The sequence below is a fragment of the Mya arenaria genome, chromosome 4 (assembly GCF_026914265.1).
Source record: "Mya arenaria isolate MELC-2E11 chromosome 4, ASM2691426v1".
NCBI lineage: Eukaryota > Metazoa > Mollusca > Bivalvia > Myida > Myidae > Mya > Mya arenaria.
Window position 1 is genome coordinate 23,477,244 of NC_069125.1, and position 288,358 is coordinate 23,765,601.

General features: G+C 36.2%; 12 protein-coding genes and 1 long non-coding RNA gene across 25 annotated transcripts; 8 read left to right on the forward strand and 5 right to left on the reverse strand.

Annotated features, from left to right (window-relative positions):
- Positions 1-51,251: 51,251 nt before the first annotated feature.
- LOC128232173 (cartilage intermediate layer protein 1-like) lies at positions 51,252-59,555 on the forward strand. Of its 2 annotated transcripts, XM_052945582.1 has the most exons (8): positions 51,252-51,683; positions 52,642-52,819; positions 53,179-53,472; positions 53,771-53,879; positions 54,007-54,164; positions 54,857-56,999; positions 57,156-57,304; positions 58,430-59,555. In XM_052945582.1, the coding sequence occupies exons 1-6, from the start codon at positions 51,303-51,305 to the stop codon at positions 55,510-55,512; spliced, it is 1,776 nt and encodes a 591-aa protein (XP_052801542.1). In that variant the 5' UTR covers positions 51,252-51,302; the 3' UTR covers positions 55,513-56,999; positions 57,156-57,304; positions 58,430-59,555. The 2 variants fall into 2 exon arrangements, with proteins under 2 accessions (XP_052801542.1, XP_052801541.1); XM_052945581.1 differs by lacking the exon at positions 57,156-57,304.
- Positions 59,556-60,167: 612 nt separating this feature from the next.
- Positions 60,168-86,208, reverse strand: LOC128231884 (putative mediator of RNA polymerase II transcription subunit 26). Of its 2 annotated transcripts, none has more exons than XM_052945136.1 (13): positions 86,172-86,208; positions 85,057-85,142; positions 81,944-84,412; positions 79,713-79,914; positions 78,893-79,028; positions 78,260-78,400; positions 77,473-77,603; positions 74,208-74,317; positions 72,482-72,645; positions 71,894-72,004; positions 71,295-71,390; positions 63,896-63,979; positions 60,168-63,553 (listed from the first exon to the last, which is right to left on the reverse strand). In XM_052945136.1, the coding sequence occupies exons 2-13, from the start codon at positions 85,139-85,141 to the stop codon at positions 63,515-63,517; spliced, it is 3,768 nt and encodes a 1,255-aa protein (XP_052801096.1). In that variant the 5' UTR covers position 85,142; positions 86,172-86,208; the 3' UTR covers positions 60,168-63,514. The 2 variants fall into 2 exon arrangements, with proteins under 2 accessions (XP_052801096.1, XP_052801095.1); XM_052945135.1 differs by having other exon boundaries at positions 79,713-79,929.
- A 112-nt stretch (positions 86,209-86,320) lies between these two features.
- Positions 86,321-140,589, forward strand: LOC128231883 (uncharacterized). Its single transcript, XM_052945133.1, has 21 exons — positions 86,321-86,453; positions 86,580-86,668; positions 87,540-87,646; positions 88,338-88,515; positions 90,225-90,361; positions 90,708-90,929; positions 94,745-94,946; positions 95,481-95,617; positions 96,111-96,558; positions 98,266-98,353; positions 98,988-99,652; positions 120,882-120,971; positions 122,061-122,199; positions 122,860-122,992; positions 124,518-124,561; positions 124,793-124,884; positions 128,948-129,074; positions 129,670-129,896; positions 130,450-133,512; positions 136,051-137,054; positions 137,752-140,589. Exons 1-20 carry the CDS (start codon positions 86,447-86,449, stop codon positions 137,047-137,049), a joined length of 7,194 nt encoding a protein of 2,397 aa, XP_052801093.1. The 5' UTR covers positions 86,321-86,446; the 3' UTR covers positions 137,050-137,054; positions 137,752-140,589.
- Positions 100,539-107,662, reverse strand: LOC128231885 (uncharacterized). 3 transcript variants are annotated; one of them, XR_008260447.1, is made up of 3 exons: positions 107,513-107,662; positions 106,985-107,267; positions 100,539-101,552 (listed from the first exon to the last, which is right to left on the reverse strand). XR_008260447.1 is itself a non-coding variant. In XM_052945138.1 (3 exons), the coding sequence occupies exons 1-3, from the start codon at positions 107,454-107,456 to the stop codon at positions 101,072-101,074; spliced, it is 726 nt and encodes a 241-aa protein (XP_052801098.1). In that variant the 5' UTR covers positions 107,457-107,662; the 3' UTR covers positions 100,539-101,071. The 3 variants fall into 3 exon arrangements, 2 of the variants coding, with proteins under 2 accessions (XP_052801098.1, XP_052801097.1); XM_052945138.1 differs by having other exon boundaries at positions 106,985-107,220; positions 107,448-107,662; XM_052945137.1 differs by having other exon boundaries at positions 106,985-107,662.
- Positions 140,590-142,077: 1,488 nt separating the features above from the next.
- On the reverse strand, positions 142,078-154,431 carry LOC128232554 (ras-related GTP-binding protein A). Its single transcript, XM_052946190.1, has 8 exons — positions 154,312-154,431; positions 150,629-150,728; positions 149,163-149,229; positions 148,346-148,568; positions 146,959-147,054; positions 146,127-146,249; positions 144,856-145,063; positions 142,078-143,987 (listed from the first exon to the last, which is right to left on the reverse strand). The coding sequence occupies exons 1-8, from the start codon at positions 154,321-154,323 to the stop codon at positions 143,893-143,895; spliced, it is 924 nt and encodes a 307-aa protein (XP_052802150.1). The 5' UTR covers positions 154,324-154,431; the 3' UTR covers positions 142,078-143,892.
- Positions 154,432-157,652: 3,221 nt separating this feature from the next.
- Positions 157,653-172,270, forward strand: LOC128232032 (uncharacterized). Of its 2 annotated transcripts, none has more exons than XM_052945371.1 (2): positions 157,653-157,821; positions 170,588-172,270. In XM_052945371.1, the coding sequence occupies exons 1-2, from the start codon at positions 157,755-157,757 to the stop codon at positions 171,925-171,927; spliced, it is 1,407 nt and encodes a 468-aa protein (XP_052801331.1). In that variant the 5' UTR covers positions 157,653-157,754; the 3' UTR covers positions 171,928-172,270. The 2 variants fall into 2 exon arrangements, with proteins under 2 accessions (XP_052801331.1, XP_052801332.1); XM_052945372.1 differs by lacking the exon at positions 157,653-157,821 and adding an exon at positions 163,053-163,158.
- LOC128232033 (uncharacterized) lies at positions 166,724-168,296 on the forward strand. Its single transcript, XM_052945373.1, has 4 exons — positions 166,724-166,780; positions 167,029-167,250; positions 167,339-167,574; positions 167,772-168,296. The coding sequence occupies exons 1-4, from the start codon at positions 166,730-166,732 to the stop codon at positions 168,157-168,159; spliced, it is 897 nt and encodes a 298-aa protein (XP_052801333.1). The 5' UTR covers positions 166,724-166,729; the 3' UTR covers positions 168,160-168,296.
- A 4,532-nt stretch (positions 172,271-176,802) lies between the features above and the next one.
- On the forward strand, positions 176,803-180,552 carry LOC128230701 (uncharacterized). The gene is made up of 2 exons (XM_052943145.1): positions 176,803-176,925; positions 179,219-180,552. Exons 1-2 carry the CDS (start codon positions 176,859-176,861, stop codon positions 180,550-180,552), a joined length of 1,401 nt encoding a protein of 466 aa, XP_052799105.1. The 5' UTR covers positions 176,803-176,858.
- A 2,935-nt stretch (positions 180,553-183,487) lies between these two features.
- Positions 183,488-192,405, forward strand: LOC128230702 (uncharacterized). Its single transcript, XM_052943146.1, has 2 exons — positions 183,488-183,858; positions 191,079-192,405. The coding sequence occupies exons 1-2, from the start codon at positions 183,488-183,490 to the stop codon at positions 192,403-192,405; spliced, it is 1,698 nt and encodes a 565-aa protein (XP_052799106.1).
- Positions 192,406-217,454: 25,049 nt separating this feature from the next.
- Positions 217,455-222,877, forward strand: LOC128229661 (uncharacterized). Its single transcript, XR_008260113.1, has 3 exons — positions 217,455-217,503; positions 219,612-219,708; positions 222,102-222,877. It is a non-coding gene; the product is annotated as an uncharacterized LOC128229661 (long non-coding RNA).
- Positions 222,878-249,618: 26,741 nt separating this feature from the next.
- On the forward strand, positions 249,619-262,085 carry LOC128231275 (transgelin-2-like). 7 transcript variants are annotated; one of them, XM_052943878.1, is made up of 6 exons: positions 249,619-249,776; positions 252,904-253,004; positions 254,376-254,462; positions 254,759-254,817; positions 259,059-259,281; positions 261,562-262,085. In XM_052943878.1, the coding sequence occupies exons 2-6, from the start codon at positions 252,939-252,941 to the stop codon at positions 261,625-261,627; spliced, it is 501 nt and encodes a 166-aa protein (XP_052799838.1). In that variant the 5' UTR covers positions 249,619-249,776; positions 252,904-252,938; the 3' UTR covers positions 261,628-262,085. The 7 variants fall into 7 exon arrangements, with proteins under 7 accessions (XP_052799838.1, XP_052799843.1, XP_052799837.1 ...); XM_052943883.1 differs by lacking the exon at positions 252,904-253,004 and adding an exon at positions 253,349-253,452; XM_052943877.1 differs by lacking the exon at positions 252,904-253,004 and adding an exon at positions 253,349-253,452 and having other exon boundaries at positions 249,620-249,776; positions 261,251-262,085.
- A 3,463-nt stretch (positions 262,086-265,548) lies between these two features.
- LOC128230703 (uncharacterized) lies at positions 265,549-267,646 on the reverse strand. Its single transcript, XM_052943147.1, has 6 exons — positions 267,553-267,646; positions 267,176-267,304; positions 266,721-266,758; positions 266,237-266,376; positions 265,913-265,982; positions 265,549-265,593 (listed from the first exon to the last, which is right to left on the reverse strand). Exons 1-6 carry the CDS (start codon positions 267,644-267,646, stop codon positions 265,549-265,551), a joined length of 516 nt encoding a protein of 171 aa, XP_052799107.1.
- An 11,585-nt stretch (positions 267,647-279,231) lies between these two features.
- On the reverse strand, positions 279,232-287,676 carry LOC128230409 (glycerate dehydrogenase-like). 2 transcript variants are annotated; one of them, XM_052942638.1, is made up of 10 exons: positions 287,483-287,676; positions 286,731-286,859; positions 286,293-286,330; positions 285,810-285,949; positions 285,475-285,551; positions 285,059-285,155; positions 282,611-282,731; positions 280,783-280,850; positions 280,373-280,502; positions 279,232-279,693 (listed from the first exon to the last, which is right to left on the reverse strand). In XM_052942638.1, the coding sequence occupies exons 1-10, from the start codon at positions 287,616-287,618 to the stop codon at positions 279,595-279,597; spliced, it is 1,035 nt and encodes a 344-aa protein (XP_052798598.1). In that variant the 5' UTR covers positions 287,619-287,676; the 3' UTR covers positions 279,232-279,594. The 2 variants fall into 2 exon arrangements, with proteins under 2 accessions (XP_052798598.1, XP_052798599.1); XM_052942639.1 differs by lacking the exon at positions 286,731-286,859.
- Between the last annotated feature and the right edge of the window lie 682 nt (positions 287,677-288,358).

The following is a 288,358-nucleotide window of genomic DNA, read 5'->3' on the forward strand; positions in this document are numbered from 1 at the left end:
CATCATGTCATAACTTATTTTAATATAATGTTATAATGTACATATCGGAAGAAAATATTCTCTAGCTGACACTGATGGTAAATTCACTGTACACAAAGTAAAAGGGTAGTCTAATCAGAACGATCAACGTATAAGTCGATATTCGCCCCTCAGTATCAAAGGCGCGATTGATATAATTTCATTTGATGTGGTTAACATCCGCGACTGTCAGGAGTTAAATTCTGCAACGAAAAATGCGTTACACTTCGGAAGTGAATGGCTAGATGTGCAATATTTGGACTTGGTTATTGAGTTGTAATGGAATATACCTGTTAATCTTTAAAATGAAAAGAAAGGCACTTCATATTATAATGCAATGTTGAAGAGCATTAAGATGTAAAAAGGCGACAAATCGCCTATAAATGATGTGTACATTGACATGGGTTTATCATCAATGTCGTCAGTGTCGTCAGTGCACAGAAAGAGCCTAGAGATTCGGGAAATGAGATAGTGGGTATCTAGACTGATTTAAATGACGCAAAGCAAAGGGGGTGATTGCGAGATGAAGTATCAAGAGTTCAAGGCTTCAAATACACGGAGAATGAGGCGAAAACAACAAACTGAAGTTGATGAACATTCTTGCTAAGTACACATTCAACGCATTGAACAAGAAAACATATAAAACATCATTTCTGTTTTTACCGAATATACTCAGAATTATTGTAATTTCCTTTGGAATTGGAAGCTAGATATTAACAGAAACAGATAATCAGTTTAATATCAGAAACTCCTTTTACTTTCACGTCTCGTTTTATCAAAAAAGGCAAAGTATTACCATAACCTTGTTGTATCGACGTGACCTTATGATACCACTTTGCACGTGACCTTTATTTCATAACGACGAGCATGCTGTCCATGTCTCGGGAAGATTGAGATGAAAACGTGGTCTGCACATTATTTTCAAGATTTTTCTGGCATAATATAGATATATACTAAACACCTGACCTCGATATTATAAACAAAACAAATCGTTCCATTATGATGAAAACTTAAAAAAAAATGAATGGTACCGATTGTATGGCTCCAGAGATGTTGAACGTGCTATTTCTCTCGTTCAGTGTTGTGTGGGCCCAAGCTGTACACCTTTAAACAGGGTTTAAACCTAACAAGTGTTACAGCTGGGCTTGTCCCGGTAGTTTTCATTGTATTAAGAATATAACGCAGTTGTTGATTATTGAGATTGTTTGTTAACAACTATTTTAAATACCTCCTGTCTCTCCTATTTTGATAAGGTGTAATGGACATCCTATAAAATGCAAAAATTGTGTGAAGCAATGACCCGGTGCAGAAAGTCACACGCCGGTTGACACCCTACTGATGACCTTTTGCTTCTGCTTCCGGAAGCCAGCGCCTGATTCTAAGCTTGCAGCGACTTTTATATGTTTAACTACAAATCTTGTGTGCATCTCACTTTAATAAAGAAATACAGCTGTGTTAGTGATATAAAATTGGTGTCAACTGCCTCGATAGCTCAATGGTAGAGAATCTTCTTTAGGTGCGGAAGCTTCCGAGTTAAATATCCGACTGCGTTATACCGAACTACTCTAAAATGGTGTGAGTAGTTCCCTTATCTTGCGTTCGGTTATACAATGAGCACGTCAAAGACGAACATATATATTCGAAAAGAGTATCACACCCGGAACTCCTTGTTTCTCACTTTGATTTTATTTCAACTCTAGATATCTAGAAGTGACTAGAAATCGCGGTCACCTCTAACTCACTCATCTATGACTTGTTAATATTCTTTAAATCGGCATATGGGACACGGTGGGGTCAATAATAAATAAAGACTCCAGTGATAAATATAAACCCCATGTTTAGATGCACATGGCAAGGTCCCAGACGACACTGAACGAGAGACACAAACGTACAAACACTACACGCATCAAAATAGCTTCATAAGGCAATGGTGCAGCGAATGGACACACGCATACATATTCAACGTTATAAAACAAAAAAAATACACAAGAACAACATTAAAAGCAGCAGCAACAATATTTATGTCGCCATCGTCATCGCAGAAATGAACTAATTACATTAGTCACATGGGCATGAACTAGGAAACCATAATATGTATTTTTACATTATACTTGTGCACATTTTTACAACAACAATACCCATATACAAGTTTATAAGGTCTCTCCGATGTAATTATGACCTTGGGCAAGTAAGGTAGATAGTGCTTTTAGAATATATATACAGTGTTCATATAATATAGTTCGCCGACACTAAGGCTGTGGCAATAAATCGATTTGTTTTTCTTCAATACAAAACTGACTAGCTTGTTTCGTTAAAAAATTGATGAATTATGCAACTTCGTTTCGTTTGACTAATCTTATTGCTAAATTGTTTTACCAATGTGTCATAATACGTGCACCGTTCAAAACACATAAGAACTGATTTGAAATCATGATTTAAATGCCCGTTTTAGGTATTTTACAAAATTTTGCCCAAACATAAAAACAAACTTTAACAACAACAACAAAAACAACAAAACAACAACACAACTTTCTTGCACCAAAGAACTATTTTTCCATTAAGTCCATTATACAAATTAAAACAGAATATAGCAATGAAGTGGTTATCTCGAGCATACACGAGCCGATGAATAATCAGGGATTTTAATTATAGAACTCATTATTGCAATGCTCTTATCGGATCATTGGCAATGGAACTATAAATCGTATGTGTTAATTATGGAACTTAGATCAATCTGGTTTCTTTGAAACCGGAAAATGATATAAAAACTTAATGTTTTTCGCAATGATTTTTCCAAGACTCTGCACACATAATTATTAATATTATAACTTCTTGATATACAACGATGATGGAGTGATGGATATAGCAAAGGCTTGCTACTTGGCATTCATTTTTCGCGAGCTTGCATGAGCCATAATTGATATATCATAGATCAAAGACCGGGGTCTGCAAATCCAATCATAAGATACTCAGGGGTTAACTTGCTATGAATGAACACATTTGTATTGCTTGTTAATCTTCAGTCCTCCTGATTTGCCAACCGTTAAGCCAAGTTTGAAAATGCAAATGTACTCCATTGCAAGTTAATATGCACTGATATCCTAGATATAGACAAACAACGCTTTAAGCTAACGTATGACTTTTTTTCCTGGTTTAAATTATTTTGTATCTGTTTTGGCAAGGGCTTCAGTGAATGTAAATCATTGCATCAATGCCATTAAAATTGCGCGTTATATTCAAGTGTGCTTGTAATGTGTTTCAGAAGAGCAAATACAAATCCAAACTGCAAAGTTTTGCAACACATTTTAATTATATTTCTTTAAATAGTTAGATTTTGTTATACCAATCATGTACTCTTGATGTCTTTACTTTATGTTCTAGATAAAGACATAACATACTATGTTAATGTAGGTTTCCTTATGTTCTTCACTGTATTTACTATTTTTTTTCTTCTTTTGGCACGAGGTTCAGTAATTGTAAAGCATTGCATCAATGTCAATAAACGTGCACTTTATATTCAAGTGTGTTTGTAATGTGTTTCAGAAGAGCACATACAAACAATAAACGAAAACGTCTTATAATACTGTTAACAAATGTTAGTTTATACCAACCACTCTCAAAGCAATTTAGTTCCAAGAGGACCAGAAACTCCGGCAGGTCTAGTGTACGTCTAGTATGACTATTTTTAACTTTTGGCAGGTGCTTTGCTGGGACAAGTGCAGAAGGATTACGTTTTAAAGATTAGCTTTGTAATAAGAATTGAGAAAATCGTAAACAGGGACAAAGAGAGATCTGGCAAAGATACCCATTGTAACCATCATCCAGCCAATTACAGTCAATATCGGAACTAAGGTAAACGTAGATCCATTGGCGGCTTGTTACATTTAAGTTACTTTCGCATAGGAAATATTCAATTACTATTTATTAATAGATGAACTTTAATGTTTCACATTAAATATTTACAACAGCAACGAAGTTAACACATGCTGGGTGAAAAGACATGGTTTGCGGGCGGATCAGTCCGCATTTATTTACTATTTAACACAAAATAAGCAATAGATACACAAAGGAAACACTTCTAGCTTTATTTGTAACAACTCGTTTGGTTCTTAACAACCATAATAGTGGCTTTCCTATTAAGCACAACGCTAATACCACCCTCAGTCAGATAAAGATTTATTTTACGTACGTTAAAATATTCCGCCAACAATACTGTCAAGCTACTATTGAACGATGTTTTATTTACCATATAACGGGTTCTGCATAGTGAATGAACTGAAACAAGAAAAACGTGTTGTCATACTTGTGATCCCATTCTAGTTTCAAATCTGAGTCTAAAAAGCAAACAATTTTCCTCACCTATAAGGTTGTCTGTTCAATTCCTACCAGGAATACTTTCGCAAGTGATTTTATAAGCTACCAGCAATCGCCACAATCGAGCTAAAAATCAGAATAATTTAAACCAAAACTCGAGACGTTAATTTGTGACAAGCAGCCCGAACTTCCGAACTTCAATTCAAAGAAAACAGAACTTAAATTTACTTCGTGCTTGTGTTATTAAAGCAGGGGTGTTTATTTAAAAACAAAAACAAAAATTGAAAACGAAAATCAGGATTTGGGTATATATAGAGGGTGACGTCAGATGGGCGGATTGTTCCGTTCTCGTATATGCATTCAACGGTAGACAGAGCTTTGAAGACGTTTTAATCGTTTACAAGTAATATCTGAAGGATTTTAACTTATCTTCACACCAAGCTATATTGTGATAACGTCAGTAAACGACTGGAATATGTTGGATGCCAATTAAAAATAAATATCCAGAATGATATGCACAGTGGCAGATTTCTTTCTTTTCGTTAAGAACTGGAGAAATAGATTATGCAGTTGTCATTTTTCATTAAAAATGTTTTAAAGCGTTAATTATTTCCTCTGATCTCCAATATCAATGCAGAATCAAGATATTTCCTTTGAATTGAAGCAGAAATAAACAGATTTTGCGTTCGAAGTACATTTATTTTTGCTTGTGTATCAACTGTTTATTTTTCTTCGTTATTTCTAAGATAGTGCTATCGTTATACACAAACATTCTTTATACACGTTAACCTTGTTACGTTGACGTTAATAGTTTGCAAACAATCGAATGTAATTGTTTTACATTACATATGTCTAGATGACTTGAGCTAGATTCTTAATTCTCCAAACTATGAAATTAAGTGTCGGTGCTGTGTTATGTCGTCTTGACTGCTTCAAATTACCGTAAAATGACCAAAAGGGTTAAAATGCAATGCTGTTAGGTAAAGACCTTTGAGTTAATTTTACTTGTATTTCTTAATCTACGTATTTGATATTTTGGCGTGAGTAACACAATGGATGGAATAGTAGCCAACATGTATGTATAGTATCGTTGATCAATGGAGAAATACTAAATTTGGGGAGTCAATTATAATGTAAATTAAAATCGATTGAAAAATATATTGAACATCACGTTTAAACATACAGCTATGGCTACAAAAATAAAATTAAAATACGTTAAATGAAAATTACGACAACTTTAACCTTTACTCCGTCTTTACAGCACAACGGTAGTATGTCCGTAAAACTTTAATGTACCAGTCACAAGTATAATTAAATCATAAATCCAATTTCATTAATGGTCAGCACGCACATTTTGAATTGTTTGTTTGTTTTATTGTGTTTGTTTTTATTGAAACCGGTCGCATATAAAGGGTTAAGGTAGGGCAAAAAGGCTGATTGAACAGAAGTAATACAATTATTGTTTCAGTCAATCACACAAAAGACAGATCATTCGGAAACAGAAATACATGAAAGTTATGAAAACAGCGGTATCAGTTTGATTGTATCTCTTAATGACAAGTGCAGCTTGTTTAACACCTTAAGGGCCTGTCACACAATACCGATATACACTGCCGGAACGTAGCCGGAGCACACAATTAACAACGGCGAGAAATCGGCAGACCTCCGTCGAGAAATCACAACTGGCCGTAGTATTCACGATTAAGCACCGGCGTTAGAGACGATGTGCTACCAAATCACAACTGGCCGTAGTATTCACGATGAAGCACCGGCGTTAGAGACGATATGCTACCAAATCACAACTGGCCGTAGTATTCACGATGAAGCACCGGCGTTAGAGACGATGTGTTACCAAATCACAACTGGCCGTAGTATTAACGATGAAGCACCGGCGTTAGAGACGATGTGCTACCAAATCACAACTGGCCGTAGTATTCACGATGAAGCACCGGCGTTAGAGACGATGTGCTACCAAATCACAACTGACCGTAGTATTCACGATGAAGCACCGGCGTTAGAGACGATATGCTACCAAATCACAACTGGCCGTAGTATTAACGATGAAGCACCGGCGTTAGAGACGATGTGCTACCAAATCACAACTGACCGTAGTATTCACGATGAAGCACCGGCGTTAGAGACGATGTGCTACCATATCACAACTGGCCGTAGTATTCACGATGAAGCACCGGCGTTAGAGACAAGTTGCTACCAAATTACAAATTTTTTTCTGTCACCGATGTTATACCGAAGTGCCAACGCTGGCCGGATATTTAAATATAAAGAACAATCATTTATAGAGACGAACATTTGAGTAAGTTTCAATAGATGGCAAAATGTTGGCTGCAGATGAAGACACTATTAGTAAGGTCCTAGCAACACCTCCTCATTTGAAATTCTCGACAAGGTTTATACAAGGTTCGTTTGAACCAATCGTTCATATGAACATGCATCATATTGACGATTTCCACTGGTTACCAGTTACCCATTGGCCGAAGTTTTAAGATGTATTTATTTTAGTTTCGGTATTCCTATTGGTATTACAAGGTACTTCAAATATCTTACTCGTATATTGTATTCAAAATATGTCATCTCAAACTGAACTTGATTTTATTATATTTTATACGATAATCCAAAGTCGAGTTTTCTGTGGTTTACACTTATGAATCTAATGCAAATGCAATGTTTCAGTCTGCCTAGTGCAGTTTTCGCTATGTGAAAATGCACTTAAAGAATGATTCTATTATTTACCATCGTAAAGATCTGAAAGATATGTAAGAAGTAACCCGTTTAAAGTACCAGCGGCAATATCATATCTTCATAGACATATAAATAAATAAATAAAGGAGATAATTTAGAATAAGAAGCATTTTATCAGTTTTTGTTGAACAAAATAAATTGTTTTTAACACAATTGCTATTGAAGTTTACATTTTAAACATAGCCTTAACCAGACATAACATAGATATATACTAGACACTTGAACTAGATTTTATAAATAAACGATTTGTCGTAGTATGAGGAAACTCCGTAACAGTGACCTTAACCGATTTAATGGCTTAAACGATGTTTGTACATGTTGTTTTTCTCGTTCAGTGTGAGCCTCGTACCTCTAAACCGGGTTAATACCTAACAAGTTTGACTTCAAGGGCGTATTCAGTGTGAGCCTCGTACCACTTAACAAGGTTAATACCTACCAGTTTGACTACAAGGGCCGTATTCAGTGTTAGCCTCGTACCACTAAACAGGGTTAATATCTAACAAGTTTGACTACAAGGGTCGTATTCAGTGTTAGCCTCGTACCACTTAACAGGGTTAATACCTAACAAGTTTGACTACAATGGCCGTATTCAGTGTGAGCCTCGTACCACTAAACAGGGTTAATACCTAACAAGTTTGACTACAAGGGCCGTATTCAGTGTGAACCTCGTACCTCTAAACAGGGTTAATACCTAACAAGTTTGACTACAATGGCCGTATTCAGTGTGAACCTCGTACCTCTAAACAGGGTTAATACCTAACAAGTTTGACTACAAGGGCCGTATTCAGTGTTAGCCTCGTACCACTAAATAGGGTTAATACCTAACAAGTTTGACTACAAGGGCCGTATCAAGTGTTAGCCTCGTACCACTTTACAGGGTTAATGCCTAACAAGTTTGACTACAAGGGCCGTATTCGGTGTGAGCCTCGTACCACTAAACAGGGTTAATACCTAACCAGTTTGGTTACAAGGGCCGTATTCAGTGTTAGCCTCGTACCACTAAACAGGGTTAATACCTAACAAGTTTGACTACAAGGGCCGTATTCAGTGTTAGCCTCGTACCACTTAACAAGGTTAATACCTAACAAGTTTGTCTACAATGTCCGTATTCAGTGTGAGCCTCGTACCTCTAAACAAGGTTAATACCTAACAAGTTTGTCTACAAGGGCCGTATTCAGTGTGAGCCTCGTACCACTAAACAGGGTTAATACCTTACAAGTTTGTCTACAATGGCCGTATTCAGTGTGAGCCTCGTACCACTTAACAGGGTTAATACCTAACAAGTTTGTCTACAATGGCCGTATTCAGTGTGAGCCTCGTACCTCTAAACAAGGTTAATACCTAACAAGTTTGACTACAAGGGCCGTATTCAGTGTGAGCCTCGTACCTCTAAACCGGGTTAATACCTAACAAGTTTGACTACAAGGGCCGTATTCAGTGTGAGCCTCGTACCTCTAAACAGGGTTAATACCTTACAAGTTTGTCTACAAGGGCCGTATTCAGTGTGAGCCTCGTACCACTTAACAGGGTTAATACCTAACAAGTTTGTCTACAAGGGCCGTATTCAGTGTGAGCCTCGTACCACTTAACAGGGTTAATACCTAACAAGTTTGTCTACAAGGGCCGTATTCAGTGTGAGCCTCGTACCACTTAACAGGGTTAATACCTAACAAGTTTGTCTACAATGGCCGTATTCAGTGTGAGCCTCGTACCTCTAAACAGGGTTAATACCTTACAAGTTTGTCTACAAGGGCCGTATTCAGTGTGAGCCTCGTACCACTTAACAGGGTTAATACCTAACAAGTTTGACTACAAGGGCCGTATTCAGTGTGAGCCTCGTACCACTTTACAGGGTTAATACCTAACAAGTTTGTCTACAAGGGCCGTATTCAGTGTGAGCCTCGTACCTCTAAACAAGGTTAATACCTTACAAGTTTGTCTACAATGGCCGTATTCAGTGTGAGCCTCGTACCACTAAACAAGGTTAATACCTAACAAGTTTGTCTACAAGGGCCGTATTCAGTGTGAGCCTCGTACCACTTAACAGGGTTAATACCTAACAAGTTTGTCTACAAGGGCCGTATTCAGTGTGAGCCTCGTACCTCTAAACAGGGTTAATACCTTACAAGTTTGTCTACAAGGGCCGTATTCAGTGTGAGCCTCGTACCTCTAAACCGGGTTAATACCTAACAAGTTTGACTACAATGGCCGTATTCAGTGTGAGCCTCGTACCACTTAACAGGGTTAATACCTTACAAGTTTGTCTACAAGGGCGGTATTCAGTGTGAGCCTCGTACCACTTAACAGGGTTAATACCTAACAAGTTTGTCTACAAGGGCCGTATTCAGTGTGAGCCTCGTACCTCTAAACCGGGTTAATACCTTACAAGTTTGACTTCAAGGGCGTATTCAGTGTGAGCCTCGTACCACTAAACAGGGTTAATACCTAACAAGTTTGAATACAAGGGCCGTATTCAGTGTGAGCCTCGTACCTCTAAACAGGGTTAATACCTAACAAGTTTGACTACAAGGGCCGTATTCAGTGTGAGCCTCGTACCTCTAAACCGGGTTAATACCTAACAAGTTTGACTACAATGGCCGTATTCAGTGTGAGCCTCGTACCTCTAAACCGGGTTAATACCTTACAAGTTTGACTTCAAGGGCGTATTCAGTGTGAGCCTCGTACCACTAAACAGGGTTAATACCTAGCAAGTTTGACTACAAGGGCCGTATTCAGTGTTAGCCTCGTACCACTAAACAGGGTTAATACCTAACAAGTTTGACTACAAGGGCCGTATTCAGTGTTAGCCTCGTACCACTAAATAGGGTTAATACCTAACAAGTTTGACTACAAGGGCCGTATCAAGTGTTAGCCTCGTACCACTTAACAAGGTTAATACCTAACAAGTTTGACTACAAGGGCCGTATTCAGTGTTAGCCTCGTACCTCTAAACAAGGTTAATATCTAACAAGTTTGACTACAAGGGCCGTATTCAGTGTGAGCCTCGTACCACTTAACAGGGTTTAAACCTAACAAGTTTGACTACAATGGCCGTATTCAGTGTTAACCTCATACCACTTAACAAGGTTAATACCTAACAAGCTTGACTACAAGGGCCGTATTCGGTGTGAGCCTCGTACAACTAAACAGGGTTAATATCCAACAAGTTTGACTACAAGGGCCGTATTCGGTGTTAGCCTCGTACCACTTAACAGGGTTAATATCTAACAAGTTTGACTACAAGGGCCGTATTCAGTGTGAGCCTCGTACAACTAAACAGGGTTAATACCTAACAAGTTTGACTACAAGGGCCGAATTCGGTGTTAGCCTCGTACCACTTAACAGGGTTAATATCTAACAAGTTTGACTACAAGGGCCGAATTCAGTGTGAGCCTCGTACAACTAAACAGGGTTAATACCTAACAAGTTTGACTACAAGGGTCGTATTCAGTGTGAGCCTCGTACCTCTAAACCGGGTTAATACCTAACAAGTTTGACTACAAGGGCCGTATTCAGTGTGAGCCTCGTACCTCTAAACCGGGTTAATACCTAACAAGTTTGAATACAAGGGCCGTATTCGGTGTGAGCCTCGTGCCACTAAACAGGGTTAATACCTAACAAGTTTGATTACAAGGGCCGTATTCAGTGTTAGCCTCGTAGAACTAAACAGGGCTAGTACCTAACAAGTTTGACTACAAGGGCCGTATTCAGTGTTAGCCTCGTACCACTTAACAAGGTTAATACCAAACAAGTCTGACTACAAGGGCCGTATTCAGTGTGAGCCTCGTACCACTTAACAAGATTAATACCTAACAAGTTTGACTACAAGGGCCGTATTCAGTGTGAGCCTCGTACCACTTAACAGGGTTTAAACCTAACAAGTTTGACTACAAGGGCCGTATTCAGTGTGAGCATCGAACCTCTAAACCGGGTTAATACCTAACAAGTTTGAATACAAGGGCCGTATTCAGTGTTAGCCTCGAACCAATAAACAGGGTTAATACCTAACAAGTTTGACTACAATGGCCGTATTCAGTGTTAGCCTCGTACCACTAAACAGGGTTAATACCTAACCAGTTTGATTACAATGGCCGTATTCAGTGTGAGCCTCGTACCTCTAAACAGGGTTAATACCTAACCAGTTTGATTACAAGGGCCGTATTCAGTGTGAACCTCGTACCACTAAACAGGGTTAATACCTAACAAGTTTGACTACAAGGGCCGTATTCAGTGTTAGCCTCGTACCACTAAACATGGTTAATACCCAACAAGTTTGACTACAAGGGCCGTATTCGGTGTTAGCCTCGTACCACTTAACTGGGTTAATATCTAACAAGTTTGACTACAATGGCCGTATTCAGTGTGAACCTCTTACCTCTAAACCGGGTTAATACCTAACAAGTTTGACTACAATGGCCGTATTCAGTGTGAACCTCGTACCACTAAACAGGGTTAATACCTAACAAGTTTGACTACAATGGCCGTATTCAGTGTTAACCTCGTACCTCTAAACCGGGTTAATACCTAACAAGTTTAACTAAAATGTATTATTGTCATTGAGAGGAAAAGTCCCGCACAGATACATGTACGTTTTCAAGTTTTCAGATTATTATGCAAGTGAAGTTTATGGTAATACCAAATTCGGTTATGAAGTTGTCGTCAATTATATCTAAATTATATTGCGATCAAATGTTATAATTCGACTTTGACCCCTGACCCTTGTGATGGTCCTATGATATATGGCATATAAAAGGTAAGACTAAGTCGTAGAAACTAAATTCATCAATATGGATAATTTTTTGGACAATTTTCATACTTAAGTTAATATATTTGGTGAACAAAAATTGTAACTTTTCTTTAAATTCGTCTTTAAATTCTCCACTTTGTTGAAACTTTTTGCTAAGATTATTTATGAATACGGCCCTTGTAGCTCAATCATAGCGACACACAAATATGATTATCATAGTAAATATTCCAAGATTCAGTTACCAGTTTATGATGGGTTGAATGGTCATTAATATTTTTAAAGTTAATTAAAAGTGTTTTGAGTAAAATATAATTGCTAAGGTGCCAGCAACTGATCATTCAAAAATGTTCTGCTTGTTGCGGTTCAGTCCTAACAGTCTGATAAAGGTTACAAATTATTTATTAATTTACTTCAACATTTTAATGTAAATAGGCAAACTTGGACTCAATGTTAACATATTTGAAGTCGGTAATATATCAAAATGTATTAATACTGACTTTCCAGTATTTCAAGATAGAAAGCGTAAGAAAAGGTGACATGGTAAAAGATTACTTGAAACATAAAAAGTAAACAACGTCGAACAGTTTTTATGAAGCAGTGTAATAATATTCTGTTACTAAATGGCAAACATCGACATCTGTCAACTTTATGCTCCCTTTCAGTTACTTCTTTACACATACTCGATAGGTAAGCAGAAGTATAATTTTGAGAACAAATCAAAATAAAAGTATGAATGCGCTTGTACTGTTAATGGGTATACACAACATTACATTCATCCTATTATTGAGAATGTTGATACACGCAAAAGAGTTCGTATTAAGCTTTCTTTTAGCAACACGGTTATAGATCTTCTTAATTTAAATGGTTTATTCAAGAACAAAAATGTAGAAAATGTATTCCACAATACTTTAAGAATAAAGAAGTGCCAATAATATGTTATAAATATAAAATGCCTATTCGAAATTTCATATTTAACTATAATAAGGTAATAGCAGAAGATGACATTTCTGCAAATACACCTTCTTTGTGGGATTGTATTGACCCAGTGTACCGCTACGACCCTGTTTGACAAATTGCTACAGGAGATATTAAGTTTATTAAAACAATCTTCTAAGAGAACTGCTTAATAATTAATATCAATACATGTAAATTAGAAATGACGGAAACTATATATAAACATTGTTAAAGCTGCAGTAAAAAAAGGGTTGAACTTATTGTTTAACGCCGTGGATGAATAAAATATCTTCCCCAATAGATAAGAAAATATAGTTTTTTAACAATAATCCCTTGGCTCTCCCCCCTAAGTTTATTTCAATAACTCACAAAACTGATTATGTATATCAAATCCCTCCATAACAAAAAATGGCATTCCTTCCAACTGACAAAGCAGCTAATAATGTATTTATAGTTTCACGTTTATATTGTTTAAATACTATCAGTGAAGAGTTACACTCTTCTAGAACTTACGTTCCTTGCCAACTTGATGAACAAAATCATATTGAGTATGAACTTGTGTTGAATGATTATCATAAAAACATTCCGACAATACATTGGTTACCTAAAGTGCATAAAAAACGTATACATCACGATTTATAGATAATTCCATTTCTTGTTCTACTAAACAGGTTTCGATTTACTTACATCCTGCTTAACTGCGATTAAGATGCATGTGAAAAACTTTAGTAACAAAGTTTACGAGAACTCTTGAATTGAAGTAATTAACTTTTGTACTAAATAATTCTTTTCTAAAATTCGGTCATGGTTTATATAAGCAAACAACAGGCATTCCAATGGGTGCTGATTATGCACATTTACTTGCAGACCTATATTTATACTGCTATGAAAGTTAATATATGTTGAAAATATCTAAGTCTGGAGATCTTGCCCTTGTTGATAAATTCAATAACACTTTTAGATATAGTGACGATAATCTAAGTTTGGATGATCCGGTATTTACAGATAATATTAACTCGAAATACCCTTCACAATTGCAACTTAATAAATCTATACATCCAATCTAAAAGCTTCGTTTTTATATCTGCAAGTACGGGAAGATAAATTACATATCAGTCTTGATGATAAACGTGATGATTTTAATTTCAAAATGATTAATTACCCTTTTTTTAGATGGAGATGTTCCTAGTTCACCATCATATGGTGTTTTAATTGCACAGTTGATAAGAATCGCTAGAATATGTAAAGCTGTCAAAAATTTCAGCTCTCGCAGTAAAAGTATGACGGAAAATAACTTCTGAAACAGGGTTTCAGATATCATATAAGGAACACTTTCTGAAAATTTCTTAATGGTCATTATAATATTATATTAATGTACAACAGTAGTCTTAAATCACTGATAGCTAATAGTATTGCACATCCAATTTTTTATGGTGATGTTTTAAAGGAATTTCTCAAAAAATGTTTTCAGCAGCTATTTGGGCAGATAGACTCAACGAATTGCTTGGATCATATTTAAACCGTAGATATAACGGCATTACTTTAAAGAGTGCTTGCCTTCATTTCTAGATGCTGAACTCCTCATAGAAATGTATCTATAAGGTTAACCTATTATTTTATTATTATTTGTGTTATTATTAAGTTTCCTCAAGTTAATGCATTCTTTATTAGATTTAGTTTTCACTTTATTCAAGATTGTTGGGATAAGAGTGAGGTTGTGCACACAAACTGGTTTAAATCCCAAGTTAATTTACATTTTACTGACCGTTCCAAGGCGGTACCTAACAATCCTTGATAAACACACCTATATCTTATGTAGTATATATGTACTGTGTTGTTTGTGTATTTTTGTGCTATTGTTCCATGTTTCTGGTTTATGATTGTTTGTTTTTGTGTTCTATGTCTTCGGCGTTTACCCTGTGCCGTTAAACGGGGTTAATGTTTAAATTTTCGGCTACTGAGCTTGTTTCTGTAGTTGTTCATATAAATATCCAGATTAAAACAATATCATACCTAGCGTTTCACGTACATGACAATCATACATTTCCCCCAAATTTAATTTAATCGATTTAAGCAATAAAAAAACTTTTTCTAGCAATAATGCAGCCAAAAGGCGCGAAAATACCTTTAAAATATAAGAAAGAATAAATAAAAAAGAAAACAATATAATTATAAAAACATAAATAAAATAAGACAATAAGCAACAGAAACAGCATTAGTGTCGCTATCGTCAACGGCGCGATAAAATGAATAACAATGGTCACTTTGGCAAGGACTATGAACATTTTAAAAACGACTAAACACATACACATGTCAATAAGGTATCGCTAATCTATTGAGTTATATGACCTTGGACAAGAAAGAGAAACAGAGCGTGAGAATTTACGTACGGTGTCCTCTACATAAATATGTTTATATAATTAAATTAGTAACACATGTTCGCTTCCTATAAAAATGTAAAAAAGATGTACAACATTGAAGCCGGTGCGGTAAGTCAGACATCAGCCGGTTAAGACCGTATACTGTTCATTTTTGGCTTCTGTTGCCAACACTCGTCCATTTTTCTACGGCGATTGTTCGGCATATTTTGGTTTCTAGCAATGGTTTAACTTCAACGCCGACGCTAAGGCTTTGACAACAAATGGATAAGTTTTCTTTCAATGTAAAACAGACCAGTTTGTTTCGTTAAATAATGATAAATTATACAAACTACCTATTGTTAGACTTTTCAATTGCTAATCCCTTAAAGCAAGATGTTACAATATGTGCATCGTTCAAAGAAAATTATTAAAACTGATTTTATATAATGATTTAAAAAACGTTTTAAGTAATCTACAAAATGTTTCAAAACATTAAACGAAAACACACAAAAAACAAGTTCTTGCACCACACGAAATACTGTTAACTTATGTTGATTACACAAATTAAAACAGAATAAAGCGATGAAGTGGTATTAACAAGAGTGCAATGTTCTTGTCGGATTATTGGCAAAGAAAATATTAATTATGGTTGTTAAATTTGGAATTTGGAACAATCTGGTTTCTTTGTAATCGGAAAATGGTATAAAAATATAATGTTTAGCACAACGATTTACCTAAGACAATGCACATGTAATAATTGATATAATAACATTGAACTTCCTGATACAGAACAACGATGGATATAGCGAAGGTATGATACTTGGCATTCATTTTCTCGAGCATGCACAGCCATTGATAGATCAGAGATTTTAATAACAGAACCTAGTATGCAAATCCAATCATAACATTCAGAGTTAACAGATTATGAATGAACATATTCGTGTTTTTTGTTAGTCTGCATACAGTGCTCCTGCTTAAGTCATCTGTTAAGCGAATTTGAAATGATAAATGTGTACCCAGTTGCTAGAGAGTCTTTATTTTATATCTTATATATAGGCAAAACATAATGTATTGCATGTGAGTTTACTTATGTTTTTCCTGTTTTATTTTCTCCTTACTGTTGGCAAGAGCTTCAGTATTTGTCAAGCATTGTGTCATTGACTATTAAAGTGCGCGTTCTATTCAAGTGGTATATGTTTCAAGAGCAAATACGAATGGATGAACAAAAACCAGCGTTAAATGTTTGGTAACAAATTTTGATTATACTGTTAAAAAATCAGTTGTTATACGAAATATATACTCCCAATGCAATTTCAGTGTCAAGAGGACAAGCGCATCGATAGGTCTGGTGTATGTCTACTTTGGCTATTTATAACATTTTGCGCTGGTACTCTGCTGGAACAATTGCAATAACTTTTGAAAATGCCACTGACGATTGCAGTATTGCAGTCGAGAATTCAGACGCTCGTTAACATGGGCAAAGATATCTGCAAACGATCGCCAATCTTACCATCATTCAGCTTATTAGTGCAAACAGGGTAGATACATAGGCGGCTTGTTACATAATGCCACTGTAAGTTACAGTCGCACAAACACCTTTCCTATATATGCATAAATGAACCATAAAGCTATTGACTTAATATTTACACCAGCGATTAAAGGAAACACATTGTTTTAATATATTGGGTGATAAGAACATGGTTCGGATCTGGAAATCACCTAGAAGAGTAAAGTTCACATTTATTTACTATTCCATACAACATAAGCGATAACTTCAGTACGGAACACATTTAATGTTATTTGACTCTCGTGGCTATGAACGTCCATAATAATGATAGCATTCACAACGTATCATCGTATTTTCGGCTCTCCTATTTTACTCAATGTTAATAACATCCACTGTCAGATCAAGATTTATTCTGAAATGTTCTTTCAATAATATTTCCAAACTAATTTTGAATACTGTTTTCCTGTTCACCAGAGCCCGGGTACTGCACAGTATTACTGCATAAAGTGAAACAAAAACAACAACCTTATGTTATTTTCTTGACCCCATTCCAGTTTGAAACACGAGACAATAACTCAAACAATTTGCCCAAGGAATTCTCGATTTAATCCCTATCAGGGGTTGGTTTTCATGGCCTCTTAAGTCTTAAGTCTTAACACCTTTACTGGTTTTTTTCTTAACAACGTTCTCGAGAGTGATTTTATAACAAAAAACAGAGGCGTTCTTAAAAAAACACAACTACATAAATGTGTCCTATTTTAGGAATGGAGTAGACACAGAGAGAGTCAAGTCAGATGGGTGGATGGATTCGTTCTCGTATATACCAACGATAGACACAGAGAGAGTCAAGTCAGATGGGTGGATGGATTCGTTCTCGTATATACCAACGACAGACACAGAGAGAGTCAAGTCAGATGGGTGGATGGATTCGTTCTCGTATATACCAACGACAGACACAGAGAGAGTCAAGTCAGATGGGTGGATGGATTCGTTCTCGTATATACCAACGACAGACACAGAGAGAGTCAAGTCAGATGGGTGGATGGATTCGTTCTCGAATATACCAACGACAGACACAGAGAGAGTCAAGTCAGATGGGTGGATGTATTCGTTCTCGTATATACCAACGATAGACACAGCTTTTAAAAAGTAGCAAGTATCAAACGGTATTTCGTTAAAGTTAAAAAAGGTATATTGTGTTTTTTGGCAACAATATTGACCTTCTTCATGCATAATGTCATGGCGGGATGAAGAAAATCCGATATGTTCCATGAACTTCATAATGAAACTCCTCTCTGGAATATGAAAGGATGCAAACAAAGACGACAGATGGACAGATGCGAGAGGTGTTCACAAAGACGTTTGTGGTGACAATTCCTAGCTGAAGGATTTTAACTAAGCTTCACATCAAGCTTTAGATGATAACTTCAGTAAACGACCAAAATATGCTTGATGCCCATTACAGATACATATCCAGGATGCTGTGCACAGCGGCAAACCTTTTGCATATCTATAACGTAAATAACTGAAGATATTATTAAGTTGTCAGTTATTATAAAAAATGTGTTAGCTCTCCTCTCTGATCTTCATTATCAACGCAGAATCTTGACATCTGCAGATGTTTTGAGTTTCCTTTAAATGGAAGCAGATATAAACTGATTGGACATATGCCATGCACTTATTTTTGCTTTTATATCATATGTTTATATTTGTTCATTATTTTCAATATCAAAATGCCATCATTGTACACAATAAATGCTTTCAGCACAATAACCAAATTACGTTGACGTTGCAATCTTAAATAATTTGCAAGAAATCGAATGTAAGTTGTTTAACATCAACGATTTTAAGAGATGCCGTCCAGAAATTCCGTTTCATGTCCACCCGACATGACCTACACACATGTATTCCAACCGACATAACAGACATGATCTACAAATTCCACCCGATTCGACCGTTTCATGTCCACCCGACATGACCTACATATTCCAACCGACATGGCAGACATAACCTACATATTTCTCTCAACATGACCGACATGACCTACATATTCCACCCGATTCGACCGACATGACATACATATTCCAACCGACATGACAGACATGGCCTACATATTCCAGCCGACATGACCGACATAACCTACATATTTCATCCGACATGACAGATATGACCTACATATTCCACCAGACTCGACCGACATGACCTACATATTCCACTCGACATAACAGACATGACTTAGATATTCCATCCGACTCGAGCGACATGTTCTACATATTCCGTCCGCCTCGGCCGACATACCCTACATATTCCTCCGACATGACAGACATGACCTACATATTCCACCAGACATGACAGATATGACCTACATATTCCACGCGACTCGACAGACATGACCTACATATTCCACTCGACAGAACAGACATGACTTACATATTCCATCCGACTCGAGCGACATGTTCTACATATTCCGTCCGACTCGGATGACATACCCTACATATCCAACCCGACATGACAGACATGACCTACATATACCACCCGCCATGATAGACATGACCTACATATTCCGTCCGACTCGGCCGACATGACTCATTTATTCTGTCCGACATGACAGACATGACCTACATATTCCGTCCGACTCGGCCGACATGACCTACATATTCCGTCCGACTCGGCCGACATGACTCATTTATTCTGTCCGACATGACAGACATGACCTACATATTCCGTCCGACTCGGCCGACATGACCTACATATTCCGTCCGACTCGGCCGACATGACTCATTTATTCTGTCCGACATGACAGACATGACCTACATATTCCGTCCGACTCGGCCGACATGACCTACATATTCCGTCCGACTCGGCCGACATGACCCATATATTCTGTCCGACATGACAGACATGACCTACATATTCCGTCCGACTCGGCCGACATGACCTACATATTCCATCCGAAATGATCGGTGTGATCGCAATTAACTATATTTCATACAGACAATCATTTTAACCATGAAAAGATTGGAACAAAATATGACCTAGCTGTAAATGGTTCTCAATATTTTTTTTACATTTTACACAGTAGTCTAGCTTTATCTGTTCAAAAACAATTGCACCATTTCTAATGAAGATTCTGGAAAAGGTGTGGCCTTTACAGTGTTCATAAGGTTTCCCTATTACTAATCATAGAGATCTAGATTCCTACCTTAGCAGGTTTCATATTTAGATAAAAACTAGATTCCATTAAAACAAACAGTTTGACCAAGTTCCAATAGCAAGCAAAATGTTTACTACACATATCCTATATGAAATATCGACATGGTTTATACAAGACTTGTTTGAACGGATCGTCCATAAGGAAATGAAAAGAAATCAATCAAGCAAAAAAGGACTTGGAACTGTCTTCGACCACCTGTGAAAAAGAACATAACAGAGAGGTAAAAATAACAAATATCATAAAAATTCGGCCTATGTGTTACTGGTTACCTGTGGAAATCATTAATCTCACGGAACTTTAAGTGAAGATGACAGTCTATCCGTCTTTAGTGGTTCTTGTCATTTTCGACATTTAACCCAGATAGTTTACTTTAACTTGAAATAGTATCCCTAAACTAAAAACTGAACTTGTTTATGCTATATGATAATCTGTAGTTGGTATTTCTGTGGTTTTCATTGATGAGAGCAATGCAAATGCAATTTCCAGTATGTCTTACGCAATTTTTGCTTTTTGGATATACAATTACAGAATGATTCTGTTATTAATGATCTGGAAGATATGCAAGAAATTGCGCGTTTTAAGTACCAGAGGCGATATCAAATCTTTGTATTAATAAACATAAATAATGGAAAGATTAAGACAAATTTTATGATAGAGGCCTTTAATCAGTACACTCTACAACATTATTGAGAATTCGATCAGACCCTTAATTGATTGCATTTTCAAACCAAACGTTATCAAAGAATAATTTATGTATGTAAGTATGAACATGGGAACTTTTAAAACTAATCATACTTGTCCATATATTATGTAAAACAAGTGATGTTAAGCAATGACATGGTGAAATAAGCCAGCATCAAGTAATGCAGAGTACTTAAATGGCGAAGTAAGCCAGCATGACGTGATGTAAAGCAATGACCAGGTGAAGTAAGCCAGCATTAAGTGATGTAAAGCAATGACCAGGTGAAATAAGCCAACATTAAGTGATGTAAAGCAATGACCAGGTGAAGTAAGCCAACATTAAGTGATGTAAAGCAATGACCAGGTGAAATAAACCAACATTAAGTGATGTAAAGCAATGACCAGGTGAAGTAAGCCAACATTAAGTGATGTAAAGCAATGGCCAGACGAAGAAGCAATGGCCAGGTGAAGTAAGCCAACATTGAGGGATGTAAAGCAATGACCAGGTAAAGTAAGCCAACATTAAGTGATGTAATGCAATTGCAATGTGATGTAAGCCAACATGAAGTGATGTAAAGCAATCGCCAGGTGAAGTAAGCCAACATTAAGTGATGTAAAGCAATGACCAGGTAAAGAAAGCAAACATTAAGTGATGTAAAGCAATGACCAGGTGAAGTAAGCCAACATTTAGTGATGTTAAGCAATGACCAGGTGAAGTAAGCCAGCATTTAGTGATGTAAAGCAATGACCAGGTGAAGTAAGCCAACATTTAGTGATGTAAAGCAATGACCCGGTGAAATAAGCCAACGTTAAGTGATGCAAAGCAATAACTAGGGGAAGTAAGCCAGCAATAAGTAATGCAAAGCAATGCCCAGGTGAAGTAATCCGACATTAAGTGATGTAATGCAATGGCCAGATGAAGTAAGCCAGCATTAAGTGATGTAATGCAATGTGCCGGTGAAGTAAGCCAACAATAATGGATGAAATGCAGTGGCCAGGTGAAGTAAGCAAGCATGGAGTGATGTTAAGCAATGGCCAGGTGAAGTAAGCCAGCATGAAGTGATGTAAAGCAATAGCCAGTTGAAGTAAGCCAGCATTAAGTGATCTAAAGCAATGACCAGGTATAGTAAGCCCCATGAAGTGATGTTAAGCAGTGGCCAGGTGAAGTAAGCCAGCATGAAGTGATGTTAAGCAATGGTCAGGTGAAATAAGCCGGCATGAAGTGATGTAAAGCAATGGTCAGGTGAAGTAAGCCAAAATGAAGATTTGAAAAGCAATGGTCAGGTGAAGTAAGACAAAATGAAGATTTGAAAAGCAATGGTCATGTGAAGTAAGCCAGCATGAAGTGATGTTAAGCAATGGCCAGTTGAAGTAAGCCAGCATTAAGTGATGTAATGCAAAGGCCAGGTGATGTAAGCCAGCATGAAGTGATGTAAAGCAATGGCCAGGTGAAGTAAGCCAGCATGAAGTGATGTAAAGCAATGGCCAGAAATGAATTTAGAATAGAAACAATACAGTCAACTTTCATCTAAGGAATTACTATTAATAGAAACCCTTGCTTTATAGTTGATTCTTTTAATTAAAAACATAATGAAACAATACGATGGTACTTCGTAAAATTACTCATTAATGGAAAGTTCTAACCGGATTACTGGCAAAGAAAATATTAATTAAGGGTGTTAATTTTAGAAGAAACTGGTTTCTTTTATCAAGTGAAAATAGTTTTTTTTAGCTGCAATAACTACCTTTGATCAGCCATTGCCCATTTAATAATCTTGTAACGCTGAGCTTCTTGATCCACAACGATGAAAGCATATTACTTGGCAGCCATTTTCTCATGTGTGCACAGCCTATTAAAAGATCGTGGACTTCTGTTACAGAACGGGGTCTGCAAATCCCATCATAAACTCATCATGAGTTAACATGAGATCACATTCGTGTTCTTGTTCATGCGTTGCTTCAGGCATGCGTTAAAACAGTTTTGAATGATGGCCTAGATATCAACAGAAGTACACTGGGGCAAACTAGTGCATAGATGTTTAACGGATTAACTTATTATTAAATATATGCAATTAACTTGCTCTTGAATTTTAATCGAGATATTATTTATAGTATACAAATGCTTCTATAACCTTTTTATAAATAGATAAAAGAAAACCACAGTTCAGATACATACTTTATAGTTACACGAATAATCTCAAATAATCTACTAAAATGATTAGTACTTTTAAGTATATATTTATAGGTCTCGTGGATGCCTAAATCTAAACCTAGTCTCAGACAACAACAACAACAACAACTAAAATGCCAAAAATGCATATTCTGTGTCAAACTGTTTACAATACATGACACAGTTGAGACTTGAGGTCTTTGATAACATCTGACTATAATAAAGATAAAATATGCTTCAGACTAAATATTTACACCAGCGATGAAAAGCAACACATTGTTTGCATATATGGAGTGATAGGAACATGGTTTAAGAATGAAATTCACATAAACATCATTTTGATAATCTGGTTTACTTCCAATCAAATGCAGGCTAACCCTGACAAATTTCGAGCAATTTCAGTTGACTCAAAGTCTATTAAAGAAATTAAACAATTTAATATGCTTAATCACACCATTATTTGGGAAGAGCAAGTGAACCTTTAGGTGTTGAGTTAAATAGATTATTAATTGTTGAAGCCAAGATGTCTTAAATGTGCAAAAAGCAGCTAGGCAATTGAATAGTCTTAAAAGACTAAGCAAATTTTTTGACATTCAATACTAAGCTTATTATATTTAAATCTTTTATCAGATCCAATTTCAACTACTGTTCTGGGGTATTTTTGTAGCAAGACCAAAACAGAATAATTGGAAAAGATTCATTACAGGGCTTTAAAAATTGTTTTAAATGATTACACCTCAACTTCGAAAATCTTCCTCATAGAGTTCAATTGCCAACATTACATTTTAGCAGGGTAAGATACATTGCTATTGAAACTTATTAATGTCTGTATTGTATCTCACTAGAATATGTTCAAAACCTCGTAACTTTTAAGACATGTAATTTTAATCTAAGATACGAAACTGTGTAGATGTGCCATCAGTAAGAACAAGTTAATATGAAACCAAAGATCTATTGATAATTGCAATACCATTCCATTGTGCCTTATTACTTCATATTTTCACTGATGTTGTTTAGTAAAGTTTCTTTTTTTCTTGTGTTTGACATGTTTGTTCACTGTTTTATTTGATGTTAATTAATATGTGTTTCATTGTTTTGTTATGTCACATGCATATTATATGCCTTGAAAAGGCTTGATGAATAAAACTTGAACTTGAAAAAAAAACTCTTTTGAGGCCAGTCAGGGTTGGAACAGCCTCCCAAAGGAAATAAGGTGCTCCCAAAACTACCCAGAATTTAGAAGGCTGATCTGCACCTGGACAGGTCCCTCTTGTAAATGTTCAATATGCAAATAATACCTTTAGTTTTAAAAAAGAAGAAGAAATTGAGAATAATAAGATGGTTTGTTTTACTGAATATCTTTTATGCTTTGTTTTGGCTTACACCCACTGGACAAGATATGGCATTCAAAAACCAGAAAATATTTCAGCGGACTTTCTGAATAAGATAAAAACTTAAATTAAATAACATGGGCTTACTAATATCTTTTTATGATTTTTCAAATTTATATAACATCTGTCGAACACATACAACTACTTGTGTTTTTCTTTCGGCAAGTATTTTGTTTAGGTGTTACAACTTTACTTTTTCAATTAACATTCTTTTACAGTGATAGGTGTCACATCAAAATAATATGATAAATATAATACCTCCTAGATTAATTATCAAGTTTTTATCAATTACACATTGATGTACAAAGCTGTTATGCCTGTAACGTGCGGCGTCATACAAACACCAACAGATTCCTTTAGAGAAAAGCATGCTCGACCCTGAAGGGGTCTTTATATACACTAACTTCTCTATTCACACAGAGCCCGGGCTTTGCTCATTTGCATATTAGCAACCAAGGTAACACACGTACTATGAACGTACTTCCGTTTATAACGGAATGTTATTATGAACGCACATCCGCCGCCTACAGCGGACCGTTACATTCCCTTGTATATTTTGCTACTTACAATTTTGCTGTTTCAATGTATATGATTACCCTTAAAGTAATACTTTTGAGAGAACTAACCATTTTACAGTGGTATATCAACTAGTGGAACCGTGCGCGTGTGGACTGGCTCTACAACCAGGAAAACTTGTTGATGTTATCACTGCTTTCGATGCTAATCCAAATTAACTATTTGAATTGTGTATGCATGATTATGATAACGAATGGCTTTTGTAAATACTTGCTCTAACGTGTGTTCATTTTAACATATATGCTTTTATTTCCAGGTCACAATCTCATTGTTTTTTTTATATTTTATATATGTCTGTTATTCATGTCGGAAAATTACTCATTGCGCTAATGTTTCTTGTTAACACATACCCGACTTTAAATAAAGATTCTTGGATCTTGTATCTTGTACATAAGATAATCATTTAAAGGTACACTTTGTAAACATATTAACGACTAAACACCTCTTTCTCACGGAAAACATAAGTTTTGTTGAAAAAAACCTGATTCCAAACATGTGTTTCAAAAGGTAAAAGTATAATCTTATTAACATATTACATTATAGCCCACTTTTATGATCGAATCCTATAACAATGCTCGACAAAATGTGTTGATAAATGCCGGGTCAAATGGTAGGTTGAGCACTCGCTAACTGGTTTAAAAACCAAGGTTGTTCTTAACCGTGCCAAATCATGTATCCCAATATTAATTAATAAAGATATATTTATATCGATGTAATGTGTTTCTTGTCACGTGGTGTCATGCGTTTCTTGTCACGTGGTGTCATGCGTTTCTTGTCACGTGGTGTCATGTGTTTCTTGTCACGTGGTGTCATGTGTTTCTTTTCTTGTGGCTCTCGTTCAGTGTTTATTTAAACATTGAAAGGGCTCCCATAACTTGTTTATCTTCTTCTGTATTCTATTGGATTTAAATGTTCTCTAAAAATAAAAATAAATGTTTAAACCAAACATTAGGATGCAGGAACAGCCTTAGACCTTTAGCATTTCACTGAACATCGTTTACTGGAGAAAAAGATTATCTTTATGTCATTGCTAAATATTGACATTAATAGTTTCGTTTGAATAAGTGGCTTCAATAAACTTGTGTTTAAACGCTTTTTTATATATTCGTTTATTTTTTTGTTACGTTTAAGATTATTATTATTGTTGTACACAATAATTAAATTATTACTGTCGACATTAACATCCTGGCAAAAAAAATAACATCTAAGAAACACTTTTATTATTTTAAATTCACTAACGTAATAATGATTTTTGGATACGGTTAATGGTAACTTGTTTGGAATTAAATAGGCTTGAACTACAGTGTGTGTTTTTACCCTCGTATAACGCCCTCAGGTTTGAAACATAATACATATAGTATTATCGTTTAATGAGGGAGAGTAAAAACATTGCGTAACATAATTGGTAAACAGTCAGACTTCTCAACGTATTTGCAATGTCTATTTATAGTACTGGTAAAGAAATACGCCATTAAATGATGAGTTAATGGCAATGCTGTTATAATTATAAGTGGAGGCATATTGCATTTTGAAAACAACAACTCATAAAACTTGAAGCGTTTATGATAGAGCCAGAATTATATAATTACAAAACGTGCATCCGTTGTGCTACGTTCGTCCATAAAGGTTAACATTGACAAGTTAAAGATGTATCAAAATGTCAAAACGTTTCGGTCTGTACATTTGGTTAAAAGTAAAAATAAGTCTGCTTCCGCTGACCCGACCGACACTAAAATCTAGGGGCCGTCCCTTATTGAAAATACAACAACAACAACAACAACAACAACAACAACAACAACAATAAAGCGACACTTTGGTGCGAACTAAAAGCCAAATGGTACATCAAAGCGGGCAGTGACTTATTATGAAGTTTCAAATAAAGTATTAATGCAAACATGAAATAAATAAACGAAGAGATTGTTAATAAGCACAAACTACATCTAAAATGCAAAGTGTGTACACAACAGTCTCAGGTTCAACAACAGTACTAGATGGTAAGTGCAATACTGCTGATGCCTCAAATACCGGGTAAAGCGGTGTTGTAGTTTTTCAACAGATCTGAAGACACAATACAGTAATGGGAACAACCAGGACAAGTCAGGTAGTTATTCTTGAAAGCGTAAATCTTGTTTAAAGGCACAAGGTTATGGCCGATTAGACCCTAAACCTACAAGAAAACCTTTACTGTTAAATGTCCCTAATCATTTTTATTTTTGGAGTTCAGTTTGTTGTAGGGCATTCAGATCCCCCACCCACCCCCACACATAAATCTGCCACGATATGAAGTTATTTGTATCTACAAACACATGTGTGTAGTGCATAAAGGCAATGCATATACCTGTGAAACTCATACAGAACAATAGCTATATTGAAGTCTTCCGTTATGATATGCTTTGTTTAAGATGCACTCTTACTCCCAAATAAGATGTACTACAATTGTTTTAATTTACCGAAAAGGATAAATAAATATCGAAAACAATGGATCTTATAAATGATACTGTGTTTAATTTGAATGAAAGGTGCTGAAACTACGGTGGTTCTACCTTGTGAGACAAAAGTCGAGCACTGTAAATCTTTTAGCACTCACCATTCAATTAATATGTGTTCGTTTTCATCTATTAAATACACGGTTACAAACTTGTTATCAGTGATTAATACTTTCCATAAATGCATTATTTAGTCAGTAGTTAAAGGTTTATCACTCAGTATTTATGTTTGTTATACATGTACATCTGTATGTGTTGGTTTTAAATACGAATTCACTTTAAAATGATCTTAACGAAGAACGTTTATTTCATATCCAAAAAGCCATACGGCTCGAGCGGACAAACACAATATTTACAAATATTTACAATGTAATATACACATACATGCTTAGGAGAAGGCACACATTAATTGTTTAAACAATACTCTTAAAAAACAATATTACTTTATTATAGTAAGTTGTCTAACATCGCCAATACTGTTTATACTCTTATTATTATTATTATAGTACTATGTATATGCGCCAGACTTGAAATTATAACAAAATCAATTAAGAGAGATTTCATTATGAAATAAGATTTTATGATGATTGCATGCTTAGAATTATAACAATTAACTGATTTAGAAAGAAATATCGTTTTCATCTGTTTATAAATTAAATATGTAAGTCATGATGTTTACATATCTATCCATGCAACGTCAGACCTAGCCACTGGTGACATTCAAATATATATACATAATATTAACATCACATAATGCAATAACGATAAAGGGCACTTCCCAGTTTTATTCGACAATCTGAAATTAGATTAGTGCAAAAAAGTAGACAGACTGATCTAAACAGATGAGTATTTATGGGCAACATGACAAGCAGTTGCGATTATGCCAGTAACGTCTGACCCAAAGAAAAGTGTGTTATCAAGGTGCAGCATATATCATAACTGTTTTTGCAGATAACGGCTTCATCTCTAAAATATTACAATTGGTGTCAGATATATCTGTAGCGTTTTGGCACTGTATTTCTCCACTTTCTCAATGTGTTTGTTAATTGAAGGAAGGTTGCCAATTTGCCAGAATTGCTTTTAGGATCTTTAATTATTTTAATCTAATAGCCATACATTTCAATGAACAATTAAACTTTTCTGAATATCAACAATACAATGAAATCTACAGGATACAAATGTACAACACGTGCACAGACAACCCACATACATATCAAAATGTTTTGTTAATGAATGATGGGATAACCGCATTTGAATGCTCAGTGAAACCCGAGATCACTAGAAGTTTAAACTGGCCAACATGTATCATAATAATTTGCCCTTCTTTGTTCACCAATATTACACTTGAACTTTGAAAGTTATTTCTAATAAAAAGCCCCGACGCCTTGAAATGGAGAAAGTAAGTCAGTTATTTTTCCTCTATGCGGTCTGCATGATCAAATTCAATAACTTACGGCATTACGTTCACGATAAAATAGGACAACCTGTATATTCGATATCGTTTACAGAAACTTATCACGACGCTCGCTACGCCGGACTGTGATATGTTCTATAAAATTCAAAATATGAACAATAACTAGTAGATAGTTTCAAAATAAAAATATAAGCCTCTTTGGAGCCAGAATGAACTTTAAGACAATGGGAAATAAAAAAGATATTGTAATTTCAAGTTCTCAACGACCGGATACATCATTTAAACGCGAGACGCATTTTTGAAATCAAATACCTATATCTCTTAAAAATAGAAAACGATGTTTTACATATATTCTATTTACAATTGCTGAATGTCTTCCTTCGCAAGTGGGCTACTTAACATTGTGAGATTGTTTATGTTCTACAAACAAAACATTAATTGAAGTTAATTTTCCTCATTCGCAATTTCCGCCTTATTTCCTGACTTATTAATTTTGAAGTGTTAAAATCGTGATTGTTTCTCAAGAACAACATTAAATGGTTGAATTGATTTTATTTTTATTTTTGAAAATTGTTGCTTTACTTAAAAGTAGAAGACAGAGATCGAACGAATCAATGAGAATATTTCTCGTCCTTTATTTTCTTTTAACTTTTCTGTGGTATAAAAGAAAACTATGAATAGTTGTCATAGGATTGGTGTCATCACTTATAAGGCATATATGACCAATATTCACATTGAAACTATCTTTCCAATGATCAAGACAAACGTTCTTATCATGTTTCAGGACAATTAGGTAGAAACTGTGACCTTTACATTGTTTTCAAATAACACATATTTGAATTGGCACTTGACCTAGACTTTTTAAATTGAACAATGCGACCATGTCTGATAAGAATAAGGTAAAACAACTGTAGCCTTTAGAGTATTAATAAGGCTTTTCTTATATTTGACGTGTATCGATGTAGTTTTGAACATCAAACAGACACACATTTGTACCAAATTAGTTTAAACATATTTATTTTACAACGATTGTGAAACAAGTAATAACAACATTATATTAATCACTCTCGTTGGCACGATTTTACGCGAGGGTGTGGTCTTGTGTTGTGGGGGAACCGGAGAACCCGGAGAAAACCCACTTGTCCGGCATGGTGACCACAAACAAAACTCACATGCGCACAAGCCGGGAATCGAACCAGAGTCGTCTAGGTGAGAAGCGAGTGCGATAGCCACTGCACTAACCAAATTGACACATGAAGGGCATTTACAATGGGCAATACCAAACAGCTCATCATGACAATTACGCACTGTGAAAAGCATAACACGAGGTTTCTGTATAAGCCCCAATCTGATCAGCTAAATCAGTCTCCTGATTCAATTGTCTTAGTGCTATATAAGGAGTCGTACTGCCAATTAACATGTAGAATACACGGATTCTTCAGACAACGTGCAGAAAGCTATAAACTATGCGGGGAGGATTATTCTATGCAGTATTTATTTTGTTCTGACCTTTCATGAGGGTACATTGAATAGTCGATTAAGTTTGAATTTACCACGACAACACCTGAATTGTTTCACTGTTTTTCAGTGAGAGAAAAAACAAAATAATTATATCAAAAATTCGGCGAATAGGTTATGGCTCACCTGTGGGAAACGTCAATCTGTAAAACATAAAGTGAAGTCGACAGCCGATATACTTTATTAGAGCAGAAACCGTTTACTTTGACATTCAATACAGAAAGTCTGCCAATGTTATTTATGTCTTGTCTCTCTTGTCTTCAATGAAATGTAGTTTTATCATTATTTGTTATTTATTATTTATTTACTAGGAAGTTCTGTTCCATTAACGTTTTGTAACAAGATATCTTGTGGACGTTTCGTTAAAACAACATCAGGATTTTAGGACAGTTCGTACCTGTTGGGGGAATTTACTAGGGATATTCCCTAATCATTGGCATATATACTTTGGAACTTGCATACTGCCTGGTCTTAAATACACTTACGGTTGCACTTCATGTTGGTGTGTTGAGTTAAGCATATCATAAATTTTCCATGTTTCGAAAAATGTATTGTAACTGATTCGGCCAAATGGTTCGATCAAGAATGTAGAAATACTAAAAAGTTGTACAAAAATGCTCTACATATTTATAATAATTCACATAGAGATATAGATAGATTAGAACTGTGTAGATTGAAACGATTGTATAAAACTACTGTGTCAAAGAAACGCAGAGCTTTTAAATTTAAACGCTGTAAAGAGTTTGAAAATTTGAAACGTAATAAACCTAAAGATTTTTGGAGATATTTCCATTCACAAAAGTCAAGTAATACGAATGTAAATGTACCCTTGGAAGATTTTAAAAATCATTTCGCGCAGATGTTTACGGATATTACCCATGAAATAAATGAGGAGGCTGAAAGTTTTAATAACAACCATGATTTCAATGATTTTAGTACTGTTTTCGGTGACCTAGATCACCAAATAACATACGATGAGGTTTGTAAAGCTATAAAATTGCTTAAGAAGAATAAATCACCTGGACAAGATAAATTGCTAAATGAGTATTTTATAGAAGCATATGACATATTGGGAGGATATATTACAGAAATTTTTAATATTATTTTAAACTCTGGGAATTCTCCAGTCGCCTGGACTAAGGGTATAATCGTACCATTACATAAGAAAGGTGATAAATCGGATGTTAAAAATTATAGAGGTATAACATTGTTAAGCAATTTTGCAAAACTTTTTACATGTGTACTTAATCAGCGAATGACTAAATGGTGTGAAGAAAATAATGTAATTTCTGATGCACAGTTTGGTTTTAGAAGAGGCAGGTTTATTCTTCAGTCAATTGTGCAAAAATACGTTAACTTAAATAAACGGTTGTATTGCTGTTTCATTGATATGAAACGTTGTTTTGATTCCATATATCTCAGTACGCTATGGTTAAAGTTGTATAAATCCAATTTAGATGGTAAAATATTACGTATTATACGCAATATGTATCAGTCAGTAAAGTCCTGTGTAAAACACTGTAATAGCTATTCAGACTTTTTTTAATATAGCAGTAGGCTTAAGGCAAGGAGAGATACTTTCCCCGATTATGTTTTCATTATTTGTGGAATACTTAGAATTGTATTTACAAAATAGAAACGATTGTGGTTTAGCTTTACGTGATATTTCTTTGATTTTATTGTTATTTGCTGATGATATGGTTGTTCTTGGTGAAACCCCGGAAGACTTACAATTGTCGTTAGACCTTTTATACAGTTTTTGTAATACCTGGGGCTTAGAGGTTAATATTGCTAAAACTAAAATTGTAATTTTTCGCAAAAGAGGTGGCACAAAACGTAATGAAAAATGGTTGTATGCAAACGAAGGTGTTGACGTTGTAAATGATTTTAACTATCTAGGAGTAACTTTAAATTATACTGGCAAATTTAGCCTTAATACCCAAACATTATATGGCAAAGGTTTAAAAGCAGTAAACACATTGCTGTCAAATCTTAAAAAGTATGAATGTAAACCTAGGGTAGCTTTGCAATTATTTGATGCCTTTGATTCATCTATAATACGGGTGTGTAATTTGGGGATTTACGAAGTCTACACAGCTAGAAAAGATACATTTAAAATTTTGCAAAGCCGTACTAGGCGTCAGACAATCGTCTTCAAATGTTGCTGTTTACGGTGAATTGGGTAGATACCCATTGTATATAAATAGATATGTTCGTATTGTAAAACACTGGTTCAAACTTAAGAAAAGTGACAATATAATTACTCAATCTGTCATAGAAGACGCAATGTTGAATATTAATATTACAATAACAAACAGGATAATTGGTTCAATGAGGTTAAGAACCTTCTCACCAGATATGGCTTATATTATGTATGGTGTAATGATACACAGCTAAACGAAAACCAGTTCATTTGTATTTCTAAACAGTGTCTGATAGACGAATATTTACAACAATGGCATGGAAGTGTTAATGAAAATGGTGTCTTAATAGTTTATAGAGTACTTAAAACTGCATTCGAGTTTGAATCCTATTTAGACAATATTGTGTCAAGAAATCTTAGAATTGCTATCACAAAAATACGTATATGTTCGCATAATTTAAGAGTTCATACTGGCAGATATGATAGATTAGAGCGCCACTTACGTCTTTGTCAAGTATGTGACTCGAACGAAGTAGAAGACGAATTTCATTATATATTTAAGTGTACACCTTATGTCCAATTAAGACAAACTTATATTAAAGGTTATTATAGAATAAGACCTAGTATGTTTAAACTTGTGCAACTTCTTAATACACAAAATACATCTGAAACATTTACGTTAAGCAAATATATATCGGAAGCATTTAGATGCGTTCTACTTTATTAATGAATCAATAATTATAAGCCTTGATACACATTTTTATCTCAAGCAGTGGTATGCTTTGTTAACATTTGTAACCATTGGTTACTATTTATGTTGATATATACTATGTGAGTCTGTTTTATTGTTAGAAATTGATCAATTGATATCATTTGTTCCAACATATACTAGTATATAAAAAGCAAACTATTGGTTATTGTATTGTATACTATTATAGTTTGATTGATTCGTGTTTTCTATTCCGGTTCATCCTTAAAAATAGATTGATTATAATATTTATTTAATATTTCACACTACATTGTATAATTGTAATTTTAATTTATAAAATATGTATATGAAACACAAAAAACTGTATAGTTTACGTGTAATAAAATTCTGTTCTGTTCTTCTCTGTTCTGTTGAGTGTTGCTAACCGTTCCCGTTAGTTTGCAATACTTTGATTACATGGACGGCATACAGAACGATGCTCACTTAATACGCTCTGCAAATTATCCCAAGACATAAAACATTTGGTATATGACGCAATTTAGCTTGCATATTCCACTTACACATTGCATGTTCTTCCATGACTTGGTAAATATTTGAATCATCAAAGATTTACATTTGGCTTGGTTTATTAATATTCCAGGTACTTTCAATATGCAGTATAAACTCAGTATTCGTCCAATGTTTAGGCTTAAATAATAAAAGGTTTACTAATATAACATTAGTTTATATCTAAATACCTTTCAAATATTAAACAAATATAGATGCAAACCAAACATTTCATTGTTCACATAGCTGCTCGCCTAATATTTTATTGGTGAACAAGTAAACCAATATTTAATAAATTTCATTAAAATTACAATACAATAAGGTTTTAAAGCGGATAACGATTAAAACGATATCTTTAGGACGCTGAAGCTACAACGATAGTCATTCAAAAATACGAAAACTTTATTAATATTAAGTTATTAGGGTTTTGACGTTGTATTACATGAATTAGGCATATATCAAATGTGAAAAGGACGTAAAGTCTGTCTTCATGGTCAAGATAATAAATATATGAAAAGAAAACCAAAAGATAGGAAGACATAAGAATGTTGAGAATAAATGTAGATCATTCCAGAAGAGTGAAATATGTAATACAAGTAAAGAAATAGGTCATAAAATGCGAATAAAAGTACGTTATACAAGAGTAGAATGTAAATGATAGCATACAATTGAGAGAAGAAAATAAGATCAAAGAAGATATAGCAAGTGATCAAACAAAACAATAAATCATAGAAGACATGGATACATCGAGACAAAATGTTTTGACATATTGAAACCTATATCATAAAAGAAAACACGTTTAAAAGTGGGTCATAACAGAAAGAATATAGAGGATTATGTACAGTTGATCACCAAGGGAAATGATGCATCTCGGATATAAGTAGGTTAATAAGGGGAACTAGTATACTACTCGAGATGTTTTATTAAGGGGTGTCATGAACCATCTCTAAACGAGGACGTTTAATGTTCAACGTAACATTTATTCTGTCAAATGTATATAAATGTATATACATATACATAAGCACATGTTCACAAAACGCGTATAAGTGAATACGTATACATTTAACCAGTATCGGATGAAATTAAAAGACATATGTCTCTAAAAGTAACTTTAAGTTGAACATTATTGGCGAATTGGCACACAAACAATACCTTTGGCCGACCTCGAGCTCTGACGACACCTGGACCTTTGTTACTTTCGAAAATCAGATGAGCTCGTAAAACCTAGTTCAAATATATCGCTCTGGTACTGAAGACTGGATACTTAATATCAGTCAAAAGGTGAAATGGATAAACACCTTGAGGGTGGGACATACATCTTACTTAACCTTGGTCCGAGGTCAACGGCACTAATATCGAGACATGAGCCATTAATTAGGCATCATTGCAAAAATTGTGGAAATATTGACATGTTTACCATCGGATATACATATGTTTACACAATCTTTCGCATGTTTATCCTTTCTTTAATCTAATCCACAGTTTTCCTTCTCCATGTGAGTTTCTTATGCGATGCCTAAGTGGAGATAAGATGGTTGGTAGTTTAATGGCAAGAATTAAATCAAGTGGCTTAGCTGTTCTATATCAGTATTTGGTATGAAGGGGAAACATCGTATGTATACATAATCATTTTTTTACTGTATTATTGGTCTAGATTTTTTTATGTTTACCTGGTTACTGGTTTGTTGCGAGAACCAGGAGATATTCATATGACACCAGGCAAGATGTGCTCCCCCTCCCAAATCCCCACGGACCACTCGTTATAAAACTTCAATGAATTGAACCTTATTTTGTTAAAAGTAATTGCAGTAGATTTGGAGCACACTAAAAACACTCCGCCATCACATCATTTATGAGGAGGATGTTACTGCACGGGTATAAACGTAGCTTAGCTTTTGCATGAAACATGAAACAAATGTAGGATTTGAATAAACCAAAATAATAACTAATTTTTCAAACTTTTATGGAATATAAATTTTGGGGAATTAGTTGATATATCAATTCATTGAAATACAGTTTGAATTCATAAGTTTACGAATACTTTCAGAATGTATGTTTAAAGGAAGGACATATCAATACATGTATTTAATCTGATACCAAATTTCTCAATGCGAAAGTTTAACAATTAAGACAAAAACATATGAGAATATGGCGCAATGCTTTTAAAAAAATTTTTTTTTACCTTTTTGTGCCTCAACTACAGGGAAAGGCATGTAGCAGATCTGAGAAGGCCATAACGGAAAATGCCATAATGAGAAGGCATGTTGAGGATCAAAAAAGGTCATACAGGAACGGGGCGAAGAAAATAAAAGTTGTTCATACTGGAAAGGCTTGTAGAGGATATCTTATGTCATAAAAGAAAGTAGTGTATAGGGTAAAAGTAGGTCACAAGAGAGAGGCATGAAGCCGATTAAAGTAAAGTCATTAAGACAATACATGATTAGGATAAAAAAGGTCTTAAAGGAAGGTTATGTAGAGGATAAATGTAGGTCATAAAGGAAAGATATGATAAAAGAAGGTCACAATGGAAAAGCATGTAGGGAATACAAGTAGGTAGTAAAGAAAAGGCATTTAGAGGATAAAAGTATATCATAAAGGAAAGGTAAATAAAGGATATAAGTAGGTCATAAAGGAAAGTTAAGTAGAGGATAAAAGTAGGTCGTAAAGAAAAGGTATTTTGAAGGTAAATATAGAGTTCAAATGTTTATCGAGACGTCTTTGTTTTACCCAGGATAGTTGGTCTTCTACATTTACTCTTTCCTTACGATCACTTTTTCGAATCAATATTTCACGAGTAGTTATTGAATTTATTTCAAAACCTTACGCCTTTATTTGTTAGTTTAGACACAATTTGTGTGAGTTTTGCGATTGATATCTGACGACGTGTATCATGTCTCTCTGTATGAATATACGTGTTTAGAAACCGAACTCAGAAAAACGTTATCATAATAACCTCAATGTACGCTCAATGATAAGATGGCCGCAACATTATTTTAAATACATAATAAGCATCCATGTTTCTATAGCGTGCGGGCTACTTGCTTCATTTTCCATTGCCCATGATTAAATGAGGAGAAATTTCTGAGAAGTGAAAGAAAACAGATATCCGACTGACAAATCTAATGACCTTCAGTATTGACATTTATTCACTTTAAAAAAAATATATTTCAAGGCTGTACAGCATCTGAATCATGATGTAAGATAATTACAATGGAACACATCAGGAATTTTAGCAGATTTAATCCTGTTTTAGGAACCCCATTGTAATAATAGAAAATATAAATGCGACCACCCCGGGAGAAACGGCGATTCTCAGATGCGTTGAATGCGTTACTTTAGTGGGATTTATTTCCAGATAGACATGAAGTAAAGTTTAGTTAGATTGCTAGTAGGAAGAGTGCTTTATTGGATTCTGAAAAGACATTATACTTTTAATCACCCAAGAATGATAATTGCAGTATTAAGAATTTATATTATGTATTTTGTAATATCATGCATATAGAAAAATATGCAGCTTATTGTTTTCTTTGAGCATTCCGTATCAACGTTAGGACAAATTCATATTTATCTTACATGAACAGTTGTTTGTTTAAACCGGTTTGTACTGAGTCCTTATTTTCTCTATTTACCTATTTGAGACTATAAGAGCTATTTCAAAAAGGTCATATTGTGACTTCAGCGTCCTACAGATGTTGCAAATCGGTATACAACCAAGACTTTGGCCGTTAACATAGTATACTGTGTCTTGTTATATGCAGCTCGTTTTGTTTGTTGTTTGATTATCGTGGCATTTAACAATATCTAAGAAGGTTTTGGTTGTTGTTATTGACCCTATAGTTTGCAATACTGGGCTTGAGCGTGTTGTTTGCATTACTGGACTTTACCCTTTAGTTTTCATCCTGGGGCTTGAGTCTGTAGCTTTCATTACTGGACTTTACCCTGTAGTTTATAACGCTGGGCTTTACCCACTAGTTTGCAACGCTGGGCCTGACCCCGGAGTTTGCATTTCCGGGCTTGATCCTGTTGTTTGCAACGCTGGGGTAGTCCCTGAAGTTGTAATTCTGGGTTTGACCCTGTAATAAGCAGTGCTTGGCTTATCCCTGCAGTTTGCAACATTGGGCATGTCCCTGTAGTAGGCATTGCTTGGCTTGTCTCTGCAGTTTGCAACATTAGGCATGTCCCTGTAGTAAGCATTGCTGGGACTGTCACTGCAGTTTGCAACATTAAGCATGTCCCTGTAGTAAGCATTTCTGGGATTGTCCCTGAAGTTTGCAACATTAGTCATGTCCCTGTAGTATGCATTGCTGGGATTGTCCCTGTAGTTTGCAACATTAGGCTTGTCCCGGTTGTAAGCATGACTTGGCTTGTCCCTGCAGTTTGCAACATTAGGCATGTCCCTATAGTAAGCATTGCTGGGACTGTCCCTGTAGTTTGCAACATTAGGCATGTCCCTGTAGTAAGCATTGCTGGGATTGTCCCTGTAGTAAGCATTGCTGGGACTGTCCCTGTAGTATGCATTGCTAGGATTGTCCCTGAAGTTTGCAACATTAGGTATGTCCCTGTAGTAAGCATTGCTGGGATTGTCCCTGTAGTTTGCAACATTAGGCATGTCCCTGTAGTAAGCAGTGCTTGGCTTGTCCCTGAAGTTTGCAACATTAGGCATGTGCCTGTATTAAGCATTACTGGGCTTGTCCCTGTAGTTTGCATCATTAGGCATGTCCCTGTAGTAAGCATTGCTGGGATTGTCCCTGCAGTTTGCAACATTGAGATTGTCCTTGTAGTATGCGTTGCTGGAATTGTCCCTGCAGTTTGCAACATAAGGCCTGTCCCTGTAGTATGCATTGCTGGAATTGTCCCTGCAGTTTGCAACATAAGGCCTGTCCCTGTAGTATGCATTGCTGGGATTGTCCCTGTAGATTGCTGGTTGGACTTGACCCTATAGTTTGCAACCCGGGCTGCAAGCCTTTGTTGCTGTTCCTGCAGTTTGCAATGATGGACTTGTCCCTGCAGTTTGCAGCGATGGGCTTGTAGTAAGCATTGCATGGCTTTATCTTAAGGTTTGCATTGCATTACAACAGATTAAGCATCTAAATCACTTCGTTGTTTATTCAAGGGCAGACGGTTAATAAATCCTCATTCTTATTCGCCACTTTAATTCACACACATTCTTTACTGACATCTAATGTCTTCTTGATTCGCATTTTGCAACCAGAGGCAGCTGTTGTTATTATCAATATAATATGTCACAACCCAAAATTGCACACCTATGCCAGAGTTGTTTAGATTAAACACAGTTTTTGCTGCAGAAAGTCATAAAGATTAATACAGCTTTTCATTTTCATTTCGCTTGAATTAGTATTGACAGTATTCAAGTGTATATTATCTTTTGTTTCAGACAGAACCCAAAAGGCAAAAACCTAAACATTCTATAAACCGAAAGTGTTCTTTGTTCCAACTGTTCAGCTAATTTGCCGTATTCAATAAGGCATGTTCAAACTCGATTAATATAAAATATGTTGAATTCATGCATTTCAGTCTTAGTTACACTGAGCAGATGATTTACATTGTAATATAAATAAAGTACAACTTAGACACGCTTGTATAAAGTATAAAATTTATGTTAAGAACGTTAAATCATAACTTCTCCATCTTAATTTTAATTTCTTTTCTATTTTAATAAACAGGAAAGAGAGTTGTGATGTGGGCAAAATGGTCCTAAGACTAGCTTTTTAAGTCTCCATAATGTCACAAGTAAAAGGCTGAGCCACCAGATATAGCTGGCTTAGTATCAGGTGGGGCAACTGGGTCATTGCCATCACTGTACAATCAGCATGAACTTTAGCAACCTCACATTAATTGACGGCACACTCTTGCATTGTGTCTTTATGTCCAGTGTTCGAAATATGGAACCTATGTGTCATCAAAAATAGTAAAATATTAATTTCATGCTAGATAAAATGTCTTGTTGTGACTCACTCCTCCAATAGGTTTTTTTCAGCCGCCATTCAGCCATTTTCAGGTTTTGACAGAGTTAAAATGCGTCACTCGCCTGGACCTGATATACGAGTACATGACATCACATTCACATTTAATCATCGATAAAATAGCATCCTGGTCCAATCATGACCCTCAGAAAACTTGTATACAAAAGGTGAGTGTGTTCAGCCACATACACTATATAGCTAAAATTTCAATATAGGGTAAAGCTGGTTTTGCTCCAAAATGTTATAATGTCAATATTTGAAATGTTCCAGAAAATCGTTACATAAAAATACTTATAAACTATAAATTCATGTTTATATATTTAATCCTGGGGGAACCGAACAGTTTATCAGAAAACACCAGCGTTGTTTAACGTAAAAAAAACAACAACAAAAAACAAGCTCGGCCGCAAATAAAACTGCTATTTTCAAACCAGAACCTGCAATTTAATCATTCAATTTCTAGAGAACATATTGAAAGGTTATTCACATATGATTTTATATCAGCATCCGTATTATTTTCACTTATTTATGATGAAAGACTTAAACAAAGCGTGCGTTATATACGGATTGTTGTTATGTATAGCGATATGACATATGTCAAAGGATATGTAATATGTCATAAAGAAAATATAACATTTAAAATAACATGCAAAAAATATAAATAATGAGTTATTGGCTATCCAGGAGGGAAAACGCTGCAAGATATTAAGAAATTGCTAGATCTATTGTGGAAATTTATGCCTTTTCTAAGGACTTTATCATTGAAATGATAGCAGTAAATTATCTTTTGTAAACGCCCTATGCGATTAAGCTCTTAAATACAATACAAAGGTTGTATTATTGAATTACTACATGCTGACAGTGTGTTTGTTTGTTTTGACAGTGTTCATGTTGCTCCATTTTAAATTTACAGAAATAGTAAATAGTATAACAAAAACCTAACGTCGCCTTTACATTTTTAGCCTTCTGACTAAGGGAAAATAACAAAGGGAAGAGTTTTGCAAGAATACTTTTACTTGCTACGTTTCTGTAAATACTGGATCAAGTACTGACATTGTTTTACATATATACCCATTTCCATGTAAATAACCTCCGTTCACGACGAAACTATTGAGTAATGTTGTCGCAATTGTGAATGTGCAATGATTAAAAAACATATTGAACAATATCGAGGTATAAGTCTCAAAGGCCGATTATTTATTGGCAGGTGCGATTATATCAGTTTTGTCTAGCGGCTTCTCAGGTCAAAAGAAAAAAAGGTTATCACTGCGCAAAAAAAATATCATAACTGTAAATATCATAACTGTTTTTGCAAATGATGAGTGTTGTCTGAAATATTACAGATGGTAGCAGATATAAATGTTTTTTGCAGAATGTTTCCTTATGTTCTACAATGTTCTTTCGTTAATTAAAAATAGATCGTTCGTTGCATGAATTGCGTTTTAGAAACTTTAATCAATTATATTCATAGAAAATCGTAGCCATATAGTTCAATGAAAATCTAAACAGTTCTAAATTTAAGAAGCATTTATTTAAAACGGAAATTGCACACATCTCTTTAAAAACATCCAAAAAGCATGGTTTCTTTTTCTATTTAAAACTGTAGAATTTCACTTTGGATTGTTTGTGTTTTATAAACAAAACATGATTTCAAGCTAATTCTCCTAATTTTCAATTTGCACACCATTCTTTTCTTTATTGTTCCTCAAGAAGCATACAATTGAGAATCACATCTTCCGTTGAAAGCTGTGTGATTTTAAATACCTCCGTTGATTATTTTAAAGTGTTTCATTCTTTTCGAAGGGAAACAGTGAGGCATTCATGGCAATTGTGTCGTGGTCGTGATAACCGAGGATGTCTCTTTCTGATCTTGACTAGCAGTGAGTTTACTAGTTTATATAATTTGTTTTACATAATTCTTTATTTTCTCCAACTTGATGCTGGCTCCAATTAGGCCTTTTTATTATTATTATTATTGACAAGTGTGATGTGTAGGCCGTGTAGGCATACACTTGTTTAAAACCCTCATGTTTCGCTTACGGGCCCAAGGCAGTGACCCCAACATTTATTCATTAAGGTATTTGGATGCATGTCTCATTTGTGTATGTTGTTCATACGTTGTGTGTCTTTCGTTTGGTGACTATAAGGCCTTAGCCATCTGCCTTTTTTCACAGTCCTTGTTATTGTTTTGGCTATTGGGCTTATTCAAGTAGTTTCCGGTGTATGGTTAATACAGTTTTACAATAGTTACAATAGGTATAATACCCTAACATTACCCGGACACAACTCATATATTTAAACGTAATACTTGACACAGACTTTATTAATTAAATAATGCGACCAAGTTGGTAAATATTCGATAAAACAAATGGGGCTTGCACTGTATTGTATCAGACAATCTTATAATCGACTTTTGTTGTTTTTGTATGGAAAATCAAATAGAGACACACATTTTTTACCAAATTGTCAACTCGTCGATCTGTCATCTGGTACATAAAACTGATATTTTAACTGGCTGATTTAAAGTTATTCCGACGACAAATGAAAAAAAGAAAGATTTGGTCAATAACTTTTTGTCGATTGTATGTGTAAATCGAAAAGAACATTACTTAAAACTTGCGTTGCGCGACAACATGACTTTAAGAGGCATAATTTCGGCTTGAAATCACGACAACTGGAAAAGTTGAAACGTATTCGATAAGAATCGCGCAAACATATAAGTACCCCAATACAACTGCTTATCTGGTCGGCTTTGTCAGTCTCCTAATCCAGTAGCCATCCAGTAGTGTTTTAAGGAATGTAATTGTCAGTTGACATGTGGAATACACACTCACGATATAAGATCCAGAGGGCCATACACTATGCGATCAAACAAACACGGTATTGAATTGACCTGGACCACCCTTCAAGAAAAACATAACCTTATTTTTCTGTAGGAGAAAACATAATTATTTCAAATATTCGGTCAATAGGTTAAGGCTTACCTGTGGGAAACGTCAATCTGACAGAACATAAAGTGAAGATGACAGCCTATCTGCTTTATTGTTAAAGGAGCCGTGTACTTTGACTTCCAATACAGAATATCGGCCAATTTTATTTATGTCCTGTCTGTTAGGTGTTCAATAAAATGTAATCACTTCCGCTTCATTCAGTATGTTTTTTCTGAAATAGTTATGTCCATCCTGGTAAGGACGAATCCTTCAGCAGTACACTGCAACACATCATAAGTATGAGAACAGCAGTCCCGTTTCGATTGAGTCTGTTTATTCAATAGTGGGTGCACCACTCAGCACCGGACTCTTGTGCAAGTTAAGCTCATTTTTCATGAATCATTTTACCAATTGTTCTGAACTTAATTAAAATTAACAACGATTTTAACTTTCAAATCTTTACTACACTTGAAGTTTAATCGATTTGAGACAAATGTTTTAGCTGTGCTTGTTTTTTACATATATTAGGACATAATCATATATTTCTCGTTTAATAGTTATGTGAAACACTACAGAAACAAGCTCAGTAGCAAAAAGTTTAAACATAAATCCCGTTAAGGATAGATTTTAAGATCGTGTTAAAAGAAGGCTCATAATGTGTCTTCTGAACTTATTTGGAAACGTTAATGAATTGTTTTCGGTCAATGCATTTAGCATATCATCATAATCAGTTACTAATCTATCATCGTGATGCAGGTAAAAAGGTTCTTTAAAAGAGGCAAGGTTAGATGTGATTGATTCAATATTTTTCCATATATTGTTGACTTGTTTTGTTTCATAGCATCATTATAAAATTCTGCTTGTTCTTTTATTAGTTGTTTCACTTTGTGTATATAACCTATATCTATGTTATTGCTATTTAAGTAACATCTGTGTACTAGCCAGGTAGATTTAAAGATTGCATTTTTTCTTTAATTGTCGCATACTTATCAAGTGCAGCTTGTATTATATTGAGAAGTGTATTTATAGCAATATTTGAATCATTAATTGATTCGATAGATTCTATTTTCAACCTTTCAAGTTCTGATTGTTATTTAATGATATCATTGTTGTTATATTCTCTGTTGTTATTACCTTTATTATAAAACAAATGCCTGACGTGTAAAGCAATTAGGAAAATGATCACTGAGTGCATAGCAAGGAAAATTTGCTGTATAAATGGTCGACTATTGAATAAGTTTTTTGTAAGTTCTGTAAAGTATGTGACCATCTGGGTTTAATCAATTTCTACATATGCGGATGACGATTTCTTATTCATTAAATGTATCTGATTCTAGGAAAATCTTACTTACAAAATAAGCAGCTGCAAGAAAGGTTAATATATAAGAGCACGCACTTGTATTGAAATCGGTTGTCTCCCGTAAAGAAAAAGAAAACTTAAGACGTATTCTCTTCGTAAACAGATGTTTCATGCTTTCTTAAATTATTCAATTGTGATGATGAACAGTTAAGTATTTAGCAGATTTATAAACATAAAACACTCAAAATCCTACAAGTATTTTGTTTAAATGTAAGTATTATGAAATATTACGATCGCATAAAATCCATACAATAAAAAAGGTCAAAAATGTACATTGAAAGAGCGTCAACACTAAAACCTACTTCATACACATAACATGACGACGAATAAACGCTAATTTTGAAAAGTGTGATCGCAAGGTATGACGGAGTAAGCTGATTACATATCAGAGCGAAGTACATACCTATCAGAATAAATAATTAGGATTATTACTTCTCGTCCACGCTCGTTCACGCCCCCCCCCCCCCCCGTTTAAAGACGACTTTGCAAAACTTTCAGAAACAATCATTGTTAACTTTATACAACATATATAACACTAACCGCAAACATATACGTTTAAAAGATTCAAATTATTTTAACTTTTACAGGAAGACCAGTGGATAATTGTTCATCATGTTCATTACTTGTCTTCTACGGTTCTACCTGGTCTATGTCATGTTAGTCAAATGGATGAATGCGCAGATATGTCAATGTGTGCCATTAACCCATAAGTGTACGTAATTACAGTCGTTAATTTAATGAAATACGATTCAAAACTTCCTGAGTGAAATATCGTCTGAACGGCGGCATTGCTTTGTTTCCGAAAGTAAATGAGAATACCAATACAATTAAAAGGCTACGTGAATAAGTTGTCGATTCAAACCATAAACAACCATAACCTGTCATTCTGAATTGGCTATTTGCAAATGTCTTTAGTATAGAGACAACCATTTTCTCTTTAAGCCGCCGGGCAGTTTTATCGTTCGTGTCTTTCATAATATTTACCAGTCCAATTGCAATGTCCTTGACTAATATTCTTTTGTAATAACCAATTTTAAAAATATTCAAATAAGAGTATGGTTGCTTGAAAGTAAATAAGTAATTGTAGTTTGGGTGTGCTGTGAAAGCCTGCAACATGAAAGAAGATACATGTACATAGTCAAAGTCAACGTCAAAGTCAACACATTTATTCACTCAAATTCATGCACAACATGAAAAAATTGAGGTAATTGATAAAGACAATACATTTTAGAGGCTCAAATTGAGGATTCAAAAACATAACATACATTCAAATAAATCAAATATTTAAAGACCAGATAGTCCCGTTTAACAGGATAAATATTGCACATGGATCATTGGATTCAAGCAGTGTTTACGAAACTTTATGAGTTATAAAATGGGTTAAGTACAATGGGAGAGTCAACTAATATATATGCAGAAAGTCTACGATAAATAAGATCAGTAATGTTTAACGAAGTTGTTTAAGAATAACAGATACCATTTTACACATGTTCTTTTTATTAGTTGTGTTTACCAACTGTTCAAGTTTATATATGTTTGGATGTCTGTTAAAATATGGTTTTATATACTGCTTACGCTCGTTATCAAAAATGTTACACTCGAATAAAAAATGGAATTCATCCCCTATTTTGTTACATGTTTGGCATTTCCTTTCATTGACTGGTGTTCTATTCCAATTGCCCGTTTCTATTGGTAGTCTGTGGTTTCTTGTTCTAAACTTGATAAGTGGATATAATAATGATTTGGGTGTTGAATGAAGATACTTTTCATAGCCAAATGACGTTTTGAAGATTTTATAAAATTGACTGTTGCTAGCATTTTCAATAAGGGAGTACCACGATGTTAAGAACAGATCTTTAAGCTTGCGCTTAACCGCAAGTTTAAGCCATTTAGGATTTACATCTTGTTGATATTCCCAAGTTCCTATAAATCCACACTTTGTTAGTATTGACTTTATTTTGAAGCACCATTGATATCGTGTTCTTATTATGTCTGGAGGTAAAGTCTGAACTGTTTTGTATATGCATTTATATATCATCGATGATAGTTTACTATTATTATTATTATTATTATTATTATTATTATTATTATTATTATTATTATTATTATTATTATCAGTATTATTATTATTATTAGTATTGTTATTATTATTATTATTATTACACAAACGTACCCAGTATGACATCATTTTATCTTCTATATCTAAAGCTACTGGTGTTGTTCCAGTTTCGCCATAAACCATATAATTAGGAGTTGAACTTTTTAATTTGAGAATATAGTTTAAAAATTTCAGCTGAATTCTTTCTATAATATCAAGATTTCCGTAACCCCAGATTTCTGCGCCGTAAAGTAAAATTGGTTTAACTGTTTTATTGAATAAGTCTATTTGAAGATCGATCGGAAGATTGAGTCTATTAGAGTTTCTGAGGAGGCTATAAGTTGCTCTAGTTGCCTGCGATGCAACATGTATTTTGTTTTTATAGAAAGAACCTGTTCTACTAAACAACACACCTAGGTATTTATATTCCTTCACTATATCAATCGGCTGATTGTTTAGTGAAAAAAAAATTGGTTGTCGGTCTTTTGAGAAAATTAGTATTTTAGATTTTGTTGTATTGATTTTTAGTTTCCAGTCAGTGCAGTAATTAGAATAGGCATCGAGAGCATTTTGCAGGTCACGTGCCGTTTCTGCCATTATAACTGTGTCATCTGCATATAACAGAATAAAAAGCTTCAGGAACTGGGGAAGTTCATTGTCTTTATTTAGTCGTATTGAAATTCCGTTTACTGTTGGCTTTGACTGCAAGTATTCATGTAGATCATTAAGAAATAATGAAAATAAAAGAGGCGAAAGATTTTCTCCTTGCCTGACTCCTATATTGGAAGGAAAATAATTTGAGTATTTTGCAGTAGATGAAGAGAACACACACGATTTGATATTATTATACATATTAGTTATGACCCTTAAGCATTTTCCTGAAATATTGCAATTTTGTATTTTTTCCCATAATCCAGATCTCCATACTTTGTCAAAGGCTTGTTTAAGGTCAATAAATGCACAAAATAACTTCTTTTTGTGGTGATTCAAATTAGCTATTAGATGCTGTAGGACAAACATATGACCTGATGTCGAGTGTCATTTTCTAAAACCAGCTTGACAGTTATTAATGACATGATTATCTTCAACATAATTCGTTATCCTATTATTTAAAACACTGGTAAATAATTTGCCGAGACAGCTTAGGAGTGTTATTGGACGATAGTTCTCAGGTTTTGTTTTATCGCCTTTATTTTTGTAAATTGGATTTATAGTTCCAGTTGTCCAAACTTCTGGTACTAAGCCGCTTTCAAATGTAATGTTAAACAATTTCACATATATGTGTTTCATTATGTAGAAGGTCCATTGAATGAAACCATATCATTCAAGGGCATTCTTCTTTTCATCTACTGTGGTAGATAAACATTATATTTCCATTTAAGTTCAATTACTGCAAATTGTGACTGCAATTATTTATATCCTTGCTTAATGTTTTTATAAGGTTGTGTTTGAAAAATAAATAAGGTCCCAGCCTTGTAAAGAAGATGAGTCCAACTCACTACACAATGTCTTTTATCATTAAACCCTTTTTAATTTGATTCAATAAATTCACCAATAAATCTAACAGCTGTGCTCTTGTCGTTGAATGTACCCATACGTGTAAATGTGACCTCGTGAAAAGAAGACCAGACACATGGTCATATCCTATTATTATGATAATTCCTCGTTAATTTACAAGCACGAAATGAGACTACTCCGCTGTTCATCTAAGTCGCCAATCCCCGTTTCGTTCCACAATTACTGAAATACTAATGATAACTAGTAATGAAAAACAAGAACAGGATGATGAACACACGGAATTGTGATATATGCTGTGTTCAGTAGGCTTTAATTACTATTAGTTACGGTATTACATTGTTTATTTATCAAACAAAACAACTACTAGTATTCTATATCAGAGAAATATTACAGAACTTGACGTTTCTTAGGCGAAACAAAATAATATGTTTGGTTTCGGAGCCCGATCGACCTTACATTTTAACCGCCAACCCTACTCTGTTTTTCGAAATTCTGAAAAAATAATGGTCTGAAAAGGTACGAATCATGTATTCGAATTTGAATTGTACGAGAGCGGTGAGTACGAATCTACAGTAGTCAATGTGAATGTCCGTCGGACAGTCGGACATGTCCGGTATATTTCAATTTGGACCGACGGTCGGTTAAAATGTCCGATGCAAAATTAAAATCAGCATGGTTTTTTACTGTTCCAGTTTCTATTTGATAGTTTTCAAATAATGTTCAGCGTTATTTTTAACAACTAAATCATGATTATTCAGCATTTACTATTGTTAAACCCCGGTATGAACATGCTATCGTAATACCCGAAAATACTTGTAACGTTCCGTTTTCATGTCGTACCTTCGATCGTCGGAAATGTTCGAAAATAACAAAACAAATGCTCCGTTTCCGTACATTTTTTTCCACTTTATTCTGATGCGTTCATTAAATTCCAACTCCTTCAGCCAATAAAGGGTTTCATTTAATTAACTTTACACAAGCAATACACTTGTGGGTTGAAAGCAATGTTCATATTCCCTTGTACATGTATGTTTATCAGTTACTGTTATGAAACTGCATGTGATTTACGCTGTCCCATAGAAATTGAAGACATAATAATATTGAAATAAAGAAATGAGAGAAAATGTACCTTTTCTTACCTAAACCATGGATCAGGAAGACGAGTACCATTTTGTCTTCAAATGTCCTGTGTATGCTGATGTTCGTAGGAATTATATACCAAGACACTATTCAGAAAATTTATTATGCCCCCCTTCGAAGAAGAGGGGTATATTGCTTTGCACAGGCATGTCGGTATGTCGGTCGGTCGGTCGGTCGGTCCGTCGGTAGACAAAAGCTTGTCCGAGTGATAACTCAACAATTCCTGGACGTATGGTCATCAAACTTGAAATGAAGGTTGGGCCTGACCAGTAGATGACCTCTATTGATTTTAGGGTCAAAGGTCAAGGTCACAGTGACCTTTAATGGTAAAATCATTTTAAAGCTTGTCCGAGTGATAACTCAACAATGCCTAGACCTATGGTCATCAAACTTGATATGGAAGTTGGGCATGACCATTAGATGACCTCTATTGTTTTTGGGGGTCATCGGGCCAAAGGTCAAGGTCACAGTGACTTTGAATGGTAAAAGGATGTCCGAGTGATAACTTGACAATGCCTGCACCCTTGGCCGTCATTCTTGACTTGGAGGTTGGGCCTGACCAGTAGCTGACCCCTATTGTTTTTGGGGCACATCGGGTCAAAGATCAAGGTCATAGTGACATTGAATGGTAAAAGGTTGTCCGAGTGATAACTCAACAATGCCTGCACCCATGGCCCTCATAATTGACTTGGAGGTTGGGTCTGACCAGTAGACGAACCCTATTGTTTTTGGGGGTCATCGGGCCAAAGGCCAAGGTCAAAGTGACCTTGAATGGTAAAAGGTTGTCCATGTGATAACTCGACAATGCCTACACCCATGGCCCTCAAACTTGACTTGGAGGTTGGGCCTGACCAGTAGATGACCCCTATTGTTTTTGGGGGTCATCAGGCCAAAGGTCAAGGTCACAGTGACCTTGAATGGTAAAAGGTTGTCCGTGTCATTACTCGACAATGCCTGCACCTATGGCCCTCAAACTTGACTTGGAGGTTGGGCCTGACCAGTAGATGACCCCTATTGTTTTTGGAGGTCATTGGGCCAAAGGTCAAGGTCACAGTGACCTTGAATGGTAAAAGGTTGTCTGAGTGATAACTCGACAATGCCTGCACCCACGGCCATCAAACTTGAATTGGAGGTTGGGCCTGACCAGTAGATGGCCCCTATTGATTTTAGGGGTCATTGGGCCAAAGGTCATGGTAACAGTGACTTTGAACAATAAAAGGTTGCCCAAGTGATAACTCAACAATGCCTGCGCCCATGGCCCTTAAACTTGACTTGGAGGTTGGGTCTGACCAGTAGATGACCCCTATTGATTTAAGGGGTCAGAGGTCAAGGTCACAGTGACCTTGAAAGCAAACTCGACAATTCCTGGACCTATGGTCATCAAACTTGACATGAAGGTCGGGCCTGACCAGTAGATGACCCCTCTTGACTTTGGGGGTCATCAGGCCATGGTCAAGGTCACAGTAACCTTTAACGCAAAAAAGTTAACAAATCTTCTCCAAGTGATATCTCAACAATGCCTGAATCTATGATCATCAAACTTGACATATAAGTTGGGCCTGACCAGGAGATGACCCTTATTGATTTTAGGAGTCATTGGGTCAAAGGTCAGGTTCACAGTGACCTTGAATGCGAAAATGTTTCAAGTGATAATTTGACAATGCCTGCACCCATGGCCCTCAAACTTGACTTGGAGTTGTGTCTGACCTGTAGATGACCCCTTATGATTTAAGGGGTCATTGGATCAAAGGTCAAGGTTACAGTGACCTTGAACGAAAAATGCTCGTCTGTGTGATAACTTGTCAATGCCTGCACCCATGGCCCTCAAACTTAACATTTAGATTTTTGGTGACCAGCTGATGACTACTATGGATTTTGAGGTCATAGAGTCAAAGGTCATGGTCATAACACACTCTATCCTCAAACTTTGAATGGTCATAATCTTAAAACTGCCTCAACGGCATACAATGTTAGCGACCAATCAGCTGTCATTTCGGCCCGTGTATATTTCATTCAATTGTCCATATAATCCTGACAACATGGCGCTCGGGGGGGGGGGGGGGAGCATAATGTTTGACAAACATCTCTTGTTATGTTTATTTAAACCCTTACTTGTTAAATTAGCAATATTTGGTTTAAAAGCCGTTGAAATAAGAAATAATTATGTCGAAGGTTTTATTCATGAATTGCCATGCAAAACAAGCCGAGTTGTATATGGTTTTATATTACCTATTTTACATGTTTTTTTTGTTTTGTTTTTCTTCTGTTGTTTTTTCACAAATTGATTTACATGTGATCTTTAATTATGTATTATGCTCCTTTATTTCTGCAACATTGCTCTCATTCTGTATATTGAAACCCCGGGAACCCCTCAAGTATGAAGACAGCAGTTCTGTTTATTGACAATTATAAATGCCCGCTCCGCTAGTCTGTATTCAATATGAAGGCATATTTAATCTCGATCGACGTGACTAACGGGTTATTTTTTTGTTCATGGTATTATAATTAGTATTGATATTTTCATGCTACACATTGTAATTTGACAAAAGAAATCTTAAAGGTAATTGGAACCAATCGCTTTTTAATTCACAACAGGAAGAACACCTATAAAAAAAGTCCAATAGTTGTAAGTCATCGTTTTCATTGGTCTGAGGAAGGACAAAGGAAAGCAAGAACTGGTATAAAAGTGGTCATTCTGTGGCGCCGACAGAAAGAGGATATCTAGTTTACACTATTCTGTTTGAGGAAACGTAAACATGAGAAAATGTCAAAGAATCAGTTTCACGATGTTTATGCCTACGCAAGAGAGAGTTCTCAGTCCTCAAATTACTATGAAAATAACAAGTTTGGCACTTGCCAACCAGACATGGTCGCCAATGTGAAGCACAGACCAAGGCAGAATGAAGATTCGCTCACAACAGTAAAATCATCCAAGTCACCACATTTCAACAAGCTGATTGTTGCTGTTATCGTTTCTGGTGTTCTTATCACGGGTGCAATCGTTGCCGTTACAGTGAAAGTGAGTAAGGTGATGGCGATCAGAACCCAGAACATCTCCAAGGAACAACAAAACCAACGGCTCCAACAGCACCAATCACATCATCAACGGCTACAAAGGCAACCACGACAACCTCAAATACGTCTCGTATGAATTATTATTAATATTATTATTATTATTATTACACCTAATATTGAAGATTAGAAGATAACAAAGACAGGACAGCCTTGCGACTTTTGCGAGAAATATCAGTTAAACGGACTCATTCACGTTTTATATATAAAGGTTCGATATGAACAAATAATTTCGTGTACAAAGTTAAGAAAATACTTTTTTCAATGATAAACAAGTTAGAGCTATTGTAAATAATTACTTAAGGATGTGACAGAACATGTTTTATTTCTTAACAATTGACTGCGAGATCTTGAAATGTGTGTTAGGATGTGCCAAACTGCGCAATTGGATGCTGAAAATGTCATTATGAAATTTGTATGCTTAAAAATACATAGTATTTTCACAGTTGGGGTTTCCTGTTGAAACCATTCCTCGGAAGGTGTACTTTATTCTTTTCACCGGGACTGTATAAATAATGCTATGGAGATAGCTTATAAGTATCTTCCATGGCCGAGAGTGTAAGATAGGTTCACCCCGACCCGAGCGTAGGATGTTTTGTGGAAACGAGGTTTACAGAGTTTCCGCAAAACACCCGGGGCAAGGGTCGGGATGAACCTATCTTTCATCTTACATTTTTAGTAAATTTTGTTTAACTGAGCTGGGATAAAAAACATCTACCATAGCCACTCGTGTAAGAAAGAGGTTCATCCCAACCCTCGCGCAGGGTGTTTTTCGGAAGCTCGGCACTCATCGTTTCCACAAAACACCCTCCGCTCCGGTCGGGATGAACCTATCTTACACTCTTGGCCATGAAAGATACTTATAATGATGAATATACAAAAAGTAGTAAACATACCTCAGACGCTGCGCAATCGGTTAACTCGACAACCTCGGATCGGATGTTACGATCTAGACTGCCAATTCACTATTGATTTGTGTAATTCGCCATTAAACATGCTATTTATTGAAGTGTAACTGGTTCCTTATTTAGTTTATGGGGAGTGGACCACGTGGGCTGGATGGGGAAATTGTGAACAAACTTGTGGAGGAGGTACTCAGATTCGCACGAGAACGTGTTCGAAATCGCACAGTGATGACCTGGACTGCGTCGGATCGTCATCACAACAGCAAACATGCTCAACTTGGGACTGCCCTGGTAAACCTACTTGGTACTGATAGCATTGGTGGAACCAGAAGTTTGCGTAAGATAGGATGCAACATATGGGGTGCAGGTTCGGACGTGGGCCTATCCCCGCAAAATATATGGTTTGCATGTGATTAGGGGGCATGGCTATTTTAAGCCAGAAAATGGTGCAATCTGGTGAAATATTCGTATTTCTTCTCTGATATTGTCTATTTCAATGTTAACTTGGACAACCTTAGTGGGAGATGTTTGTGAGCCTCGCCAACCCCTAAATCTTTTCCAGATTGTGTTTACTTCAAATTGACATTTAAATTATTATTTTGATATCTCATTCCCTACTCAGCATTTAAAGCTATATTAACAGGTATGTTACTTATATTTTAGACTGCAGTCGGGTCTGTACATCTGGAACCCTGAGTCAAGACTGCACTATTTGTGAGTGCTCGAACATTATTGAGGGACGGGTAATTGTTAACTCGTCAGGCGATCCTATCAGCAACGCAAACATATATTCGGCGTCTGCACCAACAAATCTTCTTACAACGAGCGATTCAATAGGATTCTTCACCCTGAACACAACTTGTGACGATTCAGAAGTTTATGTGACGCGCGAGGGCTTCCAAGATGTAACAACAGTATTATCAACCACAAATACAGACGTAGTAATGGACGTGGAAGGTTATATTGTGTTTTTTCCATTAAGTTTGTTTTGCTTGAGTTTTCGTTTTAATGAATTTATAACTTTGAATACGATCTTGGTGACCGAGTTCACTATAAATCAGAGATGTGAATAAAGCTGTTAACAAAAGAGCGCCAATGTGTAGAACAAAGATTTCTTTTTTTAAATAAATATATCGTATTTTAGGAAGTTTTTTTTAGCACAGAAGGGAACATTTTGAAAACAATAATTACATTTTACAGATACATTTAAGTTGCATTGTCAGATTTGTATTTATTCTCATATCATTTATTTTAGTTCTTCCGTACTTAATCCAAGAACCAAAACCAAGACAGCGACTTATTGGCGAAAACTTCACTCTTTGTTGTTTGGCAACTGGAAAGCCACCGATATCATATTACGAATGGTACGAAGCATACACAAAAAACCTTCACAAATCAATAACTCCATAAAGACATATTTGTTGCAGTGAAATAGTAAACAACATTATTATGTTTCTCTATAAAGCATTCATGTTTGTATCGCTTACGCAGGTTTAGAGACTCGTTATTTTTGGATCCAAGTTTGTATCCGGACGGAAGAGAGTTGTCTCTGCAAAATTTGGAATCCATGGACAGCGGTGTTTACACATGCCGAGCAAATAGTCCAGTAGGGTCTGTAATGTCACCAGAAGCTAAACTAACTGTTGAAGGTAAAATCATCGCATCTTTGAAACATTCCTCAATCTATTAAGTACACATGTCTTCTCTATTGTTATCGCATGTCCGTGTTGTATGTATTTATTGCTTCCGAATACGGAGTAGGCTAGCCATGACAAGTTCGAACGAGGATGGGAGACGTGAATAAAAAAAAACATGTGAGTGAAGGTTAAACGTATTCAATGTCAAAATTATAAACTGAATACGAGTTTGGTAACCACGTCATATTCTATTCAGGACTAGCATACTGGGCCTATAAACAACCGCCATTAAATGTGCAACACTAAATATTCCAATACGAATGCATATACATGTACGTTGAAATATAATGTACAAACCAACATTATTAATTGAAGAAAATGGTTGATCATTAAATCGGATAATAAACATAAACAAATGAATCAATGCCTAAATAATTATATATTCATTGCTTTGTTTAAAAATGTTATTAGAATGTGTTCAGATGGCATGGGAAAGGAAACTTCTGCAAAAAGGTCGATAAACGCCACGTGACCTCTGGTCACCATATCATTGGAAGGGTTTGCTGATGAGCCACGCGTAATATGTATACTGTCCTTCAAGCAGAATTAGCCTGTGGTGAATCAGTTCAACTCACAGATCTATAAAAATGTTTATGACTGCATCAAATTATATTTCAAGAGCGGTATTTTTCTGTCATTGGTAGAGACACCAGATGCATTTTGTGCTGATGCTTTTCAAAGCAAGACGTTCGCTTTACCTGATGATTGTGTCCAGTCTTTAACCAACAGCGCGGCCTATGAAGTTGGTGACTGTGTGGCAACAAAATGTCGGGGATACAATGACTTAAACTCGGACCTAAAATGTGGAAAAGATGCGGTTTCTTGTTGCACTGTTGGCGAAATGAAATTTGAAACTGTCCAATGTTCCGACTATGAATTACAGGTTTTGGTGGTAAAGTCCTGTGTTTGCGGATATTGCGCAACGAGTTCATTGAAAATAACTGGCACTGTTCTTTCGTTTGATGACAACGAGGCCATTAAATACTCCGAAATATACGTTAACAATAATTACGAAACCTTTACCAATAGTTTAGGTAATTTTTACCTGACACTGTCGGAACAAACGGATCGAGTTACGATTAGCGTTTACGATAATTTCATTCAACAATATCTCCCGGCAGTGAATGGTTATTACTTTACCGAAGATATGCATGGATCCCTCAGTGTCACCATTCAGATGGTAAAAAAACCGCACCCCATTTATCTAGATTCAACAACGCCTAATTCACTGACTGTTAACTGTAGAGGGAACACCGTCAGTAGAATTAGCACTACCTGCAAACTCGTTTTATTATCCTAATGGTACGCAATTCAATGGAACAGTGTCTGCTCTTTTCAAATACTTCAATCCAACCAACGATTCTGATTTAGACACTATGCCAGGGGAGTTTAGGTACGTTGATGAAGAAGGTCAAACTGGTGAATTGGATTCTCTCGGTATATTTAGCCTTGAATTTAACGATGAAAGCGGAAACAATGTGATTGTCAATAAAGTTATTGATGTGTATATACCATCCGAACTTGAAGCTAATGGTACATTTGAGCTCTGAAATCTGAATTTAGAGTCCGGAGGTTGGGATGTATTATCAACGGGTACGAGTCAACGAAGAAGGAAAAAGCGAGGCTGGTCTCCGATATTGGTGGGCGAAATTGACAGTAGTCGCTTAAGATCAAAGTTCATAAATATTGATCGACGGCGTAGGCGATCGGACACATGCTACGTGAAATCTAGAATCTATAAGGAACCCGATTTTCTTGAAAACGAGATAGACACTAAACGATATGCAACTATACAGACAAACATTGTTGAAGGAAGTGTTCTGTTGCGCTTCTATGACGGTTTTCGATATCCAGAATCGTTTTGTCACACAACGCTATGTCCTGATCTTGACGGGTATGTTGCGATTAAGTATTTCGAGCAATCTGGGTACGAATATCTTTTCGCGGGAAAGCCATTAGTTTCATCAAGCAATCTGAATTATTCAATCCTAAATGGTTTTACCAAAGACGTGAGCGTTTTAAAAATACGTCATAAATCAACCACGAGTGGTCCATTTTATGACGACTTAAAAACGTGTGAGGCATCTAATATTAACCAGTCACATCTGCGTTTCTTCCACAAGGAATTGGATAAGGTGTTTATCACAAATCCAATATACAACCCCCCACAACCCATAAAACCAGATCTAAAACATATAGAATTGAGCCAGCTGACCTGGTATCCAAAAGATAGTGGAGGAGAAGGATACGCAGCTTGCTTCTTCAAAATAAGAATTGAATTCGATTCAACGGGATCTGTGTCAGAATCCATGAAACTTCAACTTAAGAGCATAGCCGGAACAAGAGATTCGATACAAGGAAAATTGTATGGGATAACGCAAAGGCGAATCGGTCGAGAGAAAAGGAGCCAGTCCATATGTTTAGAGTATAAATGTAGCGGAGTAAACGATCCTATTTACGAACCAGGTGTAGACTACACTAAAGTCAACGTTAAGTTCTCATACCCCGTAAGTGAAACGACCTGTCAAATTTCGCAAGAATCAAGTTCGTTGGTTTCCTCTACATCGCCTGGCGGAAACACTGCCCAAGTTGGAAACCAAGGTGGCTCTTACGAATTCCTTGCACCAAGTGACACGCATATGGGCATGGGGCTGTACAGGATTACATCGGATGATCTAGATTTAAACAAAGCACAGAAAAACGCTCTTCAGGAATGTCGAGCTGGGGCAAAAAATTCTGATGACACTGATGAACTTGCAGGTGTCGGCATAACAATTTCTTGCACATGTAAGTATTAATGTTTGAACGCAAATTTATAACTAGCTACATCTATTTTTATTTCTACAGTCCATATTCTAAAATCTATAATCTCCGTTTATATTAAAAAAAATCATATTAAAATCAAATACCCCGTCCCCCTTAATTTTTTTTCTTCAATTCAAGTAAACGAGAGTTTGTGCGAGACAACCGATAGTGTCACTCTAGCCCCTGGTGGAATTTCAATAAAACCTATATTCGGTCCCCTACTCGAAACATGCATAAAAAATGGGTCAAGGGTAGTTCGAGGAGAAAACTGGATATGGAACGATCAGGTGAATTTTTATGGACCTCGTTAATTTATCTGAAAAAAAATCAGCACGATTTATATACATACTCAACCTTTTCTCATTCGAATGTGATAAATTGTGATCATCTCGTCAAGATGTATTTCGTATACTTAATAATCTGGACTATTTTTATGAAGGAGTGATGCGCTCAAATGGAAAATACCTAATGCATCGTATTACCTAAACATAATAGCATTATAAACATACTATTATAATGTTCCCTCGAACCTGTAGTTACTCCTACCTAAACATACAAAGGTACAAATCCGAAATAGAGTCAACTGATCTGGAACCTCTTTTCGATTGGTATAAAATAGTTGAAATCTTGAATTGTTGCCACCTTTGGACAAACTTTCAAGGTGGTTTGTAGGGAGTTGTCATATCTCGTACTCATACGACGTAAAACGCTTCAGATGAACAAATATATAGCTAAAGCAGCTGCTGCATTTTATAGGTACACTTGTACTTGAAAGTACAGCTTCAACTGTATGTTTATTTATAATTTTAGCTGTTATTTACAGCTCGAGGGGTGAAAGCGAAAAGGTTCTATCTGCTTCTTTATTTAATGTCACTTATAACCTTTTCGCTTTCACCCCTCGAGCTGAAACTATGAATAAAATGCAACAACAGTAAACAATTACAGCTGCAGCTATATTTATAACCAAATCTATGAAATACAAGTTTGTTGGAAATATACAACTGTAGCTGTATTTTTGTGCCAAAAGAATAGCTACAACTGTACTTTACAGCTGTAGCTACACGTTGGAATACAACAACTGCTGTAAATATACAGCTATAGCTAAAATTGATAGTTAACTGTTGTCATATTGACATTTTTAAGCCACTTGAGAGTGGCTTGTCCCCAATAAACCATTGCGCAATTAAACATAATCAGTTTGTGAAGCCTATGTCCAACCTACATAAAATACAACATATAGGATTCGTATGTTTATTTACATATTGTGAATAAGACGAATATCTTAAGTGTTAGTTAGGTTTGGCCATGAATAAAACAGTAACTTTATACGTATATTTCTTACTTTTTGTAAAGTTTGTCTGTGACTTTAATTTGCTAATAGTTCACAAAATAATTTTGTTTTTCTCTTCTAGGACCTAAATGGACGAGGAACGGTAGACGCAGTTGGTTTCTGGGATGAAGAATACATGTTCCCCTGGGTAGAAGTTACGTGGGATCTTGATAATCACACAAATTATTATAGAAATGGTAACGGAAAATATGACTTGTATATAATAATTGAGTGATGTACATATATTTAGTTCAAAGGTTACTCTTGGCTATATAGTGTTTGGTTTGTTTTATATCATTTTCTGTTATAAATATTCTTATAATCATGATGATTGCTAAATTTATTCTTGTATTCTCATGCATAATGGCTCTCATATAATGACTTTTTACTAAACAAAATATTTTGTGATGTACAAAAAAAAATCATATTTTACTGAATGTTAACATAACTCTTGTCCATCTATTTCTTTAATTTGAATGTGATATATATATATATATGTCTCATCTTGTCTAATACATAGCTTAGATGTCCTGTAAATGCACACGAGCCTAATCTTATTGTCTTAACATTTCTATCTTTTGTACATCTGCTAAACATTTAACATTATGTTGATAATAGTCAGACAAAAAAGTGTTTATGTGTATTGTATGTGTAAATAAATATCACCTTGTCTTGCTCACTGTTGAAACCATCATGGTATATTTTATCCAACACTCTGATGTGGACATCTAAAAAACTTTTAGCAAATGTGCTAATGACAAGACTCAAAACTCCAAATTTTCATTTTAGTCTACAAATTTATAGGAGGAGCAGTAATGGTTAAACTGGCAATATATATATATACTGCACATACAATGTTTAACAGATATGAACACATTTTCTGTTAAAAATAACGATATTCAAGATAGTTTATGACATACAGGAATTCACTCTTCTGAGTCGGAGTCTCAAATTCAGACTGACAACATATGAATATTGAACCTAATGTGTCATGGCTGCAAACAATAAAGATAAAAAGGAGAAAATAAAAACGTGGATGATTTAGGGCACAAGAAGGACAACACAAGCGCACATACTGTGTCATACTCTGTGTCATACTCGTATATGAAGTGTTTTGCAACATGTTTAAAGTTTTTGACATATCAGTGGCAATCATTTTTTGGAAAGAGGACATCTCTGATAATTCCAGTGGTAATAAACAGCGCAAAAAATATTACACTATGTTTGTTTCACCAAATCAATGGGAGCAATCTGTCATCTTTTGAACATATTAAGGTATCCTATAGACAAACGTATCCTATATACAAACAAACTTGTCATTTCATAGTCATTGGCAATAATGAGAAATGTTAATGCCTTGCGACCCCATATGATTTTGGTATCAATTTAAACAACATCGCTTGCTAAAAATGCTTATTTCACGTATGTAAAATATGTGTCCAAAAATTTGTTATAGATGAAGCTATTGCAGTTGGTTATTTTGTAATATATTTCAACTGAAATGCAAATTGACCTTTTTTACAATCTTTCAAACCTATAAACCTTCTTTATCATTGTCAGTATAATTTTGTCACACATCAAAGCATTCAAGTGATATTAAAATAATATAAGTCACATGCACCCAAAATTAAAAACTTATACATTGGAAATCATCAGTTTGTATCTGGTAGGATTTCAGAGTGAGCAAAGCAATATTGTTCTTTTTCACCCACCCTTGGTCATTATTTTGTGAACACAAATTGACCAGGCACATCTTCTCATCCACATACACTTTGTTCAATATTCACTTTAATGGTTTAAATATCAGAGAAACAACAGCATATCGTTTAGTACATTTACTTCAAATGTAGAATCACAGAAGTGTGTACAAGTAATGGAAGTGGATATTTACAAAAGATAAATCGATCTACTTTGATAAATGTACTACATACCTCTATAGTTTTTTAACAGTAATAGTCATCTGCTTAGAAAACAACTTACGTAATTTATACAAATACATTTAACACTGTACAATTGTGAAAATGCAAAATACTTGAACATAAAGCCAGAACATACAAATATGAATAAATTAACACAGATAAATATACAAATGGTTCTGAATATGGTTTGGTCAGAAATAGTGTTATCTTACAACTCAATTGGTTTGAAAAATAATGACTTGTGTATGAAAAACAACAAATTTGCAGACTCAGTTTGCAATTAATACATACTGGTATAAAAAAGATCTCCTTTGGTGTAAAAAATCAACAGTATAAAAATACCACTTACATTTTTATAGCGTTTTTCAGTATAACTCTTTCGAAATAGTAAACTTAAAAGTAGTTCTTAAATGTGAATGAAATATGTGTGCACTGTTAAGCTATCAAATGAATGTATATCTTTGAACATACAATGCCCATGATTATAACCACCGCTATATATCCATATACATCTAAGTTACATAACTGCACTTCCAATTTTTAACCCTAGATTTTTCTATGATCAGGTGTTGATAACTTTGGAACATTGGAACCCTCTTAAAAAAAAACATACAACAATACCTATATCATATGTCAAAAATTTCAAGTAAACCAATTTAATTGAAAGATTGACTTGCAAATTTATATAATCATATACAATTAAATAATCTAGGTCTATATTCCTTCTTAGATTTTTTTAAATTAATATAATTACTTCTCTGACTCAGTGATGCCGATTCCAAACATGATCATATGATGTCATCTTTGATAAGACTCCCATTATGTTTAAGGTGTACATAATAATGTTACAATTGCACTAAGGTTGACAAATATTTAAGTAATATACTCATTCAACAAAAGAACCAAGATAATCAAATAAGATCATTATCAAAGTGAACCATATTTCACCAGCAGATAAATAATGCAGCTTTTTATAATATTTATTCTGATCCAGATTTTGTGCACTATAACAATATTTTTACATTATCCTAGTTGGAGTGTTAGTATGCATGTTTGAATTGCTCCCAAAGGTTTGCTACCACATGTAACATGCAGAAATTCTCCATTCTCCATTTCCAACATTTAGAAGCTTAATTTATCCCTACCTAGATCTGCAGTTTGACTCGTTAGAAAATCTTACATTATATCTACTGGATTGGAACAGTTTTAAGCCATTTTCTTTTTCTTTTATTTAAACTGAATATTTATGTTACAGTTCAGCCTCAATTGGTTGTAAATTTCCGCCGAGTTCAGCAACCGAAGCAATGGTCAGTGCCACGTAACAGAAAACAAAGTGAACACAAGAACCAGTAGCTTCCCTTAACTAGACTGGTGACCAAGCATTAAAAAGTTACAACAACAACAACAAGTATAAAATCATCAATAACAAATTAAATAACTTCAAAATTTGGAGAAAACTTGAACAATGTGTACATCAAGTCTGTGGGCATTATATCTTTAACTACTAAAATACTTACATTGTATTAAATTGGACTTTAAAAGTAAAAGCTATAATGTACCATGTCATGTGTGATTTTTTGAGTTTAAGAAATTTATGTGGCAAAATTGACAACAAATTCCCCCCTCAAAAAAACAAAAACAAACAACAACAACAACACAAAACAACCCCGAGCACTATACTTTGGAAAGGAGTAAAGACTTATCATTTTCCATGTAAGGCAAAGGCATTTTTCATGAACCAAATACAAACATAATTTATGTAACTTTTCCAAAAATATGCACAGAGATACGAAGATGATGTTTTTGTTTGCAATTTTAGGGTGGCTAACACAAAACAGGTATTTTTCTAGTTTTTTTTTCAGGGTAAAGTAAGGTATTACACTCATGTACATATATCTCAGTAAAAATAACATTCAACTAAGGTTATTACAGAGGGAATAAAATTATGATAATAGTAACTAATAAACAAAATCCACTAACAGTACACACAGCGTACAGCGTACCCTACATGTACATGCTATGACCCTAATAATCAGTGACTAGTTAACCACACAACAGAGTAATGGAACAATATCTGTTAAAAACAAATAATAATTTCCTCATTTTAAAACTTTGTCACACGATGCCAGAATGCATTTGAAGACCTTTATTGGCCAAAAGTTGGCCATGAACTCTGAATCAGCAGATGTTTGGAATTAGAAGTGCACTGGGTATATTCTATAAATAACATAAAATTATATGCAAATGCAAAATAAAAACTCAATTTCTAAAATTTAATTGTGTCAAAAGGCAAATGATATAAGGCAGTGAACTAAGTCTTTGACAGAAAAATATGTGATGAGTTAATTTAAGGTTTCACTGACTAAAATGATGACAGACCATAACTATTACAACTGTAGTTATGCCAGATACAACCGTACATATGTAGTGTTTGTTTAAATGTTTACAAGTTCTTCTTAGAACATCTAAACAACTGTAAAATTCAAGGTAACGTCACAGAAACAAGGAAAGATAACCCATAATATATTTATCACAAATATTAAACTGAACACCTTTTAACAACATACTTAAGTACAGAATACTATAATACTCAAAACTGTCAGAACCATTCCGTTCATACATCAGTATTTATTATGGTACCCTACAACATTGTTGGCTACCACTGTATACATTTTCTGATAAATCTACACCAGTACCATTGGATGACAGTGTTTTTATTTTAATTAAATTGAAATGACAAGGTTTTATTGTTTTGGTGTGACACAAGTTGACAACCCTACTACTGCAACTTTTTTTGCGCCTCACTGTCAGGACTGAGGCACTACCAACTCAGCTGTCAGGGAATCAGATAATTCTAGATCAAATTTTTCTACAGCTTATAACCTAAAGTATATACTGGGGTATTAAAACAGAGTAATCATGTTCTTGCTGGTATTCAACAATAAAGTGTTTACATTAGACTGTTATAAATCTTTAAAACTAAATTTGTGCATCCCTTTTTCTAAATATCTCACGGTACATGGCAAGGCAGAGGGCAATTGTAGTACAGGATATCCGACAATGGATTTAATGATGAATGAGAGAGAATGAATTCAGTTCCATACACCAGCATGTTATGCCCTAGAGGTGGAGGAAAGAGAATGTTGTATATTCAAGAGTGATATGTAGCGGGCCGGCGAGTGTATTGGATGATGAGCTGAACACATTGAGCACTGGAGATTACATATGAGGGGCCTACACACGGGCCTTCAACCTTTCTCCAATAGCTTCTTTAGATCCTCAAACAACTGAAAATGGAGAAATAGGGAAATAGCACAAGTTGTTGTTGTACAAGAAAAGAAAACTTCTGTCAGGACTACTGTATGTTCTGTGTTCTTTGATGATCAATTATAAAACGCATGGTTAATATACAAGAGATATTCAGAAAACATTTTTAATGACATTTAACATACCATTGGATTCGCAGTTCTATTATCAGAATATGATGTGATATTGTTTGCTCAAGTCATATTAACTCCCCGTTTCTGCTGTTGGCATTCATATGGTAGTAATCCTAAACAAATTCAGCCACTTTTCAACCACAAATAGCACTGTATGATTAACTGTCCTACATGTAAGTGTATGCTCACCTGAAGTACCCAGGCCCTGTTTTGTAGACACTGGTCCAGTATGACAGCGTTGTCACCAGCGTTGCTGTCTTGGAGAATGGTAACCTATCAAGGGAAAGCATGGGTTGTCTAAGTATGGCAGATTCCTATCAAGGAAAAGCATGGGTTGTCTAAGTATGGCAGAGTCCTATCAAGGGAAAGCATGGGTTGGGTAAGTATGGCAGAGTCCTATCAAGGGAAAGCATGGGTTGGGTAAGTATGGCAGATTCCTATCAAGGGAAAGCATGGGTTGTCTAAGTATGGCAGAGTCCTATCAAGGGAAAGCATGGGTTGTCTAAGTATGGCAGAGTCCTATCAAGGGAAAGCATGGGTTGTCTAAGTATGGCAGATTCCTATCAAGGGAAAGCATGGGTTGTCTAAGTATGGCAGATTCCTATCAAGGGAAAGCATGGGTCGTCTAAGTATGGCAGAGTCCTTGACGATTCCTATCAAGGGAAAGCATGGGTTGTCTAAGTATGGCAGAGTCCTATCAAGGGAAAGCATGGGTTGGGTAAGTATGGCAGAGTCCTATCAAGGGAAAGCATGGGTTGTCTAAGTATGGCAGAGTCCTATCAAGGGAAAGCATGGGTTGTCTAAGTATGGCAGAGTCCTATCAAGGGAAAGCATGGGTTGTCTAAGTATGGCAGATTCCTATCAAGGGAAAGCATGGGTTGTCTAAGTATGGCAGAGTCCTATCAAGGGAAAGCATCGGTTGGGTAAGTATGGCAGATTCCTATCAAGGAAAAGCATGGGTTGGGTAAGTATGGCAGATTCCTATCAAGGGAAAGCATGGGTTGTCTAAGTATGGCAGAGTCCTATCAAGGGAAAGCATGGGTTGTCTAAGTATGGCAGATTCCTATCAAGGGAAAGCATGGGTTGTCTAAGTATGGCAGATTCCTATCAAGGAAAAGCATGGGTTGGGTAAGTATGGCAGATTCCTATCAAGGGAAAGCATGGGTTGTCTAAGTATGGCAGAGTCCTATCAAGGGAAAGCATGGGTTGGGTAAGTATGGCAGAGTCCTATCAAGGGAAAGCATGGGTTGTCTAAGTATGGCAGAGTCCTATCAAGGGAAAGCATGGGTTGTCTAAGTATGGCAGAGTCCTGTCAAGGGAAAGCATGGGTTGTCTAAGTATGGCAGATTCCTATCAAGGGAAAGCATGGGTTGGGTAAGTATGGCAGATTCCTATCAAGGGAAAGCATGGGTTGGGTAAGTATGGCAGATTCCTATCAAGGGAAAGCATGGGTTGGGTAAGTATGGCAGATTCCTATCAAGGGAAAGCATGGGTTGGGTAAGTATGGCAGAGTCCTATCAAGGGAAAGCATGGGTTGTCTAAGTATGGCAGAGTCCTATCAAGGGAAAGCATGGGTTGGGTAAGTATGGCAGATTCCTATCAAGGGAAAGCATGGGTTGGGTAAGTATGGCAGATTCCTATCAAGGGAAAGCATGGGTTGGGTAAGTATGGCAGAGTCCTATCAAGGGAAAGCATGGGTTGGGTAAGTATGGCAGAGTCCTATCAAGGGAAAGCATGGGTTGGGTAAGTATGGCAGATTCCTATCAAGGGAAAGCATGGGTTGTCTAAGTATGGCAGATTCCTATCAAGGGAAAGCATGGGTTGTCTAAGTATGGCAGAGTCCTATCAAGGGAAAGCATGGGTTGGGTAAGTATGGCAGATTCCTATCAAGGGAAAGCATGGGTTGGGTAAGTATGGCAGATTCCTATCAAGGGAAAGCATGGGTTGTCTAAGTATGGCAGAGTCCTATCAAGGGAAAGCATGGGTTGTCTAAGTATGGCAGAGTCCTATCAAGGGAAAGCATGGGTTGTCTAAGTATGGCAGAGTCCTATCAAGGGAAAGCATGGGTTGGGTAAGTATGGCAGAGTCCTATCAAGGGAAAGCATGGGTTGTCTAAGTATGGCAGATTCCTATCAAGGGAAAGCATGGGTTGGGTAAGTATGGCAGAGTCCTATCAAGGGAAAGCATGGGTTGGGTAAGTATGGCAGAGTCCTATCAAGGGAAAGCATGGGTTGTCTAAGTATGGCAGATTCCTATCAAGGGAAAGCATGGGTTGGGTAAGTATGGCAGATTCCTATAAAGGGAAAGCATGGGTTGGGTAAGTATGGCAGATTCCTATCAAGGGAAAGCATGGGTTGGGAAAGTATGGCAGATTCCTATCAAGGGAAAGCATGGGTTGTCTAAGTATGGCAGAGTCCTGTCAAGGGAAAGCATGGGTTGTCTAAGTATGGCAGATTCCTATCAAGGGAAAGCATGGGTTGTCTAAGTATGGCAGAGTCCTATCAAGGGAAAGCATGGGTTGTCTAAGTATGGCAGAGTCCTATCAAGGGAAAGCATGGGTTGGGTAAGTATGGCAGAGTCCTATCAAGGGAAAGCATGGGTTGGGTAAGTATGGCAGAGTCCTATCAAGGGAAAGCATGGGTTGTCTAAGTATGGCAGAGTCCTATCAAGGGAAAGCATGGGTTGGGTAAGTATGGCAGAGTCCTATCAAGGGAAAGCATGGGTTGTCTAAGTATGGCAGAGTCCTATCAAGGGAAAGCATGGGTTGTCTAAGTATGGCAGATTCCTATCAAGGGAAAGCATGGGTTGGGTAAGTATGGCAGAGTCCTATCAAGGGAAAGCATGGGTTGGGTAAGTATGGCAGAGTCCTATCAAGGGAAAGCATCGGTTGGGTAAGTATGGCAGATTCCTATCAAGGAAAAGCATGGGTTGGGTAAGTATAGCAGATTCCTATCAAGGGAAAGCATGGGTTGTCTAAGTATGGCAGAGTCCTATCAAGGGAAAGCATGGGTTGTCTAAGTATGGCAGAGTCCTATCAAGGGAAAGCATGGGTTGTCTAAGTATGGCAGATTCCTATCAAGGGAAAGCATGGGTTGTCTAAGTATGGCAGAGTCCTATCATGGAAAAGCATGGGTTGTCTAAGTATGGCAGAGTCCTATCAAGGGAAAGCATGGGTTGTCTAAGTATGGCAGAGTCCTATCAAGGGAAAGCATGGGTTGTCTAAGTATGGCAGAGTCCTATCAAGGAAAAGCATGGGTTGTCTAAGTATGGCAGAGTCCTATCAAGGGAAAGCATGGGTTGTCTAAGTATGGCAGATTCCTGTCAAGGGAAAGCATGGGTTGTCTAAGTATGGCAGAGTCCTATCAAGGGAAAGCATGGGTTGGGTAAGTATGGCAGAGTCCTATCAAGGGAAAGCATGGGTTGGGTAAGTATGGCAGAGTCCTATCAAGGGAAAGCATGGGTTGGGTAAGTATGGCAGAGTCCTATCAAGGGAAAGCATGGGTTGTCTAAGTATGGCAGAGTCCTATCAAGGGAAAGCATGGGTTGTCTAAGTATGGCAGAGTCCTATCAAGGAAAAGCATGGGTTGTCTAAGTATGGCAGAGTCCTATCAAGGGAAAGCATGGGTTGGGTAAGTATGGCAGATTCCTATCAAGGAAAAGCATGGGTTGGGTAAGTATGGCAGATTCCTATCAAGGGAAAGCATGGGTTGTCTAAGTATGGCAGATTCCTATCAAGGGAAAGCATGGGTTGTCTAAGTATGGCAGAGTCCTATCAAGGGAAAGCATGGGTTGTCTAAGTATGGCAGATTCCTATCAAGGGAAAGCATGGGTTGGGTAAGTATGGCAGAGTCCTATCAAGGGAAAGCATGGGTTGTCTAAGTATGGCAGAGTCCTATCAAGGGAAAGCATCGGTTGGGTAAGTATGGCAGATTCCTATCAAGGAAAAGCATGGGTTGGGTAAGTATAGCAGATTCCTATCAAGGGAAAGCATGGGTTGTCTAAGTATGGCAGAGTCCTATCAAGGGAAAGCATGGGTTGTCTAAGTATGGCAGATTCCTATCAAGGGAAAGCATGGGTTGTCTAAGTATGGCAGAGTCCTATCATGGAAAAGCATGGGTTGGGTAAGTATGGCAGAGTCCTATCAAGGGAAAGCATGGGTTGTCTAAGTATGGCAGAGTCCTATCAAGGGAAAGCATGGGTTGTCTAAGTATGGCAGAGTCCTATCAAGGAAAAGCATGGGTTGTCTAAGTATGGCAGAGTCCTATCAAGGGAAAGCATGGGTTGTCTAAGTATGGCAGATTCCTATCAAGGGAAAGCATGGGTTGGGTAAGTATGGCAGATTCCTATCAAGGGAAAGCATGGGTTGGGTAAGTATGGCAGAGTCCTATCAAGGGAAAGCATGGGTTGGGTAAGTATGGCAGAGTCCTATCAAGGGAAAGCATGGGTTGGGTAAGTATGGCAGAGTCCTATCAAGGGAAAGCATGGGTTGGGTAAGTATGGCAGATTCCTATCAAGGGAAAGCATGGGTTGTCTAAGTATGGCAGAGTCCTATCAAGGGAAAGCATGGGTTGGGTAAGTATGGCAGATTCCTATCAAGGGAAAGCATGGGTTGGGTAAGTATGGCAGATTCCTATCAAGGGAAAGCATGGGTTGTCTAAGTATGGCAGAGTCCTATCAAGGGAAAGCATGGGTTGTCTAAGTATGGCAGAGTCCTATCAAGGGAAAGCATGGGTTGGGTAAGTATGGCAGATTCCTATCAAGGGAAAGCATGGGTTGTCTAAGTATGGCAGATTCCTATCAAGGGAAAGCATGGGTTGTCTAAGTATGGCAGAGTCCTATCAAGGGAAAGCATGGGTTGTCTAAGTATGGCAGAGTCCTATCAAGGGAAAGCATGGGTTGTCTAAGTATGGCAGAGTCCTATCAAGGGAAAGCATGGGTTGGGTAAGTATGGCAGAGTCCTATCAAGGGAAAGCATGGGTTGTCTAAGTATGGCAGATTCCTATCAAGGGAAAGCATGGGTTGGGTAAGTATGGCAGAGTCCTATCAAGGGAAAGCATGGGTTGGGTAAGTATGGCAGAGTCCTATCAAGGGAAAGCATGGGTTGTCTAAGTATGGCAGAGTCCTATCAAGGGAAAGCATGGGTTGGGTAAGTATGGCAGATTCCTATCAAGGGAAAGCATGGGTTGGGTAAGTATGGCAGATTCCTATCAAGGGAAAGCATGGGTTGGGTAAGTATGGCAGATTCCTATCAAGGGAAAGCATGGGTTGTCTAAGTATGGCAGATTCCTATCAAGGGAAAGCATGGGTTGGGTAAGTATGGCAGAGTCCTATCAAGGGAAAGCATGGGTTGTCTAAGTATGGCAGAGTCCTATCAAGGGAAAGCATGGGTTGGGTAAGTATGGCAGAGTCCTATCAAGGGAAAGCATGGGTTGGGTAAGTATGGCAGAGTCCTATCAAGGGAAAGCATGGGTTGTCTAAGTATGGCAGAGTCCTATCAAGGGAAAGCATGGGTTGGGTAAGTATGGCAGATTCCTATCAAGGAAAAGCATGGGTTGGGTAAGTATGGCAGAGTCCTATCAAGGGAAAGCATGGGTTGGGTAAGTATGGCAGATTCCTATCAAGGGAAAGCATGGGTTGGGTAAGTATGGCAGATTCCTATCAAGGGAAAGCATGGGTTGGGTAAGTATGGCAGATTCCTATCAAGGGAAAGCATGGGTTGGGTAAGTATGGCAGATTCCTATCAAGGGAAAGCATGGGTTGTCTAAGTATGGCAGAGTCCTATCAAGGGAAAGCATCAAGGGAAAGCATGGGTTGTCTAAGTATGGCAGATTCCTATCAAGGGAAAGCATGGGTTGTCTAAGTATGGCAGAGTCCTATCAAGGGAAAGCATGGGTTGTCTAAGTATGGCAGAGTCCTATCAAGGGAAAGCATGGGTTTTCTAAGTATGGCAGAGTCCTATCAAGGGAAAGCATGGGTTGGGTAAGTATGGCAGATTCCTATCAAGGGAAAGCATGGGTTGTCTAAGTATGGCAGATTCCTATCAAGGGAAAGCATGGGTTGTCTAAGTATGGCAGAGTCCTATCAAGGGAAAGCATGGGTTGTCTAAGTATGGCAGAGTCCTATCAAGGGAAAGCATGGGTTGGGTAAGTATGGCAGAGTCCTATCAAGGGAAAGCATGGGTTGTCTAAGTATGGCAAAGTCCTATCAAGGGAAAGCATGGGTTGTCTAAGTATGGCAGAGTCCTGTCAAGGGAAAGCATGGGTTGTCTAAGTATGGCAGATTCCTATCAAGGGAAAGCATGGGTTGGGTAAGTATGGCAGATTCCTATCAAGGGAAAGCATGGGTTGGGTAAGTATGGCAGATTCCTATCAAGGGAAAGCATGGGTTGGGTAAGTATGGCAGATTCCTATCAAGGGAAAGCATGGGTTGGGTAAGTATGGCAGATTCCTATCAAGGGAAAGCATGGGTTGGGTAAGTATGGCAGAGTCCTATCAAGGGAAAGCATGGGTTGGGTAAGTATGGCAGATTCCTATCAAGGGAAAGCATGGGTTGGGTAAGTATGGCAGATTCCTATCAAGGGAAAGCATGGGTTGGGTAAGTATGGCAGATTCCTATCAAGGGAAAGCATGGGTTGGGTAAGTATGGCAGATTCCTATCAAGGGAAAGCATGGGTTGGGTAAGTATGGCAGAGTCCTATCAAGGGAAAGCATGGGTTGGGTAAGTATGGCAGAGTCCTATCAAGGGAAAGCATGGGTTGGGTAAGTATGGCAGATTCCTATCAAGGGAAAGCATGGGTTGTCTAAGTATGGCAGAGTCCTATCAAGGGAAAGCATGGGTTGTCTAAGTATGGCAGAGTCCTATCAAGGGAAAGCATGGGTTGGGTAAGTATGGCAGAGTCCTATCAAGGGAAAGCATGGGTTGTCTAAGTATGGCAGATTCCTATCAAGGGAAAGCATGGGTTGTCTAAGTATGGCAGAGTCCTATCAAGGGAAAGCATGGGTTGTCTAAGTATGGCAGAGTCCTATCAAGGGAAAGCATGGGTTGTCTAAGTATGGCAGAGTCCTATCAAGGGAAAGCATGGGTTAGGTAAGTATGGCAGATTCCTATCAAGGGAAAGCATGGGTTGGGTAAGTATGGCAGATTCCTATCAAGGGAAAGCATGGGTTGTCTAAGTATGGCAGATTCCTATCAAGGGAAAGCATGGGTTGTCTAAGTATGGCAGAGTCCTATCAAGGGAAAGCATGGGTTGTCTAAGTATGGCAGAGTCCTATCAAGGGAAAGCATGGGTTGTCTAAGTATGGCAGAGTCCTATCAAGGGAAAGCATGGGTTGTCTAAGTATGGCAGATTCCTATCAAGGGAAAGCATTGGCTGGTTAAGTATGGCAGATTCATACTAAGATACATGTATCTCATTGATAGAACATGTTGACATGGGTCTAATTCAGACAAGACTTGCATGAAGTAGTATAATTTATCCAGGTATGATACAATGTCTTCAACAAAATGCACACTTTGTGTGACCAGAATAACTGCATAGCGTAATCATTTAACATTGACATTTATGATAACAACACTAGACAATTTCTACCTTTGCTTGGCAGCGTTTGAAGAGGTTATACTTGTAGTGGTAGAGGTTGTGATATGTCTTCACATACTTGGCAGCTGTCTTCCCAATCATGAACTCCTGAAACAAATACAACATTCAAACCTTGTTTACATTGGAAAGTAACTACACAAAGTTTACTTTAATCTTTTGAGCAACAATAATAAAGATAAACAAATTTGTCATCTTCAGCAAATATTGATACTGATTTTGACAATATTTATAAAATACCATTCACAAGATTTGACTGTGGTCCTATTTAACAGTGACTTCCCCCAAGTTCTCAACAACATTAATCCTCCCTTTAAGATATTTGTATTTAATCAATAGAATTTGATGTAAATAATAAAGTCTAGATGAATGCAAAACAGACAAGTCAGAAAATGCCTAAAAAATATCATGCAGTTGTAAAATAATGAGGCCAAAATGCAAAATGAAAGTGTTTGCACACAAACAAAAATGATTTATTATCAAATTTCGTCTGATTCCCAATACTAGTTGAAAGCTGTTGATGACATTTTGATTCACATTGTTTTCAGTTGAGCTAAGAGAAAGTGGTAAAAATCACAAGTACTAATACTGACCACAGGAGCCGGGTTTCCCCCCGGTGTGATTTCTGCGAGGGTGTATCTATCATATGGATTTCCAAACAGGTGTACAGACTTGATGGCTACTTGACTCGCAAACTCACATGCCTGAAATGTTATCAATTATGTTATAATTTAAAAATTCATGCCGGTTCCGTGTATCCATTCCGTACACGATGCATGTACAGGTCTGTACTTGCAACCCTGAACATCTAAGTGTACAGGATCCATATATCCATATCTATTTTTTGCCCAAAAAAGCTATATTAAATTGGATAAAATTCATAATTTTAAAATACAAGTTAAAAAATAAAAATAAATGGCAATTTGAATTGACTTTAATCGTTTGTTAAAATCTATATGGTAAACCTTAACAAGTTGCTAAGGTCTGCTTTTGTATGAAGACATACCAAATTCTATTAACAAGTTCTTCATGAGACCAATAAAAAAATTGAAGGTACAAGGAAGTTGGTTTCGTAACAGAGACCAATCATATTTAACAGAGAGTAATTCTTACTTTGAAAGATTGCAAGTAGTAACAACAATGGAAATTTTGCAATGCAGCGCAAAAGCAGCCTCACTCACCTGACACGACTGTTTGAGGTTAGGCCTGTCAAGCTCCCGAATGTGTGGCCGAGATTTCACCATCTCCTTGAACTTCTCCCGCCATTTCACCACTTCCTCTATCTCCTGAAGTCTCACTGTCACAGCCTGGTCTATATTCTTCATGGCTTCCATGTAGAATTGCTCTGCAATGATCGAGGAAATTTAGCTTATATTGAAAACAGCTTGACAACTACAATTTTAGTTTTCTTGGAAAACAGAAACAGACACAAAAGTTTAACCTTAGAACAGATGGTCTGAAGGAAACCATGTAACTTCCCTCTGCAATATACAAGATATTTCATAATGAGAATAGTGCATTGCCTTTTTCAAAGCATTTTTATGTATATGACTATACTGAATACAGAACTGCTTCATTCTAACACCTTTATAGCTGTCCTTCAATCATAACATTCATTCCCTACAGTTCTCACTATGGAAATCCTTTCATTTGTAGCAAATCTTTATTTCAAACATCACTGTGTAAAGAGAGTGTATAATACAATGCATGTGACCTCCAGCATGCACTGTTTGTTATATTACACTATCCCAGTATGAGGTAACCTTTGAGGCTTACTATCTTCATTCTGATAACTCAGGGCGGAGAATGGCTGAAAGCAAAAAAACCCTGAACTTTTGCCAGGGTCCGGAGTGGTGAATAAGGCACCTAAGCCTGTCCAAGGCAGTGCCTTGATCCAGGCTAAGCATTAAAGCTCCTGCATTTGAAGAAATTTAAGAGCCTAAGTCTTGTTTTCAATCCAGTGATTTTTATTTAAAATTTTCAAAACCACCTGTGGCTTTACAATTGGGAAAATAAGCGCGTTAATTCCCAAAATTGGTAAAATACAATGAACATTAAAATGGTCATTTAAAATAACCATGCAGTTACAAAGACACCTATTTAAACTGTTTCAACTCTCTTTAATGACAGTTACTATCATAAAAACATGTAAAACATTATTTTTGTGCCAAATGATCCCTATTAAGCATTATCACTTTCTCACCAAACAAATTGCAATTTCAGCTTTCTGGTCTTGTGATATGTTAATTAAATGCAAGATCTTAAAAAAACATAACAAACAAAGTTACACTGAGATCATATACACAAGTAACAAAAAAACACTTTTGTTGAGTCTTTTAACGTAGTATTTGCTATTATGTGACATATTTATGATTTAACTTTTAAGTTGAATGTTACATTTTGCTATAAGGTAATGCTATCACTTATTATATGTTATTATTTGCCGGAAAGTTGAAGTCAAAACGTCTTAAATTGTAAACAAATTGATCAGTGTCATTATATGAATTAATTGCGTATCGGTGATGATGATCAGAAACGGTGTATTTCACGGGCCTTATCCCGGATCGAACCGGTTCCTGCTATTGTTGCGCGTTCGCATCGTGTTTAAAATGCATTGTTTTACGAAATAAAAACAAAAACACAATTCATATTTGTATTTTTTATTCATTTCTGGGGGGAATTGATTACCTTTTTTTTGTGAAAATTTGACTATTTTTTGGGAAAATTTGACGATTTTCGGCGAGGGGAAACAGCCGTTATTCGGCGGTAAATTTCACGAAAAAAATTCACTGTAATCGTATCTGTAAATTAAAAAAAATAAATGAAATAAATGTTTGTTTTTTGCCAAGGAGACCATGGAACATTCTCAACCCCGATTACTCGAACTCTTTAGCTTACACTACATACCACCAGTGATTGCAGTGAGAAAGCCTGGCTCCAGCGCTTGACTGAGGAAGATCTGCATGTACACGTTGAATGATTCAACCAGAGGGTGTTCCTCATATTTTTCCTCCATTCTGAAAGTGGAAAATGCATGTAGTTATGCTTAGCACAGGGCTTCGGTTAAAGGAAGTTTGGAAGTATATTACTCCCTAGAAATGGGTTAAAACTTCCAAAATTGATTCTTTGGAAGTACGAAAACTTCCAAAGTTGAAAACTTGGAAGTTCAAAATATCAAACCCTTTTGTCAATATTACTTTTATGGTCACAATTTCAATCAGTTTAACTATTTTAAGTAAAAGTAATTATTATAATACATAAGTCTGTGATTTTGGCAAGTTAAAGTTGCAAATTATTTGATTTTTATTATATACTTATAAATAATAATAATTGAAAAGATATTGTATGCGGGAGACTTATTCTTCAACATTTCAGTATAAAACTTCCAAAATTGATTGACAGGAAGTTCATACTTCTAGTGTCAAATTATTAATGGAAGCCCTGTTAGCAGCAGAAAGAATATTGAGTTTACATTTAAATGTTGATTTGGTCAAGCTTTTCATTTTTCTTTTCTATACAACAGACAACAATCAACCTTACGATCATACAAACTGATCCTTTACAAAGATTCAGCTGAAATACAATCACCATAATCTAATGTCAACGCTAAAGTGTCAAGTTGGAGTAATGGGACTTTCCTCACATATCTTATATCATGTATGTTCATAAAAGAAACATGTGTACTATGTTACATGTAAAATCATAAAAAGTACTTGTGTTCAAGCCTCCATAGTCATATGAGTCATATCAAGTCCAACATTCTTTAAAGCCATCATGCCATGTATCTCAGGGGTGTAGAAATTAATTTAAGTAGCAGGGAATATCCTAAAAGTAGGCAGGGGAGGGGGGTCCTCCCCCAGTTAGGGTCAGTTTTGGGATGAATTTAAGCCTTTTTTAACCAAAATTTCTAGTCTTCTGGTGCATGTTTATTTTGTAACAGGGAACCTGAATATGAAAAATTATGATACTGAATCTGAGTACTACCCCCTCCCCCCCTCGATTCAGGATATTATAACATTCCAGACCACATCCCTTGCCATTTGCTAGCAATTCCTTCCTAATAGTATATGAAATTTCTTCTCTACAAACTATTTACTTTCAGCCACTGAATCAATCTTATCTCCTAGAAATTGAACTTCATTTTCTGTGGTTCTAGATATTTCACCTGCAACTAACTTATTCCGTTTTAACAATCAAAAGAAATATCTGGACACTTTGTGACATTGAAAGCGTACAAAATTTCATCAAAGGTACATGTAAAATTCATCAAAATAATGGATTATTTTTAGCAGTAACATCACCGCAAGCTTGTTTCATTTTGTTTACACCCGGGTAACACAGGTATACAAAAGGGACTGTTGTGTAAATGGTTTTAGGACTAACAGAAGGCCAGACACGCTCATGTTACAAACTTACGCTTTTTGGTGTTGAAAAAAATATATTCTTTTTTCACCCTCCATTGCTTCACAAATAAACTTCAACTTTAAAACATCCCCAGAGGGATATGCGACTAATGAGGACATGTATCGAGCTAATATTATTGTATACGGATCGCTGGGAAACCCAAACCCAGTACTTTAAAACATCCCAGGGGGGGTTGGGACTTATGACGTCACGTATGGAGCTAAAGCTGTATAGTAGTCCGAACACGGGGAAACCAAAATAAACAATACAAACAATCGGGTTTTAAACGGATGTAAACATAAAAAACATGACAAAACAAGAGCTGTCACAGTATGTGACGAATGCCCCCGAATGTGACATTGACCTATGAACAAAGTCAATACATGAAAAGTTGATCTTGCCTTTACGTGCCAAATACATATGGCAAGTTATTTTAAATTGCCTCTGAACATAAAAAAAATACCACCCATACTTGACAACCTACACTGTTATGTCCTTATATTCAGCATTCCATTGTGAATAAACACTAAGAGTATCTTTCACCTCAGAGGTGGGGACATGGGTCTTGTACGCGACACGTCGTCTTGGTATGTCAAACACATGTGGCAAGTTATTTTAAAATCTGTCCATACAAGAGAAAGTTACAGCCTGAACACAACAAACTATACTCTGTGTCCTTATATGCAGCATTCTATTGTAAATAAACATTAAGTGCGACCTTGAACTAAGCAGTAGGGACATGGGTCTTGCACGTGACACTTCATCTTGGTATGGTGAACACATGTGGCAAGTCATTTTAAAATCTGTCCATACAAGAGAAAGTTACAGGCCGGACATGACAACCTATACTCTTCGTCCTTATATATGCAGCATTTCATTGTGAATAAATACCTAAGTGTGACCTTGACCTTAGAGGTAGGGACACGGGTCTTGCACGCGACACGTTGTCTTGGTATGTGGAACACATGTGGCAAGTCATTTAAAAATCTGTCCATACAAGGGAAAGTTACAGCCCGGACACCACAACCTATACTCTATGTCTTTAAATGCAACACTCCATTGTGAATAAACACCTAAGTATGACCTTGACCTTAAAGGTAGTGACACGGCTCTTGCACGCGACACGTCGTCTTGGTATGTGGAACACATATAGCAAGAGTGTGACCTTGACCTTAGAGGTAGGGACACAGCTCTTGCACGCGATACATCGTCTTGGTATGTAGAACATATGTAACAAGTTATTTAAAAATCTGTCCATACAAGGGAAAGTTACAGCCTGGACACAACAAACTATACTCTGTGTCCTTATATGCAGCACTCCATTGTGAATAAACACTAAGTTTGACCTTGACCTTAGAGGTAGGGACACGGGTCTTGCACACGACACATCGTCTTAGTATGTGGAACACATGTGGCAAGTTATTTTAAAATCTGTCCATACAAGGGAAAGTTACAGCCCGCACACGACAACCTAAACTCTATGTCCTTATATATGCACACTCCATTGTGAATAAACACCTAAGTGTGACCTTGACCTTAGAGGTAGGGACACGGGTCTTGCACACGACACGTCGTCTTAGTATGTGGGACACATTGGCAAGTTATTTTAAAATCTGTCCATACAAGGGAAAGTTACAACCTGGACATGAGTTATCGGACACACGGACGGACGGACGGTGCGATTTTAATATGCCCACCACAGATTTTATTTTTGTTGATGCGGGGAAAATAGCTGGGTGAAGTTGCTAAAGTAGCCAGGTTATCTTACCTGCTGTCAATGGCAGGTTTGGGTCTATCTTCCTCAAACACCTCAACATGTTCTTGGTCTCCCTGCCGCATTACCGGGCGAACCCGCACACAATGGTAGTTACCCTGCATCGACGGCAACCAGCTGGAAAACTGTGGGGAAAAAAAGGTACATGTATTGTGTGATGGCAATCATAAATAAAATTCTGCATATCAAATGTCACATGGCGGGAGCTCAAATCATTTTTCTAGCCAAGGTCAGTATAACCCTTGACCATTGACTCCCAAAATCAATTGCGCCATCTACCGACCATGCCCAATGTGTATACCAAGTTTGAAGACTTTACATCCAGTTGCTAAAAAGTTATTAATGGGAAAAGAAAATGTGATGGAGATGATGCCGCTGAACTTAGTGATTTCTATATGTTTGATATGAATCAAAGTGCACACAAAAATCAACATATGAAGATTAAAATGCTGGTCGCCAACCAACAAATATTGATATTGCAATCTTGCAGGATTTCTATATTCTTCATTCAATGTATGCTTTAACATTTAATTACAGACACAAATAACATCATTTCTGTGATGTATGAAACAAGAGCAATAAAGGTAAGTACTCAAAAAAGTTGATTCATTATAAATCTTTTCTGGTTTAAGTGCATGGAATGTTAATGATAATCATTTCAAAACTAGAATTATTACACTTTTCAGAATCAGTATGTGTACACCATACATGGATCAAATAAGAAGTTCTGCACACACAGCAGCTATCAAAATAGCTTCCAGCCTATCTAAAGTGTACATACTGTAGGAATGGCCCTATGGAGTATTTTGGAGTTTTCAGTACACAGCTCAAACTTGTGCAGCATGCGCCCTGTCTCAATCTTCCAGATCGGGAATGTCTCCGTGTTTGTAAGGTCCTTTTTCTCCATTACAAACTCTCCTACCTGTGTGGAGATGAATACAGATCATGGTTTTGTAATTGATGTTATTAAAGGGCTACTACTTAATATTGTCAGAAATTTATATAGTCCTGCTTTACTGTAACAATGCATTATGCAGAGAACTGAAAGGTAAGTTGAAAAGAGGACATAACTCTAAAAATTGGGGGTTTCAACTTTGTAACCAAAGTGAAAGTTGACCTATATTTTATGGAGTAAAACAAGTGTCCAAGAGTCATTTAAATCAGTTAATCTTCTCATGAATTATTGTCTGGACTCTAGACTTGTTATACTGAAAATGTGCACTCGAACTTGGATTGTTTTGTTAAAGTAAGTCTCAAAAATTGACACAAATTTCACAACAAGAAAGAACACTTTGATTTAGGTTAAAACATCACCCTGAGATTGTCATTAGCGGCAGTGATGGTGGTGTGAAAGTTACTATAACTACAAATGGATAGTACACAATAATGGAAGAAACACCTTAACCCCCCTTACCCTGAGGTCTCCGTTAGCTGCACTGTTACTTGTTTGGCTGGTCGATGTATTGTCATCGTCACTGTCCAAATCAACGTAGGAAGGAGGGGCCGCCTTAAAACTCTTGCTAGGACGACTGGAAGAGTCGAGCCAAGAACTGAATTTGTAAAGTTGTCATATATCATTTACATACCTGGTTCACATTACTTGCAATTTATGAATAGAAATAAAATAAAAACACGGACCTCTTAAGCTTTATGGGGTTACATCCCATTAACAGGGGATTTTTCAAACAAATGGGGGGATTTAAAAAAAAAAATCAGCTAAATTTATCATTTTACTTCACTTCCTATCAAAATATTTCCACATGCTTTGCCATACCTTTATCTATTAATGCTTCATTGTATGAATATCTAACATTTTTGAAAAAAAACAACAACATTTTAGGACATTTTGAAAATGTTTATCCTGAGCTCATCAGGGAATATAAGATATTTTTTAAAGGGGAATTTGGGCAAATATTCGTCCCCAGATAAGAGTCGTTTGTGAACCCCAATAAATCACTCCATCTTGAAATTGAGCTGATGAGTAACATCATGGTAAACGCGAATCAGAAGACATTTTTTTAAATTTCACATGACATGTCTTGCTAGCAGAACCACAGTAATTATTACAAACAGTAACATGCGCTTAATTTTTGCCTTTATACTTACTAGTCTAACCTTAAAATGCAATGTGCATGTCCATTGTCTAGTAAGACTAGTTAATTTAATAGTTATTCTAAACATCATGTTTCTACAATTACTGGTACATTTCATTGTACAGTTAGAGCTTTAAGTACCTTTTAGGCTTGCCCTTTGATCTTTTCCTTTTACCCTCTAAACTAAGATCCAAGGTGTTTGTCTTCTTTGTATCCCCGTCGAAGGCTGGCGTCCACGCCGGGTCATCATCTGAGTCGTAATGTTCACTGGCACTTTCCTCCCCAGGTTTCCGTATTGGCTTCAGCGTGTCAGAGTCTGAGTCAGAATCCACTACATACTTGGCTGAAATAAAGCATCCTTTGTGTATCAAGGATGGAGTATGGTAGATGAAGCTTGTATGAAGAAATATATCTTAAAAATGTGCAAACATGCTCATTATTAATAATCAAACATGCTCATTATTAATAATCATTTTTAAATCTTTTTATATAAAAAATGCACCTATTTTATAGCAGATATTTGACTATACTCCCAATGATAAAAAATACATTTTTTCCAATTTCAATGTATAAATTCTCCATGAATCTTTGATTTAAAACGGTCCAGTTTGGTAAAAAAGAGACAAAATTAGCGACTTGACCCTCTTAGACATTGAATAAATGTTAGCAGATAAAAATAATGATCAAAATGAAATCTTTCCTGAGATTAACTATTAGGGCTGTAACGATTCATCGGTGCATCGTGAAATCGCGATTCGGTACCCGACGATATAGTGTATCGTATCGCATTGTAAAAAATCATGTGTATTGCATATCGTTAGATTCGTTATTTCGACTTAAGATTTGTATGCTTAAAACACTTTCCAAACATCTTTGCATGATCCGGTCAATTTGTTAACTTTCATTTTTAACTGTCAAAACAGCGAAAGCCACTTCAGCCGCATTTTCGCAAACAGCAGGTAGAGCTAGCAAAATACGTTACAACTAGTTACCTTACTTATCTACACCATGTTTATTTTTCAAACTAAAATGAAAAATGAAACTAAAATTATTAAAAAATGTGCAATTTAATTTTCTTTTTTAAATTTGAATGACAAAAGAAATAGAATAAAAATGGAATCTGCAAACTAGCTGTATGCGAAAATGCGGCTGAAGTGGACTTCGCTGTTTTGACAGTTTTCAGTCGTCTGCAAAGTCAAGATTGTCGGAAGGAAATACTACCAGTAGTAAAGAGAAACCCTAGAGAAATGCGCCGGCAAAATATAAGTCCAAAGCTTGGGAGAACTTTGGTTTTGCAAAGTCAGACAATAAACTAGTTATTTGTAAATTGTGTCTGGCCGAATTAAAATATAATGGAAACACTACAAACATGACCAGGCATCTTCGCCGATGCAAAATAATAAAAACATTAAAAATATAGCTTTGGTAAGGATATGCCCAACAATTTACAAAATAGGCAAACATTAAAGTCCTACATAAAAAAACAAATATATATAAGCGTATCGTGATATATCGTGAATCGCGTACTCCATATCGTGATACACATCGTATCGTGAGTTGAGTGACGATACACAGCCCTATTAACTATAATATTCCCAAGTCTTAAATCTACAAATATACGCGCAAAAAGTCTCAATTTGACGGGTAGGGATGGGTCTTTATTCAAAATAGCTGAAAAACCTTGTGCATTTGTATCATAATGAGACATGAAAAACTGCCAAAATAGCCCATATAAAATCATTGTTAAAATATTTCCAAAAAAATACAAGTGTTCTCTTTGAATTCAACCTTGTGGCTTGATAGCTATCCTACAAAGAAATATACTAGCCTGCACAAGGTAAGCATTTCAAACTATACAGTACCTGAAAAGTCAATATTTTGCTTGGCCTTCCTTGGCCTTTTACTCCCCACAAGAAATTCAGACATGATTATCAATAAGTTTAACAAATGCCCTGTTTTAATGCACTAACTCTACCTCAACCTGTTCAACACCGTTTACACAAAACACAAGTCAACGCCACTATAAAACTAAATAGAATGCAAGCATTTAACACTGTTAAAACCATTCCTATGCAAAATGTTTATCTGTTAGCCACAGTGTATGAGTAGCAGTGCATTATGCCACACATTGATTGCTCTATATTTAGAACAGCAATGCAAGGGAGAGTAATACAAAACTGTTGAAACATTGTTTGCACACCAGTTACTAACCATTAGCACTTCACCAGAATCAAACTTTACATTACATTTGTAGCACTAAATTTAAATTTCTCCTCATAAGAAGCAAACCTTTAAAGAGAATGAATTACACTTTCATATAAAGTGAAAAATCCCCCCCCACCCAAAAGAATTAAGAAGCCATTAGATTTTACCTTTGACATCTTTAGCCTTTCTGGATGAAAGTTCTCGTGCAGGCAAAAGCTCTTGGCTTCCTTCGTCAGACAAGTTACCTCCCTTGAATTCTTCTTTCAACCCAAACTTTCGCTCTTTAGGTTTCTTAGGGCGCATCGGAGCTGGTTTTCTCTGTCGAGCTTTCTTGGCCTTTTCTTCCGCTTTTTTTACACTATTTAGGTTTATTTTCATAGTCAATCCACCGGTCATTTTAACACCACTAGTACTTTCTTTTCCTAATGACGATAAGGCCTTTTTCACTGCTTTTGAGTTTGATCGTTCTTCTTCCGTATCACTACTATCTGAGAACGTCACTATACCAGAACTTTTCTTATCACAAATTGAGTTTGGTTTAGCACTTTGTGGAGGAGGTTTAGGCCTCGGTGGCTCAGGAATATACTTTGGTAATTGAGGTTTATTTTGAATAATGGCACTACTCATGCTAGACAATGTCTCTGGTTTCTTTCCCCCAATAAAGCTTAAAAACGAGTCCATAAATGATGACCCTGCCTTACCAACTATGGGTTTAGGAGCGGCTGGTGGGGCATGCTGGGGCATTGAAGCGTTCACTGAGCTAGATAAAGGCCTGGAGTCTTTCTTCTCTGTCATTGGTTGGGCCAGGTGCGAGAATTCCTCATCCTGACTGGGCTCAACATTTACTGTTAGAGAGAAATTATTCTCCTCAGCTTGTCTTTTTTGTTGCAATGCATCACGATCGTAATCAGTCATAAGATTGGAAAAAGCGTCCTGATCTATGGTCGACTGAGAAGGGTTCTGCATTTCTAGCACACTATTAGGACTCACAAACTGACTGTATGATATATACTGTTCATCATTAGCATACACATCCTGCCGAACATTGTCAATACCCAACTGATTGGAGAATGTTTCATATGGATTAATATTGTCAAACATAAGCCCACCCTGACCTGAATATACAGCCTCGTGACTCATTTTTAAAGCGTCTGACAGAGTCTGATTTTGAGAATTGTTTAGGGAATCCTGATAACCACTTATCATTGGAGATGGTTGGTGATCTGAACGAGGCAGGTTCTGATGATTGGGTAAATGTTGAACTGTCGGGGATGAAGGCACATTCTTTGCATAATTCGGTGCTTGTTGCTGCTGCTGATGGGGTGTCGGAGGTTTATAAGACTGATTCATTGGTGAGCTGAATAATGGGGAGTTTTGAGCAGAGTTTGATATATTTCCATTAGTAAATGGCTGCTGCTGATTTCTATGTTGTTGAATGAACCCATGTTGTACAAAATCATTTCCATTTCCTCTCTGAGACAGATCTGGGGCAGTAAGAATGGTCTGAGGGCTGTAGGTTTGCCCTACATTGTCATTCTTGATTTCATTATTTTGCAGATCTTTCTTCTTCTTCTGTCTTGGTTTTTTCGGTTTTGTTGTTGAGTCAGCAGGAGCTTGCACAGGGGGTGGTGCTTGATTGATGGTTGAGCTAGGCATAGGGGCTGGAGGGCTGCCCATGTGCATATGGGGGCTGGCCACATTTATAGGGGACTGCTGTGGACTTTGATGCATCTGATTACCACCATTATACATTTCATGTTGTTGAGACATCAACTGCTGCTGTTGTTGCTGCTGTTGTTGTTGCTGTTGTTGTTGCTGTTTGTGTAGTTTGTGTTGATGCATTTTGTTATGTCTGTCCGGAACGATGGGCGATGGTCGTTTCTGAATAGTCTGCTGAGGTTGCTGTGGTGAGTTGCAAACCTCCAGTTTCTGCTGTGTGGAACTTATAGAAGCCAGATCTTGAAGTGAAAGGTAATTGGCATGAGGCTGATGGACCTGGTGTTGCTGTGTGGGGAGATCAGGGGTAGTAGCGGGACTCACAGCCTCATAATTGTCCACCAGGGTCTGTTTTTGCTGGTACACCGGCTGTTGTTGGTGGTATTGGAAAATTGCCTGTGAGGAAACTGGTGTTCCTGCTTGTCTTTGGTCATACTGTGGATGGATTGGTGGAGACTTTGTGGTACGGGGAAACATATCTGTTCCACTGAATGGCAGTCTTTGGCTGAGAGGTGAAGTTTTCGAGACATGAGCTGGCGGTGGGTTAAGCAACGAAGGACTTGAGAAATCTGAGAGTTCATTAACATTTGCATTCAGCAAAACATTTGGATTTTGAGAAAGAAAACTGGACAAACCCCACTTTTGTGTGTCTATAGTTGATGCGAGTGATGCAACATTCTCTTGCGAAAACAATGGCTTAGAAACAGGAACATTGTTTGATTGGGGTGATATGCGAAGATCAGCATATGGATTTGGAAATGTGCTCTGACCAACTGCTAGTCCTTTGTAGGTATTGGATGCTGCAATGGTTTGTAGATGGGAATCCTGCAGGGTGTGTGTACCATAGCCAGACATAGCTGCAAATGGTCTGGATGCACCCTGCATTCCAGCATTCACATAAGAACTTCCAAGATTTAGACCTGAAAATATGTTACATGTACATTTCCCTTATTACATTTTTAACCATATTTCTAATTAAATAAGAATGTAAATGTAACTTTAATGAACAGGAGCGTCGAAGAGTATCTTTTTAGACAGTGGCGTGCATAACTTAATACTAACTAAAGCAAGGGTTATGGACCTTGCTACACATGTGCAAATTAAAGGGGCTGAGACTACTTTTGAATTTGTTTCCTAAGTCATTTAAATTCATTTCAAAGTATACAACTGTTTTTGATGCATGGGTTAGAGCAAAAGAAAAGTTACAACTGTACAATTAGTCTGATGTTTTGAATTCAGGATTAAACCTGAACTTCAGATCCAATGCCTTAAGGAGATTTAAAGTATGGCCAAGTAAAAGTTCTTTTTAACAATTTTTAAAGCCTAGAGTATGGACATTCTTAGCTCATCTGTTTCTTATAAACAAACATGTTTGTTTCATGTATATGTACTATAGTAGCCTTGTTGTCTTCAGCATCATTGAGCATGTCTCAAGAACTGTTAGCCAAGATGAAAAACAGATGAGCTAAAAATGTTAAAAGTTGTTCTGATGGATTTTGTGTAAATGGAAATAAGTGAATGCTTGACAAAGATGAAGCACTGAAGAATCTGAATGCCAACTAACCTGGAACAAGGCCTTGTTCTGAGAGTAAAGCATTGATATCTTGAGCTGGATAACGGTTTGCCATCCTGTAGATATTTGGATCCATTCTGAAACAATAAAATTATTTAAAACAATATAAAAACTAACAATATTTTCCCCAAGTCTGTTATTTCCCTAATGGCAGTGGATTTTTTTTATTATGTATTCTTAGTTTTATTGATAGTGCGAGAGAAATTGTTGTAGTAACAGTACGTCCTAATAAAAATGTTTATTTTTACTGATTTGAAAAGATCTTTTGATTTTATATCAGAATTTGCACATTTTGAAGTGTATTAACAACCATTACGACATTTCTCTGCAAAGGTCCTTATTTAATTAAGATATCAGAAGTTATTCAAGGTTTAATTGGTATCAGACACCTAATCAACCCTTTTGTTCCACGTTTCTTCAGGGAAAAAATCAATTAATATCTAATATAAGGCATGAACAGATAATCAGGTGCTTTGTAGTTTTTAAATGTATTCCTGTAATGAAGATATGTTTAAAAAGGTATCTTTTATAATAAACTGTATATTTCTTAAGGGAATATATTTTTATTAGAACATATTTCATAACTGATTGTGAAATTGAAATGTTATTTTAATAAGCATAAATAACTGTTGACATTTTTTGGCATAGGGTTTATACAGTTGGGAGTTGTGGCATTACAGAAAAACCAAAAAAAAGGTGCTAATGATCAAAATGTGGCACTGAATACAAATTAGCTGGAGCCATTAATTTAAATAGGCATGAAAAACAAAGTATCACTGTCGAATTGACAAAATGAAAAGATGTTACTTTACAAACACAAAATGCCAAAGATATCTTAACACATGGTCACTTAAAATACAAATATTTGAAACAATATTGACGATATGTAGGCTATGCACAGAAAAACATGATGCTGATAGTTTTGTTTATTTTGCAACTTGTTTGTTTACAAAATGAAAAGAAAATAGTAAATTAAATGACTCCTTAATGATTCTACAGCACAGTATGACGTGCATTTTAAGACTTTTAGTATATTTGAGATTTTTACAACAATATATGTACTAATTATCAAAGCAGAACAGAAATTGGACAAAGTTTCTGACAACCTCAAAATGGATTTCTCTCTTTCAGCGCCATATTGGAAGATTACCCATCATGCTTGAAGCGGAAGTCAATATTGTTTGAATAAGCTTCTTAATTTCAAGTTCCAAATATTAACGATGATGTTCCTTATTGCATAGCGCTTTTAATATTCGTGTCATTGAATAGCTTTAAATGGTAAAAGGTTCTAAATAAAAGCCTTTGTTAGGTTGGAAATTCACCTGAGCGGAAGTGAGCTCTGTTCACAACGCATGCGCAATTGGCTCTATACGCATGGAAGATGGACGGTAAGACAACGAAAATAAAACAGTTAAATTTTCCTTCAATGAATTTGACTTATTACTTTGTCGAAACGTACTTTGACCACGTTTTTGCATACTATATGTGATTGATTCATGTATTTCTCATTGCAGATCTGAGGTCGTGGTGGGAAGTTCCAAGCATTGCTCACTTTTGCTCCCTGTTCAGAAATGCATTTAATTTGACAGATTTTGATATCGAGGTAATGCGACTTCAACAGTATTTAAGATGTTAAACGATGTTGATATGCACACACACACTGTCTAATGAGCAGCCAGTTAGCAATTGCTATTAATTTCAAAGCTTGTCAAATGTGTTTTCACTGTCAGCATTTCTACTTTCAGTTTCTATTGAATTATCAATGCAAGGGCAGTGAATATCCAGTAAATGCAAAGTTATCTCCCCTAAGACATGTATACATGTGTACTGCATACATGTATAATGTTCTATTTATATACAAATACAGAAATATAAACAAGTAAGATTGAACCTTTTAACAACCCGCTACGTAAAAATAAGTTGTGATCGATATATTTTTAAAATACCGAAATAAGACAATCAAGTATTGGATCGGAAGCTGCGTTGCAATTGTTTTTAAATGCCCCAAAAGTCCTTATTCAAAATGTGTTCAATATAGTAATATGTTTCTAGATAATCATCTAATACTTACTCTGAAAAAGAATGGTGATAGCAATATCATATGAACATGTGCACAGTCTGGCAAACTTTGAAGAACTTGCATCAAATTTACTTATATTATAATGGACTAATGTTATAAAGCATTATTTATCAAAACATCAATGGCATCGAACTTTTACCCACTCACATCCTCAAAAAGATTTTTCCAAGCCAGTATAGTAACATTTTATAAGCGTTTCTATGTGCCTCAGACATAAATTCCTCAGCTGATTTCATATTTTCTTTTTAGGCATATTCTACAAAGTATTAACTTGTTTGAATTTTACACTCTTCAACAGTTTCTCTTATACTTGAATTTTAACATTAAAAAATGGTTAATTGGTTTAAGATTTATAATAGATTGTTATTTATTAAAAATCCCACTTATTCTTCAGGACCTTGAGATTGGTCTTGTAGAGTCAGAGAAAGAAGAAGGCAGTGAGTTTATCCTAGACCTTCTGTGTAGACTGCTTAATGGCTGCTATGCAAGAAAGGACATCAGGTACATGTCTTACAAATTGTAGGACTAACTGCAGAAAAAAACAACATGCTATCATACAAATTGCAATTAGCCTATACTTCTATTGTGAAGAAGGCAGATAGATTATAGTAACATGCCCAAGTCCATTTTCTGGATAAAACCACTACTCCTGGTTATTTTTAGGGATCATGATATTGTTTCACATCTTCATGGATCAGAGGTTGAAACCTATACCACTAGAGCACTCTCACAGTCAGGGTTAATTGCAGAAGATGCAGAAGATACATATTTTATGGTTGTTTAATACCATATCACATTAAAACGCCACAAAATTTTAACATAGCTGTTTTGTTTCTTCGACAATATAAAAAGGCCCAGATGTTTGTTATTGCATCATTTACCCATTTCATAAATCTTGCAGATTTGAAACCTATTAGATAAATGACTTTTAAGTCATTGGTGAAGTATCCAGTTTATATTAAGCCATTGCATCTCCAGCAAGTAAAACTGATATATACACACTGTTTTCAGCAATATCTTAATCAGTTGCTTGACAATAATAATTTTTCTCTCCATCATTGATTCAAATCTTTTCAACAAGCCCAAATTCTATAACTTTTCTTACTCGGCAAATATTAGACCATTGTTAGGCGGTGCTAATTTCAACAACTTAACTCTTTATTCCTATTAAAACACATTTTCCCATTTTTAGTGGTGCAAACTTTGACCTATATGTGAAAGACATTATAAAGTACAAATGGGAGGGTTCGGATAACCCAATCAAGGAGAAGACAGAGTTCAAGGAGCTGACTTTGAGGGAAAAAGTTGAGCTGATACTCGCCATCTGTGAATACAGGCTCGACACCGAGGATGTGGTTGATCAACTCAAGGTATTGTGTTGGTTGTTTTGAGTAAGCTGTAAATGTCACAGAATAAATGTATACTATAGGCATACGTCATGGTTCATGTCTGATTGTTTGTGCCTTGTTTTGGTCTGATTTTAACTAGTTTGAATTATTATTTCACTTTTTCGCCAGTTGCAATTAATTACGATTGCAGTGTTCCTTGTTAGAAACGCAGCAGAATTGGATGAGAATCTCATTCAGGAATAATTTTGTTTCAATTACAATCTTAATTGGCTATGATGGCCCTAAAGCACAGCTTCAGAATTGCCACATCGCTTAAATAATTTACAGAATACAGATAGCGAAAATGCGTGACATAATTTTCACATATTTCTAGGCCTTTTTTTCGGATGCTGGAGGGTATTTTTTAGGGGGGGGGGGTCGATGTTGCCCGGTCCGGACCGATTGAGGCTCCAAACTTTTAAAAGCCCTGCGTATCACAGCGTATCTACAAGAGCAGCGTAGCACAATATGTACCACTCTACATTAATGCATTGAAATAATGTATGAATTAACTTGGGAACATATTTATTTAAAAGCAAATTGCTTAAACAAAGCATGTTTATAATGATTATATCAATTGTTGTCTAGAACAATAACTAGAAACAAGTTTAACAACAACAATTAAACCTTTGATGTTGTTGTTTTAATTTCACTCCTTGTAAGTGAATGCTCTGTATGGCTATTTCAAAGATTAAATAAACCCTGGGCACCAAACAGTATGGATTTGAGAAAAATCTGGTACACCATACTGAACAGAAAAAATGTTTGTATATTTTGTAAATTGTAATGAAATGTGATTTTTTCAAAAAATGTTCAGTCGAAACTCGATGGCTCGATATTCTAGGGACCGACCAAAATACTTCGAGCCTCGAGAATATCGAGCCAAGCGGGATTGCTTACAGAATGTTATTATTTTATTTGTTACAAAAAGTCTTATTTACCTTGTTTGTTATTGGCTATGTTATCTTCGCAAGAGAAGAGAAGAGTTTTGATTGGACATAGTAACGCATCGTAAAGTTTGTAACATGACTTATTCGATACTTAGAAAATATCATTGGATTTTTTTATTTATTATAAAAATACATTTAAGCGACAAACAAGCAATCGTTAACAGTGGGTAACACAAACATAGCTTATAAGTTATATCAAAATGCATAGAAATTTATAGATTGATAACAATTAGAGACAGAACTTAATGGCATGTTTATTCAAACTGTTAAACCATTTAAATTTGACAATAATTATAATACCAGTCAAGCAATTTTAATCGATTAGCGCCTTGTGCTTAATGAAGCCAAGCAAACAAATCAAGGTGTGAGATTCTTAACTGAACCCGTGAAAATGATATCGACCCAAGCAAACAAACAAAGTGTGAAATTTTTGTTTGGGACCGCGAAAACTACTTCGAGAATGGAGAAATATCGACCCTCAAGATATCGAGCCATCCGATCAAATTTTATATGAACAAAGAGTAATTAAAAATCAGTCCTTTTAATCTGGTTCGAGCCAACTAGGATATCGAGGCATGAGATATCGAGCCAACGAGTTTCGACTGTACTGTGCTTTAGTGAAAGAAGGTCAGTTCATATATGTGCTCATACATTTCGTGTACGGCAAATATATAACGGATTCAGATATGGTGTGAGGGCACTACTGATATTAAAAAAAAAATGGTTTCTATTCTTCCACAGGGTCTGGAAGGGGACAGTATGCGTGTGGAGCCCCTGGGGAAGGACAAGGATGGCGCCCTCTACTGGTACTTTTTCGGTATAAGACTGTACAAGGAGGACCCTGCACCCAAAACAGAAATTTCCAGGGAGGAGAAAAGGTATGGATTACTGGTTTAATATAATAATAATTGAACCATCATTTACATGGTTCCAGTTGAAAACAGGTGCTGAGATTGACCAAAATGATATTTTGCATGAATTCATAGTGTTAAGCAGAGGTTGACTCTAACCACATTTCTGAAGTATCCTGAAGGGACACTGACAGTTGAAATCTAGTGTTCCTTTCTGAAATTTGGTGTCTGTCTGATATTTTCATTAATCTGTCTTTTTATAAAGCAGTCTGTGCACTTTACCAAACTTTTCACATAAAGTGTCAGATTTCTTGGTTTAGTTTACCAGATAGTAATTGGTAATAGAAATTGTGTATTCTGTGCTGGTTTTCAGAGCCAAAGAAAAGCAGCGTCGAGAAGAGCTAAAGAAGAAAAAAGTTGAGGAAGAAAAGAGAAGAAAGGAAGGAAAAAAGAAGAAGAAACAGTTGAAGAAAGCTCAGAAGGAAAAAGAGAAGAGAGATGGGAAGAAACCAGTGGAGGAGGAGGAGTCTGAAGATGGTGGGAATCGGAGACGAAGTGGCCGAATACGGGGACGAAAAATGGCCATGAAGGAGAGGTGAGTATATGAATATTTAAGGAAGATTCAGGTTCGTACATGCTGTTTGGTGGAGGAGATGGAGGATAGGAACAGGAGATGTGGTAGGTAGATTAGGGGGTGGAAATTAGCCTTAAGGACTTGTGGGTTTGAGAAGTGTCTCCATGCTACCATCTGCATTGGGCCATTTTTAAGTTAATCCGCAATGATTACAATTGAAGCTTGTCTATTTATCGCAAAAGAAAATTCAATGCTCACATTTCCTGTGTCAATTTCTACATTAAATAACAATTGACAGACATCACAAGGAGACCATGATCTATACTTCCATGGAAATTTGGAATATATTTGAGAAACCTTTCTATTAACCAGGCAGTTCCAAGGTCAACTTTTTTATTTAAATATACTCATTTACTGGAGTATTTTAAATGTTTCCAAATATTCCTTGCAAAAGCTTGTATTCAAGTGTTAGATCAACATACCAGATCTGTGTCATTTTTAGCTCGACTATTCGAAGAATATGGAGAGCTATACTACTCACCCAAGCGTCGGCGTTGGCGTCACACCTTGGTTAAGGTTTTGCATGCAAGCACACATTGATTAATATCTCAGCAACTACTTGAGGTATTGCATTGAGACTTGATACAATGGTACTCAACAATCCAACCTACTTAATTGACCAAGTAAGATAACTCTAGTTTGCAATAAATGTAAATAATTGTATTCAACTAAGATATTCTGGTTAAGGTTTTGCGTGCAAGCACACAAAGGTTAATATATCAACAACTACTTGAGTTATTGCATTAACACTTTATTCAGTGGTACTCAACCATCCAACCTACTTAATTAACCAAGTTAGATAACTCTAATTTGCATTATATTCAAATAATGGGCCCTTTTTTAGACATAGAAAGTCTGGTTAAGGTTTTGTTTGTTACCACTTTTAAGTCAATACCTCAGTGAATACACCATGTATTGAATTGAAACTTTACACACATGCTCCCAACCATTTAACCTTCTTCTTTAATCAAGTAAGATAACTCTATCTTTTATATTATATAATTTTTGCCTCTTTATTATGCAACTAAATTCTGGTTAAGGTCTGGCATGTTAGCACACATAGGATAATATCTCAGCAATTACTTGATGTATTGCATTGAGACTTTATACAATGGTATTCAACCATCTAACGTAATTGAATAACCAAGTTAGATAACTGTATTTTGCAAATAATGGCCCTTTATTATTAGACTAAAAAATTCTGGTAAAAATGTTCCATGTAAAAAGATTTATGTATCTAACAGTGATCCATGCATGTTTTGCCAAAACTTTTCAATCCTTACACTGAAAAGCGGCGGAATAGTCGAGCTCACTGTCTCTGTGACAGCTCTTGTTAAACATCTTACAGTGTTCGAAATTCGCGGTAGCCCAATAGCCCGAGGCTACCAAATTTCAGCTGGGGCTACCGATTTTGCACAGAAACTAGCCCGACCGGGCTACCGTTTTTTCCTTATGTAATAAAACTGCCAATTAAACGCGTTACACATCATGTTTTTTATACGCAAAGCCTTATTATTCAAGTATGCGTCCTTCAAGGCGACTGGAGCGACTATGTCGCCTTGACAACGGTGAAGTCGGATTCGCCAAAATTCACGATGATAAAAAAGCTAATTGCTCTGCTATTCAGGGCTCAATCCATGTGCTCATTGTTTGTTTATTTAATCAATGAATATAAACACATGTCAAAATTAATTAACGCCTGAAGTGACAAGTAATTATCGATCAGTTTCTAACCAGTAACTGTGTCTATTAGCAGCAGTCAAACTCTATTACGTCATTAACTCCGCCCATTATGTAAATTAACGGATACAGTTGGCAGTTTTCGACAACAACGATGGCTATGAAAATCAACAATGCTAAAATAGCAATATCAACATTGATATTTTATTTATTTCAGTTAAATATATTTTATTTATTAGCTAAAAAAGTTTTAAATACGAACAGAACATAATCATTCTACGAAAGTTGTCTTAAATGCGGAGGAAACAGGTGCCTGCTTACTTCCTGACAAATTTAATCAAAGTGAAAGGAAAACTGTCGGATATAGTTAACTCGTTGTCTGTGTACAGTACAGTAAGGTTCTATTTTATACCTTTGAATAGCTTTGCCATTCATTTTTAAAGAACAATTATAGGAATATTGGCAATATAAACATTGATATATTTTTATGCCCCCGAAGGTGGGCATATTAAAATCGCACCGTCCGTCCGTCCGTCCGTCCGGCTCTGTAACTTTCCCTTGTATGGACAGATTTTAAAATAACTTGCCACATGTGTTCCACATACCAAGACGACGTGTGGCGTGCAAGACTCGTGTCCCTACCTCAAAGGTCAAGGTCACACTTAGTGTTTATTCACAATGGAGTGCTGCATATAAGGACATAGAGTATAGGTTGTCGTGTCCGGGCTGTAACTTTCTCTTGTATGGACAGATTTTAAAATAACTTGCCACATGTGTACCACATACCAAGACGACGTGTCGCGTGCAAGACCCGTGTCCCTACCTCAAAGGTCAAGGTCACACTTAGTGTTTATTCACAATGGAGTGCTGCATATAAGGACATAGAGTACAGGTTGTTGTGTCCGGGCTGTAATTTTCCCTTGTATGGACAGATTTTAAAAGAACTTGCCACATGTGTTCCACATACCAAGACGACGTGTCGCGTGCAAGACCCGTGTCCCTACCTCAAAGGTCAAGGTCACACTTAGTGTTTATTCACAATGGAGTGCTGCATATAAGGACATAGAGTATAGGTTGTCGTGTCAGGGCTGTTACTTTCCCTTGTATGGACAGATTTTAAAATCACTTGCTACATGTGTTCCACATACGAAGACAACGTGTCGTGTGCAAGACCCATGTCCCTCTAAGGTGAAAGATACACTAAGTGTTTATTCACAAGGGAATTCTGAATATAAGGACATAACAGTGTAGGTTGTCAAGTATGGGTGGTATTTTTTTATGTTCAGAGGCAATTTAAAATAACTTGCCATATGTATTTGACACGTAAAGGCAAGATCAACTTTTCATGTACTGACCTTGTTTGTAGGTCAATGTCACATTCGGGGGCATTCGTCACATACTGTGACAGCTCTTGTTGTTGTTACTTCTGAAACTTGAGAGTGAAACTGAAAGTTGAAAAGAGAAAAATGTCATTGCACAATCGCTGGTGCATATCGGATTTGACAAGGATGCATTGGATAACAAAACTTAAAGTACCATGGGTGAAAGTTTTCAGTATTGATACTGAATTCAGTATTTTGGAAAATATTTATCCTATATAATGTATTGTAAAAATGGCATTTCCCTATGTAAACACCCTATTTTCAGTATTTTGAAAAATTCAAACTTTCACCCATGAAGTACATGCATAACACCCACTAAATAAATGATATGTCCAGAAAATATTTTTCTCTTTTTTCTCGTATTACCTTTTTGAACACTTAATTAGTTACTGAACTTTTGATGACAACACTAATATATGTATGACTATAATTTATTATTGACGCATTGTTCAGATTGGGGAGCATTTATTGAAACTGTATGAGCGTGCTTGATTAGATGATCAGAATCGTTGCGGAATCGTATCTATACTTCCAAAAATTATTCCGAACGAGTGATACTTTTAAGTGTTTAAGTTTGGGCTAGTGAAATTGGTTTCGGGCTAGTAAAATTTCCTCTCTGGTAGCCCGAATGGGCTAGTGGATTCAAAGCCGAATTTCGTACACTGTCTTATCCAGATGGCTTGTTCGTTATTCCTTAAAATCAATCAATTTCAGTTCCTCTGACAGCAGTGACTCTTCAGAAGAGGAGGAAGAAGAGGACCAGTCTGCAGAGGAGACTGAAGACCAGCAAGGGGAAGTAACTCCTGCCAAGTCTGGGAGCAGGGGGAGGCCCAAGATGGAGACTCCATCCAAGGGAGATGTGGTGGGCAAGAAAGGGGCTACACCAGCATCTAGTAAACAGGAAACTTCTGGAAGGGTAATGTGTATACATTTTTTAGTTTAATAGTTGCAAATTAAAGAGTTTAAATCCTGACAGGTATTGAACCTACTTTTTGAAATTATCCAATACCAATGACAGGTATCTGCCTATTAAAATGATGAATGAATAACTGTCAGTTTATTTCTTGGTACACCGTCAGTGACTAAATCAATGGTAAAAAAGGTTATGTGGATCAGCATAGGCTAGTGTGCACCTGCCATTCATTTCTTAAAGTATTTAAAGAATTGTAGCCCTTGAATAAGTACAAACTGGTCTGAAAAAGTTTTATTTGCATGTAGTGCCAAAAGTACTATACAAACACTCATGAAACTTCAAAGGAATCTTAGTCAGCATGTGCACTGGCCGTTTCTGTCACATTTCATCAAGAATTCAGGCGTTGCCATTTCACTCATTATTTGCTTAACTTGACATGTAATCATGCGATCTAGTGGCTTCTTTGGGAAACTCAGCATGGCTGTGATAGCTATGTGTTATACTAAACTATTAAAGGAATTTTGTTTTACCTTACAGGGACGACCCAGGAGAGGACAGACAGCCAGCAAGGGAAAGGCAGACAGCACACCACAGAGTGATGCTAGAGGCAGGCGGAGCACTAGACTAAGGGGAAAAGTGGAACCCCCTCCCCCACCCTCACCACACTATGACAGGTATGGCGATGGAACATGTGTTAAGTAATATTCATGATTGATTACCAAGGGAAAGGCTTGAGGTAGGCGGAGTACTCTACTATATGGAAGGGCTGAGCCCCCTCCCCCACCCTCGCCACACTATGGCAGGTATGACAATGTAACATGTGTAAAGTAATATTCATGATTGATTACCAAGGGATAGGCTTGAGGTAGGCAGAGTACTCTACTATATAGAAGGGCTGAGCCCCCTTCCCCACACTTACCACACTATGGCAGGTATGGGGATAAAACATGTGTAATGGCATTTTGACAAGTGCAGAAATGGGAACAAAGAATATTAAGTACTGGATAAAGGTAAAAGGTAAAAGCTGAGTTGAGACTCGAGGCAGGCTAAGCACTGAACTCTGGGTCCCCTCTTTCATAGAAAAGAAAAACTTGTTCTTGGTAAAATCACTACTCATTTGTATGTTAATAACCCATTATTTATGTCTGCTCTTTTCATTCCTTTCAGTGACACAGAAGACGAAGATATTGACAGTGGTCACGAGTCAGCATGCTCAGAACACTCTGAGGTTTCGAAATTATCTGTGAAATCAGGAGCAAGTAACTCACAGACGCCTTCCAAGTTGAACCGTGCCTCAAGACGACCAACTGTCAACCTGAGCCTGAGAAGGGACCTGAGTAAGGCAGCTGATGATGATGAGGAAGTGGAAGAAGAGGATGAGAAGGGGAAAGATTTGGACGATGATAAAGATAAGAGGAAAGATTTGGACGATGCTAAAGATAAGGGGAACGATTTGGACAATGCTAAAGAAAAGGTGAAAGGAGATCATGTGAGGAACAAAGAAGAGGAAGATGATGTAGAGAAAGGTGACAGGAATCATCAGGAGAAGACAACTGAAGAGATTAAGGAAGGTGACAGGATTGGGGAAGGTGCTATGGAAGTGGACAATGTTGAGGTTAGATAATTGTTATTACAAGATAAAGTGTTTTAGAAGGGATTAACATTTATGATTTAGTGGTTGTCATTCAGAATTCAAGTTCTAGACAGAATTCAATATTTTATGCTGTTTTATTTTTAAGGTAAAATGAGTTGAAAATGAGAAATCAATTGAGTATTTTCGTGATATTGAGGCTTGTGCTGTTGTTAGCATTTTGAAATCTTGGCCAGGTTTTGAGCACAGGTATTTGTATACTATATTAACCCTTTAGCGCATGTATACGAGATAGGCCGACATAGCTCATTAGCAGATGTAAACGCATCTGGCCGACCCTATACACTACTGGATGTATACGCATCTCCCGCATATTTCAATAGGGTCATTTCAATACTTCAATTTTGCATCTTTCTTTTTGTAAACAATATCCTGGATGTTTATAAAGCTGAAGCTTAACCTTGTGTGTATTGATTTTCCCTCGAAAATGTCATCAGCTAAAACTTAAAGGTTATTATTTATACTGCCAATCACATGTGTGAGATCCTACTGTGACGTAATAAAACCTCGAGGAATGGCAGTACTGTACAGTATGGAATTTCCCCCAAAACATTGATGCGTAAATCATTGAATATATTATGTCAGTTTAATTTACCATTAAAATCAATAAAGATTATAATTATTTGCAGATAATATTTTGTGTTACAAACAATAGAAACAATAAATAGCTGAGTAAATGATGAGAAATTTTTCTGCTGAGCTAAACGATGGCCAGCATGGTTCCGGTCGTAAAATAGGTCAAGTAAACAACATTTGTGCAATCGTTTGATGATTTAGCTCTTTTTATTCATTACTTAGAAAACATTTGTCGGCTTTCTTTTTGTAAACAATTTTATGAGGGGTAATAAAGTTAAACAGACACTCTGGACTGGATCTCTCAGCTGGATGACACGGGATATTCTTGCCACATTTCTGTGTATTATACACAAGAACATCAATTGTTGGCTTTTTAATCCAGATGGGTCTTTTTATGATAGGGGTATTAAAATTTAGATCGTTACCAGCATTTTATTACCCTTTGATTTAATGTAATTATGACATTTCAAAGAAATGTTACAATTCCATCTTCGAAATGCATTCACAGATGAAATAAAATAATTATATATTTCATCATCGACACCATTTATTAGATAATTTAATTATCTATAAAAAAAGTATTCACATTAAAAAGATTTGGAAACAATTATTTGGAGTTATATTGATTTTAAGGTCATACTGCTGTATTCATTTGCTTATTTTCAAATATCCTCAAAAGTACCTATACAGATAAGGACTGCTTATCAGTAAGATGGCTATTAACTGGGAGGTGTAATCTGGCCACTTGTCTATGTGCTAAAGGGTTAAGCAGGCCAATAACTCTGGCTTTGATAATTGTTAAGTTTTGCCCCTTGCTAGACATACATAAGGACAAGTGTTGCAGTTCACTCTACCTGTCCTTGTTTATACAAAAACAGCTTGTAAAATGATAAAATTTATGCACATTTTCACCAGTTGTCAAACAGTTTTTGCTGCTGCTAATCTTGGTCCAATAAAAAATGATTGAGCAATAGGTTTTCAGACTGGGGCGGACAGCGAAGAGAAGCTAACTATATTGATTCTCCTGCCATTATTGTTCTCATATTATGTATGTGATTTAATCATCTATTAAGAAATGTGTTCCTTTTCATTCAGGATGCAGTCAAAACAGAAATTAAAGATGAGAAGACAAAAGATGAATCAAAGTGGAAACCAAATGAGGGGACTGGGGATCTGGCTGAAGGTATTTATATATAATTACCACATTTGAAATTGGTTGGCATGTTTAAATAATGTCATTGTTTTTAGCCTGGTTTTATCCTCATTTGTTATTCAAGGAGATAAAATAAACATTCCCATAGCCTTGGAGTCGGTGCTATCAGAGTGGAGGTCCGGGGTTCTACAAATATTTACATAAAACTTTGAAAACTTTGTACACATTTTTACTGGAGCTGGGTGGATACATGAATGTATGCCAGATTAACCTGAAATCTAGCATGATTATATATGTGTTGCATGGCAAATACAAGAATTGCTATGTCTAGAAGCATCATCTGCCTTGTCGTCACATTTTGGGTTTAGTGCAGGGGTTTCAAACTTGGTACACTCATAGGTCAACTCTTATTGATTTGGCTCAATAGATCAAACTTCAAAGTCATGGTTACCTTTACTAGATAAATGATTAGGGCTCTCCACAGGCAGAATTCTAGTTTTAATTGAAAGGAACGCATTAACATTCATCGTAAAATATGTAAACCTTCATTGTACCATTGTTTAGACTTGCATGAATAAAAGAACTACTTGTTCTTAGCTCTAAGTCATCTCCATTTAATGTAAACTTTTGTTTATGAAATTTGAGTGCACATTCTTTTAAACAGGCACAGGGGGTGACATCAAAATGGAGACTGACAATCCTACACTTACAGAAAACAGTCAAGAAGCTATTGGTAGTGATCAAGTTAAAACTGAACCTGACAGTGGAGTTGTTAAAATGGAAACTGATGAAAGTGAAAATAAAAACATAAGTGAGAACATTGGTGAAAATGACAATAAACATGTTACAGATGTAAAGGAAGTAAAAGAAAACAAGAATGATGAGACTGAAAATGAAGAGTCTAAACCTGAAAATTATACTGGTTCAGATGATAAAGAAGCAAATGAAGAGTCTAAATCTGGTTCAGAAGAAAATGAAGGTGATGATAAGATTATTGATAAAAAAGAAATGAGAACCAGGCGAATGACTCGCTCAGCTGTAAAACCAAAGGAGGAAAACACAGAAGATGATGAAGATACCAGTGAAAAGAAAGAACCAGAGTCAGAGAGCCTCGCAGCGATGCGTGAGAAGGTAGACAACCCTCTGTCAGCAGAAGAGCCTACAGTGTCCAAGTCCAGCACCCGGTGGCATGTGATCTGTGCCAGTCTGGACGACTGGATCAACCTGTCGGAATGGTATAAGGACAGTCAGGTTCGCAGCGAAAAGGCTCTGTCCAAGATCATCCGGGAAGATTTCCTTCCAGTTCTTCCCGAGATCATTGAAGCAAGGGTAAGAAAACATTGTTGTTGGCCTATAGCCTGTACTATTTTTCGAGGCAAAAGGTTACATTATTGTCATAGCCATGTATTGATCGAAATTTGCATTACTGGAGCCCTGCACTGCTAAAAATACTTCCTGGCTTGATTCTGGATTTTATATAGCAGGGAATGTTGCAATATTGGATACCAAGCCCTAGTGTTAGAATTTAGACTTGGTCAAACATCCAAGTCTAATGAATGGACATGGTGTAATTTTTGAAATCACAGTCATTCTTATTATTGATGGACACATAACTTGGAAAATATTTTCTTGAAATTTGGTACACATGCTCACACATTAGTCACAATGGCCATCACTCTGGCTGAAATATTCGAGTTATGCCCCTTGATTAATTAAAAAATGGAGATGCATTTCAGGGTCTGATTTTAACTGAAAAGAATGGAGATGCAATTTAGTGCACCTACTTTAGGTTTTCAAACCATCAAGGTTATAAGAAATATTAGGCAACAAAAGAGTCTGTTTTCAATTTTGACCCTAGCATTTCTTTGTGCATAAACTCTAAACTATTTAATAAATATTATCCTATTAAACTTAAATGATCAATTTCACAAGTCCTCAGCACTGTGAAATATTTTACAAGACTTGTATGTAAACTTGTCGTTTGAAGAGTGTTGATATGTTCATGTTGTCATGAGATATCTTGATCATCATTCGGTTTAGAATAAGCTTACACTTGCCTTACGATATCAATTTCTGACACATGACATTAATATCATGATGTGGTAACTATTTGTAAATGCTTGTAAAATTTAGTAAATTGTTCACACAAATCTGTGAGAAAGAAGAAATAGGAACATATAGTAATGTTAACAAGTAAAACAATGAAAACATTTATTTGTAGCATAGAAATTGGAATGCATGATTAAGTATATATGAGGTAATCTTCAATATTCAACAAATAACAACAGATGATAGATACATATCAGGTCTACAAGGCATCTTCACCTTGCAATGCATTGTAACATACTCCATATTAAACCATAATACAACATTTCTGTTTACATTCCAATCCAGGACTTCTGTTTGCAGTGCTTTCCCTTCTTTCACATGTTTTCAATAGTTAGAAAACTGATCAAGGGAGCATACTCTGTTGATCTCCTATTGTTTGCGATTTGTCTCCCTTTGTCAATGCTATATTTTGCAGAAGTCCTATTTGTGGTGCCTGTTGGTGCATTTGATTCACTACTTAGTTTTGCCTGGATAGTTCAACTCTTGATTCTAAACTGTGAAATCATTATACAAACTTTCCAGAAATAGATAGTCTTTGCAGTAATTTTTGTGCAAACTCGGGTTAAAAATCTTGTTTGCAATAAGATATTGGCCATCTATAAGGTGCACACAGGTTTTATTTCACATTTGCATGAGATATTATTTGTCATGTTGATCATCAACAGTAGTTTGTAATGATGCAAAAACTCTGCTGTTATTAATAACTGAAAGGTGGGCTTGATTGTCATTTGCACTCAATGTAACAGTTCTGCGGAAATCTGGGTTTCCTCTTTTTAACTGTGTCCTAATGTGCTTAAAATTCAAAATTTCATTTTCAATATTAAATGCGTTCCAGTCTAAATTTTCACTTTGATGGCCCCGTTGATCATGACTGAAAAGCATTTCAGTTCCAGTTTGTGTAAATTTAACATGCTCCCTTGGTTCTTGAAAGTCCTTGTCAGTGCGGGTAAACTTAAGATGCTCCTTGTCCTCTGTTTGGGCTTTTTGATTGATTTTGCAGAGGTAGTTGGTGTGCAGAGCCCAGGGTTCCGCGAGGTAGTGCCGCACCACTCCTGTTTGTTGGGGGGTGGGGCAGGCCTTTAGGTTGTCATGGATACATTGTAGTGTTCTCTCATATTGCCTGAAAAGTAGAAAAAAATCTTAATTTTTTTATATATTTTTTTAGATCTGAATAATAATTGAGCTTCATGTATTCAGGTGCTTTATTTTCCTTGACTAGTCTTGTATTTGATAAAGCTTAAAAACTTGTTTTTTTTTGGTTAAACAAAAAGAGTGAAGCCTTGGTATTTGATAGTGATCATAAAGAATGATTTATTTATTTATTTATAGTGTTTTAATGAATTATTTGATAGTTTGATTGGTGAATAACTTTGTAATTATAGTCATCATTAAGATATGTCAGAGTATAATTGATGACCAGAACCATGAACTTTTATGTAGAAGACAAGCCTTTTGTGTGCAATGTCAATAATGAACATTACATCTGGTATTCAGGAAAAATGAGAAAAAATAATAATGGGATGATCAATTGACCATAACTATGTATCCATGGCAATTAATGCTTTAGTCAGGAACACAATTTCAAGATATTTGAGATCATAAATTTCCCCTTCACAAAACAACTTTTGTCCATCAGCAAAAAATAATATTAATTTTCTGATTGGCAAAACCATTAATTGGTATCAGTCTTTTTATTTTCTGATTTTTCTCAGAAGATTTCATTTGGTAATTGGTCAGTGTTGGTGTTTGCGATATTACCAGCAGTTTATGTGTGTCTCTCAGGCAATACTTGTGTTTATGGGTCTCCCAAGCTGATTGAAATGACGTTTTTTTCCTGAGATCATCTTTCTATGGCCTGGCTTTATGATTTATGGACTTGATTGAAGACTTGCCCTGACAACTTTGTACAAATGTTCAAAAAACAAGTCCTAATGTAATGTGTTAAAACTGTGCTAAATAGTTTTTGAATGAACAGTTAAGTTCCAAATATGTTTTTGTACTTGATCATTTTTTCCTGACTATTAGATTATAATGATGATAATTATTATGTAGAAATGCAGTCGTGTCCAAGTTTAGAAATGTACATACATAAAATGCCAGGTTTTCATGAAATGCTATTGAACTCTGTAGATAATTATAAATTAGTCGATTTACCCATCTGGCCTCGAATAGTCTAGATAGTTTTCCATCCTTAAAATAGTACTGTCATTCACACATGGTTCTGTTTGTATTAATATGATCATATGTTTATCTAACGATTGGCTCATTAACCTCTGCAGATGTTCAATGTAACATAAGTTATGACTTTAAATAAATTTTATTTTATCTTTCATGATTATTTGCCATTCAATTGGCACTTACAGTGATTAATAGTAGTATAAAACATTGCAACTTTTGTTTAACACTAATAAATGAACAATACCCCTGCAGGTACATTTACAATGACAAATTTTACAATCATTTACTGGATACAGGTGGTTAATAGACAAATGCAAATTAGTAGCTTTTTAAAGTTGATGAAAATTAGTTATGTGTAAATTTTCCTTAAAAGGTTTTGCTCTTGTTTTAAGCTCATTTGTTGTTAAAGTAAAAAAAGCTGTTGGTATGCAATAGCTGAATATTAGACCTTTGTAAGCATAGTTTAATCTTCACAAATTGAAGTTTCACCCAATTGATGATTTCATATTCAGTACATTTTGTATTTAAACAAATAGTTCTTTATATGTTTTTGTCTAGTTTAATTTTCTCTTGTTAATCAGTGGTGATGGCTGAGTGGTGAAGGCTGAGTGGTAATGGCTGAGTGGTGAAGGCTGAGTGGTGATGGCTGGGTGGTGATGGTTGAGTGGTGATGGCTGAGTGGGTGGAAGGCTGAGTGGTGATGGTTGAGTGGTAATGGCTGAGTGGGTGGAAGGTTGAGTGGTGAAAGCTGAGTGGTTACTGCTGAGTGGGTGGAAGGCTGAGTTGTGATGGCTGAGTGGTGATGACTGAGTGGGTGATGGCTGGGTGGGTGAAGGCTTAGTGGGTGATGGTTGAGTGGGTGGAAGGCTGGGTGGTGATGGTTGAGTGGGTGAAGGCTGAATGGGTGATGGCTGGGTGGTGATGGCTGAGTGGTGGAAGGCTGAGTGGGTGATGGCTGAGTGGTGATGGCTGAGTGGGCAAAGGCTGAGTGGTGATGGCTGATTGGTAATGGCTGAGTGTGTGATGGATGAGTGGTGATGGCTGGATGGTTATTGCTGAGTGGGTGGTGGCCGAGTGGTGATGGCTGAGTGGATGATGGCTGAGTGGGTGAAGGCTGAGTGGTGATGGCTGAATGGTGATGGCTGAGTGGTGATGGCTGAGTGGTGATGGCTGTTTGGTAATGGCCGAGTGTGTGATGGCTGAGTGGTGATGGCTGGATGTTTTCTGCTGAGTGGGTGATGGCTGAGTGGGTGAAGGCTGAGTGTGTGATGGCTGAGTGGTGATGGCTGGATGGTGATGGCTGAGTGGGTGGTGGATGAGTGGTGATGGTTGAGTGGGTAGAAGGCTAAGTGGTGATGGCTGAGTGGGTGGAGGGCTGAGTGGGTGGCGGCTGAGTGGTGATGGTTGAGTGGGTGGAAGGCTGAGTGGTCATGGTTGAGTGGGTGGAAGGCTGAGTGGTGATGGTTGAGTGGGTGGAAGGTTGAGTGGTGATGGCTGAGTGGGTGATGGCTGGATGGTGATGGTTGAGTAGGTGGTGGCTGAGTGGTGATGGTTGAGTGGGTGGAAGGATGAGTGGTGATGGTTGAGTGGGTGGAAGGATGAGTGGTAATGGCTGAGTGGTGAAGGATGAGTGGTGATGGTTGAGTGGGTGGAAGGATGAGTTGTAATTTGCTGAGTGGTGAAAGCTGAGTGGTGATGGTTGGATGGTGATGGCTGGATGGTGGTGGCTGAGTGGTGATGGTTGAGTGGGTGGAAGGCTGAGTGGGTGGAAGGTTGAGTGAGTGGAAGGCTGAGTGGTGATGGTTGAGTGGGTGGAAGGATGAGTGGTAATGGCTGAGTGGGGGAAGGCTGAGTGGGTGATGGCTGAGTGGTGATGGATGAGTGGTGAAGGCTGAGTGGTAATGGCTGAGTGGTGAAGGCTGAGTGGTGAAGGCTGAGTGGTGATGGATGAGTGGTGAAGGCTGAGTGGTAATGGTTGAGTGTGTGGTGGCTGAGTGGTGATGGTTGAGTGGGTGGAAGGATGAGTTGTGATGGTTGAGTGGGTGGAAGGATGAGTGGTGATGGTTGAGTGGGTGGAAGGCTGAGTGGTGATGGCTGAGTGGGTGGAAGGATGAGTGGTGATGGCTGAGTGGTGAAGGCTGAGTGATTAGTGTATTGGATCAGAGGATTCAGAGTTTGATCTTCGACCAGAGCTTTTGCAATGATAATAGTACTGGTTAACCCCAGGAATAGTATAATGCTCTAAATCACAGGTATTGATAACAGATTTCAAAACTGTATATGATTATGTTCAGAGGCTCATAGCTTATATTACTTGCTCAATATTACCATTGAAATGCTTTTTACTTGTACTCTACACCACCTAGTCACTTGCAATGCAGTTCTCGACATTGGTGGCTTAATTAGGTAGGAGATATTCTCTGCAAGCTGCATGCTTTGTTCTCCTAATTCCCTCATTTGCTTTAATTGGCCTCATTATTGAAAGTGCCATAGCCAATAATGGAAACCAGTGTTAGCATGTGTGTGTCCTGTGTAATGGGCGATAATCACCATTAGTCTGAATGTAATCTTTACTGATGTATAATGTTCAGTCATAATTTGCATACTATGAAATTGATGGTAATGACCATTACCATTTCTGTCATTAATGGCGAACACTAGGAAATTTAAGCAATGAGATTTGCATACATATGAAATTAGTAGGACAATTTAATAACCCAGATCTTCCACGTTTATTATGATCAGAGATGGTGGACTGCTCTGCCAGCAGATGAATTGTCTTGGTCATATTTATGAAGTGCAAGGTTTCTGACCTTCTCAGCTGGAGGTATGAAGTAGCCTTTACAAAGCCACAGATAATCTTGGCAAATTATTATAATTTCCATCTGCAGTGAATAATTATAATCTGTTTGAAATAACAGTTCATCTTTGGTCAAAGAGCATGTTCTAAAGAAACTGCTGGTCAGAATTAATTGGTTTTGCTGAGGCATATCTGGACCATATAATTATGGTCTGCATCAAATAGAGCTGCAGTCTGCAGAAGTGGGGTAGAGTTTCTAGCCTGGAATTTTCTTTTGCCATAAATAGAATGTAATGAAGACGAAATGACAGACCTTAATTTGTGCATAATGACTGCAAGCCCACTTGAAAAGGAGGGGAGGCATAATGAATGAACTAGCATTCAGTATGTCAACCATGTAATTATAAGCATGTTCCTTGTGAAAAGAATGTATTTTATGTATCCATCTTACTTTCAAGGAATGTTTATAAGTATCTTAATATGATCTTGACTTGACCTTTAATGAAGTTGGGTATGAAATTGGACTGGAAATGCCAAGAGGCATTTATAAAGTTCCTTGTTTAACAGGCAGTAATTTCCAGACGTAGTCCTGCTAGTTTTCATGTCCATGTTCTTTGATATTCATGTATGAACTTCTTTAATTAGATTGTAGATCAATCTGCCCCTTACTTTGGTATTTTCAGGGTAGTTTCAGGTGTTCGAGTGTGCAAGTGTGGGTTTTTTATGCTTTTAGAGGCTTATTGACTTAAACAGATTTGGTCTAGTTTCCCTGAACAACACTATTTTTCTTAACCCTGACTTAATTTTTTCGTTCATTTGTAGCCTTTCTGTGCTAATACTGCAGTAAATGAAATGTTAAATGTTTGAAAAGGTTAAGCTTTAAACACAGTTTTAAGTCTGCTGGTATACCAGTCCTCTGTTTTTCTCAGCTTCCAATGTTAGAAACACATTTTTTAGGCTAAACCAAACTAAGATAAAGTTCAATAATCTACGGAAAAAACAATAGATCCCACACACAAAAAGCAAATCCATATATAACACACTTCTGAGGTCATCATGTTAATAACTCGTATTAATGTGCGGGGGAGGCTGCTGTAAATATATGATGCAAAGCTCTGATAGAGTACGTTATTAAGCAAATATTTGATCATTATCAAAGGCCTGTTTCCATATTGGACCATTTCAGCTGTTCTGCATTGTTTTAAGTATAATGAGATAATACCAAGTAATATAATCGAAATCTGTATGAACTTCAAAGAGGTTATTAATTAAAAGTGATGAACACATGCTTATAATCATATATATACATGTGTGAATATATCATTTTTTTAAGGAATAAAAATAGTATATTATAAATTTAACTCTTTTATGTAAAAAAAATGTTTAAAAAATAATTACATGAAAACATTGAACCCTCCAACTATTGTGGCCATCAATATTTTATTATTTTGATGTTCAATATTTGATGGAATTTGTTTATACAAAAGCTGTTATTTAAAAAAAAAAATGTAACAGTTAAAATGTAACAGTTAAAAAATTGTGTAATATGTAGTTAGCATAAAAACCCAACTTACTGACAATGGTATTCCTTATACACATTTTGTATAAAAACATTTTTATTTTTCACATATGTTAATGTTGGATGTCCTTTTCTGTAGAATATTGAAAGCCCTAAACAATATTCCAATTTGGATTGAAACTGCAATTCACATTCTGTTTCTGTATGTCCCAAAAATGTTGAAACATCTTCACTTAGTCCACACTTTATCCAAGATAAAATCAACTGTGTCATCAATATCCCTTTCAATGTCTGTTTGTGGATGAAATTTGGCATCTTTATTTCCAACCTCATTTTGACTTTAATCAACAATCAACAATTTAGTAAACTTTTGAAATCAGTTTGTTAAAAAATACTTTGTAATACTGTAGCAGCTTTTTATCATTTTTAAATACAGTTTTGTGATAACAACTATTTTTAAGTACACTTTTCAATACTGTTGCTACTTCTTAAAAAAATTCAAATACCCTGTATTATACCATAAACATTTTCAAATATTATGTACTGTTTATATTTATCCTATTTTAAATTCTTGTTATTATACTTTTTATAATTAATATTGTCACTTGATCGTTTTAACTGGCTTGTATGAAGAACAGAAGCTATGAACAACTGACACCCTGCCTATTGAATTGCTAGTGATCATTTGATTCCCGTGTTAGCTCAGCGCTAAATTTAAACACCACTACTGTCATTGAGGAGATATTGAAGGCTAGTGATATAGTCCTCTGTACCGTCAACTGATGCTGGGAAGATATTGAAGGGCTGATTGGCCGAAATACTCTCAATATTGCGTATGGGCTTTATTTAGTTTTTAACATTATTTTCATATCATGATGAGAAAATGGTGCAATTTGGTCGATCATTATTGGGAATCCCATTGGTAACAGTTTGCCCATTGACGCACAGCCTGGTTGCAAAAAAAGTAATCATGAATTATAAGTGTTCTTATCATGATGAAATTTGCATAGTCTTGAATGTGAAATGACATAACTCCTACTCATACAAATACATATCTTTTTTGCTCCCCCATTCAAGTTTTTTTTGTTGCAGTGTTTAAGTTAGTATTGTAAATTTTGTTAGTATAAAAAACCATTAGGCCACACCAAATTAATGTTTAGTTCCTCGGATTTTTGCCAAAAAAAAAATTGGAGCGAGCGAGCGAAAAAAAATTAAATAATTTTTGTCAGTTCATAAAAACCGAAGCGAGCGAAGAGCGAAAAATATATTTTTCCTTATATTCAATATAAATAAGAAAGATTGTTCAAAATAATTGCCCTTAAACCCATTTTAATGCCATCTTGAACTGAACCTCTAATGGACATTGGGAAAATGTCGGAATACATACTATTTATTCATCCGTGTTTAGTACAAACATTATATGGATAAATCTAATTTCTTAAATAATTAAAACGTACTTTAATATGACGATCATTCATAATAATAAATACGGTAACCCTGCTTTTAGTAAAAAGTTTGAAACGACTTATATAAATCTACCTGAATCAGTTTAACATCATATGCAACTGTATTTAGACATAACTTAAGATTGATTTTGGATTTGAAAAAATAATCACTTACACAGGCATCATCAAGCATCAGACTCCATATAACATAGACTAAATTTTGATTTTATTATCACAGGAAATGCAATGACATGTACTTATTAAAACAAAAAGAAGGGTATTTTTCAGAGTACTTTTTTTGATATTTTAGATGTTTTTATGCACCAGCCAATTGTATATGCCCCCCCCCCCCTCTAAGTCCGGAATAGCGGGGACTTTAACCTCTGGTCTCTCAAAACGCGGGTAAAATACCCGACCTGCAAAGACACATTGCTGGTAAAATCCCTGCCAAATGGCCCCGCAACCCCGAATACCTATGTGAGGCCCATTCCCGACTATTTTCAATATGAAGACAAAACCACATTCACTAGGCACTGCGGCGCCACCTAAAAGGTAAAAACACAGCCCATTGCCTCTGCTGTCCCCTGGAACAAGGGCGATGGGTGGGCTGGGCAGTGGTTACAATTGACAAGTGCATTACAATCCCGGATTATGCTGCAAATAAAAACAAAATAGAAGGTGATAAACTTAGGCTTACTTATGTTGAGGTATATCCAGACCAGTGTTTATATCGCTATTTGTGAAAAGATATTTGTTCAAAACTGTAGTTTTGTCAGAATTTGATCAAAAATGAGCTTGATACATCAATTTGGACCAAACAATCACTCATGTTCCAGTTAAGTTGACCTGTCATCTTCAGCATCGTGGTAACGAGGTAAAATTTTGGTCCCTTGTATTATGACTTGAATAAAATAGTACCAAGTTGATCATTCCGATTTCCATTCAAAACGAGTCACGATTTACGCAATATAACGCTACCAGTCTCAGATACACATGCTTTATTGCATAATGATTGCTTTAAATAATGATCCTTTAGTGCATGAGACGATCAACAATGACTTCAAGCATGCTCAAAACATATTTATTGTCAAAAATAAGATTTAATTTCCAAACTTCGAGCCACATTGTTTATACCGGAAGCCGCCATTTTGATTGAATTTATTGAAACCCATGCTAAACTGATCGAGATACAGTATAAAAACACTACTCATCGGTAACTTCCCTTTACAAAAACACGAAAACTAGCGTAGAAAAATTATTCTTGATTATTTTTAGCCTTTTAATAAATTATTGCCTGGAAAAAATCTGCTTGGCAATCAAAATGGAGGTGCGTTAAATCTGAGGAACGAAATATCAATTTGGTGTGCGCCTACATGTATGTGGTTTTGAATTTGACAGTAATATGTTGTGTAAGTGAAATCCTATCAAGTTATTATAACAGCAAGTAATTTTCAAAGCAAGTCATTTTCTACTTTTACACCAGGGGCTCAGTAAGCGAAATTTTATTTATATACAAAATGAACATTATGAATTCTCTGAATAACAAAAGCTCACATAGCACCATTTTAAACAAATCCCTTATATTGAGATAAAGCTTAGTGCACATTTTTATTTTGGTCTAAATTTTGTAATATAGTATTAAAATAGCCATGATAAACATTTTTTTTGTTTTGCAAATTAAAGTTAGTCAGTAATTTAGGGTACATCAATGTGTAAACACTTAAGGTATCTTGAGTAGTTAGGACCAGAACCCTAATTGATATGGTATGTTTATAAAGCATAAAATGCTTATAAAGCAGACATGCTAAACATATCGTATGAATAATGTATCAGTTCACTGAAATATATTTTTACCATTTTACCTAGAAATTTAAAAAAACACTTAAATTTTTTGTTTAATTCATAGTCTTTCAGACACGCCTAGCGGTCGTCTTTTTTCCGATTTACTGGAACTACTGTGATTTTTGTGTTATGTGACCTGAAGATGTGGTATTTGTTTACAGTTACAGTGTGGTTATAGTGTCTATATGATTGTGTCTGCGACCAGTATGTTTTGGCAGACGGCTTCATAATTCATATGTTAGAATGATCATAGCCTGGCAGACAGACCTGTTACCTGGGACTGGTGTTCACTGTGCTATTATTGGCACAAAAATAGAGACTTCAGTGTTTTTTTTGAAGCTTCCAGAAGGCATTGTCTTGAAAAAACATGATGCCTTTTTGAAACAGAAAAATTATATTTGGCACCAAAAGTGTTTTAACTTGAGAAGTCTCGACAGTTGGCCTGGCAGACTGATTCCTGTTTACTTAATGTGAACCTTTGGAAGCTGATTATATTAATCTTGTTTGTTGTTATTGTTGTTGTTGTTGATTAGGACAAAAGGTTGTGGAATTCTAATAGCCTTGGTGTTGACAGACTTTATGTTAGCTTGCAAAAATTCAACCTTGGCCATTTGAAACTAAAAAAAACTATATATTTAAAGAATATTTATATAAAAACAAAGTTCACAAGTTGTTAGAGACTATATGCACATGTGTATCAAGGCCCATTACTCTGGATTTGATAACTGTTGAATGATGCCCCTATATGAATGGTAACAAACAGACAGTTGTATCAGCTAGAACAGTGCTCCTGTTGTATAAAAATGCTACCATTGAAAAAGAGATTAAGCGTTGTATATGTAAATATATCTTTGTTTTTATATTATATTCCTTCATTTTAGTTTCCAGGATGAAAATATTTGATAAATCTTTGCTATTATGTTTCAAAATTACAAAATACAGATAATTGGCAGAAATGCATCAGATGTACGAAGTCTTCTTCCATTATGTATCATTTTGAATAACATTGTTCTTGGCATTTTTAGCTCGACTATTCAAAGAATAGGTGGGCTATACTACTCGCCCCAGCGTCGGCGTCGGTGTCGGCGTCAGCGTCCGGTTAAAGTTTTAGGGCAAGTTCGGATTTTCACTTGTAAGTCCAATACCTTTCATTCAATTGAGTTAATACTTCACACAGTTGTTCAGGGCCACCACAATGATGAGGTTAGATAACTCCATATTATCCTTTACACAGATTATGGCCCCTGATTGACTATGAAACTCAGGTTAAAGTTTTAGGGCAGGTTGGGATATTTATAAATAACTTCTATACCCTTTGTTCAATTGACTTAATACTTCACACAGTTGTTCAGGGCCATCACACAATGAGGTAACATAACTCCATATTATCCTTAATACAAGTTATGGCCCCTGATTGACTTAGGTTAAAGTTTAAGGGCAAGTTGGGATTTTCACTTAAAACTCCAATACCATTCATTCAATTGACTTAATACTTCACACAGTTGTTCAGAGCCATCACATTATGAGGTTAGATAATTCCATATTATCTTTTATACAAATTATGCCCCTTGATTGACTATTGGACTTAAGTTAAAGTTTAAGGGCAGGTTGGGATATTTATTAATTACTTCTATACCCTTTATTCAATTGACTTAATACTTCACACAATTGTTCAGGACCAGCACCCAATGAGGTTACATAACTCCATATCCTTAATACAAGTTATGGCCCCTGATTGACTTAGGTTAAAGTTTTAGGCAAGTAAAAGTTTAGGGCAAGTTGGGATTTTAATAAAAAAAAACTTCTATACCTTCCATTCAATGCACTTAATAAAATTCAAAATTATTTACGACCATCTTTCAACAAGAAACATAACTCCATTTTAACCCTAAATACAAATTATGTCCCTTGATTTTTTATTGATTTTTTTAATATTTTTTTTATTTTTTTTTTATTTTCTTTTGACAGGCACATTTTTACATTCTTAACCAGTTTTTTACCAAGGGAAAACAAGGAGGACTATACTATATGGCCATTGAATTTTTTTTATTATTATTATGCCCCCCTTCGAAGAAGAGGGGTATATTGCTTTGCACAGGCATGTCGGTCGGTCGGTCCGTCGGTAGACCAAAGCTTGTCCGAGTGATAACTCAACAATTCCTGGACGTATGGTCATCAAACTTGACATGAAGGTTGGGCCTGACCAGTAGATGACCCCTATTGATTTTAGGGCTCATCGGGTCAAAGGTCAAGGTCACAGTGACCTTTAATGGTAAAATCATTTTAAAGCTTGTCCGAGTGATAACTCAACAATGCCTAGACCTATGGTCATCAAACTTGATATGGAAGTTGGGCCTGACCATTAGATGGCCCCTATTGTTTTTGGGGGTCATCGGGCCAAAGGTCAAGGTCACAGTGACCTTGAATGGTAAAAGGATGTCCGAGTGATAACTCAACAATGCCTGCACCCATGGCCCTCATAATTGACTTGGAGGTTGGGCCTGACCAGTAGATGAACCCTAATGTTTTTGGGGGCCATCGGGCCAAAGGTCAAAGTCACAGTGACCTTGAATGGTAAAAGGTTGTCCATGTGATAACTCGACAATGCCTACACCCATGGCCCTCAAACTTGACTTGGAGGTTGGGCCTGACCAGTAGATGACCCCTATTGTTTTTGGGGGTCATTGGGCCAATGGTCAAGGTCACAGTGACCTTGAATGGTAAAAGGTTGTCTGTGTCATTACTCGACAATGCCTGCACCTATGGCCCTCAAACTTGACTTGGAGGTTGGGCCTGACCAGTAGATGACCCCTATTGTTTTTGGGGGTCATCGGGCCAAAAGTCAAGGTCACAGTGACCTTGAATGGTAAAAGGTTGTCTGAGTGATAACTCGACAATGCCTGCACCCACGGCCATCAAACTTGAATTGGAGGTTGGGCCTGACCAGTAGATGGCCCCTATTGATTTTAGGGGTCATTGGGCCAAAGGTCAAGGTAACAGTGACTTTGAACGATAAAAGGTTGCCCCAGTGATAACTCAACAATGCCTGCGCCCATGGCCCTCAAACTTGACTTGAAAGTTGGGCCTGACCAGTAGATGACCCCTATTGATTTAAGGGGTCAGAGGTCAAGGTCACAGTGACCTCGAAAGCAAACTCGACAATTCCTGGACCTATGGTCATCAAACTTGACATGAAGGTTGGGCCTGACCAGTAGATGACCCCTATTGACTTTGGGAATCATCAGGCTAAGGTCAAGGTCACAGTAACCTTTAACGCAAAAAAGTTAACAAATCTTCTCCAAGTGATATCTCAACAATGCCTGAATTTATGATCATCAAACTTGACATGTAAGTTGGGCCTGACCAGGAGATGACCGTTATTGATTTTAGGAGTCATTGGGTCAAAGGTCAGGTACACAGTGACCTTGAATGCGAAAATGTTTCAAGTGATAATTGGACAATGCCTGCACCCATGGCCCTCAAACTTGACTTGGAGTTGTGTCCGACCTGTAGATGACCCCTTATGATTTAAGGGGTCATTGGATCAAAGGTCAAGGTTACAGTGACCTTGAACGAAAATGCTTGTCTGTGTGATAACTTGTCAATGCCTGCACCCATGGCATTAAACTTAACATTTAGATTTTTGGTGACCAGCTGATGACTACTATGGATTTTGAGGTCATATAGTCAAAGGTCATGGTCATAACACACTCTATCCTCAAACTTTGAATGGTCATAATCTTAAAACTGCCTCAACGGCATACAATGTTAGCGACAAATCAGCTGTCATTTCGGTCCATGCATATTTCATTCAATTGTCCATATAATCCTGACAACATGGCGCTCAGGTGGGGGCATAATGTTTGACAAACATCTCTTGTTATTATCATTTTTTTTTTTTTATTTCTTTTGAAAGGCATATTTGTATATTCTTTACCACATTTTCATAATGGGAAATCAATTTATTTGAATGACTTGCGTCATTTTTCGGGTGGTGGGATTTCAGCATCAAAGTCACCTTATGTTTTGAATAATTTTAGTTAGGTTTGACATAAATAGACCAAACTTGGTAATATTACATTGTTATTGTATTCACTTCTAAGTCAAAGCGGGGAAGTCGAGTGCACTGTCTTATGAAGGCTCTTGTTTATTTAACTTAAAACAATGAAATTGGTAATGTTGATTCTGACTTTCTTTGCCTTTACTAAAGTTTGTTTGTGGGTGCATTAAGTGACCTAGCTGACAGTGTGTCCTTGGGGTGATTGGATGTATCTGATGCAGACACTGTCCCCATAATCCCCCTTTCTGATCAGATTAGTTACCTAAAATTTGTTGTTGCTGTATTAAACCAGTTTTTACCACCAGCCAATCTAATGAGAGTCATCAAAATAGATTAGAAGTAAGATACTAACATTGTAGCATTCAAAGCATAACCTTATGGGACTGACTGAGAATTTGGTCGACTTCTTGGTAAATCACCTATTATGACCCCATAAAATCACCACAAGCTACATATCATTAATCGTAATGCCAATATCATATTCTGCTATTACTTTAATGAAATGTACCATCACTGTGTTCACATAACCTTGATTGTAACCTGTTATTAAGACAAAAAACAGTTGATGAGAAAATTACAATAATCAAATAGATGCGCCTTTTAGAACAGATTTACTGTTGCAAAGGAGCATTATTAGCGGCTAGATTGATTGACTGGCGGAATTTCACATGGTAATTGATGCAAAGCTCTTTTGGATTCCTGGCATTCCGGCATTCCAGTGGTGTCTGGGAGACAACACAGGGAGAAGCACCGCAAACACTGACTGATTGCGCCTGTGCCCAGCTCTAGGTGACATTGGGTTGTGTCAAGTACAGTTCCCTTGTCCTTTGCAAACAATATTTTTGCTAATTGTGACTGCAGATACGCTTTTCCCTTATTGTGAAAATTATTGAAATGCCTAATTGCTAGGTCTTTCTGATGTCTGACATTTGGCATTAGCCTTGTTTCAGTGAATTGCCATTTCTAATGTTTGTTTAAAGTTATTTCTCTTCTCATTGCATTGTTATTTTCAGCACTGAGGGTCTTTTATTGTATATAATTTTGTGGATTTTCTTTTTCCAATATTATTGATATGACTTAAATAGCAAAAGTGTGTCTTTCTGAACAATCTCTATATGGTTATGCTCGAGTGGTTAATCAGAGAGTCCCGGGTTTGATTCCGCCTAAAGCTTTGCCGGCAATTGATACTTGTTGTTGCTGGAAATTACTTTAATTATTGTTCTTCATCGAAATTACTTTGACTTCTTTTCGATGTATGAATAAGTTTTAGGTCTTAATCCAAAACAGTTTCAAGGACCGATGATACTTTGATATATGCTTATATAAATAGGGCCACAGTAAACATAAAAAATAAGAAGTGATTAATGTATTCAAGTATTTTTAAAGGTTTAAGTATCACGACACTCTCTGTAATCACCTTCGACACTCTCTGTAATCACCTTCGCATTTTTTACAACAATTCCTGCCCTGTATTTATCACAACACAGTGATTTAAAAGAGGTAGACTGATCGAATTAAGACCTTAGATTTCTTGTTCAAGAGAACACCTTAAAAAAGTTCCCAGATATTTCAGCTTTCTTGGAAGTCAGTCGCCTTGAAACACTCACTGCTGACTTATTGGAAATTCCTACATTGCACATTCATGCTGCACAGTTATTAAAAAAACAATCTGAGACACCTGTATGGCAGACCAGAGCTCATGCTATGTTTAGATCCCACTGTGGCTTACCTCACCAGCGATTGATCTTGGAATCTATTTCTGATGATGATGCTATTTTATTGGCATTGTAGGTGTTTTAAGTTGCTGTTGATGATTTCATTCTCTCAGATGAATCACTTCATTGCTATCTTATTGGTAAGACTTTGATGCTGGAATGACAGTAATTCTCAAACAGTTACTCACATTTAGAGTGTCATGGACATCACATTCCAACCTTGTTTTTTATTGCTGGTGGTGCCGATGCCATTGTTGTTATACGAGTAACTACATCCTCTTAAAGCATACCAATTTTAATTGTAACACTTCTGTGCTACAAAAGGGGATGAAACGATGATGGAATTTGGATAATTTTAGTTTAAGTAACTTTTATCTGTGAATGGCATAGTGAATGACCATGACCATTATTATCTGTTAATTGCTTCCTTTCCCTTTTAACTTGAGTTCATTGCTTCAAACAGGCCAATCAGAGTCTAGCATTCAATGTCCAAGCTCTTATTTGGTAATTGGTGTACATTACTTAATTGATTCATATATATATGGGCAATGATGTCATACTTATTGATATATTTACCAGAGTTTCAACATAAACTATAATATCAGTTATGGTTCGTATATTAGAATTAAAAAAATATATATCTACTGTCGCTGTGGCTCCCATAGATTCAATTTTTTTAATTAAAAATGTAATACACAACTAGAACCTATTCCGGACACCCAACATTTGAATATACGCAGCAGTCTTTGTTTTGTTGAGAGCGTTGGTTGGGAGCGCTGGGAAAAGTGTGACACATGATATAATCCCCTAGTGGTGTTCTTTTTTCAAGAATAACTTAGAAACATGCAATAATCTCTAAGGATCAGAAAACAAATACAGTTACACCCATGTTGACTGAATGCATAGCATCTGCATGAATAAAAAGTATTAAGAAGTTGCTCAAGATTCTCAAGAATTTCTGCAATTGTTTATGATATTGCAACACTTGAAATGTCAATGAAAAAAGGGTAGGAATTGTTGTATGCAGTTAAAGCAAGACATATCTAATAAGAAAAATCCAGGTTTAAATAAGTGTGCATTGCATTGGTTGAGAAGTTGTTGAGAACCAGATTTGACAGAAAGTGCATTATTGATTAACTTTCCATAGTGAAAAACCTTCAGAATTGTCTGCGCATTTGTATGATTTCGCACGAAATTCTCGTGCCTGGTGCGCTAGACGGCTCGAAATCCTCATGCCAGGGGTGCTAGACTGTTCTAGCCTTTCTCGTTACCTGCGATTGTTGATCGACTTCAGCAATACTTACATGCTTATATGCATAGTTTGCTTTCTTATTTCCTGTGAAATCAGGGATGGTGTACGGGTGGCTTGGTATTGAAATGTAAAAGTTGTGGGTCATTGAGCAAAAATGTTTTGCCAACAATGTGAAAATCTGTTTTGTTCTATTTTACAGGCTAATGCCAGCTTTTTGGCTGTTGCTTCAAAGGCAGGGATTTGCCTGTATTTCTGTTCATTTGTTATAGGATATGTGGCATTGGAAAAATGGCAAAACATTTGTATGATTATGAGGGCATTCTTATGAAAGGTTACAGTTTTTAGGGAAATTGAAGAGGTATTGGAGTTCTTAATGGGCAGGGTTATTGAAATTCAAATTTAACAAAACATTTTAAAAATGGCGAAAATGTTAAGATTAAAATTTTAATGATGGTAATTATATGTCACAAAAGTTTGAAGAAAGTGACCCATGGCTGGTAATATAATTATTATTTGGTCCCAAAATTAATGAAAGTCCACAGAGATGGTAATGATAGGGTCCAGGTATAAGGTGAACTGTTAATGATAGGATGGGGTCTTTCAAGATATGGGAAGACAGATGGATTCTGTCAGGGTATAGTCTGTCAATGATGGATTGAAAACTGTATTAACTTTGTAAATGAATTAAGGGAACTTTGTTCAGTTATGCTTTTATTTGAGTCAAAAATTGGAGGGGGGGGGGGGGCAACTTTTTATGCCCCCGAAGGTGGGCATATTAAAATTGCACGGTCCTTCCGTCCGTCCGTGTGTCCGGCTTAATAACTCGTGTCCAGGCTGTAACTTTCCCTTGTATGGACAGATTTTAAAATAACTTGCCACATGTGTTCGGCATACCAAGATGACGTGTCGTGTGCAAGAACCGTGTCCCTATTTCTTAGGTCAAGGTCACACTTAGGTGTTTATTCACAATGGAATGCTGCATATAAGGACATAGAGTATAGGTTGTCGTGTCCGATCTGTAACTTTCCCTTGTATGGACAGATTTTAAAATAACTTGCCACATGTGTTCGACATACCAAGACAACGTGTCACGTGAATGACCCTACCTCTAAGGTGAAAGATACACTTAGTGTTTATTCACATGGAATGCTGAATATAAGGACATAAGAATGTAGGTTGTCAAGTATGGGTGGTATTTTCTTATGGTCAGAGGCAATTTAAATAACTTGCCATATGTATTTGTTTGATCTTTAACTTTTCATGTACTGACCTTGTTCATAGGTCAATGTCACATTTGGGGGCATTCGTCACATTCTGTGACAGCTCTTGTTCATCTTTAAAAAAGAGAGACATTCAGTTTGGATTAAAAGGGAGAAAAAAATCAAAACCTGTGTGAAAGTCATAAACAAAAATATTATATACATAAATGTATTTAGGGTTTCTGTATCTACTTGATTGAAGGTTGTGTTGAAATGGTATGGTCTGCAGTTTCTCCATCATTGGGGGTCTGATAAACAGCCAAATAAATGTGTTAATCGGTTTTTCAGAGGATTATAATTTCAAACTTTTAATTTGTTTCAAGAAATTTGTATGCTAACAGTACTCATAAAGTTGCAGATAACACAAAGGTTATTATAAAGGTTCAAGTTTTAACATATAAAAATAAAACTCCTATGTGTAGTGTATGGTCCCTATCTTTTTGACAATTTCTGCTTAAATTGCTAGATTTGCAAGCACACTTTCAAGGGTTACTTCAGTGATACTTAAGCTGTTTTGTGTAAAAATACAGCTATTTATTGACAACTTAATTGGCACTTTCCCACACCCAATGTTTTTATAAATCACTGGCCCTTTTATTGACAATTGACCTCTTTCATTGCCGACCCTTTGATCTTGGGGTTGTTCCTGTGATCTTTGAAATATATCAGGTGGACATAGGCCAGAGAAAAATATTGTTTAGATTCTCATCCCTGGTGCCTTTGTTCAAAATCCCCTACCATAGACAAACTCGCAGCGGCTGTAGCCTCCGTAAGAAGTGGTCAAATTACAGGAAAATAACTCAAAATCATTAATGTAACACATGTTTTTGTTATTAAGTAAAAGATCTACCCATCCACCCCATTTTATTTTTAAAAACCCATGAGAATCTAGTAGTTATGTTCATCTGGCCGACCACTTTGCCTCATTGATCACAAGATGATCTGTGAAATAGGATTTGTTGAAATGGTAATTCTTTATGGTAATGTCCCTTCTCTCCCACAAATTGGAGAGCTTGATTTGTCATTCAGCATTGTTGATTGCAAATGTTAACTAATGATTTAAGATCTGCCACCCATGTAGTAGATGTCAAAGATAATTTATATGTCGAAATCAGTAAAAACTTTTAGCTGGTCTGTTTTTTTGGAAAAAGAAAAGTTGATGTTGACTTCTAGGTCATGGCGTGAGAAAACTTTAACCTTAATCATAACTCAAAAACTTCCGAAGATATTTGAATGAAACTTACATAGGATGCAAGAGACAATACACACAATTATGAATATACAAAATCTTAAGTAATTATTGAGTTCTGTCTCTTGATTGATTGGAGAAAAAGAGATGAGAGTTGGCATTCCCTCAGGGGCACTCTTGTTTGTTAGCATCATGGGCGGGGTCCAGGATTTGATGTTAAGAGGAGGAGTAACTGAGGGGCATAACCTTTTGACTTGTGCCCTTCCCTCAGAACCTTAATGAATTTGGTAAAAAGTGTTGACATGGGGGTTTGGGGGTACTATTCGAAGAAAATTTTAACAACTGCTAGTCCGAAATTGTGCATTTTTCTTCTTTTTTGAAATAAAAAGTCAATTTAGGCGATTTTAGGGGGAAGTGCCGCCCGCTGGATCCGCTAGTGAATGCTGAAACTATATCAAACCATGACTGTGTTGTATAGTTATAGATTTTTGAATGGAGAATCGATCAAACTAATGAATCTGTCAACTTAAAAATGGTGTCATCTGATGAAATAAAAAGTAGATGAATTTATTTAAACCATAGTTTGTTTGAAATTCAGGACCGTCAGACATTAATCATTGGTGAAATAATCTATTTAGAACTGTCAATGTCAGAAAAGCTGAATATTCACTGCCAGGGCCTACTTCTTTTATCAATGTCCATTATCACCAAAAAAAAATATTGAGCCCAATATTACTGAAACTTGGTCACTTAGTTTGCCTCAGTTTTACTTAAATTGGTCTCTTAGTTTGCCTCAGTATTACTGAAACTTGGTCACTTAGTTTGCCTCAATGTATTTCAAATGAGATGAACACTTATCTTGGGCCAATAACAAGCGTGAAGTAATACACACATACAAAATGAAAATAAAAAGATAAAGCAATACATTTGCAGTTGCACGTCTGCACATATTAAACAATTAGAAAACTAACTTTAAATTGCGCAAATAACATTGAGACACTGCTTCAGCAGTCTGAATTCCTTTAGATTTTCGAGTATTATCCTGAATTTCTGTTATTTTATGTACAATACAAGCCTAACTATCAACCGTAGGAGGATTAAACTGTTTTAGTTAATCTCTGGGTGATTGCAAAGTTTGATCACTGCTTTAGATGCTCAAATAATGCCTGGGTTACTTGGTATATTTTCAGGAGAAGGAGAAGTTGAAGAAGCTGATGCAAGAGCAGGATGTGAGGAGATCAGACAGGATCACATCCAAGATGAGGGAGAAAATGGACCAGGTAGGAGTTGTTAATGGCCACAATATAGGCTGGCTTAGTAAGTAAGCGTTAGATGAACAAATGTTATTTTGGGGGTGAGAGGGTGGGGTTTGGAAAGATTTTTAGGAGTATGAGCAGGGGAAGTTGGACAGACTCACAGCCAAGAGGAGGGAGGTTGGACCAGGTAAGAATTATCATTGGCCACAATTTATTCTGACTAGTAAGTGTGAGATGTATGAATATTTGGAACAGTATGAGCACTAAAAGTCAGACAGGCTTACAGCCAAGATGAGGGAGGTTGTACAAGGTATATGAATGATTAGAGTAGTTGAGTTGGTACATGAACAGAGTGAAAGATTCAAAAGAATGATTTGGGGAAAGTGTTTGTCTGGAAGAGAGTTTAGGTTAAGAAGGAATAGAGTTTGGGTTTAGAAGGAATAGAGTTTGGGTTAGGATGGAATTTGGGTTAAGAAGGAATAGATAGGATGAGATCGCACCGATATATGTAATATAGACTTATTTGTAAAGTAAATGATAGTGATTCGTTCAGTTACTGCCAGTGATTCGTTCATGTTGTATTTTTAAAGTTGTTTATTTGGTAACGGTGGATATTTTTATGCTTTAAGAACTAGATATATGATTTGAAATAACACTAGATGGGAATTTTGATTTAACATAGTCCCAATGTAGGACATTCAAAACTTGTGGTTTTGTAAATGTAGTGATTTGAAAACTGATCTATTCATGTGGTTACAGATTAGTTCAGAAAAGTTAAACATACATGTATCCCAATATTATGTTACTAAAAGAATTGTTCTATGTTTTGTCTGAGTCCTTCTAGTGTGGGGATTGGTGAGAATTTTGACTTTTCATGGTTCTAAGGTTATGAAAATGGGAAATGAGGTCTAAATGAGATACTTTCGGAAGGTAGTAAGAAAATCGGACAGGCACCCAGCCACGATAAGGAAGAAGATGGAACAGGTAAAAAGGTAGTTGGAAAATTGTATTGAATGCTTAGGGTCTGTTAAGGGAAGAATTTTGAGCATAGAGCTCACTGTTGAGTTATGCCCCCATATATTTTTCACTTTGACAGTCAGCAATTTATTTCAGGAGCGGATTCTGGCTGAAGCATTGGTGGATGAAGAGAAGGCTAAGATTAAAGCTGAAGAAGAGCGGAGATTGAAAGAGGAGCATCAGAAATTGGAGGAGGAAAACAAGCAGAGGGAAGAGAGGCGCAAGGCCAGGGAAGGTGGGTCTGGGTTACTTCTTTAGGCTCTAAGTCTTTGCGAGTTGGGAAGTGATAAAGTTGACAAGTTAGTGACTGAATATGACCTGGGGAAAGTGGGAAAAGATACATGGGGAAATCGGGGAATGTGACATGGGGAAAGTGGGAAATATGACATTGAAACTGTGGATAGCTGGACAATTGACCAGGGATAGTGAGATATGTGACATAGGTATGTAGAAAATATTGCATGGGATAGTTATTAATTTGTCATGTGAAAGTAGAATGAGTGGCATGGGATAGTGAGGAATGAGAGAGATTAGATTGGGAAATGTCATGGGATTGTAGAAAATGTGACATGGGAAAGCGGGAAATGTTATTTGTGAATGTGGGAAATGTCACATGATGTGATAGGATATTGGACATGAGATAATTGGAAATGTGACATTAAGTAATGGCTATAAACCCTTGATAACAGATATTTGAAAGGTAGGAATAAAGAGCTATAAGAAAGTGGCTTATTTGTATGTTGCATTATGTAGTACATACTAGAAGGAACTGTGTCACAGTATGGAAATAGTTATCATTATTTTAATGTATAACCTAAAACAAGTAAAAATGTTGGTATAGTTCAACTTTATAGTCATGGTTTCAATTTGTTAAACATGATTTTAAAAACTTCAGAGAGATCGAAGAGGTTATCTATGCGGGAAGAAAGAGCAAGACTGTTGGCTGAGGGTAAAGAGATTCCACCTGAACTCATCTACACTGCCACACAGAAATACAAGGATGATGGGGAGGACTCGGATGACAGCAGGTGAGAGGCAAACTTCAAGTAGGGTTTAGGTATTTGAAACATTTTAAGGTCTGCAAAAAAAAATATGCTCAAATTTGACACTCAATTTATGGAAACATTTATGGTCGGTTTTATTATTCGACTCTGTTATGTGTATTGCACAAAAAATGAAAAAAAAAATAAACATGAGGTCACTCTTACTTAAATAGAAAAATCATTTTTGCTGAATAATTTTAGTTTAGGATAAATTATTGATGTGAAGATGATGGATTGCATTTAAAATAAATCCATAACAAAAATTGGGGAAAACAAATTCCCTTTAGAGAAAAAGGTATATGTGCTGCTAGCAAAAAATACTGAATAATAAACTAAATGTGTGTTTAGGATGAATGAAAAAGCTCAAAATTTGGTATGATTATTTAACACTTACAGTTCATTTGAATCTAAGAAAGATAAATATTACAATAAAACAATAATCAATAAATGTATCTGTATATATGTGACCCCTGTTTAAGTCTTAACCATTGGAATAGAATGGTTAACTTTTAATTGGGAGTGAAGATTCTTAGTTATGGGCACAAACGTTTCTGAAGTGTTATCAAATTTATGTTGAACGCATCTGGTCCTGATCTTACAAAAATGAAAGCTATATAGAAGAAATATACTAACATATTTGATGCAAACATTAGTTGCTACTGGTTGATGTTTATTTTAATTTTGTTTCAGTATGATATTGCTATCTTGTATGGTATTATTTTAGCAAGGAAACAGAACTTAATAAAAAATGAATAGTTCAATCTCGCCTTTTTTTTCTAATTGAATGACCTCAATTCCTAATTGCTTATTCACCTAAAACTTCAAACACACTATTACATGACAAACAGACTGTTAATGACTTATCAATAATGTTAAATTGAAATATATGTATCCATATGATTACAATGAACTATGCATTGAATGTTAATAAATGATCCATTTCACTTGTCTGGGGTCTAGACATGGATCCTCATAGGAATAATGCAAACATTCTGCTGTAAAAAATTGTATTAGGTTGTTCACCCACTTTGTTTTGAATAATTGATATCTTACTCGCCATTACCTACTCTTCAATGACTTATGGTTAAAACAAAGTTCATTAGGTCTGATGAATCACAAGAAGTCTCTCTCATCATTTTCAAATTTGATTTGTAGTTTTGTCCGTTTGTATAAATGCCTTTTGAAGGAAAAAGTTGAGGTATTATGATAGGCTTAGTGTTATTGTCGTCAGCATGCACAAGCTTTAACCTTGTCCTATAACTCGAAACCATTTCAAGATATTCAAACGAAACTTGGTACACATGTTGTCAGAGACACATGTACAGCAAGGCCTATAATGCCAGCTTTAAAAAAAGTGAGTTATGCCCTAACTAACATTGGTGCTTTTGTTGCAGAACAGGTCTGAGGACCAAAAAGAGTTTGCTCCCCTCAATATAAGAATAGAGAATTCAAATTTGAATTTGGAAGAGTAACTGCCCTTTGTTCTGTATGAAATGCATTGCTCTTTCAGGTGTGATTTGAAGGTTGAGGAAGATTACCAAGCTCTTATGAAAGGTAAATAATGAAATATTAGTTTGAAGTGATGGCATATTGTTACTTAAGATTTTTATAAATTGGTGAAATTTCAAGATACTACTTCCACTGAGAAAAAAATATTTAAGTATTATAAGGTTTAAATCTTATACAATTTCACAAGAAGTGTACCAGTAGTGTTGTGTGTAAAAAATATGTAAAATAAAGAAGACTCTCAATGAATCTCACTGATATCGCACCGCTATGTTCCAGTGGTGAATGCGATGAAGTACCACAAAGATTGTTGGCCATTCCTGTATCCAGTCACTGACGATGATGCTCCAGGCTATAGTGATGTCATTAAGGTAAAATATATGTGCAATATTTTTTTTAGTTTGTCTTTTTTTTCAAAGAAAAACACAAGCTTCAGCAATGTCATTAACAAAGATCATTGATGGGTTTGTTTTTAACTCATTTTTTTCTTAAAAAAGTTGATTCTATGTAGAGGTATTGTTGTAGCCATGGTTTTCTTGTTATTGTTGGTGGTGGTGGTGGTGTGATGCTAAAGCTTCAATTTTGGGGCATAACCCAAAAACAATTTAACATATTTAGATTTCCCCACACTCTGGCTGAAATAATTGTCAAGTTATGCCCCTTGTTCAACTGATATAGGCATTGATATATGCTTGAGGTGCCCATAGGTTTAAGTTTGTCACCAAATCAGTGTACTCAGATTGAAAGCTTTTTAATATATGTACTATCATAATTCTACAGAAGTCTGCTTTACTACTGCCGTCCATCACAGGGGCCTAACAGGTCACTCCCCTACCAGGTATCAAACATGTAACCCATTGGGTGAGATTGACTCCATTACTACTAGACCTCCCCTCACCCTCTTTTGTCATGGCAGTCGATGAACATGAAATATTAACCAATTATTTAGCATGAGGAAAATCATTTTTATGGGATTTTTAGCTTGTCCGTCTTTTGGCAGTGGAGCTCTAGTGCAAAAGCCCTAATCTTGGCCACCTTTGGGAAAAGGTAAAAGTGGCTGCTTACTACAGGTGGCCACTTAGTCCAGGTTGAACTTTTCTGACACTTTGGCTTTGTTCAAACAGAGGTCGATTATGTATCTTAACCACCACCTCACCCCACAATCAGTATCATCAGAACCATTAAAGAAGGTTGAATACAAATGTATAAAAAACAACTTTATTGCAAAATTACAAATATAATGCAATATATAAAAGCTAATACATAGCATAAACAAAAAACAACAACAAAAATTAGTCCACACAACTACATGTTCATTTTTAAGTTCAATTTTTAAAGTAATCATTCATTTTCATTTGCTTAACTTCTGTCTCTTTAAAGTGCATTTACATTGAGCCAACATTATCATGTCAAGCATGTCCCTCTGTGGGTCAAAAACCATGAATATACACAAGTTCATTGAGTCCTCGTCTCCTGTAATTTTCCTCTGTCTTTGAGTGTTTGGGTCTTTGAGTGTTTGGGTCTTTGGATTTGGATTTCAATTGTTAGCTTAAGCAAGAAACTGATTTGAGTCTGTCCACAGTTCTTCTTGCACTACGGCCGTTTTCTACTCATTTTATACACTCGACACATTCTTTTAGAGTCAAACACTTCTGATTTATTTTATTGTTAGCCATAACCAAAATTAAAAAGAATATCACGAACAATGCGATGTAAGTTAATACGGAAATGAATAAACATTGTAACTGGTTTCACACCATCAAGTAACAGTGCAAACTGTAAATTCATAATTATCATATGTGGCGTTCTGTGGCAGTATTTGACAATTATCTTCATAATTTTTAAAATATCTTCATTAAGTGTGTCAATTCTGATCGAAACATTTGCCAATGTGGTATAAACATGATCTCTCGATAAGTAAACACACATGGTAATCGTGTGATGTTATAGGCATTTTCATTGGACGACGGAAATATTCGAGGCTATCGTTCTTTTCCGTCAACTTCAGTATCAATTAAAGCTGTGTATTGGCAAACATTACTTGTGGAAATGTCAGTGACAAGGGATAAGAAGCTGCTAATTAGTGTTTTTATGGCTTCACGGGGACAAATATTGGTGGCCACGGCCGCGTTAGACAGTTGGCCGCTTAATGCACGTACTTTATATAGTTAAAATGTATGGGGGGTATTTGGAGAGGCCCGATAAGGCAGGTCACCCAATAAAGCAGGTGACCGTTCAACCAGGTCTGACTGTATGCACATATATAGCAAGTATAACTTTGACTTTAATAATTGTTGAGGTTTACCTCATTTTTGACTTAAAAACAACAACGATGAACATTTGTTATCACTCCTGCACTCTTGCAAAACAGTAACATACAACAAAATGTTTTGTAAAATATTGAAACATTAAAATCACGAACAACGATTAATTGATATTTACCACCTTTCCCGATTTTCCGTTGCCGTTATAACTCAATCCAGTTAAATGCTGACTCACATCGAGTTTTTGTGAGTAGCGTCCCTTTTGTAAAAAAGTAAACACTCATGTTTGTTTTCAATTTATTTCTCGATAAATCATTTTAAAGTAAACATTCAATATATTTCTGCATGTGTTTACTTGCGTGATTTTACCTATGTCAGTTGTTCTCTTTGGTGACGCAGTACAGATACTTACTATTACCGCGTTCTTCCCCGGTCCGATATTTTCGACCTGAAATGGACTTGGAAAAAAACAGATGAAATTCTAATAGCATAGAAAGGACGCAGGCAATTTTTAAGACGAGAATTGGGGGTAAAAAAGTGTGTCCTATGCATGATATAATACGGTATTTATTATACCCCCACAAACGAAGTTTGGGGGGGTATATAGGAGTGAGCTTGTCGGTCTGTCGGTTTTCATGGTTTCCGGACGATAACTCATGAAAGGCTAGACAGATTTGAAAAAATTTTGGTACACGGGTGTAACATCAGAAGATACAGGTCAAGTTCGATATTGGGGCTGGTAGGGCCAAGGTCAAGGTCACTGTTACTAAAAATAGAAAAACCGTTTCCGGACAATTACTCATGAAAGGCTAGACAGATATGAACAATTTTTGGTACACAGGTGTAACATCAAAAGATGCAGTTCAAGTTCGATATTGGGGCTGATGGGGCCAAGGTCAAGGTCACTGTTACTAAAAATAGAAAAACGGTTTCCGGACGATAACTCATGAAAGGCTAGTTTTTCTTGTCAGCAGTGTAACTTCTAAATTACTCAACAGATTTAAATAAAACAATACATGCATGATAAAAGAAGATGCAGTGTGCAGTAACCTTAGAGTTATGGCCTCTTTTCAAAGGAATGGTTTGCGATTCCTGTGTCCAGGCGGCATTTGGGGGTATTCGTCACTCCTGTGACAGCTCTAGTTTATATTTCTTTTACCCTTGAATTGCACAAAGGTTTATATTCCATTTATAGCATTTATATGCTTGTCTGTTTTTCAAAGAAAAAACTTAAATGTTTGCATGTTGACAACAACTTGAAAATGGTATTAAAGACTTTGGTCTGGTTGTTAATTTTTTTGTTAAAGTTTACATATGTGATTAACAACCACAATGTTAACTTTTTAACATGAAATATTCAATGATGAGCTTACATATTTAAATAGAAATGAGTTCAGCTGGTATCTCTTATATTGTTAGAAATACAGCAAGTTACAGGTGTATCCATTGAACTTCCAAAGCAGGAACGATTTTAAAGTTGCAAATTATGATGTTAACAACAAGTTGAATCACTCTGGCTTAACTACATGTCAGTTATTGCTCTTGGTTGTATGTATGTGTGTATTTCTTTAGACCTTGCAGTCAAGGATACCCCGTGAAAGGGCAAGCACTTATTTACAACGGGATCCGTTGTTTTTGCTGAAGGGACAGTGGTGGGATACAAGGAAGTCCGGGTGCAATACCCTAGCTCTTTTTCGAAGAGACCCTTTAGTTCTTTTATGTGCTCGGTGTAAAGCACCGATACACGGGGTACATATTTCCTGGGTGAAACCAGTACTGAGTACACCACTTTTCCAAGCACTACCCTTTTAATGCCGAGCGCCAGGCAAGGAAGCTACTTGTACCAACTTTTAACGTCTTTTGGTATGGCGGCCAGGGATCGAACCCACAGCCTCCCGCTCTGTAGGCGGACCCTTAACCTCTAGGCCACGGAGACGGTTAGACTTGATATAATCATAATACAACTGACACTTCAGGGACAAGCGAATCAGTCAAACAAATTACTGTGATCTAACAATCAACAAGAGACACGCAACACAAGTTGTTTAGTGTCATTAGTGTCTTAATTTTTTCCAGGAGCCGATGGACTTGCCACGAATCAATTAGAAGAAGCCTTTGGTTCCCTCTTGAGGTGCTCTTGTTTGAAGTCTCAATGATTTAACTTTTTCAGCGACCAATGGACATGTCGAGGATAGAGCAGAAGGTAGAACAGCGGGAATATCGGCAGACAGCCCACTTCCTGTCAGACTTTAAACTCATGTTCAACAACTGTAAAAGGTTCAATGGACCAGATAGTGGTGAGAGAAATGGGTTTATGCATGAGTTGACGTAGTTTTGGGGAAAAAAGTCGAGGTTTTGTCATGGCCTTGGGGCCAAAGATATCATTGTAGTTGTACAAACCCTGCGTTGTAAATGAATAACAAAGTTATTTGCATGCATTTGATACACATGTTAACAGTGGCAATGCAGATATGTGTACCATAAGTCTGGCTAAATTTTTTATTAAATTATGCCCCATGGTCAAGAGTAAAAGATGACTATTTGCATCTGATTGCCGAGCGCTTGTAAAGGATTGATACATTTTCAGCATACTCGTGGGTCAAAGGAATTAATAACTTGTAATGTTTTACAAAAGAGATACACCCTGACCAGAAATATCTTCACTATCAATCATGTGTGCATTTCAAACATGAACTAACAACTCATAAACAAATATTCACAAAACGTTTTTTTTTTAACTAAGACCATAACTTGAAACATAATAATTAATTAGTTAAAAAATCTTTCCTAATATACTTGATCAGTTTAATGCTCGTGTTACCTCTAACAAACCTTACCTCTTAAACCTGATTCTGCCAAGTTGATATTGAACAATTCATTTAATTATTCCAGAGTTCTCCGAGTGTGCTCGCTCCATGGAACTGATGCTTAAGAAATACATAAAGCGTTTCCTTAAAGATGAGCCTACTGACAAATACTATGAGGACAAAGACTTCCATATGGGGGTTGGGCGTACAGCAGCGGCTGTTGGCGAGAAGAAGTTCCGACCAAGGCGGGCAGCCAGTTCTCGGGCTATGGAGACTGTCCATAAGGCATTGAGGGGCCAAGATGATGAGGAGGTGAGTAGGGTATGATTTGGAGTTTTAAGTGTTTGCCAGCTCTGGTATCAGTAATAGAAAAATTTTCATCATCGAAATTGTAGTACAGTCAAACCTGTTTGCTCGATATCCCAGGGACGGGCCAAAATCATCGAGAAAAGTGAGAATGCTTCCAAACAGTGAAATAAAAACGGTCCTTTATCAAGCCAACAAATTTGTGTTTAGATTTCTATTATACATCTTGGTATAAAAAAAGAAGAAAAACTGCCATTTTCACAACACATTGGAAGTTAATTAACTTAAGACTAAATCAGATATAAGCAACTGAATTTGATAAAGGCTTAAACATAATTAAATAAAAGTTTTACAACTAAATGTAACTAATACAACTTATACTTTTATCTCAATTTACAATTTGGATTGCTGGACATTATAAGTCACCGCAACTTTGCTTTTTCTAAGTAAAATGATACAAATGTTTGCGTGTAATTTTATTAAATTGTGATGCTTAGAGATTGCTTAAGAAATCATATCATAGAGAAAAATTGTTATGTATTTTTTCTCTTTCTTCCAGACCAGCTCAGACGAAGAGATAAGTCAGACAAGAAATGTTAGGTCTACTGGCCAGTCCCCAATTAAACCTCCATCTCACCACGACCTACTACTGCAGGAGATGATAGAACTCAAACGACAGAGAGAGAAAAACCTTGCAATGTCTGCTCTGCAAAACCACAAGGTTATCACAAGAGGGCCTGAAAGGATCACTGTGCCTAATCCGAAGGGAGGTGTTATGATAATTCCCAAAGAAGAAATGTCATCAGGGGTGTTACGAATGGCTGCCACGCGAGAAATTAAGAGAAAAGTAGATCCGGGCTTTGCCCAGAACCCAACGCGGTTTTCATCTCCAGCAGGGAAGAGGGACGCTGGTTTGAACATTATTGATCACTCATTGCCAGGATCTAAACAGCCAAAGACAATTAGAATTGTGGCTGGTGGTCCTGGACACGCCTCAGTGAAAGAAACAGCAGAGAGTGTGAAGGTCAATTCAGATGGTTTTCTTATCATTGGTGGCAAAAACAGTGGTATCAAGGTGACTGAAAACACTAAGATTGTAATTCAGCCTCAACCTGCAGCTCAAGGGGGAGCAACCCCAGCCCAGCCTGGACAACCTCTGGTTGGTCCCACTCTGCAGAGAATAGTCAGCCCGAATCCTCAGCCCGGTACAAGTAAACCGATGGGAGAAATGCAGCTGAAGAAAATTCCAACACCATCTGGCATTGGATCTGTGCAGGGTATGTCTTTAGCCAGTGCCAGTGTAAACCAGTCTGTCATGGGGGCACAGGCTATCAGTAGACCAGCTTGTAGTGCTCCTGTGGTGAATATTTCATCTCTAAGCCAAAGTGCTGCAGGGACACAAGCATCTGGTCAACTGACTCCAGATTTACAGAAGAAATTAGATATTGCACAAAGAATACTCCTGTTGAGTCAGCATAAGAAAAGAGTGATAGATCAGCAACAACAACAGCAACAAGGCGGTGTCAGTCCTGCAAAAATGATGAGGCTTGAGCCTAGTACAAGTGGTCAGACTATTGAAGAGAGATTGCGCAATACCTCTGACCAAAGATCTATTGAGGAAAGACTAAGGGAGCCTAACATAGACAATAAAGTTGTAACTGTCTCACAAAGTGTGATAAGCAATGTAAACATTGCAAGTGATATTCTGGATACCTACTACAGTGTTCTTAATGAAAACAAAACGAAACAAGATGAAAGTAATACAAATACAGCACAAACCACCACTCTACAAGTGCTTAATCAACAGCCAGTGGTTGCTCAAGCCAATGTTGTATTCACATCTAATGCCCAGACGATTCAACCACAAAGTGTGACAAGTCAAGTTGCAGATCAAGGGGTACAGTTGTCTTCAGCAGAACAGGGGCAACAGTCACCAAAAATTACATCACCTTCAGCTAACCTCACCAGGCAGATAGTAGACCTCCTTAAAATGCAACAGTTAAAGAAATTGCAACAACAATCCCAGCAGTCCGGTCAGCAAACACCTTTGCAACAACAACATCAACAGCACCCGCAAAATATGCAACAGCAGCAGCAACAACAGTTACGAAAGTCAGTCCCACAGCCTGCACAAGTGCAAGTTCAACATTTAGCCCAGCTTTCTCTTAGCCAGCCAATTGCTAGTCAGCAGAGCGGATCTATACCAGTTGTGCGGAATCTGTCATCCATGACCCAAATACTCAGTGGTGGAACCTCTGTCTCAGACATTCTTAAAGCTGCATTTGTGAAAGGGACACTGCAGAAGCCGAACGTTTCATCAATTGATGCTCTCATCAGAAAGAATTCTGCTTCTAACTCCCAACCTCGAGCTCAGATCTCACAGTTGCAGCAACAGCAAGTACCCCAAGTCCAAAACCACCAGCAGCAGCAGCAAAACCAGACTGTTCAGCAATTGCAGCAACACGAGCAGAAGCAGCAGCAACAAATCCCAGTTCAACAGCCTGTTCAACAAATCCAGCTTCCTCAGCAAGTAACACAACAGGTCATTAATGTTCAAGAAATCCCTCATAACACTTTGGGTATGGTGCAACAAAACTCTGGTCAACAGATAGTCAGTATGGCAAGTCCAGCCCAGACTGGAATTGTGACATTAGCAACCCAGTCTCAGACAGCTGGAGGGGGAAACATTCAGCATTTAGTAAGTATTCCAGCTGGTAGTATTGGGAGTCTGATTACCCCTGGTCAGCCAGTTTCTAGCACGGACCAGCAGCAGAAAAATGTGCAGCTGTTGCAACAGGTACTACAGATGGCTGTAAAACAACAACATCAGCAACAGGCTCAGCAGCAACAGGCTCAGCAACAGGAGCAGCTGCAGCAGCAACAGCAACTTATTCAGCAGTTACAGCAACAAAAGCAAGATCAACAACTGCAACAACAAATTCAGCAACAGCTCCAACAGCAGCAGCAACAACAACAACAACAGCAAGTACAACAGCAGCAGCCACCAGGAGTTCAGCTTGTTCAGACTCAACAATTTATACAAGAAGGTTCACCTCGGACAAGTCAACAACAAATTCTTCAACAGCTGCAGCCACAATTGTCCCCACAAGTTGTATCTTTAGGAAATATGTTGCAAACAGGAGGGAACAATGCCAGGCCTTCATCTACAGGTAATGTTTCACCCGAGAAATCCAGTATGATCAGCCAGCTGTTGTCCAAAACTGCCCTGCCAGCTAAACCTGCCAAGCCTGCGCCAGTGATGATTAGCCAGATGATCAAAAATGCTGCCCAATCTAATGCAACTGGTCAATTGAACATTCAGCAATCATTAGGCCAAGGATCTGTAACTCCTGTCATCCAGTCATCTCCAACCAACCAAAGTAGTCCTGAGAAAGTTGTTGTTTCCCCTCAACAAATAGGCAGAAAAAGTCTGTTTGACATGTTTCAAGGAGCATGTGGCCAAACTGAAGTAGACCAGGCCAGCCTACAGAGGTTTGCTGACCAGCTGAAGATTCAGGGATTAAGATTGCCATCCTCCAGCACTGTAAATTTTGGGTCGCCCCTCAAAACTTCTGCCATCATGGACGCACTGAAGAATAAACTGCAACCTGTTAAGCAAGAGGTGAGGTGTTGAAGAAATTTTAAACTTTAAATTTTGCTTTAAACTAAGATTAAATTTAATGGCAAGTTTGATGATGATTAAAAATTGTTGATAATGGCTGAAAAAACTGATCAAACTTTGAATTTTCTTTATTAAAGTGTATGTATTTAATATGAATGTTTTGTCATATACTAAGGCATTTTGTGGATAGAATTTATAATTTCATTTGAAATACATGTCTGTCTATTTTCTGCTATTCTGTGTGCTTTGCTTTACACAGTGTGTGTAATTTCATTGTAATTTGTAGCAATTTAGTTGTGCTCTTAAAACGACTGTAGATGGCTTTAATTTTGCAAGATTTCTTTTTGCAAGATTTCTTTAATCTGTTTATGTTTGGGATGTGATGTAACAAATTTTAACACTTTCAAATAATTTGTAATTTTAAAAAGAAGACCATATCTGATTTCTACCATGTGGTTGGACTTCATTAAGGCTTTGTCTCATAAACAGTTCTTAGAATAACAACGTCATGAACAGTTATCCATGAAAACACTTCCATTTATTTGGTCATGATTTATATCATCATGATTTGATAGATATTATATACTAAAGAAATAATAAAAATACAAAATGTTGAAAAGAACTTCGCAATTTTTACAACAATCTACAAATATTTCTTTTCTCATATAGCAAATTCTTTAGTTTTCCATATATGTATGACATCATGGAAAGATTTGCTGTTGTACTTATGCAGTTTAATTTACATATTTTTTATTATACTTTTAATTCCGAATTGAGGCTTCCTACTAACGACCAAAATCCTTTCATATGACACATATATATATTTTTTTCATTGCTTTGTGTAACCATTGGTGCTGGTTTGTTTATTTTCAGTGTGAGTGCTGTGTTGTATCTAGTAGCATGTCTTATAACCCACCCCCACCTCCCAGTGTAACCCAATATAGTCTAGACTCACTAAGTGACACTGCTAGCACACCTCATCATCCCAGCAACAATGCTGTCAATCTTGCTAACCTTCCTAACAACATCAATAAGGAAGTCGACGATTGTAATAGCATACAAGAAGGAATAGAGGGTTCAATGCATAACCATATAAACGATACAGCTATTCCTGAAAAAAATAGTAATATTAGTGAAGAAGAAGTTATAGACTGTATTAGCAATAAAGAAGATACAGAAAATTCACACCCTAACAAAATTAACAATGCAGCTAATATTGATAACCTTACGTACAACATCAAGACAGAAGTCAACGGCTATAGTAGCATGAATAAAACAATAGCAAGTTCACAGAATAACCAAATGAACGATGCAGGTAATCCAGATTACCTAATTGTCAATGATAATGAAGGAGTAACTAAATCTCCTAGCATGATTAAAGAAAAAGCATATTCCTGTGATGAAACTGTCGGTAAAGCAAAAGAAAGCTTTGCATATGATGTAGTTAATCAAGATGATACAGACAAAAACAGAAAAGATGAAACCAGCACTGATATGGCAATCAGAATAATTGAAGCAAACATTGATGACGAAGAAGGAGTAAGGTCTAAAACACCAGTTTATGAAGCTACTTCACTAGTTCGACTGCCCAAATCCCCAGCTTATGAAATAGTTACAACAGTACAAAGGATTGGTCAATCATATCGCCTACCTGGTATAGAAACCTTCTTCAAAACAATGAAGGACTATTCATATTTGGCAGATGACAAGATTGAGAACAAATCTTCAGGAGGTGAAACCAAGAAAGCATACACAATTCAGGAGCCAAGGTCCAGTTCTAGCTTCAACCTTCCAAGGTTTTACATTAAGAAGAAAGTGGGGAAACAGAAATACCCGCCATTTATATTACCTTCAAAGCAGAAGAAAAAGAATGTTGCAAATCCCAAATCTGATCAAAAGAAAGTGGGGAAACAGAAGTATCCGACATTTATCTTACCTTCATTGCAGAAGAAAGAAAATCCCAAAACTGCTGAAGTGGTCAGCACAGGGAAAGATTCAGGTATTTGCAATGTCCGATTTTTCAAAAGGCAATGTCCTACTGGCAATAAAACAAATTTTCATAATATGGCTAACAGAAAGGGAACAGAGAGTATTGAAAGGCAGCCATTCTCTGCTACAAACAATGCAACATATACTAAACCAAACCCTTTCCAACGAAGAAGATCAAGAACTCTTTTGGAGGACACTGAAAGTGAATTAGAGGGAAATATGGCTGAAAATAGAATAAATGCAGTGAACTCTTCCACATCCTATGACAGCTATTTTACTCTTGGAAATTGCTTAGAAAAAGGAAATGCATGTCTTGACGATAATCAATGTTGTGATTCAGTGTTGTCAGCAGACAGCGATATCCAGCACATAGATAGTAGTTTGAACAATAGTCTAACTTGCACAGAAGATTTCTTTGCCTCAAACCTGCTTGCTAATGTCTTTCCTTACCACTCTGGGTTTGGTGATGGAGCCTTAGAATACACTAACACTAAAACCCTAACTAACAATACTCAAGACTGTAATGCATATGACATTTCTGATTTGCAGGACAAATTGATGACAGCAACTCCCATTTTGGATTATGTTGGGAAAACAATTTTGCCCAGCCAGTCGTTACCTTCTGAAAACCAGTCAAGCATGCAGGCAACTGTGACTTCGCAACCAGTCAACTCCAATGTTAATGTTCAACCTTACACCAACATTCAAACCAGCTCTGTTTTACAAGGCTATCTGCAGGGTTTAGCACAGACTGGTTCACAAATCTTTTCCCAGCCTACTATAGGCTTATCAGCAATGTCTGAGTTTCAAAGTCCGGGAACAGAAATTCCAATTTCAGATAGTAATTATGAGATTCTTTCTGTAGGCCAAACAATTCCAAATAACACTGATTCCCTTGTTCAACAAAATGTGTTTTTTTCTGATCAAATTGTAAGCACTGCCTCTGATCTGGAACTTAGAGACATGCTAGCAAAAACTGCTGATATGAATTCTGGTAATGGTAACTCGATTGATAACACTATGAATTCTGATTATAATCAAATGCAATATTCTGACAATGACCATGGAAATGGTGAAATGCTTGTGCAAGACACATCCACTACAAATGGAATGAATGTGAACAGTCAAAGTGCTATTGAACAAATGTTGATCACTAGCCAGTCAGGTTTTAGTAGAAGTACAACTGAACAAACAGGTGCTCAGTTAATTGATCAAGTTAATGTAAATCTGCAATACAACTCCGATTCCGGCCAGTATAATGTGGAAAACAGCACTCCTGCAGGCATTAACGATATTGATAATCAGCCAGCAATGAATGCAGAAACTTTTGACGATCAAGTAGGTGGTAATACAGAGTGTGGTGTTACAAGCGATAATTCACAGTATTTATCAGGAAAATTTTACGAGGTCCCATCAGGAGCTGAGGGTTTCCAAATGGAAGGTGCTTTCCCAGATGTAGGTCAAGGTCATCTGGGGTCAGATGGTCAAGGTCAGTCAGATGAGAGCCAGGGGTTGCAGCAGCAGGTTGATCATATGCAGACCATGTGAAAAAGGTGAAAAGGCATTACATATTGTATTTATCTTTCATCTTTGTTATGGATGATTAAAATATTAAAAATGACAACTTCACTTACACTACATGTAGACTTTATGGGTTGTCATATTTCATCGATTTTTAACAGGCCAAGTAGATTGTGTGCCCTGCTGTGGTTATTGGTGTATGTAGCGGGTCAATTTTTATGTTTTGCTTTGTCATACTTAATGATCGACCTATCAGAGTTTTATGATGTACTTGTTAGTGGGTTGTAGTTTGTGTTACAATTTAAACAAACTTGTTTCTGTTGTTGCCGTCATTCCCTAGAAATTCATTTAACTTACAAGACATGAACTATAACCTTTACATATCATAAGTGATGTCTTGTATGAGAATGAGAAAAAAAGGGTTATCAAACATCTCAAATGTTCATGCTTATCCCAGTTGGGCTGTGAAATTGTACAATGTACATTGTTATGAATAATGAACAATTTTCCACTGCTAAAGTGCTTCACCACTAAATACGGAAACTTTGTTTGAAATGCTTAAATGAGGTTATTTGAATATTTTGAGTAAATTTGTAATAACGCCTATGCATTGTAATATACATTTATTTATCTTGATATGTTAGATATGCAGGTTGTATTTATACAATAAACATAACATAGTCACATTACTTTTTGGTATTTAAATGTCAAGTACTGTATTTTTTCCAGCTTTACAAGATTGATGGTTCTCAAAAGTTGTGAGCATTCTATCATGCAGGCCCACCACTACGTCTGGTTGTGCACCACATCGCCGGTATGGAAATGGATCCCATGTGCTACACTTACCTTCATCAGTATTCATGTGTAGAAAGTGTGTAATGTTGAAAAGAAGTTGAGATATTGTCATAGCCTTGGTTTTGTTAACTTTAATCTTGGCCATAACTCGGAACCTGTTGAAGATGTGCATTTGTCTTGCAAGTCCTATAACTCTGGCTTTAATATCTATTGAGTAATGCCCCTTTTTCGGCTGAAAAACACACACAACAGACAAGCGTAGTTGTTCCCTCTGTGGCGCTCTTGTTCAATTTATTGTATTTGATATTCAGTGTTTGCATAGACAGTTGTTGATGACATTATGCAGTAGAATAGCTTGTCAGTCATGTGTACCAGATATCCGAGGCATCGTCAATATTGAAATTTCTTATTATATTCAACACAGCTGGTTGAAGGTCATCTATACAATTGTTGAAATATTGATATAGAACAACTGATGGTACAAAATCCTTTTAATAATTAGGATTTAGGTTGCTTAACATAAAAAAACCATAACATTATTAGAGAAGAGTGTATCTAGGGATGTATGAAATTATAATGACATGAATATGAAAGGAAAAGAAACAGATTGGATAAGTGATCCTTAAAAAAGAGTACCATTCCTGTGTCTAGGCGGCATGTTGGTGTTTCTGTCCTCTTGTGACAGCTTCAGTTAATCTAGTTGAGTGTACTGCTTTTAACACTGCGTCCAGGTAACTTGAAGGGATATTTGTCACTCCTGTGGGAGCTCTTGTTAATCTAGTTGGGTGTACTGCTTACTGCATGCAGGCGGCATGTAGGGATATTAGTCACTCCTGTGACACCTCTAGTTGATCTTGATGAACCTCCTGCTTACTAATACAGATACCAATTCCATACTGTTAAAAAAACAGCAGGTCAATCTTGTGTTTATATGTAATGAGCATTTTTGAATCTCTGTTACCGAAGTATGGGATTTCATTTACTTGACTGACTTGTACATCATTATTTTATTTGTAGCTTAATGAAATATTCCATTTTCTTTTTTTAATTTATAACTTCATGAAATATGTATATAAATTGAATGCTTGTCATTTTCTTAATTGATTGGTTGTGAGATGTTTTGCACATTTAAGTACTCCTACATGGATTTATTTTTCTCATCAGAATTAAAGAATGCCATGTTTGTAATTTGATTTCAGAGGCATTGGTTGTTTGAATTGTTGCAAATAGATACATAGTACTATTCATGTGTTCTAGTAGCTTAACATTATACACACATTTTTTATAAACAGACACCGAGTGATTACCATGACGGCAGTTTAATGTTTGGGCATTCAAATTTATTTTGTGTACTTGTCAACTGGAGACAGTTTATTGACTGAAACTGGTTCTATTTTAAATTTTGTTAACCTTTTTGTTTTTCAAAGAAAACAGTTTGGATATCTTGATAGCAATGTGTCTTTGGCCTCATTGTTGTCATTGTTCGAAATTGTTCATCTTATACCTTGGTCATGACTTAACTAAAATAAGTGATTTGAACGAAACTTTGTACAAAACACATTTGTACAGTTAAAGCCAATACGTCTGACTTTAATAATTTTTGACTAAAACCTTTTTGTTAGACTGATTAAAAGAACAGAAGAGCATTGGCATTTGCTTCGCCACGCTCTTCTTTTATAAAGAGGATGCCAATTCATTTGAATACAGAATTATTCGTGTGCTTTTGAATAAACCTAAATTTTGACAAAAACATGATGTCATTTCCTTGTAAAATATATATTTTCGATGTTCTCTTGTTCAACGTGTGTTTGTTTTTGTAGTATTAATTTTGTATCTTCTTTTAAAGGATCCACTGTTTGGTATAAACTTGACAAAACCAAATATTTTCAGAAAAGCTTGTGAAATTCCATGTAAATAAAAATAGTATTGATAGTTGTTTACATAAGGGCATTTTACTTTTGTGTCTTATTTTATCTCCTCCCATGTTTGTCCATCCATCTGTCTGTCACACTTTGTGTCTGCTTCGTAGGATTTTCTTGAAACTATGTTCACCACATGCAGTCAGCGTTCATAACCCTCTTTCCAGGGGCTCAAGGTCAACTACACAGTTCAAGGTCAAAAGTTCAAGCCATTGATTTTCTGTGTCCTCTGTATCTTCTTAACTCTTTGAAGGCTTTCGTGAAATGTTGATCAAATGTTCATCACATCTAGACAATATGCAGTACCCACATTACAGACAGGTCAGGTCAAGGTCATAGATTTGAGTCATATGTCTCATGTTGGCGCCATATCTACTAAACCCCTTTAAGAATTATCAAAAAACTTGGGTAAAGGATGCTGGCTCAATGTCAAAGTCAAAGCTTCTAGCCATAGATTTTGTGAATACTCCTGTGTCCCCTCTGTATCTCTTTGTTTCCATGTTCCATATCAGACATTGATGACTTTGAGGGACTTGTAATGACAACAAAGAGAATATGATTATTCAGTGCACCATAAATTATATTAACTGAAATTGTTTGTCTGTTACCCTGTCTTATGCGCTATATTTCTGTTACATGCCTTCAATGGTTTTCATAACGCTGGTGGTTAATGTTCACCTCGTCGACACAGCAACTATAATTATCGCCTTATCTCCCAACGCCAAATGTGACAAGCATGGTGGGAGACATCTGTTTTTGTTTCCAAAACCAACCGTCTAGTGCATGTGTGCTATACTCTCATTCTCGTGTATGTTATGTAGTTACGAGGATTAAATAAATGCATTGAAATAGATTATCTCTTTTTCTTCAGTACAATCGAAGGACATTCGAATTATGTTACCTTGATCAAAATATGAGTTACTGTTAATATAGTGATAATTTCAAGGCAAAATTCTAAAAAGGTTTTAAACTGAATTTTTTTTAGTCCAAAGTGATGGAAGAAAATCCAATGGAAATGATTACTCTCATGAACACACTTTTAGTTTCTATTTACTTGTGGTTCATCCTGGATGAACAGGCTAGGGCTTGGATGGGTGCCTTACGTCAATTACCCATAAGCACCAAAGTATTATATATTTCATGTCCAAGAACAGACACGACAGACATAGTAAATACAAGTTTTTAACCGTTATTTTAAAGCACTCCGAATGACCATGAAAGTTCTTTTACATCGTTTTTCAAATGGAAAAGTGAGCTCAGTTTCAAAGGTTTAGGTCCAGTACCAGGCACAGTTATTATTCCTGCAAAAACCTGCAAAAACATACCCAGCCACGTGTTCCCATCCATGCCCTACAACAGACACCAGGAAATGTAATGGGGTGGGGGTCTTAATGTCTGGTTTAACTGGATTAATAATTGCATCCATAATGCCAACTTTTTTGACTGTATTGAATATTAGATCCAAGGGTACAGGGATAAATTATAGAAGGCTCCCTACCCAGACGACATGAGCTTGATATCAAACTGGACGCCAAATGGCAATATGTCACAGACATAAAGCTTTTCCATGCAACATTCTAGTTCATTAGAGTTATGACAATGATTAATCTGTTGTATGAAGAATGCCATGAAATTGCAACAAAGAATTACATGAAGTTGAACAGTATGTGTAACCTTCGACACTAGGCCTCACTATAGTGAAGCTCCATGGCAAGTTTTTATGCCCCCATTTCAAGGAGAGTTATGGCCCTTCAATTAGTAATAATTGGCATTTTTTAATTATGGCCATTGCCATGGTTTTGTGACAAATGCAGTATGTGGAGAATCCCTATACTGCATGGTAAAGATACAGCCCAAACAAGGGTCAATCTGAACGGACTACCGCACATAAACAGACCCCCATTGTGACAACAATGTCTCGCTCACCACAAGCTGGGTTAACAATAAAGTAATATTTATACTCATGTCTCTGACAAACAGATTCTGATACAAATTCTTAAGATAGCTTCCGAAAAAATGACTGCAAAAATTCCATTTCGTCATTAATTGACTTTATAATGCAGGCTAGGATAGAGAAATTTTACGTTAACACCAAGATAATAAGCAATAACTAGATGTTTGTTTTCCTAATGAAATCATGTCTCCTTTATATTTTCCCTTTGTTTTGCAGAAATAGTGTATACATGGTATACCTATGGCTTTAGTCCTCAAAGGCATGCTGTAGTTGAAACTGCATATCCCATAAGCATTAATGATATCATCAGAAAAAAAGGATGTTTTTTAACTGAACTAAAATTCATGCACATCTTGAGATAGAATAGAAGCATATTAATGATGGAACTAAAATTTCAAATAATTTATTACATTAAATAGGCTATCTGTGGAACAATCCGATTTACAAAACAATTATTGAAGTATATACATGATCAAATCAAAACATTATTTACAATTCATTTCGTATTCATAACCATGTACAATCATAAAAAATATCATATTTGCACTTAATTGTCAATTTAGATCATGCAGATCTGATCAATTTCATTTTAATAATTTGTGTAAAGTGCAGCTAAAGTAATGGGTTAGTGCTCAAGGTATCTAGCCCAAAAATGTGCGAATTTTTTTCGCCTGGTGACCCCATTATTTTGATATCATTTTAAAGTTTTTTTTATACTGAAATATTACTCACATCAAGTATTTTTGGGGGATTATTTGGCAAAATCAGTCATTTCAAGTACAATTTCAGCTATAGTAAAGAGTTTAAATACAAACTGCAAATAACTTCACCTATAATGTACTGTAGATCATTTAGCTCACGTATTAGTAATCAGCTAGTAATACCCTTTCAAATAATCCTAACATTGTATAGGCTTATCAGGCATCAACATATAACATAATGGCTAATGGAGCTATAACAGAAAAATGAAATTTGTAGGTCGGATGCCTTGAATATAGAACATAAAATAGAGACAATAACAAAAATTCTAATAAAAAACATGCATTAACACTGATGATTGGACTGTTTTCTAAATACACAAAACTATCATGGAATCATAATACACAAAATGTGATGCAGGTTACACACAATATAAACTGTATGTTCCAAGTCCATGATAATCAAAAATGACCAGTACCCAAACAATTATTGAATATTTCTTCTAAAATGCTTTTATTTAAATAATCATTTACAGGATCTAATATTCTAATGGCATGTTTTGATCAGGAAATATATATTCAATTTGAAACATTTATTATTATGATGTTGTATTGTAGAACACCACTGAAGAAATACTTGTCCAGTGGTCAAATTTAGCTTGAGCCTGCAAGCCCTGCACTAGTCGAATGCCTTTCGGGCTTATTCGAATTCCTGTTTTTGTACAGCAGGGCTTAAATTACAAAACTTGATGCTGAGCAAAAGTTTAATATACTTAACTTGTGTGAAGTACATGGAAACATGAAAGTATTAATAAATACTACAAGAGGAAGAAATAACATTTGACTGACAGACTATCGTAGAACTGAATAGTAACCACAAGTACGGCAACAGTAATATAAATAATCAGACATGATTTCACTGATAATTCAGCAACAAAATAATTACCTTGTCAAAAACAAATAGTAACACTATATGAACCACAACAAACAGAATAGTATTCTTGTATTTGTATGAATTAGGAGGTTTTGGCATCAGAAAAATATGTTATTCATATAAAAAACTGTAAATTACCGTAAATGAACTATGGACCAAAAAAAAACCCATAATTGCACCATGGACAACAAAATTCTATTTGAAGTTATAGGTAACTATAAGGTCATCTTTCATGATTACATTAAATTTGATTATTTTTTTCTTCACACGATTCATATATTCATAACAATGTTTACTAACATACCATTATCACATTTATCTTTAAACTTTTGTAATACCCTCCATTTACTGCATTAATTAAAGTTCCAACATGCACTACGATAACTGCATCAGCTCTCTTGAGTCCATATACATCGCCCCCTTTAATAACTCATTTACATAAAACTTTCAATCTTATCCATCTTAATCAAGTTTAAGTTGAGCATTTCCTGTTCATTCTTTTTTCTTTAACTCTCCGATATTGTCTTTCTAAATCCAGTTTATAAAGCCAAGCAGTTACTGTAGTCAATGTTATGTTGTCAATGAGGGATGACCTCCATCAACTTTTTCCAGTTTCTCAAAGTGTTTTCTGGCATTCTTGATATTTATCAGGGTAGCTGCTGAGGCTGTAATGTAATAAACATGGAATTAGTTAAAAATATTTTTTATTTCAGTACCTAAAACAAGAGGGTCAGTAGATCAGGATTTCCTTTTTTAGATAAAGCATTGTCTAAAATGCCATTTTTACACTGGAAACCAGCACCATTTTGTCTGAGTCAATGTTAACTAGCGGGCCAACGAATCTTTCCAGTATAAGAATCTGCCTGGAAAACATAAAACCAAAAGTAGAAAAATGTTGGTCAGAAAAAATTATCCAGTAGCAATAAAATAATTTGGGTATGGTGCAAAAGAATGGGGTTGGCTTGAAAACACATTTTTTGTTACCGGGTACTTCAAAAGAGTTTGGAAAAACACACAAATGCCTACAAGCAATAATGCCAACTATTTGTTAATATCTTGCAAAAGAAAAGTTCATTCACTTAAAAGCGCTTGGATTATATTAATATGTTGTAACTTGTGTAATTATGTAATAACAATGCTGTTTCATGATCACCATAGTTCACAAAAGTATGGAATTCTTTTTTACTTATCTTCAGGGGCATTTTCTGCACAGAAAGACAATACTATCCTTAAAAAAAATGGCAATGCTATCCTTACAGATCAAAGGGGTAAAATTGTCAATGAGAGTATGAACAAATATTGCAAGATAAAAAAAAAATAGTTAATTATCCAGTCAATGTCACAAAATAAATGTTTTTCTGCCAAAATCAAATAAACTTGTATAAGTTGAAACAAATTAAATTTGACCAATCAAGGAGTCATTTTCAAAATAGATGATATTACTACTGAGAAATATTGTTTTGAAAAAAGTGATCTTTTGATACATTCGTTGATAAGACAGTGTCTAAAGAGACTAGGTCACAATATACATACGTATGCCAGGATCCGACATGACGACCATGACATAAGTGTTGGGTGTGAATGCGTCGATGAAAGCAGCGAACCTCGATGTGCGGACCTCCATGCTCTGGAAGGCTGCGGCCAGCTTACTGCAGCTCAGTTTAAACTGTTTGATGATGTTGCTGATCTTTTCAAATCTGTGGACATCTTTGTGGGGTTTCCGTTCACAGTGGGATATCACCTGGTTGGTAGACAGTATTTGTAAAAAGGAAAACTGGCATAAAAGTATGATAATTGGCTATGAGAGATGTCAATTTACAGAATAAATATGTAAAGAAATTACAAGGTGAACAGCAGTATTTTGAATAAGTTGCAAAGGTTTCAACAGAATACTCGATCATTTACGATTTTTTAAAATATTTCATGGTCATACCAAGACTGGCTGAGTTGTGTCAGGATAAGTTATTGCTGATTTCTTAGGTAGCCAATGATTATATCTCCCCTTCTCCGTCAGTCGGTCTATTCATCAGTCTGTATGTTACACTCAATAACTGAATACTCATACTTGGAATATTTCCTTTTGATTTTGAAAACATAGGTTTAAGTTCAAGATCGCACTGACCTTCAATTGTATAATAATATGTTGGTGGTGACCTTATGCTGAAAAATAGTTTACTAATTCACACTTACACCAGGAACTTCCATTTTTGGTATGCCAGTGTGTCATGAATAGTTAATGACCCCTATTGATTTTGGAATCAGTAGGTCAAAGATCAGAGTTGCGGTGACCTAGAGCTGAAGAAACAGTTTCTGCTTAATGACCAGAAACTTTGTACTTGGTATGCCGTGACTTTGAGGTGTAAAAACGGTATTCACTCAATAACTAAAACACACATGCACCAAGGAACTGCATACTTGGTATGCCAGTTGGTCATGACAGTAGATGACCCCTATTGATTTTAAGGTAAAGGTCACAGTGACTATCAGGTGAAAAAAGATTTGTTGGTCACCAGTCTGCACATCACACTTTGTTCCTGCTTAATAACTAAAAATGCTTTATTAGACTCAGGAACTTCATACTTTGACCCAGGGACTTAATACTTGGTATGCTGGATGGTCATGACCAGTAGATGACCAAAATGTTTGTTCGTCACCAGTCCAAAAGACCAAATTTCATGACCATTGTTGATTATTTTTCACCTACGACTACACAAGCGCTTTTAATTAAAAAAACAATCTCAAGTTAAATTTTGTTTTTACAATTGGTAAAGAGCCCATCAACAGTAACAATATCAATCACATACCAGAAATGTAGCCTTTTCGAACAGAAGAACTTCATCTGCATCTATGATATCTGTAAAGTGTGCCAGTGTTGTCTCTAGTTGCTTCACATTTGGAATCAGCTGATACACAATGGAGGACCAGGCCTGGAAAAGTTGAAAACTTGTACAATAAGATGGGCTCAGTACACACAGTATTGACTATACTGTCAGTTTTGTCTACAAAATTCTTTTGTGAATTTAAACAGGCTTGTTTCTACATGTCTTTACTTTTCAAAAGCAAAAGTAAAATTCTCCATTTATATTTCCATAAACAAACTAGCCTGTATATATATTGGTTTTCTATAGTTTTTTTTAATAATTGGCTGTATTGTATGGTCCAGGATGCAAATATAACACATGTAAAGCAGTGTTCATCTGTCCTTTCATGATACGGATATCATGAGGAAGGTCATGTACAAAAAGTGAGGTGTATTTTGGCGCTTTTCTGAAACTAGGGTGTAGAGTTTTGACATTAGTGCTTACAGGCGTTTAAAAAAAAAGTGCTTAGATAGATAATTTTTATGGTGAAATATCAAATCATGTTTTTTTCTTAAAAGAAACATTAGGAATCTTTTTTTATAAGCTTTTACAAGTGAAGAAAAAGTACTTAACTTTAAATTGAACATGAACAGTCATGCTTTATACGAGATATATATGACACAGGGTAACAGAATTAAAAAAAGAAAATTGTACAAGATGTTAAGGTCTCATGTAAGGCAATACACATCATGAAAACATAAAAGCTGTCAGTTGGGTATCAGGAAATAAATATATTTACATCAGTTTCAAGAAAATAGCATCAAGGAGGACTAACTTTGTATAGGGTCTCATCCCAAATAGACGTGGCAAAACATGTACACTCTATTGGCTTTGACAATCTCCTTAGGTCGTCCTCTCGCTCTCTAATGATCTGGGGAGAAGAAATACATATGAGCATAAAATTTCAGTTTTATGATAGAACAGCATTGGTAGATATTCTGACATTTAAAAAAAATATAAGAAGTATATAAAGGCATTGTCTTCCGACATATTGACAAAAATATATTAGCATCTTATCTAATTATGTTTCCTACTATTGTGATTGCTTTGATTAACTCTTGCAGCCTGCTGGCCAAGTCATTAGACAAATTTGGAAAAGCACAGACTCACATACTACGTACACATTACCATGGCATAAGCTCTTCTGGCCTTTGGCCAGTAGAGCTAAAAATCTCTTTTCTAGTACTATTGTTTTCAGGTCATGAGAAAATGTTATGAAAAGTAATTTATTGAAACCAAGTCATTTAAGTATTATGTTTTCTTTTTGTTTGTTTCACCCAGTTTTCAAACAACGATTTTTTCAATTAACTACAGATTGCTTTTTTGAAAAAGCGCTTATCTCCCCTATCGTGTGGTCGGACCTGAGAAAAAATAAATGATGAACATGAAATTTGTAATTTTGGACAGGAGATGAACAAAAACAGTGACGTTTGGTTTGGTTTATTCACCCATATTAAATAGTGAATATCTACTGCAACCTTGACCTTTGACCTACTGATCTCAAAATCAATAGGGGTCATCTATTAGTCATGACCAACCAGCATACCAAGTATGAATTTCCTGGGTGAAAGCGTTCTTTATTTATTGAGCAGAAACGAAGTGTGACATACACACTGACCGACTGACTGACGGACTGATCACAAAATCAACAGGGGTCATCTACTAGTCATGACCAACTAGCATACCAAGTATGAAGTTCCTGGGTACAAGGGTTCTTTAGTTAATGAGCAGAAACCATTTTTAAGCTTAAGGTCACCGCCAACATGTCATTTTTTCCTAAAGGTAACCTTGACCTTTGATCTCAAAATCAAAAGGGGTCATCTACTAGTCACGAACAACTAGCATACCAAGTATGAAGTTCCTGTACCCAGAGGATCTTTAGTTATTGAGCGGAAACCGTTTCTTCACTTCAAGGTGTGAAGTTCCTGGGTGCATGAGTTCTTCAGTTATTAAGCGGAAACGAAGTGTGACGGACAGACTAACGGACAGGGCAATAACAATATGTCTCCCCATTAATGGGGGAGACATAATTCCATAACACATGGACCTTAACAGTGTATTAATTTGTTCTTAGTTCTGGAAAGTAATTAAACCACAACTGTTTGGGCGTTGGGAGGGGAAACATTAAATGTTTTAAGTCTAACACAGCACCATCAACCTACCAACTCCCTCTGATCATCTTGTACCAAGTCCATCTTGTGCACGAGACAGAAAACTTTAGCCTCCGGGGAATTTTGAAGTATCGCCTCGAGACAAGACTGGTAATAGTGCATATCTTTTTCTAATTCACGGCTTTCAACATCAAACACGTAAATGAGAACTTCAACATTACGGAATATGTTGTCTCGCTGGCTCGCGAAGTAGTTCTCCATGAAGGCTTCTTGTCTGGGGAAAATAAAATACAGCTTTACTTTTTTAATATTCAATATAACGCTTACTAAGATAAATTGATATTGAAGTAGCTTTTACAATTCAATTAAAAAAATATCCAAAACATAATTGCTGAAGACTGATGGCTCATAGGTACAAGTGTCCATGTCCCATCCATGAGCTCTTGAATCAAATTTAATACCTGACTGAGGCATAGTTCTCGAGTTCTCTCAATTTGTCTAAGATATAAAATATGTTTGAAGACCTACTTTTTACAAAATCAACATTGCTTCTTATCAGTGTATGTCTGCACAATCATGTTCTATACAGTTTAAGCAGAAACTCACCATCATGTGAACAGGTGCAGAGTTTTTCTCACCTCATCCACAATTTCAAAAAGGGGTCTTTTTTCACCAAAGGAGTAGCAAAATTCATTTTCCTGCATCATTCCTTAAATGCTCTGTTGTGAATACCTTTCGATAAGTCACAGTGAATTAATTAGAACAATGTTATTAAAAATATTGCCTTTTCTCGTTGTTTTTTTCACAATTCGAAAGGCCCTGCCCATTCACAAAAGGTGAGAAATACACTGGCATATACCACACCTACCCTCCACAGTCCCAGAGGTTCAGCACCAAGTTACCAAGGAAACGCACATGGGAGTGCTCCACATCAACTGCAACAAAGCAGGTGTTCTTTTATAATTGAACCTTAAAAAAATCTGTTAACAGCAATTACTACCAGCTATACCTCCAGATATCAATTATGTAACCAGCTATCATTCCCAGCTATCCCTACCAGCTATCACTCTCAGCTATCCCTACCAGCTATCTCTTCCAGCTATCACTACCAGCTATCACTCCCTGCTATCCCTACTAACTGTGTCTACCAGCTGTCCCTACCAGATACCGCTAATTGATATCTTTACCAGATATCACTCCCAACTGCCCCTACCAACTGTGACTACCAGCTGTCCTTCCAGCTGTCCCTACCAGCTGTCACTTACAGCTATCCCTTCAGCTACCACGCCCAGCTATCCCTACCAACTGTGTCTACCCGCTATATCTTCCAGCTATCACTCCCAGCTAGCACTACAAGCTATCACACTCAGTTATCCCATCAACTGTGTCTACCAGCTGTCCCTACCTGATATCACTACCATCATCACTATCAGCTAGAGTACCAACTATCACTGCCAGCTATCACTACCATTTATCACTTCCAGCTATCTCTTCCAGCTATCACCATCAGCTATCCCTTCCAGCTATCCCTACCAGCTATCACCACCAGCTATCACTTCCAGCTTTCCCAACCAGCTATCACCACTAGCTATCCATACCAGCTATCCCTACCATCTATCACCACCATCTATTCCTTCCAGCTATCCCTAACAGCTATCACCACCAGCTATAACCACCAGCTATCCCTACCAGCTATCACTTCCAGCTATCACCACCAGCTATCCCTACTAGCTATCACTTCCAGCTATCACTACCAGATATTAACACCAGCTATCCCTACCAGCTATCACTTCCAGCTATCACCACCAGCTATCCCTACCAGCTATCACCACCAGCTATCACCACCAGCTATCCCTTCCAGCTATCACTCCCAGCTATCCCTGACAGCTGTGTCGACCAGCTGTCACAACCAGCTATTACTCCCAGCTATCCCTACCAGCTATTACTTCCAGCTGTGCGCATGACTGGTTAGCACCATGGACATAAACGCATCATTGAATAAATGAGTCCATTTCCTAAACTATGCCCATGTGAGATAGGTTAACAGTCATCATACATGACATATGTTTGACAGTGACACTAACTTTTGTTTTCCCAACAGTATTTAAGTAAAACAACAAGCAAACAACTTGTCTTATATAAGTGTTCTGTTCTAAAAGATTGTTTTATATTGATATTAGTGAACGTTTACAAAATGGCTACCAACAAAACAATCTTAACTTTTCACAATATGTAGCTATCCTTGGCATAATATAGAATTAAATGAAACAGTTATTACATGTTATATACATACAGTTTACTTTTCTCTAAACATATTTAAATAGCACTAAATACTTGTTGCTCCTAATCTTCGTGTGTCCCTTGCGATGTAGTTGGCAAAAATGATGGACCTCATACTGGTCTTTCCAGACCCACTCTTTCCCATCAATAACACCTGAAAATGAAGAGGTAATGTGTGTAAGTACTAGAGATACATTACTTAAATACTGTAAGATTTAATAATACTTTTTATATTGTCAATATTTTCCTCACATGATGTCAATAACTGTAAGTTAATAGTAAAAAGTTCATAGATTTTGTGTTTTGCAAATAGCAATACAGATGTAAACATTGAACATTTTCGATTGCACCTGGGACCAATAAACAATCCTACTCCTAGATTGGTTTAAACACATTTTATTACTGAAAGCAACATTCAAAGAATACAAGGTCATACATCATAGAATATCCAAATATACGTAGGATTGGGCTGGAAGACCGTTAAAAACTTTTGAAACTTCTTTCCCAACAGTATTTACAATGTGTCTAGGAATAAAGCATATGATGGCGTTTCTGTTAAGATTTACTTGTAAATTTAATAAAATAATGCAAATCAATTAAATAAATTCAAAAAAAATATACACATATTGATTTAGAAGATCACGATTGGGAATGTAATTGTATCTAAGTTAGAAACAACTTTTGGAAATATGATGAGTAAAAGATTTAACAAGAGCGGTCACAGACAGCTATTTCTCCCACCTCAGATTATAAGTATCTTCCATGGCCAAGAGTGTAAGATAGGTTCATCCCGACCCTCGCGTAGGGTGTTTTGCGGAAACTCGGTAAACCTCGTTTCCGCAAAACACCCTGCGCGAGGGTCGGGATGAACCTATCTTACACGAGCGGCTATGGTAGATGCTTTTTCTCCCACCTCAGTTAAACAAAATTAAGTAAAAATGTATTTTTTGCCGGAAGTCTTTTGTGCTTAGTAAAAATAATTGCGTACAGATATGCAATAATTCGTGGTTGTCATGGATATTCGCGCAGTGATTCAGAGTATGTAAATGGTCTGATCGGTCTTTAAATAGTTCTGAGAAGAGTGAAGCATTATTTCTTGAAAGGTGGGTGAAAACTGTTTTCTGGTGACATTTGAAGCGAGAAATAATTAACTCGCGTTCTAAATATTGCCACCAGACAAGGTTTCCATGATGCGCTACAGACGACAGTCTTCAACAAGGGAGGTAATTACAATGTGGTGACCATTAAAAGAACTTCCATTCGGGCATTTTATCTTCGCCCGTGGGCAAGATAAGAATTTCTAGCATGGTTAAATTAATGGATCTACTTATCTGAGGTGGGAGAAAAGTAGATACAATAATTTAACCATGCTAGATATTCTTATCTTGCCCACGGGTGAAGATAAAATGCCCGTATGGAACTCCTTTTTAACGGTCACCACATTATAATAACCTCTCTTGTTGAAGACTGTCATCAGTAGCATCAAGGAAACTTTGTCTTATTTAGAACGCTAATTAATTATTTCTCGCTTCAAATGTCACCATAAAACAGTTTTCACGCACCATTCAAGAAATAATGCATCATTTTCCTTAGAACTATTTAAAAAGACCGATTTGATTATTAACATTAACTGGATCACTGCACGTGTATCCATGACAACCACGTGATATCGCATATCCGTACCCAAATATTTTCACTAAGCACAAAAGAGTTCCAGCAAAAAATACATTTTTAATTAATTTTGTTTAACTGAGCTGGGAGAAAAAGCATCTACCATAGCCGCTCGTGTAAGATAGTTTCATCCCGACCCTTGCGCAGGGTGTTTTGCGGAAACTCGGTAAACCTCGTTTCCGCAAAACACCCTACGCTCGGGTCGGAATGAACCTATCTTACACTCTCGGCCATGGAAGATACTTATAATCCCCCGCCTCATGGGGGCATTTTTTGTAACGAAAGCCAATCAAGGGTTAGGGTAGTTTCTCAGGAACATAAGAAATGCGTAAAATTAAGAAAGGGCAATAACTCTTTCAAAAAAGGTCAAATTGCAAAAGTCTGACAATATGCGCTGCGTCACTATATAGTCATCAATCTGTAAAAGTTTGGTAGAAATTGCATGAAAAATGTAAGAGGAGTTGCGAAGAAACCAATTTTAAATGTAAAAAAAAGGGCAATATCTCTTTCAAAAATGGCCGAATCGTGAAAGCCCGACAATATGCGCTGCGTCACTGTTTAGTCATCAATCTGTGAAAGTTTGGTAGAAATCGCATGAAAAACGTAAGAGGAGTTGCGAAGAAACCAATTTTAAAAGTGAAATAAAAGAAGGGCTATAACTCTTTCAAAAATGGTTGAATCGCAAAAGCCCGACAATATGCGCTGCGTCACTATAAAGTCATCAATCTGTGAAATTTGGTAGAAATCGCATGAAAAACGTAAAGGGGAGTTGCGAAGAAACCAATTTTAAATGTAACATAAGCAAAGGGCAATAACTCTTTCAAAAATGGTCAAATCGCAAAAGCCAGACAATATGCGCTGCTTCACTTTATGATCATCAATCTGTGAAAGTTTGGTAGAAATCACATGAGAAATGTAAGAGGAGATGCAAAGAAATGAATGTGGGACGGACGGGCGGAGGGATGCACGGAATCGCGCCTACCATTACTATATCCCCTCGCCTTTTCAAGGTGGGGAATAATTTCAAGGCGGGGGATAAAAAAAAGTTTGCTGAGCGGTAATAGAAAACTGGAAAGGAAAGAAAAAAGTATAGTAGACTGGATAGAGTGGGCTAGAACCTGTTTGTTTTCTGTTTATTAAGGTTGAAATGTATTTGAAAATGGACCTGTTAGATTCAGGGGTGAGTCTTGTCACCAAACAACATGACATTTAGCATTAGGGTGCAAACTCCTGAGATGCAAATTCCTGAGGTGTTTTCAAAAAGCTGTAATTCGGGAGCTGAGAAACATGTACATTTAAAAAAGAAATGATGACTGTTTTCTACCTCACCACATCATACAGTACAGACTTTCCACAATATTTTTAGCATACATGTAGTGATCAGTAGTCTAAGTGATCAGCAGCTAGGGCAACACAATTTGTGCAACGTTGTGTATGAAGCACTTGGAGGGTTCTATTTCCATGATAGAAATGTGCAGGCACATGCAGAGTATTATTATTTCACAGTGTCAGACATGGGCTAGGTAACATCAGTAAATACGAAGATTGCAGCGGGTAAATGTAGCACAATTTCTCGACTCAAAACAAGATTGCTGATGTCTCCAAAATAATCACAAGGATAAGATCTAAAGATGAAATCAAGCTGCCAATATTATTTAAAACTAATGAAAATAGGCACAGAAGGCAGTTTCCTATCTATGGTTTAAAGGTCCGTGGGCGACAACAATGTCATTTATTTATATTTCATTATAATGGTACTGTACCACAACCAATACCAAGAAATCTCAGCACAAGCATAATATGATTTTTTAGAGGAAAGTTTTAAGATAAGCACATAATCAAAATGGAAACCAACTGTGCAATAATAAATGAAAGGGAATGCTTGACCGTCAAAATCTTAATTTTGAATATCATTTTTAATAGATTTCGGATACCGAAATTCGGATGTCAAAATTAGGCAAAATTATTCGTTCTTATTCAGAAAGTAATCCTTATCAGAATTTTAAGTAAGGAAATATTAGGAAGACAAGTGCTTTACAAATCATAACTTCATAAATAATTTAAACCTTTTTCTTCATGCTGTCTACGTATGAGTTGAAATGTTTGTTAAATCTGTAATTGGTGTCACATGAAACACAAAAACCGACACCTCACTAAAAAGCAGCACACAACAATTTACATTCGTGTACCAGCTGCTACTTCCCTTTAAGACGGTAAACCCTTTTCAAATGGTATAAATCAAATCTGCTATGGTGTGCATTCGTGTAATTAAAACGTGTTTTCCAAATAAATTAAAACGCAGTTGTTGGAACTTTTAAACATATTAAATTCAAGAACGCACATGGTTGGGTGAAATGCTGCAAATGTATAGTATACAGTATATACTAATAATAATATAGCCATTGGGTACCGTAAAGCAGATAGATATATTCTTTAGATAGATTCTTTTATCCCTACAACAATGGAGAGCATAACATATTTCATGATAACAAATAATACATAAAAATACATAAATAAATAAATGGCATGTCCCTACACTAAACCTAGTAGTTAAATAGATAATTCTTGAATCCCTGCATCTTAGATAAGAATTATGACAATGATAAAGAAGTGATATTTATAAGTACAGGTAACACTGTGAAATAAATAGTTACTTTTACAAAAACAAACATTGTAAGTGTAATTACATATGCGGTAAAAAAAATGAGCCAGCGGCCTGCAGAGAAAATGTAGGTATCGTAGTACCGTCTTGGAAAGATTTACTCGACAATGGTCGCTGAGCGTCCTGAGCAAAGTTTGGTGCTTTCCGTTTTGATTCTGATGGGCATTTTTCATAAATGTTTTGGAAATGTGGTATACCGTATACAGGTGTCTATTATAACACGTCATTCGCCGGGAGATGGTGGTGGTGGGGGTCTATAAAATGATGTCTTTATAAAGTATAATTGGTAGCATACTCTGACTGGTGGGTCTAACATACGAAGATGGAAAACGTATTAGAGTGTTATAATGCCATGTTATGTCGTGTTCATTAAATTAATACGATAATGACGAAATCGTGATAATCGCACTATGAATCAGGGAAGTGATCGAGAGAGAGAGAGAGAGAGAGAGAGAGAGAGAGAGAGAGAGAGAGAGAGAGAACGTGTCTCATGTTAAATGCTAACTACATGTTAAAAGCCTGGAAGTTATGATAATTGCTCAATCTATTTATTTTTTATTGCGTAGTTATTGTGTTAAACAGGAGTGTTAATTTTACCCTGGGACCAATAACAAATCCTACTCGAAGCTTGACCTTGATACGCGGTAAATCCTGTTGAGCACAATCTGACCATAAAATGCCATCAGTTGCTCTGGACAGGGTAGTCTTATATCTTTAGATTTCCAGTATGTTAATGCACCCTGGCAATCACAGAGCAGAAGTTCAGTGCTTTAAATTGTAAAACGATCGGGTCTTACCCGGTCCTAAGTCAGCCGTCGGATGGGCGCGGGTATACCTCAACAACTCTAAACCCACTCTTTTAATTTATTAATTTTCTATTTTTAATATTAATGCGCCTGTTTTCATTTAAACATTTTCTTTTTTTATATTGCGCATGTTTTCTTTTCATCATTTTTTCTAATGTTTGATTTTAAAACTCTTTGATAAACGTTTATGAAGGTAAAGCGGAAAAACAGCAACACACCAACTCACCGACAGGAAAACATAAACAGTTGTTCATTACGTGCATGCAATCTGGGTGGCAGTATTGGTTACAGTATAATCACCAATTTCTTTTCTAATAAGTCAGTATGTGTAATAGTCAGCTTATAATAACAGTGTTAAGAAGTTCTGTTCACAGTCAAATAACTCGTTTATCTTTTTTAATTAAATGAAATAATACGTTATTGTTTGATTCTTTGTATGAGGTGGTGGTGGTGGTGATGTCATTCATATGAATTATTTTGAATATCAATCAGAAGGAACCATCGCAAAGCCGTTCAGCACTATTAGTGCTTTGATTTGTTTCGACAGATATCCGATTTAATTATGCCAATAATTTCTGATCATAATGAGAAGGTAATATTTCTTCTACGAATATTGGCAAACATGTCGAGTATTCACAACCATTGAAGCACAGCAACCGGGTACAATATCGACGGAAGGACTTAAGCTGCAAACAGAATTTATCACGTATAGATCAATCAATACATGTATATTCAATGCCCATAAGCGTTAGCTTTGACTTTCAAAAACAATATGCTGTATTTGTAAACCCCCCCCCCCCCCCAAAAAAAAACAAAAAAAAAACAACAAACAAACAACAACAACAAAAACAACAACAACAAAAAAACGCTAAATTAAATGTCTATATTCGCATCATTATCATAACGTTACAACAAAATAATTCAAACTCATGTCATTTAAAACTTGTTTAAAAACTGCGTAATGAACTTTTCTCACTTAATGGACAGTTAACATTGCTGTCAAATTACATACATTGAGCGCGACTCGACCAACAATAATTCAAACACCTCTTCCTCTATGTCGCTATTCACTAACGACCTGAAACTGAGACTCAAGACTCACACATACGAATCTGTTTTTATTGTAAACAAATAATTTAAAACAACAATATCATCAACAAATATGTCTATTACATTAAACAATCGCATTTCTCCACTCTCACAGATTTTCCGTTTGTACAACTTTTTTTATTTTTTGTCTTTGAATGCGAAAATTTTGGCGTAAATATTTGCAAGCCAGTAATAAAAGACTGCTGACAAAATATCAGATCGCAGATTTTCATATTTCCATTCGAAAAATTAAGTCTAATGGCTAAAAGCGTTACCAACGGTTTAAGAAAAATGCATAAATTTTTGAACTTAATTATAAAAATCTGAGAACTTATTTTTGTCAGCAGTCTTATATGACTGGTTAACAAGTATTTTCGCATAAATTGGCTAGTTCAAAGACATTGAAATAAAAAGGTGTCAAAACGGTAAATCTATGAGAGTGCAGCTTTAAACTCTGACCGAAGACGTTAATGAACGGTTCAGCTCTTAATTCAATTAGTTTTCTACCAAAATGATGCGGCGATTTTGCATTATTATTACTCTATACATCATCATTTAATACATTTAATGAGAAGAAAGCCAAAGTACAAAATAAACACAGCAATCTCTGTTCGTGGACAGTTATGGCACGTGAAATACTGTCATCGCATGAAGCGGTTTTCTATTTCAAGAATCGTTTAGTTACACCTAATGAATTCAATTCAATATTGAATTGAAATTCCTATTCAAGTGTTTCTATAATAAGCCTCAGCAACCGGCCCCGGCGGCGTCTAGCAGATGAGAATATGGATTTGCTACCCAGCGAACGCGAGTCTCTATCGTTTCAAGTGTCGGCATTCTAAATGTGATTACTGGTTTGAATGTTGATCAATATATATATATATATATTGAGATATTGGATAGTTCTTGTCACTATTTTTTATTAATAAATTTGACACCTAGCTATATATATATGGAGGCGAAGACGTTTGTGACAATAATGGCTTCTTTTGTGATTGGTGTGATTTTTGGTTTATGCGGTAAGTACTGATGGAAACATTTTCATGTTATAAACTTTGTTGATGTTAACTACTATGGCAAGAAACAAGTGTTCATCATCATCATCATCATCATCATCGGCATCGTCATCATCATCGTCATCGTCATCGTCGTCGTCGTCGTCGTCATCATCATCGTCGTCTACGTCGTCGGCGTCGTCGTCGTCATCATCATCATCATCATAATCATCATCATCATCATCATCATCATCATCAATCATCATCGTCATTGTTGTTGGTTTTCGGTATCTGATGGTTTTTCTTGTAATATGTTTATGTTTTTAGATGAAGGTAATTATTATTAGGAGATCGTCGCAGTAGGAATGTTTTAGATATGTTTTATTTTATTTGTTTAATAAAACTTCCATATTAATTATGCAGATATAGAACACTGCAAAGTAATAGTCATGCCATAATCAACGCTTGTGAAAGCATATAATACCCTTGCTCTGCCAGCGTTGATTAGAAAACACAAAATTGATACACATACTGATTCTAAACAAAACCAAGAATGCCAGATATATTTATAATTTATCTAAAGTCGGTTGTTAAAGAACATTAAATCGGTTTCACTGGTTAAGTTTACTGTTTGTCCCCGAGTACCATAACTTTGAAATGTTCAATTATTAAACTACTTTTATTGTAAGAGTTTTGGTACAAGAAAAGTCATGCGTAAAAATGCCTTTGAACAGACCAGAGAACGAAAGCGGTCGAACGCCGCAGTGACATTTTCCAGATAGTGGATATATAGATATTGAAACCGATATCGGACATACATGTGTTTATTGCTTTGCCCATCGGATATATATGGGACCGATAACCTATCAATTAGGACTGCATCCTTACGGCTAACCATTGGACCGATATTGCTTTACCCACCAGATAAAAGAAGGACCGCATCATTATATATATACGGATAGTCATTGGACCGATATTGCTTTGCCCACCAGATATACAAGTAGGACTGTATCATTACGGCTAGTAATTGGACCGATATACATTGTATATTGCTTTACCCACCGGATACAAGCAGGACCGTATCATAATATATATACGGATAATCATTGGACCGATATTGCTTTACCCACCAGATACAAGTAGGACCGTATCATTACGGCTACCTAGTCATTAGACCGATATTGCTTTGCCCACCAGATATAAGTACGACCGTATCATTAATATATATTTATACGGATAGTCATTGGACTGATATTGCTTTGCCCACCAGATATAAGTAGGACTGTATTATTACGGCTACCTAGTCATTAGACCGATATTGCTCTGCCCACCAGATATAAGTACAACCGTATCATTAATATATATTTATACGGATAGTCATTAAACCGATATTGCTTTGCCCACCAGATATAAGTACGACCGTATCATTAATATATATATTTATACGGATAGTCATTGGACAGATATTGCTTTGCCCACCAGATATAAGTACGACCGTATCATTAATATATATATTTATACGGATAGTCATTGGACAGATATTGCTTTGCCCACCAGATATAAGTACGACCGTATCATTATATTTATACGGATAGTCATTGGACAGATATTGCTTTGCCCACCAGATATAAGTACGACAGTATCATTAATATATATTTATACGGATAGTCATTAGACTGATATTGCCTTGCCCACCAGATATAAGTACAACCGTATCATTAATATATATTTATACGGATAGTCATTAGACCGATATTGCTTTGCCCACCAGATATAAGTACGACCGTATCATTAATATATATATTTATACGGATAGTCATTGGACCGATATTGCTTTGCCCACCAGATATAAGTACGACCGTATCATTATATATATACGGATAGTCATTGGACAGATATTGCTTTGCCCACCAGATATACAAGTAGGACTGTATCATTACGGCTAGTAATTGGACCGATATATATTGCTTTACCCACCAGATACAAGTAGGACCGTATCATTACGGCTTACCATTGGACCGACATTGCTTTACCCACCAGATACAAGTAAAACCGTATCATTACGGCTACCTAGTCATTGGACCGATATTGCTTTGCCCACCAGATAAACAAGTAGGACCGTTTCATTGCGGCTAGTAATTTGACCGATATATATTGCTTTACCCACCAGATACAAGTAAGACCGTATCCTTACGACTAACCATTGGACCGATATCAGACTTATCTCATGCTGTGTGGCAAGCGCAGTAGTAAACTGGCTTCTCACCAAAGCGACACGGGCCCAATTCCCGGTCTGGGCGCATGTGTGTTTGATTGGTGGTCACCAAGCCGTACAGGCTGGTGTTCTTCCGGTTCTCCGGTTTTCTCCACAACACATTACTACACTCTCGGGTTTACGAGAGTGAATATAACCTTCTTCACAATCGTTCTAAATCAAGTTAAGTTTTAACTTATTGAGCATATTCTTTAACTACCAATATAGGATAATAAGTCACAGACCAGGTCGAACTCGGAGACATGTATCTTAAAGATAACGAAAACGATATCGAACATATATATATTGTTTTTGGCCATTACTAATTACTTGTAAACATCTGGCCGATATCAGATAAATAGCATTACCGATATAGTTTCCGATATATATATACGATATATATCTGACAGCGGCTCGGAATGGTAATTGATATTGGTTCAATATCCGCCCGATATGTATCCTACATGATATCGGCCGTACTTGTTCCCGATGGACAAATAATAAAATAAGGTCCGATATCGTTCGCGTTTTTATCCGATATGTAAATAATCTTTATCGGATATCGGCTGGACTGGATTGTATGTGTCATATTATACAAATTGTTTTAAAGCGAGTGAGATGCTTAAAGTAGACCAATTGAAATGACGCTAAAATAGACTAACCGTCAACGATGATAACCGTATTTATTTTAAAATAATACATTGAATCCAAGTACACGTGCATTTAGGGTTATCACGTTACTAGTTAATCTCCCCCTTTGTTTAAACGTCATAAATATATATTTATATACGTGTTGCCCGGTCAATCAAATAGCCAGTATAACACTGATGGACGGTTACTGAATTTCCCTAAAGCCGGTTTAAAGGATTGAAAGAAATTATACACATTTTGGCTAATTATCCCTTATCGTGTTTTAAACCATGGATAAAAAGATGAGCAACTAATAATACTTCAGTATTCTACTTTGTTACGATTCAATCCACAATTGTTAAATATGTTAAATTGTTTATTCGACTACAATTGGTGACCGTGAAATTGACCGAGCTGGACTTGGTTGTAAATTTTAACGCCACGAACTGCTGGATAGTAAAGTGATGGCTGTTGGAGTGTTCTTGCTGATTGATACTGGTACAACCTCAACTACATAGCGCTTTATATCTGAACACAGCGATTCACTGACAGGTTTGAATAGTTGTATTGATGCAACATATACTGTCGTATTATGCAATACTGACACTGCACTAATAAAACTACTACTACTAAAACTCTTATTTGTATTGTACGCCGACGATACAATAATACAGGCCGGATTGCCTACTGATTTTCAGAATAGTATAAACAATTTCAATAACTATTGTCAAAATTAGAAGCTTCAGGCAAATTTATGTGAAATAACCAAAAAGCAGTTATGCATGGAGACAATTTAGATTAACAATTAACAATATGGAACTTGAAATCGTGGATAATTATAAATATCTAGTTAATAAAGCCCAAAAACTATTTAGCCAAACAGGCAGGAAATTTCTTCTTACAAGGCCAATGCACACTTAAACAAACAGGCAAGCTAAGCTCTTACAAAATAAAAGACCGGTAAAGGCCAACAGGCAAGAATAACTCTTCATACAAAGCCAACTTATGCTTAGCCAAACAGGCAAGAAAGACTCATTTTTCTATACAGAAGAACGAGATTTACCAACTGACCTTCAGCTTGTATCACCCTATTGTTTCCATATTGAAACACTTTTGTGAAGATCAGGATTTCGAAAACACCACGAGCTATAAAATATGAAAATACATTTGTATTTTTTAATGGAAATAATCAAATCAAGGTGAAGCACACCCGAATGTAAAAGTAATGATGACTTTCCACAATGTCATAAATGTACTAAACTTTTATTGTAGTAGTAGTAGTAGTAGTAGTAGTAGTAGTAGTAGTAGTAGTAGTAGTAGTAGTAGTAGTAGTAGTAGTAGTAGTAGTAGTAGTAGTAGTAGTAGGGGTGGTGGTGGTGGTGGTAGTGGTAGTGGCGGTGGCGGCGGTGGTGGTGGCGGTTGCAGAAGTAAAAAGTAGTGGTAGTGGTAGTGGTGGTAGTGGTAGTGGTAGTGGTAGAAGTTGTTGTAGAAGAAGTAGTAGAGGAAGTGGAAGTGGGTGGCGGTGGCGGAGGCGGTGGCGGAGGCGGTTGTGGTGGTAGTAGTATTAGTAGTGGTATTAGTAGTAGTATCAGCAGCAGCAGCAGCAGTAGCAGTAGTAGGAGCAGGAGCAGCAGCAGCAGCAGCAGCAGTAGTGGTGGTAGTGGTGTTTGTGGTAGTTGTGGTAGTAATAGTAGTTATAGTAGTAGTAGTAGTAGTAGTAGTAGTAGTAGTAGTAGTAGTGGTAGTGGTAGTGCTAGTAGTAATGGTAGTGTTAGTGGTAGTGGTAGTGGTTGTGGCAGTGGCTGTGGTTGTTTTGTGGTAGTGGGAGTAGTAGCTACTGCTGCTGCTGCTGTTGCTGCTGCTGCTGCTGCTGCTGCTGCTGGGACGACGTGATGATGTTGACGAACAAACAATATAATATACATACATAATTTTTAACGAAAATATGACATTAAATATCAAGATTGCACCATCGATACCCCGTATACCAGTATTTCTACAATAAAGTGTGAAATTATTATTTAATTTCTGATTGAAAAGTACTAGTTTACAAAACAGTCTATAATTATATTAGACAGTAGGCACATAATCGTATTGATTTTTTTCTCGATAAACAACTAAACAGCAAAGTGCAATTAATCAGTCGTTCTGCACCTATACCCATGATATATAATTGCTACTACGGGTAGCTATGGTGACTTCGAATACGCTCGATACAAACCCTGTTGAGACGATCAGATGCCCAGAGGATGCATTATTTATGCTGATTCACCTCCTAGTATGCCCATTGTAAATACTAATGTCATTCGAGAACAAATGTTGAAAAGATCCATTCTGTTAACAGGAGAGACTTAATTATATATACAGTTGTGGTGTTTTGTGATTTTGTGAAATTGATGACAAAAAGAGAATGAAAAGAGTTACATTTCTTAAACTTATTACTTCGTTCCTGGTTGGAACAATTTTTGGACTTTGTGGTAAGCTATAATATCATTTCCATGTTATAAAATGTGTTTTGATTAATCCTATAAACACCTTATGCCAAGAGCTATCTTAAACCATATATCTCGCATTTGAAGTATATTATATTAAAATACGTAAATTAAAATTGTACCATTTGCAAAAAAATGTCATTTTGAATAAGCCCACGCTTATTTTGTTATATATGTTGTATTTTTAAAATATTAGATTGATCATTCGTACATAAGAAAACATAACAAAACACAACACAAAATATATGCATTGTAGTTATTACATGTACAAAGCTTCCAGCCCCAAATACAAATAACACAGTATCGTAAACGTCATAATGACTGTAAATGGTTATTTCATGTTAATAACCTGTTGAACATTTATACAGACACAATACACAATTTGTATAATGTGTATTTTTTCAATGAACACAAATTATAACAAGCTCGAATCTTTATAAAACACCACCTCAGCCTATATGTCTATCACCTCAGCCTATATGTCTACCACCTCAGCCTATATGTCTACCACCTCAGCCTATATGTCTACCACCTCAGCGTATATGTCTATCACCTCAGCCTCTATGTCTACCACCTCAGCTATCACCTCAGCCTATATGTCTACCACCTCAGCCTATATGTCTACCACCTCAGCTATCACCTCAGCCTATATGTCTATCACCTCAGCCTATATGTCTACCACCTCAGCCTATATGTCTATCACCTCAGCCTATATGTCTACCACCTCAGCCTATATGTCTACCACCTCAGCCTATATGTCTACCACCTCAGCCTATATGTCTACCACCTCAGCCTATATGTCTACCACCTCAGCCTATATGTCTACCACCTCAGCTATCATCTCAGCCTATATGTCTATCACCTCAGCCTATATGTCTACCACCTCAGCTATCATCTCAGCCTATATGTCTACCACCTCAGCCTATATGTCTACCACCTCAGCTATCATCTCAGCCTATATGTCTACCACCTCAGCCTATATGTCTACCACCTCAGCTATCACCTCAGCCTATATGTCTATCACCTCAGCCTATATGTCTACCACCTCAGCCTATATGTCTACCACCTCAGCCTATATGTCTACCACCTCAGCCTATATGTCTACCACCTCAGCGTATATGTCTATCACCTCAGCCTATATGTCTACCACCTCAGCTATCACCTCAGCCTATATGTCTACCACCTCAGCCTATATGTCTATCACCTCAGCCTATATGTCTACCACCTCAGCCTATATGTCTACCACCTCAGCCTATATGTCTACCAACATCTTTGATTCTCAATAAACAAAAAACAAATAAACACATCAAAACTTCTCAACTTTATAGTTAAACTATTTGAACAAATCCATGTTGGGTACTGAGAGATGGCATATTTTAGATAATTTTCACCACATAATATTAAACTATAATTACCAGTTACTTTCTATTTTGATAAAAATGTATATATTTTATATTGTTTGCTCCAGGAAGGGTCCGCAGTTTGTTTTGTGTCCAAATAATTATGTTTTTCTAAAAAAAATCGTATTTTGTTTTAAGTCAAAATTATATATTTTAATAATTAGATACTTTTGGCGATACATTTTGTGGAACGGTGTCCGTACGATTCTTTTCAAGTATTTCGCTCCAACAGACTTTTAGTTTGCCATTTTGCCATATGCTTTTCTTATTTTTATCAGATCTGTTTCGAATACTGTGGTTTATTCATGCCTATAGGCTCATCTCCTTCTGATTATTATCAGGGTAAATAAAACAAATCTGTATAGAGAGCGCTTTGTGATACTTATTATCTGATATAGTTGACAAGTATTGGTTATTGTTTATTTGGATGTGTATATGAAAAGTAACCGTTTAGGTCTACAGCAACCAGACGAACGATTAATTTCCATATAGTCTTCCAAATAAATAAAACGTATATAATTTTGATACAAACAAAGTCCCACCTCATTGAATTGGATCACTTCCATCGCTGAACATGTGTCAAGAAACTGTAAATGAAGCAGTGTGAGTGTAGGTATTTCTATGCATTTTGTTAACCATATTTCATGATCTTTTACATGAGTAGATACATATGAAAATACTTAGATACTTAAATAGGCCAGAAATGTACCAAAGATGTTAAAACATGGAACAGTAGCTCCCTTGTCTACTTACTCGGCATGACAATGGTAGTACTGGGAGAATGGTGTACTCGGTACTTGTTTAAACAAAAGGTGAGTTTTGAGTTGAAAAAGGCGAGATTCGAGTTTTAAAAAAGTGAGTTTCGAGTCAGACAAAATGAGACCAAATAACAAAGTATCATTATTATTTCCGAACTCAACCGGGGCTGACCGTCTTTCTTATCTTCTTGATTGTGTAACGTTTAAATGTTATTTATCATTCTTACACAACCACCACGGAGCTCTTTCGCGTTATTCCTCATTTAAGTTTTCCTCGTTTGGATTCTAGATTCCTATTGTACGGGCGATGGGGTGGGGTCAGGAAAAATGCGGCTTAAAGGTGCGGACACGCCTTAAAATATGTAAAGCACCCCTCCCTCCACCTCAAAACAAAGTATCTATATAACGGTATGCGATGGACTTATTTTTGTCTCTTTTTTGAAATGGAATACCTCTTGAGCCGATACAAGGGAGCATTGTCGGTGTTACATTAACCATTTGTGTAAATCATGGTCTCGTATAAAGCTTTAACTCTACATGTATTGCAATAACCGGGCGCTCCACCCCCAACAAAAATCGTCCGTATTTACTTTTTATTATAATTTAGAAAAAAGGTGATAAAAACGCCCAAATTGCACCGTTTCGGACTAGAAATTGATAAAATATTATTGGAGGATTATCCAAACCCACATAATTTCGGTTCTGAGGGAGGGGCGCAAGTCCCCTCTAACATCTAATCCTGGAGCCGCCCCTGTACATGGTAAACGGACATTTGCCCCCCCGGACATGTGCCCCCCCGGATGTTTGCCCCCCTTTTGGACCATGGCGGACATTTGCCCCCCCGCCGTTTTCGAGGGGGCGGACATTTGCCCCCCCCTCAATGTTCGAGGGGGCGGACATTTGCCCCCCCTCCATTTTCGATGGGGCGGACATTTGCCCTCCCGGTTATATAAGTAATATTCTAGACAAACCTATACCAAAATTGCTTATTAACCAACATAACTCCAATTTGTGTATTTTGCATGTCTTCAATCAAATAAAAGCCACGACATAAGAGAAGGGAGACTACTCGATAATGCGATAACTTTAATAATCTTACAAACTATCAACACCAAACATGTGTTTGTATTAAAGTGCGATCCAACACTACAATTAAAGCAATCCCGATCGCGCTAATTACCTATGTGTGCATGATATCAAAGAAGTGTTAATTAATGAGAAACAATTAAAGCAATCTCGATCGCGCTATTTACCTCTGTTTGCATGATATCAAAGAAGAGTTAATTAATGAGAAACAATTAAAGCAATCTCGATCGCGCTATTTACCTCTGTTTGCATGATATCAAAGAAGAGATAATTAACGAGAAAAATGTGACGTACTTTTGCCAAAATGCCACCATGTGGTTCATGGATGGAACCCACTCAACGGCCCCTCAGCAGTTCAAGCAAGTAAGTTATTATTATACATTTAAACAAATATGTAAGTACAAGATCTAGTAAACAAACCACATACCCCACCTAAGATAGTTTTCGACGTAACGTAACGTAACGTTACGTCATTTATACTGAAGTCCAAACAAATGCTAGAAATATTAAGTTAAAAAAATATTATATAATAACATTCAACATTTATTATGCAATTATCATGATGTGATTTGAAACTTTTTTGCATGAAAGCCTCTATTTTATTATTTCAGGTGTTCACCGTCAGAGTGCTGCTCGGAGAGACGTCGGCCACAGCAGCATATGCCCTTCTGCCTTCAAAAACTCAAGAAGTATATGAAGAGTGCCTCACTGCCATCCTCGATGCTTGCCTGCGCAGGAACATCCGTCCCAATCCCACCAAAGTCGTCACAGACTATGAGATGGCCATCCACAACGCAGTACATGCTGTTTTGTCGAACACTATCGAAATACAGGTAAGTGGTACTTCGTGATTCCGTCCGTCCGTCATTCCGTCATTCCGTCCATAATGTTAAATTATCGAAACATTTGTTATATTTACAGGGATGTTTCTACCATCTGACGCAATCAACATGGAGGTATCTTCAAGGGGAAGGACTGCAGGCCACCTACAGGGAGGACCCAGACATTCGTCAGTTCTGTGGAATGTTGGACGGACTGGCCTTCCTTCCAGAGGATCAGGTGAAGGAAGGAATGGCGTACCTGAAGAGCCAGACTACAGAAGTCCTGGAGCCAGTAGTCGACTACTTCGATCGGAACTACGTCAACGGCCCTTTCAGGTAAATTCAATTCAATGCAGCAGTTTATTGGCATAACATAATTATACAATTACACTTCTAGCCATCAAATTTAAATAATATATAAATTGTCACCTCGATCAATGAGTCAATAATTACAAAACGATGATTTCTTAATCCATAACAATATCCATGTACTGTTAATGTATACTAAATATGTTATTGTTTTATTGTTTCAGATCTGTCAGATCGCAGACCGGTGGCCTCATCTTCCGACGCACTCAACCAAGGTTCGAGCCAGCCACTTGGAACGTCAACACAGCCACTTTGAACGACGAGGCCAGGACCAACAACGTGTGTGAAGCCTGGAACAATGGGTTCCGGTGTCTCGTCGGCCACGTCAATCCCTCGCTTTGGACTGTCATCTCCTGCTTCGAGAAGGACGCTGCAATGGTGGAAGCAGAGATCCTCCGTGTCCAGAGAGGCCAGCCATCAAAGAAGCCAGCGAGGAAGGGAACAGTACGATACCAGAAGACGTTGAAGACCCTGTGCCAGCAGTTATCCAATGGACAGAAGACGGTCGAAGAGTTTCTGCAGGCCATTGGGGGTCACATCCGACTGCGTTAGGACTGAACATCTGTAATGTACCTGTAATATGATATGATGAATGTGCTAAAATGAATGTGCTATTTTGATCTTGATTAGTGAATTACTTATCATACCATTCAGAGAACAGAAACGTATTTTTTGTATATACTTGTATATATGAGTGCTATAAATGTGCTATATGACTTCTGATTTGAAATAAAAATATTATAAAAGGATTTACATTGTTGTCTTACCTAAGCCTACATCGTCACATGTGTGACCTGAACGGTGTAATCTGTATTTATATGTAATTAGTGACAAACATACAAACTGGTGTAAATCGGTTGGCAGTTTGCACGTAAATTGAACAAATAGTTAAAGAAAAAAATGTTCATTTTTTTTATAAATTAATATATTTTTAATATCTTGGTATAAACTTATAAAACCGGGGGGGGGGCAAATGTCCGCCCCCTCGAAAACGGCGGGGGGGCAAATGTCCGCCCCCTCGAAAACGGCGGGGGGGCAAATGTCCGCCATGGTCCAAAAGGGGGGCAAACATCCGGGGGGGCAAACATCCGGGGGGGCAAATGTCCTAGAATCCCTGTACGATATCACGCATTTTAAGTCTGATCCATATCAACATTTCAGCATTTGACTTTAGAATCCAAACAAATGTTTTGAAACCAAAAAAATAATATCCTAAGAAAAAGTCAGTGTTTTATGATTTAAACACTGGGAGTAAAAACAGAGTACATGTCGATTTGAAACTTTTCTTTGATACAAACTTAGTTTTTGCACAACATACACAAAAGAGGTTAAGTCACTGAACAAGTTAACCTACTGTGTGGAACATAAAACATGGTGTAATTTGGTAGGATAAGACCTATACTAGTTGAAAACCCCTGTTTTTTCTCACACATTTCTATTTTCAATGTCTCTGGAGCGTTAATGTTACACTGACATTTTATTTTCCTATATCGGTTGCGCTTTGTCCTGATATCTCCAACAGTTCAAGTGGAACCTAATGTAGTAACGATCAGGGGATTGTACATGTATTGACGTATATCTGTATAACAAGCTAGGACTTATTGGGTTGCTAAAGTAATTGCGTTGCCATGGATGCAACCTTAAACAAAGCATTGTTATGTAAAACAAATCAGTAATTCATACATTTATAGAGGCATTTTAGTGTTTATAAGAAATACTATGTAACTTCTTACACAAAGTTCAACACGGGAGTCAAAATAAATAAGAATATTTCTTATTCAGATAAAGAGGGAAATGTTTGTTTCAGTTTAAAGTCGTAATAATATTTCACTGAGTGAGCACCACAACCTATATTTCACTTAAGGTGATCACGAGTTGAAATATATTGCTATCTTACACTGAAACAATTTTTTTTTTATTATTAAAATGCCTAAAATTGGAAATTTAAGACTTTTGAAAAAATGTTTTCGGTTACAGACGGGTTGTTCCATTTACTGAATCGGTAAGAAAGGATAACTCTTCTTGAATGAAATAATGAACTATTGGTGTAAATATAAGGAATGAATTTGCGGGGTTGATGTCATTATCGGGGATATGAACGCAATTGGGCTGGTCAAAGTTCGGACTCCACACACTTAGACCAGCCCAATTGCGTTCATACCCCGATAATGACATCAACCCCGCAATTCATTCCTTAAATCAACCATCTTTGTTAATGCAAAGTGAATATTAATTGGATGTCCGACTGGCAAAATGGCCTCCTTTGTCATTGTCAAGTATTAAATCATATCTGACATTTGATTTAACATCGATATTACAGAGTTTTAAATTGCTGGCTCTAAACAGAACAATATTACAATTATTAATGATTGTGTTTGTAATTAAAACGTGTTTACAATAGAAATCTTGGCGGAAGAGGAAGATAACATAACATATAAAACATATTTATTTTTTAATTAAGATAACATTTAGTTAAACTCATCAATACTATCAGCGTTTAGATGGAATCAAGATTGTAATAACACCTAAAAAAAACACTGATCAAATATTTATAGTCTCTTTCAAAATGGATTTTTTTATCTATTTTCTTATTGAATGTACAGAAGACTGTCATCATAACTACCAATCATCCATGACAATGCAATGTTAATGTAAATTGATTGTCGGATTGACATCAATGGCCTCCCTTGTCATTTTCAATTATTAAATCATTACTGGCATTGAGTTTAACATTGATTTTACAATTTTTCCAATTGCTGGGAGGATGGCTTTATTTATTTTCTCACCTGAAAAGAAAAGCGTTGGTTTATTGAAAGCGAATTGATCTTGTATCATTTTTCAAAACAGTAGTACAATGATTAATAACTGACTTAGTGTACATTCTGTTTGCTAGAAAGCGACACTCGACAGCCTGTTTCAATAGATTTATTGGCCCGAAATATTCACATGATAAAACTGTATTTTCTATTTACATTTCCAGGTAAATTCTCCATAGATATGAAGTTCAATCCTCCTCCAACCAGCGAAACGCTTCTCGGAAATCCCGGAGTTGTACGAACATATGTTCCAGTGACATCGTCCTCTCCAAAGAAGGGGTCAGGCAACAAAGCAAGTTCTTTTTTACATCGATCTGATAGCAATGTTGGCGGCAAGACGGACGGTATTAACGGTAAGAGGAAACCAGAAAATAACACAACTAAAATTAAAGAAACCTTAGACCAAGAGTCAATGCTGAACGAACCCAATAGAAATCCAACGTATGTGCTCCGAAATAGCGCTTTGTGGCACCAAACAAACGTTATGATTGATGAACTACCGCTTGAAGTGGGATTTCAGCCTGAAATGGATGAAGAATTTCCAACGATTCCAAACGGTAAACCGCGGATACCTCACAATGTTCACCAAATGTGGATAAAACAGAATAACACCAGTTACGGGGAAAATACTTCAGACTTATCGGTACCTGACACTTACGTGGATAATATGCAGTCTTTTATGAAGCACAATCCACACTGGAAATACTATTTTTGGACGCACAGCACTGCTCGTCAGCTCATAGCTGATAAACATCCCTACTTACTCGCGTTCTTTGACAATGCAACCGAGGCTGTTGTTAAGGCAGATCTGACACGTTATGTTGCCATATACGAGATTGGGGGACTTTATGTTGATTTGGACACAGCTTGTCTTAGACCACTGGATATTGTCACAAAGAAGTACTCTTGCATGTTGGTGCTAGCCCCTTTTGAAAATGCTGCCTGTATGTCGAATCGACCATATCAGATTTGCAATGGAGAGTTTTTCTGTAAGCCTAAACATCCTTTCTTCAAACAAATTCTACAAGAAATTGGAAGAAAAAAGTTAAACGCCAAAAATCAACTTATTATTGGCCCAGGTTTCATCACAGGTCAATATCGCATCTACCAAAATATTAGCGATAAAGAACAATATAGAGTAGATATTCATCAAAATACCACAACACCATTTATGTACAAAGGTGCACTGCCAGACACGGACGAGGCTGGAATATATATTCCGAACACAAGATACTTTCTTGATCAGCCGCACCCAATTTTGAAAGTCGGTGTAAGAAAACGGTGCAGCAATGTGACTGCTCATAACACTCTTGTGAAGAGAATGTGTGCAATTGTTGAAACACGAGGCTTTGTCAGAGAGCCGGGGCCCTTTACATTTCTTACTCACGCTTATTCCTATTCGTTCAGTAAAGTTAACCAAAAAAAGAATAAAACATACATTCTTGTCCGTGATATCATTCCAAGTTTTATTACCTATAAAATAAAGAGAGACGTATTAGGATAGCTTGTTAAAGCTGCATTCTCACAGACTGAACGTTATGACAACTTTTGTATTTGTTGTCTTTGAACGAGCCAATTTTTGTGGGATTCCATGGAAACCAGTTATATAAGATTGCTGCCAAAAATTAGATCGCAGATTTTTTATTGAAGTTAAAAAATGATGTTTTATGCATTTTCCTAACGGTTTAAGCCATAAAACATTAAATTTGGAACGGAAATATGAAAATCTACGGTCTGATTTTTTGTCAGCAAACTGATATCATTGGTTTGCAGATATTTATGGAAAAATTTGCTATTTCCAAGACAAAAATAAAAAAAAATATTGTAAAAATGATATATCTGTGAGAGTGCAGCTTTAAGCCAAAATCGTATTATTTGCTTAATTGACAAATCAATGCAATAAATGACATATTTGTTTGTTTATGTTGTCGATGATGAAGCAAGTGCACATCTAAAATCATGCGTCAACTCACCTTTATTTCCAATTGGAAAGTACACAATTATACAATATGACCTGGTACTTCTAGAAAATCAGCTTACAATTAGGATGAGTCTTTACGACTTATTTTACATTAAAATGTCCCTTAAACAACACTCGCATATCTTTGCCTACAGTGGACTCCTCTACCTTTGCTGGCCGTTGCAAACTTTGACCATGTTTACATAGACGATATTATATATACTTTCGTCACTCTGGCAATGTTACTATGTTTAAGAGTTGCGTAAAAAGCGCAGTTTCCGCTAAGACGAATGTATTAGGCTATCAACTATGATGAACATTTCCCACAACGCGGCGAAAAACATACCATACATCCGTTATTGTACATTATCATAAAAACGTTGTTCAATATATTTTATATATATATAAGTTTCGTTCTATTTGTTCATGATTGTTATTATTTATTTGTAGAAAATCGCATTTTTTACGCCACCAAATCCTGTCACATTTTACTGCTGAAATTCTCAGTAGTCACCACAGACGATCTAGGGAGAGGGGAATTCCCAGAGCGTGCCCCCCCCCCCCCCCCCGACATGCTTGCTGCATTCTTGCTACGCCTTTAGCTGTTTTTTATTCTCCATTTAATACTATAATGGAACTACTACGGACGGACATGCGTTTATATGCTCAAAATCACGAAACAAAATCCACTTGTCGTGTACAAATTTACAAATATCGTTACCGGTAAATGTTCATGCTACCACCCTCGAACGATCACTGACAAAATAAAAAAAACGTGGGGGTAAACTACTTTATGTGACTGCAAACTAATACTTTCAATAGAAGCGAAAATGAATTTGTAAGCTTGAACAGATCCAGCAGCATCCTGCAGACGATAAAATAAAACGCAAAACAATAATATTTGCAAAAGTACACGCTCGTGTTTTTGAAAAAAGTGAACTTTTTTGTAAGACGAAACAAAGTGTGGCAAATCAGTAGGAGAGTAAAAACTAAGATACCAAAAACTGAAATTCTTCAGCCAATGTTGATTTATGCTCAAATGTCGTCTGAAATACCACAATTTCCACAAGCGTTAGCTACAGCTTTGTTATTGCGTGATATATTATTTAATGGTCAAAATATCCACTACGTCCTCTCCAAGTTTCGACGGACTTGTGGTTAAAGCGTCCGTTTTCTAATTAATTTTCTTGATTAAATCGGCGCGAGTTCAAACCCCAGAGAGCTCAACCGCCAAAAAACTAAAACACTATATACTATATTTAAATAAAGAAGTAGAATTAGTCGTCGAAGCAGCAGTAGCACCAGCAGCAGCAGCAGCAGCAACAACAACAACAACAACAACTAACATCAGCAACCGTAGCCGGAGCAGTAGTTGTAGTATCAGGTATACATGTAGTTTTAATCATTAAAATATAATTAAGTAGATACGATCAATAATGTTAGAAATAAGAAAAGAATCATGTTAAAACGACAAGATCTTTACAGCGGTGTCGAGTTAACTTGGCATTAGAAATGTATTTCTGAAAGGTAAAAAAAGTACTAGAAGCTTTCAATATAAAATTCACTTTCATATTTCAGTTGACATCTTTGAGTCCTCTTGATTGTTTGCTAGCCCGTTCAAACGAATATATGTATCTTCAAGGGCTTAGGCAAAGTCAGAATGAACGGAGTATGATCAATATGCCTCCATTGAAGTTTAAATTCAATTTAAAATTGATTAAGGTATTCGATGTACAATATAGCTTTCAATGGTATTGTCCTATTGTCAACATATAACGGTTTCATTATACAATACGCTGGTATTGGTTCTACTTCAATAATGAAATTAAAAGAGCCAGACCAGCATACCAAAATTATACAATTATGTAGAGCCATGCTTAGAAATTAAACAAGATGGCCAACATGGCCATATATCGCTCACCTGAGCCAAACGTTCATGTCGCTCTAGACATTTCTAACCAGAAAGGACAACAGCAATTTGGCTAGTTATCGGACACTTTCGAAGTACTATGACCATACACATTCTGACAAAATTAGGTGATGATTGGGCAAATGCTTGTAAAGTAATTGGTCGGACAAGAGCAATTGTAGGTATTTTTGTTTTGAAATTAAAGGGTGATAACTATTGAGTGACTACAGCGATTTGGCTGGTTATCAAACTTGTCCGAGATATTATGCCTATCCACATTCTGAACAAAGTGGTAACTAGTCCCGTCCTGACAACCATGTCTTCGTATGAATCAAAATGGTGTAAAGGAATTTGACAGAGCGTCACCTTAGGAGCATATCTGTGAACTTATTTTTAATCTGGCCAATAGTTTCTGACGACAAGATTTGTTTAAATGTTCTCCATAGAGACATACATTTGTATAATGAATAGTAACCCTGCACCTTGCGGACATGTTTTTTTACGAATCCCCATGGCGTGAAGAAATTTAATACACGGTTACCTCAGGAACATTTCTGTGAAATTATTTCAAAATCGGGCCAATAGTTTCTGAAGAGAAGATTTTAGAAGTAAGGTGATAAAAATGATAGAGGGTTACTTAAGGATAATGTCTGTGAAATTAACTAATTCATATACTCAACCTCAAACTTGATCCCAACATTTGTCAATAAAAGGCAAATCTAAGACATAAGTAAATGAAGAAAATGAAATGAGTTCAAAATCATCTATCTATATATGTACAGCGGGTGTTTATAAGTGAGTCATTAAAATGGAAATGGGAGCTGACTGCTAACTTGCCTTTGGTGGTCAATTTTGAGATTTATCTGTCTGTTTTTTCCTTTTTGCTTAGCATTGTCATTGACATAAATTAAGTTTTTAATTCTTTTTTTAATTCTGGAAATGCTCTTCAATGCTTTTGCCTTAAAATTGTATTATCTTTGGCAAATGATAGACATTTTCAAGGAAAATTGCTGGGATATTGCAAATAATTCAATCTGGTGTGAGCAAACTTGTGAAAACCTCTTGTACAAGGGAAAAGGTAGATAATGCATCACGCATTGGAAGACATTTGACAAAGGGTGACTGTCAGATTGTGAGAGTGGCTAGGAGAACTCTCTTAGCGGACGGGATGAATAATTTGTCTTAACAATTTTCATCTAAAACGGTTGGGCTTCAATTGAGATTTCATGAATTTATAAGAAAAAATAAGGATGACACTTACTATCAATATCAGTTAACTGAAAAGTCGTGTTCTTGGTGTAAGCAGAAATTACATTGGAACCCCACTGAAAAAGCAGAGAAAAACGGTGACATTTAGCGATGAAACACAGGTAAAACTAGACAGCGAAAACGACTGAACTAATGAAAACAAATGCAGTATGGAGTCCATAATGCCTAGGTTAGCGTAGAGGCAGCTGTGTTTGCTATAGTTTTGGTGAAGTCTGACTTACAGTGGGGTGGGAACTTTGGAAGGTGTTGAGTTAAATATAGAAATATATAGACTGACTAGACAGTAACCTTTGGCATGTTATTTCCATGAACATTCCGAAAGTTAACTATATTTTTCAAGGGAATACTGCCCCGGTGCACACATCAAAGAGGACCACTCAATGGAAAACGGATAAGAGCTTTTCCTGTATGTCTTGGCCTTCTCAGCGCCATGACACCAATATAATCGACAATGTGTGACGTACAATCAAAATCAAACTTGGAAACAAGAAACATATGATCAAATAAAAAATAATAGCCCATTGAAGAAATTGAGAAAAAATTGTTAAGATTTCCCATAGCCAAAGCCTGTATGTCATCTGTTTTTCGATGTATCCAACAAGTGATAGTCAGTAGAGATATTAACCAGTAATGAGTTAACATTATGCTCATACAATTGATCTACAGTTTATTGTAACATAACAGGTGCTTGTTTTGGCAGCCATTTTGATGACTCTCTTATGGCCAGCTACTGTAGCTCCACACAGTAAAACGAAAACATAAAATGTTTTTTTATCAAACTTGTTGTTGAAAGAACAAATATGAAAAAAAATGATAAGTTAACATTTGTGCGATAATCATCGAGTAAAAAATTGTCAGTCAACTTTTTTGTGCATAATGCTTACAATGTACATGTTTAAAAAGGTATTACAAGATCACGAAAACTGATATTCTAGCGAGTATCAGTAAGCCTATAAATAAAGGTTTTGCAAATGTCATATACCCAATGGAAACTGTTACGTGTACGTGTAGCTGGACGTACACGTTATGCTCCACAACCTCTCTTATGTTTTAAAATTAACCCATATATGTCCATGCGTCAAGAGCTCAACGCGGCGCTATAGCTAATCAGAGTTATAGATGCAACAATTGTTTCAATGCATAAAGGTATCTGTTACACCTTAGGCTCCATCCCAGTACGGGTTGAAGCATTTTGATCACTCGATCGCTATAAGGAAGTACGGGTTTAACCATTTTGATCACTCGATCGCTATAAGGACATGTCGTTATATTAGCTTGCTAACTAACACCTATTATTATGAAAGTAAAGGTATTTGCTCTTATTTTGGGTTCACTGTGGACTGGTATGATGTTGTTGTTTTTCGGTAAGTACTTGATGATATTTCATGAACTATATTATTAGAACATACTGCTCAGTACGAATGTTTTATATTTGTTGTAGTTTATATTATTACAACTGCCGGATCTCATATATATATTTAGTTTATGGACATTATTTGTTTGCTAGAGTAAATTAGGTTTGAAACAGACGCTCTTATAACTGTAATGCTTCTTTTTCTAATGTAATCAGCTTTCAATTCCAGCCATTATTGATAAGAAATCACAAGTTTGATAAAAAATTAGATATATTCCATCTTACTCCATAGTTAATCCTTCTTATTTTTTTAATTTAGAAGGCTTTCACTGATACGTTTTCCCGATAGATTGATAAGCAGAATATATATTATATCGAAGGGTTCTCTGTTAATCTCATAATATATATCATTACCAAGCACGAACATATTCTTTTGAAGCGTGTGAAATGCTAAATTGCTACCAATCAAAATTGGATAGCTAAATATAACAATGCTACATGGAATACCAACTAGCGGATTAAACGGAAATCTATGAATATAATACAACAGAATGAATCATTTAAGATTAAATGTAGCCCAAGTATTTAAGGAGGAGCCCAAACCCCATCTTACAAAATTTTAAACCATAGAATTTCGGTTCTAGGGGAAAAAAACTCCAAAATTATTCCCCAAGGTTCCCCGCTAACGCCGAATGGTGGATTCGTCCCTGATACTAGTAGTTCCTCAACTGCATCTATTTAGGGGTCAAGTCCGTTTTTATTTCTGTTGGTACATGTGTTAGCGCCTGTTTTGCCAAACTTATATTTGCTGATTTGTCACTTGTAGTAAGTTGGTTTTGCAGTTTAAACTACAAAAGCATTTGCAGTTTAAAAATACATGTTTCAAAAGCTATCAAACCAAGCAATCAGCAATAGACACACTTTACACTACAAATTGAAAAGCCGTGTAATAGTACTCCTATCCTTTGCTTTATTTGCACTCATAAACATAAGATAGTAACTCGTCCATGAAGGACATAGCAATTGGCGATAAACATGTTAATGAGACCTCCTACTTAGACTTGTCTTAAATATAAGTTTAATCTCAATATAAGCGTAATCAATTGTATGAACGTCATCAAAACAAGTAACAATTTGAAGAAAATAAAAAAAACGCAAAATATTCATATTTACCAAGCCCTTAACGATTTGATTGATAACTTGAAAATGAATGAAATACGCTAGGGTAGCGGAGTTAAAATCAACGATAGGATATAGATCATATTAGTTTCCATAAGTAAAATGAAACCTACAAAACATATATAATTAACTTCAGGGGCCACATTCATCCTTGGATTGGAAAATGGTTTACTGATCCATGGTATGAATGGATTTATGTAGTATTTTATCCCGTTTGGCTTCTTAATTTTTAAGTCCTAATGCAGCTAAAAGCATAGGCATACCTTAAAATATCTAACTGACTCTACCCTAATCAGCACACATAACCTTTTGTACCGGTATGCGATGGTTTTAACCTTAACACTTGCCGCTTACCGCCAACAAATACTACTTTAGCAGACGCTTGGGGCCTTGACAGTGCTGTACAATATTATGTGCCAAACAAATGTCTCGATTAAGGTGCTTTTTTAGCGGCATACCTGTATTGCAATAACCTGGTCAGGTCAATCACCCTAAGCATTTGAATATAAAATCACAATTAATATTTTGAAACCCAATATCATATCTTAGGAAAATATCAATGGAGGGTAACTAGAAACATCAAAATCAAACCACAAACAATCTTTTCAATCGATATTCTATCAAAACATTGAAATGTTTAATACATCAAAAGAGCCATTCTTCCTAGATTGTTAACTGGCATGCAATTACGCGAAAATTCAAGCACACATCTGTATTTGAATCTGAACGAACATTATTTTTATGTGTACTTTAAAACAAAACAACAGGGAGTAAATAATTTTGCTGAAAGCCAAACTCAACAAATTTATACCATTCTAAGAATACTTGATCTATCTTTTGACAAACAAAAGTACAAAGGTACAAAAAACTTATTTGTGATACAAACTTAGGTTTGACTTTATATTGATGTATATCTGTTTAACAAGCTAGGACTAATTGGGTTGGTAAATTTATTATGTTTCCATGGATTCAATCATTAACAGAGAATTGTTATATGAAACAAATAAGTGATTCATACATTTATAGAGGCATTTCAGTGTTTTCTAAAAAAAATACTTATTATTCACTTATTCCTTATTCATATTATTATACTGTTGTTGTTCTTTTCTCATTTAAATTTCCAGGTAAATTCGCGATAGATATGAAGTTCAATCCTCCGCCAACCAGCGATACGCTTGTCGGAATTCCCGGAATGGTACGAACATTCATTCCAGTGACATCATCTTCTCCAAAGAAGGGTCCAGGCAACACAGCAGATTCTCTTACACATCGATCTGATTTCAAAGTTGGCGGCAAAACAGACGGTTATAACAATAAAAAGAAACCAGAGGGGTACACAACTAAAGTTATAGAAACCTTAGACGAAGATTCGCTGCTGAACGAACCCAATAGAAATCCAACGTATGTGCTCCGAAATAACGCTTTGTGGCACCAAACAAACGTTATGATTGATGATTTACCGCTTGAAATGGGATTTCAGCCAGAAATGGATGAAGAATTTCCAACGATTCGAAACGGTAAACCGCGGATACCTCACAATATTCACCAAATGTGGATAAAACAAGATAATGCCAGTTCCGGGGAAAATACTTCAGACTTATCGGTACCCGACACTTACGTGGATAATATGCAGTCTTTTATGCAGCATAATCCACACTGGACTTACTACTTTTGGACGAACAGCATTGCTCGTCAGCTCATAGCTTATAAGCATCCCTACTTACTTGAGTTCTTTGACAATGCAACCGAGGCTGTTGTTAAGGCAGATCTGACACGTTATGTTGCCATATACGAGATTGGGGGACTTTACGCTGATTTGGACACAGCTTGTCTTAGACCACTGGATATTGTCACAAAGAAGTACTCTTGCATGTTGGTGCTAGCCCCTTTTGAAAATGCTGCCTGTATGTCGAATCGACCATATCAGATTTGCAATGGAGAGTTTTTCTGTAAGCCTAAACATCCTTTCTTCAAACAAATTCTACAAGAAATTGGAAGAAAAAAGTTAAACGCCAAAAATCAATTTATTATTGGGCCAGGTTTTATCACAGGTCAATATCGCATCTACCAAAATATTAGCGATAAAGAACAATACAGAGTTGATATTCATCAAAATACCACAACGCCATTTATGTACAAAGGTGCACTGCCAGACACGGACGAGGCTGGAATATATATTCCAAACACAAGATACTTTCTTGACCAGCCGCACCCAATTTTGAAAGTCGGTGTAAGAAAACGGTGCAGCAATGTGACTGCTCATAACTCTCTTGTGAAGAGAATGTGTGCAATTGTTGAAAAACGAGGCTTTGTCAGAGAGCCGGGGCCCTTTACATTTCTAACTCACGCTTATTCCTATTCGTTCAGTAAAGTTAACCAAAATAAGAATAAAACATACGTTCTTGTCCGTGATATCATTCCAAGTTTTATTACCTATAGAATAAAGAGAGACTTATAAGGATAGTTTGCAAAGCCAAATCGTATTATTGGCCTAATTTGAAAATCTATGCAATAAATGATATATTTGTTTGTTGATGTTGTGGTTGATAAAGCAGGTTATTAAAGCCATCTAAAATCATGTGTCAACTCATCTTTTCCAAGAGGAAAGTGCACATTTATACTGTGGCACATAGGGGGACATCTGCAACACTTTATTTAAATCGCGGCCGCAACTTATTAATTCGAGGCCACAACTTTGTATCTTGAGGCCACAACTTACTTAAACGCTGTTTGTACACAGCAAATGTGAAAAATATGGATGAAGACAGGGAGTCTACTAAGTTGTTGCAACAATATAAAAAAGTGTTGCGGATGTCACCTCTGTGCCAGCATATTTATACTATATGACCTTGTACTTAGAAAAACAGCTTAAAATTAGAATGAGTCTTTACGACTAATTTTACATTGAATCTATCCCTTAAACAACGCTCGCACATCTTTTCCTACAGTATTACAAAATTTCAGTTAAACTCATTAAGCTAGCAAAACCTTCACTCATACAACCCATTATCGATATGATAATTACCACAAACTCATTTTCGGATAGACTTAAGCAGGCTCAAGTGACTCCTTTATAGAAAAGAATGACGCTCTTTTATGGTCAAACTACAGACCTGTAAGTTTACTTCCCATTCCTTCAAAAATCTTTGAGAAAGTGTTGCATGAACAATTATCAACCTATTTTGAGTCAATATTGACAATTTTCTTTGTGCTTTCAGGAAGGGCCATGGAAACTACAATACTTCGACTGTCGGGGGACTGGAACCAGGCACTTGATAACAACGAATATTGAAACAATACTAAAGGATCTATCTAAAGCATTTGATTGTCTGCCACATGACATTTTACTAGATAAATTGTCAGCCTACGGCCTTTCAGGGTCTGCTTCCACCCTCCTGCAGTCATATCTTTCAAACCGTAAACAACACATTAAAAATTGAAATATAGTAAGTTCCTTGGCAGAAAACGGTTCCTCAAGGGTCTATACTTGGTCCCCTACTATTCAATGTTTTCATTAATGATATTTTCTACTTCATTCATAAAGGCACCTTATACAACTATGCAGACGACAATACATTGTCTTATCATTCCAAGAATTTTGATGAGGTTAAATCAGTTTTACAAGATAAAAGTAAAATCCTAATAGATTGGTATACTTGTAATAAAATGCGGGCAAATCCTGACAAGTTTCAAGCCATTGCTGTTGGTAATACAAACCATTTAAAACATCCGAGATTTAATGTTGGCAACACTGAAATTACATGTAAAGAGTCTGTAAATCTGCTAGGGAGTGATATTGACTACAATCTTAAATTTGATCCCCACATTGGTAATTTATGCAAAAAAAGCAGCTAAACAGCTTAACATTCTAAAGAGAATCGCTCATAATCTTAGTAAGCTAAATCGATTAACTGTCTTTCATACCTTCATTCTGTCGAATTTCAAATTTTGTCCAATGACTTGGCATTTTTGCGGTGAAGCTAATTCTAGGAAAATGGGAAAAAAACTCAGGAAAGGGCGCTTAGATTTGTTTATAATGACTTCTGCTCGCCCTATCAAGATTTGTTAACCAAAGTAAATTTACCAACACTTCATGTCAGAAGGATGTGTACAATTGCTATTGAAACTTATAGAATAGTAAACAAAATATCACCTCTTGTTCTTCAAAATCTTGTTGTCAAACGAAACTCAAACATATGTTTCAGATACTCTAATAGTTTGCAGGTACCCCGTATTGCTACTACAACCTACGGTAAGAACTAAGAACACATTCAGATATGCTGCGCCTGTGTTATGGAACTCCCTTCCCGAAGAATATCGCTCTAGGACAAATTTTTATCAGTTTAAAAGTTAAATGTCAAATTGGAATGGTAAAGAATGTAAATGTGTTGCTTGTTCATGGGCCTAAACAACATAGCACAGGTATAGCCTTTTTCTGATTTGTAGTCCTTGTTAGCAACCTACGTGTATGTTAAACGCATGATCTGTTCTTTTTCTGTTTACCTGCATTTTTTTAATGTGTTGTTTGTATTGCTCTGTAGTCTTGCCTAACTTTGCACTGTTTTGTATTCTTACATTATTTTGCATAGTTATACTTTTGTATTTATGCCTTATTTTGCATTGTGTTGCTTGCATTATTTTGTCTTTTTGTTAGCTGCTTTAGGAAATATGCATGTCTGTTTATCTTGTATAACCTGGATACCTGTGACCTAGCATTATTGTGATTTTTTGTGTGCCACATCAGAAATAATATAATATTTAATAATTTGTACCAGATGATTTAATAACATTATTTATGAGTAACTTCAAATCTGATTTGAGCTGATATTTTGATTTCCTATGCCATTTTTTAAACAAACACACTTGTGTCATTTACTTTTGTTTTGTTTTGTACTATAATTTATATTTATAAGTTATCCATATACATTTGTTAAAAAGTCGGTTATAAAAGCTCATCAGAGCTTATGTTGTCTGTATATCTGTCTTGCCGATCTTATCTTATCTTTTTTTAACAGTGGACTTCTCTACTTTTGCTGGCCGTTGCAATCTGTGACTATCCTTACATAGACGATATGTTAATTTATTTTGCTTAAAAATAATTTTGTATTATTTTCGCGAGATTGAATTTATGGTCTGTTGTTCCGTTGCTAAGCAATCGGAACACTCTCGGCCTCTTTCGTTCAAGTCAATGCAGACTGGTTCTCGATATTTGACACTAGTTTAAAGTGCACTTTTCAATTAAATCAAACCGGTCTATTAACGGGGAATCTTTTTTGCTAGCGAAATCTCGTGCGGAGAGGACCGAAATTAAAAAGCTCTTGAATAAATGGGAAAATAAAGAAGTTTAGTACCTTAATATCTGACACTCGCGGCTTAATCCGCCTGTTACAACAATGCCGGGTAGAGGACGCCCTAAAGGGAGGAAAAGGAAGGTGACAGAAGCAGCAGAAGTAAGGGAAGAGGAACAACCACCTGCACGGCGGCTAAGGCAACCGCCTCGTGTCAATTTGGAAGCACAACTCCCACAGGCGCCACAGATACCCTTGCCAGACGCGGAGCTGGGAAACAACAATGAGGGTAATGTAATTGACTTCCATGATATCATTACTAGGTCTCATATTTTGCACCATTTAACCACAGAAACTGTGGTTCCTACGGGTAATAGGCAAAGTCCTTCAGATACTGGGTGTGGCTTGGCGGGGTCTGGCCAAGGTGGAGAGTTCCAAATGGGTGCAAATTTTGATGGTAGCATGGACATGTATAGGTTGGCGAACGATGATCTTTCATCACATGTACCAACGCAATTGAAGCAAATAATAATGAGGGGAGAATACATAAATTTGGCTATCTTATTAAAAGGGGCAATTGAATTGAGCGATATGTGTAAAAGTTCCACACTGTCAATATCACTAGATGGCTCCCTTGAGGCCAAACCAAAACTGTGCAAGGAAAAGGTACAATCCGTCGAAAAGTGGACTGATGCATTTTTGATTTACATGTCCATCTATCTGGCTTTGCAACCCCATAAAACAAACGAAATGTTACAATATATGTACAATGTTAGGGAGGGTGCTTCACGCCAAGGCGGCTTTGCATGGCGCTCATATGATGAGCAGTTCAGGCTACGCCAGGCCATAACTCCGTCACCATGGTCCAAAATTAATAATGATCTGTGGTGGCGTTTTATGATTGTTCGTGACACGCCCCAGGGAACTCGAATGGTCCCGGTAGCCAAACACGATCGTCTACAAGTTTTGCGTGCATTGATTTTAATAAAGGGAATTGCTCATGGGCCATGTGTAAATTTAACTATGTTTTTTCACGGTGTGGTGCAAGGCATGCTGAGATTAATTGCAGTCATTCCCCGCCAAACCCAAATGCAAATGTAACCCCTGCAAATTTCTCTCGAAATAATCAGGCCGCACGGGGGCCTATGGGTTACTCAACGTAGATATTTCACACGAGGATCGGGGTTTTCCGCCCGGATAGAGTAATTTTATAAACATTTTTTTTTGGGGGGGGGGGGGAATTGTTTAACAATTTTGTGGCGGGAAAAAAGATCGCAAGCCGAGAGCTGCCTGGCTGTCATCCATTTCAATTTAAAAATGCATACATATATAATTTATGATTTAGATGTATTTGGCTTGTTGAGACCTTTTACCTTGGTCGAGCACCTCGGTGCTAGTTATCACTCGGTATGTGAATCAACAAGAGGGCTATACATGTGAAATTGGGAATTATAAACTAAAATCAATTAATTAGGATGAATATAGATATAAATAACGTTTATTATTATCCCGTTGCTGGAATAACAAGTTCTTAAGGAGTCTGTTGCATGTCTGTTGCTCAAGGCCGGAAACGTTCTAGTACTTGGCGTCCCGGTGGTTGCGTTGTTGCGTTGCATTGCGTTGCGTTGCCGTGAGATTGCGGAGATATATTGCGGATGTTGCATTGTTGCGTTGCGTTGCTAGGAGATTGCGGGTATATTGCGGGTTTTGCAGTTGCTTTTGGTAATCATGTTTTTCCGTCTTTCGGTCACGCTGCGTGGCCGGTAACTCGGCAAACCTCGTTACCGGCTTACGCGCATGCACTCGGGTCGGATTTTCTATCCGTACCGGACACACATGATAGATACTTATATTATATAATAATTAGTTATATGGTAAAATTAACAGCACCTATCCGTTTGTTTTCGAAATAGTTTTCAGTAAGGTTAAGGTAGTTCGCGTAGAGTTTTGTTTCCGCAAGTAGTTGCATAACCAGCATAATGTTCAATAAATGATAAACATAGCAACTTTTGTATTCATTCCAAAATCGTTAACTTTTTATATTACTTCAAGCACAATACATACTCGATAGCGCCACCACTAGGGCAACAGCGCCACCACTTTTATAAATATGTGCATTTATCCTTTTTAAGAAGTGCTTATCAGTTTTGTTGTGTTCCGGCATAGGTACTATACATAACAGTTATGTTTGCATGCGTGAGAATGTTCTTACGGGGTGTGTAAGCATCGAAATGTACCTGCTATGCAATCAGATCTCAAAATATGCACAAGTCCGATTCGGGAGAAAAGCTCCTGACACCACAGTTTGCATAATATTGAATTGAAATAGTAACCAGCCTACAGTAGAAGTGTTCTTACACGGTACCACATTCTCCGATTTTCGAAATATGTCCGTTAAATGAAATTATCAAATAAAATATAAATCATGCTAACGTTTGTTCATGTAAACATAGGGCACAGCTCCACCACGAAAGTGTCGACAGCTCTTTTTCTTTGCACCACCGTAAAGTGGTGGAGCTGGCGTTTAGAGGCCGTGTAAAAACGAAAATGAATGTGTAAGCTTGATCAGAACTAGCATCATCCTGCAGACAATTAAATAAAACGCAAAACAATAATGTTTTCAAAAGTACTTGTGTTTGAACTTTTTTGTAGGACGAAACAAAGTGCGGCAAATCATTAGGAAAGTAAAAACTAAGATACTAAAAACTGGAATTCTTCAGCCAATGTTGATATATGCTCAAATGTCGTCTTTAAAGACAATAATTTTCACAAACGTTAGCTACAGCTTTGTTATTGCGTGATATGTTGTTAAATGGTCAAAATATCCACTACGTTTTCTCCAAGTATCGATGAACTTGTGGTTTAGGCGTCCGTTTTTTTAATTATTTTTCTTGATTTATTCGGCGAGAGTTCAAACCCCTAAAAAGTAAAACACTTTTTATATTATAACTATTATTTTGCAATTTTGATATAACAGTGTTAACCAATGATGAAATAAGTGTTTTCAGGTGCATGATGGAGACAACTAGATTTTGGTTAAAAAAATGAGTGAGTACCTTTAAGGTATTAGAGAAAAATAGGCTTAAAGACTTACATGATTGAAACTGGAAAATATCTGATTTACAATGGAGAATATTTATGTACACCGAACCATCCTTTATCTCAATAAAAATCACGAAAAAGACAAAAGTTAAAGGCCAACTATCTACATAGACCCAGTACAATGTAGTATTAACCAAAGAATCAGCAATATATATAGACGCACAGTAAATTTATCGACATGCAATACAACCATAAATGTACAAAGTGTACCAGCAGACGCAGCTGAATACAACACGAGCTACTCTCTTGACCAGCTGTACCAAGCTGACCGTCAAAGCAGTAACTTGAGTGCCCATAACTCACAATTGTTGAAGAAGGAAAAAGACATAATGAAATATAACCATCGGTATATAATTGAACATATATAGTAGTTAGTGTAAGAAGTAGAATAAGTCATCGAAGCAGAAGCACCAGAAGCACCAGCAGCAGCGGCAGCAGCAGCACCAGCACCAGCAACAAAAATAACAACAACAACAACAACATCAGAAACGGTAGCCGAAGCAGTAGTAGTAGTAGTATCATATATACATGTAGTTTTAATTATTAAAATGAAGTTAAGTCGATACGATCAATGATGTTAGAAATAAGAAAAATCAAGTCAAACACCGACAAGACCTTTACAGCGTTGTCGAGTTAACTTGGCATTAGAAATGTATTTCTGAAAAGGTAAAAAGGGTACTAGATTTTTTTAATTAAAGGGTGATAACTATTGAGTGTCTACAGCGATTTGGCTGGTTATCAAACTTGTCCGAGATATTATGCCTATCCATATTCTGAACAAATTTAGTGGTAACTATCCCCGTCCTGACAACCATGTCGTCTAATGAATCAAAATGGTGTGTAGGAAATTGACAGAGCGTCACGTGAATTTATTTTGAAATCGGGCTAATAGTTTTTGACGAGAAGATTTTCAAAGTTCTCCATAGAGACATACATTTAAATACTGAAAAGTAACCCTGCACCTTGCGGACATGTTTTTACGAATCACCATGGGGTGACGAAATTTGATACAGGGTCAACTAAGGAACATGTCTGTGAACATATTACAAAATAGGGCCAATAGTTTCTGAAGAGAAGTTTTTCATATGGACATTTGTATAGTTGAAAGTTTATTTTACGAGTCAACATGGGGTGATAAAAATTGATAGAGGGTTACTTAAGGAAAAGGTCTGTGAAATTAAGTAATTCATATACTCAACATCAAACTTTATCCCAACATTTGTCAATAAAAGGCAAATTTAAGACATAAGCAAATGAAATAAATGAAATGAGTTCAAAATCGTCTATCTATATGTAAAGTGGGTGTTTATAAGTGAGTCATCAAAATGACTATCTGAAATGGGAGCTGACTGCTAACTTGCCTTTGGTGGTCAATATTGAGATTTATCTTACTATTTTGTTTTTTCTTATGTGCTAGGCATTGTCTTTGGCATACATTAAGTTTTCAATTCGTTTTCAATTCAGGAAATGCTCTTCAATGATTTTGTCTTAAAATTGTCATATATTTGGCAAATGATATACTTTTTCAAAGAAAAATAGTTGTGATATTGCAAATAATTCAATCTGGTGTGAGCAAATTTCTACTTTTATGTTTGTACCTACTTAGTACTACATTACTAACCATACAACCCGGCTTATTTAAATATATATTATCGTTCTTTTACCTGTTTTTTACAACATTTTGTATTATTCATGTTGATGATCTAAAAACACATATTTGTATATTGTGATGAGAGTAAAATAAAACTGTGAAACTGTGAAGAGCAATAGTACAAGGGAAAAAGTAGATAATTCAGCACGTAGTGGAAGATCTTTGACAGGGAGAAAAAGGGGTGACTCGCAGATTGTGAGAGTGGCCAGGAGAACACTCACTTAGCGGAATTGACGGGTTGATGAATTTGCCTACACAAATATCATCTAAAACGGTTGGGCTTCGGTTGAGGTTTCATGGTTTTATAAGTAAAAATAAGGATGACATTAACTATCCATACAATTCAATGTACCCGGAAAAATCGTGTTCTTGTTGTAAGCAGAAATTATATTGGAACCCCACTGAACAAGCAGAGAAAAATGGTGATATTTAGCGATGAAACACAGGTAAAATTAGACAGCGAAAAGGACTCAACAAATGAAAAGCAAATGCAGTATGGAGTCCATAATGCCTAGGTTAGCGTAGAGGCAGCTGTGTGTCAGCTATAGTTTTGGTGAAGTCTGACTTACAGTGGTGGGGGAACTTTTGAAGCTGTTGACTAAAGTATAGAAATATAAAGACTGCCGAGACAGTTACCTTTAGCCTGTTATTTCCATTAACATTCCGGAAGTTAACTATATTTTCAAGGGAATACTGCCCCGATGCAAACATCAAAGAGGACCACTCAGTGGAAAAAGGATAAGAGCTTTTCCTGTATGTCTTGGCCTTATCAGCGCCATGACACAAATGTTATCGAAAATATGTGGCGTACAATCAAACTCAAACTTGAAAAGCAGAAACACACGATCAAATAAAAAATAATTCCTCATTGAAGAAGTTGAGAAAATTTGTTACGATCTCCCATAACCAAAGCCTGTATGCCATATCTGCACCTGTTACGTGTACATGTAGCTGGAGGTACACGTTATGTTCCGCAGGCTCTCCCATGTTTTTAAAATCAACCCATAGATTGCCATGAGCCAAGAGCCCAACGCGACGCTATAACTAATTAGGGTTATAGATTCAATTGTTTCAAAGGCATCTGTTAATTCTTGTACCCACCCTCAGTACGGGTTTAAGCTATTTAAGCTATTTTATCACCCGATCGCTATAAGGACATTTTATGGTCTTATATTAGCTTGTTAATCTAGTATTATGAAGGTAAAGGAATTTGTGTGTATTTTGGCTTTTTTGTGGACTGGTATGATATTGTTGTTCTTCGGTGAGTACCTGACGATATTTCATGAACTACATTAGTAGAACATTTAAAAAAAAAACTGCGCAGTAGGAATGCTTTATATGTGTTGTATATTATAATATTACAACTACCACATCGCGCACACACACACACGCACGCGCGCGCACGCACGCACGCACGCAGGCAGGCAGGCAGGCACGCACGAACGCACGCACACACGCACACACACACACACATATATATGCGATGTGGTAGTTGTAATATTTAGTTTCATGTATATACACATAAAAACTAATTAATTGTCATGCCACCAACATCTTTTCTGGAATTTTTAAACACGTTAAGTTTTAATAAGGTTTAAAAGATGCTATAATAACTGTTCTGCCTCTTTTTCTAATGAAATTAACGTTCAATGCCAACCATTATTAAGAAATCACATGATTGACAAATATTAAGATATATTCCAGAGGCTTTCTCCATAGTTAAAACGGTGGGCTCAATTCATAATGTAGGAATACCTTAAGAAATCTAACTGACTTCCCTTTATCAGCCTACATAATCTTTGTACCGGTATGCGATGGTTTTAACCTTAACACTTGCCGCTGACCGTTAACACTTGCCGCTGACCGTAAACACTTGCCGCTGACCGCCAAACACTTGCCGCTGACCGCCAAACACTTGCCTCTGACCGCCAACAAATACCACTTAAGCCGACACTTAGGTTTTGGACAGGCCTGTACAATATTGTGAGCCAAACAATTGTCTCGATTAAGGTGTTTTAGCGGCCTACCTGTATTGCAATAACCCCAGTCGATTACTTTGTAATGAAAGAAATCCATATATTCAAGTCTGGTCAATACTTTGAACCCAATATCCTTATCTTAGTGAAAGAACAATGGGAGGTAACCAAAAACTTTTCAATCACTATTCTATCAACAAAAAGAGCTAATTAATACATCAAAAGAGCAATTCTACCTATATTATTGTTTGGCATACAATTACGCCAAATGTGAAGAAGATTTCTGCATTTGACTCTGAACGAACTTTAATTTTCTGTGTATTTTAATGCAAAACAACACGGAGTAAATATATTTTTGCCGAAAGTCAAACTAAAAACTTCTACTATTCTAAAATAGTTGTTCTATCTTTTGACAAACAAAAGTGCAAAAAATACAAAGCTGATTTTAACTTATTTGATACAAACTATGTTTTTGCACAAAATACATAAAAGAGGTTAAACACTGAACATGTTAACCTTTTGTATCGAACATAATACATTTGTTGGGTGTAATTTGGTAAGATAAGACCCCATATTAGTTGAGAAAAAAAACCCTGTATATCCTCATACCTTTTTACTTTAAATGTCTCTGCAGGGTACCGTTAAACTGATATTCTGACGTTAAAAGACATTTTCCTAATTCGTTTTTTTTGTGCTGATATCTCCAACTGTTCAAGTGGAACCTAAGAAATAAACTTTCTGGAAAAATATACATGCAGTGACATATATCTGTATAACAAGCTAAGACTAATTGGGTTGGTTAATTTATTAAGTTCCTATGGATGATATCATTATCACAGAATTGTTATGTGAAACAAATAAGTGATTCATACATTTATAGCGGCATTTCAATGTTTAAAAATACTTTAATTCACTTTTTCTTTAGTCATATGATTATACTGTGTGTTTTTCTAACTTAAATTTCCAGGAAAATTCGCCATAGATATGAAGTTCAATCCTCCGCCATCCTGCGACACGATTGTCGGAAATCCCGGAATGGTACGAATATTCGTTTCGGTGACATCATCTTCTCCAAAAAAGGATCAAGACAACACTGCAAATTCAATGGTGTCGGCAAAGCAGATGGTTTTAACAGTAAGAAGTATCCAGAAAATAGCACAACTACAGTTAAAGAAACCTTAGACCAAGAGTCAATGCTGAACGAACCCAATAGAAATCCATCGTATGTGCTCCGAAATAGCGTTTTGTGGCACCAGACAAAAGTAATGATTGATGAATTACCGCTCGAAATGGGATTTCAGCCTGAAATGGATGAAGAATTTCCAACGATTCCAAACGGTACACCGCGGATACCTTACAATATTCACCAAATGTGGATAAAACAGAATAACACCAGTTACGGGGAAAATACTTCAGACTTATCGGTACCCGACACTTACGTGGATAATATGCAGTCTTTTATGAAGCACAATCCACACTGGAAATACTATTTTTGGACGCACAGCACTGCTCGTCAGCTCATAGCTGATAAACACCCCTATTTACTCGCGTTCTTTGACAATGCAACTGAGGCTGTTGTTAAGGCAGATCTGATACGTTATGTTGCCATATACGAGATTGGGGGACTTTATGCTGATTTGGACACAGCTTGTCTTAGACCACTGGATATTGTCACAAAGAAGTACTCTTGCATGTTGGTGCTAGCCCCTTTTGAAAATGCTGCCTGTATGTCGAATCAACCATATCAGATTTGCAACGGAGAGTTTTTCTGTAAGCCTCAACATCCTTTCTGCAAACAAATTCTACAAGAAATTGGAAGAAAAAAGTTAAACGCCAAAAATCAATTCGTTATTGGACCAGGTTTCATCACAGGTCAATATCGCATCTACCAAAATATTAGCGATAAAGAACAATATAGAGTAGATATTCATCAAAATACCACCACACCATTTATGTACAAAGGCGCACTGCCAGACACGGACGGGGCTGGAATATATATTCCAAACACAAGATACTTTCTTGACCAGCCGCACCCAATTTTGAAAGTCGGTGTAAAAAAACGATGCAGCAATGTGACTGCTCATAACACTCTTGTGAAGAGAATGTGTGCAATTGTTGAAACACGAGGCTTTGTCAGAGAGCCGGGGCCCTTTACATTTCTTAATCACGATTATTCCTATTCGTTCAGTAAAGTTAACCAAAAAAAGAATAAAACATGCATTCCCGTCCGTGATATCATTCCAAGTTTTATTACCTATAAAATAAAGAGAGATGTATTAGGATTGTTAAGCTAAATTGTATTATTACTTGGCAAATCTATGCAATAAATGATATATTTGTTTGTTTATGTTATCGTTGATGAAGCAAGTATACACCTTTTTAAAGCCATCTAAAATAATCGTTTATCTCATCTTTAATTCCAACTAGAAAAGACATTTTCACACAATATGACCTTGTTCTTAAAAAGACACCATAAAATAAGAATGAGTCGATATGACCAGTTTATTATTAAAAATGTCTCTTTAACAACGCTCAGAAAACTCATCTTTTTCTAATATGAACTCTACTTTCGCTGGCCGTTAACTTCATTCAGATATGTCTTGAAATAAATACTGATGCCCTGATGCTGTCAACACACGATAGGCACACACATTAAACCTGTGCATTATCCATGCATGCCGCGGACCGCTTGTTTGGAACGTTACGGATACCATTTAAGCAACAGCGCGTTTGCCTTTGATTTCTCTGCTAAGTGACTGGCGGCTATTAGAGCGGCATTATATGAAGACGAACTCGCCAAAAATGTAATGGACAAGCGGACGAAACTTAATACTCTGTGTGAAACACGATGTGCAGTATCGTACAAATGCACTAATTACCTTCATGTCGTCATTTTGCACTGTTTGTACAACACACACACGCACGTAAGCACGCACGCACGCACACACACACACACACACACACACACACACACACACACACACACACAAGCACACACACACACACACTTACAAGTACACACACACACACACACACTTACAAGTACACACACACACACTTACAACGGTAGTAGATGAGCATATATTATTTAGTCTGTTATACTTATCTAACCTTTTATAGAAGACGAAATGTGGTCTGCTTGAAACTGTTGTTCGAATGTAGTTAACAATATGGCAAACTGAATGTGCTTAACGTATAGCTTGACGTGAAACCATCCTTTCTCCGAGATGTGCAAATGTAAAGTCACCGTCGAAATATTTATGCGAATGACGCGATATCGTATTGGAAACCAAATATGTACTAACCATTCATTAACCATATGCCGTCTAAATGAGATTCTTGTCTTTTAAATACATAACCACGGTATTCGGCACATTATCTTCTACCAAAGAGACTACGGTAATTTTCCGAAGAACGACCAGTCAAAAAGGACCATTCAAAAAAAGATAGACACTGTCGAATTAAAGTGTCATCAACGTCCGATCTTAGCGTTTTATTTAAATACTTTCAAAATTATTTTGAAATCGCAAAACGTTCTTTTGTAGAAATACATTTATTATTTTTGTATATAAGGGCGCTAAAGTAGTCCCCGATCGGGTAATACGTCGCACGCCACCAGTATGTCCTTTTTCAGAAATGGGTAGATTTCAGAGGTCTTCATTTTTCGAAAATGGCGAGATAACGACACGAACATTCTTTTATCACATGCTTACCCTTGTTTTCCGTGTAATATACCAATTACGAATATTTTTTTCTTACATGCTCTACGATGAAAAATGGGGTTTAAACAGTGAAATAACAACAGTGAAAATATCAATATGATATTTTCACTGCAAAATAAGGAGTGAAAATAACAACTTTCAAAATTTCTTTTAATTCCTTTGTAGTTACTTGCCTTGATCAAAACAGAACATACTTTGAACCAGTAAATGTTGTCAAAAAATTGTTTAAATATTAAAGAAATGTTTTATAAATTTAAATAAATATATATTTGGAAATAAACAATTTACCGTTTATTACCGGTTATCCCGTTTTTCAAACATTTTCCTGATCTTTGAAGCTGAATGTTCGAACATTTGCTTTCATACCAAACAAATTACAGACAAAAATAACTGTTCGAACATAAATAGAATTTTATATCATCGTTCAAATGTATTTTGAACTGTTTGCCGTTGTAGTACGTTAAATGAGCTTCCTGATAAATTCACACAACAATTTACAGATAATCCGATATTTTTACCCCACCCACACCTTAATGTTTGTCAACAAACTAGCGTGGCATTCACTCTTTATCTGGAAACCAAACCTGTTTTCAAGCGAAACAGACTGGTCTCTGACAGTACGATGACTGAATATTAATTTACTATGAAACACTAGTCTTTAACTAAGAAAAATGTTGAAAATCCAATGAGTATCCGCATTTGTTTTACTAACACATTTGACCTTCCAAATTTTCATTCATTAAATAGCGGCGTAGTAATTTGGTTATGTATTCATGTCCAACGTAAAATAAAAGTGTTTTCATTATTTTTTTGAACATATGTGCACTTTATAAAACTTCATTGTTTACTGTTCATAAAAGCTTTGCACTAAAACACGAGCGAATAATAAGCTATAAGCATGAATAGCAGAGAACTATTTCTCAGCAAACCGAAACCAGATAAGTTGACAGCTATAATTTTGCATGAGGGGCGTGCCACGGGTAGCGGCGTAAAAACCACCCTTTTCCAAAAAAGGGTAATTCAGAAATAAATAAAAAAACTTATTAAACTCCAAATTGTGTACTAATTGTGTTGTTTTTTTTTGGTTAAAATTGTTCGTTATTCATGTTGTTGGATATTTTACTACACATTTTTGGACTAGGGCACTTGTGACCTAGTTCATAGCCATAAACGCGATACCTGCATTCTCAAGCCTCTGGGGATTCACTGATGTAATGTATTCATACGCTGTATTTTGATTGGATTGCGGTTAGCGAATTTGAATAATCAAAGTAGTACCAGAACTGATTACAATGAAAACATCCAATAAAAATAGTTCTCCAAACAATTCAAGCTAACTGAATGTTCGTTTAATGAAGAACAAGAAATTCATACGTAGCGAGTGAGTTAATCGGGTTAATTACATGAATGTCCTTGCATTCGGTCAGATTATATGCAATAAGAATATGAACATATTGGAAAAGTACGCATCGTAATTTTTCCGTTCAATGCTGTGTATTGATAGACTGGTACCGTTTTTCTCTTTTATCCGAAATGAAACCAGTATCAGCTAACCGCCGTGCCCGTCTCGCATTCGAAATGTCTTGTGAATTCATACGTAAAGCGAATAAAGCGTGCGGTCTTAGTAGAAAACAACCAGGAAAGTTGGTTTAAAGAAGTATTGTTATCCTTTGTATAGAATGTTGGTATTCCGAAGTCGGTCCCTGTTCTTTTTTCGACATAATTTGCATGTTTCCGTGATATTTTCTTTTCGATACAAAGTTTTTTTTAACTAATCAACGCATGGCACGTAGCACTTTTTTAAATACAACATGATTTTTTGGTATTTATTGTTCAAATACTATAAATGTTAACTAAAAACCTTATGCCGCGTACCTGTATAACTTTATATTTTTTTTAGGAAAAGTAAATCAGGGTACCAGTGTACTTATTGTGTACTCTGATCAGAGCGTCCGAATGATTCATACATGTATATTATCACTACTTCCGGATGCTGATGATGTGAATTTCAAAGTGTTTTATTGAGGAAATAAAGCCGACATTGAATGATTACCACCATCAAACGGATTTATTTTCATCTGACCGTGGGTAGCATTTTTAATTTGACACGTAAATTTTCAAGCAATACAAGTTCGTTTGAAAATATCATGTAATCTCAATTTCGCAAAATGGAGATAAAAAATATCAAATATGCGCATACTTATTTATGAAGTTTCATTCTAAATGAGGCCAAATGTATGAATATGTGCACAGCATTTGTGAATAAGATGGTTGTTTACCTATGTGCATAGAAAAATCTTGGAGCCACTCTCAGTGTAAGTACATAATTACTTTATACATTTTGTTCAATGATATGGTGATAAGCCATTGCCATTGATAAAACAATTTTGCATGCTCAATTTTGATTTCCTCTCTTATAATGCACAAGTCAATTGTTACCACGGCCCCTCGGGGATATACCGGGGAAAATGGCTGTGTTTTTACCTTTCAGGTGTCCTCGTAGCTATTATATAAAAGAGCTTCAGCGAACACATTACCAGGGTATATATTACCTTCTTGGACGTGTTGTAAACATCAAAAAAAAAATATCAACATTAAAGTTATGGAAGCCAGAACTAGTGTCCTCGCAATGCCGGGTGATTGCGGTGGTTTTGTTCAAAATATATCAGGGAATTGCTCTTACCTTAGATCCCCTGGGTGCGGGGACGTAATTCACGAATTTTTACCACCAGTTCGTTCTCCCAGGTCAGGGATTTTACCGGGGATTGGCTGGACCGAAAGTCAAAGTACCTGCTATTCCCTTGTGGGGGGGGGGCGTGGTTACAATTGACTGGTGCATACTTTACAAGTTCTTTTTCTGAAGACGCTTTGTGCTCACTTTTTGTTTTCTAGCCAAGAATGAAAATAAAAAATCAGTAGGAGATACAGTATGGTGATGCATTGTTGTTGATAGATCAATATAAATTTGTGAAATATTTGAGGGAAAGGTATTTAGTTAAATAATTTACAAGTGTAACTTTTGAGTTTTATTTTACAATGCAATGCCGGATATTGTGGAGATAGAATTGAATTTGTATTAATTAATCAGTTGACTTGTGGCGTTTAGGGAACAAAATTAAAATCAAAATATTCAATAAAGTTCCCTTATCACCCAATGTTGTTGAATAGTGAAGTAACGAAGATTTAACCTCACAACAGTCGTTCTCAAATGCTGTCCAGGCTTTTGTATGCTTAAGAATAACTAACCTCGCGATGTCAGACCAGAAATCATCTTGGCATGAGATTGGATCACTATGGATCATTATGCAGTCAAATGTAAATACGGCTCTTACATCCAGGGGTATACCGGGGATAGCCGGCGAAATGGGCCATGTTTTAACCTTTCAGGTGGCCCCGCAGTGCCGGGTCTTCCCGGAAAATAAAGTGTGGATGGGGCTTAACCAAATGTCCCTTGGGTGCGGGGGCATATGGTGGGGATTTTACCATCAGATTATCTCCATAGGGCGGGGATTTTATCTGGGGTTGGCTGGACCGAAAGTAAAAGTCCCCGCTATTCCGGGACCGGGGGGGGGGGGCATGGTTACAATTACCTGATGCAATAGCTTGTGTATTCAGATAAAGTTAAGAATATATATTTATTTATATAAGTTATACTTTGCAATCTAAATCAAAGATTTGAAAAAGGTATCCTGTATCAATAAATGCAAGTATACATAAATGACTGTGGAAATCTTTATGTATCATCCAAATATGAGTACCTTGCAGGGTGAATGTTATTTGTTAAAATTATACTAAGTGAGCTTTCAAGATTACCTTTCCAATCGCATACACAATGCAGTTTGAAACCTGGATAATTAAAACAAATCTTGGTTGTAGACCATAACTATTAAATATTTGATAAGTCACAGACATTATAAGGTACAGTTTAAAGGGGCTGTACTCAGTTAAGGATGAAAAAGCAAAAATTTAAAGAAAATTGTAGAAAATTGACATAAACTTGGTATCGATGTGTACAATTAATGCATTGAAACTTACTAACTGATGATCCCAATAGTTTACAAATGATTTATTAATAGCAGTTATTTCGTGTTTAAAAAGTTACTAGGTATGTCTACCGAGTAGAATTCATTCCTTATGCGTGATCTGCCGTTGATGTTATTACATGATATTAGCGAGTTAGGTATACATCTGGAAAATTCCACCCAGTAAAAGTAAGTCTTCATAGCATAGTAGATACGACACTTCACTGCATTTTTTTTCATTTTGGTATTTTATTTACAATATTGATATCAGAGAGTAAAATATTTCATTTAAAAAGGGTCCTTAGATTCGTTACAGGAAAAAAAACTTTTTTGGTGCCAATCTGGTGTACAGTCCCTTTCATAAACAACAAGTGAAGCCAATGCTGTATTAATTTGAGACAAACAAAAAGAAGACAGCACAAAGTTCAAAAAGTGTGACTAATGTGAGAATACCTTACATAATTTATAAATTTGCAAGCGATTCAGACAATTTTAATGCTAGAAATCACAAAAAACCATTCCCTTGAATTATTCCTGTCATAGTTAAAAGCTACACTCTCACAGATTTACCGTTTTTACAACTTTTTTTGGTCTTGGAAAGAGCAAATTTTTGCGTTAACATCTTCAAACAATGATATCAGATTGCTGACAAACAATCAGCTCGTAGTTTGTCATATTTCCTTTCGAAAATTAATGTTTTATGGCTTAAACCGTTACTACCAGTTTAAGAATAATGCTTAAAACATCATTTTTTTTTAACTTTAATATAAAAATCTTCCATCTAAATTTTGGTCAGCAGTCTTATATAACTGGTTTCCATGGATTTTCGCAAAAATTGGCTCGTTCCAAGACAAAAAAATAAAAAAAAAGTTGTCAAAACGTTCAATATGTGAGAGTGCAGCTTTAAACTCATAATAAAATTTCAATGCACTGTATTTGACATAATTTCAAACAGATGAAAAAATGTTATTTTTAAAAAGCACAATATATCCTTTATGTGACCTTACATTATAATGAATTAATTCAGATCATAATTAAGTGATTTTTCTTGCACTTAAATGTGAACAAGTCAAAGCTTGGGATTGAACACTAAATGAAACAAGAATGAAATTAAATGAATCACAAAATATCATCAAAAGTATACTCACAAGTGTTCTTTGATAAACAAAAAAATGAAACTTTTCAGACTTTCAAAAATTTAACATTTACTAAATACGGTTATATAAAATGATGAATACATTTGTAGGATTTGATATCCTACTAGATGTAACTCGGCTTCGTTCATTTTTCTAAACTTTCTCTCAGTGATGAGGAATAAATTTTATTCACTGCAGTTGTTTTCTAAGTTTATGAAAATAAGAACAATTGAAACAATTCATTAACTACTGTTGATCAGTGCAGATTGTTGGAGGTCATGGTTGATTTCAATGAACCACCAATAAGCCCTGCCAAAATTGGATACTGATTGGTCAGTCAGGTGCTTTTGGTAGGCATTATTAGCATGAATGTTCATTTTAACCATCATTTATGAATGTTTACAAAATCATTGAATATTGAAATAACAAGCAAAATGTTAGTTTGAATGATGAAAGCCATGAAATATGTGAAGTATTCCAAAAGAGACCAGTTTTTCAGCCTGTGTAAATAATGAGAAAATTGTTAAGTAAAATTATTTATTGTTTATCAGGAAAATGTTGAAATCTCATGTTTAGGCCTATAGTGATCATACTTGATTGCTATGTTATTGGCACTTATTGCAATATGTTTTATTCATTGCAATATTTATGTAAAACATTAATTATTATGTTGACTTAAGTTTGAAGATAAGAACTAATGGTATAGGTGATGTGAGAATGATCTCGTAAGTCTTTAAAACCACTTTTGGTATTGTGAGTGTTTTGCTCCAGTCTTGTTCAGTTTAGCTTTTGAAGATTTTCAAAGTAACTGCGAAACAAGTCCAGCTGTCTAGAAATACTATGTCAAACCCTGACCAGATATAATTTCTTGTCTTTTCAAATTACCAACTTGGCAATGGTTTTATCATAACATAGGATATTGGTTTTAAAGAACATGTTAGTGTTTTTGTATGTGGAATGAAATATCATAAGTGGCACTAAATTGAACATAATTTATAGTTCTTATTGATATTACACATAGCCCCAAGTACATGTTGATCTAAGATTTAAGGCTTGGATGGAGTCAGGGCAAGAAAAATGCATGTTAATACATTGTACTTTCCAACGCAAGAACTGTTTGTTTATTCAAGTAAATAAAGCAATCCCCACACCAAGGAACTGCAGTATTGCTTAACCAGCTTAATTGACATTATGCGTTGGAGTTCAAATTGCTGCAATTAAAGGCACATCTAGTTTACAGAATTATTCAAACTCTGATTTAGCAACCTTAATATAGTTATATGAGCTACTTTTGCGAAATGAAAGCTTTTTTAGATTTACAGGGACGGGTGAAAAGTATTTGCCAAATGTACTGCAACACCTGATACCTGTTGCCTAGGAATCCTGATACCTGTTGCCTAGGAATCCAACAAATTCTTGGCACTTCAAATGTTACAGTACTATTCAATTTGGAGTGCCTGAAAAGAAAGCTTTTTGATTCTACATTCAACATCTTCTTTCTGTATGACATATTGGACCAGGAGAATCATGAACCTACAACCTTTTGCATCTATTGAGATAGGGAGCGTTCAGGACAGTGACAGAGGATAATACAAGAATGGCCAACTGCTGCATTTATTGAGTTATCTAATGCATACAAATTAAGACGGAGAAAATAATTCTTAATTTTTCCGAACTACTTCCTTAAGCATCTTGTATGTAGTTGTCTTTTACAATGATTGTTCAAAGTTACAATGGCCCTGTGGGTTAAAGATGACCTGTCCACGGGGTAATATGTTTTGTACATAATAGGGTTATAAGTACTGCATTTTGATCCGGGAGGTTGTATTCAACTCAAGTAGATTTTTGCAGATTTGGATTTCAAAAGGCACAAGCCGAGTAAAATCGAAATCTACAAAAAACTACCAGAATCAAATATGACATTCGGCCATATCCGGATCAAAACGCAGTACTAATAACCCTTTTATTATATACATTACTGATTAGATCACTTAGAAGCCACATCTTTGCATAATAAATTTCATTTCAAGGATGCACTCATTGCTTTAATGACGTCAATTTAATATTGCGCAACACACTTATTATGACGTGACGTCACAAGAGTGGTATATATGGCCGTATTGCACTGTAGCGGAATATGGGTTAAAGTATTTTGTGATATGTATTGCATGTGGATTGATGATGGGTATATAATAAAGGATAAAATAATGTTTGGTATTCCATTCTCACTAGCAGTGTGATTCAATGCTGACACCATGTTATGAAATTTGATGGTCAAAGTATTTAAAAGACATTTCAATATTTCATACTTTAAAAACGATATTCATCTCATCTTAGTCTACCCAACTTGCTTTGCTATGTACAAAAGTCTGCAACAGTAATATGAATAGCATTAGACAGAAGGCAGTGCTTAGTATTCATCAACAGCACTAAGTTATCATGGTAACATATTATATGAATTGAATACCAAGCACAAATTAAGAGGGAGAAAATAATTCTTCACTTTTTAAATAAAAACTACTTCCTAATAGCATTGTGTAGTCTGACATAGGTGTACAATGTAGATGTATTTTACAAAGATTGTTCAAAGTACGGCCCTGTGGTTTAAAGCTCCACTGAAAAAGAGGTGACAGGTTTTCTATATAGTATATAATTACATCATTGAAAATCTTCTCTGAAACTGCAAATAACAGACCTTTGATCAAATTAAAGAGGTATGTGTGCCAACCACATAAATTAATTTGTACAAGTCTGATTTAACGACTTTGAGAAATTCAAAAGAACTAGGACTTTATCTGATTTAACGCTTTAGTCCCCCCCCTCACACACACCCCCCTCACTCTACGCCCACTTAACTAGATTTTTTCAAATTTCCTTTGCAGCTTGCAAGCAGTTTTAGTCTAAAGTTTAAGCTAGCCCATCAAACAGTGACCCCTTGTGATGTGAGCCGATTTTTTTTAATGCTTAGAACATGGTTGTCAACATTCCCCTAAATGAAGCCCTAGTCCATCAGTGCTTTCAGCACTTTGATTATACTTGTGACTTGTTCAGCGCTTTATCAAAATTAAAACTTGATAACTGCAAGCTGTTTTTGTCATTTTCATTTGGAACTATTTATATGGCGCATCGTTGACATTCCACTCAGTGTACTTTGGCTGTAAAACAATGGGTTTAGAAAGTGGAACGTGGAACTAAATTGGTAATAACAACACCGTTTAAAGCATGTGATAAAAAAGATCTGACACTCGTTGTCATTTTATACAAGATTTTTTATTAAACTCGTCCATGAAAGTTGTTAGTAAGCTCGTCAGATCCTAAATATATGCGCATATCGACGTTACGTTAAGTCATCTTCCCTACCAAATTGTGATGAAAAACTTGCAACCGTTGTTGAGATATTGTTTATCGCAATAGACGTTTTCAACGTTTAACAATTGAAATGACGAAGCAGCGCGCAATAACAAAATTGTGTTTGGCAATCGGAAAAACGCCGTCACAAACAAGGACAATGTTGGAAGAAGCCGAATTAAAGCCTGAAGTTTGTCGTGCACTTGTGTTCAAATGGCATAAGCGATTTTCGGATGGGAGAACATCCGTAGAAGACGATTCGAGACGCGGAAGAAAAAAGAAGATAACAGAAAACTTGATAAGCAAAGTCTGTGACGTCATTGAATATGACAGACGACAAAACGTTGCGAAAATATCACAACAAGTCTGTGTTAGCGTTGGTACTAAACACACAGTTTTCACTAAACATCTGAATATGCAAAGAGTTTCGGCAAGATGGATACCACGGTTATGGTCTGAGGAAGAAAAAAAACCAAAAAAAAACGCGTGCCTCTGCCAATGTCATTTCTAAGGGGCCACACCAGGGAAGAGGACGACTTCATCAACAGGATCGTAACAACTGACGAAAACTTGGCTGTATCATTTTGGTCCAGAAACCAAACAAACAAACATCGGCATGGAAACGGATATCATCGCCGCCTCTGCTGAAAGGAATGGTCCACAAGTCGTCTCAAAACAACATATTCATATTCTTTATGGATATTGATTCTTCTCGTGCACTCAGTACCTGTAGGGAAGACGGTGAATGCGGAATATTATTCAAAGGTTATAATGTTGTATTTCATATCAGTTATATTTAAAATATGACTTAATTAAATTGATTAAATTTAAAAACATCCTCATTTAAATAGAAAAATAATGAAAATAAATTTCGTAATATGCTGTATTCATTTCTTGTTACGTATTTCACTTTCCTGGTTATACGGTGTGACCTGCTCCACGAAATAGCGAAGAAACGTCCCGGGACGGCCATCGGACATATTTTGCTTCATCAGTACAACGCACCAGCCCGCCGTGCAGAATCTACTACCCACGAGATGGACATCTTGAGACTAGGGCGAGTGGAGCATGCACCTTACAGCCAAGATTTAGCTCCAATGCACTTTAAGGTGTTTCCTACTGTTTCTGTGTTGAGCGGACGACCGATTTTTTTTTATTTGAAGTATGCAACCAGGGCTATTGTTGATAAATTAAAAGACGCAGTGGAACAGGAAAGTTTTTGCCGAAAGGTTGCGACGACACAGGCGTTGAATTGATTGTAACGGTGTATATTTTGGAAAGATTTGATACACTTTGTGATGTCGGTGACGTTTTATGATAATATTACTATGCGTCGTGGTATGTACAGGTCTATAGATAATGTTAACTTACAGCAGCGGTAACTGATCGGAGTTTGACGAAATATCGTGTATTAAATAAGTACATGTAGTTCTGCGTTATGTTCACTGAGTTTTGATTTATCTTACAATTTGCGAACGCCAAACTAATAGTTAACATGATTTTTGAATGGCTCAACATTGGCATGTCACAAAAAGTAAGCAACGCAAAAATGAATGTGTCTATGCACATTTCAATAATATTAGAAATAAAAATAGTATATGTGGCATAAAGATGCTCGCTCTTGTTTTTATAAATTCATTGTTTTGTATGACAGAATTAAGGGTGGCAAGTCACAAGGAGTGTTAAAAACAAAGATACCAAAAGCTGGAACCCTTCAGCAAATGTTGATATTTACTCCAATGTCGTCTTTGAAAAACACATTTTTTATTAGCGTTCACAACGCTAATACTCACTTAATTACAGCTTTGTTGTTGCGTGATTGGTTGATTGATATTATAACGTGATGTTATCAATATATTGTTAAGAGGTTCAAATATCTTTCTTTTAAAAGTCCCGGTAGCGTTGTGATTTAGGCATTAGTTTTCGTGACTTTACCGGCGTGGGTTCGCACCCAACTAAACCAAATATATTTTTACACACTAACTTTATTTTCTGCAATTTGGATATCAAAGATTAAAATAAGGATAAAATAAGTGTTTTCAAATCTAATACCGGTAACACTAATCGTGAGAGAGTACTTTTGAGTTATTAGAGAAAAATAAGCTTAAAGACTAACATGATTGTAACCGCAAAATATCCGATTTGCAAGTTAAAGCCAAATATCATTATACGCAACTAGTCATAGTACCCGGGCAATGCAGTATTTACTAAAGAATATAAATAGACGTACAGTAAATTTATAAACATACAACACAACCGTTAATGTATAAAGTGCACTACTAAACGCAGCTGAATACAACACAAGCTACTCTCTTGACCAGCTGTACCAAGTTTGAACGTCAGAGTAGCAATTTGAGTTCCCATAACTCACGTGTGCTGAATTATTGAAAACCGATATAGATATGTAGAAAAAAATATGTTGCTCACCCTGTTTGAAAATTAGTTTATTGAACATATATAGAAATTATATAAGAATCAGTAGAAGAAGGAAAGATAGCACTAGCAGTAGTAGTAGTAGTAGTATCAGATTGACATGCAATTTTAATACAGTTTATAAATTATTTCATTAAAAAGTTTTGTTGTCTGTTTCGTAGGCTATTTTGGAACTTTTTCATAAATGTTGCATATTATCTTGAAAAACAGCTGCTCGCTAATTGTTTTTATTTGATTTTTTTTTCCTTTTAATCACTTTTTGGTGCAATATGTTCAGTAATTATTTGTGTAGGGTCCTTTTTCTATGCGTGTCTTTTTTAAACTTGGGGTTACTTTTTTAACATAATTATTTAATGGAAGTCATTATGTTTTGTTAAATTGGACTTTTACAGTTTTTACAAATGTTTAATAAAAAGATGTCCATGATATTGAACAGGATATTGTTTATATTTCGGACTACTGGGCTCGGAGTACTGGGCTCCGACTACTGGACTCGGGAACAACTGGACTCGGGAACTACTGGGCTCGGACTACTGGATCCGGACCACTGGGCTCGGAGTACTGGGCTCGGACTACTGGGCTCGGACTACTGGATCCGGACCACTGGGCTCGGAGTACTGGGCTCGGACTACTGGATCCGGACTACTGGGCTCGGAGTACTGGGCTCGGACTACTGGATCCGGACTACTGGGCTCGGAGTACTGGGCTCGGACTACTGGATCCGGACTACTGGGTTCGGACTACTGGGCTCGGACTACTGGATCCGGACTACTGGGCTCGGACTACTGGGCTCGGACTACTGGATCCGGACTACTGGGCTCGGGGAGTACTGGGCTCGGGAACTACTGGGCTCGAAGACAAATGGGCTCGGGAAACTACTGGGCTTGGGGACTACTGGGCTCGGGAACTACTGGGCTCGGGGACTCCTGGGCTCGGGGACTACTGGGCTCGGGAACTACTGGACTCGGGAGCTACTGGGCTCGGGAAACTACTGGGCTCGGGAACTACTGGGCTCGGGAAACTACTGGGCTCGGGAACTACTGGGCTCGGGAGCTACTGGGCTCGGGAGCTACTGGGCTCGGGAAACTACTGGGCTCGGGAAACTACTGGGCTCGGGAGCTACTGGGCTCGGGAGCTACTGGGCTCGGGAAACTACTGGGCTCGGGGACTACTGGGCTCGGGAACTACTGGGCTCGGGGACTCCTGGGCTCGGGGACTCCTGGGCTCGGGGACTACTGGGCTCGGGAACTACTGGGCTCGGGAGCTACTGGGCTCGGGGACTATTGGGTTCGGCAACTACTGGGCTCGGGGACTACTGGGCTCGGACTTCTGGGCTCGGACTTCTGGGCTCGGACTTCTGGGCTCGGACTACTGGGCTCGGGAACTACTGGGCTCGGACTTCTGGTTCCGGACTACTGTGCTCGGACTACTGGGCTCGGGGACTACTGGGCTCGGGGACTCCTGGGCTCGGGGACTACTGGGCTCGGGAACTTCTGGGCTCGGGAGCTACTGGGCTCGGGGACTATTGGGTTCGGGAACTACTGGGCTCGAGGACTACTGGGCTCGGGGAGTACCGGGCTCGGGAACTACTGGGCTCGGACTTCTGGGCTCGGACTTCTGGGCTCGGACTTCTGGGCTCGGACTACTGGGCTCGGACTTCTGGGCTCGGACTACTGATATTGCTCCTGTAGTATCCATTGTCTTAATTTGTTTTATTTCTTTGTACATAATTTAAGGGATTCATGATGAAAAGTAGTAAGTCAAACTGTGATACTTGCATTATTAACAACTGTGCTATATGAATTTTATATCCCATTTTGTTCATGCGTAAAATGTTTGTAGTTGTATTTATTTAGCAATGGCAATCTGGCGTTATGTGAACCTGTAGATGAGACGAATGTATATGTCTATCACGAGCCTATAAAAATGATATTGATATCTAGTCGAAACCGTGTTATAAGGAATGCGAGAAGAACCAAGTTGAACAAAGCGCTGTCGAAATAACTTGGCATAAGAAATGTATTTCTGAAAAGGTAAAAACACGTTCAATATCAAATCCACTATCATATCTATTCAATTGACATATTTTAGCCTTCGTGAATGTTTGCCAACTCGCTCGAACGGATATCTGTATTTCCAGAGCAAAGTCAGGATAAATGGAATATGGTCAATATCAATTCATTTCAAAATTGATTCAGGTTAAGCTCCCACTGGCGTTCAATATTAGTTACATCATGAACTACGTTGGTACCGGTTGTTCATCAATAATGAATTTGAGGGGAAGTTAGACCAGCACACCAAAATCAAGGTATGATATTTTTAGAGACAGGCTTAAAAAGCAAAACGGAAACAACAATAATAACAGACAAACAAACCGAAAAACACACACTAAAGCAGAATCGTTGATAAAAAGTTGATTAATCTATGAAATGTGGGAATTTCCTTAAGGAAAACACACGTAAACTCATCGGTATAAGCCAGTTTTAGAATACTCAACCCCACCCTTATTCCATAATTTAGTAATAAAAGGCAAATCTAAATAAGGCATTAGTAAAATTATGTTGTAGATTTTTTATTCTACTTGAAATCGTCTATTTAAATAATACGTGCATATGTAGCTCCGCCCAGTAGAACAAATACACATTTAAAAATGTTATCAAAGTTGACAATGAAAGATCAAATATGACAAGAGAGACAATTAATAATATAATTGCGTGTTTTTTTTTTCAAAAGACACGAATGGAAGCAATGAAGTAACTACATGAGACAAAGTTGCAATTTCTTATCGCAGTATTCGCCCTTGACTCATAATTGTCTGGCCATACATGGATGATATATTGGAAATTAACTACTATCTGTCGATCCACAGTAGTTATAGGACAAAAACAATTCTTTAAGAAACGTTCATATGGTTACTCTCTGGCACTCGACGGCTAATTTATTATTCTCCACTCATAACAATCAACATCTTACAGTCTAACAAGACTAAAACGCTAGTCGATTAAACGTTGTCGTTGTTTGTACACCGAAGACATGCTGCATTTCGGAACATGATAAACAATTGAAAGGATACATTTTTAACCAGGTTTTCAACGAAAACCGGGTTATTAGAATGAAGTTGTCGTTGGGCGTGGGCGTCAAACATTGGTTTCTGTTCAATAACTTTAGTTAGCATTGATAGATATTGATGAAACTTGGTGTGTAGGTAGCTTATGGGAAGAGCTAGCTCGGGATTGCTTTTGAGGGGGTTGGGACTATGGTCAAGGTCACTGTTACTAAAAATAGAAAAATGGTTTCTGCCCAATAACTTTAGTTAGCATTGATAGATATTGACGAAACTTGGTGTGTAATTTGCTTATGTGAAGAGCTAGCTTGGGATTGCTTTTGAGTGGGGAGGGGTCTAGGTCAAGGTCACTATTACTTTAAATAGAAAAATGGTCAAGGTCACTGTTACTTAAAATAGAAAAATGGTTTCTGCCCAATAACTTTAGTTAGCATTGACCGATATTGATGAAACTTGGTGTGTAGGTAGCTTATGTACAGAGCTAGCTTGGGATTGCTTTTGAGGGGGTGGGGCTAAGGTCAAGGTCACCTGTTACTAAAAATAGAAAAATGGTTTCTGCCCAATAACTTTAGTTAGGATTGATAGATATAATAATCAGATTAAACATTTTGCTTTGTAAAAATAAATTGTCATTGGTATTCAGTGATGTTGGCTTGCAGAAAGTTAAATCATTGCCATATGCAAAAAAATAGGTAAAAGATATTCACATGAGACTTAGTATGAATGTTGCAGCGAAACTAAACACATAAGATACTTAATTAGAGTAATTTTCAGTTACGTCTCTTTTTGATAAAAGTAAAGATAAAGTCATACAACAAATTAATTGGCTATAATTTCTGATTGCCCATAACAAAAACCTGGTTTCGTCGCATTGCGGCGCTTCTAGTTATCTTCGGAATAGCACGTGGAGTGTAAGATTCGACCTATAATGAATCTAAATATTCTTTGGCACAGCAGCTCTCAATTCTATCTAAAACGACATATCATAGTGTCACATGTTTTCAGGACCTTCTCGTTTTAGATATCTACATGCTCAATGACAAAATGATTGATTGGCCACATGTATCCCCCTTAACACAACCTGATATGGAGTAGCTTTTCACTATATTTGCTTCCCCCCGGACCACTCCAGATTCAGAATTCTAATCAAATTTGTCCGGTGATTCATAGAGATTTATCAGAGAAAGAACTTATAAGTAGTGAATTTACTGTTTTGACCTTTAAGCCCGTTCAAACTTAAGTCTAACAAATTATACGACGTCATCACGTTCGCTTTCAATTTAGCGCGCTTTTCTTGAAACCTCATTTAACTGTCATTATACCACATTAAAGGCATATAATACAAATAAAAAATAATTTATTTCATATATAACTAATGTTATAACTATGCAAACTGGGTAACAGCATCACAGAAAGTTCATTTACCAGGGCTGCGGGACCCTTCAAATGAAATTATGTCGATGTCAACAAACTCAGTTCCACAATGATATGAATGGTGAAGAATACTTGGCTGACTCTAATCATGGGGTCAGAATAAACCTCGTTCAAAAATGGAATGACACCAAGGTTCCTGCGTGCCAGATTATGCAAATATCGGTACACAAGAACATTACATCTATGAACAACTATAGCCAGATAAATGCAAATCAACACACGGCAATATCCAACATCCATCCTCCAGTAAAATATTCGCGAGGACACGAGGATGTGTATTGAAGAAACCTCGTTTTAATCGTTTTAAAATGAACTCGTTTAATAAATTTGATACAAAATAAATACGCATTTGACAAGCTCTCTCTCTCTCTCTCTCTCTCTCTCTCTCAAAAGAAAACAACAAACAAAATTTCATCCTACACATTTTATTTTCTTTTGTTTGGACTCGTTGTTCTTGTTTCCTATACCAAAATGGAAATGGCTATATAATTCTTGTAATATTGATGTTCCTGGTGGTCTAAAATAGACATAGTATTAAGTCGATTCAATGCCAGATTTACAGTCCAACTCCTTTGACGTTAAGATCAATGAAAGATCTTATTCAAATATTTTCTCAAATGTTATTTGATCAGCTTGACATTTTGTCTTTAGATAAACACAACGTCAAATCATGTTTTTTGAGATTCTAACAAATGACAGAAGAATATATTTTTGTTATAGATCCATCTCTTTATACCCTTTAGAATAACTGTCTCTCAAATTAGTATTGTTATATTCGATTTCTGTTCGTCTTACCAAGTTGAATTTATTTTAATGTCAGGTTTCAATTTCTTAATCTCCATCCAAAGTTGAAACACGCGTTGAGGAAACTAACCATATTGTCTTTGAAGTGCCATTTTTTTTTTAAATTTTGTCATTTTTTATTTTGCGAATAAAACAAAACAATGAATTAACGGTCGAATTAGGCCTCTTGGACGCTTCTTAACACTCTACCAACTGATTGCAAAGCATGACGACAAACGCAATAGCTTTGTTATAAGTATTTTCCTTTTATCTACACCAACAAACAAAACATTAAATTTTAAAAACAACTGCCGTTTATGTGCCATACTATATAACTTATATAAATTTTACTTAAACCCTGCAAAAGTGTTTGCATCTCACTAGAACAGTATCTAGAGATATTTGAGGGGTTTATTTGTCGCTGGAGACACTTGGTATATCTTTGCAGAGGGTGTCCGTAGTTTAATTTTAAAGTGGGTGAACAGCTGGGGTCATGGGGGTTACCATATTAATCCAGACAACAGCCAAGATGACCGCCATTTTCTTCACAAATGATTGGTATTACTTCCTTTATTATAACAATAAAACATGTTTCGACTTTTTTATTTTTTCGGCAAGTCATCTTAAGATGTAGAGCCTTCTAAAAATGACCATTCAGATCATCAAAGGTCAAGGTCATGTTCAGGTCAACATACGAACGGACACACATGATAGATATTTTTTCTAGCATACTTTAAATCACATTATTTTGTGAAGAAAATACATAAATAGCGCATTTTTGTTCATTTCACCAAAAAGCGCGTGCGATGATGTTTACTGACGTCATGACGAGCAGTAATTTGTATTTACTGCATACGTCAATAAGTTCCTACGATATCACGTTTTTTAAGGGTTATTTTGTTTTGTTTTGAAGATAAATTGTTATCAAGTTAATGTTTATGGAACTTATTTATTGAAATCGCATAATAATGGTTACATAAAGTGCATTATAAAATAAATAAAAAGTAGTACGTCACAGCGTGTGACTCATCTGGCATAGGGGGGTACCAGATGGAATTTTCCAGCACGGCTCAATTCACCGGAAATGCCTATCTGGTGTGCTTGAAAAAGTTATATCTAAAAATATATTATTCAGCAAATATATATCAGGTTTGTTAATATAGTAGGTTTCATACCTGTACATGTGGTCCACGGCAGTCCCAAAATTTTCTTCTTAAATTATTCCGTGCCAATTTTATAAACATTCGTTAATACATATCTACACAATGTTTATCCAAATGAATAAACTTTGTCTTATGTGTATTTAATTCATGTTGACATGCAGCACTGGCCTCTCTAAGGTCAATGACAAAGTCATTTCAAGGTCAAACTACAAAAATAACCCCAAACACATGACATTCTATGCATAATTGTTCACTTTAAAGTTCATAATGTTTTGTTTGATCAAAGTGTAAGTGGAAGCAAAATATTTTTTTATTTAGCATTTACTGGAGCAGGGGGTACCAAAATACAAGATGCAACTTAATATCGGCTAGATCTAGCTTTATTGCATTTATTATTTATCTTTACAAAACATCTGTGAAGTTTACTCGTCAATCAGCTAAGAAAAGCACGAATTTAACGCTTTTTTTTAACGCAGTTGGTACCCCCCCCCCCCCCCAACAAAAAAACAAAAACAAAAACAAAACGATTTCACACAGTAAGTTCGACACTTCAAAGCTTCGATTTAATTACCCTGTTGGTGTGAAATCAATTCAAATTGTATATGTATGGAGCATTAGCGGATGTAGGAGCCCGCCCCTTAGTTACGCTGATACGTAAAATAATACGCTTAATTGCTGTTAGTGACAGTCGGCGTTCTTTTATTTATAAGTGAAATCAATAGATGTTGAGCCTGATTCGAAGCGGAGCAAATTCAGAACCATCAAATGCAAAGTTCATTTGCAAGCAGTAGAGTAATTGTTAAAGGCTCACTTTAATGCCTTTTACACGAACTGGACTTACACAAAATGAATAAAGTGCTTGTAGTACGTTATGTATAGATTTCGAACATAACCCCAGCTCCCCTTAAGGTCATATAAGGGTCAAATGTGAAACAAATATGTTTAAAGTTGATCTAGTCCCTTTAACTTACAAGATTTATACCACATCTAGATATTCAGGTCAACTTAAAGTATTTTGTTGTAACCTGTCAATACAATACAACGTATGTTATAATGGTTAAAAGTTTAATAATCATAACAGTAGGAGGCAATATGTGGAAACATGACAACTTGCAGGTGGTGTTTACATAAGAGTATCTCATGTGTGCATTATACGCCTCTAAACACATGTTCTACTTATATAGAACTTTAAAGAATAATTTTAAACGCTATAATAAGATTTTAATGACAATGTCATAAAAGTATAAATGATCAAGCATCAGTAGTTGTACTCAATAGTATTTAGCTCAACGCTATAAACATTGTCTGAACAACATTTGAAATGTCTACTCCTGTTTTATGGTGCTCTTCGTTTATTAGTGCAGACATATTTTAAATAACTTTAAGTATCTTATCCTTCATGTTTCCAAGCAATCGTCTTGATAAATACTTGGTTTAAACACTTGAATTGCATCACGAAAGTCAGACACAGAATCAGATATATCTCTCATAAATCCAAAGAACATCTTAAAGCTGCACTCTCACAGATTTACCGTTTTTTTCATCTTTTTTTAAATTTTTTGTCTTAGAATTAGCAATTTTTTGCATAAATATCTGCAAACCAATAATATAAGTTTGCTGACAAAAAAATCAGATGGTAGATTTTTATATTTCCGTTCGAAAATTTATGTTTTATGGCTTAAACCGTTTTAACGGTTTAAAAAAATGCATAAAACATCATTTTTATAACTTAAATATAAAAATCTGTGATCTAATTTTTTGTCAGCAGTCTTATATAACTGGTTTCCATGGATTATCGCCAAAATTGGCTCGTTCCAAGACAACAATTTTTTTTTTTGTCAAAACGTTCAATCTGTGAGAGTGCAGCTTTAATGACGATAACAAAAACAGGTACTTGGTATGCTATGCATGTTTATAACACAGTAACAACAGGTACTCCCTTCTACAGAAAAGGGGACTCTGGCTTTAGATATGTGTTATGATGCCTTATAGGTTAAAATTACAACAACACTTGCATGCAAAGATAAAACTTTGAAGATCAATATTTCCATGTACATGAAAAAGCAATGTTGTCTTGGACACTGTTGTCTGTATGACACGTGCACTAAAACACCCATCTTCGTACTTGTGTCTAACTATACATAACATGTAGGGACACACTTTGTTTGGCTCCATACAAAGTATTTGTATTTTTTTAAAAGCATCATAGTAAGTGATTCTTTAATTACATGACTTTTTTAGAATAGTTGTACGTCCTTTTGTTGTAAGAAATATGCTACTGTTTACATTGGCACTTTGCATGGAGTACCAAATAACTCCAGAATGCCTCTGCTTAGGATGCATGTGTTTTTATCCCAAAATCCACCAAATACCAACTAAATTCAAGATGACTTAAATTGACTTTGAAAAGTCAGTTTCAAGTGGTCTCTGTTAAGAGTCAAAACTGTCAATTATAAGGATTATATACTCATAATTAAGCCCATTTTTACTTCATAACGAAGAACGGTTCTACCCAGGCCCATCCAATGTCCTAAGGTTTGTCAACAGTCCACCCAGTGCCTAACATACCACAGAGGAACTCTACTTAAGCTAATCCAGTACCACAACAGTCATTGTGGAAACATTTTAAAATGGAAGCATTAAATGAATTTAACATAGGCTCTGCCTGCCTGCCTGCTACTTCAGTACCAATTTAACCGAAAATGAATATGGTACTAAAGAGCGATGTTAAGGCTAATGCAGAATTTAAAACGTGCTTTAAAGCCTCGCTCTCTATTATCTTCTATAATAATTGTTTAGCTGTTACAGATTTCGGTTCCCGTGTTGCTTAACGTAAATTGCAACAGTTGCAGTTCATGTTAAACAAGTTCATATAGCTTCGCTGAAACTCGCATTACTTACTTCCGTCGTGGTTTTTAAAGCCATGTCAAGCGTTTTATTTTTTTTAACGTTTCACACCAAAGGTACATGTAGTCCTGTACAAGTAACGTTCCGCATCCTTTCTATCTTTATACATACTAAGGGAAAAACCTTGTCATTGGAATATAATAGCTTTTTCGGGTGCAGATACTTCAGTCAGATGTCACGTTTGCTCAAGATTTGAAACCAATTATGGGTAATACATATCCATTTAAGAAATAAAAATAAGCCATATTTACAAGCCACTCTTAAATTGTACTTATACGAATGATACTTAGTACCAGAACGATGCGCTAAAACCAAACAAATGATGCTAATAGTATGTATACCTAACCAAACGAGCATCTTCAAATAGCAGAGTTTGTTTAGAGTTATTGATATATTGAAGAGCATGATTGTTTGAGCAGCCTTTTTTTGTGATACTAGTAAACACAATGATCTCAGACGAAAACAAACATTTGCTGTTTTAAGTTGTGTAAAAGAAAAACACGGAAGGGTCTAATTCAAATATAAGCATTTGATTGAGGAGACGTTGATATAAAAAAAAACATCAACATACGAACGTTTATAAAAGGGAACTGTATCATTATCATATATTATTAACAAGCAACAATAACTGTTTAAGGGCATACCCCAATACGAACTGGATGGGTAAGGTCAAACATTAAACGTTTCAATTCTTTAATTCAGGTTTGACAGACTTTTCAAGAGTAAAACATATATCATTTGCAACATATCTTGGTGTAATAAGGAGTTAAGTAAATATTCACGAAGGAATACTTCAACAGAGATATTTGAAATTGTTTTATATGTCAACGTGTCCAAGAGTGTCCGATTAATAATGTGATGTGGCTTCTTGATGATATATGTTCAAACAAGATATATAATCATTCAAATAGTGAAACATAGTGACTTATTAAAATTCACTTTCTAGAAACAAAAAAATCAAATATTCTTAAAATAGAAGCTATCATCAGAAAGCCACAAAAGCTATACTGTTGGCTAGATAGTGTCAAACGCTTTTGGCATCTTAAACCATTCTTAAGCCTTGTTACACTTTTGGGTTAAATACAAATGCTTTTTTTCACAACACTCCTACAACATCCTTTCGTTAAAATGGTTTTATTAATAAAATAGCTCAACATGCATGACAGGACACACACATGATTGCTAAATATTGAATCTTAAAAATACATGCAATTTGACTTTTTGAATATTCGCACTGTACTGACAGTGTACTGGGCATGAACTTCAGAGTTGCAAAACATTACATTTGAACTGGAGAAATATTGGCTCCAGTACATATTTTAGCTAACGTCTGTGTTTGGGGGACTCAACTTCGCAAACCAGGACCCTAATCTTGAAGAATATAAACGCCTGTTTCTCTTTGTTGTATTATAATGTTTTTAAAATGTTACATCGTCGTTAAAATGGCCTTGCAGTTGTATAAAAATGACTTTAAATTATTTATGCAGCATATAGAGGGTCACTAAAGTTCAAATTCATTCCAAATGTAACTCACACCAGTATGTAGACTGACCGACCGATCGACCGTATTCGAAATGATTTAGTTTCAATGCTTCGTCTCAGAGTCCAGTTTTTATATGTGAAAAGGAAGCGAGAAACGGGCTTGCTTGTATATTTGACAATCATATTTTGATTTTATAAAAGCAATCAAACAATACAACCATATTCGGATATCCTGGACAATATTGTCGCTTTGTCATATGGTTTCGGTGCGACTACATTGCAGGACTTTCGGTAGTTGTTTTATTGCCATTTTTTGGCTTTTTAGTTCAAATTAGGAAAAATATTGTTTTGAATTGTGAATAAAAACTTTTTATTCACAATTAAAAACAATCTATTTCCTAATTTGAATGTAAGACATTCAAATGAAACTTAAATAAAGATATATGATCCGATTTGGCCAAAGCCTTTTTTTCTCTAATAGGCAACTTAAAAATATTTCCCAACATTTAAAATCTACAAGCCACAATTCCCATTTGGACGGTTATGTTCAGCTAAAAACCAAAGTTAACAATGTGTTTGAAACATGCATGTCACTGAGGCTTCCCTATCGTATAATTGTTTCATGAAACCAATCCATGTTGTCAATGCAAACATCTAATGTTTTCTACCTTATTTAGTTTTAATTACTTTTGTTACACACTTGTAATGTTTGCGATCTTTGGGCAAAAACTATATTTATTTCTCTACTATACACATACAGACACTGTGCCTGTTCCATCTAGTGATCAAAATAGATTTACTCCTGTAAATAAGTATTTTCCCTCTTTATCTGTTTCTTATGTTAGTATCTTTGATTATACACTACCGACATCAAAAATGACGGGAGAGGGCGAATCGATTTGGGTTTACTGTCAGCCTGACTCGGTATTGTCAAGGCGCAGTGTGTTTTTTTAAGTTCTTAGGCATTTTGGTCAAATGATTGCAAATGTTCCAAAATTATTCTTTTTATTAGTTTACGTAATTTACTCGCCGAAAGGGTATTAAAACAGGTAACCTAAATACGCATGTTGACGGTTGTGAATGAAATGTCGCATTTACTCTTTGACCTCTCAGATACGGATTCAGTATTCCAGTGATATGTCTGAAGCTGTCAATATGAAAACAAAATACTAATCATGGAATGCCACAATGTTCACTACTAGTTTTAACGAACACGTTAAAACTGACATATTTTTGTATTGAAAACTATGCTGCGTACACGACTATATTTGAAATTGAAATGCAGATATAATTTCCATTTAAAGGTTCTATTTCAAAATAAAATAGAATTATTAATCGAAATATTTAAAAACAAACAAACCGTTCCTAAGCGGGGTAGAATTGATTACGTCACATCAATAAATTTTAAAATAATAGTTTCCGGATGGTAATGTCTTAAAGCGGCAAAATCAATTAGAAAACTTTTGCCCGTTTTAACTTTTACAGACTTGATAATTTTGTTATTAGCGTTAAATCCATATTTCTTTGTGGATTTACTAAGACATCTTCACGTGCTATTCAGGTTTCATCGAACGCTGATTCAAGCGTCCATCCCTGGTTTCCCGCACAAACTCGTGAGTGCTTTATTAGTCTACTTAGAAAAACATTATCCCTATTAATCTTTGGTGACGAAAGTGACACCCTAGTCCTGTTTATCGATACGTGTAATAAAGAACAGAAACGCGACTTTTGTCTTTTAATTGGTGGTTCGTCGCTAGGGCTATGATTTTGCCGACGGCGTCTGAGGAGGATTGCATAAAACATGTCAAAGGTTAGGGTTTCCTGAAGGGTATAAGAGCTGTCCTCCTCCGCCGTTCTTTCCTTAGACTTACTCGGAGAAGGACACAACTACAAAAAAGGTACTGATAAATTTATTTTCCATTTTAACTGTTTTTGCTAGATTTATCACTTAACACTTTGTCACTTAGGGGCAGTTAGCCATAGACTCGTATTATCGTATATAAAATGCACTTGAATCTGTTTGGCACTAAAAACAAATCAGATTTTTTTTTACCGATGACTTTCAGTCCTATTATGTTCAATAGTTAAAATTGCAGTTTTGCATTAGTCTAATTACAATTATTTCCTATATTATATATTCATCGTGGTTACTGTTGACTTCTTCAAAGTATACTGCCTCGAAGTATACCTGGTATTAAAAACGTCAAAGTAAACACTTTAATAATGATTGAGTATGATATCGTATTTATTTTACTGTCAGCGTATGCGTAAGCGTTTCAGTTAATAAATTCTGTGGACTGAAATAAAACACTTATGAAATATCTCCACACCCGTATATAATTATATAACGGATAAATATACTTAAGAGTTTTGAAAAAAATGCCTACAGTCAATCATCGATACTTACAATACCAAGACGTTTTAAAGCTAAACAGTACTTGTCCGAACATTTATAGCAATAGATTCTCACCTGCAGAATAGTTTACATATTTTTGTGATGAATGATTATTCTAAATTTAATAATAAGTGAATTTGTCGTAGTTTTTGGTGCGTGAACACATAAGTGCATGGATGAACGCAGGAGGGCAGCCGCACACTTGTATTTTTTAATCTCTTTTTTTTTTCTTTTTTTTTTTAACACTTGCAAATTATCCATGAGTTCTTCTTATAATTTGCCGCGTGCCCTCCTAAGTTAATACAGAATTAACATACGAAAGGATCGAACAATCATAAAATTGATTACTTACACACAAGTCACAGATATAATATATAATTCACCAATCTACAATAATGATTTACAGTAAAGACAATGGACGACTGTACCAATGCATTATTTCTAACATATCGATTACTTATTTTTTTTTAGACTATTGTAACATAATTGAACATGCGTCAACTGTTTAATGACCAACTCACACTTTTACTTATTCTATATGTTCTGTTTCTTTATATTTGTAAAAACTCACGTGTATTAAAATTACTTACATGACCATACAATATGGTACAAAGCAGTAGGGACTATTTGATAATATTCCCTCAGTAGAAATAAAATTTACATGGACTTACCACAGAGGTGTAGACTTCTTTAGAAATGCTATTAAACTATCATTAATTTTTTGTGAACGTTTGACGTTGAAATAGTTGTCTAACTTGACGCAGGTGGACAATTTCAAGACATAAATAAATATCTTTCTTATATATACGCCTTTTGAGCTAGAGTTTCCTGTGAAATCTCTCTGCATTTTTTCAGTAATATTTTATATGCGAAATAATAATTTGATTCACAATAATAAGGCGAAACCTTTAAAGACCTATCGAATTTTGAAATTAAGAAGTGATCGTTAAGCGTTCCCACCATTTATTCTAAGTAAATCGATTTTTTTCATAATCAAAGCACTTCGAACTACGAACGTCCGCATTTCTTTAGCTTTCTTTCTCGACGTTCGATTTAGTTAGGCCTAAAAAAATATTTGGGTCGGGTTATCCGACCCTACCTACGGAATAGGCGCCGACCGTACCGTTTTTATAGTCAGTTTGAAAAAAGAATAAGTATTTTTTAAATATTTTTTTTTGATTGCTTTTCACTTTGTAGTAAACCTTAAATGCGTGTACAGAAGATAACACCATTATCCAATAATAAAAGCCTACATACCCTACCTATTGTTGAAAAGGATGTAACCCTAACCAAACAATTGTTTAGGCCATATTTATAATTGGTTACATAAAAATTATACGACTGAAGACAGTTATAATCTAAGGCATAATCACACTTTCAAAATATACAGTTTTATTTATGAAATATGGTCTAATTGGTTGTGTGTCCATAAATTGTCGTCTGATTCGTCTTTGTGTTTTGACTTCAAACAAATTAAACATTGACTATTGTTCATTACACGGGTACAGAGACACTCGAAAAATCATCAACGTATTTTTTTTTTTTAAAAACAGCTAAATACGAAGAAACAACCAATTATAAAACTGAAATTATTAGGATTTTTTTTTTCAGATATGAAGAACGCAAGGTTGCCAACAGTGATCGTCTTCTGCGCATGTTTAGCGATAGGGTTAGGTGCTCCTAATTCGTTCGAGAATTTCGTTCGAAGGTTTGTAAGTTTGTTATAGTGAAGTAACTAATTTTCCAGTCAATCGGGGTCGTTAATTTTACCTTCCTTTGATACTGATATGTATTGATGTTGTTGTTGTTTGTTTGTTTTTATATATAAATAGACTACCACTTAAGCCGAGTGAATGAGGGCAATGACAGTGTTGTACATGAGGGCAATGACAGTGTTGAACATGAGGGCAATGACAGTGTTGTACATGAGGGCAATGACAGTGTTGAACATGAGGGCAATGACAGTGTTGTACATGAGGGCAATGACAGTGTTGTACATGAGGGCAATGACAGTGTTGAACATGAGGGCAATGACAGTGTTGTACATGAGGGCAATGACAGTGTTGTACATGAGGGCAATGACAGTGTTGAACATGAGGGCAATGACAGTGTTGTACATGAGGGCAATGACAGTGTTGTACATGAGGGCAATGACAGTGTTGTACATGAGGGCAATGACAGTGTTGTACATGAGGGCAATGACAGTGTTGAACATGAGGGCAATGACAGTGTTGTACATGAGGGCAATGACAGTGTTGAACATGAGGGCAATGACAGTGTTGAACATGAGGGCAATGACAGTGTTGTACATGAGGGCAATGACAGTGTTGTACATGAGGGCAATGACAGTGTTGAACATGAGGGCAATGACAGTGTTGTACATGAGGGCAATGACAGTGTTGTACATGAGGGCAATGACAGTGTTGAACATGAGGGCAATGACAGTGTTGTACATGAGGGCAATGACAGTGTTGTACATGAGGGCAATGACAGTGTTGTACATGAGGGCAATGACAGTGTTGTACATGAGGGCAATGACAGTGTTGAACATGAGGGCAATGACAGTGTTGTACATGAGGGCAATGACAGTGTTGTACATGAGGGCAATGACAGTGTTGTACATGAGGGCAATGACAGTGTTGTACATGAGGGCAATGACAGTGTTGTACATGAGGGCAATGACAGTGTTGTACATGAGGGCAATGACAGTGTTGAACATGAGGGCAATGACAGTGTTGAACATGAGGGCAATGACAGTGTTGTACATGAGGGCAATGACAGTGTTGTACGTGCCATTACTACTGATGAACAATATCAGTCAAACCGCAACAAATGTTTGCATACTTTAGATGAAGATTGTGCATGAAAAAAGAATTTACTCCCAGCTCTTTACAGTTTGTTTTGCATGTGTTACACATTCATTCCGGACAATTCCAATAAAAACCAAAGATTCACTACAGCTTGCTTTAAGTTCTGTGTGGCGCCTGTATAACCAACGAAACATCGTCGTTCCCACTGTAGTTCTAATTTTCTTGAAATACTTTCCGGTGGTTTATAGGATAAAGCAGCAAAACTTAGTTTCTTTTTTTTTTAAATTTGTCCCGCTCTCACACCAAATCAAGCACGCAAGGCTGCGACACAATTTCAACGAGGTCATTTCGGAAATGACGTTACGTTTGCATTCAACTTGGCGCGCTTTTCTGAAAAACTACAATGAATTAACTGCCATTTTATGCATACAATAAAAATGTTTGTTTGAGTGTAAGATCGCGATAAATTAGGGATAATTATATGCATGTGAGCACCCTATCAACATCATATTGATTAATTGATCGATTTTCATCGACAACATGAAATAGTTCATTCTTGGTGGTAATGAGATATATTTTGAAACAAATTATTACGTGGGGAACGGTAGACTTGGTTTGATAAAATCTTTGATTTTTGACGCTTGCTTACAATTCATCTAAATTTCCTGATCTTACGATATGTGATTGAACGCTCGCTAAGAAGGCGACCTATTTAATACGTTGCTAGGGGATGTTTGCATTAAATGTTCTGTTACATGTATTAAAAAATGCAGTGCCTTTCCTTACTTTATATGTAGTTTGTTCCTCTAAGAATCATTTTTCCAGGAGTTTTGTCTTCGATTTCACTAAAAAGGTCTAATCAAATTGTCTGCCTTCTTGGCATTTAATGAATGTGGATAAAATTCACAGTTGTTCTCTCCAAACAAAATATAACCCTTGCGTGACGCCTGATGGACCATTGCTTGTTATTTTACGACGGAATCATAATCAGGACATTGGTCCACATTTATTTCCTGAACTACTCCGTACGAATCAAAATATGAAACTAACCTTTGTTGCAAACAATTTTGCTATGTGTTGACAGTTATTGGAATTTATGAAATAGATCTTAAAACTTTTGTTAAAATCGTCCTCTACTGCCATCACCATTACTTTCCACCCTTTGAAATATACTTACGTATACCAACAATAATCAATTATCTTCTCTTAAGAATGTTAACACTTTTAGACTTTTGATTTTACTAATGATAACGGGTAATGTAACGAATCACGTTTATTTTTATATTTATAGGAATGTACCTAGTGGATTTACGATGTCGGCGTTCGTCGAGACGTGTGAAGGTTGTGGCGTGCTGTACGGAAATGACGTCACTTACAAGTGCCTGGCGGATAGCTCGATGAAAACTTTCAAGGGATGCTTTATCGCTGTAAATGAGAAGAGATAACATAGAAAGAAGTGAAATTCAAATAAAATGAGTTTTCTAATTACATTTGTACCACATGTATTCAATTTTGTTTTGATTCTTTATATGCTTCATTACTGGAAGTTTGGCCTGACGAGCAATGCGGTCCCTGATATAACCTCTTGGTATAAAAAATAAGAAAAGGCTTCAAACAATATCTATGTGTGAATGGCAAACTAGGAAACTTCTCACCCGAGTAAAGCAAGAAACACTTTAAATTAATAACACACTTTATTGTATGTACAGGGAAAAGAAAAGTTTTCAGAATTATCAAATATATCGACTTAAGCCACATGTATAATTATCTGTTCATTGTATCATTAAAAGTGTAAACAATGGCAAATGAGACCAAGATGACAGCTTTGGGACCAGATCGCTTAACTAAAACATGAGACTTAAAACAAATCAACCGTTTTTACAATACGTCAATAGAATGTATGTTATTCCAGTATGTTATTCTTTGCTTACATCAAGGTTTTGACAATAATCTCCATTTTAAGTACAAGAGGAACTGATTTCTACGATTAAAAAAAGTTACCCGATATGTTTCAATAAACTGAATTCAGTAATTGAATTCATGTATTACATAAAATAAATAACAACAACGCAGTGCAAAATGCGCGCCGTGTTTATTTTTTTATCTCTTCACAAACAGTTGATTGCCCCCCCTTTGAACTGTCAACGCATTTGCAATATGTTTAAGGTCAGAGACGACTTTATAATTTTACTTTACATTCTATAGTCAATTGACCAATTGGTACGCGAAATAACATTGATTTCTAATGCTTCACGATTCCCAACACCATATATGGGAAGAAAGTTACACTTGACAACAAAACATTAAACAACGCTGGAAAAAACTATATTGGTTGAACGTAGCCACTGTGTATTCAATCACGTGACCGAATCAGGAGTAGGAGTACAAACAATGCGGTGAAAATGTTAACCCCCAAAAAAGTTAATCCAGCATTTCCAGCCCGTCATTGATAATTATAAATATATGTGTTGTTGACGATGTACATTGTACAAGTCGAAATAAAATGTCTGTCTGTCTGTCTGTCATTGAAATCACAAACCATTTATCGTTAAAGCCTAAAAAGAATGGTCTGAGATGGTATAACCATGCCTTGATTCACTGTCATGCGTAAATAAAATGAGAGACATGTAAAACTGAGTGTATTTTGCACCTAAGCACCGATACTAATACAAACTAATTCTTTATAAATGTATTCAAAAAAGATTACCGATGCATTCCAATGATACACATCCACTAAGCCAATAAACAATGCCATAATAAAAACAAACATGTCTTCTCATATTAGGGATACACTGAATACAAATGCAACTTTTCTTTACAAAAGTCTTACAAAATCAGCATACGGTCCATATAAAGATGGAAATATTTGTTTATTTAATTTAAACAATGACTCCTGGGGTCTTACCTTTGACCACTGCAATTAATGTCCTTTCATGGGCAACCTTTCCAATAGTTGCGTAAGATGCTCATACAACTAGTACTGTAGGGATACAGCGGCCACAGTTAACAGTAACATTAACCTGCCTCGAGCGGTCAAATTGCGAATCTCACATCGCCACACATATATGAAACCTCATTATCACGTATCAGTTAACCACCCGGACAGTCTTCTCAGAAGTATAGCACCTGATTTTGGTGCTAGAGTCTCGTGATTAATTACCGCTCAAATCAAAGAAGACATCACAATGGTAACAGTTGCTATCTGATATTGTGCTCGTAATGAGGAGCTGAGGTGTGTTACCTGCGAAAATAATGATAGAAACAACACAGTGGTCAATGTATCTCACTGATTATTGTCCTCTTATGCACGTATCTTTGTGTCGCCAAATCGAGGACGTGGGAGGAGTCATCGATCACACCCAGGAGCAGGAAAGTTGTTTAAAGCCCATAGATCGATGGTGTTCCGTGCATTAACAAAATCCCTTTGATCGATGGTGTTCCATGCATAAACAAGATCACAAATCCTTTGGATTGATGGTGTTTTATGCGACACAGACACTATCTCAAAATTATTGGATCGATAGTGTTCTTCCATGCAAAAACAATATCACAAATCCTTTTGAACAATGGTGTTCCTAGATCGATGGTGTTCCATGCTTAAACAAGATCACAAATCCATTGGATCGATGGTGTTCCACGATCGATAGTATTCCATGCATTAACAAGATTACAAATCCCTTGTATCGATGGTCTTCAATTCATTAAGAAGATCACAAATCCCTTGTATCGATGGTGTTCCATTCATAGACAAGATCACAAATCCCTTGCATCGATGGTGTTCCATTCATAAAGAAGATCACAACTCCCTTGTATTGATGGTGTTCCATTCATAAAAAAGATCACAAATCCCTTGTATTGATGGTGTTCCATTCATAAACAAAATCACAAATCCCTTGTATCGATGGTGTTCCATTCATAAAAAAGATCACAAATCCCTTGTATTGATGGTGTTCCATTCATAAACAAAATCACAAATCCCTTGTATCGATGGTGGTCCATGCATAAACAAAATCACAAATCCCTTGTATCAATGGTGGTCCATGCATAAACAAAATCACAAATCCCTTGTATCGATGGTGTTCCATGCATAAACCAAATCGCAAACCCCTTGTATCGATGGTGTTCCATGCATAAACCAAATCACAAATCCCTTGTATCGATGGTGTTCAATGCATAAACAAGATTAAAAATCCCTTGCATCGATGGTGGTCCATGCATAAACAAGATCACAAATCCCTGGGATCGATGGTGTTCCATACATACACAAGATCATAAATTCATTGGGTAGAAGCTGTTTTATGCATATTCAAAATCACAAATCACTTGAATCGATGTTCCATCCATAAACAAGATCACAAATCCCTTGAATCGATTGTGTTCGATGTTCCATCCATAATCAAGATCATAAATCCCTTGAATCGATGATGTTTGATGCTCCATCCATAATCAAGATCACACATCCCTTGAATCGATGATGTTCGATGTTCCATCCATAATCAAGATCACAAATCCCTTGAATCGATGATATTTGATGTTCCATCCATAAACAAGATAACAAATTCCTGAGATCGATGGTGTTGGGTGTTTCATGCAGAAACGAGATCACAAATCCCTGAGATCGATGGTGTTTCAGAATAAACAAGATCACAAATCCCTGAGATCGATGGTGGTCTATGTATGAACAAGATCGCAAGTCCCTGGGATCAATGGTGTTCCATGCATGAACGATATTACAAATCCCTGGGATGGATGGTGTTTCATGCATGAACAAGATCACAAATCCCTGGAATCGATGGTGTTTAACGCATGAACAAGATCGCAAATCCCTGGGATCGATGGTGTTTCATGCATGAACAAGATCACAAATCCCTGGGGTCGATGGTGTTTCACGCATGAACAAGATCACAAATCCCTCGGATCTATGGCGATCCTTGCATGAACAACGTCACAATTTCCTGGGATCGTTGGCGTTCCATGCATGAACAAGATCACAAATCCATGGGATCGATGGCGTTCCATACATGAACAAGATCACAAATCCCTCTGATCTATGGCGTTCAATGCATGAACAACGTCACAAATCCCTGTGATCGATGGCGTGTTTCATGCATGAACAAGATCACAAATCCCTGGGATCGATGGTGTTCCATGCATGGACAATATCACAAATCCCTGGGATCGATGGTGTTCCATGCATGAACAACGCTCAATGCATGAACAATATCACAAATATCTCGGATCGATGGTGTTCCATGCATGAACAAGATCACAAATCCCTGGGATCGATGGTGTTCCATACATGGACAAGATCACAAATCCCTGGGATCGATGGTGTTCCATGCATGGACAAGGTCACAAATCCCTCGGATCGATTGTGTTTTATGCATGAACAAGATCACAAATTCCTCGGATCGATGGTGTTCCATGCATGGACAAGGTCACCAATCCCTGGGATTGATTGTGTTCCATGCATGAACAACGCTCCATGCATGAACAATATCACAAATCCCTGGGATCGATGGTGTTCCATGCATGGACAAGGTCACCAATCCCTGGAATTGATTGTGTTCCATGCATGAACAACGCTCCATGCATGAACAATATCACAAATCCCTCGGATCGATGGTGTTTCATGCATGAACAAGATCACAAATCCCTCGGATCGATGGTGTTCCATGCATGGACAAGGTCACCAATCCCTGGGATTGATTGTGTTCCATGCATGAACAACTCTCCATGCATGAACAATATCACAAATCCCTGGGATCGATGGTGTTCCATGCATATACATTTGTTTTGAAAAAAACGGCCAAGGATATCCCTGGTATGGCTGTACAATCGGGAGTGTCAAAATCCCGCCTGTTGGTTAGCGTTCGCTGTTTACAGTCCCTTAAATGTTTACTGCATATCCGGTTGGGCAAACACATTGGTATGTTCATTTTTATTATGTTTTGAACAACTAATTAATTTAGGTAGCAACATGATTGGATGATTTAATTTCTTTCCGTTTATATCATCATCAGATTTTCGCATTTTGTGTTGGTAAGCAAAGTTTTGAATTTGTGTCACAATTACATATTTTGTGGCAAAAATAGCAATATTCATGATCGAATGTTATTATTAGTTGATGTAAAGCTTGAAATGATCATTTCCAATGCTAGGCGTTGCTATGGCAAAAGGTTACATATCGTACAACAAAGCTTGATTCAGTTAGGAACTTAGCAACAACAAACCTCGGCAAACACTATCATACAGTGTACCTGGATACAACTATTGAAGTTTTCGGACGGATAATGCACAAGCAACTTATATTTACAACTGATAGGTCATTCACGTGGTTCTAATAAATGTCAAGTTTAAACTCATTTGTTTTTATTAGAGAGCTATACTATTCATGCGAAATTTACGCAGTGTACTATGCGATATTATGGTATATACTGTTGTTCTTTTTTCTAAAATTATATTCTTTGATGTTTCATTAGTGACCAGAATGTCTGTCATTAGATTTTTCCCAAACAAATTGCAAACGAATAATGAAACGTTACTGCCAAAGGTAGGGTTCATAATCATACACTAGACAATTTCTCTAACATTAACTCAGATCACTGCTGCCTAATGAAACACCATATATAAATTGTTTCATTTAGATTATATTCCATCCGGGTCCTCATCTACAGGTAAACCATTCTTCGTTATTGGAACAATTGCCATGGGGAATGCTGGAAAAACTAGAATTGAATTACGATATTAATCTAGTAAACCAATTTCATAATTAAACTTCGAAAACAAATATACTAATGATAAGGTAGGGAATAATTACGATTATAAGCACATTCAATTAAAAAACAACAGAACAAATGTACTTTTGAAATGGTCGCACCCTGCGGCAATACGTCTGCACTGGAGGTGTATTGAGCGAATGTCGATTTGTAAAAATTGCAGCAAAAGCTATTGAAATGAGAAGTATATGTTTGGTAGGTCAATTGACTGTTCCCGCTATAAGACAGGACGGTAACAAAAGCATTGAACACGCATATTCCAACAAGTTATATATATATATATGTATAGTATTCGTAGATATACAAATTCACTAACCAAATTAGCTTTGCATCTGCTTTTTACGTTCACACTTTATTATAAAGCCAACATTCATTATTATTATACCTCACGTGACCTACCCATGTTAATTTCTCATATACCCATCATGGGCAATTTCTTACTGTCACACATTGACAGTACCGTTTTGACCGGTTGACATGATACTGTCACATGGCACGCGCGTCTAAAAAATGCATGTTTTGGTTTCCCAAGTCTGAGGTGGTAAGCGCTTATTAAAACGTGTTGTAAATCTGGTTACAACCGGTGTTTGTTTTATTTCTAAACGACATTTGCAACAAAATGACAGCTAATGTAAACAAACAATAATTACAAAATAAATTGATTGAACTTGAAAGTTGTGTAATGGTAAAAATCTTATATATGTATATAAATGTAACTGTGTTCGGTATAATAAAATAAATATTGCATGGCTTTCAGTGTGACAGTACATATTGTCAACCTTCGGGTAAATACTGTTACCCGAGGCTATAACAGTATTTCCGTCATATGACAATATGTACTGTCACACTGGAAGCCATGCAATATTTATATAATGTACAGAAATAGGTAGAAATAGGGTGTGTCTGTATGTATCGTTTTCAAAACATAACCCATCCTATTATCAGTGACATTATTACAAACACCTTTTTGCGTCAATGTCAAATATTTTCACACTTGAATCACTATAAAACACGTCCAACTAAGAGGTGTTGTATCTTCAAAACATAAACCAACCTCTCTTATAACTGTATAAGGATAAACGTTATATGATATGGGTTCTATCTGACCATGTTGACGTCTGCTTCCAGTCATATCGTGACAAAATTTCACAGAATTGTGCACGTTGGGGTAAAATTATGAAACATTGCCTGATCATACATATGTATATTTCGTTCAAGATGGCCGTCAAAATCCATGGTGGCCGCTATCACCATCAATTTTATAAAGAGGAACTGACATATTTCATTTTTTTAATTTTTAAATAAGGGATAGGATATGTTCTAAGTGCTCTTCACAGCAGATCTGTTATCAGAAGCTCATCTTATGATACTAATATACTATTATATATATTAACACGCATACATGAGAGTTGGATAAGATTGTCGATTCAATTATATGATAACACTCTTATCAGTAACATTTTTGCATGCACCTTTTTAGCAGAAGTGAAATGTTTTCACACTGACTTAAATCGGTGTGTCATTCTGTGATGCTTGTGTTGTTTGGAGACTAAAGAATGTCCACTATATTTTCCTCGGGGTATGGCACTGTGTCACACTGTAGTGCTAATATGTATGACACTGTGTCACACTGTAGTGCTAATATGTATGACACTGTGTCACACTGTAGTGCTAATATGTATGACACTGTGTCACACTGTAGTGCTTATATGTATGGCACTGTGTCACACTGTGATGCTTATGGTGTTTGGAGACTTAAAATGTCCACTATATTGCCCCCGGGGTATGACACTGTGTCACATTGTGGTGTTAATGTTCTTTGGAGTCACACTGTGATGCTTATGGTGTTTGGAGACTTAAAATGTCCACTATATTGCCCTCGTGGTATGACAGTGTCACACGCTGATGCTAATGGCGTGTGGAGAATAAAGAATTTCCACTATATTTCCCTCGGGGTAGGACACTGTGTCCCACTGTGGTGTTAATGTTGTTTGGAGACTTAAGAATGTCCATCATATTTGCCTCGGGGTAGGACACTGTGTCACATTGTGGTGTTAATGTTGTTTGGAGACTTAAGAATGTCCATCATATTTGCCTCGGGGTAGGACACTGTGTCACACTGTGGTGTTAATGTTGTTTGGAGACTTAAGAATGTCCATCATATTTGCCTCGGGGTAGGACACTGTGTCCCACTGTGGTGTTAATGTTGTTTGGAGACTTAAGAATGTCCATCATATTTGCCTCGGGGTAGGACACTGTGTCACACTGTGGTGTTAATGGTGTTTGGAGACTTACGAATGTGCAATATGTCCAATATATTTTCCTCGAGGTATAACAGCGGGTCACGATGTCATGTTAATGTTGTTTGGAGACTTAAGAATGTCCATCATATTTGCCTCGGGGTAGGACACTGTGTCACATTGTGGTGTTAATGTTGTTTGGAGACTTAAGAATGTCCATCATATTTGCCTCGGGGTAGGACACTGTGTCACACTGTGGTGTTAATGTTGTTTGGAGACTTAAGAATGTCCATCATATTTGCCTCGGGGTAGGACACTGTGTCCCACTGTGGTGTTAATGTTGTTTGGAGACTTAAGAATGTCCACCATATTTGCCTCGGGGTAGGACACTGTGTCACACTGTGATGTTAATGGTGTTTGGAGACTTACGAATGTTCAATATGTCCAATATATTTTCCTCGAGGTATAACAGCGGGTCACGATGTCATGCTAATCTTGTTTGGAGACTTATTAATGTCCATTATATTTTTCCCTCGGGTTATGACACTGTGTCACACTGTGATGCTAATGGCGTGTGGAGACTAAAGACAGTCCACGATATGGCCCTCGAGGTATTACACTGCGTCACGCTTTGATGCTTTTGGTGTTTGTATTTTTATGATGGCATGAATAGTTTATAAAAAAAACATTGATGGCCTGATGCTTCTTTTCTGAGTTCATAAAATTAAAAAGTATCCTTTGTAGTTTAACCGTTAGCTTTGTAATATGAATCCTGATTTGATAAAAAAACAGCTGAGCAACTGGCCATGATAAATTACTGGGCCGACTAAAAATGTCAAACGAGTTGCTTTAAAACATGCTGTTGTATAAAACTCGCATATATTTAAAACATCGATAAGGTAGCAAACAGCTAAGATGGGACAAGACATGTGCGTGTCTTTCACCCTGAAATACATTGTTACATTTGGGAAAGCTATCTAATGACGGCTGGGTTACATGATTACTCAAATAGGAAGACATTTAGAGGAAGTTGGGGAAAGCATTAATGCTGCCATTATAGGGCGCGGGCAGACAACAACAACTTAAAGAATGCAATTACGCTGCTGATATCAACCTTATGTGTATGGAACATTTTCCAAATATCTCCTAAATTGTCTCGGAAACATTGGTTTATTAGCTGCCATTCAGTTGGCGATCCCGTATTATTTTGGTTTAATTTGAAAGTTTTTTTGTATTATATATAAAAAAAGAAAATGTAAAGCATTTAACAAAAAAAAAATAAAATTGTTGGCATTCTTTAAAGATTTAAAAATTGTCATTAACGTCCGATATCAGTTGAAATAATGAGTAGATATCAGGGGCGTAGCTAGGACCTTAACAATTTGTAGGCCCGATGATTCTATTTGAGTTTGGTGACTTTTATATGCACATTAGACACGTTTAAGTATTCTTGCACTGATAACAATAAAGTCAAGCAGATTAAATACACACCAAACTTGCTTTGGTTAAATCAAAACAAACTTTTGTGTTGTTCAAAGTGTTTGAGTAGCTAGTATTAGTAGTTTTTATAGCATTTCTGGGATATCTAAATTTTGTCATTTTTCAAAAAAGTTGTAGGCCCAGGCCTACAAGGCCTATATGTAGCTACGCCACTGGATATACAATACAAACTGCAATGATTTAGGTAATATATACTATCGCTCACTTATTTTAAATATAAGACAGTTATCAACAAGCATATTCCTTACAAGCGATACCAAAACTTCATGTTATCACCATAATTTCCATCAACAATAAAGTGACACTCTTATTCAAAATCAATACATTCACATGTATAACAAACATAAATTTTGAGTGATAAACCTTCCAACTTTTTACTAAATAAAGCATTTATCGAAAATATAAATTACTGATAACAAGTTTATAACCGGGTATTTAATACTTGAAAATGTAAAAATATTAAATGATTGGTGAATGCTAAAAGATTTACTGCGATTAACTTTTGTCTCATAAGGTAGAAATACCGTGTTTTCTGCACCTTTCTTTCAAATTAAACTCAGTATCCTTCATAAGAACCATTGTTTTCGACTTTTATTAATCCTTTTTGGTAAATTAACACAATTGCATTAAATATGGTAACTCTTCGTTTGGTAGTAATAGTACATCTTTAAAACAGCTATCAGAAAAGCTAATTGTGGATCGGAAGTTTTAAACAATATTTGGTATAAAAAGAACACCATAATTGTGATGATGCGAACATTGGCAGTTTTGCCAAGCCAAAAACATACCAATGACCGGTTCTTTATATCCACTAAAGTCGTGTTAAACACTAAATAGTATCATACAAACGGCGTTTAATCTCGACGAAGGGTTATTTATTAAATCTTGAAAACTATCATGGTTTTTATTGAAAGCTACTGATCTTAATCGTAAATGTAATAAATACTCCCTATGTAACATGTCAACTCCCGAAACAGTATTTTTTTCAATAATGTTTAATTCATATTCGATAACATCCAAAAAATTAGTCACTGGTACACATACTGTCCTGATCGGTTTAATTGCCAGTAGAAAATCATAGACGCCTTTTCGGTGTATACACGTTTCAAGAAGCTATCTTCAATCATTTTCACATGAACTTCATTTCAATACCATTGCAAATGTCAAATATAGTTAATCGCATTTCAACTCAAGCCATATTTGATACATATGTTATATTTCCACCCGAGAGTGATTTAATTGGTAAACAATTTTTTCTCTACAAATACTTAATTTCATGCATATATATTCATTTCTTTTTGTGAGCTATTTGCATTATCCTCATTGCCATAGCAACACTGTTGTACACATAAACACACACCCGCACGCCCGCACGCACGCACGCACGCCCACCTTAAAATAAGAGTATTCTGCCTGCCCCCCACCCCCCATATCGTTCTGTTATCACATTCTTAGTGTCATGATACTACTAGCTTGCGTACTAGCTTGCTTTCTTATTGAAATATCGTCGGATCCAGCTTCTCCTGATTGATGGAAACTCTATAATAAACATCAGCAATGCCATTATGTACATTAGCAATGCCAGTATAAACATCAACAATGCCATTATGAACACCTACAGTGTCATTATAAACACTAACAATGATATTATAAACATCAGCAATTCCATTTTGAACATCAGCAATGCCATTATGATAAATTGAAACAAACTTATAACACAAGCCAAGCCCATTAGCCTTAATTCAACTTTCCTGTTTTAAGGCTTAACCGACATTCAACGTCACAAGACCACACAAGCCAAGCCCATTAGCCTTAATTCAACTTTCCTGTTTTAAGGCTTAACCGACATTCAACGTCACAAGACCACACAAGCCAAGCCCATTAGCCTTAATTCAACTTTCCTGTTTTAAGGCTTAACCGACATTCAACGTCACAAGACCACACAAGCCAAACCCATTAGCCTTAATTCAACTTTCCTGTTTTAAGGCTTAACCGACATTCAACGTCATAAGACCACACAAGCCAAGCCCATTAGCCTTAATTCAACTTTCCTGTTTTAAGGCTTAACCGACATTCAACGTCACAAGACCACACAAGCCAAACCCATTAGCCTTAATTCAACATTCCTGTTTTAAGGCTTAACCGACATTCAACGTCACAAGACCACACAAGCCAAGCCCATTAGCCTTAATTCAACTTTCCTGTTTTAAGGCTTAACCGACATTCAACGTCACAAGACCACACAAGCCAAGCCCATTAGCCTTAATTCAACATTCCTGTTTTAAGGCTTAACCGACATTCAACGTCACAAGACCACACAAGCCAAACCCATTAGCCTTAATTCAACATTCCTGTTTTAAGGCTTAACCGACATTCAACGTCACAAGACCACACAAGCCAAACCCATTAGCCTTAATTCAACATTCCTGTTTTAAGGCTTAACCGACATTCAACGTCACAAGACCACACAAGCCAAGCCCATTAGCCTTAATTCAACATTCCTGTTTTAAGGCTTAACCGACATTCAACGTCACAAGACCACAACTACAAATTACATAATTTGATAAGCGCCTCTGAAGGGTGAGTGAAGGTTAGAGCTTAGTGGCTGAGGGGATGGGATGATAAAACCAAAACTAATGTATTGATACAGGTAGGTAAATGATTATTGATAATAATGATAAAAGGACCCCCAAAATAGTCGCAAAAGTCAACGGTTACAAAATGTGCGTGTGGCCTTTTCATCCGTAAACATTATATCTGTGTCGAAGATTTTGCCAAAACTGCATAAAAAATATTGAAAAATAAAACATCGGAGGAAACATAGTTTAACTGGTCACTCGATACGCTAAATCGCATTACAAATAAAAAGTATGTTCAAAGTAATCACTGATTATCTATTCCAATAGGACAAGTTTACCTGGACACCGAGCCGTACATGTTCGCATTTGCTGACGTTACAATTCTTGTTTAATCAGTGGTAAATCTAATTCAGCAAATAATATTTATATTCACAAATCATACATGTTCGGTTTTCTTTGCGATGGCCATGCCAATCGACTCGATGATTCAGAAATGCGATTGTCATTCGATTCCTCGCGTAATCACACTTTCCAAAGAGTACGTAAAATCCTTGATTGAACTTTAAAATAGAAACTTTATTTGGATAATGATCTGAAAAACTGTGACATCGCCTTCTTCTCCAAGAGATTTAAAAGCAATTGTCACCTATATCTGCAATTCAATATAATGAATCAAATATCATTAAATCTCCGAGGAAACTACTTCGTAGATCTGGTTCTGTAGGGGTTCCGGTTCCAATTTATGGGTTAAACCGCGTCAAACTAACGACGATGATAAATGGTGACAATTATATTACTTAACCAAGGAAATATGTCTGCTTTGTACCATGATTTACGCCGGACACACTACAAGAACCAAGAACAGAGAAACGAAAAGAGCTTGGGAATACCATCCCGACCTCTTCGTATTCAGTTCGCTGTCTAATCAGCAACAACCAAAAAATCACTTGGAATAAATACCATATACTTTCAAAGTTTATCTTAGCTGGTAAAATCGGAATATTTTACAAAGGAAACCTAATTTTAACTTTTTCTTAATTTCGGACTACCATTGTTATCTATGTTAAGCATTTAGCAACCAATGATTATAAAGGGAACTAATGTAAGCCCCCATATGTTTCTCGTCAGTAACCATGATTATTAAGTATTGATCTAAACCTTTTGGCTTAAGAATAGAAAGCACACACATATTCTTAAGGTGACATACAAGACAAGCAAAATACCTCCATTCTGTAACATTGTTCTTGGAACGCCCCTCTCCTTTCCAGTTAATATAAAACTCTATTCAAATGATTGCAGCCTTAGTTGCGGCAGGCAGTTTACTAAATGCGGCTGGTCACAGAGAAATAGATTGCAATTATATATATTGAAATTATTGTGTCTGTGTCTTATCATCATGTTGGACAATATAACTGAAATCGGGAACGATTATTCGAGAGGATTGCCGTATGAGGTGCAAGTTTTGTCATTTTCCGGGTTTGCAACAGTAATGTTGTTTGGTATAATTGGAAATATGCTGGTGATAATGGTCCAAGTAAAGAACAATAAAAAGTCAAGTACTGACTTCTTCGTCTTTACAATGGCTTGGATTGACATTTTAAGTTGTTCCGTCGTGGTTCCGATTATGATTTTGAAAGTGAACACGGACTTGTGGGCAAGATTTGCCTCGGATGTTGTTTGTAAGATGTTCCACTACTCTATTTTCTTCACAAGTCTTTCCTCGACGGCGTTACTCTCTTGCATAGCCTCCGACCGCTACATGAAGGTTTGCTGTCCTCATTCAACGCTGATGACACCAAGAAGAGCAAAGAAGATTTGTATTATTTTGGTCTTAGTCGACATGCTAGCTTTTTTGCCCGTCATTTTCATGGACGTCTTCAACACAACAAAACAAATATGTTCAAGCGATATAAAGGCTCGAGTGGCGTTTGATATTCTTATATGTATCGTGTTCATTATTTTCTTCGGAATTACTGCAGTTGCGTATACGCAAATCGCCGTCACACTTCGCAACAGAAGACGCATTTTAATTTCAAATACGACATTGGATATGTCCATTCGAGTAAATCAAAGAACAAGCAAGATGGCAATTCCATTACAGACATTAAATTCTGATGTGAAAGCAAGTTTAGGCAACGTGCATCGAAAAGAAGAACATGTGATTCACAATGAGATTTTCAGGTGCACATCTGAAACACAGTTACATTTATCTGCTGGAAATTTGGAGCTTGACAATCGGGCACAATCAGTGAAAATGAACGTTACAAATGTACAAAATATTCGAAATAACATTGTTTCAAGTAAAGACCAGAGAGTAAACAAAATCACCTTCGCCATGTTTTTAATAACACTTACGTACACAATTACATGGATAATATCGTGGATTGCTCTTGGAACGATCAGGCAGAATGCTGGGACAGGAAGGAGCCCTCTGAGTATTTCGAAAGAATTGTACATTGTAAACTGTGCTACAAACCCGTTTTTCTACATTTGGTTAAGCTCCGCTTTTAGAAAGAACATTCGACTCCTTTTTAGAAAGAAATAGTATCTAGCTAAATTTTACAATACTGCAATGAACACAACATGGACAAACTCAAAATCAAAATATTCTGCTATGATTTTGTTTAAAAACAGAACGAATACTCAACGATAGATACACTAGTCACGAGAAAACATGCACACTAGATGTACCAAATAATATGCTCTTCTTTCAGACAGATTTTCATTCAATGAGTTCAAATTGATGTACACAGAAATAATGAGATGCCTTTAAATCATATGATTGATTTGAAAATCTTAGGCACATTCCTGTGAAAAATGCTTAGTAATCGGTCAATGACAAGAATATGCCTACACTTGTCACTATTACCGTAATGGAAAACTCAGCAAGACGTCGCTGCAGCTTTAATATCAATAGAAGATAGTCACCTTAGTGTATTTTCTTTGAAACGATTTCAAAATTTGGTCATCCGTTGATAATCATATGAACAATGCAATTTTCATCATCAAGTCCAAGGTACATTTCTGTGATTTTTTTTTCAAAATTGGGCAATCGATTGCATAACAATTACGATTTTAACTTTTGTTTTCACTATAATGTATTAGGAAAAGCCAGCACCCTCCAATGACGACCGCGTAGTTTGACGAATTGAGGCAGCCTCAATATCATTGATAGAAGTAACGTGCAGAACCGTTCTAACAACTTATTTTGTAATTGACAAGAGGATCCTCGAAATTTGGTTATGTAGATATATAAGAACCGTCTGTCTTCTGGTGGTCATGCATTTTTAGTTTAGTTTGTGCATTGTCCAATGTTGTTTATGACGCAAGTGCATATTTGACCTATATCTTAGAGAACAAAGCCATGTAGGTTCATCGACAGTGTGTATTTAATTTCTTATTCTGTTACATTTGTTTAAATGTATGTATATGTAGACACTCATGCCAATTGTATGATTCAGATTACCAGTATACAGGCACGTATTGATTACATTTGCAATATACCAGTATACAGGCACGTATTGATTACATTTGCAATATACCAGTATACAGGCACGTATTGATTACATTTGCAATATACCAGTATACAGGCACGCATTGATTACATTTGCAATATACCAGTATACAGGCACGCATTGGTTACATTTGCAATATAACAGTATACAGGCACGTATTGGTTACATTTGCAATATTCCAGTATACAGGCACGTATTGGTTACATTTGCAATATACCAGTATACAGGCACGTATTGGTTACATTTGCAATATAACAGTATACAGGCACGTATTGGTTACATTTGCAATATTCCAGTATACAGGCACGCATTGGTTACATTTGCAATATAACAGTATACAGGCACGTATTGGTTACATTTGCAATATACCAGTATACAGGCACGTATTGGTTACATTTGCAATATACCAGTATACAGGCACGTATTGGTTACATTTGCAATATACCAGTATACAGGCACGTATTGGTTACATTTGCAATATACCAGTATACAGGCACGTATTGATTACATTTGCAATATAACAGTATACAGGCACGTATTGGTTACATTTGCAATATAACAGTATACAGGCACGTATTGATTACATTTGCAATATAACAGTATACAGGCACGTATTGGTTACATTTGCAATATAACAGTATACAGGCACGTATTGATTACATTTGCAATATAACAGTATACAGGCACGTATTGATTACATTTGCAATATAACAGTATACAGGCACGTATTGATTACATTTGCAATATTCCAGTATACAGGCACGCATTGGTTACATTTGCAATATAACAGTATACAGGCACGTATTGGTTACATTTGCAATATACCAGTATACAGGCACGTATTGATTACATTTGCAATATACCAGTATACAGGCACGCATTGATTACATTTGCAATATACCAGTATACAGGCACGCATTGGTTACATTTGCAATATACCAGTATACAGGCACGTATTGGTTACATTTGCAATATACCAGTATACAGGCACGCATTGGTTACATTTGCAATATTCCAGTATACAGGCACGTATTGATTACATTTGCAATATACCAGTATACAGGCACGCATTGATTACATTTGCAATAAATGATGCAAGCATAATGTGTCTCACATTTATTGCTTAACTTCTATGGTAACCATTCTTTTTGTAAAGAATTCAAGTGATATATGATCAAGTATTAAAGGTAAATTGACACCCTACACTGTAATAAACATGTATGTCAGGCTGTTTGCCCTGTTGTTTTTTATTTATTAAAGCACGTCCAGTTTGAAAAAAAAATACTGATACTGATCAAGTCGTATAGTTGATTGCCTATCACCAAAGGCTGGTTGACTTGATCCCAACAGGAGAACAATCATATGGTTTCTCAAATTGACACCAGAACCGGTTCTACCACGGACTTCCGCGTGAATCTATAAGCAATCAACTTTCATTATTAACAACCTAAAAGAAGTAGATAAAAACTAAAAAAAGCCAAACGATGTAATGCCATAGCCTGGGTTTCGTCCACGTTCGAACTTGAATGCTTGTTAAACATAATGAATTAAAGATATAATCATGAAATGTGGTATACATGTTTCATATGTGGATATGCCAACTATCGCAAGTTTTTCAACAGCTGTGCCCCTAATTAACTGAAGACAACGGAAAGGCATTGGCATCAGCATGCTGCTAATAACCGGTGGTTTATATAAGTGTTCACGTAGTTAATTAAGCAAGGTTAATGAGGTACAGAAATTCTGATTGTATGTAATACTAGTATTGTTGTTCGCTTGTTGAAACGAAAATAGAAATGCATGATTATCATGTGAATGTGATAGATCTGTTATTGTGCCATCGTCTGACACCCACGACTGACCCCTGCCGTTAAACTCCTTTCATCAGCCGTAGGTTAATACGGTTAAATCGTGTCGTTTAAGCTTAAATCAAATACAAGTGAAATGGATGCCTTCAAACTGAATACTCTTTAGAGAAATGAGGAAGATGAATACGCACGAAAGATAATTGTTTAATGTTTTACAAACTTATTAGGGAAAAGAAACGATACTGAACTATAAATATTCTCGAAGTGGCAATTAGCGGAGTGAAGGGTTTATATACAGGTTATTTTAAGATGGCATTAGAAAACAAAACAAAAAGAAAATGACACAGATGAAGCACTTCCAAAAGAAGCAGAGCATTCTTAACAACATAAGGGATAAAAAGCATATAAAACGCTGAAAATGAAATACACAGGTTCATTAGTTAGGCATCATTTTAGCCCTTACTTTGTTGAAGTAGATATACAGCATGTACACAGGGAGAAAATTAAACTGAAAGTGCACGCATACGAAAGTTTATTCAAACAAAATTTGTAAAGCACATTTCTTTAAAATGGTAACACATTCATACGTTGAATACTCCTGAGACAATTGTCCGGCCAAATTTTCTTAACAAAAGTACACGTGTACATAAAACCGTAAGAAAATGATGTACAATTCCATGTCCATATGAGTTTGTGTATATATAAATGTAATTGTATTATATTACACAAAGAAACTTCGCAAACATCTGACCGGCATGATGCATTTGCAGATATATCTAGGAGTGAAGCCCATGGTAAATAGTCAAATAAAGAATACATTATACTTCGTGATATTTGGGTTTGGTGTCAATTATGACGTGCTAGGTGCAGCTTGAATCCTCAACCTCTTACGTATGTTGAGATCATGAGTTGCTAGATGCAGCTTGAATCCTCAACCTCTTACGTATGTTGAGATCATGAGTTGCTAGGTGCAGCTTGAATCCTCAACCTCTTACGTATGTTGAGATCATGAGTTGCTAGATGCAGCTTGAATCCTCAACCTCTTACGTATGTTGAGATCATGAGTTGCTAGATGCAGCTTGAATCCTCAACCTCTTACGTATGTTGAGATCATGAGTTGCTAGGTGCAGCTTGAATCCTCAACCTCTTACGTATGTTGAGATCATGAGTTGCTAGATGCAGCTTGAATCCTCTACCTCTAATCCTCTATGTTGAGATCAACACTTATCTCACCAAGAACAAACTAGCAAATGCAAATATTTTATGAACGACCTCTCATGTAAGCTTTCTCCAATCCCAGACGTCAGAAATCCGACCGGAAATATAACTTGCACTGTAATGCGGATGGTTTGATTACCGTCCCAAGGCGGTAACACCAATTTGTTAAAAAAATAGTATGATGCTTGTGCTGAATGTCTGAATTGTAGTGTTGTGCCGATAATCTATTATAATTTATAATCGACAATTGATCGAAAAGGCCTACGTCGGCGACAATCGATAGTGAAATTTGAACAATCGATTATAGAAATAAGGGACGTAACCGCTACCGACTAATTTACATATTTCTGGTTAATGCTAGTTTATGTTGAATTGTTATGGTGTTACTATGTTATGTACTCATATTCTCATCAAGTCAGTAAGTCACTACAGTACTTATTTACAATTTTTTTTATAATGTAACTGCTAAATTATTGGTTCTCAACTTCTCATGTGTGTGGTTTAAAGGTTAATTTTAAAACATGTTACCGTATACTTCTTACCATGTAAGAATTTAGATTTCTCAGTTTTCTGAAAGAAATTGTACTTGTTAAACATTTAGAATATTCAACTGGTAGTTGTACTTGTTACTGACTCATTATTAAAAAGAAATTGAAATCTTCCTTTGAGTTTATTTTACACATGTATACAATACTACTTGTAGGACAAAAATAGAGCCTGTGGTCTGTAATAGTAACTTGTAAACACTAAAAGATAGTCGCGTTCTGAATAAATAATGTAATTTATACGGAGAAATCTACAAACAATATTGTAAGGGAACATTGATGCTTAGAACTGCAAGGGGGAGGACATAATTTCGTTACATGCAAACATTAAGTGAGAAAATTTTTGTTTGCCATGAAACATTTTTCTCACTTAATGTTTGCATGAAACGAAATTACGTCCTCCCCCTTGGAACTGGTGCATGCACTGTATTTGTATGCCTTAAATAATGTAACGTGCGAGATCAACAAGGCCAACAGATCCCTTCAGAGAAAAGCATGCTCGATCCTGTGGTGGCCCACTGGCCTCTATATACCTACATGGAGCCCGGCTCTTGCTAATTTGCATATTACCAACCAAGTTAATATACGTACTATAAACGTACTTCCGTCTATCACTGTGTTTTACTATGAACGCACATCCGCCGCCTAAAGCGGACCGTTACATAACTTTCCCCTCCGAGAAGACTCGTTCCGGGTCTTGGTCAGGGACACTCAAGGGTCAGGCAACTCCGTTCCGGCAGTTGTCAACATCCAACCGCTGCCACCAATTGTAACGTGCGACGTCAGATCTCTTCAGAGAAAAGCATGCTCGACCCTGAAGTGGCCCAATGGTCTTTATGTACAGTAAATTCTCAATCTACATGGAGCCCGGGCTTTGCTAAATTGCATATTACCAACCAAGTAAACATACGTACTATGAACGCACTTCTGTCTATAACTGAATGTTTTACTATGAACGCACATCCGCCGCATACAGCGGGCCGTTTCAATATATGATGACCAAAGATAATTAAATAATGATTAAATCGATTAATAATCGATCATTGATCGGTTTCATAAACGATTATCAATAGTAATTTTTCTGTCCGATTCCCAACACTACTGTATTGTTTGTGTCGTTGTTCGTCTCTCGTTTAGTGTCCGTTAGGCCTTAGCCTCGTGCCTCTGAACATGTTTGGTTACCTGGCTTCACCCTCAACTTCCCATTGCATTATTGATGAATTGGTCGATTTTCAAGTTGATTCTTATCGTTAATATAGAACATTAAGTAACTAGTCATAGTAGAACGACACTATCAAGATTGCCTAGCACCAGCTAAAGCCGATTATATGGATTAGAACATACACTGTATAGTATAATCACATCTCCATTGCGACATCGCTCATTTACAACATATAATTGAGTAAACAGAAATACATTAATGTCGTCAGGCGAGAGTGAAGAATTTTCATGAATGTGTATATAACAAATAATTTATATATGTAATAGTCGTTTGTTAGCCTACTCGAATGCATATATAATTATATTTCCGTTGCAATAAATCATCCAATTGATCTTCTATCTATAACAAAATTAATCGTTTGCATATTTGTTTCAAATTTACAAAACTTCATTTCGGCAGCCATTTTTTCAACGCTTCTTCACCACGAAATGACGTCCCAATTGCACAGGTGCTGAACTATACCATGTGGTTTTATTGATAAACACATATTATACTGAACATTAAAGCATACGGGTACTTATTTATATAAAAGAAATGTTTGAAAATTGTCATAGTTCATAATAACATATAAGTCATATTCATACGCCACATGTTCGCTACTGTCTGGCATATCCACAAGTTTATCCTACAAGTCTTTGCAGATACAGCAAGGTAAGTTGCAGACCCACCAAGTTAAGAAATGTTCTGAAAATAATAAAATCATACACAGCACAATCATTTACATTTTTCGAAGTTCGAAGTTTATTGACAAAAGTGGCATATATGTACAGTATTAACAGTCATGGCTACATAGAGATTATAACAACATATGAAATACCATCACAAGTCCTGAGTTTTACATGAAGCCTTGTTTCAAATTTAAAATCAACAGTTCAGTCAACAATTTATTCATGTGGATTACAAAATACAAAAACGTTTTTATTGTTGTTTCAATTACTTTGTTTTCATTTTTATTTGCTATACTTATCCGCACTTTACAGCTAATTTTCTGCAACATTAATGAATATCGTCGTAGATTAAAATAATACTTTCCACAACTCGTATTTCTACGTAGCACACAGCGTGGGGTTTATAGAACTCTGCAATTTAATACCATTTAACGGTATAACAGTAAGCTGTTCGGCTTGCATTTTCTTCGGGAAATTGATTCGATCTTTTTCAGAAATATACTACTCAATACAATTTAAGCACCATCTTTTGTTACGGGTAAATCTTATGTGAAACATGTTCATATTGAGATCGTGTTTGAATTAATTTAATGCGAATGATAACATGAAAATAAAATAACAGCGAGTGAGAGTAAACTATTCAGGTACAATTAAAAAGGCAATGATTTTGGCGATATGGGCAAGGTACAAGTCAGTATACATGTTCACGTCAACTATAGAAATAAATTTAAAATTGATTTGTTTGGCATAGTTGAGAATCGTATATATTTTGAAATATAACTTTCCCACCTGATAGTTTAAAAGGTGCACGACAAGGAGATAATCGTTGGCATGCATCATGCTGATACAAACAGAACATCGCATTCTGCTCCATTCAAGCAAAATGCAATGGCCTTAACATGTTTTAAACATCAGAAAAACGTATCAATTTGAATTGAATATATGCATGAAAGTACTTCAGAAGACGGCTTCTGTGTGGAGAATGTTGCCAAGCAACAGAGGTCAAAGTTAGTAAACTTTCAACAAAAACTCTGGTTAACATTTACTGGAGAAGGGGCTCAAGAGAAATTGAATTGTAATTAATCTTCTCCCACGACTCGTTCCCCTTGACAAGCCTCTATTTTTGCATTTTTGCTCATGTATCTGAAACCATACTATATGGATTGGTTGCTGTATTATAAACTGTCATAGAACTAGTATTTGCTTGGCATTTCTAGTGCACATGCCGATTAAAAGCACAAACTGCACCTAAATGAGGATATCCGCAAACCTTCATTGGCAATAGCCCTAGTTATAAGAAATATAAGTGGGTAGTGTTGCGTATGGCAATCAACTTCTTTTGGTCCTGAAAAAAAATAATTCTGCTCTGGGACACGAGCCATCTGGCCTCTCGTTTGTCCCAGCCACACTCCCTTATTTCTGGGTAATCATCTGGCCTCTCGTTTGTCCCAGCCACACTCCCTTATTTCTGGGTAATCATTTGGCCTCTCGTTTGTCCCAGCCACACTCCCTTATTTCTGGGTAATCATCTGGCCTCTCGTTTGTCCCAGTCACACTCCCTTATTTCTGGGTAATCATCTGGCCTCTCGTTTGTCCCAGCCACACTCCCTTATTTCTGGGTAATCATCTGGCCTCTCGTTTGTCCCAGCCACACTCCCTTATTTCTGGGTAACCATCTGCCCTATCGTTTGTCCCAGCCACACTCCCTTATTTCTGGGTAACCATCTGGCCTCTCGTTTGTCCCAGCCATAGTCCCTTATTTCTGGGTAACCATCTGGCCTCTCGTTTGTCCCAGCCACACTCCCTTATTTCTGGATAACCATCTGGCCTCTCGTTTGTCCCAGCCACACTCCCTTATTTCTGGATAACCATCTGGCCTCTCGTTTGTCCCAGCCACACTCCCTTATTTCTGGGTAACCATCTGGCCTCTCGTTTGTCCCAGCCACACTCCCTTATTTCTGGGTAACCATCTGGCCTCTCGTTTGTCCCAGCCACACTCCCTTATTTATGGATAACCATCTGGCCTCTCGTTTGTTCCAGCCACACTCCCTTATTTCTGGGTAACCATCTGGCCTCTCGTTTGTCCCAGCCACACTCCCTTATTTCTGGGTAATCATCTGGCCTCTAGTTTGTCCCAGCCACACTCCCTTATTTCTGGGTAATCATTTGGCCTCTCGTTTGTCCCAGTCACACTCCCTTATTTCTGGGTTACCATCTGGCCTCTCGTTTGTCCCACTCACACTCCCTTATTTCTGGGTAATCATCTGGCCTCTCGTTTGTCCCAGTCACACTCCTTTATTTCTGGGTAATCATCTGGCCTCTCGTTTGTCCCAGCCACACTCCCTTATTTCTGGGTAATCATCTGGCCTCTCGTTTGTCCCAGCCACACTCCCTTATTTCTGGGTAATCATCTAGCCTCTCGTTTGTCCCAGCCACACTCCCTTATTTCTGGGTAATCATTTGGCCTCTCGTTTGTCCCAGCCACACTCCCTTATTTCTGGGTAATCATTTGGCCTCTCGTTTGTCCCACTCACACTCCCTTATTTCTGGGTATCCATCTGGCCTCTCGTTTGTCCCAGCCACACTCCCTTATTTCTGGGTAATCATCTGGCCTCTCGTTTGTCCCAGCCACACTCCCTCATTTCTGGGTAACCATCTGGCCTCTCGTTTGTTCCAGCCACACTCCCTTATTTCTGGATAACCATCTGGCCTCTCGTTTGTCCCAGTCACACTCCCTTATTTCTGGGTAATCATCTGGCCTCTCGTTTGTCCCAGCCACACTCCCTTATTTCTGGGTAATCATCTGGCCTCTCGGTTGTCCCAGCCACACTCCTTTATATCTTGGTAACCATCTGGCCTCTCGTTTGTCCCAGTCACACTCCCTTATTTCTGGGTAACCATCTGGCCTCTCGTTTGTCCCAGCCACACTCCCTTATTTCTGGGTAATCATCTGGCCTCTCGTTTGTCCCAGCCACACTCCCTTATTTCTGGGTAACCATCTGGCCTCTCGTTCGTCCCAGCCACACTCCCTTATTTCTGGGTAATCATCTGGCCTCTCGTTTGTCCCAGTCACACTCCCTTATTTCTGGGTAATCATCTGGCCTCTCGTTTGTCCCAGCCTCACTCCCTTATTTCTAGGTAATCATCATTGAAGCTTGAGAAAACACATACAATATGTTCCTGCTTATTTACAGGTTAAGAAAAGTATTGTGCAATGATTCTCTCAAAACCAGCCACGTTCACCGTTTGGGTCCTAGGCTCCAGAAGATGGATTTGTTCATCTTGTTCTTTATTCTTTACTATTTATACATGTTTTTTTCAGTCCTTGTAATAATCATTTGCCTTCCCCTAGAGATAAGGCATCATCAAAATAATATCTTAATGGCTAATACTTTCGTAAGATTTTGTAAATTTATAAACCGAATTAAACATATTTAGTGAGGATTTCTGTCAATTAAAGGGAAGCAAATTTGTTCAAACTTCCATAACATGTGGACAACAACAACTGATTATATTAAATGCCTACATGAATACGAGTTTTTTCCCTTTATTACAATATCACAGCTATAACTAAACAAAATTGGGCTTATTAAGCGAGAATGTGGTTGTGTAAGTCGGTTGGTATACTGGATTGTTTCACTTCTCGTTGTTTCCATAGCGATACAATCCTACAGACCGTTTGACTAACATAGACTGTCTTTTATTTCACACCTTTAAAAAAGTCGCAAAATAAATATGATAATATTTTTATCACAAAAGCAATATAATTCGACAAAATGCGATACAATAATACTTTCGCGTAGTATTGCGGAAGAAGATTAGCGCATGCGCACTACGCTACTGAGTGATAAGGATTTCCTATCATTGCGTTTTTATTCATCCATTATCTATAGGATTTAAGTCATCTTAAATCTATATAAACGTCAATAATAGCGATCCATTGATTTTTCTTATTTCCTAAACTTCATGTTCTTTTTAATGAACAAATAAACATTCAGCCTAAACAAGTAAATTCAAATTCAATATAAAATAAATTTAAATCTTGTCAATGTACTTTACTTTAGATTTGTATCAGTAAGCTAGAGGTCAATTCACACGACTATTAAAGGGAAAATAATAAAACCAGGGGCGTAACTTGATGCGTAAGACCTGCGACCGTCACTCAGAATCAAAATTGATTTGGTTTAACGTGTTTAGGGTACTCCCCTTTTTTCTGCTACATTGATACAAAAAGTAAGCACGGTTTAAGGGGGGGGGGGCGCCAGATCGCTAGATCCGCGAGTGGAAACAAACACTAAGACGTTTTCAATTAACGGTTAAATCGACTTAGATCTTTATAGAAACAGTCCCCGGGTACATACGTACAGGCGTGGATATATTTATCGAAATATCAAGCAATACAACTTAACTAATTACTTTTGGATTGTATGTGATACTGGTATTAACATCAGTCAGATATATAGAGGATAATGGTTTGTTTCAGCTTGAAATTTGCAATATATTATTTCACCGATTAAGCACCAAAAGTAATAATAATATCGCAGTCTATCACTGAAACAAACAGTTGTTTTTGTTTTTATTTAATGCTCGTAATTTAACAAAAACAAACTTTTATTGATGTTTAATTGAAAAACCGGGTAAAATCTGGGAAACAGTGAAAATAGACTTCGGTAAACTCTCTTTTTCAAACGGTGTTTTGCGTGATTGGTTGATTGACATTATCACGTGATGTTATCAATCTACTATCAATATGTCAATCTATCGATGTAAAAGACCTTCGTTTTCTAGAAGAACAGCTGGTGTATTTCTAATTTGTGCTTGACTTTACCTTCGTTGGTTCGCATCCCACTAAAACCAAACTTATAAAACCATACTTATTTATACTACAATGTATTTTTTTTCTTCGAGATCATACTGTAGAGTAAAATAATGATTAAACATGTGTTTTCAGATGCATTACTGGGAAAACCAAAATCAAAACCTTTTTAATTCATACAAGTAAAACGTTTACATCACTTAAACATATTGAGACTTTACGGGATATCTTCAGGGAAACAGTGGTTTCCTAAAGATTTATGACTAAATCACTTAGCGTTCCCCTCTCGTATGGACAACAATTGACGAATAAAAATCGGAGATACACCATGTAGGCTCTCAATCTTAATACCTTTACAATCGACACACGTGTAGGTAAATATTTTCCTCGGAACATTCTCTTTCAATGCATCAGTTACAAGCAACGGAACATAAACAAAGTTATGCACGTAACCTAGTAAGTAACTAGCTTGGCTTCCGTGTGAACAACTGCTATTCACGCAAAATAATGCATGCACAAACATGTTCTTTAGATAACAGTGTATCTGTCAATAATTGTGTACATTTGTACTTACAAGTTTTTTTATTAAAAGAAAACGTTTGAGACATGTATAAGGCTTTTCTGGATCTCATGTTATTTGCTGTCAACTCTGATTCCAAGAAAAATATATATACTGCACGTTAAATAAGAATCTTGTGAAACCATGATTTTGTTTTATACTTTTGCGGATACTGGTGTGTTGTTGTTTATTGTTCGTTTTTCCTTTTAATTTGAAAATGCCCTTTTACAAATCATGCTTTGTCAAGTTTATATCAAGTGTCATAAGACCTTGAAAATACACATTGATAGCTAGTTCCTTTTACCCCAGTAGTTGATAGCAACCGTGCTGCAAATTTACCTAAGCGATGTCATTATGAAGCTTACTTAAATTTGATTTGTGTCATCCTTTTACGAATACGTCGAGTGATAATGAAATAAGTAAGTAAACTTAAGTAGATTTTTAACATAATTTATACACAAATAAATAAGTACACTTTGAACGAAACTATCACAGACGTAAGAGCATGGGTAACAAGACGTTAAACATTGTTGATACAAACATCGAAGACGGTTAACAGTACTGATACAGAATAAAGTCAGTAGAATTGAAAATAATAAGTAAGAAGAAAATAATAAGTAAGAAGAAATTCAACATAACTAATACTGAAATAAAAGTGACATTTAAAGTGATACTCTTATTCAAAATCAATACATACACATGCATAACAAACATAAATTTTGACTGATAAACCTTAAACTACTTACAAAATTATGCATTTATGGAAATTATTATTACTGATAACTAGATTATAACCGTGAATTTAATAGCAGAAAAGCGCAAAAATATTAAATGGTGAATGCTACAAGATTTACTGTGGTCTACTATAGTCTCATATAAAGGTAGAAATACCATGTTTTATGCTGATTTCTATCAAATTAAACTCGATATCCTTCAGAAGAACCATTGTTTTCGACATTTATTCATCATTTTTGGATTATCAAAACAATATTATTAATTGTGGTAAATCTTATTCAAGAGTGCGTCTTTAACATAACTGAAACATAACACAATGGAAACTAGATTTTACCGTATTCAATAAGTTTTCATTCTTACTTATTGAAATACAAATTTTAAAGAACAATTTGTGCTATTTTGTCGAAAGCAACGGTACCTATTTTACTATTTGATGAACAGATGTCTTCATGATTATATACGTACGAAGCTAGGCTATTTCCAGCAACTTGGAACCTCTGAGAGCGATGGTGCAAAGGTAAGAGGTTCTGGCTCGTATTTCACTGAGCAGATACGAGTGGAACAATGGCGCCCGACCTTGTATCCACTCCCTGCCTATAAAAGGTAAGCCGCGTAGCTCGCCGAGTCTACTGAACCGCGAGATTTCCGTAGAACACGAGGAAACACGGAAGTGGCGGGAACTTACCTATGAAAGAGCACCTGCTTCTGCTTTACTTTGTTGTTAGCTACCGGAAGGGATATCTCGTGAAACAACAAGTCAGGAAGTTTGCAAGGATTTTCAGGTAGGTGTTGTTTGTTTTGATATTTATGTTTTAGTTAATAAAAAATATTCAATAATATATTTCGTTGCATTTATATGTAAATATTCATATATAAGAAATATACTTCAGTTAGCTAAATCATTATAGCTAGTATTTAAATGTTTATGTACATGTTTATAGATATTTGCATGTGGTGATTTGCAATATAGAGACGGATATGCTTGATGCAGCAAACCACCAAAAGAGCAAAGTATTTCGTGAATCAAATTAACTTAAAGCGATTGATAGCATTTCATAATGGAAATCTAGCTTGACTATCTTTCAGTATTAACTATAATCATTTTGCCTGTAACTTGGACAAAATGGACAACTTATTTTTCAAAATTAAAGTTACAAACTCTCCTCTCTCATTAAATCTTGATTTAGAATTTAATGAAATCAATTCATTTAATGGAACATTGATTTCAACCAGGTTGTTATTGGTTGCTGGCACAATTTGACAAATTCTGGAGCTTACATTTGATTTTTGCTCGATGCCTTGCAAATATTATTGAGAAGTAAGCAATAATTTTGTATCTTTAGCAATCCCCATAGACTCTTAATTAGTGAGAATACTGTTTACGCGTGCATAGTTTGGAACAACATTCCTCAGGTAACTTCCTCGGCATAGAGCCATATCTGCTGTTGGCAACACGGCCAGACTTGCTTTTCACTTCGGATTCCAAAAACCATGAGTCACAACGAAACTTCTCGAGGTCATCAATATTCCAGAATTATCCGGAGCTAGCTGCCGATTTCGAAATCTTGATATTTTTTTCAGATTCGTTGAAATAGTAAATTCTTTAGACTATAAGGTAGGTGTGTGGGTGTGCGAAATGTGTGCAAAAGATTGAAAATAAGCACATATATTTTTTTTACTTCTCTGATATAAGTACTTTTTTTAGCCAAGTATCCTGTCGTCAAGGTAAAGCTTATTAAAGAAGACTGACTATAATTATAACAAACTGGAACATTTTTAAAGAGATGTATATACAATTTGCTGAACATACTACATAAAACAAACCGGTTTTGTTTATATGCAGTCGGACACCTGAGGCTGTATTGCTGATATTTATCAGACTTATATCATTGTGTAAGATAAACCATCAAACGGTTAGATATATCTCTGATTGATTTGATACTTACCGAAATGTTGACACAACATCCTTTCTTAGGCATCAGACAATTATTATTATTAAAAAGGACAATGCATAACTATTATAGATGGAGAACACATTGCTGTTTTTTGAAAATGTATTTTTGCCAGAATAAACATTTGTTTTTAAAAATGTAACACAAAAACTAAATAAACATGTTTCCTAACCATTGCATCATTTATTTACAAAATATCGCAAAACTGTGAATTTTACGAATTGTTTGCTCCTAAACAATTACGAAGCTTTTTGTATCCTGAGTTTGCAATAATACATAAAAATAGGGAAATGGTGAACTTTTTTTCGCATTAAATAAGCAGTTTCCATGGATACGTTGTGGAAGAATGCGAGAACCAATTATACACTTCTCTTTGATGAACGATTATTATAATGTTAACTAAAATGTGTTTTTTTTGGCATTGAATGATATTATTTATTTGAGGTTTTTCTTTTAGTAAATAAAATAGTATTTGGCACCCATTCATCTGTATCTCAGAAGATATATTTTATCGATATAAGTGAAAGTTATCGTCGGTGGTAGAGAAACTGGTGGTACAGCGATTAAACCGCAAGGCGGACTATTTTAAGACGCGTAGGCATAAACAGTTCGGCTGTTGATTAGTTTGAAATACTGGTGTCTACCTGTGGAATTCTTGAAATAGTTCTTGCGATGTGTCATGCAATTAACCCATGAGGGATATTCTCATGTCAGTTAAATAAATATTGTTCTTACTTTGAAATAGAAGCAGAGGAGGTTGGATAGTTGTCTGCAGATTAGTTGTTTGACTGGACTTAATGAAATAAACTCTAGTACGTTTTGTTTCTCACTGTTCTGTATAATAGTATACGTGCATAAGCTTATGTTGGATTAGAGTTGCGATGGATATTTTAATTGACGGATATCATCTTTGCTTAAATTCTGAATAATACTGTTATATTTGTGTACAAAGTCTGTATTTATTATGAATTTTGCTTTAATGACATCATATAATATTATATAATATCATATCAAATCTTATTATATTATATCATACATCAGATGAAAATCAATTTTGCTTGTCATATTGATAGATATCATTATTTTTCATGGTTTTTACCTTTCCAATTGAGTTTGATCACATATAACGTGTCGGTGTATTTCTATATTATACATGACTCAACACTAAGACTGTACATGGAAATCAAATGTTTGAAAGAATACAATAAGATTTGAGCGTTACACATAAATATAATTATATTACTCGTATTGATGGTAAAGCTGTTATATTTCACTGCAAAGCATAGTTGTCTGAAATATACGCGAAGGCTTTTTTGTTTTGAAAAAAAACCGTAAGCAATCTTACATTTCGTGGAGCCGTGTACAAATGAAACTTTTGTGTATATCAATGGAAAGGAATAAACTGACAGAAATTTAAGAGAGAATTAAGCACATGTGTGCAGTACTAGTATTAACATATTATACTTTGTTACATTAACACAAAATATTGTACACGTGAATTCATTTCAAGTGCAATATCCCGTTTGAAGCTAAAATAAAAGAGAAATAAGTAAAATTTATAATGACCTTCGTATATGGCAAGAATATAAATACTGGCATTTAAACAACAATTTTCACAATAACATAATTTGAAATCAGGAAAAAATGGACAAATTATTTTGCATAACTGTAACATTGCATTTTTATCTGCATCAATAGATACTGACCAATTCCACCAAAAGGCGGTGGAAAGAGGAGATATATTAGATAGAGACGTCAACATCTACCTGGTCGTCTAAATACATATCAACCATGTCTGGTTCTAATCGGGCACAGAAGGTCGGACTGGGGTACGAGGTGGATAAAAAAATGGAACAAGTACGGCACAAGTATCAGACGCTATCTCGATAGTGTTCTTGATATGTAAATATCAGATAAGCGGTTGTGGTATGCAAATAATTAATGATCTTGTTTTCAGATTCAGATTCCGTTCGTAGACAAACGTTTGGCAAAATGTCGGAAAAACTTCGCGCAGGAAAGATTGGCATTGGTTATGAAGTCGAGCAAAAAATGGAACATGTAAAACGGCTTGAGCTGTTTTGCTTTAAGTTGTCCGCTTTTCTCTACAAATTGCTTGTCGTTGCAATTTCTTGCTTAAAGATCACGAACACTACGGAACTTTACAGGCATCTTGGATGTAGTCCACTTGTTGGGTCTAGTTTTGTGTTATTTGTTAGGGCCAAGGTCAGGGTTCAACAGATGTACGAATGCCAATTCATTTCATTGCTTCTTTATATACATGTACCTATATTTGCTATCTAGTGGCTTATTTTTTACAGTAGTTTTTATGTCAGGTCGGCACTGTATTAGCCATAGGTTGGACTTACAAGTATCTATATGCCCGTGGATTAAATGCTTTTCAGACCTTTTACGTAAGATCAAAAACAGCATATCATCCAAGATGGCAGAGAAAACTAGAGCCGCTAAAACTGGCCTCGGGCATGTCGTTGAACAAAAGATGGAGCAAGTAAGACGCGGCACGGCTTGTAAACATGTTTCGGTCATTTTGGCGCAAACGATGGATTTCTCGCCGAACTGTTTTTTTAATTACTAAAAGCTATGTAGATGCAAAGCTTGTTAGCAAAAAGTTAACTTAGAATACGCTTAAAATATCACAGTTATGTTGTAGTTAGTCATGGCAAGGTTGCAAAGGTAAAGCCTCATCGCTTTTGCGAACCATCTAAAACCGCAGCATTAGGATCACCACCCAACAATAAAACGTGCACTCATCTCGCTTTCATTTTGTTCCAGATGCTCTAGATATTGAAAGTGAAGTTCCGTAGCTGTTCTTAGTTTACTAAACTGTTTTGCAGTTCCGCTGTTATTTTAACCCAGCTAAATTTTCAATCATTCCATTTCATTGGATAACACATTTTACCGTCGAACTTGATTCCATTGGTTCATCCATTGTTCGCTGTTTCAATGTGTGTTTACATTAAATGCTAGCTATGCGTTTGCGACTGGTAAAATTATATCGTATATAAGTTAGTATTTATTAATAATTTATTATATAAGTGAGATAATAAGTATATACAAGTACTCAATACAAATATGATGAAACTGTCTTTATTGATCTCGTTTAAAGAATCTGACTACAAGGCGTTATATTTACCACCTAAAATCTATCAATTTAAATATGTTATTACATATGTCATAGACAAAGACATAGATATATTGCAAAGTCAGTAAAAGCATTCGAGATAAAATACATTTGATGTCATACATGTACGTTAATATAAATTTTACATTTACAATTTGGCATTATTGTAACTGCAAATTATAACTTACCCCTCAAAACATTAATCTCCAATAAAACAAAACCATCAGCAATACTGTGTACGCGCCCTTCTAACCACATCCAATCTAAATATTGTACTTATTTTGTTACAGAACTATGACCGCGAGGAGGCAGCCGGAACTCCCGCCGCCGTGGTCACATGGGTCAACGCGGTATGCGCGGGAGAGCACGACGCCATTGTAAGTAATCTTCTGCAAGTCGTAAATTTTAAAATGAATTACTAATTAAATATTCTATGTTCAATCACGATATTTTAATCTGCTCAGCATTTGTCAGAGCTGCAAATCCACCATTAGTGGAAACAGCTTAAATTAGATTAATTTGGCAAAGGCCACTAAAGAAACCTTAGCCAATATGGAAATTACGTATATAAACCTGTAAACGATAAAACAAAAGTAAAAACAAAAAAAGACGGTATTAAATCAACCTCTTTTTGGTGAAACAACATACCAGTACTATCTGCCATTCGTTTCAGCCCAGCCCTGAATGGAAAACCATGTGCACCCACTTAAGGGATGGCGTCATGCTCTGCAAGTAAGATACGCTTCGACAATTTGAAGCATCTTGGCAAAATCGTATCGTTAATTTTCTTTGAGTCTTGTAACTTTAAAAAAAATAACCCTCTGGTACCTGAAAGGTTTTCGAGAAAACGCTGTACAGTGTAGCGTTAACGTTTAAATATGCTTTATAGTGTAGCGTGAACGCGGTATATCAATACATAAACTCGAAAATTTCAAGGTCAGTTTGTGTATAACCTCATTTTATGATATGCTTCCCAGTGATGTATGGAGATCTGTCAGTAAAAAAATGAAAATGCTATTCCACTGTTTCAAATTGAAACATAAGTTTGATTTTTTAACTGTTTTGAAATTTAAGCCTGCTCTTACATCCAAATCAAAAGTCAGCTCGCACTGGTACAAAATTTCATCGACCTCATTTCCAAAATGTGGTTACTTACGCATTCAATTTGCCGCGTTTGTCAGATAATTAACAGTCGTTTTATAGCTAGTTAAGGCATATATTTAAAAGAAAGAATGTGTTTTTCCCATCCTCGACACCCTATATGATACCCTGGGCAAATCAGCTGTACAAATCTCGTACTCATGAATAATTAATAAGGTGAAATCCAGCCGCTGGATTGGTCGCGTCAGACACACCTCATGCGCAGGGGAAATGACCGAGAAGTAATCTCGGTTCAAAATAATCCAATGAGATCACGGCTTACAAATCGTTTAAGGCAGGATATTGTTAAATATGCCGGTGGGTCTTCACAAGGAGATTCTTTCCTTTTTGTTATCGGCGATTTTATTGGTCGGAAAATGCTGTTGAATATTCAAGATTTACGAAGTCTCCCTAACCAATTTGCCCAGGGTATCCTATAGATTATGATACGCTGGGGTGCCGATGATGGTTTTTCCATGCAAGATCAAAATATACTTCACCTTATGAACACCAAAAGTCGATACTTCTAAAGCTATGGTGCACACTCTGTGAAAACTATTGGGATCTTACACTGAAACAAACACACTCCTCTTTCTTATAGTGTCGACTAGAAGCATTTATATAGTTTGTAGATGGAAAAATGATCATTAGAAATATTTGTGTACCCCTTATCTGATATGCAAAATATAGCATATTTTTTATACTGAAAAGTATCGTAATCGACAGTAGTATTCTTGAGTGTCATGAAATTCAGTCAATTTAAAGAAGAAGCTTCGTTGTCTTTACCTAAGCTAATTAGTTCGGTTATGATGAAGCATTTAGAATGATGTTGTCAGACAAAACGTTGATGCAATTACTGTTAACCACGGAATAGGCATGGCACAATGTCGCTGTAAATGTTTGGCTGCCGTGCATGTTCCTGCAGTGTCAGGTTTCATAGATATTGTTATCGTCACGTGTAGAATCACGATGAAGATTTACCAAACCTTTCTTAATATTTGAAAAAAGGCTTCATGCATTCGCTTTATTTGAAACACTTACCTAAAACAAAATAAGCTTATCTTAACACTCAAACATGAAGGTGAATATATGACTGAATCACATATTTTCGAATTTTCAAAAGCTATGACGTCTTACGTAATTTGGAGCGTAACAATATGCAAACAATCTCGGACAAGAAAGTCGTTTTACAGATGTTACAGGCAACCCTGTGTCCGTTTGGTTCTACATTTGATGAACATGTGTTTAAAACGATAAATACAATACAAACTTTTTATATAAAAAAACAACATTTTTTCTCTTATTGTTATATTTGAATGCGAAATAGTTTCAATGTAGACTGTTTTCAGATTTTAAGAATGCACTTTGTAACATGTTTATTGTCAACCTAAACGGATTCCGTGTATGAAGAAATTGTGTATAATGTTCAGAATCCGTTTAGGACGACTGGCTTCGTATATCGAATGTGTGTTTTAATCATACAAAGAAGTTAACTATAAATATCAATACTAAATTCAACAAAATCGTCAACTGAAATTGTTTAAATAACACGATGATCAGTTAACTTCTTTGTATTTAACAATTCTCGTTGTGAACTAAGTATTTACTTACTTAATAAGATAACCCTGATTCAAGGCAAGACCTCATTGGATACGCTTGGTGAGTCTGTATGATTTTTGATATCCATAGATGAAACCTCTGTTTCAGAGGCCCATGAAGCCAATAAGAGATCACTATAATGTATGTTCCACTTTGAACCCAGTATATACTATGCGTTAGTAGAAATAAAAACCCTGTATAATATTTACACTCTATTTCCACGATGCAATTAAAAGCACCAACCATTTGTCCATTACTGCTCGCACTAACTTCACTTCGTCGTTACTAACGTCTGTTGCTGTTTCGTGTCCTTATAGTGTTTTCTGTTTTTGCATTTTAATTATTCATATTATTGTTTCATTATGTCAGAAGTGTTATAATTATAGGTTATTGATTTTCTGTGAAACTATATGGTAGAGTTCCATAGCAGAAAATAGTGCGCAACATAGTTAGCGCAATTTTATTCTGCGTCAAAAAATAGTGCATATATTTTACATCAAATCGATAACCCTTTTATTACATGTATATTATTCAAACGGACACAAAGTTATATTGTTTATTTATAAGTATCTTTTTAGACGCAAAATGTTAGTGATGAAAAATATGGTATTGGTAAATACAGACAGAACATTACCATCCGCTTGGTTAGTAATTGATAAGTGATATTCTATCAACATCAGTACTAACAATATATTATGAATATTAAAGTGAACATTATTTTCGTCTGTTTATACCGTGACGTCAGTAAACTGTAACTCAGTAACTTGTTGACAATAACGCTGCAGATGTATTTATGAATACATGTCCACGTGTATAAGACTAGGGCAAATGGAATTTCAAAAGTAAAGATAGAATTGACATACATGTAGGAAATTATAACAATTTTCAACACAGTTCATATTGCATTTTGTAAAAATTATGTATTCATGTCTTTACCTTCTCATTATTATCATTAAATTATGACCTGAACATATCAACTTTGTCAACGTAATTCGGTTACTACCATTTTAATACATCCAAACTGTGTTCCTAATTCAACTCTGTTCTGATTTGAAAGTTCGATATAATTATCTAACTTTGGTGAACAATTCATTCTGTTAGACCACTCTTGTAGATAGACTTCATATATTCTTCTAAATACACTATCAATTTGGGCTTGCGAAACAGCATTACGTGATAAGAGCAATGCATATCCAAGTTCACTTAGCAAGAAAAATACAGATACACATCATGCATTGCTATAACTACCACGGGCAATGGTCATAGTCGAAACAAAAAGATCAAGATTGCTCTTTACTTCAAACCAGAATTTCACTATACTCCTCTTTTCAAGACTTCCTTGCGGTGTAACTAGTTTCTTATAGATCTAACAGCAAATAAAATGAAGATGAACACGTTTAATATTGATTGGACGATTTATGAAATCCCCAAACTTTTAAGCAATACTTATTATTGCATCGAATATTTTAAGCTTGTCATTAATACCAGGCATGGCAACATGACAGCAAATAATTAAGAAGGAGTGAAAAAATGCCTTTGAAGCTTGATGGCATATATAGGTTTTTAAACAATTAGAGGGCTGCCATTAGTTTACCCTATATTTATTTTACTATTGTAAAGAAAGTTAAATTAACTTGCTAAATCACTCTCGTTGACACGATGTTGCACAAAAGTTTGGTCTTGTCGAGGTGCAATTACGTGATAGTGTTACACCAAGATAAATAAATGTATCAACGATATCTGTGCTACAGTAACTATAATGATTAATTATCAATATTTAAAATCCATTTGCAGTATATGAAAATAACACATTATTATCTGCGAACAAAAGTATGAATAAGTTAAACTAAAAGAAAGCGCTCTCGTTTAGAAACAACGGTCAAAGAAAGAAGAACACATTTGCTATCAAAAGTTAACTAACTCAATATCAAATGAGATCGAACGCCTGTGAACAAATTTATATACATATACGGACTTAGTTTTTCACATGTAATAATTCACTAAATTAATTAATTTCTTCTAGATAAAGAAGACCTACTGAAGTCCCTTTTTTCAAATTTCCGTTACACTTAAATTTCCAAGATGAATCTAAACATATATAATTATAAAACTGTAAAACACAAGTGTATGGCAATATCTTTCCGTTCCTTTATAACATTGTCAAAGGCGAAGTAAAATCCAATTCCTTTGTCGGGTAATAACATATGTTGAGGAAATACCCATGATTATTTCAGACTGATCAATAAATTATTGAAGGCTGATGGCAAGTCGCCAATTCAGTTCCAGAAGAAGGTGATGTCCCCGTTCGTTGCCATGACAAATATTGAAAACTTTAACAAAGGTGCACAGGACTACGGTGTGTCCAAAGAATTTACGTTCCAATCTGGAGACTTGTGGGAAGTACGAAAAGGTCCCTTCCTTAACGTATTGAACGGCGTCCATAGCTTAGGATTTGTTGTAAGTATAGATAATTTAAGGCTTATCTCATCACATGTCACCATAAATCTATAAAGCTTTTGCATGACTGGCAACAAGATGTACTGGCTCTATAGTTGATTCGATAGTTACTATATTTTGTGTCTCTCGACCCTTTATGCTTTTTCATGTTTTACTGTCTAATTTAGGGAAATGCTTAGCTTATTATTTTCAGATTTTTTGTTACAATTTGAGAATTTGTCAAGCATTAATTTATTTTAAAAAGCATGTATATCAGCATAAATCTAACAATTTTTTGTCTCTCTCTCTCTCTCTCTCTCTCTCTCTCTCTCTCTCTCTCTCTCTCTCTCTCTCTATATATATATATATATATATATATATATATATATATTGATATGGAAACTTGAAATGTATATATCACAGATGCATAAATATTTACCGGTGTTAAAATTCAGTTTCCAAGTCAAAATTCAGTATCCAAGTTTTAAACAGCCCTGTCAATTCGCTGATTATCAGTTCTATCTTGTATTACCAACTGTCACACCCCACATGTTATTGATTAATATTCCTTTGCATGTCCACATCCCTTTCAAGCCCTTGGTCATGTGTGCCCTTGTTCGCCATATACACATTTAAACGCTGCTTACAGTCGCCGCTGAATTACACGTGCTCATTGCTCATCAACTTCATCTAAATAATCTTAAAATTCATATACATAAATTCGATTTCTATTTACACCGCTTTGTAAAATGGTAATACCAGTTTGAGAGCTGCCTATGAATCCATAAATGCATATTTATACTTACCATTATCTGTCAACAATCAAGTTGTTTCCTCTCGTTTTTTTTCATTGGTATTTGCTTGACTTCAATAGGGAAAGATGACATGAGAACAAAATGAACCAAAATTAAGATTCGTCGAATTTATTTCATCACACTTTCAGACTGATATTGAAACGACGTTAAAGGCAAAAGTATTAATATTTGGTAACCTAGGCAAAAAGTGCGTAACCATAGCTACTGTGGTCGGGAGAAGTCCGTCGTTCGTTGTACGAATTATAAATATTTGCTTATTCGCGCTCAAATATAGGCTTTAATGTCAAATATTAAAAAGACATTTTGACGTAAAAACCCCCCTACTTATTCGTCAAACATCTTGGTCAGTTCGTTTTCGTAAACCGAGTTAGCTCTTTTTAAGTTCAAATACGGTATTGCCGCGTAAAAATAGTACATCACAGGGTCAAATATTATAAAATATGCGTTATCACATTAGAGGGTACATTTCCTACCTACTCTTCAACAATTCTGGTCAAATGTCTTTAAAAACATATCAAGTTTATAAACTAAACTGTTCTGAAACTAGGTGACACGGCCTAATGTCCAATGAATTATAATACAATAATTAATGTTCTCGTCCTACCAAAAGTAAGTCCATATGTTCGCAAGTCTATGTTTTCAACCAATTTCACTAGCTCGCAATTTTGTTTGAAAAGCTTGTTTTTACAGTGAAAGCTATGATATTCTGGTGAAACATTAAATATTTGTATGGGCAAAACGCATAGGTTTTAAAAGGATGGGCTTTTCCCGGTTTAAAGTTACCCCGAAATTATTGTAAAAGCTCAATTTGGACATCATTTTAATACACTGTCAGCTTTAACGGGGACACTGTCAGCTTTAATGGTGATATGTTATTAATGGTGTACACGACGGGCTGTTTTGTAAGCATATTAAATGGTATTCAAGGCTTTAAATATTCTTTCACTTATCTCCATCATATATACTTAATTGTCATTGTAAGAAATAAAAACTTTAAAAACAGCAACCCAGCTTTACATCAAAAGTATCACATCAAATCAAATTAATTTGGAACCCGTAGTTGTTTTGTCACTTTAAAACACATTTCCCAGATTAGGTCAAAGTCAAGCAAACATCAAATATTGCTCTGTCCTTTCTCCTGTGTGCATTTTCTCAGATATTTTTCTTTTTTGTAGGCCAACGGTAAAGGCGTGAAGCCCAGTTACGAGGGAGATATTAAAAAATCGTTGGACTTGGAGTAAACGGTCCACCCGAGTAGTTTGTTCGCACTAAGCTATTGTCATTAACTGTTACAGCATTTCTTACTTCTCTTTACCGGCAAATATGTTCGTAATGAAATTATCGTTGGTGATTCGAAACAATGCGAATGGGCTATTAGTATGTAGAAAACTCGGAAACTGAATATTAACCGGCTAAATCACGCAAAGTGAATACAATCTAACAATGTTGAAACACAGATACATGTATGACGAGTTTTGTTCTTCAGGCAAACTCCAAGAGTTATATGCCATCCTATATGGGCGAAATCACAAAGACCATTGATCGGGAATAAATCACGTGCTCATCTTTGAGGGATGACGTCATCATAACAGCCCTTTTGATATTTATATTTGGAACTACATCAAAGTCCATTGAACTCTTCTTTTGGCACAACTCTATCGCTATCCTGCCACGTCGACCTACAAAACCAACGTTGATCAACCCTTCTTGAATGCTATTCACGAAAAGACTATATGAAATGAAAAATGTTTCTCTTTATCAATTAAAATATGCACTTCTGTTTCCTTTTTATATTTGCAAAAATGTTATGTCTACAGTTTATGTTCCCTTTTTTACGTTCACTGATGTAATCTACAATGTTGAGGGCTAGGGTACTTTACTTTATAAAATGCTGTTAGCGCTTTTCGTAAATGCATTTTTTTTCCGAATTATTTCTGCTTTCGCACTGTCGGTGGACCGAACTATGTCTTGAAAGAAACTGCTTGTAAAATAAATTATTTCATAATTGTTTATGTTGTGTTTGTTGTTTGTTTTTCCTCGTGTTATTAATTAGAAATTCGACGGCTTAAAGATATATTACGGTATTTTTTATTAATTACGTTTTTTCAGAAGAGAAGCGTGTTCTGCAACAAGAAAACGTTTAAGTTGTAGTAACTATAGTGTGTAGTTTAACACATAGCCAGTCTTAAACGCAATAAACAGTTTGAAACCCTTACATAGTACAGGTAAATAATTATGATATTATACTTGATGAATATGTGAGGTTGAACGATATACCGGTTCTGTTGTTGGCGTTGTATATCCTTGAACACATTACAAATACCTATGTATCTGCCAACTTGGCGCAGCCATTATGCAACCTCCATAACAACATCCGACGTACAATACATAGCATTGAATAAATTACGTGTAATAAACACGTGTGTCAGTGTCACGGACCGTGTTGTATCTATCATTGTTGCGAAACAAACCGAGACTGCTCTGAGGTAAATTCAAACGAGTGTGTCAGGGTCACGGACCGTGTTGTATCTATCATTGTTACGAAACAATCTGAGACTGCTTTGAGGTGAATTCAAACACGTGTGTGTGTGTCACGGACAGTTTTGCGTCTACAGCTATTGCTAAACAAACCAAGACTGTCTGAGGTAAATTCAAACACGTGTGTCAGGGTCACGGACAGTTTTGTATCTATCATTATTACGAAACAAACTGAGGCTGGTCTTAGGTCAATTTAAACACGTGTGTGCGGGTCACAGACAGTTTTGTATCTATCATTATTACGAAACAAACTGAGGCTGGTCTTAGGTCAATTTAAACACGTGTGTAAGGGTCTCAGACAGTGTTGTATCTACCATTGTTACGAAACAAACCGAGGCTGCTCTTAGCCCAATTTAAACACGTGTGTGCAGGTCACAGACAGTTTTGCGTCTACAAGTATTGTAAAACAAACTGAAGCTGCTCTGAGGTAAATTAAGACACGTATGTCAGGATGTTTATAGTATTGCGTCTACCTGTTTTGAAACAAACTGAGACTGCTCGCAGGTCAATTCGAAACACGTGTCTCAGTGGCGTTGACAAGGTTGAGTTTACTATTGATGTGAAACAAACTAAGACTGCTTTCTTTGCTTCCAACGGATATCTTTTTAGATTGTAATATATATTCCCTAAAATGTATATTCCGCCTAACGATATTTTCTTGTCCCTTTAAAACTATGCAAATAGGTCTACTGAAATGGGAACATCATTATAAAGGAGACTTTACATTGAATTCAATACTGACAATTAGTTTAAAATCAGATTTAGGGTGGTAACAATTAAAAAGCCAACATTTGTCGGTGCTCTTAAACGGGCAAGATATGCTTTAATGATTATATACCTATTAGATTTGTAAAACAATTTTGAAACGCCGTTAGTGCTGGCCGTATGAGAAAAGCGTGTAATGCGGTCTGCGACCTGCAGAAACGCCCATATGAACGTTATACATACGATAGTGACGTAACTATAACGCCTAAGAAGTGCTGAAAGTCATATTGTTATAAATTAAACCCAAAACATTTGTTCTTTTATAGTGATTTATTTGCATTTATAATAAGTACATCTGGATATTTCGAAAAAAACACAACATATCTAACTAAGTTTACCACCCGTATTGCAGATACAATCCTTCTGATTTTCAGCTGCAATATTTTCACATACTACTCTTTGAGCTCATTTAAACACATATTAAACTTTGAGCATGATGAAAGGCACATATTAGACTTTGAGCTCGGTGAAAGGCACATATTAAACTTTGAGCTCGGTGAAAGGCACGTATTAAACTTTGAGCTCGGTGAAAGGCACGTATTAAATTTTGAGCTTGATGAAAGGCACGTATTAAACTTTAAGCTCGATGCAAGGCACGTATTAAACTTTGAGCTTGATGAAAGGCACATATTAAACTTTTAGCTTGATGAAAGGCACATATTAAACTTTGAGCTCGGTGAAAGGCACATATTAAACTTTGAGCTTGATGAAAGGCACATATTAAACTTTGAGCTTGATGAAAGGCACATATTAAACTTTGAGCTCGATGAAAGGCACGTACTAAACTTTGAACTTGATGAAAGGCACAATGTATAGAGCCCAACAGATAAAACAACATACACAGATAACGATATCGTTGTTACCGCCTGAGGCTAACACCGGTTTACATGTTTACATTCACTATGGGCAACAACAAAAGTAGCTGTGTTAGCATTATCGGGGTAACCATCAACTTTTAGATAAATAAAGTAAAAGCCAAAAACTTAAAAGTACTCAACGAGATATAATCATCATGAAGCCGAACCAATACGAAGCTGTTTTAATCAAACACAGACATACATTTGACATTTTGCTTTAGAAAAGGTTAACAATTATGCAATCATAAAGTCTAATAGATTGAATCCTTGTACTTAACAAGAGTTGGAGAAAAACACAAGTACATACCGAGAGTTAAGCGCGAGAGAGTTGTAACTCAATAAAGAAATAAAAGGCATTACAACAATCTTGCGCCAAGCCTTCGATGTGTATCATTATGTTGCAAGTCTTCGAGATATCCTCATTTTCCTGCAAGTAATGCAAATTGTTGGCTATAGTAAAACTGAGTTATTTAAGGCATTCAAAGATTCCCCAGGCATGAATGTTTGAAGTCTCCTTTTTCAACTGTGTTCGTACTATGCAACGCGATTTGGATGCAGAAAGCCACGCATACGCAACTGACATAACGACAATACTATCAATACAAATAACATAAATGCAGGTGATCATAAATAATTTTAACAGATTCCACCATCAGTGATGAATTTTAAAAATGGTTTCCAGTATCAACATTAATGTGAAAGAAAATGTACCCAGAAAAAAAAATGTATTCATCATGTTTTATCCGTTTCGATATAGTCAGATATTTCTTCAGGTATTGGTTTTTATACACAAGATGCCCCAAACATACGTAGTAAATTAAAATGTTATGTTATGTTACTTATTAAACTGTGTATTTAATAGTACCACCTTGAAACAAACTGGGATTTATAATGTTGCAATATAAACTACCGGAACAAGCCTAGTAAGGCAAAATGTATTTAAAGAAAAAGTACTGAAGGACAATTTTCAAACAAACAAGAGACACGCAAGAGAACATTTATCATCAACATTCAAGATACTTGGGAAACCGCCTTAAAACCTCAGTGAAGCCAATGTAATAGCTTTTTTGAGTGTGTTCAACGGGTTTTAAATTGCCCAGCACCACATATGATTCGGTGCACAAAAAACAATACTTATGCAACTTATATATAATACATGTAAAAACATAACGGGTATGGCTGTATTGCAAACAGAACAGATTTATGACCAAATACTCAGTGGACAATCTTATTTTTAAATGGATATTGACAGTATCCATACCTGTAGACATCGATGGATTCACATTTGTTGTTCGCAACGTGTTCTGTTCTCGTCATTCCCCAGACATGCAGTCCCAGAACCTTACAGGCTTTAGCGACTGAAGATAGATATAGCCATTGGTTTGAATCAGCAAGCTAATGTGTCTATACTAGTCCTGTAGTTATGTACATGTATGTCCGTTTATTGTCTATTTTTACTCCTTTGAATCTTATATCTAGTGCATACTGCACTAATGACTGTCTCAGGCAAAGTTTTAAAAAATCTAAAACATTTAAATTAGCTATTAACATCAAAGCCGCATAGGCAGTGACATTAAAACACTATTATATTGAAATAAAGCATGTTTTATATTCAACATATTTACAAAGGCATCCTTACTCATTCTAAATATACGTGCGATCTTTAAAATGACATACTGTGTTTTCTCCAACGCCAAGAATTCCAACGGTGCATTCTGCAATGTTTTGGTTACACAGAAGAGGTCTTCTACATGGAAAAGATAACATTCATTTTATTAAGACATAACAATATAAACAATCCATGAATATATTTTAAAGATCTTTCGAATGAAAACAATCCATCCATGATGCATGCCATCAACAGTCTGGTTTAAGTCATATTGGTATAAAGAGCAATAATTTAAAGCCTCCTATCATAAAAGGAACAATAGCACGTACAATAAATAATAATGTCAATAAGGATGAGAGGTCGCTCAAAATATGTCAACAGAGCAAACTTACTGTTGCCAGTCCTTTCTGGATTGACTCTCCCGAGCCTCAAATATCTTCCTGTTCATTGCAATGATGTATCCAAGAACATATTCGATTATAAAACTAGAATTCAGATCGCCCGGCGTCTTTGTCAGAATAAACGGAGGGGCCTGTTCGTAGAACAATGGAATGAGGTAAGCGCATTGTCAGGAGTAAGAACTATGCTTTTCAAAAGGCTAACCAGCCTCTCGTTTGGTACACGTATTTATGAGCAGTTTTAAGAGTACTCTGGACTGAGGAAGGTGGCAAGTTCAAAGTGCGATCAGTAATGTCGCGTCGACTCACTGTGGTCAAAAAAGCCTAGGCATACGAATTGACTTGAGACAAAGTCAGAATGAATAGTCTTTTACTGGTCAGTTTGGTGGTTTATTTGCACACTACATCTTTATGCGTGAATCGCTTATGTGTAACGGCAGGAAACGATTCTGCTTAATCTTGAACAAGAGGATCTTACCTCATTCTTCTTCAGGCTGTCTATAACGAGATCGACTCCTGCAAGTAAATTCAAATTATACTTCTGAAAATTGCTATGTGTAACCTTAACTCACTTCTAACTTGTCTTCATGACAACCTTTCTGATTTAAAGAAGTTGCATACAGTTGATACTGAAACATATTGTACTCAGCAAAATCTGAGTATTGTATTACACGAATAACGAAAACGAAATCTACAGGCCAATAACATACATAAAATAAAGCATTCCTGGTTATCAGTGTCGTTTATCAGCCACTGCTATGGTGATTGGCGTTTACTATATAGTTACTATTGAGTCCACTTATATACGTTTAAAATATACTTATTGAATTGAGATAAACATTGACAATTTTTTTTATCTGTATCTACAACAATCACCATGTAAAGTCGTCAAAATGTTCGTTATTCACATGGTAATGTAACTGAATTGTATACCATTTCTCTGTGTGTGTACCCATTTCAGCGCCGGGAGAGATCGCCAGAAACGAGCAATGAGAGTGGTATCAGCAAATGGGTACTGCACCTGGCTTGCTATGGCAGGGTCCTCCAAATCCGGGCTATACTCTATATTTAAAAAAAACAAACACTTGAACACAGCATTGGTTTGACTCAACATCTATCTTTCAACGGTTAATAACGTATTTCAATTTACAAGAGCTCCTTCATTTAACATATAATGAAAGTTTAATTAGTTCATTCATCTGGTTTTAATAATTCTAGAATTGTGTTATGAAGAGGATATATGTATTAATAAAGATAACCAGAAACAAAACACAATGAAATCTTTATCAGATTAAAATACGCAGCTTTACCTTCGTCTGTTGCTGGATTTGATAGCGTTTTAATGGTAACAAATTCTACATGTTTCGAGTTCCTAATTTGTTCCTCAATGCTTGTTACACTCATTGATATAGAAATATGGATCGTAATATGTTCCATTTAGCACAATGAATCAATCATACTTGTGGCAGCTCAATGCATATATTAACCACTCAATTCAAAGCAAAAACGCATACATTATCAGGTGATATGCATATATCATATAGATGTGATATACACATCCACTGAAGATGCATTTAAATTTGATAGCAATTGCCCTGTTATATGAACATCGCTTAAAGGTAAGGTGTTACTCAAAACTATAAATCCCTTCAGAGATTTCCTCTTTGATCTTACCCAACCGTTCCAAAGCAGCAATTTCATTAGGTGGTGAACATTCAAAGTTTGTCGTCATGAGTATTGTTTGTTTGCAAACCTGTATGTCTGCTGGCTTTGAACCTTCCAGCCAATTATCTTTTATGAGTTCGTTTTACTACCAGGCTTGTGAAAGGATCTGAACTTTAAGGGCAAAACTCACAATGTTGCAACCATTTCGTCCTGCTTCGTTCGTTGTTTGTTCGTTTCCAATCACCGGTACTGCATATCATCATTAGATATCCAAGATAGCCATCCAATGTCAATCAAATTTTTGTGCTAACTGCTTTAAAAATACACACGAAAATAAACATTTTTTGTAAAAAATGTATGTTTTTGGTCCAATTTTACCAAACTATTCATATAAGTATTGTTTAATGGCATGGTGTTGAACGTCGTGTCAATGACAAAGAATTGATGCGTTTGAAGATGTAACGGACATTTTGCTATTAGGTGGAAATGTACAAACTTGACGCGAAGACAGGCAGAGCACCGACCTTTAAATAGTTGTAAAAGTTGCAGGCTCGCATATACACAATCATCCTTACGCTTATTTTATTCAGCGGATGGTTTGAATACTTTGAAAACAGGTAAGTCAAAATCAAACGGGCTAGCCGAACTCTGGCCGTTCGAAGAGTGACTTTTGTTATCTTATGATAACAGGCTGATGAAATAGAGTCATATAACATGACATCTCATCACATGATATGACATGCCTCGTTATGATTATTTATGACATGCACGCACAAAATATACATTGACCTCGAAATACAATGCAATACAAAGATTATGTGGACATTGTTCCCGAATACCTTTTTATAACTTTATAACTTTACCTTGTGTTTGCACGCCTCCAACACGCCTTCAGATATGAGATTTTTTTTTTCGATGATAAGAGCAAAAATCACGCCATACCCCTTTTAACTTTGTTAGTAGCCTTGTGTTTGACCAACTTCAACACACTCACATATAGTAGATAACTTATTGAGGGCAAATCAGAGACAATATCATCACTGTTCTGCAATTACTCTTATAGCTTTATTACTAACCTTATGTTTGCAGTCGCATCCAACACGCCTACGGATTGGAGATAACTTGTACTCGATGGTGCAAGCAAAACACAGTCGATGTTATCACAGTTATATAATACCTTTTGCACGTGTTCTGTTGTTCTAAAGAATGCGGGAAACAGAAATGATCGTTTACAGATGAATTTATATCAATAATGGACAAAAGGAGAATTTACTTTTGAGACGTAGTACGTGCGAGCTTTTTTTAACCATGTCTCAAAAATATACTTAATTGTTGTTTTTATATAAACAAGCGAAATTTTGAAAAAGTTAACGTTATTTTCAATTGCGTTCAGTTAGATGCAACGTGCTACTTTATTTTTTTTATAAGAAAACAGAAATAATAAGATTTTCACAAGGTACAAGTATTATAGTGTAACTTTAACTAAGGCATATCGAACAAGACGCTAAAAACATAACAAATAATAGTCATTACTGACGTTACTGTGAGTACAACAGTTATTCACTAATCAAAATTGTTCCAGACACCAAATCAAAACAACAAGACAAAACAAGAAATAAGGTTTGTTATTGGTAGCAAATTTCACATTGTAAGATAAATAGATTGAATCTGTGTCGTTCGTTTGTCTTTGCCATATAGGTAGTATCTGTAACGAATAGGCACGTCAGAACAGAAGGATATGCGAACGTCTACTGTATGACGCTGGATCGCCGCACTGACCACGCTAGACCTAGTCCTCTCTCTGAATCGGATCCGATTGAGTACTGTAAAGATACTAACTTTAAATTGAATAAAATTGGCCAAGAATAGCATTGATTCATTTTTTGTCAATTTATAGGTGGATTTTTGGCCAGTGGAGCACAGGCACTGATGTGCCTCCTGTTTGTCAATTTATAGGTGTTGGCGTTTAAACATCTTCTTGTACCTGCAACAACACCAACGACATAAATAAACTGCTTTCAGTGAATCTTTAATTTTTAAAAAGCAACGGGAGGGCGGGTGGGAACATACACCTGTTGAATGCCACCAATAAACCTCGAGTGACGAATACGCCCTACACAAGCCTAATATACTGATCCTAAATCTCGTGCACGGAAATCGTGCACAAGAACGACATTCCCGCTAACAAGATTCGGTTTCTAGTGCGAACAAAAATAATAAAAACAATTTAGAACCGCGAATAATTTCATTTACTCACGTTTCCGTGAGCAAAACAATTATTCACTAATCAAAATTGTTCCAGACACCAAATCAAAACAACAACGCAAAACTAGGAATAAGGTTTGTTTTGGGCAGCAAATTTCTAGTAAACAACGAAAGGAAATGTAAATTATAGATATATTTATATATGTTTATATAAATATGTAATTATCCATTTTAAACTAGATATATGTCAGCATTATTTCTATCAATATTAACATTTGCCACGAATCTATTACGTACCCTCGTTACCTCCATATAGGGGCCTTAATGGACTTCCAACAATCAAGAACATACTTTTTCTTCATCTACCGCCGCTTCGAGAGCACGACTGTGGCATTCCATCTCTTGGAATACACAAATGTTTCATGCCACCACTTGCAGAGCACGACTGTGGCATTCCACCACTTACAGAGCCAAATGTGGCATTCCACCACCTGCAGAGCACAATTGTGGCATTCCATCACTTGCAGAGCACAAAATGTGGCATTCCACCACTTGCAGAGCACAAAATGTGGCATTCCATCACTTGCAGAGCACAAAATGTGGCATTCCACCACTTGCAGAGCACAAAATGTGGTTTTCCACCACCTGCAGAGCACAATTGTGGCATTCCACCACTTGCAGAGCACAAAATGTGGCATTCCACCACTTGCAGAGCACAAAATGTGGCATTCCACCACTTGCAGAGCACAACTTTGGCAGAGCTCAACTTTGGCATCCCATCACATACAGAGCACAACCATGGCATTCCACAACTTAAAGAGCAAACAATGTGGCATTCGACCACTTAAAGAATATGACTGTGGCATTCCATCACTATTCATAACACAGTCCCGTCATATTACCACTTTCAGCACACACACTATCGCTATCCTGCCACATCGACCTACAAAACCAACGTTGATCAACACTTCTTGAATGCTATTCACGAAAAGACTATATGAAATGAAAAATGTTTCTCTTTATCAATTAAAATATGCATTTCTGTTTCCTTTTTATATTTGCAAAAATGTAATGTCTACGGTTATGTTCACTTTTATTTTTTCTACGTTGACTGATGTAAATCTACAATATTAAGGGGTAGGGTACTTTACTTTATAAAATGCTATTAGCGCTTTTCGTAAATGCATTTTTTTCCGAATTATTTCTGCTTTCGCATTGTCGGTTGACCGAACTATGTCTTGAAAGAAACTGCTTGTAAAAAGAAATTATTTCATAATTGTTTATTTTGTGTTTGTTTTTCTTCGTGTTATTAATTAGAAAATCAACGGCTTAAAGATATATTACTGTATTTAAGTTTAACACATAACCGGTCTTAAACGCAATAAACAGTTTGAAACCCTTACAAAGTACAGATAAATATTTATGATAATATACTTGATATATATATGAGGTTAAACGATATACCGGTTCTGTTGTCGACGTTGTATATCCTTGAGCACATAACAAATACCGATGTATCTACTAACTTGGCGCAGCCATTATGCAACCTCCATAACAACATTCGACGTACAATACATAAAGTTGAATAAATTACGTGTGATAAACACGTGTGTCAGGGGCGTGGACAGTGTTGAGGTAACCATTATTGTGAAACAAACCGAGACTGCTCTTAGGTCAATTTAAACACGTGTGTCAGGGTCACGGACAGTTTTGCGTCTACAGTTAATGTGAAACAAACCGAGACTGCTCTTAGGTCAATTTAAAAACGTGTGTCAGGGCACCGGACAGTTGTGCGTCTATAGTTATTGTGAAACAAACCGAGACTGCTCTTAGGTCAATTTAAACACGTGCGTCAGGGTCACGGACAGTTTTGCGTCTACAATTATTGTGAAACAAACCGAGACTACGTTTAGGTCAATTGAACCACGTGTGTCAGGGTACCTGACAGTTTTACGTCTACAATTATTGTGAAACAAACCGAGACTGCTCTTAGGTCAATGGAACCACGTGTGTAAGAGTCACGGACAGTGTTGCGTCTACAGCTATTGTGAAACAAACCGAGACTGCTCTTAGGTCAATTTAAACACGTGTGTCAGGGCCCCGGACAGTTTTGCGTCTACACTTATTGTGAAACAAACCGAGACTGCTCTTAGGTCAATTGAACTACGTGTGTCAGGGTACCGGACAGTTTTGCGTTTATAATTATTGTGAAAACCCGAGACTGCTCTTAGGTCAATTGAACCACGTGTGTCAGGGTCACGGACAGTTTTGCGTCTACAGTTATTGTGAAACAAATCGAGACTGCTCTTAAGTAAATTCAAACACGTGTGTCAGGATACCGGACAGTTTTGCGTCTTCAATTATTGTGATACACTGAGGCTGCTCTTAGGTGAATTTAAACACGTGTGTCAGGGTGTTTGCGGTATTGCGTCTACCAGCGTTTTGAAACAAATTGAGACTGCACTTAGGTAAATTAAACACGTGTGTCAGGGGCGTTGACAAGGTTGAGTTTACCATTGATGTGAAACAAACTAAGACTGCTTTCTTTGCTTCAAACGGATATCTTTTTAGATTGTAATATATATATTTCCTAAAATGTATACTCCGCCAAAAGATATTGGCTTGTCCCTTTGAAAATATGCAAATATGTCTACTGATATGGAGACATCACTATAAATGAGACTTTGCGTCACATTGAATTCAATTCTGACAATTAGTTTTAGATTAAATTTAGGGTGGTCACAATAAAAAAGCCAACATTTGTCGGTGCTCTTAAACGAAAGGGGAAATATATGTTTTGATGATGTTTATATGCCTAATAGATTTGTAAAACAATTTTGAAACGCAGTTGGCGCTGGCCGTATGAGAAAACCGTAATGCGGTCTGCGTCCTGCAGACGCACCCATATGAACGTTATACATACGATAGTGACGTAACTATAACGCCTAAGAAGTGCAGAAAGTCATATCGTTATAAATAAAACCCAACTCAATTGTTCTTTTAAAGTAATTTGTTTTCAAACGAACACAAGATATTTTACTAAGTTTATCATCCGTATTGGAGATACAATCCTTCTGATCTTCTGCTGCAATATTTTCACGTACTACACTTTGAGCTTGGTGAAAGGCACATACCAAACTTTGAGCTTGTTGAAAGGCACATATCAAAATCAGAGCTTGGTGAAAGGCACATATTAAACTTTGAGCTTGGTGAAAGGCACATATCAAAATTAGAGCTTGGTGAAAGGCACATATCAAAATTAGAGCTTGTTGAAAGGCACATATCAAAATTAGAGCTTGGTGAAAGGCACATATTAAACTTTGAGCTTGTTGAAAGGCACATATTAAACTTTTAGCTTGATGAAAGGCACATATTAAACTTAGAGCTTGGTGAAAGGCACATATAAAACTTTGAGCTTGTTGAAAGGCACATATCAAAATTAGAGCTTGGTGAAAGGCACATATTAAACTTTTAGCTTGATGAAAGGCACATATAAAACTTTGAGCTTGTTGAAAGGCACATATCAAAATTAGAGCTTGGTGAAAGGCACATATTAAACTTTTAGCTTGATGAAAGGCACATATTAAACTTTTAGCTTGATGAAAGGCACATATCAAAATTAGAGCTTGTTGAAAGGCACATATTAGACTTTTAGCTTGATGAAATGCACATATTAAACTTAGAGCTTGGTGAAAGGCACATATCAAACTTAGAGCTTGGTGAAAGTCACATATCAAAATTAGAGCTTGTTGAAAGGCACATATCAAAATTAGAGCTTGCTGAAAAGCACATATTAAACTTTGAGCTTGTTGAAAGGCACATATTAAACTTTTAGCTTGATGAAAGGCACATATTAAACTTAGAGCTTGGTGAAAGGCACATATAAAACTTTGAGCTTGGCGAAAGGTACATACCAAACTTAGAGCTTGATGAAAGGCACATATTAAGCTTTGAGCTTGGTGAAAGACACATATCAAACTTTGAGCTTGGTGAAAGGCACATATTAAACTTAGAGCTTGGTGAAAGGCACATATTAAACTTTGAGCTTGGTGAAAGGCACATATCAAACTTTGAGGCACATATTAAACTTTGAGCTTGGTGAAAGGCACATATTAAACTTTGAGCTTGGTGAAAGGCACATATTAAACTTTGAGCTTGGTGAAAGACACATATTAAACTTAGAGCTTGGTAAAAGGCACATATTAAACTTAGAGCTTGGTGAAAGGCACATATTAAACTTTGAGCTTGGTGAAAGGCACATATTAAACTTTGAGCTTGGTGAAAGTCACATATTAAACTTTGAGCTTGGTGAAAGGCACATATTAAACTTTGAGGTTGGTGAAAGGCACATATTAAACTTTGAGTTTGGTGAAAGGCACATACTAAACTTAGAGCTCGGTGAAAGGCACGTATTAAACTTTTAGCTTTGTGAAAGGCACATATTACACTTTGACCTTGGTGAAAGGCAAATATTAAACTTAGAGCTTGGTGAAAGGCAAATATTAAACTTAGAGCTTGGTGAAAGGCACATATTACACTTTGAGCTTGGTGAAAGGCACATATTAAACTTTTAGCTTGGTGAAAGGCACATATTAAACTTTTAGCTTTGTGAAAGGCACATATCAAAATTAGAGCTTGTTGAAAGGCACATATTAGACTTTTAGCTTGATGAAAGGCACATATTAAACTTAGAGCTTGGTGAAAGTCACGTATCAAAATTAGAGCTTGTTGAAAGGCACATATCAAAATTAGAGCTTGGTGAAAAGCACATATTAAACTTTGAGCTTGTTGAAAGGCACATATTAAACTTTTAGCTTGATGAAAGGCACATATTAAACTTAGAGCTTGGTGAAAGGCACATATAAAACTTTGAGCTTGGCGAAAGGTACATACCAAACTTAGAGCTTGATGAAAGGCACATATTAAGCTTTGAGCTTGGTGAAAGACACATATCAAACTTTGAGCTTGGTGAAAGGCACATATTAAACTTAGAGCTTGGTGAAAGGCACATATTAAACTTTGAGCTTGGTGAAAGGCACATATCAAACTTTGAGGCACATATTAAACTTTGAGCTTGGTGAAAGGCACATATTAAACTTTGAGCTTGGTGAAAGGCACATATTAAACTTTGAGCTTGGTGAAAGGCACATATTAAACTTAGAGCTTGGTGAAAGGCACATATTAAACTTAGAGCTTGGTGAAAGGCACATATTAAACTTTGAGCTTGGTGAAAGGCACATATTAAACTTTGAGCTTGGTGAAAGTCACATATTAAACTTTGAGCTTGGTGAAAGGCACATATTAAACTTTGAGGTTGGTGAAAGGCACATATTAAACTTTGAGTTTGGTGAAAGGCACATATTAAACGTTTAGCTCGGTGAAAGGCACATATTAAACTTTGAGCTTGGTGAAAGGCACATATCAAACTTTGAGGCACATATTAAACTTTGAGCTTGGTGAAAGGCACATATTAAACTTTGAGCTTGGTGAAAGGCACATATTAAACTTTGAGCTTGGTGAAAGGCACATATTAAACTTAGAGCTTGGTAAAAGGCACATATTAAACTTAGAGCTTGGTGAAAGGCACATATTAAACTTTGAGCTTGGTGAAAGGCACATATTAAACTTTGAGCTTGGTGAAAGTCACATATTAAACTTTGAGCTTGGTGAAAGGCACATATTAAACTTTGAGGTTGGTGAAAGGCACATATTAAACTTTGAGTTTGGTGAAAGGCACATACTAAACTTAGAGCTCGGTGAAAGGCACGTATTAAACTTTTAGCTTTGTGAAAGGCACATATTACACTTTGACCTTGGTGAAAGGCAAATATTAAACTTAGAGCTTGGTGAAAGGCAAATATTAAACTTAGAGCTTGGTGAAAGGCACATATTACACTTTGGGCTTGGTGAAAGGCACATATTAAACTTTTAGCTTGGTGAAAGGCACATATTAAACTTTTAGCTTTGTGAAAGGCACATATCAAAATTAGAGCTTGTTGAAAGGCACATATTAGACTTTTAGCTTGATGAAAGGCACATATTAAACTTAGAGCTTGGTGAAAGTCACGTATCAAAATTAGAGCTTGTTGAAAGGCACATATCAAAATTAGAGCTTGGTTAAAAGCACATATTAAACTTTGAGCTTGTTGAAAGGCACATATTAAACTTTTAGCTTGATGAAAGGCACATATTAAACTTAGAGCTTGGTGAAAGGCACATATAAAACTTTGAGCTTGGCGAAAGGTACTTACCAAACTTAGAGCTTGATGAAAGGCACATATTAAGCTTTGAGCTTGGTGAAAGACACATATCAAACTTTGAGCTTGGTGAAAGGCACATATTAAACTTAGAGCTTGGTGAAAGGCACATATTAAACTTTGAGCTTGGTGAAAGGCACATATCAAACTTTGAGGCACATATTAAACTTTGAGCTTGGTGAAAGGCACATATTAAACTTTGAGCTTGGTGAAAGGCACATATTAAACTTTGAGCTTGGTGAAAGGCACATATTAAACTTAGAGCTTGGTGAAAGGCACATATTAAACTTAGAGCTTGGTGAAAGGCACATATTAAACTTTGAGCTTGGTGAAAGGCACATATTAAACTTTGAGCTTGGTGAAAGTCACATATTAAACTTTGAGCTTGGTGAAAGGCACATATTAAACTTTGAGGTTGGTGAAAGGCACATATTAAACTTTGAGTTTGGTGAAAGGCACATATTAAACGTTTAGCTCGGTGAAAGGCACATATTAAACTTTTAGCTTTGTGAAAGGCACATATTACACTTTGACCTTGGTGAAAGGCACATATTAAACTTAGAGCTTGGTGAAAGGCAAATTTTAAACTTAGAGCTTGGTGAAAGGCACATATTACACTTTGAGCTTGGTGAAAGGCACATATTAAACTTTTAGCTTGGTGAAAGGCACATATTAAACTTTTAGCTTTGTGAAAGGCACATATTAAACTTAGGGCTTGGTGAAAGGCACATATTAAACTTAGAGCTTGGTGGAAGGCACATATTAAACTTTGAGCTTTGTGAAAGGCACATATTAAACATTGAGCTTGGTGAAAGGCACATATTAAACTTTTAGCTTGGTGAAAGGCACATATTAAACTTTTAGCTTGGTGAAAGGCACATATTAAACTTTGAGCTTGGTGAAAGGCACATATTAAACTTAGACCTTGGTGAAAGGCACAATGTTTAGAGCCCAACAGATAAGACAACATACATATAAAGATATCGTTGTTACCGCCTTAAAACTGATGAAAAAGAGTTCACAGAGGCATATCTACACCTCAACTTCCATTCAGTAAATGAACTGCCTTTCGGCAATTGCGTTCATCAATCGGATATGTTCGGATCGCAATTCATCGCATAACAATATACATGAAAACTATTTATCTTGTTATTGTTCGTATTGTGTCAGCAGGTCCCGTAAAATATGAATCAACATTTTAGAAAGTATTAATTTATTTTATTTTAAATGTATTCTTACCACAAGTCTTTCAATTTTTACGTTTAAAAGTGATTTCAAGTGGTTGAACTTTTCCCGCGTCCTTGTGACGTCATTTGAAAAAAAAAAGTTTCCGGTTACAGTCGGGTCGTTCTATTTACAGAATGGGTAAGAACGGATTACTGAAAGGTTTTCTTGAATGAAATGGAGTATTTTTTTAACAATTCTTGAGTGAAATAATGAACTTTTGGTGTAAATATAAGGAATGAATTGCGGGTCTGATGTCATTATCGAGGATATGAACGCAATTGGGCTTGTCAAAGCACGCGTGGAGTCCTGCGGACTCCACACACATTGACCTACCCAATTGCTTTCATTTAAGGATTGATTCTTATTTTTTGTGCGTTCATGCAGTATGAACGCTCAGCCGCGATTTTGCATATCCGCTAGCGGTTTTGTAAAATATGTACATTATATTTACATTTTTCCTTTTTATTTGTTTTTTTTTTCGACCTAATAGTGTTTGAGAATAAGGCTTTAATTACAACAAAGGGGAACAAAACGTGAAGAGCGAATGTAAATGGTAAGAGCACTTGTCGCTCTTGATATTTTAGCTATGCGTTCTTATTATCCTCCGCATAATAAATAGTCCATAAGTAATTTGCAGAAATAAATAAATAATCAAAGATTTTATTTAATCATTTGGTAATTTCTGTAGAATATGTGGAAAATAAAAATAATTTTTGTTGTAATATGTTCATTTTAATCAAGATAATTTTGGATACATTTTAACTGATGTTTGACATATGTTAGTGGGCATTTAAAATGTGGTCATTGTGAATAAATGGATAACTTCCAGTTCAAGGTAATTATAGCGTAACAATTTCATTTTTTTTTGTTGCCTTTTAACTTTCGCTAAGATATTGAAGTGCTGTGATGTGCTAGTCTTCTCGAATTGTCAATATTAAGACGTTTGTTCGAACTCGCGAAAATACATCACACTTGGGCAGTGTTCAACATTTCATGTATTTGAATGTAGACGAAGATATCGCCTAATTATATCGTTGAAAGATAATCATTGTCTGAATCCGATAATGGATCATACATTTTTCCTAGAAAGAAATCGCCGAACTCATATAAATCATTGATCAGCCATGTTTGTTTTGACAGTTATTATCAAATGCAAAGTAAGGCATTTTCCAAATGATATTTCTACAAAATAATGTCTTTCATTTAAATTCTTCATAGAACATTAAACGAAACATGTAAACACGCCGGCATTCAACAGAAGATGTGCCCTGCTATATTTAGCATTAAAGTAGATCATAGTAAGATCACTACGCGCATTGATCACCAGCGCCCACTCAGAGCCTTGCTTTGTTGCCAAACTCCGCCTACAAAGGTCACGAAAGGTCGACCGGTTCATGCAAAATGAACTCAATTTTTATCGTTCAGAAAATCAAGTACGGATGAAAATATATCCCGATAATGACATCAACCCCGCAATTCATTCCTTAATTAAACCGGTTAACATGTTTACATTCACTTTGGTGAACACTTATCAATAACACTCAAAGTAGTTGTGTTAGCATCATCGGTCACCGTCATCTTGTAAATAAAAAAGTAGAAATCAAAAACTTGAAAGTACTCAATAAGATACCATCATCATGACAAGGCTGTTTTAATCACACCCAGACATACATTTAGCCATATAAAAGGTTAGCAATTATGAACTCATATAGTCTAATAGATTAAATCCTTGAACACAACAAGAGTAGGGGAAAAACAAGTAAATACCGCGAGTTGAGCGCGAGAGAGATGTAACTCAATATAGAAATAGAAGGCCTTACAACAATCTTGCACTAAGCCTTCGATGTGTATGTGATAATATTTGAAACTAAAACATTAACCGTTCATCGGCACAATGCTCGTCTTATATCAGACTGTGAAAGTGTTATCACATAGAGTTGTGGGTGTATCACATCCCTTCGACCTTCACTGTTGTTTGTAATTGTTAATTATCAAATGTTAGTATCCTTGTTGCCAATCCAGTACATTTTCTAGTGGTTGTCCGGTAATGTACCTCTGTATGTTGTCGGTGTAGACCTTTATAATCCCTGCCAAAAACTGAATAAAATATACTTAATTTTAATTACAGATGATATATAAAATAAAAATACATTTTGTTCATCATAGTTACAGTTGAATAGTTGATACATGTATATTTAATATAGTCAGATTTTGATAAAACTTTGTATATAAAGTGAATTTTGCTTTAAAAGCGGATTTGTCACTGACAAAGAATCTGCATGACAGCAGATACATTGTCAATAGCTACAAACTTATTTCTGGTGTCTCTATTTTGGAGAGACCAACAGCAGATGCCCCTCCATAGTTAAGTGGCCGATACCTTCCCTACCAACGAATAGATAATCCACGTACTAATCTCTGGGTATAACCCACATGGGTGAGTCGGATACCTACCCTCCCCACATTTTGAATATTCCTCGTACTTATCTCTGGAGATGCCCCCTAGGGGGAGTCGGATACCTACCCTCTCCACATTTTGAATATTCCTTGTACTGATCTCTGGAGATGCCCCCTAGGGGGAGTCGGACACCTAGCATACCAACGTTTGGATCATTCCTCGTTCTGACCTCTGGAGATGCCCGTTCACCCAGGTGAGAGGCGGATACCGTCCCTACCAACGTTTGGATCATTTCTCTTACTAATCTCTGATGTTGCCTCTCCCCCAGGTTGGTTCTGATACCTACTTACCAACGGTTGTATAATTTCTCGTACTAACCTCTGGAGATGCAGACCATCCCGATGTATGCGGTGTTATAACGACCCCTGGCAGGTCCCACAAGGGACTGCTGACCGGAAGTGGTTCTATTGGAAACACGTCGAGGACTGCCCCTCCTAGCCATCCATTGCTGAATTACCACATTAATATTCAAAATCAACATGGCATGGCACATTTGTGTTACGTTCATCTGTGCTAAACAAACAACTCAGGCAATAACGCGCCAAATGGGCTGTGTCGATCATAAAAACTCCAAAACTGCACAGTATAGCATTTAATTGTAAACTTATTGGATATATTGCAAGCCAACATTGATTTTCGTGTTATACATTCATTTGATCGAGAAATGTGGAGCTAATCTGATGAGCAACTGAATGAAGGTATCGGCATTTTTTTCTGAGGATCATTACCTGATAGCTTGCACAATACTGTCTTCGTCAATAATGTCTCCTCTGCCGACATTGATTAGCACTGTATTCTGTAATAAAATATTATTTATATCTTCATAAATAAATAAGAATACTTAAACGAAATAATACGAAATCATCATTTGTAAGGCTTTTTGTAGTTAAATGTATCGAAACAAAGTTTTCTACAATTGATATATTAAGGCCAATTAGCTGCAGTTTTTATAAGAGCAAATATGAAACCATTTTCTCTGAAAAATCTAAAACACATACCAATGAAAGATCTTGAGTGGCATTTCCTTCACAGGGTTTAATGTCACATATAAACAATCAAGGACATTCGCCATGACAGGCAGTTACCTTAAAAGGGTTTAATGTAACATATACGAGCAAGGACATTCGCCATGACTGGCAGTTACATTCACAGGGTTTAATGTCACATACAAGCTATCAAGGACATTCGCCATGACTGGCATTTATCTTCACAGGGTTAAATGTAACATATACGAGCAAGGACATTCGACATGACTGGCAGTTCCATTCACAGGGTTTAATGTCACATACAAGCTATCAGGGACATTCGCCATGACTGGCATTTACCTTCACAGGGTTAAATGTCACAAACAATCAAGGACATTTGTAACGACTGGCATTTATCTTCACAGGGTTAAATGTCACATAAACAATCAAGGACATTCGCCATGACTGGCATTTATCTTCACAGGGTTAAATGTCACATAAACAAGGACATTCGCCGTGACTGGCATTTATCTTCACTGGGATAAATGTCACATAAACAATCAAGGACATTCACCATGACTGGAATTTATCTTCACAGGGTTAAATGTCACATAAACAATCAAGGACATTCGCCATGACTGGCATTTATCTTCACAGGGTTAAATGTCACATAAACAATCAAGGACATTTGCCATGACTGGCATTTATCTTCACAGGGTTAAATGTCACATAAACAATCAAGGACATTCGCCGTGACTGGCATTTATCTTCACAGGGTTAAATGTCACATAAACAATCAAGGACATTCGCCATGACTGGCATTTATCTTCACAGGTTTAAATGTCACATAAACAATCAAGGACATTCGCCATGACTGGCATTTATCTTCACAGGGTTAAATGTCACATAAACAATCAAGGACATTCGCCGTGACTGGCATTTATCTTCACAGGGTTAAATGTCACATAAACAATCAAGGACATTCGCCATGACTGGCATTTATCTTCACAGGGTTAAATGTCACATAAACAATCAAGGACATTCGCCATGACTGGCATTTATCTTCACAGGGTTAAATGTCACATAAACAATCAAGGACATTTGCCATGACTGGCATTTATCTTCACAGGGTTAAATGTCACATAAACAATCAAGGACATTCGCCATGACTGGCATTTATCTTCACAGGGTTAAATGTCACATAAATAATCATTGACAAGGACATTCGCCATGACTGGCATTTATCTTCACAGGGTTAAATGTCACATAAACAATCAAGGACATTCGCCGTGGCTGGCAGTTTCCTTCACAGGGGTTAATGTCACATGTTAGTGTCAAACTGCTGTATCAGCGCAATTTGTCAATATAAGAACATAGTTGTCGACATTTGATAAACGGTTTATTGTGTAAACGGATGGTAAACGGATGGTAGAGTTATAAGCGTTCAGGAGGCCTTATTCAACCTGCTACTTATGTCTTTGTTCGTCAAAATAAACAAATACTTTTCCTTGTAAATCTGTATGTCTATGACAAAAAACTTATTACATATTATTAGTATTATATATTTATTTAATTAGATTCATTATTTAACCTTTCGTTTGCATGCCTCCAGCACTCCTCCAGATAGGAGATTCCTTGTAGACGGTGTGGAGGGCAAAACACAGACAATGTAGTCACTGTTCTCCAGTACCTCTTGCAAGTGGTCTCTTGTTCTGAAGAAAACATCGCCTATCTAGTGAAACTATGGTAATTTGTTTTAGCTCGACCGTAGCCATTGTCACCAGCTGATATAAACTAAGTCTGTATCCTTCGTAGATGCATGAACTTGTGTTCATTTTGAAGAGACATAAAAACTAACTCCGGTCATGAGATCGTCTCCTCTTGGGTGAAAAATGGACACCACCTCATTCTCTATTTACGCATATATGGTATAATTGCCGATAAACCCGAATACTATTTGAAGCTTAGATTTTGTTCATTCGGGTGCCTTTAAAGTGGCTCGTTCACGTTTTATAGTGTTAAACCTTGATCTTTTTTTATTTCGTGTGAAACACGAATAAAATGCTTTTTATAATGATAAAACATCTATAAAAGATTAGATTAGCTTTATTTTTAAGTTATTTGAAAATATGACAAAATATGCTCCATTTTGCCGGAAAGCTTTGGTAATGCTATATATATTATATTTATATATTGAAAATTGAATCATTTTAGGCTTGGATTTACTAAATCATGTTTGAATGAGTCAGAAAGTTGCCGTTTGTTCATTGTTCATGAAAGTAAGTAAAATCATTTAATCGCAACAAAAAAGAGTGTTGCCTAAACAAAATCCGTAAACGAGTGCCTTTAATCTAACCCATAGGTAATCTTTATACTACTGGGCTCGTCAAAGTAGTTCCCCTTGTTACATTGCTCCGCTAAGATAGTTATCTGTATATTAGCCAAATATGTTTCAAATGCCAAATATATTTCAATTAAAACAAAATAGTCACAGGAGAGTATTACAATCAAAATGAAAGATATACACAATAATGCAATAAAAAACTACAGGTGTGTCTCCTACCCACATCTCAACTGTCGTTGTTTAGTGACATAAGGTTAAATTCCAAATGAAGAACAGACACGTAAACACGCAAAATACAACAATAATAATATATATCAATAGAACAATTTAAACTACGGGGACAAGCTGAATAATCTTAAAGTAACCAATAACCTGTGTAAATCCACATTTCCCTGAGTACCATTCTATAACCTCCTATAGAAAACAACAAAATCAATACTTTTCAATGGTATTATTTTGGAAGTCACAGTGAGCGAAGCACTTGGGAAACCGATTAACACATACAGCATGAACTAGCAACATGAGCAAAATATTTCTTGGTAACAACATGCCTGACACAATGGAGCTTACAGACGTGGTCGACTGGCCGAGGAAAAACTGAGATAAAACCCTCCTTCTTGGGAAAACTCAGAAACCTCTGCCCGTTTGTCATCCAGATTTACAGGATTTGTCTCGTACCACTAGATGTCGGGCCTCATCACCCATAAGCTCCTTAACAAAGATGTATAGAAAACATATCATTTTTATGATTCATGTATACGTACTTTATCAAGTTATACAAATGTATATTACATGATTGTGTTCTTTGAAGACAAATGAACAATATATTTATCATTCATATGATAAAATTGCATAGTAACAGAAACCTTTCACAATAAACATTTTCGTGTTAAATTTAACAATCAATTGAATCGATGTGAACGGATCGGTTCCCCAAAGCTGAATGCCTTTACATTCATATTCGCACGAATTCTTCGTGCTTATCAATCGCCACCTGGCGGTTATTTCATTATAAACAAGGGAAATTAATTTCCTTCTAATTCGTTTTACTCAAACGTAGGAAATCATATGGATCAAGTTATAAACACATCAAACAAGAGAAACAACGATACAAGACGAAACACATTAAACTTTTGTAATTGCTACATGTTTGTGTAACCGCCTTGGTACTTTTACTGAAAACTAAATAAGAACGCCCATGGGGTTTGAACCAGTTTGTAAGCGCTTATTATTCACTTGTCCAAACAGATATAAACATATTAAATGTTACTCATTAAACTGTGTATTAGTACCACCTTGAAACAAACCGTGATTTATAATGTTGCAATATAAACTACCGGAACAAGCCTATTAATTAATGCGAAACGTACTTAAAAAAGGGTATTGAAGGAAAAATATACAAACAAACAAGAGACACGCAAGAGAACATTTATCATCAACATTCAAGATACTTGGGAAACCGCCTTAAAACCTCAGTGAAGCCAATGTAATAGCTTTTTTGAGTGTGTTCAACGGGTTTTTAATTGCCCAGCACCACATATGATACGGTGCACAAAAAACAATACTTATGCAACGTATATATAATACATGTAAAAACATAACGGGTATGGCTGTATTGCAAACAGAACAGATGATTTATGACCAAATACTCAGTGGACAATCTTATTTTTAAATGGATATTGACAGTATACATACCTGTAGACATCGATGGATTCACATTTGTTGTTCACAACGTGTTCTGTTCTCGTCATTCCCCAGACATGCAGTCCCAGAACCTTACAGGCTTTAGCGACTGAAGATAGATATAGCCATTGGTTTGAATCAGCAAGCTAATGTGTCTATACTAGTCCTGTAGTTATGTACATGTATGTCCGTTTATTGTCTATTTTTACTCTTTTGTATCTTATATCTAGTGCATACTGCACTAATGACTGTCTCAGGCAAAGTTTAAAAAAATCTAAAACATTTAAATTAGCTATTAACATCAAAGCCGCATAGGCAGTGACATTAAAACACTATTATATTGAAATAAAGCATGTTTTATATTCAACATATTTACAAAGGCATCCTTACTCATTCTAAATATACGTGCAATCTTTAAAATGACATACTGTGTTTTCCAATTTCTCCAATGCCAAGAATTCCAACGGTGCATTCTGCAATGTTTTGGTTACACAGAAGAGGTCTTCTACATGGAAAAGACAACATTCATTTTATTAAGACATAACAATATAAACAACCCATGCATACATTTTAAAGATCTTTCGAATGAAAACAATCCATCCATGATGCATGCCATCAACAGTCTGGTTTAAGTCATATTGGTATAAAGAGCAAAAATTTAAAGCCTCCTATCATAAATGGAAAAATAGCACGTACGTACAATAAATAATAATGTCAATAAGGATGAGAGGTCGCTCAAAATATGTCAACAGAGCAAACTTACTGTTGCCAGTCCTTTCTGGATTGACTCTCCCGAGCCTCAAATATCTTCCTGTTCATTGCAATGATGTATCCAAGAACATATTCGGTGATAAAACTAGAATTCAGATCGCCCGGCGTCTTTGTCAGAATAAACGGAGGGGCCTGTTCGTGGAACAATGGAATGAGGTAAGCGCATTGTCAGGAGTAAGAACTATGCTTTTCAAGAGGCTAACCCGCCTCTCGTTTGGTACACGTATTTATGAGCAGTTTTAAGAGTACTCTGGACTGAGGAAGGTGGCAAGTTCAAAGTGTGATCAGTTATGTCATGTCGACTCACTGTGATCAAAAAGCCTAGGCATACGAATTGACTTGAGACAAAGTCAGAATGAATAGTCTTTTACTGGTCAGTTTGGTGGTTTATTTGCACACTACATCTTTATGCGTGAATCGCTTATGTGTAACGGCAGGAAACGATTCTGCTTGATCTTGAACAAGAGGATCTTACCTCATTCTTCTTCAGGCTGTCTATAACGAGATCGACTCCTGCAAATAAATTCAAATTATACTTCTGAAAATTGCTATGTGTAACCATAACTCACTTCTAACTTGTCTTCATGACAACCTTTCTGATTTAAAGAAGTTGTATACAGTTGATACTGAAACATATTGTACTCAGCAAAATCTGAGTATTGTATTACACGAATAACGAAAACGAAATCCACAGGCCAATAACATACATGAAATAAAGCATTCCTGGTAGACAAGTTATCAGTGTCGTGTATCAGCAACTGTTATTGTGAATGGCGTTTATAATATAGTTACAATAGAGTCCAATTATATACGTTTTAAGATGTTTATTTAATTGAGATATAAATTGATAAAAAACAATTATCTGTATATAAAACAATCACCATGTAAAAGTCGTCAAAAATGAATTGTATACCATTTCTCTGTGTGTGTACCCATTTCAGCGCCGGGAGAGATCGCCAATAACGAGCAATGAGAGGGGTATCAGCAAAGAGGTACTGCACCTGCCTTGCTATGGCAGGGTCCTCCAAATCAGGGCTATACGCTATATTCAAAAATGGTCGTATAACTAGAACATAGCATACATAAGTAACCGGAGGTTGAACTCAACAATTATCTTTCAACGGTTAAGGGCCGGCAGCGATGCAAAAGTGGGTGGGGAAGGTCAAAAACTAAAACGTTCAAAAATACATGTTTTATTTAGCTTTGAGTAAATATCTTTTTTAGGAGTGAAGCATTTATTATTGGCGACATGTTTTGGGTTAGTTAGGAGTTAAACAATTTTTACATAAAAGGGTTCAACATATTTTGGATCAAAAAGCTTTCACATTATAACGGAAAAGTCTGTCGATATACGTACTTCGTTTTTTTATGTCAAAATGCCCCAGACTAATTATTCAACAATGTCTTGAGAGATCTTGTCATATAAGAAAGTTATTCAGAAGAATAATGAAATTTCGTGAATAAAATTTATTTCCGGATTACAAAAATGCATATATATTTTTTAAAATAGCTGCAATCAACACAAAGCCACAAGACATTGTTGATTGGGCAGCTCCGAATTATTAACTCTCACACATATTAATTTTGTATTAAGACATTTCCGGGTAAACATAAATGCTTTTTATAAGAAATCTGATAAAATATTCTTAGAATACACAGCTTTACCTTCGTGTGTTGCTGGATTTGAAAACGTTTTGATGGTAACAAATGCCACATGCTTCCCTACTTCCGAGTTTCTTATTTGATCCTCAAGGCTTGTTAAACCCATAGGTATAGAAATATGGATCGTAATATTTTCCATTTTGGCACAATGAATCAATTGTACTTGTGGTAGTACACTGCGTATGTTAACAACTCAATTCAAAGCACAAACGCATACATTACTAGGTGAATACTTATTCATATGCACATCCACTGAAGATGCATTTAAATTTGATATTAATCCCCCCCCCCCCCCCCCCCCCGTTATATGAACATCGCTTAAAGGTAAGGTGTTGCTCAAAACTATAAATCCCTTCAGAGATTTCCTCTTTGATCTTACCCAACCGTTCCAAAGCAGCAATTTCATTAGGTGGTGAACATTCAAAGTTTGTGTCGTCATGAGTATTGTTTGTTTGCAAACCTGTATGTCTGTTGGCTTTGAACCTTCTAGCCAATTATCATTTATAAGTTCGTTTTACTACCAGGCTTGTGAAAGGATCTGAACTTGAAGAGCAAAAACTCACAATGTTGCAACCATTTCGTCCTGCTTCGTTCGTTGTTTGTTCGTTTCTAATCACCGGTACTGCATATCAACATTAGATATCCAAGATAGCCATCCAATGTCAATCAAATTTATGTGCTAACTGCTTTAAAAATACACACGAAAACAAACATTTTTTGTAAAAAATGTATGTGTTTTTAGTCCAATTTAACCAAACTATTCATATAAGTATTGTTTAATGACATGGTGTTGAACGTCGTGTCAATGACGAAGAATTGATGCGTATGAAGATGTAACGGACATTTTGCTATTAGGTGGAAATGTACAAATTTGACGCG

Excerpts from the sequence above, each read along its gene's own strand:
- LOC128232173 (XM_052945582.1), top strand. The coding sequence starts at position 51,303 with ATGTCAAAGAATCAGTTTCACGATGTTTATGCCTACGCAAGAGAGAGT. Across the intron at positions 53,473-53,770 it reads CGTAGTAATGGACGTGGAAG|TTCTTCCGTACTTAATCCAA; the intron begins GTTATATTGTGT and ends CATTTATTTTAG. Across the intron at positions 54,165-54,856 it reads AGCTAAACTAACTGTTGAAG|AGACACCAGATGCATTTTGT; the intron begins GTAAAATCATCG and ends TGTCATTGGTAG.
- LOC128231884 (XM_052945135.1), bottom strand. The coding sequence starts at position 85,141 with ATGGATCCAAATATCTACAGGATGGCAAACCGTTATCCAGCTCAAGAT. Across the intron at positions 74,318-77,472 it reads AAACCTGCCATTGACAGCAG|AATGGAGGAAAAATATGAGG; the intron begins GTAAGATAACCT and ends TTCCACTTTCAG. Across the intron at positions 63,554-63,895 it reads ACAGGGCCTGGGTACTTCAG|TTGTTTGAGGATCTAAAGAA; the intron begins GTGAGCATACAC and ends CTCCATTTTCAG.
- LOC128231883 (XM_052945133.1), top strand. Across the intron at positions 122,993-124,517 it reads GAGGACTCGGATGACAGCAG|GTGTGATTTGAAGGTTGAGG; the intron begins GTGAGAGGCAAA and ends TTGCTCTTTCAG. Across the intron at positions 124,562-124,792 it reads TTACCAAGCTCTTATGAAAG|TGGTGAATGCGATGAAGTAC; the intron begins GTAAATAATGAA and ends GCTATGTTCCAG.
- LOC128231885 (XM_052945137.1), bottom strand. The coding sequence starts at position 107,262 with ATGAGGTTGGAAATAAAGATGCCAAATTTCATCCACAAACAGACATTG. Across the intron at positions 101,553-106,984 it reads TATAAGGAATACCATTGTCA|GCAATATGAGAGAACACTAC; the intron begins GTAAGTTGGGTT and ends TCTACTTTTCAG.
- LOC128232554 (XM_052946190.1), bottom strand. Across the intron at positions 147,055-148,345 it reads AAGATGATCAGAGGGAGTTG|ATCATTAGAGAGCGAGAGGA; the intron begins GTAGGTTGATGG and ends TCTTCTCCCCAG. Across the intron at positions 146,250-146,958 it reads GGGATGAGACCCTATACAAA|GCCTGGTCCTCCATTGTGTA; the intron begins GTTAGTCCTCCT and ends CAACTTTTCCAG.
- LOC128232032 (XM_052945371.1), top strand. The coding sequence starts at position 157,755 with ATGGAGGCGAAGACGTTTGTGACAATAATGGCTTCTTTTGTGATTGGT. Across the intron at positions 157,822-170,587 it reads TGTGATTTTTGGTTTATGCG|GTAAATTCTCCATAGATATG; the intron begins GTAAGTACTGAT and ends TTACATTTCCAG.
- LOC128232033 (XM_052945373.1), top strand. The coding sequence starts at position 166,730 with ATGTGGTTCATGGATGGAACCCACTCAACGGCCCCTCAGCAGTTCAAG. Across the intron at positions 166,781-167,028 it reads CCCCTCAGCAGTTCAAGCAA|GTGTTCACCGTCAGAGTGCT; the intron begins GTAAGTTATTAT and ends TTATTATTTCAG. Across the intron at positions 167,575-167,771 it reads TACGTCAACGGCCCTTTCAG|ATCTGTCAGATCGCAGACCG; the intron begins GTAAATTCAATT and ends TTATTGTTTCAG.
- LOC128230701 (XM_052943145.1), top strand. The coding sequence starts at position 176,859 with ATGAAAGTAAAGGTATTTGCTCTTATTTTGGGTTCACTGTGGACTGGT. Across the intron at positions 176,926-179,218 it reads TATGATGTTGTTGTTTTTCG|GTAAATTCGCGATAGATATG; the intron begins GTAAGTACTTGA and ends TTAAATTTCCAG.
- LOC128230702 (XM_052943146.1), top strand. The coding sequence starts at position 183,488 with ATGCCGGGTAGAGGACGCCCTAAAGGGAGGAAAAGGAAGGTGACAGAA. Across the intron at positions 183,859-191,078 it reads GGTAGCATGGACATGTATAG|GAAAATTCGCCATAGATATG; the intron begins GTTGGCGAACGA and ends TTAAATTTCCAG.
- LOC128231275 (XM_052943878.1), top strand. The coding sequence starts at position 252,939 with ATGTCGGAAAAACTTCGCGCAGGAAAGATTGGCATTGGTTATGAAGTC. Across the intron at positions 254,818-259,058 it reads GATGGCGTCATGCTCTGCAA|ACTGATCAATAAATTATTGA; the intron begins GTAAGATACGCT and ends TGATTATTTCAG. Across the intron at positions 259,282-261,561 it reads TCCATAGCTTAGGATTTGTT|GCAAACTCCAAGAGTTATAT; the intron begins GTAAGTATAGAT and ends TTTGTTCTTCAG.
- LOC128230703 (XM_052943147.1), bottom strand. The coding sequence starts at position 267,646 with ATGAGTGTAACAAGCATTGAGGAACAAATTAGGAACTCGAAACATGTA. Across the intron at positions 266,377-266,720 it reads ACAGCCTGAAGAAGAATGAG|GCCCCTCCGTTTATTCTGAC; the intron begins GTAAGATCCTCT and ends TTCTACGAACAG. Across the intron at positions 265,983-266,236 it reads TCCAGAAAGGACTGGCAACA|AAGACCTCTTCTGTGTAACC; the intron begins GTAAGTTTGCTC and ends TTTTCCATGTAG.
- LOC128230409 (XM_052942638.1), bottom strand. The coding sequence starts at position 287,618 with ATGGAAAATATTACGATCCATATTTCTATACCTATGGGTTTAACAAGC. Across the intron at positions 285,950-286,292 it reads ACAGCCTGAAGAAGAATGAG|GCCCCTCCGTTTATTCTGAC; the intron begins GTAAGATCCTCT and ends TTCCACGAACAG. Across the intron at positions 285,156-285,474 it reads TGGAGAAATTGGAAAACACA|TCGCTAAAGCCTGTAAGGTT; the intron begins GTATGTCATTTT and ends ATCTATCTTCAG.